Source organism: Hyla sarda, chromosome 3 (genome assembly GCF_029499605.1).
Source record: "Hyla sarda isolate aHylSar1 chromosome 3, aHylSar1.hap1, whole genome shotgun sequence".
NCBI classification, from domain to species: domain Eukaryota; kingdom Metazoa; phylum Chordata; class Amphibia; order Anura; family Hylidae; genus Hyla; species Hyla sarda.
Window position 1 is genome coordinate 35,696,744 of NC_079191.1, and position 288,358 is coordinate 35,985,101.

The 288,358-nt window shown below is 43.9% G+C and overlaps 2 protein-coding genes across 5 annotated transcripts in view; both read right to left on the minus strand.

The window, feature by feature from the left end:
- Window positions 1–35,060: 35,060 nt before the first annotated feature.
- UGGT1 (UDP-glucose glycoprotein glucosyltransferase 1) lies at window positions 35,061–159,412 on the minus strand. 4 transcript variants are annotated; one of them, XM_056564052.1, is made up of 41 exons: window positions 159,018–159,412; window positions 139,901–140,029; window positions 136,604–136,677; window positions 134,202–134,332; window positions 131,806–131,918; window positions 128,279–128,453; window positions 125,812–125,908; window positions 122,487–122,559; window positions 113,861–113,961; window positions 112,338–112,437; window positions 112,157–112,217; window positions 108,279–108,370; window positions 106,479–106,629; window positions 102,402–102,521; window positions 98,998–99,083; window positions 96,820–96,955; window positions 96,104–96,235; window positions 93,761–93,925; window positions 93,161–93,281; window positions 92,500–92,598; window positions 88,132–88,155; window positions 86,827–86,921; window positions 79,528–79,734; window positions 79,229–79,360; window positions 77,273–77,403; window positions 77,062–77,157; window positions 75,062–75,164; window positions 74,426–74,505; window positions 71,577–71,766; window positions 60,799–60,957; window positions 57,817–57,902; window positions 57,187–57,271; window positions 56,311–56,399; window positions 53,016–53,120; window positions 48,913–48,997; window positions 46,957–47,139; window positions 43,235–43,395; window positions 42,447–42,561; window positions 38,561–38,677; window positions 37,794–37,962; window positions 35,061–35,902 (listed from the first exon to the last, which is right to left on the minus strand). In XM_056564052.1, the coding sequence occupies exons 2-41, from the start codon at window positions 140,023–140,025 to the stop codon at window positions 35,877–35,879; spliced, it is 4,590 nt and encodes a 1,529-aa protein (XP_056420027.1). In that variant the 5' UTR covers window positions 140,026–140,029; window positions 159,018–159,412; the 3' UTR covers window positions 35,061–35,876. The 4 variants fall into 4 exon arrangements, with proteins under 4 accessions (XP_056420027.1, XP_056420028.1, XP_056420029.1 ...); XM_056564053.1 differs by lacking the exon at window positions 159,018–159,412 and adding an exon at window positions 158,907–158,991; XM_056564054.1 differs by lacking the exon at window positions 88,132–88,155 and having other exon boundaries at window positions 159,018–159,411.
- A 47,450-nt stretch (window positions 159,413–206,862) lies between these two features.
- The window catches only part of HS6ST1 (heparan sulfate 6-O-sulfotransferase 1), a 153,759-nt gene continuing 72,263 nt past the window's right edge, over window positions 206,863–288,358 (minus strand). Inside the window, exon 2 of the mRNA XM_056564056.1 lies at window positions 206,863–208,398. Coding sequence (XP_056420031.1) covers window positions 207,690–208,398 — 709 coding nt within the window. The 3' untranslated portion in view covers window positions 206,863–207,689. The remainder of the gene's footprint in view (window positions 208,399–288,358) is intronic.

The window sequence follows — 288,358 nt, forward strand, 5'->3', positions numbered from 1 at the left end:
CGACATCGGGTTACGGATAACTGTCTTTTATTGAGCAGGTGCAGATGGTATTACTCACAGTACGGAGCAGAGTAGAAGGCATTCAGTGTAACCCTTGGGAGCCCTGTTGCCTTGCTGTAACTTATGGTGCTTTTCAAACAATTGATTCATATAGACTTTAGATTTAAGACTTGAAGATTTTCCACGCTGACTAGGGTTCTGACAAGGTCCAATCACTATCACCGCCAAGGCTTGACCGATTTACGGGGGAACACATGCAAAATGGCGGGGCTGACTTGAGAAGAGATCGTCTTAGGCATCCCTCAGGATTCTCCACACATGACTTCTCCTCCTTTCCACACTGTACTGAGATTGAGCTCTGCACACACTAAACCAGAACTGGGGCAACTCCTCAGGGTCGCACAGTTAAGGCTCCATCTTTCTAAATTATAAAGTGCTGGATCATTCTAAACATCATTAACAATTTTACAGTGGGCCCAACACATGCCCGAGGAGATCCGCAGCCCACAGGACAGCCTTTGGTGCTGGGACACCACATATATATATCCCCTATAAACAGAGGCAATATGTATTCAAGGTTTAAATATACACTACAAATATTCAGAGGTATTCGCATTGGTGACACGGCAGATGTCTAGGCGGTCGTCCAGTTCTGTCCAGACCCGGCCAGCATCTTCTCGGATATGGACTCCACTGTTTCAGAAATGTGATGTCTCAAGTTATTCAGATCCTGTGGCGGCGGGGGGGGGGGAGGGGGGAGGGGGGGGGACAGATACACCAAGTCCACAATTTAGCCCCACAGAAAGTAGTCACAGGGTGTGAGATCTGGTGATTATGGAGACGAGTGCAACATTGGAGAATTGTAGTTTCCGGTGCGGCTGATCCAACGTTCCGGTAAAGTTTTGTTCAGGTATCAGTGAATATCCAAATGGAAATGTGGAGGTGACTATGCTGTTGGTAGTGTGATGTCCCAGTACAGGATATAATCCTGTACAAAACTTAGGCCCTGTCAGGATGAGTGACTCTGTGTCCTTGGGGCTCTCCTGCAGCGTCTCCCCCATGCCATTAAGTGTGTATGTATATATATATATATATATATATATATATATATATATATATATATATATATATATGTATATATATAAAGGACCTTTGGAGGATCTTTGTGTCAGTCACATGATGTTGTTAAACCTATGATAATGTTGTCACATGGTATGTTCACATGTTTGTTACCCAGAGAGCACCAGCTAACCAGGTGACCTGCAGCTTGACCTATGGGCTCCTTGCTCAGCCCCCGGCCCCCCCTCCCCCCTCGGCGTGGCTGTCCTAAAGTCTGTAAAAGTCACTATAAGTCCCAGCAAGCTGTTACTGGTCACCTCTCTGGGATCCTGGCCTAGCTGTAAAGACTATTTTCATCTGTTTACCTCAGTAAAGCTACCGATAACCCTAACCTGGTCTTGGACTATTATTGCCCTGCCTAACCTTGGGATAGCGGAGCTACCTTCAGGTGGTTACTTAGGAAAACCACACCCTGGCGTCACGAACATTTAGGGGTTAATAACATCTGCCCCTTACACTTCACCTTCACACCCCATGGCACACCACAACAGACTACATTTGGCAGATCGTCCAGTGTTTTCCATGTCTGGAAGGCTGCATAGCTGTATTACCCAAATTCATCTACTACCCGGTATTGCTCTTTGGTTACACACAGGAGTAGCATAGTCACAAGGACATCTTGCTTGGGCATCAATGCTAAAAACAGTGCCCTGCAGAACAACAACGCCCTTTAGGGCCCATTCGCACACTATGGATTTTCAGAGCAGAATTCCCCAGTTCTCAGTGGCATTCATTCAGTTGCACCATTCACACTAGGGAATTTCCGCGGCAGATGTTTCGCCACAAAAATTCCAGACTCTGCTCAAAGAATAAACATGTTCATTTTTCCGGCGGAATGTGCTCAAAACTGCATTGCCATCTATGGGGCATTTCCGAGCAGTCCCAGCTCCGACTTGTTTTGACGGCGCCCTCTACAGATGGAATTTCTGACCGGAATATCTCCAGAATAAGCCCTTACTGCCCCACCTAATTACCATCCTATTGAACTCGATGGGTAGCAAACTATTCTGCCTGCGAATTTTCTACTGCAGAAATTATGCTTGCGAAATTCTGTAGCAGAGCCACCAGCCAAAATTTTAGCTAGCAGATTAGTTCTCCAAACCATGCTGGGAGTTGTAATTTTGCAGCATTTAAAGCTTAACTCCGAACATGCTCTGGCTCCGGAATATCTGTTTAACTTTTGCAAACCTACAACTCCCAGCATGCCCGGACAGCCTTTGGCTGTCCGGGCATGCTGGGAGTTGTAGTTTTGCCACAGCTGGAGACACCCTGGTTGGGAAACATTGTATTAGGGCACATAGAGCACTCTGCACTTGACCAAGGCTTTCACATTAACTAATACAAGGAAGGTTCAATTGAGTCTCATGTAACACTACTGCCACCAAGTGGTTACAAGTGCTAAGACAATTTATTTTCAATGAGTGTTTTAGTAGTGAAGTATTTCAAGTGCTGGAGGATGTTGGACAATCTCCAAATCTTTTCGCATAAGACAACCCCTGGCAAAGATTTTTCCTACAAACACGAACCTTTCCCTCAGAAGCACAAGGCTCCCATGGATAGAACGAACACACCGAAAAGTTACCACAATATGCGCTGCACTTATCTCAGCGTGAGGGGGAGGGGGGGGGTGAAGAGTGCTAGATGAGAGAGAGGGAGACATGGAGGGGGTGGGAGGGGGAGAGGAAGACATGGAGGGGGAGAGAGGGAGAGGGGGGAGAGAGGGAGAGGGAGACATGGAGGGGGGAGAGGGGGAAGAAGACATGGAGGGGGAGAGAGGGAGGGGGGAGAGAGGGAGAGGGATGGGGAGAGAAAGGGAGGTGGGAGAGAGGGAGGTGGGAGAAAGGGAGGGGGAGAGAGAGGGGGAGAAAGGGAGGTGGGAGAGAGGGAGGGGGGAGAGAGGGAGGTGGGAGAGAGGGAGGGGGGAGAGAGGGAGGTGGGAGAGAGGGAGAGGAGGAAGTCATGGAGGGGGAGAGGGGGGATAGAAAGACATGGAGGGGGAGAGAGGGAGAGGAAAGGGGGGAGAGAGAGGGAGAGGAAAGGGGGGAGAGAGAGCGAGGGGGGAGAGGAAGACATGGAGGGGGAGAGGAATACATGGAGGGGGAGAGAGGGAGAGGAAAGGGGGGAGAGAGAGCGAGGGGGAGGGGGAGAGAGGGAAAGGAAAGGGGGGAGAGAGAGCGAGGGGGGAGAGGAAGACATGGAGGGGAGAGAGGGAGATGAAAGGGGGGAGAGAGCGAGGGGGGAGAGAGGGAGGGGGGATAGGAAGACATGGAGGGGGAGAGAGAGCGAGGGGGGAGAGGAAGACATGGAGGGGGAGAGAGGGAGAGAAAAGGGGGAGAGAGCAAGGGGGCAGAGAGCGAGGGGGAGAGAGGGAGAGGAAAGGGGGAGAAAGGGAGGGGGTGAGAGCGAGGGGGGAGAGGAATACATAGAGGGGGAGAGAGGGAGGAGAGAGGGAGAGGAAAGGGGTAGAGACGGAGGGGAAGGGGAAGAGGAGAGAGGAAGACATGGAGGGGGAGAGAGGGAGGGAAAGGGGGAGAGAGAGGGAGGGGGAAGAGAGGGAGAGGGGAGAGGAAGACATGGAGGGGGGGAGAGGAAAGGGGGATAGAGCGAGGGGGAGAGGAAGACATGGAGGGGGGAGAGGAAAGAGGGAGGGAGGAGAGAGGGAGAGGAAAGGGGGAGAGACAGACATGGAGGGGGAGAGAGGGAGAGGAAAGGGGGAGAGGAAGACATGGAGGGGGAGGAAAGGGGGAGAGAGGAAGACATGGAGGGGGAGAGAGGGAGGGGGGAGAGGAAGACATGGAGGGGAAGATAGGGAGGATAGAGGGAGAGGAAAGGGGGAGAGAGGGAGAGGAAAGGGGGAAAAGAAGACATAGAGAGGGAGAGGAAGGGGAAGAGAGGGAGGGGGGAGAGGAAGACATGGAGGGGGAGAGAGGGAGAGGAAAGGGGGAGAGGGAGAGGAAAGGGGGAGAGAGAGGGAGGGGGAGAGGAAGACATGGAGGGGAGAGGGGGAGGAAAAGGGGAGAGAGGGAAAGGGGGAGAGAAGGAGGGGGAAGAGAGAGATGAAAGAGGGAGAGAGGAAAGAGGGAGAGGGGGGGAGAGAAAGACATGAAGGGGAGAGAGTGAGGGGGGAGGGGGAGAGAGGGAGAGGAAAGGGGGAGAGAGGGAGAGGAAAGGGGGAGAGGGGGAGACTTGGAGGGGGAGAGGGGGGAGAGGAAGAGGTAGAGAGGGGAGAGAGAGAGGGAGAGATGGGGGAGAGATGGATAGGAAAGGGGGGAGAGGGGGAGAGAGAGGGAGGGGAGAGGAAGAGATGGAAGGGGAGAGAGGGAGGGGGGAGAAGAAGAGATGGAGGGAGAGAGGGACAGAGAGAGAGGGGGAGAATGAGAAGGAGGGAGGGAGGAAGAGGGGAGAGAGAAGAGAGAGAGAAAGAGTTGGAGGAAGAGTGAGAGACATATGAGAGAGAGAGAAAGAGAAGAGAGAGAGAGATTGATGGAGAGAGAGTTGGAGGAAGAGAAAGATGGAGGAAGGAAGAGAGACAAATGTGAAAGAAAGTGGGAGGGAAAGAGAGAAATAAGAGGATAGAAGAGAGAGAGAGACAAAAAGAGAAACAGAGAGATGGAGGGAGAGACCTTGATCGGTTTGTAGCACAACTGACATGGCTGCATTACAATGAATCCCATTGATGTGTATGGGGTCTGTCGGGTATTTTACAGGAGTTAAAGGGGTATTCCGGGATTTTTTTTTTATTTGACTATGCTACAGTTAGCGTAGTTTATAATATAGTGTATGTACCTGTGTGTGACGGTGGTCTCGTAATTCTTATGTCATTCCAGCCACAATGTTTATTTTTAACAGAATACAAAATGAGTGTTGTCTTAGGTTTTCCCAGGTTGCAGTGCGGCCCAAGACATTACATCACTAGACAGGTGATCACAGGGAGCCTGTGTGCTTCAATGGGTTGAGCAACCGTTGGGTGGGAAGGAGATCATTCTGCAGTAAATTGTAGTTTTGCAACAGCTGGAGGCACCCTGGTTGTTCACAGCAAAGCATGGAAGGCAGCTCAACTGTGTTTCAATGGGTGGGGTGGCTGATGTGTGGGAGGGAGAAAAGTGGCCTCACACCTACAAACAAGGAATCATGGGACTTGTAGTTTGAGAGAATGAACTCCAGTAGGAAATAGCCATTTCACATTATGGTGGACTCACAACACAGTCATTTAGCTGCAAGACAAGTGCAGATCATTCCTAAGCATTAGTGATGAGCAGCATAGGCTATATTCGAATTAGCAATATTTAGCGAATATATGGACGAATATTCGTCCTATGTTCGCGAATTTCACATATTTGTTCACTTTTTTTTTCCATGCGCATGCACGATTATATCTTTCAACTAACTACTTTCCTATTGGTTGCTAGGGAAGTTGCTAAACTCTGACAACTGTATTTGCATCCTTCTCATTGGCCCACAAGCTAAAAGAAGGGAGGGATCAGTGACCTCTGAAAGTGCCGATATTCGCGAATTTTCGCAAATACAAAATATTCGTACTCCACAACGACTCACACAGTAAATACACTGCTCAAAAAAATAAAGGGAACACTTAAACAACACAATGTAACTCCAAGTCAATGACACTTCTGTGAAATCCCACTGTCCACTCAGGAAGAACACTGATTGACATTTCACATGCTGTTGGAACAGGTGGAAATTATAGGCAATTAGCAAGACACCCCAATAAAGGAGTGGTTCTGCTGGTGGTGACCACAGACCTGTGCTCTTCACAGATGAAAGCAGGTTCACACTGAGCATATGTGACAGACGTGACAGAGTCTGGAGAAGCCGTGGAGAGCGTTCTGCTGCCTGCAACATTCTCCAGCATGACCAGTTTGGCGTTGGGTCAGTAATAGTAATAGTTAGGTATTGAGATGAGATCCTCAGACCCCTTGTGAGACCATATGCTGGTGCTGTTGGCCCCTGGTTCCTCCTAATGCAAGACAATGCTAGACCTCATGTGGCTGGAGTGTGTCAGCAGTTCCTGCAAGAGGAAGGCATTGATGCTATGGACTGGCCCGCCCCTTCCTCAGATCTGAATCCGATTGAGCACATCTGCACCACAGACTGTCCAGGAGTTGGCGGATGCTTTAGTCCAGGTCTGGGAGGACACCTCATCAGGATCATGCCCAGGTGTTGTAGGGAGGTCATACGGGCACGTGGAGGCCACACACACTACTGAGCCTCATTGTGACTGGTTTTAAGGACATTACATAAAGTTGGATCAGCCTGTAGTGTGGTTTTCCTCTATGATTTTGAGTGTGACTCCATATCCAGACCTCCATGGGTTGATAAATTTGATTTCCATTGATAATTTTTGTGTGATTTTGTTGTTAGCGCATTCAACTATGTAAAGACGAAAGTATTTCATACGATTAGTTCATTCATTCAGATCTAGGATGTGTTATTTTTTTTTGAGCAGTGTAATATTGGAGCCTTCCAATTTGGACCACAATTCGGACCACAAGCTGGAAGCAGGGAGGGATAATCACTTTTTATTTACACAATTTCATTGTGATGTGTACTGTGAAAAAAAAAACGAATATTCGTCATAACGAATATATATCGCTATATTCTAAATAGAGTGCCGATATTTGCAGTAAAAATGTGCAATTCGAATATTCGCGCTCAACACTACTAAGCATGTCCATTACTGTCTGCCATGTAAGTACTAAAATCCCTTTAAATGGAGGGGGGGGGGGGGAGGACATGCAGTGTTTTTTTTTCTGCTCACCACCAGTCCTTTTGACAGTGCGGAGCACAACGGCAGTGTGAACACAGCCTAAGATCAGAGAGAGCTGAAAGAGAGAGTAAATAGATGTAAGAGGAGACATAATAGCAAAGGAAATGTCCAGCGCAGGATAAAGTCAAACACGAGCTTTATTAGGCGATCACATGGAGCACACAGAAACACCAACGCGTTTTGGGTCAAGCTGGACCCTTAATCATGGCAATCTTGCCATGATTAAGGGTCCAGCTTGACCCGAAACGCGTTGGTGTTTCTGTGTGTGCTCCATGTGATCGCCTAATAAAGCTCCTGTTTGACTTTATCCTGCGCTGGACATTTCCTTTGCTATTATTGCCTATTGGACCGGTGGCACGACCGGCCAGGCCGGAAGCGGATACGGATGTATGAGGAGACATAGGAGAGATATAATAGAGAGAAAAGAGTAAGAGGAGAGGAACGAGATAACGAGTAAGATGAGACATAAGAGAGAGAAAAGAAAGTATAGTGGAAAGGTAGATGTTACGCCGAGCGCTCCGGGTCCCCGCTCCTCCCCGGAGCGCTCGCAACATCCTCGCTACTGCAGCGCCCCGGTCAGATCTACTGACCGGGTGCGCTGCGATACCGCCCCCAGCCGGGATGCGATTCGCGATGCGGGTGGCGCCCGCTCGCGATGCGCACCCCGGCTCCCGTACCTGACTCGCTCTCCGTCGGTCCTGTCCCGGCGCGCGCGGCCCCGCTCCCTAGGGCGCGCGCGCGCCGGGTCTCTGCGATTTAAAGGGCCACTGCGCCGCTGATTGGCGCAGTTGGTCTAATTAGTGTGTTCACCTGTGCACTCCCTATGTATACCTCACTTCCCCTGCACTCCCTCGCCGGATCTTGTTGCCATCGTGCCAGTGAAAGCGTTCCCTTGTGTGTTCCTAGCCTGTGTTCCAGACCTCCTGCCGTTGCCCCTGACTACGATCCTTGCTGCCTGCCCCGACCTTCTGCTACGTCCGACCTTGCTCTTGTCTACTCCCTTGTACCGCGCCTATCTTCAGCAGTCAGAGAGGTTGAGCCGTTGCTAGTGGATACGACCTGGTTACTACCGCCGCTGCAAGACCATCCCGCTTTGCGGCGGGCTCTGGTGAAAACCAGTAGTAACTTAGAACCGGTCCACTAGCACGGTCCACGCCAATCCCTCTCTGGCACAGAGGATCCACCTCCTGCCAGCCGAATCGTGACAGTAGATCCGGCCATGGATCCCGCTGAAGTTCCACTGCCACTTATCGCCGACCTCACCACGGTGGTCGCCCAGCAGTCGCAACAGATAGCGCAACAAGGACACCAGCTGTCTCAACTGACCGTGATGCTACAGCAGCTACTACCACAGCTTCAGCAATCATCTCCTCCGCCAGCTCCTGCACCTCCTCCGCAGCGAGTGGCCGCTTCCGGCCTACGACTATCCTTGCCGGATAAATTTGATGGGGACTCTAAGTTTTGCCGTGGCTTTCTTTCACAATGTTCCCTGCACTTGGAGATGATGTCGGACCAGTTTCCTACTGAAAGGTCTAAGGTGGCTTTCGTAGTCAGCCTTCTGTCTGGGAAAGCTCTGTCATGGGCCACACCGCTCTGGGACCGCAATGACCCCGTCACTGCCTCTGTACACTCCTTCTTCTCGGAAATTCGAAGTGTCTTTGAGGAACCTGCCCGAGCCTCTTCTGCTGAGACTGCCCTGCTGAACCTGGTCCAGGGTAATTCTTCCGTTGGCGAGTACGCCATCCAATTCCGTACTCTTGCTTCCGAATTATCCTGGAATAATGAGGCCCTCTGCGCGACCTTTAAAAAAGGCCTATCCAGCAACATTAAAGATGTTCTGGCCGCACGAGAAATTCCTGCTAACCTGCATGAACTTATTCATCTAGCCACTCGCATTGACATGCGTTTTTCCGAAAGGCGTCAGGAGCTCCGCCAGGATATGGACTTTGTTCGCACGAGGCGTTTTTTCTCCCCGGCTCCTCTCTCCTCTGGTCCTCTGCAATCCGTTCCTGTGCCTCCCGCCGTGGAGGCTATGCAAGTTGACCAGTCTCGCTTGACACCTCAAGAGAGGACACGACGCCGCATGGAGAATCTTTGCCTGTACTGTGCCGGTACCGAACACTTCCTGAAGGATTGTCCTATCCGTCCTCCCCGCCTGGAAAGACGTACGCTGACTCCGCACAAAAGTGAGACAGTTCTTGATGTCAACTCTGCTTCTCCACGCCTTACTGTGCCTGTGCGGATATCTGCCTCTACCTTCTCCTTCTCTACTATGGCCTTCTTAGATTCCGGATCTGCAGGAAATTTTATTTTGGCCTCTCTCATCAACAGGTTCAACATCCCGGTGACCAGCCTCGCCAGACCCCTCTACATCAATTGTGTTAACAATGAAAGATTGGACTGTACCGTGCGTTACCGCACGGAGCCCCTCCTAATGTGCATCGGACCTCATCACGAAAAAATTGAGTTTTTGGTCCTCCCCAATTGCACTTCCGAAATTCTCCTTGGACTACCGTGGCTTCAACGCCATTCCCCAACCCTTGATTGGTCCACAGGAGAGATCAAGAGCTGGGGTACTTCTTGTTTCAAGGACTGTCTTAAACCGGTTCCCAGTACTCCCTGCCGTGACCCTGTGGTTCCCCCTGTAACCGGTCTCCCTAAGGCTTATATGGACTATGCTGACGTATTTTGCAAAAAGCAAGCTGAGACTTTACCTCCTCACAGGCCTTATGACTGTCCTATTGACCTCCTCCCGGGCACTACTCCACCCCGGGGCAGAATTTATCCTCTGTCCGCCCCAGAGACTCTTGCTATGTCTGAATACATCCAGGAAAATTTAAAAAAGGGGTTTATCCGCAAATCCTCCTCTCCTGCCGGAGCTGGATTTTTCTTTGTGTCCAAAAAAGATGGCTCCCTACGTCCTTGCATTGATTACCGCGGACTTAATAAAATCACGGTAAAGAACCGCTACCCCCTACCTCTTATCTCAGAACTCTTTGATCGCCTTCAAGGTGCCCACATCTTTACTAAATTGGACTTAAGAGGTGCTTATAATCTCATCCTCATCAGGGAGGGGGACGAATGGAAAACTGCATTTAACACCAGAGATGGACACTTTGAGTATCTGGTCATGCCCTTTGGCCTGTGCAACGCCCCTGCCGTCTTCCAAGACTTTGTTAATGAAATTTTTCGTGATCTCTTATATTCCTGTGTTGTTGTGTATCTGGACGATATTCTGATTTTTTCTGCCAACTTAGAAGAACATCGCCAGCATGTCCGCATGGTTCTTCAGAGACTTCGAGACAATCAACTTTATGCCAAAATGGAGAAATGTCTGTTTAAATGTCAATCTCTTCCTTTCCTAGGATACTTGGTCTCTGGCCAGGGACTACAAATGGACCCAGATAAACTCTCTGCCGTCTTAGATTGGCCACGCCCCTCCGGACTCCGTGCTATCCAACGTTTTTTGGGGTTCGCCAATTATTACAGACAATTTATTCCACATTTTTCCACTATTGTGGCTCCTATCGTGGCTTTAACCAAGAAGAATGCCAATCCTAAGTCCTGGTCTCCCCAAGCGGAAGACACATTTAAACATCTCAAGTCTGCCTTTTCTTCTGCTCCCGTGCTCTCCAGACCTGACCCATCTAAACCCTTCCTATTGGAGGTTGATGCCTCCTCAGTGGGAGCTGGAGCGGTCCTTCTACAAAAAAATTCTTCCGGGCATGCTGTTACTTGTGGTTTTTTTTCTAGGACCTTCTCTCCGGCGGAGAGGAACTACTCCATCGGGGATCGAGAACTACTGGCCATTAAATTGGCACTTGAGGAATGGAGGCATCTGCTGGAGGGATCAAAATTTCCAGTTATCATTTACACCGATCACAAGAATCTCTCCTATCTCCAGTCTGCCCAACGGCTGAATCCTCGCCAGGCCAGGTGGTCGTTGTTCTTTGCCCGTTTTAACGTTGAAATTCATTTTCGCCCTGCCGACAAGAACATTAGGGCCGATGCTCTCTCTCGTTCCTCGGATGCCTCGGAAGTAGAGGTCTCTCCGCAACACATCATTCCTCCTGACTGTCTGATCTCCACTTCTCCAGCCTCCATCAGGCAAACTCCTCCAGGGAAGACCTTCGTTTCTCCACGCCAACGTCTCGGGATTCTCAAATGGGGTCACTCCTCCCACCTCGCTGGCCATGCGGGCATCAAAAAGTCCTTGCAACTCATCTCTCGTTTCTATTGGTGGCCGACTCTGGAAACGGATGTTGTTGATTTTGTGCGGGCCTGTACTGTCTGTGCCCGGGATAAGACTCCTCGCCAGAAGCCTGCTGGTCTCCTTCATCCTCTGTCTGTCCCCGAACAGCCTTGGTCTCTGATTGGTATGGACTTTATTACAGACCTATCCCCATCCCGTGGCAACACTGTTGTTTGGGTGGTCGTTGATCGATTTTCCAAGATGGCACATTTTATTCCTCTTCCTGGTCTTCCTTCAGCGCCTCAGTTGGCAAAACAATTTTTTGTACACATTTTTCGTCTTCACGGTTTGCCCACGCAGATCGTCTCGGATAGAGGCGTCCAATTCGTGTCAAAATTCTGGAGGGCTCTCTGTAAACAACTCAAGATTAAATTAAACTTCTCTTCTGCTTATCATCCTCAATCCAATGGGCAAGTAGAAAGAATTAACCAGGTCCTGGGTGACTATTTACGGCATTTTGTTTCCTCCCGCCAGGATGACTGGGCAGATCTTCTACCATGGGCCGAATTCTCGTACAACTTCAGAGTCTCTGAATCTTCTGCTAAATCCCCATTTTTCGTGGTGTACGGCCGTCACCCTCTTCCCCCCCTCCCTATTCCCTTGCCCTCTGGTTTGCCCGCTGTGGATGAAGTGACTCGTGATCTTTCCACCATATGGAAAGAGACCCAAAATTCTCTTTTACAGGCTTCATCTCGCATGAAAAAGTTTGCCGATAAGAAAAGAAGAGCTCCCCCCATTTTTGCTCCCGGAGACAAGGTATGGCTCTCCGCTAAATATGTCCGCTTTCGTGTCCCCAGTTACAAACTGGGACCACGCTATCTTGGTCCTTTCAAAGTCTTGTGCCAAATTAATCCTGTCTCTTACAAACTTCTTCTTCCTCCTTCTCTTCGTATTCCCAATGCCTTTCATGTCTCTCTCCTTAAACCACTCATCATCAACCGTTTCTCTCCCAAACCTGTTTCTCCCACTCCTGTTTCCGGTTCTTCTGATATCTTCTCCGTGAAGGAGATACTGGCCTCCAAGACGGTCAGAGGGAAAAAATTCTTTTTGGTTGATTGGGAGGGCTGTGGACCTGAAGAGAGATCCTGGGAACCTGAGGACAACATCCTAGACAAAAGTCTGGTCCTCAGGTTCTCAGGCTCCAAGAAGAGGGGGAGACCCAAGGGGGGGGGTACTGTTACGCCGAGCGCTCCGGGTCCCCGCTCCTCCCCGGAGCGCTCGCAACATCCTCGCTACTGCAGCGCCCCGGTCAGATCTACTGACCGGGTGCGCTGCGATACCGCCCCCAGCCGGGATGCGATTCGCGATGCGGGTGGCGCCCGCTCGCGATGCGCACCCCGGCTCCCGTACCTGACTCGCTCTCCGTCGGTCCTGTCCCGGCGCGCGCGGCCCCGCTCCCTAGGGCGCGCGCGCGCCGGGTCTCTGCGATTTAAAGGGCCACTGCGCCGCTGATTGGCGCAGTTGGTCTAATTAGTGTGTTCACCTGTGCACTCCCTATGTATACCTCACTTCCCCTGCACTCCCTCGCCGGATCTTGTTGCCATCGTGCCAGTGAAAGCGTTCCCTTGTGTGTTCCTAGCCTGTGTTCCAGACCTCCTGCCGTTGCCCCTGACTACGATCCTTGCTGCCTGCCCCGACCTTCTGCTACGTCCGACCTTGCTCTTGTCTACTCCCTTGTACCGCGCCTATCTTCCGCAGTCAGAGAGGTTGAGCCGTTGCTAGTGGATACGACCTGGTTACTACCGCCGCTGCAAGACCATCCCGCTTTGCGGCGGGCTCTGGTGAAAACCAGTAGTAACTTAGAACCGGTCCACTAGCACGGTCCACGCCAATCCCTCTCTGGCACAGAGGATCCACCTCCTGCCAGCCGAATCGTGACAGTAGATAGGAGGGAAATAACAGAGTAAGAAGAGAAAGAGAAGAGAAAAAATAGTAGAGAGTGAAAAGTGGGAGAGAAAGTACATTTTACTGGATCAGATCTGCTACTAGTCCTCATCACGTACTTTCCGAAGACATTACAGGCTGATACCTCTGCTGATGGATAGATGGCCTTTGGCAGAAAAGTCCTGGAGGCTGCTGGGAGCGTATTCCCCGTTCCCCATCGCCTTCTCTTGTTTGTATTTCCGTGCTTATCCCTTCACGAGCTGCCTAAAGGCTATAGGAAAGTTGACATATTCTCATGGAAATGTTTCTTTTCTATGAGTCTGAAGGCAGCCCGGTCTTCCCAGTCTTATTAAAAATTTTATTGTTGTGTGAATACGCGGCCCTCCGCTGTCTCAGGGAGTGTTTTATGGACTGTGCATGATAATAAGGGCAATAAATCCATTAAGACTGATGTCTTCTTTCTCTTCTGTCTTAGAATTAGGGGGGATATTAATTCTTCATGTTCTGCCTTTGGACTCTATGAAAATTAAAAAAAATGATTGAATACATTTGAAATATTTGTTCACGCCCTATTCACAAGCAGAGTATGTTTGGTCTAGTGAAGCTTAAGAGGGGTACTCCACCCCCAGACATCAGATGTCTAATCTGATCTTCCTGTTGCACCCGGCATCGGGTGCAGCGCCGGAGGGTTGTCACATCACGGCCGCGCCCTGCTCGTGACGTCACGGCCATGCCCCCTCAATGCAGGGCTATGGGAGGGGGCGTGACGGACGTCACGCCCCCTCCCATAGACTTGCATTGAGGGGGCATGGCAGTAACGTCACAAGCGGGGCATGACCGTGATGTCACGAGCCTCCGCCCCGCATCGCCAGTCATCCAGTCATCCAGTGATCGCCAGTCATCCAGTATGGAACGAAGTTCGCCCCGTGCACCGGATGTCTGGGGTGTTGCAGTCGAGATTGCGGGGGTCCCCTGCAGCCCCCGCGATCAGACATCGATTTGGATTGGGGAATAAGATGTCTAGGGGTAGAGAACCCCTTTAAGGCTATTTTCACATGGCAACTATGTTCAATTCTGCACAAATTCAGTTTGCGGCAGAATTTCGTGTTCTCTAAACACAAAATTCTGCCAAAATTCAAGCCCCATTTGAGTTCAATCGGATTCCGCACGCAATTCCGCAACCTTATGACCGGACTTATATTTTTGCGAAATGTAGAATGCGGAATTTCCACAGGGGAATGGGACAGCGGAATCCCATTGAACATAATGTGCAGTAAATTCTGACAGAATTTTTCGGCGGAATTCTGCATGAAAATTCCGCTATGTGTATCGACCAATATCGTTTTTTTTAGGGCCGATACCGATAATCTGTGGCTTTTTAGGCCGATAGCCGATAAATTATACCGTTATTCCGGTATAAGTTAACGGAATAGCGAGCGCTTTAAATCAATGAACTGCTGTGGCTTTTGCGGGGCAAGAGACCGCCGCCGCCAACCGCTTCTCTCCCCCTGCCGCTCCTTAGTTAAACCACCGCTGCTGCCCCATTGCCTCCCCCATCCCTGGTTTTATAATTACCTGTTCCCGGTGCCCGGGGTCCGCGCTACTTCTGGCTCCGGCGGTGTCCTGAGCTGTCACTGTGCGCACTGACGGGGACGTGGCGTTAAGGACGTCACTCTTCATTGCGCAGCGCACAGCGTAACGCAGGATGTCGCAGGAGCCAGAAGTAGCGCGGACCCCGGGAACAGGTAATTATAAAACCAGGGATGGGGGAGGCAATGGGGCAGTGGCGGTCTCTGGCCGGGCCGGGGCAGTGCGGTGGGGGGTGCGGTGCGGTGGAGGGGGGGGGGCGGTGCGTTGTGGTGTGTGGCTTTGCGGTGGGGGGGTGGTGCGCGGGGGGGGGCGCATTATCGTATTATCGACAAGGTAATTGCAATGGGGCAGCAGTGGCGGTCTCTGGCCGGGGCGGTGCGGTGGGGGGTGCGGTGCGGTGGAGGGGGGGGGCAGTGCGGTGGGGGGGGTGCGGTGTGGTGGGTGGCTTTGCGGTGGGGGGCGGTGCGCGGGGGGGGCGCATTATCGTATTATCGACAAGGTAATTGCCGATAACGTCCAAAATCGTGAATATCGGCCGATAATATAGGCCAAACCGATAATCGGTCGATCCCTAGTGTACATGGCTTCAGGCTGTGCTGCGTACCTGGCAGGAGGCATCTGTGGAAGCAGTAGGGATTTCATTGGGCTATTGTGCATCTGACATAGAGCTATGCCAAGGTCTATGGGAGTCACATGGTCTTCACACTTTAAATGGTGTCTGTCATAGAGACAGTTTTTGTCGGTCCGGGCCAGTAATAATGAGTCGTGGCGTGGGGTCCTCTCCTGGCTCAGAACCTGGAAGGACTTGCAGTGTAAGTCTATGGGGTCTCATAAACACAAAGGGGGAGATTTATCAAAACCTGTCCAGAGGAAAAGTAGCTGAGTTGCCCATAGCAACCAATCAGATCGCTTCTTTCATTTTTGAAAAAGGCCTGTGAAAACTGAAAGAAGCGATCTGATTGGTTGCTATGGGCAACTTGGCAACTTTTCCTCTGGACAGGTTTTGATAAATCTCCCCCAAAGTGAGGAGAGGAGCATGCAGCACCCTAGGACATGTCAAAAGTTTATTGCTTTTTTATTACAGGTACGCTGTAAGCTCTGTAAGCGAATATAGACTGTAGGGAGCCCCCAGGTTGCTACTAGTGTTGAGCACGAATATTCGTAATGCAAATTTGTATTGCGAATATCGGCACTTCACGATTTTGTGAATATTTGTAATGACGAATGTTCTTTTTTTTTTGTTTTGTTCTTTTCACATGCAAATTTACATACACATTTTCCATGCAGATTTTTGGATGGAAAAAAATTGACCGAACAGTGAATATGCGAATTTCAAGAACATAGGACGAATAATCGGCAATATATTCGCAAAATATCGTGAATTCGAATATGGCCCCTGCTGCTCATCACTAGTTGCTACCCCCAGTGTAGTCTCCAATAACAATGGGTGACATGTCCTTGGGGGGGTTCAGATAAGGATAGGGGCAGGGTTCAAGTCCAGCAGGAAACGCATGGAAACTGAGTTCCTGCACTTTTTCCACAGCAGGAACACCGTTCCCATTAGCAGGAGTCCTGCAGGACCAGCCCTTGAGTGGAAATCTTGGGTGAGTTTCCACACTTTTTTCCCCAGGACTTTACCCGTGGATAGGGGGGGGGGGGGGGGGGTATACTATACCACAAGAAGAAACAAAAAAAAATAATAGAAAAGGAGTCACACAAAGGGGGAGATTTATTAAAATCCGTGAAGGAAAAAAGTTGTCCAGTTGCCCATAGCAACCAATCAGATCGCTTCTTTCATTTTTCAGAGGCCTTTATAAAAATTAAAGGAGCCATCTGATGGGTTAGTATGGACACATTGTAATAAATCCCCCCCCCCCCCCCCCCCCCCCCATAATCTTTATTGTTATTAAGAGTCCATTCACACTACGTTTTTTCCCTTCGGAGTTCCGCTACGGAAAATATGGTGCAGCAGCCTCCGATTGTTTTCAATGGGATTCTGCTACACCATTCACACTGTAGAATTTTCATGGCGGACGTCCCATCGTGGAAATTCCTGACCCCAGACTCCGCCGAAAGAATGAATATGCTTACTTTTTGGCGGGTATCCTCTCTGAAAGGCATTGTCGTCTATGGAGATGGCACATTTCTGAGTGGTCCTAGTGCCAGCTTGTTCTGCCGGTGCCCGCTATGGCACCCGATATTCCGGGCGGAGATTCTGTAGTGTAAGTGAGCCCTTATTTGTAAAGTAAAATGCCCTCTGATGAATCCCACCCTTATTAACTGTGATTGCATGCCATGTCTAGGGTTGCCACCTGGCCGGTATTTTACCGGCACAGCTGGTATTTTGGCCACCCTGACGGTATTTTTATATTAAAAATACCGGCAATGCAATGGCCGGTATTTATCCAACCAATCCTCCAACTCCCGGAATGTTGCACTATAACTTATACCAGTGTTTCCCAACCAGTGTGCCTCCAGCTGTTGCAAAACTACAACTCCTAGCATGCCCGGACAGCCGTTGGCTGTCCGGGCATGCTGGGAGTTGTAGTTTTGCAACAGCTGGAGGCACCCCTGGTTCGTAAACACTGAACTATACTTTATATTACTACATAATCCAACATGCTGGGAGTTGTAGTTTTTGTTTGGGGCAGCTGCTGAGCCTCAGGCTGTATCACTGCATGCTGGGAGTTGTAGTTAGCAACTAATTGCAACTCCCGAATTTAATTACAAAAAAGCGATCAAAAAGTCACATCAAAATAAAAATGGTTATGTTAAAAACTACCAATCGGGGCGCAAAAAATGAGCCCCCACAGCGGCCCGTATAAGGAGAAATAAAAAAGTTATAGGGGTCAGAATAGGACAAAATTTCCCCTGCACATATATATACTGTGATGTCACGCATACATAATTAATTATGCAAATTAGCATGGCTGGAATTTTTTATTTTTTTTTGCAAGAAAGGTGGCAACTAGAGATGAGCGAACTTACAGTAAATTCGATTCGTCACGAACTTCTCGGCTCGGCAGTTGATGACTTTTCCTGCATAAATTAGTTCAGCTTTCAGGTGCTCCCGTGGGCTGCGAAAGGTGGATACATTCCTAGGAGACTCTTTCCTAGGACTGTATCCACCTTTTCCAGCCCACCGGAGCACCTGAAGGATGAACTAATTTATGCAGGAAAAGTCAGCAACCGCCGAGCCGAGAAGTTCGCGACGAATCGAATTTACTGTAAGTTCGCTCATCTCTAGTGGCAACCCTAGCCGTGTCTCATACTACGCCGTATCACACAGCGCCCCCCAGCTGTTCCCATCGTACAATGCAGTATACGGTGTGAACAGTCTTGTTATCCGAACACCGAATTGTTTGCGATCTTAGCGATATTGGTTTTAACAGCGAACATTTCGCGTCACCCATCAAATGACCTCTAAAAAGCATCCAGAAGCAGCCACGCGTTTCATTATCTGAGCACCCAGCGAACAAATACATTAGAGCGACAACGAATACCGCGCGGCATCTTGTCACAATTATCTCGGAACAATAATGAAGCTAAATGGTCCCGCGCCCGCCTGTATAGGACGAGATCTTACAGGAAATGGGGAGCATTGATTTTCTGATAGATCGGCCCAGAGAAGAATTAATATTCGCCATGTACATTATTATATTGTGTATTGATGAGATTTTCATGTAATGCACTTTTCGGAGAAGCCGGGCCCCGTCTACGGCCAAATATAAATGAGAGCTTTTTTTTTTTTTAATTAGAAGGAAAAACAATATGATGATACAATGGAGGCCGTGTAATGTTATTATGGTTGTACAATTCATTCATTTAGTAGAGAAAGCCTTTCAGGGGAGGATTAAAGGAAAGCTTAAAGACGACCGTCACGCAATAGAGATTTATTAGTTTTACAGTGATCATTTCTCCTTTATTTTAACCTTAAAGGAGAAAAGGTAAAAAAGAGGTTTTCATGGAATTTATATTGATGGCCCATAATGAAAAAAAAAATAATATATATATATATATATATATATATATATATACTGTATAAAGTTACATAATTGATCAATCTGAATCGAGTTCAACCTATAATCTAGGTCACAACTGGGACCTTTTCAATACTGACCCCTCTGCTTCCCCAGGAGTAACTGTGACCTTTTCAATACTGACCCCTTTGCTACCCTAAGAGTAACTGTGACCTTTTCAATACTGACCCCTCTGCTACCCTAAGAGTAACTGTGACCTTTTCAATACTGACCCCTCTGCTTCCCCAGGAGTAACTGTGACCTTTTCAATACTGACCCCTCTGCTACCCTAAGAGTAACTGTGACCTTTTCATTACTGAACCCTCTGCTACCCTAAGAGTAACTGTGACCTTTTTAGTACTGACCCCTCTGCTACCCTAAGAGTAACTGTGACCTTTTCATTACTGAACCCTCTGCTACCCTAAGAGTAACTGTGACCTTTTCAATACTGACCCCTCTGCTACCCTAAGAGTAGCTGTGACCTTTTCAATACTGACCCCTCTGCTACCCTAAGAGTATCTGTGACCTTTTCAATACTGACCCCTCTGCTTCCCCAGGAGTAACTGTGACCTTTTCAATACTGACCCCTCTGCTACCCTAAGAGTAACTGTGACCTTTTCATTACTGAACCCTCTGCTACCCTAAGAGTAACTGTGACCTTTTCAGTACTGACACTTGAGCTACCCCAGGAGTAACTGTGACCTGTTTAATACTGACCCCTGTGCTACCCTAAATAACTGTGACCTTTTCAATATCAACCCCTCTGATACCAAAAAGAGTAACTACTGTGACCTTTTCAATACTGACCCCTCTACTTCCCCAAGAGTAACCTCGACCCCTTCAATACTGACCCATCTACCCCACTACTAAAATTGACCCCACCAATACTGCACTCTGTGGTATAGCCCTAGAAATTGTGATTTAATATGAGTATGTTCTATCAATAACTTCTTGTAGCCCATTCCATCCTTGTGTTGTCTACAATCTTGTCCCTGACATCCTTGGAAAGCTCTTTGGTCTTGGCCATGGTGGAGAGTTTGGAATTAGATTGATTTCTTCTGTGGATAGGTGTCTTTTATACAGGTAACAAGCTGAGATTAGGAGTGTACCCTTTAAGAGAGTGCTCCTAATCTCAACTCATTACCTGTATAAAAGATACCTGGGAGCCAGAAATCTTGCTGATTGATAGGGAATCAAATACTTATTTCACTGAATTAAATAAAAATCAATTTTTTGTTGTTTTTCTGTCTCTCACTGTTCAAATATCATTTCTTTTGGCAGTGGGGAAACGTACAAAATCAGCAGGAGGTCAAATACTTTTTTCCTTTACCATATCCTGCAGATAGATGATAGGTTATCATCTTAGGACAACCCCTTTAACATTTGGTGGCAATGGCGGGGTATGTGGTGCAGGGCAGATGTTGTCGCCCTAGGGGCAGATGGTATTAACCCCTTGTGTTCGTGACGCCAGGGTGTGGTTTAGCCTTAACCACCCGAAGGTATACCGCTGGATCCTGGGCTAGGCATGGGGGCAATGAAGACACCAACACCAAGTTAGGCGCAAAGGTAGCATTACTGAGGGTAGACAGTTGTTACAGTCCATGCAGTACAGCCAGGGCCCAAGGTGGTGACCAGTGACACAGAGACCTCGCAGGTTTGCTGGGACTTGTAGTAGACAGTAGAAGCTAGTGCAGGCCACGCTGAATAGACAGAAGACTTGACTGACAGGACTGTGACTTTAGCTTACTTTGCACTTGACTTGTGGCTGCAGAACTTGACTTATAGCTGCAGGATTTGACTTGTAGCTGCAGGACTTAATTAAAGGGGTACTCCCCTGAAAAACATATATATATTTTTTTTAAATCAACAGGTACCAGAAAGGTAAACAGATTTGTAAATTAGTTCTATTAAAAAAAACTTGAATCTTCCACTGCCAGTACTTATCAGCTTTTGTATGTTCCAGAGGAAGTTCTTTTCTTTTTGAATTTCCTTTCTGTATGACCACAGTGCTCTCTGTACCCCTTTAAGGCTGCAAGACTTGACTTCAATGCCTCCAATGTTCTGGACACACACACTAAGACGACTTGACTGCACTGGACCTCAGGAACAAGAGAGCGAGAACCTAGCTCCCCCTAGGGTTTATATGGGGGAGACTAGCAGGGAGCCCATAGGTCACCTTTGGGGTCAGCTGGTCACTAGTACCTCCTGGGTAACAATCACATGGTACATTTATTAAGGATACAACACATAATATAATACACAACATATTTACATGGGGGGAACAACTGCAGGGGGCCCTGGGGACACTGAGGGACACTGCCTGACAGGGCAGGAAAGGTACGGGGAAACACCATCCCGTACTGGGCCACCACAATTTGTTTTAAGAAAAGACAAGTGATCACCAACTTGATTGTCATTTCACCTCCCAAAGTAGTTTTGTCAGACATCTAAATGGTCACCTTTACTAGTTAACAAGGCATGGCTCCTATATTGCTCCATAAAGAAACTTATTTGCCATTCAACACATTGGATAAACTGGTGACTGGTGTGCAAGTAGCAGTGGCAGCCATTTTTATTTATTTATTTATTTATTTATTATTTTAACCCCTTAAGGACTCAGGGCGCATTGTCAGCCTGTTGTCTGTTCCATTTGCACAACATCATGTGAAATTGATTGTCAATCAGTGTTGCTTCCTGAGTGGACAGTGTGATTTCACAGAAGTGTCATTGACTTGCAGTTACATTGTGTTGCTTAACCCCTTAAGGACGCAGCGTTTTTCCATTTTTGCATTTTCATTTTTTCCTCATCGCCTTCTAAAAATCATAACGCTTTCAATTTTGCAGTGACATTAGTCATTTTACCCAAAAAATCCACGGCGAAAGGGAAAAAAAATTCATTAAGCGATAAAATTGAAGAAAAAATTAAATTTTGTAACTTTTGGGGGCTTCCTTTTTTACACAGTGCATTTTTCGGTAAAAATCACACCTTATCTTTATTCTGTAGGTCCAAAGGGTTAAACTGATACCCTACTTATATAGGTTTGATTTTGTCGCACTTCTGAAAAAAATCATAACTACATGCAGGCAAATTTATACGTTTAAAATTGTCATCTTCTGACCCCTATAACTTTTAACTTTTTTATTTTTCCGCCTACGGGCCGGTATGAGGGCTCATTTTTTGCGTCGTGTTCTGAAGTTTTATCTTTATTTTTTCACTTTTTTTTTGCAGTGCTATAGCTCCCATAGGAGCACCTGATCTTTTACCCTGATCCCTGCAAAGCCATAGCTTTGAATGGATCAGCTAGATAGGGGCTCGATTGCTCAAGTCTGTATCTCAGGCTTGGAGCAATCAAACCCAGATCGGACACGACTGAGCAAGGTAAGGGACCAACCCGACTCGGTGTGATGTGGCGTCACGGCGTCACCACGTTTTAAACACCGGGACCAGGCTCAGGGCGTACAGGTACACCCTGAGTCCTTAAGAGCTTAAGTGTTCCCTTTATCTTTTGAGCAGTGTATAATAAGAACCCATTTCTAACATACTGTTATGCGACATAACAGCATTCTTGCAGTAACCCATTTCACGCATACATAAAGTGCAGACACAATGTTACATACCTATATCCAATGGAACATTACACTTTACAGAAGGTCCGTTTATTGCCACATTACTTGTTAAATGATCTAGAAAATACCCAAGAAAAGATATCAATTACCAGGACCGACCCAGATCCCTTTGACTATAAATTATATCAGCTTGATCCGCATAATTAAATAGCGCCCTCAGGAAGAAACCTTACCCACTGCAAGAGTTACATCAATAATAAACTTTATGTTACAGATGACGTCTCCCGCAGCCAGTGACCTCTACTTTCAGCCCTCAGCCAAGGTGGTATTGGGGTAAGCAGAAGGAAATAAGACCTGGGATTAAGATCACACTTCAGAATGTCTGCACAGAAAATAATATTACAATTCAGTGTAAAAATGACCACACAGTGGTAGAATAATACCCCCATTCTATGCTGGAATCATATCAGTCTACAATCAAGAGTGCCCTATTAACCTAGAATACACAGTAAGTAAACAGTCATGTAAGTAGACCCTAATATACATACTCAACACCCACCAGATCATTATTGGATGACCTTATATTTATTTGGGTGGATGTTTAGGATAAGAAACAAACTTAAAAAAAAGCTAAAGGAGAAAAGATCACACAGCTCAACACAAGACACTCAAGAAAAAAGAAGGCAGAAGTTCTTAGGAGCTACGTGAAGAGGAGGAGCCATGAAAAGTCAGGGGGGAAATCTATTCCCATAGTGCTCTCTTCTCCGGTCACTGACTATGACTATTGGCATTTCCATGGTCCCCAGGCAGCCAACTTTCCAATATCCACGCAACTATGTATCCTCTTGGTAATATACACTGGTTACTTATTTGATATAACTTACCTCATTTAAATGTGGATGACATTATATCATGTAGATGAGCGTAACCAGTTTCTTTAACTGTGTGATGTCCCAGTACAGGACATGGTCCTACACTACACTTAGGCCCTGTCAGGTTGAGTCCCTCGGTGACCTGGGGGCTCTCCTGCAGTGTCTCCCCTGCTGTTATTATAGTGTTATTTAGTATAATAGGATTATAGTCAGTATGTCAATGTATAGTCAGTATAAAGGACATTTGCAGGACTCCAGTAAGTGTCTAAAGGACCTGTGAAATGTCACGTTATGTTTATGAAATCACATGTTACCCAGAGGGCACCAGTTTAACACATGACCCACAGCTTGACCAATGGGCCTTGGCTCAACCCCCCTCTATATAAGGGGCGGCCATTACAATTCTCTCTTCTACCATCACTTTACAGAGACCAGCAAAGACCAGAGATCTCAGTGCTAGTGTCCAGTACCTGGAAGGCCTCAAATCTACAGTCATTCCAGTAAGTCAAATCTATGTCTGCTGTTACTATCTACAGTCTAGTCAAGCCTAAAGTCAAGCATCTAAAGTTTATTACAAGTATAATTGGTCCCAGCAAGCTGCGAGGTCCTTCTGTGTTCCTGCCCATGTCTCTGGAACTCTGGCCGAGCTGTGAAGATAAGAACACCTGTCTGACCTCAATAAAGCCTCTGTTAACTGCCTAGCTATTGGAATAGCGGAGATACCGTTTTGGTGGTTCTGGTACCCAAAAAACACTCTGGCGTCACGATCATTAGGGGTTAATAACACCTTGCCCCTGGGGTTAATACCATCTTGCCCCATCCACCTACACCGCTACACTCCATGGTCCCGCCATCACCGTGGGTCACCACAACTGGTTAATGACCAAGGACGTGTATTCACGTCCTTGTACCGTTAACAGGGTATGGTGCGGGCTCCCGACAAGAGCCCACGTCATACCGGCCTGCCCTCAGCTGATTCTTGTAGCCGAGGGCTGGCGTTAATCCCTTTAGATCACTGCCGTCAAAGCTGACAGCAGCATCTAAAGACCCCTGTAAACGCTCCCTGGTGGTCCAGTGGGGTGGATCGCCCCCATCAAATGATTCCTCCTAAAAGTCCACTAAGGGGACTAAAAGTGTGAAAAAAAAAAGTTTAAATCCTCCCCCCATTTCCCAAATTCCATATAAAAAATATATACACATAATACAAATAAATATATGTGGTATCACCGCGTGCATAAATGACCGAACTATAAAAATATAAGGTTAATTAAACCGCACGGTCAATGGTGTACACATAAAAAAAAAAAATCCAAAATTGCATATTTATGGTCATTTTTTATACCCTAAACAAAATATACAAAAAGTCAGATCAAAACAATCATGGGACCAATAAAAACTTCAGATTACGGCGCAAAAAATGAGCCCTCATACCACACCATTTACAGAAAAATAAAAAAATTGTAGGGGTCAGAAGGACAATTTTAAACATACTAATTTTGGTGCATTAAGTTATCATTTTTTTTAAAGTAGTAAAATAAAGAAAACCTATATAAATGGCATATCATTGGTATGGTATAATTTTTACCGAAAAATGCACTGCGTAGAATTGAAAGCTTCCAAAATTTACAAAATGGCCTGTGTTTTTCCAATTTTGGCCCACAAATATTTTTTTCTGGGTTCGCCATGAATTTTGTGGTAAAATGATTGATGTCATTACAAAGTACAATTGGTGGCACAAAAAATAAGCCCTCATATGAGTCTTTAGGTGCAAAATTGAAAGCGTTATGATTTTTAGAAAGTGATGAGGAAAAAATCAAAGTGGAAAAACAGAAAAACCCGTGGTCCTTAAGGGGTTAATTTCCATGTTGAGATGTAAAGTTAGTATATGAGCCACTCCTCCTTCTACTGCAAATGAATGGAGCATGTCTTATCTAGATCAATGTTGCATATAGCTTAGTCTATGGGATCTTTCTCTGCTCCATTATTTGATATGAATAATTCTAACAAGGAAACTTAGTTTAAGTATTCCTAATTCTTAGAATACTACAGATATATTTAGTACTGTACCTAAATACCAGAGATAGTTGTGTGGTTAGTTAGAACTGGGCAGAGTCTTTGCTCTTCACTTCCATTTTATATATCTAGAGCAGGCTTAGGCAACCTTTGGCACTGCAGATGTTTTGGACTACATCTCCCATGATGCTCTTACACCCAAAATAAGATGTGGGAGATGTAGTCCAAAACATCTGCAGTGCTGAAGGTTGCCTAATCCTGATCTAGAGATTAGATGCCCTTCGATATCATTTTATGTGAGGTTCTCTTTTGAAAGTAATACCGATGTGATATCTGAACTCACCATTCAGAATTGAGTTATGGTACTATTATTCTTCTGACATAATGGAGGCCTTAGCGAGATGTTGTCTCCCACATAATTAAGCTCCAGTGTTGAAGATATTCCCCACAATACAGTGCAAAAAAATCCCAGAAAACAAGCCAAAAAAAGGATTGTGTAATTAGGAAAAGAGCACATGTAAACATTGAAGAGGCTGCTTCAGCTTGTTAACCATTTTAAAGAGAACTTGTCATCACTTTCATGCTGTCTGAACCACAAGTCATCAGGGTGGTCCCCAGTGGATTCTTCCTGCCCAGCCAGCCTTGATTGATAGATCTCTCCTTATACCTAAACAGGTAAAGATCTTTTAATCAAGGCTGGTGGGACAAGAAGAAGCCACCAGGGACCACCCTTCTGACTTGTGGTTCAGGCTGCAGGAAATTGACGACAGGCTCATGCTGTCATGTTCATAATTTATGATGCATGTCCGATTGTGTATTTCCAACCACTGCTTAATTCAACCAGGGGTGAACCACTCTTCTAATCGATGGGGAATCCCAACTATCCGGTGATGACTGTCCAATGTGGGTACAAGTGAGGTGCTGTTGTTGCATAAACTCTTTGTTTTCTTAATTTTAAACATTTATGTTGCTATTGCAGCAATCCACATCCAGTGCCTCTGACTAGCTATAAATAACCTGCGGCAAGGCCTGTATACATTAATTTACAGCCGCGCTCTGCTCAGGATACATTGTTTCTCTCTTCGAGCGATGTCAGAAGTTTCCCAGCCTATAATTTACTCTTCATCCATCGACATACAGTTATTTCGCACTTCAGCTCGTGAAGGAAAATGTTAACATTAGATGCACTTCCATTACATTCATTAGGTGAATGTCACAGGCGGAGCGCTCACTCATCAGGTATCTACCGCCTGTTAATGTGTGAGCTTGGCTGAGCAGATGGGGGGGGGGGGGGTACTCATTGTTCTGTCATGTCACTGTCACCTGAACACCATGCGCTGTCAAGCTAAAGTCGCCTTCATCCCAAACACAGACAGGTATCGCAGCCGGCAGGAGTCCTGAGGCTTTGTGAATTTTACATTATAAAAGCAGTTGTGGTGATATACAAGCTGTTTGTATTCGGCTGACTGTAGTCTGCTGTGCGCAACGACTCCTAATATCACATACCCAGCAGGCCGTAGAGAAGTGGAATTGGTTACAAGTAACAAAACAAAACAAAGTACTGTTGACAAAGTTAAATTTTGCGATTATTGAGGTCGTCATAGCGATTGCGATATAATAAACAAATGGTGACAGGAATCATCACATGGCATGACCAATGGGGTGACAACATTTCTGAACCGCTTTTCAGGGACACTCAATTTCACGCATGCACATGATGAAAGCGCACAGACATATATACAGTGACCCCCGACCTACGATGGCCCCGACATACGATCATTTCAACATACGGCGCTCTCCATCGTCATCATCACGTCGCTGAGCACGCCGTCCCGTCATCCAATATGAGCAGCATGTGTAGCGACGTGATGGCGGCGACGGAGAGCGAGGATGCCGGGGAAGCAGAGGCCTTGCAAGAGCGGCGGGGACACCCCGGGGACGCGGCGACAGCGATGGAAGGTGACATCCAGGGCAGCGGTGACGAGCTGTGACGGTCCGGAGCGGTGGGGACACGTGAGTATAACCTCCAATACCAGTGGTCTTCAACCTGCGGACCTCCAGATGTTGCAAAACTACAACTCCCAGTATGCCCAGACAGCCGTTGGCTGTCCGGGCATGCTGGGTGTTGTAGTTTTGCAACATCTGAAGGTCCACAGGTTGTAGACCACTGTCCTATACTTTACATTGCACGGATCCCTCAACATACGATGGTTTCAACAAACGATGGTCCATTTGGAACGGATTACCATCGTACGTTGAGGGACCACTGTACATATATTGATCTCATATATTATACGCACAAAATATATACACATAGGGGAGAATTAATCAAAAATGGTTGTCCTGTGTAGGTTTTTACCCTTTTTTTTTTTTTTGGCTTAATTTCTGGTTGTCCAGGTTCAAATTCATCATAAGGTGTATGCTCCTTGATGAATTTGGTTTTATATGGTATAATGCACCCACCCATTCTTTTTCTCAGTCTTTTTTTTTTTTTTTACAACTTGCATTTTGTCTATATTTACGTCTTCTGGGACTGTCGCACTTAGTCTCATCTATTGTCGCCCATTCGTGTAAATGCGCGTTTACTTTCCATTCCTTTTTTTTTTGTTGTAACGTATATTTCCCCTATCCAGTTGTGTAGCATGTTCCCCCTACCATCTAGGTAGGGGCCCGCAGCCAGCCCGAATATCAAAATCCCCCTTTTTGCTTGTTTTGTTTTATGCTCAAACTCCCCTTCACACACACACATACACTGGAGATCAAAATTACAACAATTTATGAACAATTTTGTAAGGGTTACACCATTATTGACATCGTTCCATGACGGGAGTAGTAGTTCCCCAGCTGCAGGAGTCTGCCGGTGGCTGGGGGGGCTACAATAGTGTTTGTACTACTACCCCCATCATGGAACAGACTCTGTTCCATGATGGGGGTTGTACTACAGGGGCTGAGGGAATGATTGCTGATATGATTAGAAGTTATTAAACAGGGGAGCGGGCAGCATGCTGCGCTCCCCTGCGATGTACGATGTATTTACTTTCATTTTTAAATGAGAGGAGCCATTCAGGGCTCCCGGCGGGGTTTTTAAACTTCAGTGTTCCTTACTGTATAATCACATTCCCCCTTAAGTATATTCATTTTATTACCCCCATGTGTATGATTTGTAGCACTGCCACAGCGTACAGCAGGGACATGTTATTCCATTCCCTGCTGCTTATCTCAGTATCTGATAGAGAGAAGCAGCGGACAATGGAGGCCCTGTCCCCCCCTGTGCGCTGTTCTAGTGCTCCATTCCTCGCCGCCGTACCAGACCTGTACCCCCCAATGCACTGCCTCATTCATATATTCCCCACCGCCGCCCGACATGTCCCCACTGCTGCGCTGCTCCAAGTGCAATCAGAGACAGGTTAGTGTATTTCCCACAGCTAATCTCCATCGGGTACACCTAAAATGCTGGTGTTACCCTAAAACTACAACTCCCAGCATGCCCTTTGGCTGTCCGTGCATGCTGGGGGTTGTAGTTATGCAACAGCTGGAGGCACACTGGTTGCAAAACACTGAGAGTTTATTACTTACTTCAGTGTTTCGCAACCAGCGAGCCTCCAGCTGTTGCAAAACTACAACTCCCAGCATGCAGTGACAGCCGAAGGGCATGCTGGGACTTGTAGTTATGTAGTTAGCTGGAGACACACTACTAAAACTCCCAGCATGCCCATTGGCTGCCCGTGAATGCTGGGGTTGTAGTTATGCAACAGCTGGAGGCACACTGGTTGCAAAACACTGGGAGTTTGTTACTTAACTCAGTGTTTTGCAACCAGGATGCCTCCAGCTGTTGCAAAACAACTCCCAGCATGTACAATCTGTCAGTGCATGCTGGGAGTTGTAGTTTGAAACAGCTGGAGGCACACTGGTTGCAAAACACTGAGTTAGGTAACAAACTCTGTGTTTCGCAAGCAGTGTGCCTTCAGCTGTTGCAAAACTACAACTCTCAGCATGCACTTACAGCCAAAGGGCATGCTGGGACTTGCAGTTGTGCAACAGCTGAAGGCACAATATTGCAACTCCCAGAATGCCCTTTGGCTGTCCATGCATACTGGGGGTTGTAGTTATGCAACAGCTGGAGGCACACTTTTTCATAGAAAAAGATGTGCCTCTAGCTGTTGCATAACTACAACCGCCAGCATGCACAAACTACCAAAGGGCATGCTGGGAGTTATTGTAATGCAACAGCAGTAGGCACAAGTACAACTCCCAGCATGCCCTTATGTGGATCCTCCTGCCTGCCACCGCTGACTCCGCTCCTGGGGGCCCCCGCTCAAGGTACATACTCCCGGCACCCACTCTCGCCCTCCGCAATAGGGGTGGAGCAGGTGACGTTAAGGACACCCCCACAGCAGGAGTTTTGATTTGTCAGCAGTTACCAGCCGATCAGGACCATCGTGAGGTGGCACCAGTGCTACCTCACTCCTGCTGCTAAAGGGTGATAGATAACGGCTCGGACGGCACCTACCACCCTTTTTTTCCGGGCCTCCGGGGACCCGATAGACCTGGAATCGCCGCATATGATGAAAATTACAGGCCTCTCTCATCTTTTAGGGTACGTTCCCACCTGGCATATTTTGGTGCGTATTTGCTGCTGCGTATTTTATTTCCCATTTAATTAAAATATGCAGCAGCAAATATGCAGCAGAATATGCCAGGTGGGAACATACGCTTAAAGTGGGAGAACTTGCACAATTGGCGGCTGACTAAATACTTTTTTGCCCCACTGTATAGCTAATGAATGATATTTAGACACTTAAATAGGTTGATGAGAAGGAAAGGATGGGCTATGTGTTTAGTTCCCAGGAGTAACCCTTTAAGACATATCTCTGGCTTGGCATACATTCCCAGTCAGTTTCCAAGATTCCTTGTAGGGAGTGAATCACTGACTTTAAAGGGAAAGCCACTTGGAAAAAGTGGTGTGATGGCTGCTTTGCATATCTTTTCTTCCCAGAATTCCCAGTGGAGCATGAATGGCCTATATCTCTTCACACATCTTTTTGATGCTTTCCTCGAAAGGGAAACATCTCCACTTTTGTCACCTTTACTAGAAACAGACGTAACACTAAAAATTATAACAAGCTCTGGAGGTGAATTTATACTATTACGTGGCCAAGTCCTCCCAAAGTCAATGTAAAGCCAGTAAAGTGATGAAGCACAGGCCGTTATAGCAAAAAATTTCCTTTAATCAAATGGAAACATTCAGATTCGAAGCTGTACAAACATCACACACAATTATTATAAATCTTCTATACAGAACACAGGGAAGGTGCCGCACGTCATATCCAAGGCATCTGCTCGGTCCAGGCAGAACTCCTGAGGGCGACATCTGAAGACCGGACGGCTTTTGGGAGAAAACACTTGCAACCTTACATCTACTCGAAAGACACAGACATAAATGTGCAAAGACCTTACTGAGGAACGGTAATAATACATGGCTATCTCCGAGGGTCTGGAAGAGACCCATAGGATTTCTGTGGTTAAGCTGGTTAAAGGGCCACGCATGCGCCTGCAATAATAGTCTACCTGTCCATCAAAGAGGGAGAGGGCGGGGAAAAGGATTGGGGAGGGGCATGGCGGCCTGGGACACTGCAATGCCCTGGACACGCCTCATTGACTCCCCAGGCCGGCAATGAAAACACTTATTTTTCCCCATTATTGCACCAACAGAGATACTACATACAGATACCACAAAAAATGAAGGATAGAATAGTGTAGTAGACAACACCATTCCGTCCAAAGGTCCTGTAAAAAAAGAAAATGTACAACTTAAAAGGGAACCTGTCATGCTGTCTGAACAGGGAGTCATTGGGGCGGTCCCAGAGGCTTCTCCCCACCCCAATGGCCTTGAATTGTGATCTCTTCCTGTTTAGGAATTGACCTATCAATCAAGGCCAGTAGGGCAGGCAAAAGCCACTGGGGACAACCCCGTTGACTTAGTCCAGGCAGCATGACAGGTTCCCTTTAAACAGTTACCGTATTGGTCTATGGGTATCTGCTGCCACGTTTAACAGAAACTTTTTAAAGTTAAAAACAGTTCCGAATGAGAGAGACTGTTGAAAAGAGCGTCAGCAATACCGATCCCTCATTGCCTTACACAATCAATACTGCCACTACTTAGTAGTGCCAATACTGCCACTACTAAGTGTCAACATTTACATTGCATTTTAGTGCAAACAATGTCCTACACAAGTAATACATTTCCCCCATATTTCAGTCCAAAATACTACCCAGTAAAAATAAGTAGATTTTTTTTAAAGAGATAAGCTCTGATTCTCAATTCCTGGATAACCCTAAATGACACTGCACAAACCGGAAAATTCTCCTCAGGGTATGTTCACATGGCGGAATGTCTCCACAGTCAGCTTGGACCACATCACATAGACGGCAATGCATTTCCAAGCAGATTCCGCAGAAATAATTAAGAATGCAGAAATTTGAATTTCCAAATATTTTCGGCATGGAAATTCTGCCATGTGCGTTGTGCAGCAGAATCCCATTGCAAACAATAGGACTCTGCTGCAACAGAATTTCCAAGCGTAATTTTTTCACCAGATTCCGCCGTGTGAACGAGGCGTTACTCTCCTTACTGCTACATTACACCTGTAGACCTGCCAACCACCACCTGACATTGAGAACCGTTTTCAGAGTCAGTGAACTCTTCTATCCTTGGCATTTGATCCTCTAAGGCTGGTGATGTAACTGGCACCTACTTGGCGACTGTATACCTCTAGTAATATAACTAAGGGCTGGAGCTCCTACTACGTTGATGAGTTATTGGCCTCAAATACGGCAACAGAACTGACCCCTACAAAAGTTACAACCCACCCTCCTCTCCGTCCCTAGAAACTAAAAGGATAATCGTCAAGCACAATAATGGTTGTTGGCAGAGGGGGAGATCCCATAGAAGACTGACTGACACTACGAGCAAAACCCATTCAGTTTGGTCTATTAATAGCTAAATTAGGAGGCTAATGGGTCAAAATGCCCTTAAAAATTGAAAGAAGCATCAAAACAACTCTGCTTTGGATGACTAAAAAGGGTCTGGCCCTACAAAGTTCTCAAATGGGCACTGTCATGATGAGCCGTGGCAGGATATGTTTAAACTTCTAGCCCTAGACTGACGCGATTGGGAAGAGGAATGTGGAAGTCTCATTGACTTGTATTGGGATTGGGGCAAACCAGGTCCTGGTCGCAGTCTCCGGTCTACGAGACTGTGCGGGACGTTTAAACATACCCTGCCACGATCATTGTGACAGGATGGGGCTGCCATATAAAAAAAAGTGATACTCCCCCGCCCTGATACTGCCTGTTCCTGGCTGAGCAACACTTCCTGCTTTCATCTTGATATGCAGGAAGTGCCTGTTCAACCAATGAAGTCCGGTCAGAGGCAGCAAGGCTTCGGGACGACTATCACTTTCTTTTTATAGTTACGGTAATCGTAAGTCTAGAAGTCTATGGGGGGGATCACTTATGTATGCTATGGGAGCAAATAAAAATGCCATGTGGGTTTAGCATTGGCGGTTTTTCTGGAGTTTTTCCCTCCCCCCCATTCCTTTAATAGAAATCCTTAAAGGGGTACTCCGCCCCGAGACATCTTATCCCCTATCCAAAGGATAGGGGACAAGATGTCTGATCGCAGGGATCCCGCCGCTGGGGACCCCCGCGATCTCAGCTGCGGCACCCCAGACACGTAGTGAACTTCGCTCAGTGCCGGATGACTGGCGATGCGGGGCGGAGGCTCATGATGTCACAGTCACGCCCGCTCGTGACGCCATGGCCACGCCCCCTCAATGCAAGTCTATGCGAGGGGGTCGTGACGGCCATAGACTTGCATTGAGGGGCGTGGTTGTGACATCACGAGCGGGGCTTGACCATGACATCATAATGCCGGGTGCAGCAGGGAGATCGCGGGGGTCTCCAGCGGTGGGACCCCCGCAATCAGACATCTTATCTCCTATCGTTTGGATAGGAGATAAGATGTCTAGGGGCGGAGTACCCCTTTAAGCCACATGATGAAAAATCGCAGTGAAAAAAATGCCACAGAAAGTATTAATTAAAAAAAAAAAAAAATTTAATAAAATAAACACCACAAAAACTGCATCTTTGGAGCGCCAAATGACAGGGTGTTTTTTTTTTTATCCGGTAAAAAGAAACTAAAAAAAGCATCTATAGAAATTACCCCTCAGTGGTCGGGAGACTACAGCTCCCAGTATTTTCAGGACACGTTACTAGTAATCCCGATAAATACAGCTGACATCATCCGAATTATTAACAATGGGGGAGATTCATCAAAACCTGTCCAGAGGAAAAGTTGCCCAGTTGCCCATAGCAACCAATCAGATCGCTGCTTTCATTTTGCAGAGGCCTTGTTAAAAGTGAAAGAAGCGATCTGATTGGTTGCTATGGGCAACTGGGCAACTTTTCCTCTGGACAGGTTTTGATGAATCTCCCCCACTGATTGTCTCATATACCCAGCTACTATCTATCACCTAACTATTACAGCACACCGAATGGCGGCATATAAATGCCGAACGGGCAGTATATAAAGTTCCTGAGTAACCCGAGGGGCTTGTAAGTTGCAAATGCAATATTAAAGGGGTATTCCAGGCAAAAACTTTTTTTTATATATATCAACTGGCTCTGGAAAGTTAAACAGATTCGTAAATGACTTCTATTAAAAAATCTTAATCCTTCCAATAGTTATTAGCTTCTGAAGTTGAGTTGTTGTTTTCTGTCTAACTGCTCTCTGATGACTCACGTCCCGGGAGCTGTCCAGCTCCTATGGGGATATTCTCCCATCATGCACAGCTCCCGGGACGTGACATCATCATTGAGCAGTTAGACAGAAAACTTCAGAAGCTAATAACTATTGGAAGGATTAAGATTTTTTTTATAGAAGTAATTTACAAATCTGTTTAACTTTCCGGAGCCAGTTGATATATATATAAAAAAAAGGGCTATGTCTGTTATTGTAGTTTGTTCCTATTAGAGTGAATGTGACTAAGCTGCAATTCAAGACCCAGTGCCCATGACCAAGGGTGGCGCTGTGGCTGTCAACAGCTGGAGAGTCGGGAGTTAAGGATCACTGCCGCAAACTATATGAAAGTTTGCATTATAAGATGCTGGCCCAATATATAACATTTTGTTACTATACATAAAAAAACAACAAAAAAAAAAAAAAACAGTAGCTTAAAGCTTATTCCGTACATATCTATGTGTCTCCATGGTTACAGACTACAAACCAGCTCTGTGTAGTCTGATCATACAAATGAGCTCTCTAACAGTGGTTTCCAAACTGCAGCCCTCCAACTGTTGGAAAACTACAACTCCCAGCATGCCCGGACAGCCAACGGCTGTCCGGGCATGCTGGGAGTTGTAGTTTTGCAGCAATTTCGATTGTCAAAAGTTTTAGATTAAAGGGGTACTCCGGTGAAAACCTTTTTTCTTTTAAATCAACTGCTGGCAGAAAGTTAAACATATTTGTAAATTACTTCTATTAAAAAAAAATCTTAATCCTTCCAGTACTTATTAGCTGCTGAATGCTACAGAGGAAATTCCTTTCTTTTTGGAACACTGATGACATCACGAGCACAGTGCTCTCTGCTGACATCTCTGTCCATTTTAGCAACCGTGCATAGCAGATGTATGCGAAGGGCATCATAGTGGCTCAGTGGTTAGCACTGCTGCCTTGCATTGCTGGGGACTTGGGTTCAAATACCACTAAGGACAACAATAAATAAAGTGTTAATATTATTATAATAACGTCAGCAGAGAGAACTGTGCTCGTGATGTCATCAGAGAGCATTCCAAAAAGAAAAGAATTTCCTCTGTAGTATTCAGCAGCTAATAAGTACAGGAAGGATTAAGATTTTTTTAATAGAAGTAATTTACAAATATGTTTAACTTTCTGCCACCAGTTGATTTCAAAGAAAAAAGGTTTTCACCGGAGTACCCCTTTAAGTCCAGAGCTAGTCATAAGTCTGTATAGTGCCTGGCTTCCCTTACCGGCTGTCAATCAAACCTGACTCTTCCGCATAAACTACCATGGAGGGAATGAGTAGGCCAGGTGGTGAAGCGCGTCGCCGCATACTTTACCAGGTCGTGACTGGCAATCGCAGCAAGTCTCAGAAATGAGACCTGATGCGATCTAAGCTTTTGACGTATCAAATGTTTTCCAAATGACAGGAACGCTTATTAGTGGACAACGGCAGGATCAGACTACATAAAGTTAGCTTGTAGTCTGTTGCCATGGTGACACATAGGTCTGCGCAGGAGCTGCAGACACTAAAATTATTGCAAAATTCTTCATTTTCAGTTTCGGACACATCGGAGCCATGAAAAGACATGAGATCATTTTTTAACTTCCCTGAACATACAGATAAAGCAAATTCCTGTAAACACATTTTACCAGGTTTCAGTGGTTTAATCACTTAAGCGGGTTTTTGGGGCGGGAACATCTGAAATCTAAAAATTTTCACCTAGCTTGTGGGTTTTTTGTTTTTTTAGTCTCTTTTTTTTTTTTGTCTCCTTAAGGTGGGAAAAAAATACAATCATAACCCAAAATATATAAATACCCCAATACCGCAACCTATCAAACCATTCAGCAGTTTTGCAGACATTCTGTAAAATCAATGAAAGTAAAATTCCCAATAATCTCTCAACTTCTGTTTAAAAAAAAAAAAAAGTCCAAATTGAGTCCAATTTTTTTTTTCCCTGAAGAAGTCTGTGAATCATAAATCTTCATGTGGCTCGTGATCTGTGAAAACAAAAATAATGAAAATGAATACAGAATGAAACTGCAGGTTTTTTTCTTTACGGTCACCTAGAGCAGTGTTTTCCAAACACTGTGTCTCCAGCTGTTGCAAAACTACAAATCCCAGCATGCTAGAAGTTGTAGTTTTGCAACAGCTGGTGGCACCCTGTTTGGAAAACACTGACCTAAAGAGATGTCACTGAATTGCCTTGGCTGGGATCCCACTATTAACATGATCCTGTAGATGGATTTTTTCCTGTGCCATTGCCCATCTGTATCAATCCCAACGTGCGTTTCGGAGACCCTTCATCAGGGGGAAAGTTCTCCTATTTTGACTTATTGAAGTTGAAAATCTGCAACACATTTGTAACGTGTTATTATAACTTTACTCTGTTTTCATAAAAATGGGCAATCATGTAATGTATTCATGGCTGGGTATGCCTCAGGGGAGAGATGCTTTGTTTTAGACTGTGCAGGGGACCTTCCATGTTCCCTATTACAACACCAAGAGCACAAAAATTGTCGAGGCAGCTTTTACTTTCCCTAAAAAGTGACCTCAACAACTCTTGTCCATGAGCTGTGATATGGAATCATGAAGGGTCCCCTGCGCAGTCTAATGGTCAAACCCAGCCACGAATACATTATATTATTGGCCATGAGGGTATGAACATACGTTACAGATTTTCAACTTCAATAAGTCAAATAGGCATTCTTCCTCCATTGGGTGAAATGTTACCATGGAAGTTTCCCGTCATTTCAATATAAGGCTGCGTTCACACAGCGAAATGTCCGCAGCAATATTCCGCATGGACATTCCGCTGCAGCAGAGTCCCATTGATTTCAGTGGGATTCTGCTGCACTGTGCACACAGCGTAATTTCCACCCCCATTCTGGCATCCGCAAAAAGAATACACTTGTCTATTACGTCTGTGATTCCGCTCGGAAATGCATTACCGTCTATTGTACGGCGCGTTTCCGAGCTGTCATAGCGCTGGACCTTTTAAATGTGAGGAGTGTCTGCCTGTATTTTCCAGCCGGACATTCCGGACATTTTCAGCCGTGTGAACCTGGTCTAATAAAGACATGCTGGGAAGTTCCTAAGAGAAGACTCCCAGACACCAAGGTGTTTGTGTTCTATTTTCATGGCCATATTATATTCAGATGGGTACTAACAATTGGAGGCACACAGGTAAGATCCCTGGTTTTAGGGATCGGGACCAAATATTACCACAACATCATTACTATATAAAACTAGCGCGAATGTGAGGGTTAAAAAGTGGTAAATAAGTGCTAACCAATCAAATGGGCACTGTCATTAAAACAAATTTTTGCTATTGCACTCCTTATGCTAAAGAAAACATCTTTCAAAATAAATGTAGAATGTAATAAATGTAGAAATAAAGTTTTATGCTTTATTTGTGTTTAAAAAAAGCTGCAACATGTGTCTCCCTACTTGTCCAGAGCACATTTTCTTGCACAGACTTTGGACTCCTGCTGGCCTGGCAGAAGTCCAAAATCAGGAAATGCAGTCTGGAGTGCTTGGGGGGGGGGGGGGGGGGTCAGCCTTATCCAATCATAGCTCATCTCACACTGAACTGCTCTGGGCTGTGTGTAGCAGAGTGAGGGAGGAAGTTCTCCCCTGTATGGCTTCAGATGATGTCACTCCTGCTGGGAAAGGCCCCTTCCCAGTCTGTGGAGCTCACGGAGACTGAGCAGAAAATACAGAGCAATATCAAGGTAGAAAACTAAAAAATAATAAAAATAAAGGCAGGGGGTGGTTTATCATGATGGGGGCAGTGAGCTGGGAGGATTATAACATTTAACAAGATTATGACAGGTACTCTTTAATACTACATAATGCACAGTATCTGCTCGGTTGCATACAATGAGTTACCTTGTGTATCCGGCTGCCTTGTGACATCAGGCTGATCTGGCAGAATACCCGAAGTCTCCCCCAGAAAACGACTGTACAACCTCTTGATTTCTTGGTCGTAGTCTTGCCATTCTGGGACTATACGCACCGCGGCTTGTAACTTTGGCTCCTTGGTCATTGGGTTATTGCACTATAAATCAGAAAGGTAGAATACAGAAACCGAAGTCTTAGATAATCTATGGGGCCAGCAGGGCGGATAAGGCCGGGTTCACACCACGTTTTTGCAATACAGTTTCCGTATACGTTCGGAACCGTATTGAAAACCGTATGCATTGACTCTCCATTGAAAACTGTGTGCCAAAAGATGCACTCGGTTGTGTCCATTGAAACGTGTAAGTTTTTTTTTTTTTTTAACATGGGAGTCAATGGAAACCGTACAGAACCGTATGTACGTACAGTTACATCCGGTTTTCACCAAACAAAACCGGATGGAACTTGTTTAATTTCAATCAAACAAGTGAAACTTTATTCATAATGGAATGAAAAGTTAATAACTTATATGTTTTTTTTCTTAAAAAACTGATGCAACCGGACATCATTTTTCAAATCGTTTACGGATTAAAATTTGTACACATGTTTTGAAACAGTTTAGTCAGGTTTTGAGGAATCGTTTTTTTTTTTATCAAAAACCTAATACGGGAACTGTACTGCAAAAAAGTGGTGTGAACCCAGCCTAATAGATATTACACTATGTATCTATATAGCCGTTGTAATGAAATACCACTCACCAAGTCTATAGTTTTGGCTTTTTTCTTGGATGTATCATCGCACCACGTCTCGCACCACAGCCACTCCTGGGGAAGCGATTTGATAGGCACTTGGTGGATCATGTTATTTGGCAAATCCTGTAAAAAAGAAAAACGTGAATGTACAACTGATCGGGTTACATGGAGGTAAACCTGTGTTTCCCAACCAGGGTGCCTCCAGCTGTTGCAAAACTACAACTTCCAGCATGCTGGAAGTTGTAGTTTTGCAACAGCTGGAGGCACCCTAGTTGGGAGACACTGATTTAAACAATACTTAAAGGGGTATTCCAGGAAAACTTTTTTTTTTTTTTTTTCTATAAATCAACTGGCTCCAGAAAGTTAAACAGATTTATAAATTACTTACTCTCTACTCGATTTGGCAGAACAGCACTGCCTTTATCGAGTTAAAGGGGTTATCCAAGGAAAAAATGTATATATACAGTGACCCCTCGACCTACGATGGCCCCGACATACGATCATTTCAACATGCGATGGCCTCTCAGAGGCAGCATCAACATACGATGCTTTTGTATGTCGGGGCCATCGCATAAACGGCTATACGGCAGCGCAGACTGCTTCAGCTGCCACCGGATAGCTGTTTACGGTGCCCCGTGTGGTCCGCTGATGGTCACTCACCTGTCCTTGAGGCTCCGGCGCGTCCTCTTCAGGATCCCCTGCATCGTCGGCGCTCTCCATCGTCGTCATCACGTCGCTGCGTACGCCGTCCCGTCATCCAATAGGAGCGGCGTGCGTAGCGACGTGATGGTGGCGACGGAGAGCGAGGATGCCGGGGAAGCAGAGGCCTTGCCGGAACGTCGGGGACACCCCGGGGACGTGGCAACAGCGATGGACGGCGACATCCAGGGCAGCGGTGACGAGCGGTAATGGTCCGGAGCGGCGGGGACAGGTGAGTACAACTTTCTCTAACAGTGGTCTCCAACCTGCGGACCTCCAGATGTTGCAAAACTACAACACCCTGCATGTAGTTGGGTGCTGTAGTTTTGCAACATCTGGAGGTCCGCAGCTTGTAGACCACTGTCCTATACTTTACATTGCACAAATCCCTCAACATACAATGGTTTCAACAAACGATGGTCCATTTAGAACGGATTACCATCGTATGTTGAGGGACTACTGTATATATATATATATATATATATATATATATATATATATATCTCAACTGGCTCCAGAAAGTTAAACAGATTTGTAAATTGTAAATAAACTTCTATTAAAAAATCTTAAGCCTTCCAATAATTATCAGCTGCTTAAGTTGAGTTGTTCTTTTCTGTCTGGCAACAGTGCTCTCTGCTGACATCTCTGCTTGTCTTGGGAACTGCACAGGGTAGAAGAGGTTTGCTATGGGGATTTGCTCCTACTCTGGACAGTTCCCGAGACAGGTGTCATCAGAGAGAACTTAGACAGAAAAGAACAACTCAACTTCAGCAGCTCATAAGTACTGAAAGGATTAAGATTTTTTTAATTGAAGTTTCTTTACAATTTACAAATCGGTTTAACTTTCTGGAGCCAGTTGATATATATACATATATATATATATATATTTATATATATAACGTTTTTTCCTGGATAACCCCTTTAACTCGATAAAGGCAGTACTGTTCTGCCAAAACGAGTAGAGAGAGAAGCGGACAGCCATGCTTTTCTCTCCCCGCTCTGTGCCAGAGACTTATATTATTAGTCCGCCCAGGTCACGTGACACAGAACCAGGAGAGAACAAGCTAAGCAAGGACTTCTCCTGGCTCGTTCTCGTGCTCAGTCGGGGTCTGGACACTAAGACCCTGACCAATTAAAACCTTTGATGTTTCAAAAGTTTATTTTTATGACAGTGTCTAAGTATGGTATTAAAACAAGTGGATTTTACAGGAAACAGATTTGTTTTAACCACTTTACATAGAGTCCTATTGCTACTAGAGATGAGCGAACTTACAGTAAATTCGATTTGTCGCGAACTTCTCGGCTCGGCAGTCGATGACTTTTCCTGCATAAATTAGTTCAGCTTTCCGGTGCTCCGGTGGGCTGGAAAAGGTGGATACAGTCCTAGGAGACTCTTTCCTAGTAATGTATCCACCTTTTCCAGCCCACGGGAGCACCTGAAAGCTGAACTAATTTATGCTGGATAAGGCATCAACTGCCGAGCCGAGAAGTTCGTGACGAATCGAATTTACTGTAAGTTCGCTCATCTCTAATTGCTACCTATAAATGGCTGAGAGGGGACACTGTTTGCATATATTGTACACTACATGCAGGATACATTCCTGTATCATTGTGGATGTATCAACTGGCAGTGACCCCCTATTAGCCTGTAGCCTTTCGCCCTCCATCGGGATGGAAGAACGTTACTATATAGAGGACCCAGGATGACCATTGGTTCCAGGACGACCATTGTGAGTTGAAACCATTGTATGTTGAGACCATAACTCTATGGAATCCTGGTAATTGATTTTGAAGCCCCCAAAATGTTATCCATAAATAGGAGAAAGTGATGATTAAAGATAAATAAGTCGATAACTAATATAGATAAAGCAAATCCTTACATATAAAAGTAATAAAGATCTGCTGGGAGCTGTAATCACTGTCTATGTAGAGGACAGGAGCTTCTTCAGGGTCCTGTACAGAACACACAGTGTCCTAAAAAAGTAACATGGAGCCGCCCTCACCTGGTGTCCAAAGGAGCAGCTAACCCTGGCACAGGTAAAGAGTACAGAACATGTAATACCTCCCTGTACTGTAGGGGGCGCTACCAGACATCCAGGCAGTGCATGCACTTCAGTAATACAGGTGTTTTACCAGTGAATGCCCATTCTGATTTGTCGTTTCTTCCGGCCATTGACACGTTTCACAGATCTGGACTGTCTGCACATTGTATGTTGTGTCTGGTTTCAAGTTACAATGGTCCAGAAAAGACCGAAAATATTGTAACCTGAGGCCATTGGGAGTTAATAGATCACTGTACCTTAATTTCTGATGAATGGAGTAGAGGCCTCCAGTAAAAAAAACACATATACAGCAGAATCCCCCAATAGCGGACACTCACGGGGAATAAAAAAGTGTCCACTATTGAGGAGGATGATTTGGCACAGGGAGGGGGAGGATGATTTGGCACAGGGGGGGGGGGGGGGGAGGATGATTTGGCACAGGGGGGGGGAAGGATGATTTGGCACAGGGGGGGGGGGGAGGATGATTTGGCACAGGGAGGGGATGATTTGGCACAGGGGGAGGAGGATTTGGCACAGGGGGGAGGATGATTCGGCACGGGGGGGGGAGGAGGATTTGGCACAGGGGGGGAGGATGATTTGGCACAGGGGGGGGGAGAGGATGATTTGGCACAGGGGGGGTGGGGAGGATGATTTGGCACGGGGGGGGGAGGATGATTTGGCACGGGGGGTGTGCTGGGGCTGCTACAGGGTGGGTCAATCAGGGGCCAGGGCTCCCTGGGAACCCGAGACACTTACTGTGGTATTGGCTGTACCCCCCCCTGACGGCAGACCTGTGTACAAGGTAGGGCCCGCACATAAGCCTAGTTGTCCCCTATTGGGAGTGTTTTGACCCCTATCGGGTGTGTCCACGACCGTTGTTGGGAATATTCCCTTTTTCGGAGGGTGTAAATACATTAAGTCCTATGGGACTCTGCCGGGGAATAAAAAATTGTCCACTATTGGGAGGTGTCCACTAAGGGAGATTTCACTGTATTACACTGTATATGATGGAAGGCTATAGGGCGGATGCCAGTGTATGCTTGTACAGTGCTATTATTTGGACCCCTAATATGCCCCCACAATCTCTTCCCTTGAAGGAGACTGATCCATCCATAAAGTGTGCAATATTAATATCAGGCAATGGCACCAACCTGGTCAAGATTGGAGAGACTGTTGGGGTCCTGGCTCAGTCCCTGATACTGTCCTCTGAGTCGATCTCCTGCAGCAATTTTCCTGAATTTCTTCAGGTCCACTACATACAAAGCACTAGGAAAAAAAATAAGAGAACGGTAAGGTACATCTCCGGTAAGATTATATTATACAGTGGTCCCTCAACATACGACGGTAATTCGTTCCAAACGACCCATCGTTTGTCGAATCCATCGTATGTTGAGGGATTTGTGCAATGTAAAGTATAGGAAGTTACACTCACCTGTCCCCGCCGCTCCGGACCGTGTCCCCGCCGCTCCCGATGCTGTCCCAGGGGCTCCCGATGCTGTCCCGCTGCTCCGGCGTCTTTTTCGGGATCCTCCGGCTTCTTCTGCATCTTCCCCATGGTCTGGGCCTCGCTTTCTGGTGACGTTATAACGTTGCAGCGCCGGGACGGCGTGCGTAGCGACGCAATAACGACGCCGGAAAGCGAGGCTTGGACCCTGGAGGAGATTCAAAAGACGCCGGAGGATCCCGAAGTGGACCCGGAGCAGCAGGAATAGGTAAGCGAACCTGTCCGGGATGCTTAAACTGCTATCCGACAGCAGCTTAAGCATTTTGCGCTGTCGGATAGCAGTTAATGCGATGGCCCCGACATATAAAAGCATCGTATGTCGATTTGATTATATGTCGGGGCCATCGCATGTCGGGGGGGGGGGGGGGTTACTGTATTTTAAATAGTTCTACAAGCATAAAAAATAAAAAGAACCTGAATAAGGAAAATGGTTACCTAATGTGGTACTTCCGTCCGGCCAAATGACTGGCCCAGTACCCGGACCTCCAGAATCGATACCCATCCATCTCCCTCCGGCTATCACAGAACGGGGTGTATCCATAGGGGGCGCCATCTAAGTTGAAGTCTCTTAGCTCCTTAAGGTCGGTGCGCACAATCTAAAGCAAAGAGAAGTATAGCACATTGAGTCACAGTCACTGACCAGTGGTGTAAGGGCGGTGAGAAAACCACTGGAATGATGATACTGTGACGACACCTCTGACATTTTTATACCATAAGATTAGTCACACATAGGTTTGCAACCTGGCTGGTATTTTGGCCACCCTGCCGGTATTTTTATATTAAAAATACCTGCAATGCAATGGCGGGAATGTATCCAACCAATCCTACAACTCCCATAACTAGAGATGAGCGAACTTACAGTAAATTCGATTCGTCACGAACTTCTCGGCTCGGCAGTTGATGTCTTTTCCTGCATAAATTAGTTCAGCTTTCCGGTGCTCCGGTGGGCTGGAAAAGGTGGATACTGTCCTAGGAGACTCTTTCCTAGGACTGTATCCACCTTTTCCAGCCCACCGGAGCACCTGAAAGCTGAACTAATTTACGCAGGAAAAGTCATCAACTGCCGAGCCGAGAAGTTTGTGACGAATCGAATTTACTGTAAGTTCGCTCATCTCTACCCATAACCTATACCAGTGTTTCCCAACCAGAGCACCTCTAGCTGTTGCAAAACTACAACTCCCAGCATGCCCGGACAGCCAACGGCTGTCCGGGCATGCTGGGAGTCGTAGTTTTGCAACAGCTGGAGGCATCCCGGTTTGAGAAACACTGACCTATACTGTATACTACTATATAGTCCAACATGCTGGGAGTTGTAGTTTTGCAACAGCTGGAGGCACCCCAGTTTGAGAAACACTGACCTATACTATATACTACTATATAGTCCAACATGCTGGGAGTTGTAGTTTTGCAACAGCTGGAGGCACCCCTGGTTGGGAAACACTGACCTATACTATATACTAATATATAGTCCAACATGCTGGGAGTTGTAGTTTTGCAACAGCTGGAGGCACCCCAGTTTGAGAAACACTGACCTATACTATATACTACTATATAGTACAACATGCTGGGAGTTGTAGTTTTGCAACAGCTGGAGGCGCCCCTGGTTGGGAAACACTGACCTATACCATATACTACTATATAGTACAACATGCTGGGAGTTGTAGTTTTCGTTTGGGGCAGCTGCTGAGCCACAGGCTGTATCAGGACATGCTGGGAGTTGTAGTTAGTAACTAACTGCAACTCCTGAATTTTATTTTAAAAAGCGACCAAAAAGTCCCATCAAAACCACAGATCGGGGCGCAAAAAGTGAGCCCTCATACAGGCCCGTATAAGGAGAAATAAAAAAAGTTATAGAGGTCAGGATAGGACAAAATTTCCCCCACATATGTGTAGCCTGTGATGTAATGCATTTATAATTAATTATGCAAATTAGCAGGGCCGGTATTTTTTGCAAGAAAGGTGGCGACCCTAGTTACACATCAGTGGTAATATAGAAAAAAGAAAAAGACCGCAAACGGCGCCTCGTGTATTACCCTTAGAGTAGGTATGGAGTAGTAAAGCCCCTTAAAAGTGGCTGCTCCCCTTGGAGAAGAAGAAATAGTGCATATCACCTCAATAAGAGGTATATAGGTGGAGCAGGCTGCTCAGCCGGAGGGTCCGCAGGGGTCAGGTAAACCTGTCCTGTTGAAGCATGCGAAGAGGTAGAGAAAAAAGGACCAACGATTTCCAGGCGCTGCTAGCTCAAAAACACCGGAGGCACGAGTTATGGATGAAAGATCCTGGCAGGGATCATATTTATTTAAAAAACAAAAGTACAGATGACGCGTTTCGAGGGTAACCCCCTCTTCCTCAGATCAATATCAACATTGTTGATCTGAGGAAGAGGGGGTTACCCTCGAAACGCATCATCTGTACTTTTGTTTTTTTAATAAATATGATCCCTGCCAGGATCTTTCATCTATAACTCGTGCCTCCGGTGTTTTTGAGCTAGCAGCGCCTGGAAATTGTTGGTCCTTTTTTCTCTACCTCTTCGCATAGTTACACATCAGACATTAACCCTATCCTGACATTTCATGCGCATTATAATGTTGGGATGGGGTGTACGTAGCAGGCACAGGAGCCCAGCGCAATCCATTCCGGAAGGTGCCGGCTGTGCTATGGCTTGTTCGGACGGCAATTTGAAGAGGTGGAAAATTCTGCCTCAAAAGCAGTGTAGATTTTGATAGAGTTTTTAAAGCTCCCCCAAGTGATGTGAATTTTTTTTTTTTTTTCATGCTGAGAAATCCACAACATGTTTTTTCAAAACTGTGCAAATTTTTTTATGGTGGGGGATCGATATAAGTCATAAGGAGGTGGGGTTTCAGGCAAAACCGCACTGATTTGGATGCAGAAATTGGCATAGATGTTAGCTGTGTGAACGTGCTCTTATACAACTGACAACCAGAGACACCCACCTGCAACATCTAAGATTGGGGATAACATTGTTTAACCTTTAGATGCTACAGTCACTAGTAACCACAGCACATTAGCCATTAGACAGAGGGGATATGTCATTTTATCCACCCCACTCCTCGTGAGGATGCTAAGTATATGTCATGACAGCAGGGAAGAAGCCTAGTGATGGAACCTGGATCTGCTGGGAGGGGAGGTGTATAACTACTATATCATTATACCATAGGGATAGCAGCAGCAGTATACAGATAGAGCTGGGGGAAGTAGGGAGGGGGGGGGGGGGGTCTGAGTTAGCAGGAGTGACCTAATAGGTTATCACGTCATCCTGTAGTTCACATGAAATCAGCTGACCCAGGATTGACCACTTGCTAAGATACATTTAGCACTGTGATTTTCTGTGGATCAGACTGGTGATCACATAACCCAGTTACAGTAATGAAACACATAGATGCAGCTGTGCTGGAATACAACAGATGGCGTTGTAGGACCAGTGATGGTGAGTGTGCATTATAGGGGCAAAAAAAACTAAAAAACTTGGGAGTAATTCCTTAAAGGAAAACTGTCACCCTTTACCCACACTAAACTTGATACACCGGGTTATAGTGTGGGTGAACAGACCGATGCAGGGTTTCTGGCCTATATACGTACCTGAAGTCCAACGCCAGGTGCCACTGAAGTTCGGCTTCTTCCAGCGTTGGAGGCGGGCCCACCGGCAGCATTTGAATATTCATCGGTGCTGGTAACGTGAGCGCTTGTGCCTACTGAGCGCTCACGTGACCAGCGCCGATGAATACCCAAATCCAGCCGGCAGGCCCGCCTCCAGCGTGCAATTCAGTGCTGGAAAAAGCTGAACTTCAGAGAGACCGGGCGCCGGACTTCAGGTACGTATATAGGCCAGAAACCCTGCACAGGTCTCCTGTTCACCCACACTATAACCCGGTGTATCAGGTTTAGTGTGGGTAAAGGGTGACAGTTTTCCTTTAATGTGGTCTACTGACCCCTGATAACAGATGTCATGGGAGAGGAGGATCAGTAATGTTGGATTTCTTTTGTTCCGGGGGAGATAAGCCACTGCCAGAGGAGTCTGTTAGCGACTTACTCAGTTGAGTTGAGTGTGCATTGGGGAGATCGGAATAGACTCCTTGTATATAGCAATCCAATCATTGTATATAGTGCTTCGTGTGGCTTTGTGTGATTGTGATTACCTGATCAGCATCTACAAAGAGGAATTTATCCACAGCCAGTGGGAAGAGCACATCCAGGAAGAGGATTTTGTACCCCCAGATGATCCTCTGCTTCTCGGTCTGCTGGTGCAGCCAACGGGGCCACTTATACTGGACCAATTCATACTGGAAGTCGTACTGCTTTGCCATGTAAGGGATAAAGTTCTGTGAAGAGTTAAATCATACAGTGGATTAGTGGAAAATTGCTCCCAGAAAATCCTGTCATTACATTACAATGAGCGCCCCGGCGGGGGATTGTGCGTATAACCGGTGAGGAATAATTACGTCTTATGGCACTTGGGAGCACAAAGCAGCATTGATATTTCTGACATTTAAGAACGCAATGGCGTGCCCCGATTAATGCAAACGTATAACCAGTTAGGGAACTGAATTTCCCCTGCAGTGTCCAATACTGGGGTGCCTCATGCTGGTTGTCTTCAAAGAAAGCCTCGAATCATGCAGATTATTTGTCTATACAAAGTCACTTAGCAGTGATAACGGGAAAGGGCCGGCTGGGTTAGCTTAAGAGAAAATGGGCTGTAAGTGCTTTGTCACCGCCAAGGAAAATCAGAATTTATTACTAATGGAACTGGGAAAATGTTTTGTAAAACAAAAACACTGTTTAGTGTTAAGCCGTAGGCAGAGTGTATATGTACGACCTGGCCGTCTGGTCCTAAACACTGCAGCGTGTATATGTAGGACCTGGAAGCCTGGTCCTAAACACTGCAGGGTGTATATGTATAATCTGGGAGCCTGGTCCTAAACACTGCAGGGTGTATATGTATGACCTGGGAGCCTGGTCCTAAACACTGCAGGGTGTATATGTATGACCTGGGAGCCTGGTCCTAAATACTGCAGGGTGTATATGTATGACCTGGGAGCCTGGTCCTAAACACTGCAGGGTGTATATGTATGACCTGGGAGCCTGGTCCTAAACACTGCAGGGTGTATATGTATGACCTGGGAGCCTGGTCCTAAACACTGCAGCGTGTATATGTATTACCTGGAAGCCTGGTCCTAAACACAGCAGGGTGTATATGTATGACCTGGGAGCCTGGTCCTAAACACAGCAGGGTGTATATTTATGACCTGGGAGCCTGGTCCTAAACACTGCAGGGTGTATATGTATGACCTGGGAGCCTGGTCCTAAACACTGCAGGGTATATATGTATGACCTGGGAGCCTAGTCCTAAACACTGCAGGGTGGATATGTATAACCTGTGAGCCTGGTCCTAAACACAGCAGGGTGTATATGTATGACCTGGGAGCCTGGTCCTAAACACTGCAGGGTGTATCGGTATAACCTAGGAGCCTAGTCCTAAACACTGCAGGGTGTATATGTATAACCTGGGAGCCTGGTCCTAAACACAGAAGGGTGTATATGTATGACCTGGCCGCCTGGTCCTAAACACAGCAGGGTGTATATGTATGACCTGAAGTGTTTAATGTCTAAGGAACTGCACTCGCTTCATAGACTGTGAATGATGTCTGCTGTCAGTGACAGACATCGGGATTCCGCTGATGTGCGTCATTAACCCCCTAAGTGCAGTGATCATTAGCAATCAAGGGACTTAAGAGCCCGACAGTCAGTCCCCCTGCCCAATCAGTACCCCTGCAACATATATTTGTGGTTCCAATCGGATTAAATGTCTGCCAGAGGTCTCCTCACCTGCTCAGTGAGCGTCCTGGGCAACCTGATGATAGAGACTGCCTTGGGCAGACCCTATCAGTAGATCTCCAAACAAACTGATTAACGCTATGAAATGGCATAGGATTAGTCAGAATTAGCAATCCAAGCACTGCTAATAAAAGTCCACTATGCAAATAAAAAAAGTTTTTTTAAATATAAACACGCCCCTCCACTAATAAAATGTTAAATCATTAGAGATGAAGGCGTTTCTACCTTAAACCCTCAACGACTACCCAAAAGACACAAACCTTAAAAGTAGGAGACAGATAGTTCTTCAAAAACCAAAACTTCACTGGAGTCTTTGTATTCTTCAGTACAGATAACATCATTATTCTGTAAAACAATTAAAAAAAAAAATCGTAAGACACCAACACGATCATATTCATCATTCATGCGCACTAAATTGATGTGCACTTGTATTATGAGCGCTATTATTATGTGCACTAGTATAATGCTAGCTAGTCTTTTGTGCACTAGTATTATGCAGGCTAGTATTATGTGTTCTAGTATTATGTGCACTAGTATTATGTGCTCTAGTATTATGTGCACTAGTATTATGTGCACTAGTATTATGTGTTCTAGTATTATGTGCACTAGTATTATGTGTTCTAGTATTATGTGCACTAGTATTATGCTAGCTAGTAATATCTGCACTAGTATTATGCTAGCTAGTAATATCTGCACTAGTATTATGCTAGCTAGTAATATCTGCACTAGTATGTGTTCTAGTATTATGCTAGCTAGTATTATGTGTTCTAGTATTATGTACACTAGTATTATGCTAGCTAGTATTATCTGCACTAGTATGTGTTCTAGTATTATGCTAGCTAATATTATGTGCACTAGTATTATCTGCACTAATATTATCTGCACTAGTATTATGTGCACTAATATGCTAGCTAGTATTATCTGCAATAGTATTATGTGTACTAGTATTATGTGCACTAGTATTATGTGCACTATGATTATGCTAGCTAGTATTATTTGCAATTATATTATGTGTACTAGTATTATGTGCACTAGTATTATGTGCACTATGATTCTGCTAGCTAGTATTATTTGCAATTATATTATGTGTACTAGTATTAGGTGCACTAGTATTATGTGTTCTAGCATTATATGCACTAGTATTATGTGTTCTAGTATTATCTGCAATTGTATTATGTGTACTAGTATTAGGTGCACTAGTATTATGTGTTCTAGCATTATATGCACTAGTATTATGTGTTCTAGTATTATATGCACTAGTATTATGCTAGCTAGTATTATCTGCACTAGTATTATTCTAGCTAGTATTATGTGCACTAGTATTATGTGCACTAGTATTATGCTAGCTAGTATTATCTGCACTAGTATTATGCTAGCTAGTATTATCTGCACTAGTATTATGTGCACTAGTATTATGCGCACTAGTATTATCTGCACTAGTATTATGTGCACTAGTATTATGCTAGCTAGTATTATCTGCACTAATATTATGCTAGCTAGTATTATCTGCACTAGTATTATGTGTTCTAGTATTATGTGCACTATTATGACAGCTGGTATTATCTGCACTAGTATTATGTGCACTAGAATTATGTGTTCTAGTATTATGTGCACTAGTTTTATCCTAGCTAGTATTATGTGCACTAGTATTATGTGCACTAGTTTTATGCTAGCTAGTATTATGTGCACTAGTATTATACTAGCTAGTATTATGTGCACTAGTATTATGCTAGATAGTATTATGTGCACTAGTATTATGCTAGCTAGTATTATGTGCACTAGTATTATGCTAGCTAGTATTATCTGCACTAGTATTATGCTAGCTAGTATTATCTGCACTAGTATTATGCTAGCTAGTATTATCTGCACTAGTATTATGTGCACTATTATGCTAGCTAATATTATCTGCACTAGTATTATGTGCACTAGAATTATGTGTTCTAGTATTATGTGCACTAGTTTTATCCTAGCTAGTATTATGTGCACTAGTTTTATGCTAGCTAGTATTATGTGCACTAGTTTTATGTTAGCTAGTATTATGTGCACTAGTATTATACTAGCTAGTATTATGTGCACTAGTATTATGCTAGCTAGTATTATGCGCACTAGTATGTACAAATAGAGTAGAGACTCGGCACTCCTATCAGATTGCTCCTATCAGGTACAGGTGTGTTTAAACGAGATAAGGAAAAGTGTTTGTGGCTTCTCGGGGTGCAAAAAAATCCTATTGTAGGGGAAGACAATAATGGAAAATGTAGAAAAGATTGCAAGGAATGCACTCACCCGTTCTAGAAGTGTACAGAAGGCTTTATTCCGTTACAGGGTACAAAAATCAGTGTGGGAGGGAGGAGAAAGGAGCTCCGTGAAGCTCGTGGTCCGACTGTTCCGTTTGGCGGTCAAACACCACTTGGTCACGCCCCAAGCGGTGTTTGACCGCGAAACGGAACCGTCGGACCACGAGCTCCATGGAGCTCCTTACTCCTCCCTCCCGCACTGCTTTTTGTACCCTGTAACGGAATAAAGCCTTCTGTACACTTCTAGAACGGGTGAGTGCATTCATTGCAATCTTTTCTACATTTTCCATTATGCGCACTAGTATTATGTGCACTAGAATTATGTGCTCTAGTATTATGCTAGCTAGTATATGTGCACTAGTATTATGCTAGCTAGTATTATGTGCACTAGTGCTATGCAGACTAGTATTATGTGCACTTGTATTATGCTAGTTACTTTTATGTGCACTAGTGCTATGCAGACAAGTATTATGTGCGCTAGTATTATGTGCACTAGTATTATGCTAGCTAGTATTATCTGCACTAGTGCTATGCAGACTAGTATTATGTGCGCTAGTATTATGCGTTCTAGTATTATGTCCACTAGTATTATGTGTTCTAGTATTATATGCACTAGTATTATGTGCACTAGTATTATGTGTTCTAATATTATGCTAGCAAGTATTATCTGCACTAGTATTATGTGCACTAGTATTATCTGCACTAGTAGTATGCTTGCTAGTATTATCTGCACCAGTATTATGCTAGCTAGTATTATCTGCACTAGTATTATGTGCGCTAGTATTATCTGCACTAGTATTATGTGCACTAGTATTATCTGCACTAGTATTATGCGTTGTAGTATTATGTGCACTAGTATTATGTGTTCTAGTATTATATGCACTAGTATTATGTGCACTAGTATTATCTGTTCTAGTATTAGGTGCACTAGTATTATGTGTTCAAGTATTATGTGCACTAGTATTATCTGCACTAGTATTATGTTAGCTAGCATTATCTGCCCTAGTATTATGCTAGCTAGAATTATCTGCACTATTATTATGCTAGCTAGTATTATCTGCACTAGTATGTGCACTAGTATTATGCTAGCTAGTATTATCTGCACTAGTATGTGCACTAGTATTATGCGCACTAGTATTATGTGCACTAGTGCTATGCAGACTACTATTATGTGCGCTAGTATTATGCTAGCTAGTATTATGTGCACTAGTATTATGTGCTCTAGTATTATGTGCTCTAGTATTATGTGTATTAGTGCTATGCAGACTAGTATTATATGCACTAGTATTATGTGTATTAGTGCTATGCAGACTAGTATTATGTGCACTAGTATCATGTGTATTAGTGCTATGCAGACTAGTATTATGTGCACTAGTGCTATGCAGACTAGTATTATGTGCTCTAGTATTATGTGCACTACTGCTATGCAGACTAGTATTATGTGCGGTAGTATAATGCTATCCCCTTAAGTTGCTGAACAGACAAATTGCTCATGGGATTCACCAGGATGCACAATTTGCTGTCATCCTTTTCTGTAGAAATGTTCCTATTTATATATGCTGTCTCATTGTTGCTTCAGAAATAACTTCACATATGTATCTCCATGTAGTCTATAAGCTCAATGAACTTGATGGAGTTGCTGCTCAAGTGGCTTGGGGTGTTCATAATGTAAATCACAGGTATACATATCAGGAGGATTTCCCAAGAAATACCTCTGTAGTATGTATACCGGGCATATTGCTCCTAGACTCTCATGATACAGTGCAGAGTATCATTTGCGCTATGTGTCTACATTATTCCGTATGGCTGTAAACAATAAATCAGTGTTCCCAAACAGAGTGCCGCCAGCTGTGTCAAAACTACAACTCCCATCATGCCCGGACAGCCAAAGGCTGTCCGGGCATGATGGGAGTTGTAGTTTTGCACCAGCTGGGGGCACCCTGGTTGGGAAACGCTGGAATAAATACTACATATATCAGCTCGAAAGACAATCTTTTGGAAACTGTCATGTGAGTTGGTAGCTTTCTAGGCACTGCAGACACAGTGTAAACTCTGCACCATACACTCACCTGAGGAAGCGCTCATACAAGTGTCCAGAGGCCAGGGAGAAAATATTGATGATATCTTCTTTATCTTGTTTCACCTCCTCTTGCTTCTGCCCTCCACCCAGTCCCCTGATGGGAATGAGCACAGAAAATATATTATTGGTTGATATTATAAGCAGGGCCGGCGCCACCTAAAAGAAGCAACACTGTGTGTGGACAGCTCTCTCCCTCGTGTTTCCAGCACCAGCGCACGGGCTAGCCGGCAGCGTCCCCGGACCGGATCAACGGTATAACAAAGGCATGTCCAGCGCCAAGTGCGGTAAAACGACAAGTACTTTATTGTAGGATCAGCAGACACAAACTTGCATCAGGCAGGAGCCGACACGTTTCGGACAGTTACAGGTCCTTAGTCATGGCATAACACACAGGATAAAATCCAAACTTTAAATACTTTCTTAGGAACATCACACTTAATAAAGACATGTGGAAAACATGGAAATGGGACAATGGATGTGTATGAACACTTGAATTCAGGCAGAAAAACCCCCCACAAAAAATTAATGCAATTATACAGCAGCAAGTAATAAACAAAACAAAAAATAAATAAAAAATTATACACACACACATATATATATATATATATATATATAAATAATAAGAATAAATAAATATAAAAAAACAAAAAAAGATTTTTTTTTTCTAGGCCAGTTAGGCACCGGCCTAGAGCGCCCAGTGAACGAGGGTGCTGCCTGGGGATTATGAGACTCTTATACAGCCAAGCAGATCCTATGAGTCTCTAGTATGAGTCTCCTTTATTATATTACCCGTGTGATCTGGAGAAAAGAAAAAAAGAACTCACCAGTGAAGTATATTAGAAAAGAATAGGAACTGAGAAATCCGAAATACCATTTTTTCTCCTTTTTTGGGGCCTTTTCTATAAGACAAGTGGTGGCTTGGGCAGACCCAGTTAGGGTGCATTCACACCACGTTTTTGCAATACAGTTCCCCTATACGTTTTCAATGTGAAAACCGTACGGAACCGTATTGAAAACCGTATTCATTGAAAATTGTATGCCAAACCATGCATCCTTTTGCATCCGTTTTACATCTTGTACGGTTTTGTCCGTTTTTTTTTCCCGTACCCAAAACCGTAGCCTATCACGGTTTTTAGTTCGGGTGAAAAACCGTACTAAACCGTATACTTTTTTTTTTAACATGGGAGTCAATGGGAACCGTACAGAACCGTATGTGCTTACAGTTCCATCTGGTTTTCACCACACGGTTTTTGACTTTGCACATTTTTTCTTTCTTGGAATTTCAATCAAACAAGTGAAACTTTATTCATAATGGAGTGAAAAGATACTTTTTTTCTTAAAAAACGGATGCAACCGGACATCATTTTTCAAACCGTATACGGGTTAAAATTTCTACACACGTTTTCATACAGTTAAGTCCGGTTTTGAGGAATCCAAAAACATGGTGTGAATGCGCCCTTACATGCAGGACATATAATCCAACATTCCCCTGTTGCAGGCAGTGCTCTGGGTATGAACAGCTGATCTTCTGCCTTGAGATCCAGGCAGCTTTCCTATTAATGGGGTTGTACGCCCTCAATTCCTTTGAGTTTATCCCCTTCTACACATGATAATTGAGAGTTTGCCGTTTCACATGATGTATTGTCGGCAGGACTCAAAAAAATGCAAAAAAAATAAACCCCACATGGGCTCTAATCTCTAGTCCAGAAATGTAGACACATAGGGGGTTATTTATCAATAACGGTCTTGGCTACATCATTTTTGTTGTTTGTCTAGATGCTTTTTTTTGGCAGCGCTGCTCCAAATTTATTATATTGTTGCAGTGACCATGATAAATTTTGCGCAGATCTGCACCCAGATAATTTTCTACTGCCGCTTTCAGATCATGTCTACCTGCTTCTGAGGATCTTGTTTGTCTGTGTGTTTGGCTTTATTTGTTTTAGTTTTAAATTTTTAAGGCAAATTAATGTCTAAAACAAGGTCTGCAAAGAGAGTCTCCCTCACATTTGAATAGTGGTTTATAGAGATGAGCGAACTTACAGTAAATTCAATTCGTCACAAGCTTCTCGGCTCGGCAGTTGATGGCTTTTCCTGCATAAATTAGTTCAGCTTTCAGGTGCTCCGGTGGGCTGGAAAAGGTGGATACAGTCCTAGAAGACTCTTTCCTAGGACTGTATCCACCTTTTCCAGCCCACCGGAGCACCTGAAGGCTGAACTAATTTATGCAGGAAAAGTCATCAACTGCCGAGCCGAGAAGTTCGTGACGAATCGAATTTACTGTAAGTTCGCTCATCTCTAGTGGTTTACCTTGCCACAGGCCAGGGGGGGAAAAAATTATTGTTCAAGAGACAGAGGTTTTAGTTGAACAGGTATATTTTATTTACCGTATTTTTCGCCATATAAGACGCACTTTTTCTTCCCCAAAACTGGGGGGGAAAAGTTGGTGCGTCTTATACGGCAAATACACATTAAAACCCTGTCCTATCGCGGCGGTCCCTGCGGCCATCAACGGCCAGCCAACGGCTGTCCGGGCATGCTGGGAGTTGTAGTTTTGCAACATCTGGAGGTCCGCAGGTTGAAGGTTCAGAATCTTTTTTTTCTAGATTTTCATGCTTTAAAATTGGGTGCGTCTTATATGCCGGAACGTGTTACATGGCGAAAAATACGGTATTCATTTTTTTTTAATCTTTCACTTTTTTTTAAATTTTGTTATCACTTTCACTTTTTTTTTTTTTAAACTTGGGCACATGAAATTATGAGATTTTGGCCATTGCTAACAAACTTATTGTTTCTTACATCTTTACCGTTCCTTTTTTGTACCTTAAAAATATATCTGATTGTTACTTTTCCTTTGCACGTTTTTTTTTTTTTTTTTTTATCTTTTTATGTCTTTAAACGTTCTTATTCTCTACCTTATTCTCTCTCTCCCTTTCTTTCACTCTGGCTGATGATTTTTTTTATTTTTGGCAAACAGACAGGAGTGATCTTTTTTAGACCTGGTCAGAAGGTGATCTAGATTTATTTATTTATTTATTTATTTTTTTGAGCCAGTTGCGGCAAAATTTGTACAAAAATCAAAAACACGCACATAATAAATTTGTGACCTCTGCATCCGTCCCTTCAAAAAAATGGTATTCAAAATGACGGGTTTTAGAACTTTGAAGAAAAAAAAAAGCGCAAAAGAAAAAACAGCAATTAGCGCAAAAATAACAGAAATTCATGTAGACAAAAATAAAAATAATAAAAAAAAACCAATAGAATACAATGATAAATAACCCCCATACCAAGTAAGGGAGTCCCAGAAGCCGGATTCATTCTCAGTCATCTTGTCACTAAGTAGATCTTCATTCATCATGTCTGGCTTTTTCTGAACCTATATACCAGAGACATACAATGGAGAATAGTTTATATTCTAGACACACTTTATAACAGCAGTCTTCAAACTGTGGCCCTCCAGCTGTTGCAAAACTACAACTCCCAGCATGCCCGGACAGCCAACGGCTGTCCGGGCATGCTGGGAATTGTAGTTTTGCAACATCTGGAGGGCCACAGTTTGAAGACCACTGCTTTATAAAAACACATAAAACATTGTCACTAAGCTTAAAGCAGTGGTCTCCAAACTGTGGACCTCCCGCTGTTGCAAAACTACAACTCCCTGCACAACCGGACAGCATGTTAGCTACTCCCATTACTATCACAGGAGCTAATAAATATCCATTAAACAGCTGCCTCCCCTATTTTCAGCTTCCTGACCACCTACTTGGTTTTTAGATATTTGAGGACCCCACAGGTGGCCATAAATGTCCAGATGGTAATGCCCTTTTAAAGGGGTTATCCAGTGAAAATGAGCTTATCCCCTATCCACAGTATCTGGTAGCAGGGGGTCCGAATGCTGGGACCCCCTACGATCTCCAGAGCGGGACCCCAGCTCTCAGAGACAGGATGTTCTGTAGACAGACACATACTTCTTATTCACTTCTATGAGAGCGCCAAAGATACCCGAGTACAGCACTCGGGCATCTGCAGAACTCCCATAAAAATGAATGGGGTGGGTGCCGCCTACAGCACATGCTCTCTCCGAGAGCCGAAACCCCATTCTGGAGATCAAGGGGAGCATGAAATCCTTTCTCACGTGTATATATATATGGCGACAGACTTACTTTCACTTTGATGATTTTGCTCTTGAAGTCATTGAGAACGACAACTACTTCTTTATCCTCAGGGATAGAATCTGTTCCATCATGGCTGCAAGAGAAAGGTATCCAGGACATTATCCAATGGTAACATTGCTCTACAGCTCTATATACTTCTACAGTCTGACTGGGAGAGCATGGTAAGTGAACTATTACACCTTGTTCACACTGGTGTGGTGCTGTGCGGCATCCGTTGCTGCCGTGGCGCCGTGTCTGCGGGGAGGTGCGACCCATAGACTGGTTTGAGTGGCATTGGGGCCGCTCTGCCAGTGGGTCGTTCCCCCCCCCCCCCCCCCGTGGGCACTGGTGTCGCGGCGGTGGTGGTCGCCGCCCAGTGCTACGCCATTTTATGCTAGGGATGTTAGGGACCCACTCTAAATAGGTGGCCTTGACGTGGCGAGTGGGCTTGTACTTTTTGATCCAAAATGTATACTAACAACCTGTTAGTTTTTGATATTATACTGAGAAGCAATCAGATCATTATACAAGATTGTAGATGTGCACCATGTCTGTTTTCTACCCGAATTCATACTTCTACATACAGTCGGAGATACAAAGTTTAGCAGGTACTTCTTTTGCTCAAATTCCATGTGTTACCTGTATATATTATAGATATCCTCAGATCGGCCTTTCCTGAGTCGGAGAACCCATGCGCCAGGGTTAGCTTTTAACTGGAAATAACCCTATAAGTCAAAAACAGAAGTAATATTAAATATTAAGACAATCTCTAAGAGAATAGGAACAGCAGCACCTTTCTACATCACTCTAAGTAGACAATTTCAGCAGGTATAGACGTTACAATGTAACGCTGGTGTATGCGCTATGGGTCAGTGCTACAATGTGCAACAGTCACTTCCATACGGCAATCCATATGGAGGGGGAGAGAGAGGCCGGCAGGTGAGACCTCGGCCAATGGACCGTGTCACGCGTTAGCGCTTCTTCAGGGCCTACGTCAGCACGTCCCACGGACGTGCTGACGTAGGGCCTGAAGAAGCGCTAACGCGTGACACGGTCCGTTGGCCAAGGTCTCACCTGCTGTCTGCTCTCCCCCCTCCATATGGATTGCCGTATGAAGTGAATAAAGAATTCTGCAGCTACAGACTGGTCAGTGCTCCGAATTCTTTATTCACTTCATACGGCAATCCATATGGAAGGGGAGAGCGGCCGGCAGGTGAGACCTCGGCCAACGGACCGTGTCACGCGTTAGCGCTTCTTCAGGCCCTACGTCAGCACGTCCGTAGCCTGAAGAAGCGCTAACGCGTGACACGGGCCGTTGCCCTAGGTTTCACCTGCTGTCTGCTCTCCCCCTCCATATGGATTGCCGTATGAAGTGAATAAAGAATTCTGCAGCTACAGACTGGTCAGTGCTCCAAATTCTTTATTCACTTCATACGGCAATCCATATGGAGGGAAAGAGCGGCCGGCAGGTGAGACCTCGGCCAACGGACCGTGTCACGCGTTAGCGCTTCTTCAGGCCCTACGTCAGGGCCTGACGTAGGGCCTGAAGAAGCGCTAACGCGTGACACGGTCCGTTGGCCGAGGTCTCACCTGCTGTCTGCTCTCCCCCTCCATATGGATTGCCGTATGAAGTGAATAAAGAATTCTGCAGCTACAGACTGGTCAGTGCTCCGAATTCTTTATTCTCTTCATACGGCAATCCATATGGAGGGGGAGAGCGGCCGGCAGGTGAGACCCCGGCCAACGGACCGTGTCACGCGTTAGCGCTTCTTCAGGCCCTACGTCAGCACGTCCGTAGCCTGAAGAAGCGCTAACGCGTGACACGGGCCGTTGCCCTAGGTCTCACATGCTGTCTGCTCTCCCCTTCCATTTGGATTGTCGTATGAAGTGAATAAAGAATTCTGCAGCTACAGACTGGTCAGTGCTCCAAATTCTTTATTCACTTCATACGGCAATCCATATGGAGGGAAAGAGCGGCCGGCAGGTGAGACCTCGGCCAACGGACCGTGTCACGCGTTAGCGCTTCTTCAGGCCCTACGTCAGGGCCTGACGTAGGGCCTGAAGAAGCGCTAACACGTGACACGGTCCGTTGCCCGAGGTCTCACCTGCCGGCCGCTCTTCCCCTCCATATGGATTGCCGTATGAAGTGAATAAAGAATTCTGCAGCTACAGACTGGTCAGTGCTCCGAATTCTTTATTCTCTTCATACGGCAATCCATATGGAGGGGAAGAGCGGCCGGCAGGTGAGACCTCGGGCAACGGACCGTGTCACGTGTTAGCGCTTCTTCAGGCCCTACGTCAGCACGTCCTACGGACGTGCTGACGTAGGGCCTGAAGAAGCGCTAACGCGTGACACGGTCCGTTGCCCTAGGTTTCACCTGCTGTCTGCTCTCCCCCTCCATATGGATTGCCGTATGAAGTGAATAAAGAATTCTGCAGCTACAGACTGGTCAGTGCTCCGTTCTTTTCTTTCATGATGAAGTAATATTGAATATTGTTTTATATGCTCAGTGTTGACGCTCATGTTCTGCATCAAATGCTATAAATTATTCTTACAGTGTAAAAAATACAGCAAAACCTTCAACCCTGGATCTGCTTCATTGTAGCGTTCAGCAGGCATGGTGGACCTCTACCGATCATAAGTTGGTGGTCTATCATAGCAATTTAGATTTTATTGTATTACCAATTAAATAGGACTCAGTAGATACAAGCTAAGGCTGGGTTCACACCACGTTTTTCAAATACGGTAACCGTATACAGTTTTACGCAAAAAAAACGTATACGACCGTATCCGAAACCGTATGCATAGAGAATGCATTGGAAACCGTATTCCAAATGTTGTGTGCGGTTGCATCCGTTTTGCCTCGTATACGGTTTTGCCGATTTTTCAACCGTAGGCAAAAAACGCTGTCGACCACGTTTTTGCCTCCGGTTGGAAAACCGTATGCGAACCGTATGCGGTTCTTTTAACATTGTTGTCTATGAGAACCGTACACATAATTTCAGAATACGGTTGCGCACGGTTTTTCTAATCCGTTTTTGGAGTTGACACCTGCGCAGATTGGAATTTCAATAGAACAATAGTAACTTTATTAAATTGCTGGAAAACTAATTCCAACAAAATAGCAAAACCGATGGCAAAAACTGATGCAAACGGATAGAACCGTACGGGGAAAAACCATATACGTTTTAATTTGGAGTCATACCGTTGTATACGGTTGCATACGGTTTTTGCCATACGTTTTTTAGCGGAAAACCGTATACGGTAACCGTATTTGAAAAACGTGGTGTGAACCCAGCCTAACACAGGCAGGTCTGTAATACAGCTAACTGTGGTAACAATAGTCATCGGTGGTGATCCTGTCCCCTATACCTCTATGGCACACTCTCAGAAGCAGCAGCATGGAGGACATTATAAAGCTGTTCTGAGCAGTGTACGTTGTAAATCTAAAAATGGGGGTAAGATATAACACTTACCAGAGCTTTCAGTCCCTTCTCTGAGTCTCTCCTTACTCTGCCTTTCTCCCCCTCCTCTTTCCATAAAATTCTATGGGCAGATGTAAACTGATCCCTCAGTGAACTGATCCCCTCTCAAGACCATGGTATCATTCTGTAACTTACAAGGTTAGCCATGACAATGGTGTCTACAACCACAGGATTGGTCGCTGTCCCTAAAGTAAACTGCAGTCCACGAGGTGGCTGTCCTGTAGAGACGTCAAAGCAATGTCCTTCCAGTAACAGATACTCCAGCTCGAACTCCGCTGCTACTATGCTGTCCACCTACAAGGTAAAGATAAAGCGGGAAATCATACATTTAACCCCTTAAGGACCGAGCCCTTTTTCACCTTAAGGACCGGAGCGTTTTTTGCAATTCTGACCACTGTCACTTTAAACATTAATAACTCTGGAATGCTTTTAGTTATCATTCTGATTCCGAGATTGTTTTTTCGTGACATATTCTACTTTAACTTAGTGGTAAAATTTTATGGTAACTTGCATCCTTTCTTAGTGAAAAATCACCAAATTTGATGAAAAAAATGAAAATTTAGCATTTTTCTAACTTTGAAGCTCTCTGCTTGTAAGGAAAATGGATATTCAAAATATATTTTTTTTGGGTTCACATATACAATATGTCTACTTTAGGTTTGCATCATAAAATTTATGAGTTTTTACTTTTGGAAGACACCAGAGGGCTTCAAAGTTCAGCAGCAATTTTGACATTTTTCACAAAATTTTCAAACTCGCTATTTTTCATGGACCAGTTCACGTTTGAAGTGGATTTGAAGGGCCTTCATATTAGAAATGCCCCATAAAAGACCCCATTATAAAAACTACACCCCCCAAAGTATTCAAAATGACATTCAGTAAGTGTATTAACCCTTTAGGTGTTTCACAGGAATAGCAGCAAAGTGAAGGAGAAAATTCAAAATCTTCATTTTTTACACTCGCATTTTCTTGTAGACCCAATTTTTTAATTTTTGAAAGGGGTAAAAAGGAGAAAATTTTTACTTGTATTTGAAACCCAATTTCTCTCGAGTAAGCACATACCTCATATGTCTATGTTAATTGTTCAGCGGGCGCAGTAGAGGGCTCAGAAGGGAAGGAGCGTCAAATGGTTTTTGGGGGGCATGTCACCTTTAGGAAGCCCCTATGGTGCCAGAACAGCAAAAAAACACACATGGCATACCATTTTGGAAACTAGACTCCTCAGGGAACGTAACAAGGGGTAAAGTGAACCTTAATACCCCACAGGTGTTTCACGACTTTAGCATATGTAAAAAAATATATATATTTTTTTACCTAAAATGCTTGGTTTCCCAAAAATTTTACATTTTTAAAAAGTGTAATAGCAGAAAATACCCCCCAAAATTTGAAACCCAATTTCTCCCGATTCAGAAAACACCCCATATGGGGGTGAAAATTGCTCTGCTGGCGCACTACAGGTCTCAGAAGAGAAGGAGTCACATTTGGCTTTTTGAAAGCAAATTTTGCTCTGGGGGCATGTCGCATTTAGGAAGCCCCTATGGTACCAGAACAGCAAAAAAAAAACACATGGCATACCATTTTGGAAACTAGACCCCTCGGGGAACGTAACAAGGGGTAATGTGAACCTTAATACCCTACAGGTGTTTCACGACTTTTGCATATGTGAACATTTTTTATTTTTTTTTACCTAAAATGCTTGGTTTCCCAAAATTTTTACATTTTTAAAAAGGGTAATAGCAGAAAACACCCCCCAAAATTTGAAGCCCAATTTCTCCCGATTCAGAAAACACCCCATATGGGGGTGAAAAGTGCTCTGCTGGAGCACTACAGGTCTCAGAAGAGAAGGAGTCACGTTTGGCTTTTTGAAAGCAAATTTTGCTCTGGGGGCATGCCGCATTTAGGAAGCCCCTATGGTGCCAGGACAGCAAAAAAAAAAACACATGGCATACCATTTTGGAAACTAGACCCCTCGGGGAACGTAACAAGGGGTTAAGTGAACCTTTATACCCCACAGGTGTTTTATGACTTTTGTATATGTAAAAAAAAAATTTTTTTTTTTACCTAAAATGCTTGTTTTCCCAAAAATTTTACATTTTTAAAAAGGGTAATAGCAAAAAATACCCCACAAAATTTGAAGCCCAATTTCTCCCGAGTACGGTGATACCCCATATGTGGCCCTAAACTGTTGCCTTGAAATACGACAGGGCTCCAAAGTGAGAGTGCCATGCGCATTTGAGGCCTAAATTAGGGATTGCATAGGGGTGGACATAGGGGTATTCTACGCCAGTGATTCCCAAACAGGGGGCCTCCAGCTGTTGTAAAACTCCCAGCATGCCTGGACAGTCAGTGGCTATCTGGCAATACTGGGAGTAGTTGTTTTGCAACAGCTGGAGGCTCCGTTCTGGAAACAGTGGCGTACCAGACGTTTTTCCTTTTTATTGGGGAGGGGGGCTGTGTAGGGGTATGTGTATATGTAGTGTTTTTTACTTTTTATTTTATTTTGTGGTAGTGTAGTGTAGTGTTTTTAGGGTACAGTCACACGAGCGGGGGTTCACAGTAGTTTCTCGCTGGCAGTTTGAGCTGCGGCAGAAAATTTGACGCAGCTCAAACTTGCAGCCGGATACTTACTGTAATCCTCCGCCCATGTGAGTGTACCCTGTACGTTCACATTGGGGGGGGGAACATCCAGCTGTTGCAAAACTACAACTCCCAGCATGGACGGTCTATCAGTGCATGCTGGGAGTTGTAGTTTTGCAACCGCTGGAGGCTCCGTTTTGGAAACAGTGACGTACCAGACGTTTTTCATTTTTATTGGGGAGGGGAGGGGGGCTGTGTAGGGGTACGTGTATATGTAGTGTTTTTTACTTTTTATTTTATTTTGTGTTAGTGTAGTGTAGTGTTTTTAGGGTACAGTCGCATGGGCGGGGGGTTCACAGTAGTTTCTCGCTGGCAGTTTGAGCTGCGACAGAAAATTTGCCGCAGCTCAAACTTGCAGCCGGATACTTACTGTAATCCTCCGCCCATGTGAGTGTACCCTGTACATTCACATTGGGGGGGGGGGGGAGAAGCATCCAGCTGTTGCAAAACTACAACTCCCAGCATGTACGGTCTATCAGTGCATGCTGGGAGTTGTAGTTTTGCAACAGCTGGAGACACACAGGTTGTGAAACACCGAGTTTGGTAACAAACTCAGTGTTTTGCAACCAGTGTGCCTTCAGCTGTTGCAAAAGCTACAACCCCCAGCATGTACGGACAGCGGAAGGGCATGCTGGGTCTTGTAGTTATGCAACAGCCGGAGGCATACTACATTGGCTGGGGATGCTGGGGATTGTAGTTATGCAACAGCTGGAGACACACTGGTTTACTACTTAACTCAGTGTGCCTTCAGCAGTTGCAAAACTACAACTCTCAGCAGTCACCGACAGCCAACGGGCATGCTGGGAGTTGTAGTTATGCAACCACCAGATGCACCACTACAACTCCCAGCATGCACTTTAGCTGATTGTGCAAGCTGGGAGTTGTAGTTACACAACAGCTGAAGGTACACTTTTTCATAGAAAGAATGTGCCTTCAGCTGTTGCAAAACTACAAGTCCCAGCATGCCCATAAGGGCATGCTGGGAGTTGTGGTGGTCTGCCTCCTGCTGTTGCATAACTACAGCTCCCAGCATACCGTTGTTGCATGCTGGGAGCTGTTGCTAAGCAACAGCAGGAGGCTGTCACTCACCTCCAACGATCCAGCAGCACAGGTCAGTCCCTCGTCGTCTCCGCCGCCGCCGCTGCTCCTGGGGCCCCGATCCCAACAGGGGCGCCGGGGATCGGGGTCCCCAGCACCGGGGGTCGTCTTCCCGCACCCGCTCACGTCCTCCGGAAGAGGGGCGGAGCGGGTTGCGGGAGTGACACCCGCAGCAGGCGCCCTGATTCGTCGGCCGGTAATCCGGCCGACGAATCAGGGCGATCGTGAGGTGGCACCAGTGCCACCTCACCCCTGCTGGCAATGGCTGTTCGGGGCCGTCTCTGACGGCCCCGATCAACCAGTAATTCCGGGTCATCGGGTCACTGGAGACCCGATTGACCCGGAATCTGCCGCAGATCGCTGGACTGAATTGTCCAGCGATCTGCGGCAATCGCTGACATGGGGGGACATAATGACCCCCCTGGGCGATATGCCGGGATGCCTGCTGAACGATTTCAGCAGGCATCCGGCTCCGGCTCCCCTCCGGCTAGCGGTGGGGGCCGGAAATGCTCAGGGCGTATCCATACGCCCTCGGTCCTTAAGGACTTGGAAACGGGGGCGTATGGATACGCCCTATGTCCTTAAGGGGTTAAAGTCAAATAGTCATGCAGAAAATTAGATACACTGTGTTGATGCTTAGCTTTACTTTATTACTGTACTAGCAATATATAAAATGTGACCGGGCCACCGGTATAAAGTGGGGATCAAAAGCTTGGACACCCCAGATAAAAAGTTGCACCCCAGCAAAATGCTTAAGCTGCTGCCGGATAGCAGCTTAATGTTCCCCGTGTGGTGCGGTGAGTATTACTTACCCCTCCACGATGCTCCGGGGTGCCCTTCGGGTCCAGTGCTGGTCCTCCGGTGACTTCTCGGCCCTCTCCGATGATGTCAATACGAAGCTGCGCACGCCGTCCCGTCATCCAATAGGAACGGCGTACGCAGCGGCGTAATGACGTCGCTGCGCAGGCCCAGTAAGGCCTGGCGGAAGACAGCGGAGGACCAGAGAGGACAGCGGAGGACCGGAGAAGACAGCGGAGGACCGGAGAAGACCAGGAGAGCCCAGCGGAAGCCCAGGGTCACCATCGGGAGTGGCGGGGACGCCATCGGGGGCGGGGACACCATCGGGACGCAGTCCGGAGCGGCGGGGACAGGTGAGTACAGTTTCCTATACTTTACATTGCACGAATCCCTCAACATACGATGAATTCAACAAACGATGGCTCGTTTGGAACAAATTACCATCGTATGTTGAGGGACCACTGTAATAAAGTCATTCAATATATGACCATCATAAAGGCCCGGTGGGCTATGTGAAAGAACATCTCCCTCTACTGTTATGTCAGAAGTTTTAATAGAAACCCTTTAAAGGGGTACTCCGCTGGAAAACATTTTTTTTTTATCAACTGGTGCCAGAAAGTTAAACAGATTTGTAAATTACTTCAATTTAAAAATCCTAATCCTTCCAGTACTTATCAGCTGCTGTATACTACACAGGAATTTTTTTTCTTTTCTGTCTGACCACAGTGCTCTCTGCTGACACCTCTGTCAATGTCAGGAACTGTCCAGATCAGAAGCAAAACCCCATAGAAAACCTCTCCTGCTCTGAACAGTTCCTGACATGGACAGAGGTGTCAGCAGAGAGCACTTTGGTCAGAAAGAAAAGAAATTAAAAAAGAAAAGAACTTCCTCTCTAGCATACAGCAGCTAATAAGTACTGGAAGGGTTAAGATTTTTTAATAGAAGTGATTTACAAATCTGTTAAACTTTCAGGCACCAGGTGATTTAAAAATGTTTTTTTCCAGCGGAGTGTCCCATTAAGATAGATACTATAAATTTTCCTTAAATCTGTGATTTTTGGTCCGTACATTTTATCTGGATTTGGGTTGGGAGCCTAGTATACCAGGGCCATAAAGTTTGACATCTACCCGTGGGATTTTTATTAATTCCCGTGTTTGAAATGTACAGTGGGGATCAAAAGTTTGGGCACCCCAGGTAAAAATTTGTATTAATGTGCATAAAGAAGCCAAGGAAAGATGGAAAAATCTCCAAAAGGCATCAAATTACAGATTAGACATTCTTATAATATGTCAACAAAAGTTAGATTTTATTTCCATCATTTACACTTTCAAAATAACAGAAAACCAAAAAATGGCATCTGCAAAAGTTTGTGCACCCTGCAGAGTTAATATCTTGTACTGCCCCCTTTGGCAAGTATCACAGCTTGTAAACGCTTTTTGTAGCCAGCCAAGAGTCTTTCAATTCTTGTTTGAGGTATCTTTGCCCATTCTTCCTTACAAAAGTCTTCCAGTTCTTTGATATTTCTGGGCTGTCTGTCACGCACTGCTCTTTTAAGGTCTATCCATAGATTTTCAATTATGTTGAGGTCAGGAGATTGTGATGGCCATGGCAAAAACCTTCAGTTTACGCCTCTTGATGTAATCCCCTGTGGATTTCGAGGTGTGTTTAGGATCATTATCCATTTGTAGAAGCCATCCTCTCTAACTTCAGCTTTTTTACAGATGGCATCAAGTTAGCATCCAAAATTTGCTGAAATTTTATTGAATCCATTTTTCCATCTACTCGTGAGATGTTCCCTGTGCCACTGGCTGCAATACAACCCAAAGCATGATTGATCCACCCCCATGCTTAACAGTTGGACAGAGGTTCTTTTCATTAAATTCTGTTCCCCTTCTTCTCCAAACGTACCTTTGCTCATCCTGGCCAAAAAGTTCAATTTTAACCTCATCGGTCCACAGAACTTGTTTCCAAAATGCATCAGGCTTGTCTATATGTTCATTTGCAAAGTTCAAACGCTGATTTTTGTGGTGAGGACGTAGAAGAGGTTTTCTTCTGATGACTCTTCCATGAAGACCATATTTGTACAAGTATCTCTTTATAATGGAATAATGTACCACAACTCCAGTGTCTGCCAGATCTTTCTGGAGGGATTGTGCAGTCAAATGTGGGTTTTGAATAGTTTTTCTCACAATCCTGCGAGCTGTTCTGTCTGATATTTTTCTTGGTCTTCCAGATCTTGCTTTAACTTCCAATGTTCCTGATGACTACCGTTTCTTAATTACATTCCGAACAGTGGATATTGACATCTGAAAACATTTTGCTATCTTCTTATAGCCTTCTCCAGCTTTGTGAGCGTCAACTATTTTCAGTTTCAGATTTCTAGACAACTGCTTAGAAGAACCCATGGTGCTGATTGTTGGGGCAAGGTCAGATGAGTCTGGGCATTTAAAACCTTTGAGATTGACATCACCTGGTCTTCCCAGATGATGATTGAGAACAATCCATGACACTGGCAGGTCTCAGCTTTGCAAAGGAGGCAGTGCATGCTATAAATTCTGCAGGGTGCCCAAACTTTTGCAGACGCCATTTTTTTGTTTTCTGTTATTTTGATAGTGTAAATGATGGAAATAAAATCTAACTTTTGTTGACATATTATAAGAATGTCTAATCTGTAATTTGATGCCTTTTGGAGATTTTTCCATCTTTCCTTGGCTTCTTTATGCACATTAATACAAATTTTTACCTGGGGTGCCCAAACTTTTGATCCCCACTGTACATGTCAAACACGGGAATGAATAAAAATCCCACGGGTAGATGTCAAACTTTATGGCCCTGGTATACTAGGCTCCCAATCCAAATCCAGATAAAATGTACGGACCAAAAATCACAGATTTAAGGAAAATTTATAGTATTTATCTTAATGGGACACTCCGCTGGAAAACATTTTTTTTAAATCACCTGGTGCCTGAAAGTTTAACAGATTTGTAAATCACTTCTATTAAAAAATCTTAACCCTTCCAGTACTTATCAGCTGCTGTATGCTAGAGAGGAAGTTCTTTTCTTTTTTAATTTCTTTTCTTTCTGACCAAAGTGCTCTCTGCTGACACCTCTGTCCATGTCAGGAACTGTTCAGAGCAGGAGAGGTTTTCTATGGGGTTTTGCTTCTGATCTGGACAGTTCCTGACATTGACAGAGGTGTCAGCAGAGAGCACTGTGGTCAGACAGAAAAGAAAAAAATTCCTGTGTAGTATACAGCAGCTGATAAGTAATGGAAGGATTAGGATTTTTAAATAGAAGTAATTTACAAATCTGTTTAACTTTCTGGCACCAGTTGATTAAAAAAAAAAATGTTTTCCAGCGGAGTACCCCTTTAAAGGGTTTCTATTAAAACTTCTGACATAACAGTGGAGGGAGATGTTCTTTCACATAGCCCACCGGGCCTTTATGATGGTCATATATTGAATGACTTTATTACAGTGGTCCCTCAACATACGATGGTAATTTGTTCCAAACGAGCCATCGTTTGTCGAATCCATCGTATGTTGAGGGATTCGTGCAATGTAAAGTATAGGAAACTGTACTCACCTGTCCCCGCCGCTCCGGACTGCATCCCGATGGTGTCCCCGCCCCCGATGGCGTCCCCGCCGCTCCCGATGGTGACCCTGGGCCTCTGCTGGGCTCTCCTGGTCTTCTCCGGTCCTCCGCTGTCTTCTCCGGTCCTCCGCTCTCCTCTCTGGTCCTCCGCTGTCTTCCGCAAGGCCTTACTGGGCCTGCGTAGCGACGTCACCTATTGGATGACGGGACGGCGTGCGCAGCTTCGTATTGACGTCATCGTAGAGGGCCGAGAAGACACGGGAGGACCAGCGCTGGACCCGAAGGGCACCCCGGAGCATCTTGGGGGGGTAAGTAATACTCACCACACCACACGGGGAACATTAAGCTGCTATCCGTCAGCAGCTTAAGCATTTGGCGCTGCCGGATAGCACTTAATGCGATGGCCCCGACATAAAAAAGCATCGTATATCGATGCTGACATCGACATGCGATGGCCTCCGAGAGGCCATCGTATGTCGATTTGATCATATGTCGGGGCCATCGTATGTCGGGGGGTCACTGTATTCATTGTTTTAGTAAGTTTATAAAATGTTTCATAAAAAGAAGCGGAAAAAAAAAACACCGATCGCTACTAGTACTACTCGGCTCCACTTGGAAATCCGAACATGCAGCCTATGGATTTACAGACAATTTCTATAGATCTGTATACGCTCACTACACTCTCCAAGGAGATCCCAGTATTACCAGTAGCAAACATTTGGGATTTCAGCACCCGAACCACCATGGACCAAAACATTTGACATATAGACAATAGAACCTACCATGTATATATTTTTTTTAAATACTTTTATCCCCCAAACTAAAACAATTCTTGAGCAACTCTTCTTATATTATTTTGTTATTGGAAATGTATGACTGACTGTATGAATAAATGAACAACTGGGCGTTACCATTCCCCTGGTACACAGGGTGTGTCTCTACACCAGTGCTTCGTAACCAGGGTGCCTCCAGCTGTTGCACAACTACAACTCCCAGCATGCCCGGACAGCCGAAGGCTGTCCGGGCATGCTGGGAGTTGTAGTTTTACAACAGCTAGAGACGCCCCGGTTAAGGAACACTGCTCTACAATGTCAGCACTAATAAGACAGACTGCTTAGGGACTTGCCCTTTCTGAAAAAGGGAATAATGCTTCCCAGTGTTAATTTATTTATACATTTCCAGGAGGAATAACAAAAGAACGCAAAAACAGTTCTAAGAGGAGATGAATTAAAATTTGGTATTTTGTATGTAATACAAACAGCTAATATGTCTTTAAAAGGGAATGCGTCATCAGAAAATTACCTACTGTTTAAATAAAGTATTTTTTTTATTTTTTATTAAAATTTTTTTGTATTTCTTATTTTCCATTTTGCTACCTATATTTTAAAATTATTCTGAAATCCCGCAGTCTTTATTTTAGCCGCTAGGCCTTAAACTAAGCAAAGACTAGTTCCTGATCTGTCTGTGATGATAAGGAGGCAGCTGGAAAATTATCTGTACAGCTTTACAGTGAGAGGCGACACCGGTGTAGAGAGAAAAAAAAATAGATGACACTCACAGCTCAGCCTTCCCCTCTCTGTGGAATGACCTTTGCAAAGGTGACAGAGCATGCCCAGTAACGTTTCCAATACATGTGAATGGGACAGCTCCTGTCTATTGTTGCTATGTCCAGGGGGATTGCCGTAAAGCATATTTCCAAATGCTATTAATAACAGCTCAGGCAAAATAATGTAAAAAAATAAAATAAAAATGAAATAAAAAAAAAACAGAAACCGAATAGAAAAAAAAAAAAAACATGCTTGAGTAAAATCTAGGTGATACATTGCTTTTAAAGGATAACTGTCAGCTTACTCTCCCCGCACTAACCAGCGGTACTGGCAGATGGGGGGACGCTGATCAGTTTGATGCTTACTGTGCCCTGGTCCGCCCAGCCGTTCTGCCGATATCTTTGTTTTTCCCTATATGCTAATGAAGTGCTAACTGGCACAGGCGGCATTAACTGGCACTCTGATGTCACCGCTGCCGGCTGCAGCGCCGCCCAGCTCATCAATATTCCTCCCCTCCCTCCCTCTTCTCCCCACTCTGTAATGAAGAGGGAGAGGCGGAGGGAGGGGAGGAATATTGATGAGCTTGGCGGCGCTGCGGCAGTGACGTCAGAGTGCCAGTTACCTCGCCTGTGCCAGTTAGCACTTCATTAGCATATAGGGAAAAACAAAGATATCGGTAGAACGGCCAAGTGGATCCGGGCACAGTAAGCATCAAACTGATCAGCGTCCCCCGCCAGTACCATTAGGGTACGTTCACACGCGCGGATTTTCAGCGGATTTAACGCTGCAGATCCGTTGGTGAAGGCCCGCTCTATGCTGGCAATACGCCGCTACCAGCAGACACACTGCGATGTTCGAGTCGCAGTATACTCGCATATCGCAGGCGGTCTCTGCCTAGCTCAGAGCAGGGAGAGCGGCCGTGATGTGCGAGTAAGCTGCGCACATCGCTGCACTGTGTCTGCTGGTAGCGGCGTATTGCCGCTACGAGCAGGCACATGTAAAGCCAGCATAGAGCGGGGCCTTCACCAGCGGATCCGCAGCTAAATACGGTGCGAAAATCCGCGCGTGTGAAAGTACCCTTAGATTGTGAAGAGATCTGTAATGTGCAGAGCTGCATTCCCAATCTACTGGAGGCTGAACACCATGATTTTCAGATCACTCAGCATAGACAGTGGTCAGACTGAGATATTGTGTAGAGAACAGTCAGGTCTTCTGTACACAGGAAACCTTTAGCCTTACCTCCTCCAAATAGATGTTATCCAAGTCATAAGGCGTCCGCACCGACTCCACCATCCAGCTGTCTGGAGTATTCAGGTTCAGGGTGAAGAGAGGGGACTGGGGCATATCCAGAAACTTGGCAATAGGACCGGGAGATAATTTGTGGTCGGCGGTGAAGACAATCTCTGGCTCCAAGACGTAGCGGTAAAAGCTAAAACACAGAGAGGTGTTATGGTCACATACTGCAGCAGGGTAAACCAGAGATAATACAACTGGACTTATGGCATTAGCGATACAGTGTTTCCCCGAAAATACACCCTACCCCGAAAATAGGCCCTAGCTGTATTATCTGGGTGGGCTGCCATATACGCCCTACCCTGAAAATAAGACCTAGGCCAGTGGTCTTTAACCTGCGGACCTCCAGATGTTGCAAAACTACAACTCCCAGCATGCCCGGACAGCCAGCGGCTGTCCGGGCATGCTGGGAGATGTAGTTTTGCAACAGCTGCAGGTCCGGAGGTTGAAGACCACTGACCTAGACAATGCCCGGGCTGCAAATATTAAAAAACAAACTTAAACTTACCTTCGTCCTCCGTTCCCCCATTGCTAAGGAACCGGCCTCACTGTCCTCCGCTGTTATCGCTGCGGTCCTGGGGATGGGAAGCCGGCCGCTTCTTACATGACAGTCGGCTCAGCCTATCATCGGCCGAGGCGGGACATCACTGCGGCCGGTGATAGGCTGAAGGCTCTGTGACGTCCCAACACCAGGCACGGTAAGTTAAAGTTTGTTTTGTAATACCCTATTTGCAGCCCGGGCACAGGAATAGATACAGTGCAGCGGCCGATCATTATTTGGGGGGGAGTGAAGCTGTGCTTGCGGGTGACAAACGATTATTACCCCGATGTGGGGTGCTGGGCTGATAAACCGGCGCGGGGGGGGGGGGGGGGGGGAGGGACATTGGGCTTCAGAGCTGCGCCCATCACATGATAATAATGGGGGGGGGGGGGGGGGTGTAAATACCGTGGAACCGCCATGTTGTTTAATGTTGTTTAATGCCATGTTGTGTAAATAAGTAAGCCCTACCCTGAAAATAGGCCCTAGTGTGTTTTTTGTGGCTAAAAGTAATATAATACACGGTCCTATTTTCGGAGAAACACGGTAGCAATTAGGGTCAGTGTCATGTGACGTTTTGCTGCTCTAGTATAAAGGGGTTGTGTAGTTATAAACTACTGTCTGATCTCACATGGAGTGTGGAGAAACATACGTGCACGCTGAGTGGCCTAGTGGCTGAGGAAGCTACTTAATCTTCATCAGGCATAATGCAAGGGTATTATTATAATTCATGAAACCTGCGCACCATTAAACGTTTGCCTGGGCAATTGTGCCACCCAGCTGATTGGGCAGGTGACCATGCAGTGCCAGCGGTGGTCTTCTGCCCATTCTGCAAAGATCAGTGCGGAGAGCCGCAGTGTTCTGTGCACAAGCCCTTTATCGACGCGTGACTTGTGCACGGAACATGCTGGGTTTTGTATGGTTGCTTCAGCAATTGTACCTCCCAGCATGAGCTGCGTCCATACGCCCTTTGTAGACGGCCGTCACGCCCCCTCCCATAGACTTGCATTGAGGGGGCGTGGCCGGCGCTGAACCCGACGCTCTAAACGAATGCCGGGTGCATTCTTTGGATAGGGGATAAGATGTATAGGGGCAGAGTACCCCTTTAGGGTCTATTCACACGTACAGTATTGTGAGCAGATTTGATGCCCAGGATTTCAAGCTGCGTTCAGTTTACATTGAAATCTGCAGCAGAAAATCCTGCGCATCAAATCTGCGCAGAATACTGTGCGTGTGAATAGACCCTTAATGCCCATTGTCTTCACACTGCAGGGTAAGCAAAGTATGACAGAGTAGACACTAACATAATGTGGTGGCCTTGGCACCTACTAGTTTGAACAGGTGTCCCCTAGGAATCTGGAAGTACCGTATTTTTCGCCTTATAGGACGCTCCGGCATATAAGACGCACCCAATTATAAATGAGGAAAATCTAGAATACAATGGAAAGTATAGGTCACAGTGGTCTTCAACCAGCGGACCTCCAGATGTTGCAAAACTACAACTCCCAGCATGCCCGGACAGCCGTTGGCTGTCCGGGCATGCTGGGTGTTGTAGTTTTGCAACATCTGGAGGTCCGCAGGTTGAAGACCACTGGTAGGAGGTTATACTCACGTGTCCCCGCCGCTCCGGACCCGTCACCGCTGCCCTGGATGTCGCCCTCCACCGCTGTCGCCGCGTCCCAGGGTTGTCCCCGTCACCCTGGAACATCTCTACTGCCGGGTATCCTCGCTCTCCGTCGCCGCCATCACGTCGCTACGCACGCCGCTCCTATTGGATGATGGGACGGCGTGTGCAACGACGTGATGACAATGGAGGAGAGCGCCGGCCATGCAGGGGATCCCGGCATGGAGCAGACACCGAGGAGGCAGGTAAGGTCCCTCCCGGTGCAGCCGGGTTAGTGTCACTTTCGCTTCAGACGCGGCAGTCAGCTTTGATCGCCGCATCTGAAGGGTTAATACAGGGCATCACCACGATCGTTGAGGTCCTGTATTGGCCACGGCTCCCGGCCGTTGATGGCCGCAGGGACCGCCGCGATAGGTGTGTATTCGCCGTATAAGATGCACCGACTTTTCCCCCCCAGTTTTGGGGAAGAGAAAGTGCGTCTTATACGGCGAAAAATACGGTAGGTGATGTTTGGGGTGGGAGGGCTCCCATATATTTGTTAACCATGCTTTTGGATATTTTAAAAATAACAGGATACCCGTTCCACGATCAAAATGTGATCAGCAAATAAGATGGAAATACCCAGACTCTCACCTCTTGAGAGGAATTTCCGATAACTTGGACTGGCAGTTCATAAACACTCGCAAGTTCATATTTACAATCTGATTCAGGACCTGAAATGGCAGAAAACATGGATAAACTCACAGTCGGCGGCCACATTATCTTTATGTGTATTGAACTTTAAAGGGGTACTCCCCTGGAAAACATTTTTTTTTTTAAATCAACTGGTGCCAGAAAGTTAAATAGATTAGTAAATTACTTCTATTAAAAAATCTGAATCCTTCCTGTACTTATCAGCTGCTGTATGATCTACAGGAAGTTCTTTTATTTTTGAATTTCCTTTCTGTCTGACCACAGTGCTCTCTGCTAACACATCTGTCCATTTTAGGAACTGCCCAGCGAAGGAGCAAATCCCCATAGCAAACCTATCCTGCTCTGGACAGTTCCTAAAATGGACAGAGGTGTCAGCAGAGAGCACTGTGGACAGACAGAAAGGAAATTCAAAAAGAAAAGAACTTCCTGTGGAGCATACAGCAGCTGATAAGAACAGGAAGGATTAAGATTTTTTAATAGAAGTCATTTACAAATCTGTTTAACTTTCTAGCACCGGTTGATTTAAAAAAAATTTTTTTTCCAGGGGAGTACCCCTTTAAGACTTGAGAAATGTACCATTAGTAAAGGCGCCATCCTCTGTGCTGCTTTTGTTACAGGATCCACAATGGCCACCACTTCAAAGTACATCATGCCTTCTTTAGGTCGTATCTTAATGGCACTGAAGGAAGAGAAATTCATGAAAACTATGAGAACATAAAAACTAAAGGGGTTATCCCAAATATTATTACAACTTATCATCTATCCTGTATATCCAGTATATGTGATTAGTGGGGGTCCAACTGCTGGGACCCCAACCGAGCATGAAAACTGCCATCCTTTGTCCCTTGTGTGACTGTGAGAGAAGGTCAATCATACCGTTCACGGTCCATTCACTTGCTATGGCAGTGTTTCCCAACCCGGGTGCCTCCAGCTGTAGCAAAACTACAACTCCCAGCATGCCCGGACAGCCGAAGTTAACTATGTTAACCCCTTTAACTGTAACTATTTCTAATTTATAGCCCCCCCCCCCCCCCCAATACACATTAGTGAAATGTTGGCTGAATTTGTATGGGGGGACCTCCAGGCATGTGCCCTACGCTTTAGTATTCTGTCCAGAGCAGAGGAAAATCTCCATAACAAACATATGCTGCTCTGGACAGTTCCTAAAATGGACAGCAGAGGTCAGCAGAGAGCACTGTGGTCATGACATCAGAGGAAATGCATTTCTTTTTGGATTTCTCTTTAGTATACAGCCCCTAAAAAGTACTGGAAGGATTAAGATTTTTTAATAGAACTGACTTACAAATCTGTTTAACTTTCTGGCACCAGTTGATTAAAAAAAAAAAATTCTATGGGAGTACTCCTTTAAGCGTATATACTGACTGGCTGTCTGGTAGCACCCCCTACAGTTCAGGGTGGTATTACATGTTCTGTACTACTCTTTGCCAGGGTTAGCAGCTCCTCTGGACACCAGGTGAGGGCGGCTCCATTTTTTAGGACATTGCGTGTACTGTACAGGACCATGAAGAAGCTCCTGTCCCCTACATAGACAGTGATTACAGCTCCCAGCAGATCTTTATTACTTTTATATATAAGGACTTGTTTTATCTGTATTAGTTATCTACTTTTTTTTTTTTTATCCTCACGTTTTCCTATTTTTGGATGACATTTTGGTGGCTCCAGAACCAATTACCAGATTTCCATAGAGTTATGGTCTCAACATACAATGGTTCCAACTTACAATGGTCGTCCTGGAACCGATTAATATCGTAACATAGTTACATAGTTAGTATGTTCCATAAATTCACAGTTCTTATGTTAAAGAAGGCGTGTCGCCCCTTTAGACTAAACTAGGGATCGACTGATTATAGGTTTGGCCCATATTAACGGCCGATATTCACGATTTTGGACATTATCGGTATCGGCAATTACCTTGCCGATATGCTGATAATGTCCCGCCCCGCCTCCCCGGCCAGAGACCACCGCCGCTGCCCCATTGCCAACCCCATCCCCGGTTTTATAATTACCTGTTCCCGGGGCCCGTGCTACTTCTGGCTCCTTCTGGGGTCCTCAACGCGACATCACCGTCAGTGCGCACAGTGACAGCTCAGGATGCCGCCGGAGCCAGAAGTAGCGGGGACCCCGGGAACAGGTAATTATAAAACCGGGGATGGGGGAGGCAATGGGGCAGCGGCGGTGGTTGGACTAGGGAGGACCCCAGGACAGGCAGGGGGGGGGGGGGGGAGAAGCGGGCGGCGGTCTCTGGCCCCGCAAAAGCCGCTGCAGTTCATTGATTTATAGCGCCCACTTTAAATCATTGATATGCAGCGGCTTCTGCGGGGCCGGGTGGGGGGTGGGTGGGGGAGAGAGAAATAGCTGATAACTTATACTGGAATATCGGTATAAGTTATCGGCTATCGGCCTGAAGGGTCACAGATTATCGGTATCGGCCCTAAAAAAATCGATATCGGTTGATCTCTAGACCAAACCTTTTCTTCTCCAGACGGAGGGAGTGGCTTGAGAGACCACTGTACTGTAATGTTTCTACTCACAAGAGCTTAGGACTATGGCCTCACCTGTGTTGGTCTTCAGTAATTTGGTAGTCAATTCTTTCTTCACCCTTTGGTTGAGAAGACAGAAGACCATCCACTCTCATGACCAGATCGCTGGCGCTGTGTAAAGTAAAAGCATAACATTTCATGAGGGATACATCTCACCTGAAGCCTATGATGACAGATGTAATAGAGCAAGGCTGAGAAGTAGATGTTATAGGAGAAAAGAACCTACTGATCTTCCTCCACTCCAAGCTTCTGGATGTGTGACTTGATCTTCTGCGCAGACGTCTTCAGAATGAGGTTCTCCAGGAGGTGGAAATCATCCTGATTGAATATTTCACCATCTCTCAGTGGTCCGATAATCTACAGAGAAACCAAAGATAAAGGTTGTGTTCACACTGAGTAATCTAAGGGAAGGGATTCAGCCTCAAAATCCGCCTGAAATCCACTTGGAATCCAAACTTTATTAATGGGAGTGTGATGCAAGGTGAAATCCGTGCAGAATTCCTCGAGAATTCCGCCTTAAATTTCCATAGAGTGTGAACGAGCCTTTAAAGTGCAAGACAGTAAATCCACTTGAAATTCGTGTCAAAAAATTGACAAGTCAATGTTTCCCAACCAGTATGCCTCCAGCTGTTGCAAAACTACAACTCCCAGCCTGCTGGGAGTTGTAGTTTTGCAACAGCTGGAGGCACACTGGTTGGGAAACACTGTCTAAGCTGCCTTAACACCTCGTTTTCAGCCTACGGTTGCCGGATCCAGCTGGGGGAGGGAAAAACCGCGCGCTCCCGTACCCCAGCCAGACCGGCGCTAAAATCCATATACTTTAATGAGCCGACCGGAGTCAAATGGTGACTCCGGTCGGCTCATTTTTGACCCGTATCCGGTTTTGTGACCGGACCTAAAACCGTAGTATACAGGAGTGCCCAGTTTTCCCCTCCCCCAGCCGGATTCGGCAACCGTAGACTGAAAACGAGGTGTGAATGCAGCCTTAGCCAGAATTAGTCCAACATATAGTATTTCTACCTGGGTTTGACATAACTACGCAGTTAAAAGCATTGAGAGTGAACACACAATAGGCATCTAAGGCCAAGTTTTGTGTATCTTCTGGGTTTTAATAGAACATATAATATTTCTAACTGGGTTTAACATAACTATGCAGTTTAAAGCATTGAGAATGAACGCTCAATAGCCATCTAAGGCTAAGTTACGGGTATTTTCAGGGTTTAAAGAAGATATAGTATTTCTACCTGGGTTTAAAGAGTACCTGTCAGCAAATAAAACTTTTAATATAGTGTTCCTTGTGTAATTAGCAGACACTTTCCCATTCACTTGCTTTTAAAATTATCAACATAAATATGTTTAAAATGTAATAGAAAAAATGGCCACTAGGTGGCTCTGTTCTGTTCCCTGCCACAATTAATACAGTGAGTTTGGTGTCCTCCCGGCCTGGCAGGAGATCAAGCTCAGGAAGTGCTCCACTGCACTAAGCTTGATTGACAGCGGCACAGAGCCTCACTGAAAGCTGCAAAGAGCCTCACTGAAACCTGCATGAAGCCTCACTGAAAGATGCACAGAGCCTGAGGTCTTATATTCATTACAGCACTGCAATGATGTGAGGGCAGAAGTGATCCCCCAGCAGGCTTCAGCGATTTCACACCTGCTGGGAAACGCCCACTTTCTCCTGCTGGGAGATTGCACTATGAGTAAGAAGAAAGGTAAGATACAGAGCTTTTTAAAGCAGTGGGAGGAGTGTTAGTAGTAGTTAGGGGACACAGCCTGAGTTAGTTTAGAAAAGTTTATTTGGTTACAGGTACTTTTTAACCATCTAAGGCTAAGTTACATGTATTTTCTGGGTTTAATAGATAATATGGTATTTCTACCGGGGTTTAACATAACTACACAGTTAAAAGCATTAAGAGTGAATGCAGAATAGCCATCTAAGGCTAAGTTACATGTATTTTCTGGGTTTCATAGAAGATAGTATTTCTACCTGGGTTAAACATAGCTACTCCGTTAAAAATGCGGAATAGCCATCTAAGGCTCACACATGTTTCAGGCCTAGGAGCCTTTGTTGGATCTGCTGATATGCTAAACCTAACAAGATTTGCAAAGACAAGTAAGCACCGGGAGCTTTTATTCCTTTTTTTATTTTTATTAGCAGCTACCATCCTTCCAAAAGACTTACCCTTCCATTGCCAATAATGGCTCTCTCTCCTCTCTTGAGCTTCAGGACATCGCGGCTGTATGCGGCGTGGGAGAGTATGAAATCCACCTTTGTAGAATCAAAAGCTTCACGGAAAAGACCGACATCCATTCCCTGGGGAGGAAGCGAAGTAAAGAACCATGAGGTAGAGTAATAGATGTTAGATTTACATACAAGATATATTTGGCCTGGGAAGGCATTGCTGGTGATGCTCAGTAGAAGAAGTAACATGTTACATGTCATATGTCAAAAGTAAGCCATTGTACTTCTACAAAACATACCCCAACCGCAAACTCGCCGATGTCCTGTCCCGCCTCCAGCGCTCTGACGTTTTCTTCCTTGATGATTTTGGTAATGAAGTTCTTGGCGTTGTTGGAGGTCTGGGTCTGAAGGGCGGCCCAGATAGCCCTGGCGATACGTGTGTTCTCTGCAGACATATCCTCGATGGGATTGTTGATCATGCCGATTCTTACGTTGTTGCTGGTTTTCTTGAAAGGAAAATTGGAAAAGAGATATAATCTATGAATAACGAAGCGCCACATGGCGGCACACTTTCGTTTTAGGCTATGGCTACACACGGTGATACAGAACTGGCAAAGTACAGTACTAGGAGATACAGAGACTTCTGAACTCCTTGCTCCACTACAGTATCAAGAAGTGATATAGAAAGTATTATATGCACAGCAGCTAACTACAGTACATATACCATTCCGGTCAATACTGTAGAGTCGGACAAGATAGGCATAAGTGTCACTGGCTTCCCTTACCTGCGCAGCTATGTGAACACAACTGCGCGCGTGTGGGATTTCAAAAGGGCTCGACGGTATAGTCTTGCCTGTCAGAAAAGGAGCGAGAGAGAGGGAAGTTCTTGCCTAGTCCACACCTCTGAACTGAGTAAAAACCCAGATACATCTTTGAGAGGTCTTATCTGTATGATGTTATTGCAGTGCAAGCGGTTTAATACTGAATTTTCGCATGACCGTTTCTCTTTAAACTGATAATTTACCAAAGGGTTATAAAGTCTCACTAAACCTTAGCTTAGAGTCTCCCAACTTGGGTGCCTACAGCAGTTGCAAAACTACAACTCCCTGCATGCCCGGGCATGCTGGGAGTCTTAGTTTTGCAACACCTGAAGGCACCCTGGTAGGGAAACTCTGCCTTAGGATCAAAAACTAACACCTATAAACAGGCTGTGGTATAACTAGTTGATCAGTGGTGGTCCAACTGCTAGGACCTCAATCGATCTGAAGAATGGAGGAAATGTTTTTCCAAAATGAAAGGTGGGCAGCACAAGTGCGCAGCTATGACTCCTTTCATTCGGACAACCATTTTCCACTATTTATGGAATCAGCGGGCGTTTCAGCAGTTGGACCCACACTGATCAGTAAAGCCCATCCTCACCTATCCTGTGTATTCTTTTGATATTGGGATAACACCTTTAACCCCTTAAGGACTCAGCGTTTTTCAGTTTTTGCACTTTAGTTTTTTCCTCCTTACCTTTTAAAAATCATAACCCTTTAAATTTTCCACCTAAAAATCCATATTATGGCTTATTTTTTGCGTCGCCAATTCTACTTTGCAGTGATATCAGTCACTTTACCCAAAAATTCACGGCGAAACAGGGAAAAAAAATCATTGTGCAACAAAATCAAAGAAAAAACGCCATTTTGTAACTTTTGGGGGCTTCCATTTCTACGCAGTGCATATTTCGGTAAAAATTACACCTTATCATACGGTTAAAATGATACCCTACTTATATAGGTTTGATTTTGTCGCACTTCTGGAAAAAATCATAACTACATGCAGAAAAATGTATACGTTTAAAATTGTCATCTTTTGACCCCTATAACTTCTTTCTTTTTCCACGTACAGGGCGGTATGAGGGCTGATTTTTTGCGCCGTGATCGTTTTTATCGGTACCATTTTTGTATTGATCGGACTTTTTGATCACTTTTTATTCATTTTTTAATGGTATAAAAAGTGACCAAAAATACGCTTTTTTGGACTTTGGGATTTTTTGCGCGTACGCCATTGACCGTGCGGTTTAATTAACGATATATTTTTATAGTTCGGACTTTTACGCACGCGGCGATACCACATATGTTTATTTTTATTTACACTGTTTTATTTTTTTTATGGGAAAAGGGGGGTGATTTAAACTTTTATTAGGGAAGGGGTTATTTTTTTTTACTTTTTTTTTGCAGTGTTATAGCTCCCATAGGGACCTATAACACTGCACACACTGATTTATCATGCTGATCACTGGCGTGTATTAACACACCTATGATCAGTGTTATTGGCGCTTGACTGCTCCTGCCTGGATCTCAGGCACCAGGGATGTGGATTTCCTATCGCCCGACGCCCGGGACAAGCAGTTTTGGGCACCGGGCAGGTGAATTTGTCTGGCCCTTAGCCCGGCTTCGGGCAAGCAGGGCCGGACCTGACAAGCGTGGCGTCGATCTGCAGTCTGTATGGAGCGGGCACCAGACTCCTGCCCGCTCCATACTCTACAGCTTGTGTCCTCCGAAGCAGAGCAGGGGAGATGAGAAGCTGTGTACAGTATTTGTCTTCTTTTCCCTGCTCAGCAGACGTGCGGGGGGAGATGAGGGGGCGTGGCTTCTTGCTCCCCGTGCAGACCTGCGTCCTCTGCCTTCACTCCCACCAGCTGTAGCTTCGGAGAGCTGAGGGGAGGAGGCATGTCTGCACGGGGAGATGCATGCGGCGCTCACAGGGCAGTATGGAGCGGGCTCAGGATTCCTGCCCGCTCCATACTCTGCAGCCCCCGGGCGGGGGCCGCCGCTAATAGCCAGCATGCAGCGATCGCCGCGGCTGGCTATTAACCCTTTAGATCGCCGCTGTCAAAGCTGACAGCGGCGTCTAAAGGGACATGTGAACGCTCCCTGGTGGGCTAGTGGGGTGGATCGCCCCCCTGCAGCGTGATCGTGGGGGGAGATCCACTATAGAGGTAGCCGGAGGGCTTACCTCTGTTCCCTGCTGTCCCGTTCTGTCATTGATAGAGCCTGGCTGGACCAGGCTCTATCAATGGATCACAGAGCACACAGATTAATAGAGTTCAATAGAATCTCTATTCATCTGTCTGAGGAATCTAATGATTCCTCCTATAAGTCTAATAAAGTGGAAAAAAAAAATTTTTAATAAAAGTTTGAAAGACACACATTAACCCAGTGATCTCCAAACTGTGGCCCTCCAGATGTTACAAAACTACAATTCCCAGCATGCCAGGACAGCCATTGGCTGTCTGGGCATGCTGGGAGTTGTAGTTTTGCAACATCTGGAGGGCCACAGTTTGAAGACGGCTGCATTAACCCCTTCCATGTTAAAAGTTCAAATCACCCCCTTTTCCTATATAAAAACATGTAAACATAATAAAAATAAACATATTTGGTATCGCTTCGTGCGTAATTGTACAACCTATCAAAAATCTAACATTATGTATCCCGTACGGTAAATGTAAAAAAAATACCAAACCACAGATTTGCAATTTTTATAATATCCCAGAAAAAAAAGTTAAAAAGTGATTAAAAAGTCAGATCAATACCAAAATGGTACCGATACAAAAAACAGATTATGGCGCAAAAAATGAGACCTCATACAGCCTGGAATACGGAAAAAAAATAAAGCTACAGGGGTTAAAAAATGTCAATAAAAAAAAATTAGAAAAAGTTCAGAATTAGTAACACATGACGTAAACGATACAAATCTGGTATCGATGTAATCAGGCGCCTAAAGTATAAAACTAACATGTTATCTCAACCACAAGATAAATGGCGCAGAAAAGAAAACCACCAAATCTGCTAAATTATCTTTTACTATTTCAATTTCACTTCCCTTAATATATATTTTTTTGGGGTTTGGAGAATATGTTATTGAAAATTGAAAAGGTGTCACTATAGTAGGTAGTTATGGCTATTATAGCGTGAGGAGGAAAAAACAAGAGCGTAAAAGCGAAAATTGGCCGGACAAATGGATGAGGGACAAGTAGATATTGCTCCATTTTAGTCCCGTGGACAAGTAGTTTTTTAATAAAATTTCCACACCCCTGGACACGGAGCAGTCATTCGTCGATTGGACACCGAGGAGGCAGGTAAGGGCCCTCCTGGCGTCCTTTAAGCTGTTCGGGACGCCGCAATTTCACCGCGGCGGTCCTGAACAGCCCGACTGAGCAGCCGGGTTACTTTCACTTTCATTTCAGATGCGGCGGTCCGCTCGGTGATGTCCTGTATTAGCCGCGGGTCCCGGCCGTTGATAGCCGGCATATCGCGGGAGCCGGCGGAGGACGTACATATACGTCCTTCGTAGTTAAGGGGTTAAAGGGAACCTGTCATCTGCGGGCAGCATAAAACTAGTGCAGGCAGCGCGATCCTCGCACACTATGTATTACTCTAAGATGATCAGGCTTATCAGAGTCATTATAGTTTAAAAATGGCTGCTCCCCGGCCAGACTAAGTGACACATAAAACTGATGACACACTGAGGGGCATTTACGAAGAGTGGTGTGAATTCTTAATGGGGTACTCCGCTGTTCAGCATTTGGAATAAACTGTTCTGCCAATCGGCACTGGGAGCTCGTGATGTCATAGCCCCGCCCCCTCCCATAGACTTACATTGAGGGGGCAGGGCTATGGCGTCATGAGCTCCCGATGCCGGCTTCAGCGTTCGGAACAGTTTGTTCCAAACGCTGAGCAGCAGAGTACCCTTTTAACTGTTTTAGAGCACAAAAGTTGCGGTGATGGTTGCGGACACACAGACTTTGATAAATTTCATCGTGCGGATGTGCGACTTTTGTGTGAAAAGTCGCATATACCCTGACTCAAAAGTCGCACAGAAAATGTAGGGCAGGGCTGAATTGACCTGAGAAACTGTCTATTTCAGGGATCGTGTGACAATGTGCGACATTCTTCAAAAAGTATAAATCAAAAAGTAAATCAGTGACCACTGCACAAAGTGCTCTAAATGGGTAAAAATCATGGAAAGGTTTCGAAAGCAATTGTCGCACAAAAAGTCGCCCATTGTGCGACATTTTGTGCAACAAACAGAGAGAAAAAAAGCTGTTTTAAAAGCTTTCTAAGTGTCTTTATAAATCCGCCCCCCCCCCCCCCCCCCCCCACTGTCCCACCTGGCCAAATATTCGGTTTGGAGAAACATAAGTGCATGCTGGGCAAAGCATTCATCCAAAGCACAGCAATTATAATGTATGGGTCCTGCGAGTAAGTAAGGGACCCGTACATAATACATTCTGGGTGTTGTATACTTGCCTCAGTGGTGCAGCATGCCAAGTGTGCCCGGTAAGCAGTAGTCTCATCCCATGCTGGATGTCAAATCAGGCTAAAGGGTGTCTCCAGAATATGCATCCTACCTCCATTGGTCACTTTTTGACCATTGGCCAACATATGTACCGTATATACTCGAGTATAAGCCGACCCGAGTATAAGCCGAGACCCCTAATTTCAACCCAAAATCCCAGGAAAAGTTATTGACTCGAGTATAAGCCTAGGGTGGGAAATACATCATCCCCCCCCTGTCATCATCCAGACCCGTCATTAACATCCTCATCATCATCACCGCCTGTCATCATCCAGACCCTCATCATCATCACCTGTCATCATCCCCTTGTCATCATCCCACACATCCCCCTTCATCATCCCCTTGTCATCATCCCCACCCCCCGTCATCATCCCCTTGTCATCATCCCCACCCCCCTTCATCATCCCCTTGTCATCATCCCCACCCCCCTTCATCATCCCCTTGTAATCATCCCACACACCCTCCTTCATCATCCCCTTGTCATCATCCCCACCCCCCTTCATCATCCCACACCTCCCCTTCATCATCCTCTTGTCATCATCCCACACCCCCCCTTCATCATCCTCTTCTCATCATCCGCCCTCAGTGGTCTTCAACCTGCGGACCTCCAGAGGTTTCAAAACTACAACTCCCAGCAAGCCCGGGCAGCCATCGGCTGTCCGGGCATGCTGGGAGTTGTAGTTTTGAAACCTCCGGAGGTCCGCAGGTTGAAGACCACTGCGGCCTTCAACATCATCCAGCCCCCTCTCACCCCCCTTTAGTTCTGAGTACTCACCTCCGCTCGGCGCTGGTCCGGTCCTGCAGGACTGTTCGGAGAGGAGGTCGTCCGGTTAGATAGTGGTTCCGGCCTGCTATCTTCACCGGGGGCGCCTCTTCTCCGCGCTTCCGGCCCGGAATAGAGGCGTTGCTTTGAAAATGACGCAGAAGTACGTTGGCAATGAACGTACCTCTGCGTCGTTGTCAAGGCAACGTGACTATTCTGGGGCCGGGCCCGAAGCGCTTAGAAGAGGCCTCCCCGGTGAAGATAGCAGCCCGGAACCACTATCCCACCGGACCACCTCCTCTCCGGACAGTCCTGCAGCACCGGACCAGCGCCGAGCGGAGGTGAGTACTGTACAGAACTAAAGGGGGTGAGAGGGGGCTGGATGATGTCGAAGGCCGCAGTGGTCTTCCACCTGCGGACCTCCGGAGGTTTCAAAACTACAACTCCCAGCAAGCCCGGACAGCCGATGGCTGCCCGGGCTTGCTGGGAGTTGTAGTTTTGAAACCTCTGGAGGTCCGCAGGTTGAAGACCACTGCGGGTGGGGGAGTTCACTCGAGTATAAGCCGAGGGGGGTGTTTTCAGCACGAAAAATCGTGCTGAAAAACTCGGCTTATACTCGAGTATATACGGTATTTTACCCTTCCCGTTACATTTATATATGGCTGCAGCTCACTGACCCCCTATGTACCGTTTCAGGCAATGATTTTGCCGACACTTCAGCTGCCAACTAAGTCATTTGGCCAGAGATCACAGCATAGCTCTGCCTGCATTGCGCTAATTAAAGTGAATACATTCCCTTTCATTAGTTGTAATGCAGGTTACAGTGACAATTAGATCTTTAGCCGCACAATCTGTGAGTCTCCATGCAGCCCCGGCTTCAGTCATACACATTTAAAGAGTACCTCTCATGATCTTGTTAAATTTTATAATCCTCCCAGTTCACTGCCCCAATCATGATAACACCCCCCCCTCCCCCCCCCCCCCCCGCCTTTATTTTTATTATTGTTTAGTTTTCTACCTTGATATTGCTCTGTATTTTCTGCTCAGTCTCAGTCAGATTCACAGACTGGGAAGGGGCGTTCCCCAGCAGGCGTGACATCATCTGAAGCCATAAAGGGGAGAACTTCCTCCCTCACTCTGCTACACACAGCCCAGAGCAGTTCAGTGTGTGATGAACTCTAATTGGCTAAGGCTGCCCCCCCACCCTCCCTCAGCACTCCAGACTACATTTCCTGAATTTGGACTTCTGTCAGGACAACAGGAGTCCAATGTCTGTGCAAGAGGTGGGGAGAAATGTGATCTGGACAAGTAGGGAGATACCTACTGGCAGCTTTTTTTAAACACAAATAAAACATTAAAAAAATTATTATTATTTTTTTAACAAAGTATATTAGAAAGATTTTTTATTTACCATAAGGAGTGCAATAGCAATAATTAGTTTTTATGAGAGTGCCCATTTAATACTGTGATTCCTGCGCAGCTCACAAGTTACCTGGTGTTTGATGGCGTCATACAAAAGCTGGCGTCCGGAGGGTTTGTCAAAGTCTCCCACGATCCAAAATGTGACAGGTCTAACAAAAGAGTCATCTGCAACAAAGAGAGCGAGAGGTGAGATAATGTACAGTGGTCCCTCAAGTTACAATATTAATTGGTTCCAGGACGACCATTGTATGTTGAAACCATTGTATGTTGAGACCAGAACTCTATGGAAACCTGGTAATTGGTTCTGAAGCCCCAAAATGTCATCCAAAAATAGGAAAAAGTCAGGATTAAACAAAAATAAGTAGATAACTAATACAGATAAAGCAAATCCTTACATATAAAAGTAAGAAAGATCTGCTGGGAGCTGTAAATCACTGTCTATGTCAGTGTTTCCCAACCAGGGTGCCTCCAGCTGTTGCAAAACTACAACTCCTAGCATGCCCGGACAGCCAAAGGCTGTCCGGGCATGCTGGGGGTTGAAGTTTTGCAACAGCTGGAGGCAATCTCTTTGGGAAACACTGGTCTATGTAGAGGACAGGAGCTTCTTCAGGGTCCTGTACAGAACACGTTATGTCCCAAAAAAGGAAAATGGAACCGCCCCCTCTCCTGATGCCCAAAGGAGCAGCTAACCCTGGCACAGGTAAAGAGTACAGAACATGTAATACGTCCCTGTACTGTAGGGGGCGCTAGCAGACACCAGTCAGTGCATGCACTTTAGGAATACACAGGTTTTACCAGTAAATTGCCCATCCTGATTGGTCGGTTCTTCCAGCCATTGACACGTTTCGCAGATTCCATAGCATTGTATGTTGAGTCTGGTTTCAATTCACAATGGTCCAGAATTAAACATTGTATGTTGAAACTATTGTATGTTGAGGCCATTGTAAGTTGAGGGATCACTGTACAGTATATGAATAATACATATACATGAATAATAAATTAATAAAAAGAAATGCTATTATAATAAAAAATTTAAAAATCCAAAAAATAGGTTAGAAGTCATGCAGGGTTAGAGGAGCTTGGTAGAACCACGTGCAGAGGAGTGATGTACATCAACATGCACAGAGAAGAAGTTTCCAAGATATAAAATAATGTGCAGAAAATCGTAAAATGAACTTTTTGTGTACTTCTTACTGTACCAATCCTCCTCTTTTATCCTGCTGCTTGTTATATGGATGTGATCACATTCTGGTTATATACATGGAGGACCATACAACTGTTTATTTTACATCTTAAAAAAACTACTTCAACCTGTAAAGTGAAACATGCACAATACGAAATAACAAGGATTACATGCAACGGGAACGCAGGTTACCATATATCTCCTTGGAGGACATTCCTAGACCAGACAAAGAGACAGAGAGGAAATTAGAGGAAATAAAAATAAAAACTTAGACTCCTTTCACACTATGGGGGAGATTTATCAAAACCTGTCCAGAGGAAAAGTTGCCCAGTTGCCCATAGCAACCAATCAGATCGCTGCTTTCATTTTACAGGGGCCTTGTTAAAAATGAAAGAAGCGATCTGATTGGTTGCTATGGGCAACTGGGCAACTTTTCCACTGGACAGGTTTTGATGAATCTCCCCCTATATGTTGCTCCGTTTTAAAGACCCGTTACAATGTCCCGTTAAGAAAACCCCATTCAAAATACCATTCAAGTCTATGGGATTTTTTGATTATCCGTTATCGACCGTTATGAATAACGGACGTTATTTGTGATGGGAGAAAAAACTTTACACCCCCTAATTTTTCTCCCGTCACAAATAACATATGTTATTATTCATAACGGGCTATAACGGGTGATTACGGATAATCGAAAAATCCCATAGACTTGAATAGGATTTTTTTAATGGCCGCTTTTAAGGCTTTTCCTAATGTGACATTGTAACGGGTCTTTAAAACAGAACAACATATAGTGTGAAAGGAGCCTTAGGAGCAGAAAGAGAATAAACAATTACCCCTGACCCACAGATACAAACACAGGACCATCCAGAGCACAGGAGATCATATAGATAGGCTGAAATGTGAAGCAATTTTCTAGTTCATGGTGGGAGTTGTAGTTTTACAACAGCTGGAGGCACCCTGGTTGGGAAACACTGTTCTAGTTATATGAACCAGAACTATTTTGGGTATGAAATTGTTCCACCTGGGCGACGGCGGCCGTTTCACGCTAACAGACGTGAAACGACCGCTGTCGCCCAGGTGGAACGTTCCTGCTAATCTGCTCTGCACAGCATACGGGGGTAACTCTGCACCGATCAGCCTGAGATGTAACTATAATTCTCTGAATAAAGCAAGATCATAGGAAAAGCCGTGCACTGGTCTTTTTGTCTACCTTTGTTGAAGTTTCCTAATATATGTGTCAATCACTTTATTCACCAAATAGGACTCCTTTCCCCAGAAAAACAGCTCTAAATTCCTGACAATAGGTGTCTCCCTTCCCTGCAGTCTGCTGTTCGCTGTTTGTTATTAGAGAAAATCTGTCTCTAGAAATAGCTGCATCAGGACAAAACAGAGGATGTAAGGGTGGGGCTTAGCATGTGTTATGTGCAGGAAGGAATGAGAGAACTCCTGGGCTGTATACCTGCAGGAGGAACAAGTCTGCCTGCTAAAGGTAATTCACACTGAAAGGTAAATCAAGGCTTCCCTTTCATATCTCATAAAGCTCAGGGCTGCTATCACAGTTTTGCCTCCTTTATCTAATCTCCTCCTCTAGTCCTTTTAGTCTGCAGGCTTGTCTTCAGCATCAGTGCTTAGTGTAACCCCTTCCTTGCTGTGTTGCTACTGTATGTACAGACACACCACAGGAACTTGCAATTTATGTTCATATATTATTTGCTTGAGCAACCTGTACCCAATTTCCCGGTTTGAGGCATACACTCTAAGTAGTGCAGCTCATATGACATGCACACTGTACATTTTGGTTTCTCTCTGGGCCATTCATGAATGTCCATTTTCAATTGCTGCTTGTCTTCATTTTAATTCTGTATTTTAAATGTGTGTTTTTCTGTCTTTTTTTGTTGGATATAAATAAAGATTATGTGGGAGATTTATCAAAACCTGTGCAAAGGAAAAGTTGCCCTTAACAACCAATCAGGTTGCAGAGCCCTGGTTAAAATTGAATGAAGCGAGCTAATTGGTTGCTATGGGCAACTTTTCCTCTGCGCAGGTTGTGATAAATCTCCGTCCTATGTAGATTGTACCTAGAGATGATGTCTGTAGCGATGTCCTTTTGTAGGTTGTTGTTACTGTATGTACACAGCCCTGGCTCCTGTATCTAATCTCCCCCTCTTACTGGTCTGCAGGCTTGTCTTCAGTATCAGATAAGCGCTTAGTGTAACCCCCTTCCTTGCTGCTGTATGTACATAGTATTGCTTCCTGTATCTAATCTCCCCCAACCCTTAAGTCTGTAGGCTTGTTTATAGCATCAACTTAGCACTTAGTGTAACCCCTTCCTTGCTACAGCTGTTTTTTTCATTTCTGCTCTACTGTGCACACGCTCTTAGCATTTATACTTCATGCATGCCCATAGCATTATTCTGCACACACGTTCATAGCATTTATACCGCGCGCACGCTCATGGCATTATACTGAACGCACGTTCATAGCATTCATACTGCTCGTCCGCTCTTAGCATTCACGCTGCATGCACACTCACTGCATTCATACTGCTCATTTTTATAGCATTTATACTGCTCACAGTAGTCTTACTGTGTGTATGCTTAAAGTATTTATACTGTGTGTGTATGCTCACAGCGAGAAAAAAGAAAGAGTTGGGCCTGCCAAGTCTGCAGGGGGATGCACTGCGTAATTATTGTTACTGACACATTTAGAGCTATAATATCACGACCTATAGGCAGTAGTATACCCGTTATGCCGGCCCGCCTGCAGGGGGATGCACTGCGCAATTAATGTTACTGACACCTCTTCAGAGCAATAATGTCACGTCCTGTATGCGGTACTATGCCTGCCACGTCTGCAGGGAGATGCATTGCGTATTTGCTACTGACAAAGTAAAGTATTTAATCAGCCACCAATTGTGCAAGTTCTCCCACTTAAAAAGATGAGAGAGGCCTGTAATTTTCATCATAGGAATACCTCAACTATGAGAGACATAATGAGAAAAATCCATAAAATCACATTGTCTGATTTTTTAAGAATTTATGTGCAAATTATGGTGGAAAATAAATTTATTTTGGTCAATAACAAAAGTTAATCTCAATACTTTGTTATATACCCTCTGTTGGCTATGACAGAGATCAAACGTTTTCTGTAAGTCTTCACAAGGTTTTCACACACTATTGCTGGTATTTTGGCCCATTCCTCCATGCAGATCTCCTCTAGAGCAGTGATATTTTGGGTCTGTTGCTGGGCAACGCGGACTTTCAACTCCCTCAATAGGTTTTCTATGTGTTGCGATCTGGAGACTGGCTAGGCCACTCCAGGACCTTGAAATGCTTCTTATGAAGCCACTCTTTCATTGCCTGGGCGATGTGTTTGGGATCATTGTCATGCTGAAAGACCCAGCCACGTTTCATCTTTAATGCCCTTACTGATGGAAGAAGGTTTTCATCCAAAATCTCACGATACATGGCCCCATTCATTCTTTCCTTTACACGGATCAGTCGTCCTGGTCCCTTAGCAGAAAAAAAGCCCCAAAGCATGTTTCCACCCCATGCTTCACAGTAGGTATGGTGTTCTTTGGATGGAACTCAGCATTTTTTCACCTCCAAACACGAGGAGTTGAGTTTTTACCAAAAAGTTCAACTTTGGTTTCATCTGACCATATGACATTCTCCCAATACTCTTCTGGATCATCCAAATGCTTTCTAGCAAACTTCAGACGGGCCCGGACATGTACTGGCTTAGGCAGGGGGAAACGTCTGGCACTGCATGATTTGAGTCCCTGGCGGCGTAGTGTGTTACTGATAGCATCCTTTATTACTTTGGTCCCAGCTCTCTGCAGGTCATTCACTAGGTCCCCCCATGTGGTTCTGGGATTTTTGCTCACCGTTCTTGCAATCATTTTGACACCACAGGGTGAGATCTTGTGTGGAGCCCCAGATTGAGGGAGATTATCTAATAATTGCTCCCACAGATGATTTCTCCACACCAAGCTTCTTGCCTATTGCAGATTCAGGCTTCCCAGCCTGGTGCAGGTCTCCAATTTTGTTTCTGGTGTCCTTCGACAGCTCTTTGGTCTTGGCCATGGTGGAGTTTGGAGTGTGACTGTTTGAGGTTGTAGACAGGTGTCTTTTATACTGATAACAAGTTCAAACAGGCGCCATTAATACAGGTAACAAGTGGAGGACAGAGGAGACTCTTACAGAAGAAGTTACAGGTCTGTGAGAGCCAGAAATCTTGCTTGTTTGTAGGTGACCAAATACTTATTTTCCACCATAATTTGCTAATAAATTCTTTAAAAATCAGACAATGTGATTTTATGGATTTTTTTTCTCATTATGTCTCTCATAGTTGAGGTATACCTATGATGAAAATGACAGGCCTCTCTGATCTTTTTAAGTGGGAGATACTTTTTTGCCCCATTGTATTTCCAGCTTATCTATCCACTCCAATGCTGTCTATATTTTTTTCCAATAAAAGGCTTCATCTTTATAATCACAAACCATTGCACGTTATCTGACAGGTTTTTATAGGAAGACGTGGTGCTTCTTCTCTTACCTTTTTTAGTGAGGTAGTTCATACTGTTGGCTATGGCTGCACTCTTAGCATTGGAATCCAGTATGCTAAATCTGGCATAGTCATCCACAAAGAAGTTATCTGCAAGGAACAAAACCCATTAATAAAAATATTTATCATTTCCTCTGTTATCCAGAGAGGTGCAGGAACTACCACGCCAAAGCGTCATTTGATTGCACAGCAAGTCCTGCACCACTCTGGCTTGCAGAAGGCCTTGGACCACTAACAGAGCGAAGGATGTAGAGGCTTCAGTACAGGAGCAGAGGGAATGAGTGGGTTTTTATTATTTTCTTTTGGAGAGGACTTATAGGGGGTAACTATTTAATGGAGGCATCTACATAATAGGAGGCTGTTATCTACCAATCTGAAAGGGGAGGATTCCCTACCTACCTACTAAGGGCTTCTTCTTAATAGTGGAGATTCCCTACCTACTGGGGGGCTTCTACCCAAAAAGGCGTGACCCTTAGCATGAAGCATTGACCACGGGAAACTTGAAAGAGGAGTGCACTGGGGACCGCAGTGGGACAACCGAGGTATATATTTTTTTATGCATGCCTTACATAATGTTACATTTACTTAAAAACCTCCCTATCGGAGTTCTCCTTTAATGGATTACTGGGGGGAAAAAATGGTGGTAACTTACTGGTGGCCGTGAGGTCCAAGTACTGACGTTCCACTTCTAGGATACGCAGGTTAATCCGGGGGACAACATTAGGCTGAGTCATAATATAATCCACAACGTCATTGTCGTTTGTCACTTCCCCCTTAGTAAAGAAAAAAAAATAACATAAAGTGTGTGCGCAGCTCCATGTACAGTACAAGGAAGATGCCACTCAATACATGTCAAGGCTTATGCTGTTCTACCATTCAGAGCATTGTATGAATAACAGAACCGATAACCTAGACAAGGCATAGGCAACCTTCGGCATTGCAGATGTTTAGGACTACATCTCCCATGATGCGCTGGCAGCATTTTGACTGGAAAAGCATCATGGAAGATCCTAGTCCTAACATCTGCAAAGCCGAAGGTTGGCTTGACCTAGACAATGCTGTAAGGAACAGGTTATACAGGACAAAAAGTGCATCAGGGGATCACAGGGATTCCCAGCGGCGGGACCCCCGAGATCAGACATCTTATCCCCTATCCTTTGGATAGGGGATAAGATGTCTAGGGCAGAGTACCCCTTTAAGGGGTTAACCAGTATCCATAACCTTCAGAATATACATATTAAATGTGTCTCACCAGATATACGGCTTTCTGGAAAAAGGTGGTTGTCTCGAGGATTTTGTGCATAGTGGCGGTCTCCAATTCATCCGGATCAAGCTGGTCCCTGGGGAACGGTATTCCATTGAAGAGAACCACAGGGAGCGGGGACAGTCCAGTCTGCAGGAAGTACTCCTTCCCCTCCTGAAAAAAATTGGTAAGCAACAATGGTCGTCATCATCTTACAGATATCATATTTTGACAAAAGTTATAACCAGAGGTGCGGTTATACACAATTCATCATAAATTTTCATGATTCAGATGTTTACTACTTTTTGTTAAATGGGCACTGTCAATTTTTTTTATAAGTTGTACATTTTAGGAAAACATACACCTTTCTAATATTCTAATATACGTAATAAAAAACGTATTTCCTTATTTTTTTATTATTATAAAATTCATGGCTTATAAAGAAAAAAAAAAAAAAAAAAGGACCACTAGGGGTCCCCATACATCCAGAACATAATCTTATCTGGCTGCAGCATCATTTTTGTCTCAGCTGAAGTAAAAGCAGGAACAAACTCAAGGAAGTAAGGGCAGGCCTAGCACTCCTCTGTGCTCACTCATGTCCTGTCTGACAGACTGCAGCATAAAAACAGAGAGGAAGGGGTTACAGAGCAGACTTCAGTGATTGGATGAAGAGACACAGCACAGCACAGCAGACTCAGGGAGGAAGTGACTGCATGGTGAGTGAGGGCGGGCTCAGTAAGTGAGTGCTTGCCTTGGACACACCCCTTCCTGAGCAGTGGATATCAGAATGAGTAAGCATCAAAACAGAGGTATTAGTGAGCCAAATACAGAAGCTAGACAAAAAAAAAGACATGTAAAAAATCTGCATGACCTAGTGAGTAACATATACACTGCTCAAAAAAAATAAAGTGAACACTAAGATAACACATCCTAGATCTGAATGAACTAATCGTATGAAATACTTTCGTCTTTACATAGTTGAATGCGCTGACAACAAAATCACACAAAAATCCAATTTATCAACCCATGGAGGTCTGGATATGGAGTCACACTCAAAATCACAGTGGAAAACCGCACTACAGGCTGATCCAACTTTATGTAATGTCCTTAATACAAGTCACAATGAGGCTCAGTAGTGTGTGTGGCCTCCACGTGCCCGTATGACCTCCCTACAATGCCTGGGCATGCTCCTGATGAATTGGAGGAGGGTCTCCTGAGGGATGTCCTCCCAGACCTGGACTAAAGCACCCGCCAACTCCTGGACAGTCTGTGGTGCAACGTGGCGTTGGTGAATGCGGGCCAGTCCATAGCATCAATGCCTTCTTCTTGCAGGAACTGCTGACACACTCCAGCCACATGAGGTCTAGCATTGTCTTGCATTAGGAGGAACCCAGGGCCAACCGCACCAGCATATGGTCTCACAAGGGGTCTGAGGATCTCATCTCGGTACCTAATGGCAGTCAGGCTACCTCTGGCAAGCACATGGAGGGCTGGGCGTTCTCCACGGCATCTCCAGACTCTGTCACGTCTGTCACATGTGCTCAGTGTGAACTCGCTTTCATCTGTGAAGAGCACAGGGCGCCAGTGGCGAATTTGCTAATCTTGGTGTTCTCTGGCAAATGCCAAACATCCTGCACATTGTTGGGCTGTAAGCACAACCCCCACCTGTGGATGTGGGGCCCTCATACGACCCTCATGGAGTCTGTTTCTGACCGTTTGAGTGGACACATGCACATTTGTGGTCTGCTGGAGGTCATTTTGCAGGGCTCTGGCAGTGCTCTTCCTGCTCCTCCTTGCACAAAGGTGGAGGTAGCGGTCCTGCTGCTGGGTTGTTGCCCTCCTACAGCCTCCTCCACATCTCCTGATGTACTGGCCTGTCTCCTGATAGCGCCTCCATGCTCTGGACACTACACTGACAGACACAGCAAACGTGTTCAAAAGTGACCAAAACATCAGCCCGGAAGCATAGGAACTGAGAAGTGGTCTGTGGTCACCACCTGCAGAACCACTCCTTTACTGGGGGGTGTCTTGCTAATTGACTATAATTTCCACCTGTTGTCTGTTCCATTTGCACAACAGCATGTGAAATTGATTGTCAATCAGTGTTACTTCCTGAGTGGACAGTGGGATTTCACAGAAGTGTCATTGACTCGGAGTTACATTGTGTTGTTTAAGTGTTCCCTTTATTTTTTTGAGCAGTGTAGAAGCATATGACAGGTACGCTTTAAATGATGCCTTTTTTTGGTGTCCGTATTACAGCTACATGACTTAGACTGACAACTGAACATTAAATTTTCTACAGTGAAGCACAACTCTTAAGTTTTAAATAAAGAATATTGAGGATACTTTTACCTTTCTATTCTGGTCATATGCAGAATCTCGGCCCAAAATGCTGCTCAGCTCCACATAGCGATACTTCTGTTCCAGGACGCTAGTTACGTGTTTCACTGTTAGTTTTTCACCGGTCCGCACCTTGTTGTAGATCTACACAAAAAAAAATTATAAATATTTCCATATCAGTGAATTACCAATTTACATGAATTTTAAAGGGGTTCTCTGCTTTGCATAATTCCTTTCCATTCATAATAAACGGATCTCAAAAGTGTTTCCTGTAACGGGTAGAAGCCCCCTATTACACCAGTAATTCTACCTTCTTCAGTTATGGTCACTAAACACATGCTACACTCAAAACAGTTTACATTTAAAGGGGTACTCCACTGGCCAGCATTCGGAAGTATGTTCCGAACGCTGTTTTCGCGCTGTGGGGGTCGGCCACGCCCCCTCATGATGTCACGGTCGCGCCCCTCAATGCAAGTCTATGGGAGGGGGCGTGACGCCCGTCACGCCCACTCCCATAGACTTGCATTGAGGGGGTGTGGATGTGAAGTCACGTGGGGCGTGGCCGACCCCCGCAGCACGAAAACAGGCCAGTGGCGTACCCCTTTAAGGTAAACCAATTTTAAGGCTAGATTTCGGAATAACGTTTTGTAATTCACCTTTAAAAGGGCACAAATCTGATGAAATAATGAGATACCACAATGTAATATGACAAAAAAAAAACACCTTACCGATACAATCATCTGGAAAGCGTCGTAGTTATCCTCCTCATCTGAGACGTAGTTGAAAGTCCTTAGTAGAGCAACGCCTGCATCTTCGAAACCATCCACCTCTTCTTCATCATTCACCACAAACACCAGACTGATTCTACGAGACAAGGCCATCATAAAATGTATGTGTGGAAACGTAGTGGCCTCTAGTGGTGGCAGGAGGAATTGCATTACAAGGATGGAAAAATTCAACTTTTCCAATTATCCATTGACAATAGTAAATTTTGTACAATAAGAACTTATGAGACTGCATAAAGCAATATTGGTACAAGGGTAGGAATTGAAACAAACAACAAAAAAACGTGGTCTCAAATGGCTGGAGGTGCTCAACCCCAAATGCGGTTGTGCATTTATACTGGGGGAGCAGATCCTGCCCTTGTAGTCTGTTGCTAGGGGCGATCCCCAGCATAAAAATGCATACAATGGCGGATGCCTGCAGCGGACTACAAGTGCCACAATAGCATGTGTGCTCAGTCACGCTGGAGGGTATCTGGGAGGAGGCTGAGAGTCGACCGAATGCTGCCGTAATTGCCCACTGGCCCCTGTTTTGCTTATCACGCACAGGTAGGTTAGCGTTAGGTCCCGCGCCATTTTGAGAAACCTTGGCGTTGGTGTGCGGGCTCTGGTGTGTCCTTCATACAAGGATACACTGGCGAATGTCTCAATTTTAACATCAGTGTTGAAGGATAGCCAATGTCATTGTTTACATCTACAACAGTAGTGCACCCATATTCCTGTATTGTATTATTCTAATTGTTACACATCCACATTGTTTATCTGGTGTAGGATTCTATTGTGGCACTTGTAGTCCACTGCAGGCATCCTCCATTGTATGCATTTTTATGCTGGGGATCGCCCCTAGCAACGGACTACAAGGGCAGGATCTGCTCCCCCAGTATAAATGCACAACTGCATTTGGGGTTGAGCACCTCCAGCCATTTGAGGCCATGCACCCATATTAGCCAACTCAGGTGGGGCTTGCAGCTTGCCTCCCTCCTCCCATTGCATGTGTGCTCAGTCACGCTGGAGGGTATCTGGGAGGAGGCTGAGAGCCGACCTAATGCTGCCGTAATTGCCCACTGGCCCCTGTTTTGCTTATCAAGCACAGGTAGGATTAGCGTAGGTCCCGCGCCATTTTGAGAAACCTTGGCGTTGGTGTGCGGGCTCTGGTGTGTCTTTCATATAAGGATACACTGGCGAATGTCTCAATTTTAACATCAGTGTTGAGGGATAGCCAATGTCATTGTATACATCTACCACAGTAGTGCACCCATATTCCTGTATTGTATTAAGGGTAGGAATTGAAAAGTTTATAGTTGTCAGCTTCATAGACAGTTGAGATTAAAGGGGTTAAAGGGGCTGTGCATCGAAAACTATAAGTAGCTGATCGCGTGAGGTCTGACCCCTGGGACCCCCCACAATCTCCTGCATGGCTCTCCCTATGAATGGAACGTGGGTCGGCATGTGCCCTCCATGTATCCCTATGGGAAAGCCAGAGATAAACAAGCGCTGTACTCGTGTATTTCCGGCTCTTTAAAAGGGTACTGCCCTGGAAAACATTTTTTTTTTTTTTATTAATCAAGTTAAACAAATTTGTAAATTACTTCTAATTAAAAAATCTTAATCCATCCTGTACTTATCAGCTGCTGTATGATCCACAGGAAGTTCTGTTCTTTTTGAATTTCCTTTCTGCCTGACCACAGTGCTCTCTGCTGACACCTCTGTCCATTTTAGGAACTGTCCGGAGCAGGATAGGTTTGCTATGGGGATTTGCTCCTACTCTGGACAGTTCCTAAAATGGACAGAGGTGTCAGCAGAGAGCATTGTGGTCAGACAGAAAGGAAATTAAAAAAGAAAAGAACTTCCTCTGTAGCATACAGCAGCTGATAAGTACAGGAAGGATTAAGATTTTTTAATTAGAAGTAATTTACAAATCGGTTTAACTTTCTGGCACCAGTTGATTTAAAAAAAAAATATGTTTTCCAGGTACGTACCCCTTTAATGGAGATGAATGGAGGACACATGCCGACCCCCGCTCCGTTCATGAGCGCCGTGCAGGAAATTGTGGGGGGGTCCCAGCGGTCGGAACCCTCCCCCCCCCCCTCTTCTCTTTGGCTCATATCTAGCGAGAGAACTTACCTCAATGGTATGTGGTTGCTGAGGAACATCTCCGCTACATTTATCAGCTCTGAGGTCGATTCCTGCTCAGGGTCAATGAACAGAACCTGGAGACAAATAAAGGGTTAATACCAGGATGACTACTATAAAACCATGTTAGCATCTGTACCTCTAATACACTATACAGGAGAGTGATCCTGCACTCCCAGCTATAACAGCGCCAGAACATCCAGGCTTCTCAATCATATGGACCAACCAATAACTATGCTGTATATATCATCTCTGGAGCATAGAAAACAATCAGGTGCATTCACACGTACAGTATCCTGCACATACTTGATGCGCAGGATTTAAAGCTGCAGATTTTATGCTGCAGAGATCAATGTAAACAAAATGGCTGAACACAGCTATAAATCTGCAGCTTTAAAGGGGTACTCCACCGGCTGCGTTTGGAAGATTTAGTTCTGAAAGCTGTGTGCGCCCCCTCGTGACGTCAGGCCACGCCCCCTCAATGTAAGTCTATGTTCCGAACGCAGCCAGAACACTTGCCAGTGGAGTACCCCTTTAATTCCTGTGCATCAAATAAGCACAGTGTACTGTAGGTGTGAATAGACCCTAAGAACTCAAAATAAAAAAATGCTGCAATTTTGCCCAACTTAAAGAGCTGAAATCCACATATGGGTATGTTCACACTACGTAATTCCGCGAGCAGAATGCCGCAAACGGAATTACGTGCTGTGAACATAAACATCAGTGTGAATGGGTCTTTCCCGAGACCCGTTCTCACTGCGGAATTTCAGCGACGGACAATTCCGCTGCTGAAATTGTTCCGCGCAAAGAAAGAACATGTTCATTCTTTGCACGGAAGTCCGCGAACACTGCATAGCCGTCAATGGTGGCCGCCGCCAGAATGGAATCTCCGCTCGCGGAATTCTGCTAGCAGAGATTCCGTTCATTATCCATAGTGTGAACATACCCTAATACTCCCCGCCTCGCTATCACTGACCAATGGATGTCATTGCTGTCATGTCTTCGTAAGTCAGAAAATTGGTTAAAGGGTTAAAGAGGTGTTGCAGAATTTTTCTTCATCAGTCTTTGGGGCCCTTGATGCCAAATTATAATCCTGTGTAATATTCTTCTATTACCTCCGTGCGCCGCTTTGTCCCATTTTCATGCACAGGACCCATGCCCGGAAGTCCTGTAGTGCAAATCTTTTTATCTCTGACTTTTTCCAGCATTGTATGCGGCCAGAATCAATATGTCATAAGTCACATGGCCTCCAGGGGGCACTGGGTAGAAGGGATTTACTGAAGAAGTAATGGTAGACACCCACCCACTGCAGCATAGTCACGCCCCTTGGAGAACATGTGACATATGACACAACATTATGACATATCGTCTCAGGCCGCATGGAATGCTGGGAAAGGTCAGAGACAACAGTAAAATAAAAAGACTTGCACTACAGCACTTCCGGGCGTGGGCCCTGTGTATGAAAAAGGGACTAAGCAGCGCACGGAGGTAATAGAAGAACATTACACAATATTCTAACATATCATGGGCCCAAAGGCTAAAGAAAAAAAAAATCTTGGAACACCCCTTTAATTAAAGGGGTACTCCCCTGTAAAATATTTTTTTTAAATCAACGGGTGACAAAACATTAAAACAGATTTGTAAATTATTTCTATAAAAAAATCTTTATCCTTCCTGTACTTATCAGCAGTTATATGCTCCACAGGAAGTTCTTTTCTTTTTGAATTTCCTTTCAGACTGACCACAGTGCTCTCTGCCGCCACCTCTGTCCATTTTAGAAACTGTCCAGAGTAGGAGCAAATCCCCATAGCAAACCTATCCTGCTCCGGACAGTTTCCAAAATGCACAGAGGTGTCAGCAGAGAACACTGTGGTCAGACAGAAAGGAAATTGAAAAAGAAAGGAACTTCCTGTGGATCATACGGCAGCTGATAAGTACAGGAAGGATTAATATTTTTAAATAGAAGTAATTTACAAATCTAGCAACAAAAGGTACGTGCGTGCACTCACCGCTCAACGGAGACTGTTCAACATGGGAGTCCGGTCCACGGAAAGGCTGGATCACACGTCTGCCGGCTGTTTCACACGTGTAAGCGTGCTTCTTCCGGCCTCAAAGAGGCCGGAAGAAGCACGCTTACACGTGTGAAACAGCCGGCGGAGCCTCCGAGCGCCCACTTGCCTGCACCGATGCTGTGATCCAGCCTTTCCGTGGACCGGACTCCCATGTTGAACAGTCTCCGTTGACCGGTGAGTGCACACACGTACCTTTGTTGCTAGATTTGTTGATACTTCACACTTTTCGTATGTACACCCCGCAGGAGATGTGTTTATGGGCCACTGATGTCATGCAGTATCCCCGTTTTTCAGGTGCAGTATCGCTGTAGTGTGCCCCCTCCTTTCCTTGCATTTAATTAAAAAATCTGTTTAACTTTCTGGCACCAGTTGATTAAAACAAAAAAAATTATTCCAGGGGAGTACCCCTTTAAAACTAATCTCTTTCAGTAATTTTTTACTTGTGTGTGTGATTATATTACACTTTTGGATTTGTTTGACAAGCCAAAATTAAAGGGTAGCTCCTACCATCACTTTTTTTTCTGTCCCTGCCTATTACCCATCTATCCCTAACCCCCTCCCTGCCTTTAATTTTTTTTTTTTTTACATATTAAAAATGCTTTTTTGTCTGCCTGGTAGCGTGCTCACTACCAGGCAGACTTCCCCAGCAGGCACCACGTCACTGATGCCTGCTGGGGCCGGCACTTCTGCCCATAGTTCACCTATAGAGGGTGCCTTCAGCTGTTTCCCCACTGCAACTCCCAGCTTGCCCTGACATCTATTGGCTGTCAGGGCATGCTGGGAGTTGTAGTGGGAAAACAACTGGAGGCACCCCGTATAGGTGAACACCGGAGCACATACCGCTCCCCCCCCCCCCGGCCCCGCTCAACCCACTCCCCCTCAGTTCACCTATTCAGTGTCCCTCCAGGCTTCCCCACTACAACTCCCAGGGCATGCTGGAGGCATACTGTATAGGTGAACAGTATACATAATACAGTGAACATAATACTTTACCTTGTCCCCGAGCCTGCGCGCGTCCTCTTCCTTCAAAGCGCTCGCTCCCGCCTGTCTGAGTGACAGGCGGGAGCGAGTACAGCAGTGATTGAATTTCGACTCGTTGCCCGGCTTCAACGAGTCGAAATTCAGTGGTGACGTCACTGCTGAATGCATTCGGCCACTAGGAGGGCGACCCCTAGTGGCCGAATTTAAAAGTGATTTTAAACGGTTTTAAAATCACTTTTTTAAATTAAACTATATTAGAGATATGTTGTAGTACTTAAGTACTACAATATATCAATTTTTTGTTTTCATGACAGTGCCCATTTGAGTCTAAAGAACACTCACAAAGTTGTGGAAGTTCTTGCGTATTTGTCGAATGACTCCGGGGAAGGTGGGTCGGAGCAGCTCCTGTAGGTTGTATGGCCACGAGTTGTACCTACTATCCAGCTCTAGGTTGTTCACCCACTGCAAAGCAAGCAGAAAAAAACCCTCAATGTATGGATAAATATAAGATAAGAAGGGAGAAAAATTCATATAATTTTCATGCATTTTTGACTACATGGAGACCAAAATAACCCTACAAGTAATCGGCTCAAAAGATAAATATATAAAAGAAGGTGTTAAGAAAACCGACTATTAGAGATGAGCGAACTTACAGTAAATTCGATTCGTCGCGAACTTCTCGGCTCGGCAGTTGATGACTTTTCCTGCGTAAATTAGTTCAGCTTTCCGGTGCTCCGGTTGGCTGGAAAAGGTGGATACAGTCCTAGGAAAGAGTCTCCTAGGACTGTATCCACCTTTTCCAGCCCACGGGAGCACCGGAAAGCTGAACTAATTTATGCAGGAAAATTCATCAACTGCCGAGCCGAGAAGTTCGTGACGAATCAAATTTACTGTAAGTTCGCTCATCTCTACCGACTATATTCACCTATAAACGCACTACATGCGCACACCTATAACCTAATGTGTATGGATAGATCAAATCAATAGGAGACAGGAGGGGAGTCCAGAAAATTGCCAAGTGGAATTTATATATAACCAATTGAACCTGTATACACAGGATAAGAACGCTGCTGCACAATATAGGGAGGAAGGTGATAAAAGGTGCAATAATGAAATATAGGGGAGAGGGGTGACAAGTAACTCAGGCCAAAAATTGCCTACAACATGGGCCAACAATAAAGTGCATATGTGCAAAAAGCTACAAAAAATACAGCATGTGTGAGAAACAAAGCGTCTGTGCAGAGAAATAACTGCAGCGAGACTAGTGATGAACAATACATACAAGGCAGGACTCCACAGCTCCGCTCCGTTACTCCGACGCGTTTCGCTAGGGGCTTTGTCAAGGAGTGAAGGGGGAATAGAGTGACCCCTCGACCTACGATGGCCCCGACATACGATCATTTCAACATACGATGGCCTCTCAGAGGCAGCATCAACATCCGATGCTTTTGTATGTCGGGGCCATCGCATAAACGGCTATCCGGCAGCGCAGACTGCTTCAGCTGCCACCGGATAGCCGTTTAAGGTGCCCCGTGAGCTCCGGTGATTTCTCTTACCTGTCCTCGGGGCTCCGGTGCGTGCTCTTCGGGATCCCCTGCATCGTCGGCGCTCTCCATCGTCGTCATCACGTCGCTGCGCACAACGTCCCGTCATCCAATAGGAGCGGCGTGCGTAGCGACGTGATGGCGGCGACGGAGAGCGAGCATGCCGGGGAAGCAGAGGCCTTGCCGGAGCGTCGGGGACACCCCGGGGACGTGGCAACAGCGATGGACGGCGACATCCAGGGCAGCGGTGACGGTCCGGAGCAGCGGGGACAGGTGAGTACAACTTCCTCTAACAGTGGTCTACAACCTGCGGACCTCCAGATGTTGCAAAACTACAACACCCAGCATGCCCGGACAGCCGTTGGCTGTCCGGGCATGCTGGGTGTTGTAGTTTTGCAACATCTGGAGGTCCGCAGGTTGTAGACCACTGTCCTATACTTTACATTGCACGGATCCCTCAACATGCGATGGTTTCAACAAACGACGGTCCATTTGGAACGGATTACCATCGTATGTTGAGGGACCACTGTATATATATATCAAGCAGCCAATTAAATCCTATGTATGCACCTGCCGGCACTTGAGATGCGTATGCGCGTACACTCACTGCCACTTCCGCCGGGGATCTCAAGTGCCGGCAGGTGCGTACATAGGATTTAATTGGCTACTTAATGCGCAGGATTTAAAGATGCAGATTTTATGCTGCAGAGTTCAATGTAAACTAAATGACTGAACACAGCTATAAATCTGCAGCTTTAAAGGGGTTCTCCACTGCCCTGCCTTCCGGAGCTCCGGAGCTTCCGAAGTTTATTACTCCGAACGCAGTGTGCATGCTTCCGTGTTCGAGGCCGCCCCCCTAACGTCACGCCCGCCCCCTTGTGACGTCACGCCAGCCCCCTACCCATAGACTTTCTTTGAGGGGGCGGGCGTGACGTCACGAGGGGGCGGCCTCGAACACAGAAGCCCGCACACAGCGTTCGGAGTAATAAACTTACGGACACTGCGAGCGGAGCTCCGGAAGGCAGGACAGTGGAGAACCCCTTTAAAGGGGTACTCCACTGGCCAGTGTTCCGGACGCTGTGTGCGCGCCTCGGGGAGTTGGCCACGCCCCCCTCGTGATGTCAGGCCAGGCCCCCTCAATGCAAGTCTATGTTCCGAACGCAAACGGAACACTGGCCAGTGAAGTACCCCTTTAAATCTCAAGTGCCGGCAGGTGCGTAAATAAGATTTAATTGGCTACTTAATATATATATATATATACCGCGTTTATCTATTCCCCCTTCACTCCTTGACAAAGCCCCTAGTGAAACACGTCGGAGTAACGGAGCGGAGCTGTGGAATCCTGCCTTGTATGTATTGTTCATCACTAGTCTCGCTGCAGCTATTTCTCTGCACAGACGCTTTGTTTCTCACACATGTTGTATTGTTTGTAGCTTTTTGCACATATGCACTTTATTGTTTAGACCTTTTACTTGTCACCCCTCTCCCCTATATTTCATTATTGCACCTTTTATCACCTTCCTCCCTATATTGTGCAGCAGCGTTCTTATCCTGTGTAGAGATGAGCGAACTTACAGTAAATTCGATTCGTCACGAACTTCTCGGCTCGGCAGTTGATGACTTTTCCTGCATAAATTAGTTCAGCTTTCCGGTGCTCTGGTGGGCTGAAAAAGGTGGATACAGTCCTAGGAAAGAGTCTCCTAGGAATGTATCCACCTTTTCCAGCCCATCGGAGCACCTGAAGGCTGAACTAATTTATGCAGGAAAAGGCATCAACTGCCGAGCCGAGAAGTTCGTGACGAATCGAATTTACTGTAAGTTCGCTCATCTCTAATCCTGTGTATACAGGTTCAATTGGTTATATATAAATTCTACTTGGCAATTTTCTGGACTCCCCTCCTGTCTCCTATTGATTTTATCTATCCATACACACATACAGTGGTCCCTCAACATACGATGGTAATCCGTTGTTAGTTGAAACCATCGTATGTTGAGGGATCCATGCAATGATAAGTATAGGAAGTTATACTCACCTGTCCCCGCCGCTCCAGACCAGTCAACGCTGCCCTGGATGTCGCCCTCCATCGCTGTCGCCATGTCCCCGCCACTCCAGACCATCTCTGCTGGCTGGGATCGCCGCTCTTCATGGCCGTCATCAAGTCGCTGCGCACGCCGCTCCTATTGGATGGCGTGCGCGGCGACATGATGACGACGACGGAGAGCGACGGCCATGCAGGGGATCCCGAAGAGGACGGTCCGGAGCATCGGGGACAGGTGAGTGACTCTCACCGGACCACACTGGGCACCTTAAACCGCTATCCGGTGGTAGCTGAATCAGTCTGCGCTGCCGGATAGCTGTTTATGCGATGGCCCCGACATACAAAAGCATCGTAAGTTGATGCTGCCTCTGAGAGACCATCGCATGTTGAAATGATCGTATGTCGGGGCCATCGTAGGTCGGGGGGTTACTGTATACATATATTTTTATACTATTTTATTAAATTTTATCCTTTCCTTTTGTGTACTATATTGTTGTTATGATGAATTGATTCAATAAAATGATGATATATTTTCACATTCATTTTACTTATTTATTTAATTCTTGATCTTAAATTTGGGTGTTTAGAAGGTGAATATAAACTTTTGACTAGATGGTAGATCAGTGTTTCCCAACCAGGGCACCTCCAGCTGTTGCAAAACTACAACTCCCAGCATGCCCGGACAGCCAAAGGCTGTCCGGGCATGCTGGGAGCTGTAGTTTTGCAACAGCTGCAGGTGCCCTGGTTGGGAAACACTGTAGTCGATGAACAGGTTTGGACAAGTCACAACCACGAGCCAAGCCAGATTCTAAATATCGACATTTCTGACTCGTTACCGATATAGCAGGACTGCGGATATCCACGGCATAGTCTGAGTTAGACGGCTGGATGTTAAGCTTGAGGACATTATGGAGAGCGGAGCCTTCGATACCCAAGCGGTGGAGGCCTTCCATCACCCTAGCCTCATTGCGTAATACGTCAAACAAGCTGCAATACAACAAATACCATAACATCATGAACAGATCTTCAGCCATGTAGAATCATAGAACAAATATAAACATATAAGCGATTTCTGATAAACACTATTGGTGCAACTAATTTTCAGAGACAGAAACTTTTGTTCTTTTTCCCCCCCTCTTAAAAGATGAGACTATGTAAAATCTATTTGGTAGGACATCATACAGGGGTTTTTAGGGCTAAATTTATTAAAATAGTATCTTCAATAAAGGAAATTAATATCAGATCTAGGGCGATCAGCTGTGGTGCGGAGCCAGAAGCGAACAGCTCCGTACGCTCTGTAGTGGCCAAGAAGCGTTACTGCAGCTCAAAACCCATTCACTTCTAAGAGCTGCAGTAACCCAGCGTGGCCACTACACAATGGGGGAGATTTATCATGGCTTTTAGAGCATTTTTTTTTGTCTATGTTTTGGCGCAGTTCAGGCGCAAGCAGCATATTTAGAGACTTTTATGCGCCTTTTGATATAGACAGTTTTACTCTTTTTGCCTACCCGTAGAACTTTTTCTTGTTGACCATGCAGTGGTCACATATTTAGCATTTGCGACTTTTGTCCAAAGTCGCTATTTTGTGCGCAAAGGTACTTTTTTTTAGGCGCAAAGCTACACCACCTGCCAGTAGGCGTGAGAATCACTTCTACCTTCCGCAATTCAACCTATAACCTCTTGTGGAGGACAGCGTCCCACTCCCCTTCAGGAGCAGAGCGTGGGTCATAGTTGGGTGGTCCGGGCAGCTATCTGCCACCAGGACCCATCTCTAATGCCAGACATCACTGATCATGGTGATGCCCGGCTTTAACCCCTTAGACACCGCAATCAAATTTGATTGTAGCGTCTAAAATGCAAGTAAAAATGTCCAGGCACCTCTGTGAAAGTAAGTAAAAACACCTAACCTGCCAAATTCAGGACCCGGGAAAGTGTCTACTTCTCTCCCTCACAAGCGTCTAGAAAAAGTGTATGTGGTAGAGCTTTTCCCACCACAGCAGAGCTGCGCAAAATTCATCATCCTGCTGCGCCTTCTTGATAAATAAGATGGACGCTAGTCAAACCCACCACCCAAATAAACGTGGGAAAATGGCTCTACCGTAGACATTCTTTGATAAATCTGGGCCAATGTGTGGAGCTTTCTACTTCCGCTTCGATTTCTCTGCGTCTCCGAGTGCCACAGCTCTGGTGAACACCTGATAAGGAGGACCCCCACCAATCTTATACTGATGATCAATCCAGAGGAAAGGACATCAATAAATTTGCCTGAAAAACCTCTTAAGAGACGCCAAAATAACGAAAAATGTGTCCTTCTGTTTGTGGTCGTATACGTAAGCGTGGGTCCACACTATGTTTTGGTGAATGAGCCGACCGGAGTAAGATAGTGACTCTGTTCAGCTCATTTTTGCCCCCTATTTGGTTTTCTGACCTGACCTAAAACCGTGGTATACCGCAGTTTAGGGTCTGGTTAGAAAACCAGATACAGGGGGGTGGGGGCAAAAATGAGCCGACCAGAGTCACTATCTGACTCCGGTCGGCTAATAATACAGTGACCGTATTATCAAAACGTAGTGTGAACCCACCTTTACCCAAATAACTTGAATCTCCCTAGTGTTTTTTGTACAGGATCACACTACCTGAAGATATCCTGACTGTCCAGATCGACGTGCAGTCCATTAATGAACAGTCCCGAGTCTCCAGGCTGTAGCCCCAGGGTGCCCTTAAAGTACTGTGTAAGGAAAACAAGGTATGAACAAGATCAGGTTAAAGGGGTACTCCGGTAGAATTTTTTTTATTTTTTATTTTTTTAAATGAACTGGTGCCAGAAAGTTAAACAGATTTGTAAATGACTTCTATTAAAAAATCTTTACCCTTCCAGTACATTTGTGAGCAGAGAGCACTGTGGACAAGACAAAGAAATTCAAAAAGAAAAGAATTTCCTCTGTAGCATACAGCTGCTAATAAGTACTGGAAGGGTAAAGATTTTTTAATAGAAGTCATTTACAAATCTGTTCATCTTTCTGGCACCAGTTGATTTAAAAAAAATAAAAAATAAAATGTTTTCCACCGGAGTACCCCTTTAAGGCATAAATTGTATAAAACAGAAGGAACAAAGCATTCAAATCTATAACCGTATACAAAAGGATGAATTTCAAGCAATAAAACTTTCAGTAAAAAGCGTCTCTCTGAGAATCATACAGTTCCCATATAGCTTAAATGATATTTGAACACGAGGAGCAGCACTATTTCTAGCCTTGTATATGGTATCTTTCACCAGCTGTCCTTGAACTAATGGGTGGAGACTTACCTCTATGATGTCTCCTATACACTGCACATACACAGAAATCCTGCTCTCTTCTATCTCTACAATATGCCCTTAGAATCAGGAGAGTAGCTCCTAAGATGTCTCTCATACATTGCACAGCTAAAGAAGAGGGATCCTGCTCTGCTTTATCTCTATAGCAAGTTTTCAGAGGAAGCAGCAACCTGGAGGACATTATAAAGCAGTACTGAGTAGTACTAGAGCTTTTATCCCAGTCTCTCTGTGTCTCTCTCACTGCCTCTTTCTACCTCTGAAGCTCCCTCCTTCTCCAAAGATTTCTAAGTGCAGCATGTAAATGATTCCTCAATAAGATAATGGCCGGTTTTCTCTAAAAGAGCAGTGTACTTCTATTTCATATATTTTGTTAATGGGAATCTGTCAGCGCTAGATCATGCTCAGAGCTCAAGAGTCAAAGAGGCAGTGCTGTACCGCAGGATGAATGCCTCCTCCCTGCCCTTCATGACTGATGTACAGGATTCATGTATGTCAATCAGTCATGGCAGGGATGGGAGAGGTGGAGAAGGGAGGGAGTGTGAATCCTGCGGCTCAGCACTGCTTCTTTAACACTTGAGCATGATCTACAGCTAAAATATTCCCTTAAAGGAGATGGCAAAATGCTTTAAAATATGCAAAAAGCATTAAAATCTGGGTCTTGGATGCACAAGAAAATAGTAAAATGAATTATGCACAAAATGACAATGGTTTGCACCATGGAGCCCCTCCATTCATGTCAATGGAAGGGGGCGTGACGGCCGTCACACCCCCTCCCATAGACATGAATGGAGGGGCGTGGTGTGACGCCATTAGGGGGGTGGCTGTCACATTCCCGTTTCGGACACAGTGCCTGGCACAGATTGCCAGGGGCTGCACAGAGTTCACAGGGGTCCCCAGCAGCGTGACCCCTGCGATCATACATCTGATCCCCTATCCTTTGGATAGGGGATAAGATGTATAAAGCCGGAATACCCCTTTAATGGCCTATCACCAGGACATGCTACCAAAGTATGATCGGTCTGACCTAGCCAATTGCTAGTACAAAGTAGGAACAGTTCTAAGAAAATGCGCGCCACTTTGTCTTCTTGTGTTTTTGTTAAAGGGGTATTCCAGGAAAATACTTTTTCTATCTATCTATCTATCTATCTATATATATATATATATATATATATATATATATATATATATAAACTGGCTCCAGAAAGTTAAACAGATTTGTAAATTACTTCTATTAAAAAATCTTAATCCTTCCAATAATTATCAGCTGCTGAAGTTGTTCTTTGCTGTCTGGCAACAGTGCTCTCTGCTGACATCTCTGTCTGTCTCTGGAAACGCCCAGTTTAGAAGAGGTTTGCTATGGGGATTTGCTTCTACTCTGGACAGTTCCCGTGACACTTGTCATCAGAGAGCACTTAGACAGAAAAGAACAACTCAACTTCAGCAGCTCATAAGTACTGAAAGGATTAAGATTTTTTAATAGAAGTAATTTACAAATATGTTTAACTTTCTGGAGCCAGTTGAGATATATATATATATATATATATATATATATATATAAAAAAAAGTTTTTTCCTGGATAACCCCTTTAAGCTATTTACATGGTCGGCCACTTACTATGAGCCAGAAAACATATCAATATCAGGCAGGTGAAGGAGAGTTTGTAGCTACTGTATGTTCTACACTTGGGAACAAGCTAAAAATGGAGCCTGAAAGTAATGGGCTCTTTTTTTCCTTTAGACACATACACATCATAGTCAGAATATGTTCATACCCAAGCCATAGTGTGCAAAATCACAAGCATTATAGATATATATGGCGATGGCGAGGAAGAGTGGTGCAGTTACCCATAGCAACCAATCATTTTGCTTCTTTAATTTTCCAAAAGGCCTTTTTAAAAATGAAAGAAGCGACCTGATTGGTTTCCATGGCAACTGCACCACTCTTCATCTGCACAGGTTTTGATAAATCCCCCACCCCCATATATAATCTCTACAATTATTGGCCATGTGGTTTCCAGACAGCAAAACGCAAAAAATCGCACTGCCGAAAATTCTGGTTTTGCAGCCCAATTTTAGAAATCACTAGAAGTGAAGGAATCCGGACTCTCAAATATGCTAAAGAAATTTCTCTATATTCAAGCACAAACTGCATTTGACATCTGCGATGTCAAATGCAGTTTGTGCTTGAATAAAGAGAAATTTCTTCAGCATATTTTAGAGTCCGGATTCCTTCACTTCTATTGGATATTCCTAATCCCCGGGCACCTACTCATTAGGCCGGGTTCACACCACGTTTTTGCAACACAGTTCCCGTATACGTTTTCAATTTATAAACCGTATGGAACAGTGTTGAAAACCGTATGCAGTGATTCGTATGCCAAAAGATGCATCTGGTTGTGTCCGTTTTGCATCCTGTATGGTTTTGTCCATTTTTTCCCCGTACCCAAAACCATTGCCTACATCGTTTTTTTTTTTGTCCGGGTGAAAGACTGTATTGAAACATATACGTTTTTTTTTTTTTTTTTTTATTAACATGGGAGTCAAAGGGAACCGTACAAAACCGTTATGTGTGTACGGTTCCATCCGGTTTTCACCATCTGTTTTTTTTTTATTTTGCACAGTTTTTTTCTTGGAATTTCAATCAAACAAGTGAAACTTTATTCATAATGGAATGAAAAGTTAAAGGGTTAATCTGCTCCCCAGCATCCGGAACATTGAGTTCCTGGACGCTGTGTGCGGGCTTCTGTGTTCAGGCCCGCCGCTTTGTGACGTCACGGCCTGCCCCCTCAATGCAAGTCTATGGGAAGGGGGCGCGACAGCCGTCATGCCCCCTCCCATAGACTTGCATTGAGGGGGCGGGACGTGACATGACGTAACGAGGGGGCGGGCGTGAACACGGAAGCCCGTACACAGCGTTCAGGAATTCAATGTTCCGGACGCTGGGGAGCAGATTAACCCTTTAAAAACGTATACGTTTTTTTCTTAAAAATCTGATGCAACCGGACATCATTTTTTCCCGTATACGGATTAAAATTTGTACACACCTTTTCATATAGTTTAGTCAGGTTTTGAGGAATCCGTATTTTTTTTTAATACCTGATACGGGAACTGTATTGTATAGTGTATTGTGAACCCAGCCTTACAGTGCTGACCTATCTACACTCTCAATTTTACAATCACAGGTGAATGCAAACCTTACCTTTTGGTTCTCCTCTACCTCCATTCTCATCTCCGCCTCCACTCTAGTCCTTGTTAATGTCCTATAAACAAAATGCAGAATATACAGTAAATCCATCTTGTGGACATAAACAACAAAAAAATTACTGGGAGAAAAATCACTATGAAAGTGTCCTCTGATGGTCATATAGGGTTACATTTACCTCGCCTTAGTAGGGAAGTTCTGGCTCAGATCCTTCATAACCTGGAGAGCCTCAGAGGAAGGGGCCGCTAGGATCCGAGCTGCCGTCTGGAAACTGAGATCTTAAAAGAATGAAAATACAAATTAGAAAAAAAATATATAAATTATTGAGCTATTTATGAACCATATAGTCAGAAAATATTTAAATTTTAAAGGGGTACTCCGGTGGAAAATATATATTTTTTTTTTTCAAATTAACTGATGCCAGAAAGTTAAACAGATTTGTAAATTACTTCTATTTAAAAATCTTAATCCTTCCAGTACTTAGCTGCTGTATGCTCCACAGGAAGTTATTTTCTTTTTGAATTGCCTTTCTGTCTGACCACAGTGCTCTCAGCTGACACCTGTCTGTCTGTCTCAGGAACTGTCCAGAGCAGGAGCAAATCCCCATAGCAAACCTATGCTGCTCTGGACAGTTCCTGACATGGACAGAGGTGTCAGCAGAGAGCACTGCGGTTAGATAGAAAAGAAGAAAAGAACTTCCTGTGGAGCATACAGCAGCTAATAAGTACTGGAAGGATTAAGATTTTTAAATAGAAGTAATTTAAAAATCTGTTTAACTTTCTGGCACCAGTTGATTTAAAAAAAACTGTTTTCCACTGGAGTACCCCTATCAAGTGGTATTTCAGCCTATTAAAACTATCCACAGGATAAGGAATAAGTGTCTGACCTCTGGGACCTCCTTGGTCTCCAGAACGGAACCCCGACTGCAGAGAGTGGTGGGTTGGCACGCACTATTGCCTACAACCTTAACCTTTCTCTGGCGCCCCCCATAGACAATGAATGAAGTGTGTGCCGACCCATCTCTCCATTCCGGCGGGAGAGTCAGAGCTATATTCTGGAGATCACAGGGGTCAGCCCTAAGTTTTTATGGGCTAAAATACCCCTTTAAAAGCAAAAGAATAAGGCTGCAGCAGCCAGTTGTTGTGTTTCATGAAGCATTATAGGGTCACTCTCATTAAAACTCATTTTTGCTATTGCACTCCTTATGGTAAATAAAAAATATTTCTAATATACTTTATTTTGAAAAAATGAAGTTTTCTATGTTTTATTTGTGCTTAAAAAAAGCTCAAGAGCACATTTTCCCCCATCTCATACACAGACTTAGGACCAAAGTCTAAACACAGGAAGTGCAGCCTGGAGTGCTGAGGGGGTGTGTCCAGCCTCATCCAATCATAGCTCCTCTCACACTTAACTGCCATATGCTGTTGGTTGGACCCCCCCCCCCCCCCCCTCAGCACTCCAGGCTGCACTTCCTGTGTTTGGGCTTCGGTCCAAAGTCTGTGTATGAGATGGGGGAAAATGTGCTCTTGAGCTGAAGCCACTACGCTTGCTGTCAAACACACTGTACTCCTCACTGACCCCATTACAGTGACTTGGGTTGTCGGTGTTCCTGTTATAGGTGTCCCCGATTCATTATGATAGGAGTCCATGACACTATTGTGAAATGTGCCTTACTGCATTAGAAAGCTTAGTATCAGGTACCTTGTAGCTCCCACACTTTTAATGGCGCCATCTCATTGGTACTTTCCACCAGATGTTTCCTCAGCTCCTTCAGCTGCTCTTGTAGCTCTGGATATAGCTGTCTGCAGAGGAAACATATATTATGTTATTGCTTCTATTTCCACAGTAAGGCCTGGTTCACACCACGATTTGTGCCTCCGAGGAATGGATGTGTCGGGAAGCTGTCAAAATGAAATTCCGACATACCCGTGCATGGACAGAGAGGGGCCCTATTCATTTCAATAGCTCGATCTTAGTCAGCTTGTTACTAGGTTTGGGTCATTTTTCAAGCGTATACAGTTTGGGCTAAGACTCCGTCCGAGCCAAAATTTGTATACGATTGGAAAATGACCCAGATGTAGTCACCAGTCTACTATGCTTAGACCATTAAAGGGGTACTCCGGCCATGGACATCTTATCCCCTATCCAAAGCATAGGGGATAAGATGTCTGATCGCGGGGGGGGGGGGGGGGGGTGGGGGGGGGCGCTGGGACTGCCGCGATCTTCCTGCAGCACTAGCATTCTATGCAGGGCTGCGTCTCCATTTTCGGAAAATGACTGGAGACGTGACGTCACACCACGCCCCCTCCATTCATGTCTATGCCGTCACGCCCTCTCCCATAGACATGAATGGGGGGGGGCGTGATGTCACGAGGGGGCGTGGCGTGACATAACGTCTCCAGTCCCAGAAACCCGGAGGTTTCCGAAACTGGAGACGCAGCCCTGCATAGAATGCGAGTGCAGCAGGAAGACTGTGGGGGGTCCCCAGCAGCGGGACCTCCGCGATCAGACATCTTATCCCCTATAAGATGTTTTTGCCCAGAATACCCCTTCAAATTGAACGGATACATTGGATACATCGGCATTAGAGATGAGCGAATTTACAGTAAATTCGATTCGTCGCAAACTTCTCGGCTCGGCAGTTGATGACTTTTCCTGCATAAATGAGTTCAGCTTTCAGGTGCTCCCGTGGGCTGGAAAAGGTGGATACAGTCCTAGGAGACTCTTTCCTAGGACTGTATCCACCTTTTCCAGCCCACCGGAGCACCTGAAAGCTGAACTAATTTTATGCAGGATAAGTCATCAACTGCCGAGCCGAGAAGTTCGTGACGAATCAAATTTACTGTAAATTCGCTCATCTCTAATCGGCATGTCATTTTGACAGTTTCCTGACATGTCTGTGCCTCAGAGGCACAAATTGCGGTGTGAACAAGCCCTTAGGATATGTTCACACAGGGTCAATACACAAGATGGAGTTTCTGTTGCAAATCTGCACGTAGGAAAATTCGCAGCATGTTACACTACCAGCAAAGTGGATGAGATTTTTTTTTCAAAGCGAACTTGTCATCAGGATTCAAGTTATAAAACTGTTCTTAACACAATATACACAATGTAGCAATAATCCCTATAATGTCTTGCAATTTTCTTAATAGTTTATCTATTGCATATACCAAATGTACCGTATCATATATCATAAACCAGAAAAAACAAATAAAAATTGACCAAAAAGTCCCACCAAAAAACAAAAATGGTACTGATAAACACTACAGATCAAACAGATCATGGGGCAAAACATTTTTTAAATGATAACCGTTTACGGAAAAATAAAAAAGTTATAGGGGTTAGAAGAAGAAAAACTTTTATCCCCTTAATGACACAGGACGTAAATGTACGTCCTGGTAACCTGGTACTTAACGCACCAAGACGTACATTTACATCCTGAACGTGACCGTGAGCATCGGACCGCGAGCAGACCAGAGCAGAAGATCGCCGATAACACTGATCAGTGCTATGCCCTATGCATAGCACTGAACAGTATTAGCAATCAAATTACTGTGGGGACTATTAAAGTGTTAAAAAAAAAATTTTAAGTAAAAAAAAAAATTTGAAAAATCACCTCCCCCAATAAAAATGTATCACATCCCTTTTCCCTACTTTACCCCCAGAAAGCATAGAAAATAAATGAATAAAAATATTTGGTATCGCTGCGTACGTAAATGTCCGTACTATCAAAATTTTATGTTATTGATCCCGTACGGTAAATGGCGTAAACGTTAAAAAAAAAAGTCCAAAACTGCTGCTTTTTTGTCACATAGTATTCCACACAAAAAAAATTATAAGTTTCATATATGCAAATGTGGTATCAATAAAAAGTACAGATCACGTCACCAAATATGAGCCCTCATACCGCCGCTTATACGGAAAAATGAAAAAGTTATAGGTCGTCAAAATAAGTAGATTTTTTTTATACTTGCTGTAAAATCTCTTTCTCGGAACTTCTATTGGGGGACACAAGAACCATGGGTATATGCTGCTTGCCACTAGGAGGCTGACACTAGGCAAAACAACCAAAACCAATGGGCGGGTGCTGTTTCCCCCAATAGAAGCTCCGAGAAAGAAATTTTACAGTAAGTATAAAAAAAATCTACTTTTCACAATCGCTTCAATTGGGGGACACAGGGACCATGGGACGTCCTAAAGCAATCCCTGGGGATGGAACGCAGAGATCCCAGTCAGAACGAACTGAGGCGGACGAATGAACCCCCACCTTTAAAACCGTGTAGCCAAGACCCGTGTCAGCAGGCGCAAAGGTATGAACACGATAGAACTTAGAGAAGGTATGCAAGGACGACCAAGTAGCCGCCTTGAAAACTTGCAAAGCTGAAGCCCCGTGGCTGACCGCCCAAGAGGCCCCCACTGCACGAGTGGAGTGAGCCATCACCCGGAAAGGGGGAACCTCCCCCTTACAACAATAGGCCTCCAAGATGGCAGACCGAATCCACCGGGAGATAGTCGCCTTAGAGGCCTGGAGCCCCTTGCGCAGCCCTTCAGAGATTAACAACGCCGGAAGGAAGAGGTAACCAACAGGTAAGTTCTGACTCTCCCGGGGATGAGAAGGGGTCGGGCAGAAGGAAGGCAACACAATATCTTCATTCAGGTGGAAAGAAGAGATGACCTTAGGCTGGAAAGAAGGCACCAGCCGAAGAACCACCCTATCCTGATGAAGAATCAGGAAGGGGGGAACGGCAAGATAGGGATGCCAATTCCGAGACACGGCGAATGGACGTAACTGCAACTAGGAAGGCAACCTTCCAAGAGAGGAATCAAAGAGACACTTGCCGAAGCGGCTCAAACAGAACACCCTGCAAAGCATCAAGAAAAAGGTTCAGGTCCCAAGGCAGAGTAAGGGAGCGGTACGGAGGAACCTCATGAGCCACGCCCTGCAAAAAGGTGCAGACATGTGGATCGGATGCAAGGGGGCCTTGGAAGAGGATAGAGAGAGACAAAACCTTCCCTTTGATGGAGCTCAGCGCAAGGCGGGTCTCCAAACCAGATTGCAAGAAAGACAAGAGATTCAGGAAGGAAAAACAGGTGGAAGACAGGGAGCGGGCCGCACACCAGCAAAAATAGGCCCGCCAGGTACGGTGGTAGATCCTAGCGGACGAGGGCTTCCGGGCACGAAGCATTGTCCGGATGACCCGGGGGGAAAAAAACGGAGCCCTCAAAACCGCCATTAGGAACCGCGATCTATTCCCTGAGCCCAGGGAATAGAACCAAATTCTAGGGATGTCCCGATACTGATACTAGTATGGGTATCGGGGACTCGTCTAATGTCCCCGATACCAAAGCAGATACCTGGTGGAGTGCTCCGCTGCTTCTCTGATCCGCATCATGCCGCAGCCCTGTTCTGCCGTTCCCTTTACTACTGCTGCTCCGTTCTGCCGTCTGCATCATGTGGTCTTATGGTGGAGCATGTGACACACACGTCACTCCACCTCCTCCCCTGCGCACCGCGTAACGCTATGGAGGAAACTGAGTGACGTGTGTGTCACATGCTCCTCCATAAGACCACATGATGCAGACGGCAGAACAGAGCAGCAGCAGTAAAGGGAACGGCAGAACGGGACAGCGGAGCGGCGACAGGCAAATAAGCAACTACAGGGGTCCTCCTGGCTAAAAGGGGGGTCCTGCTGGCTAAAAGGGGGGTCCTGCTGGCTAAAAGGGAGGTCCTGCTGGTAACAGGAGGGCTGATACAAATGTCTGCAGGGGGGCTGTGGTTTACAGGGTGGGTGGGCTGCTGTCTACAGGGTAGGCTGCAGTCTAATGTCTGCAACTATCTATACTACTTACAAGGGGATACTACCTACTATTAAAGACAATCTTACAGCAGAGTCACCTGCACTAACTTAAATTTATAGGTAGATAGTGCAGGTGACCTGGTTTCTACCGCTGCTCACCATGTGATCATCAGTCATCGGTTTCGCCCCCAATACAAATTCCCTGTTCTGTCCAATGGAGAAGAGAGAAATCTTGGCTCATACTACAGCAGCCGCCTCCATTGTACACAACAAGGACCCACATCTACGGTAAACAGCTCCAGAAACCCGTGTCGCCCTGGTGTAAGATTCCCTTTTAAAAAATAAGTACTCTTACTTGGTATCGGCGAGTACTAGAATTAAAGTATCGGTACTCGTACTCGGTCTTAAAAAAATGGTATCGGGACATCCCTACCAAATTCTATCCGATAGCCCTGGGAAACGACCTCCTGAACCAAAGCGGTAGCCCCCGGTATCCTCAAAAATAATCTCCTCCAGCCGCTTGCCGAAGACACGAGACCCCAAAAACGGAAGGTCCGTAAAAGAACGCTTAGAGGCAGCGTCAGCATTCCACACCTTGAGCCACAGAGTGCCGTAGAGCAACAAGGTTCCTGAGGCCGCATAGCGGGCTGACTCCAGGGAAGCCGAGCAGATGTATTCACCGGTTTTAGAGAGTTGCTGCACCAAATCCGCCAGGTTGTCGGGGGAGGAGCCGGCAAGAATACCTTGGCGGAGTTTAGAAGCCCAAACAAACAGTGCTTTGGACACCCAGGTAGAGGCGAAAGCCGGCAACAAAGCCGAACCGTCCGCTTCATATGAAACTTGGCCAAATTTTCTATGCGCCTGTCAGAGGGATCCTTGAAAAAGGCCACATCCGCCAGCGGCAGGGTAGTAGACTTGGGCAATCGCAACACAGGGGGATCCACCATAGGTGGAGAGGTCCATTTGGCGACCAGGTACTGTGGAAAGGGAAAGAAAGCCTGAAGCTTCTTGGAAGCAATTTTTCCGGGTGCTTCCACGATGCTTCCAACAGCTTGTCCAATTCGGGTCTAGGGTCAGACATGAGTAAGTCAGACAGCCCAGAAAGACAAGGAGCGAGCTCACCCAGATTCCTGTGTCCCGGGGGAAGCAGTTTGAGGGAAGGCAGCCGGAGCAGACAGCAATGTGTGCCGAGTCCAGAGAGGAGCAGATGTCTGAGGGAGGCAGCTGGTACAAATGGCAGAGGAGAGGCAGCAGGCAACCCATGTGAGGAGCTGGCAATTGAGTGAGGAAGGAGGGGAGGCCCTAGAGAGGGTGCTAAATGACCCCCGCAGCATGCGCAGCTCCAGGACAGGCTAAGCCCTGACCCCTGGAGCACGCGCTGACTGGCCATAGGAGGGAGAATGAAGCATATTCCCTGCAGCATAATCCCGATCATAGGCTGGGGGCGGAGCGCCCGGGTTCCGGGCGCTGTAAGGTTTGCGGAGCTTAGCGGAGGAGTAGACCCAAATTTCAGCAGGCCGAGGCCCCCTCCAGTACAGTGGAGAGCCTGATATGCCGGCTGCGAGCGCAGAGAGAGGATACCGCCGGCACTGGAACAGAAGCCGGCCACGGTCCCCTGCGCAGCGGCTTCCCTGCCGTGCGACAGGGCAGGGACTGTCGCAAGGGAACATACGCCGGAGCCGTGACAGCCGCGAGGGCTGCTCAAGGAATGGGAGAAGGAGAGGAGGCCCCCTCTCCTCTACAAGTAAGTCCTGCTGGCAGGGACAGAGCCGGGCCATTAACCCCCACAGCACCATAGAGAGAAGATGCGCCAGATAACATGTGCAGGGGGAGCCCGAACCCAGAAGGTCCCCCCCCTAACCCCAGAGAATAAAAGTACCTTAAAAACAGTCCACACCCCACAGAAAAGACAGAAAAGGGGGAGAGGAGGGGGGAGGGGGACATACTCCCCCACGTGGCACATACTCACCTGAGGAGTCTTCGACATGCTAAACGCCACCTGTCTCATGCCATGCTACCATAGCGGGCTAGCAGGGGACCCAGACCAAGGGTACGCCACCAGTCGTGCCCCTAGCTCGCGGACGGGGGATCAGGCAGCGCCATGCTCCTGTCGCCCCACCTAGAGAAAATAATAAAGGAAAGAAAACTAAACATAGAAACTAGAAAAAAACTAAAGTTAGAAGACCAGGTCTGGAGAGCTCCAGACCTGCGTCTGCCTCCTACTGACACTAAGCTAAAACTGATTAGCTCAGAGTCAGGGGGTGGGTACATTCTGCTGAGAGGAGCAGACTTCCTTTTGTTTTTTTGCCTAGTGTCAGCCTCCTAGTGGCAAGCAGCATATACCCATGGTTCCTGTGTCCCCCAACTGAAGCGAGAAAGAGGGATTTTAAACGCACTAATTTGGTTAAAAAGTTTTTTTTTTTTTTAGGCGGTACAATTATAGAAAAGTAAGTAATCATGGGTATCATTTTAATCGTATTGACCCACAGAATAAAGAAAACATGTCATTTTTACCATAAATTGTACACGTGGAATGTGGAAATTTTAAAGTGTTGTGGCTATTAGAATGTGAGGAGTAAAAAACGAAAATGCAAAAATGAAAAATAGCTGGGTTAAAGTTAAAGGGGTTAAAGTTAATCCAAACATTAGAGCCACCTAGCAGAATACATGCGTTATCACTTGTGATCTTCTACAGGGAGCAAAGATCAGATCAGGACACCGGGAGCTCTACAAGCATAATACGCCAAATGACCAAACTTCAGGCTGATATGAGAACATGGAGTGCAGGGAATCAATTAACCCCTTAAGGACTCAGCCCATTTTGGCCTTAAGGACACAGACAATTTAATTTTTACATTTTTGTTTTTTCCTCCTCGCCTTCTAAAAATCATAACTCTTTTATATTTTCATCGCCAGACTAGTATGAGGGCTTGTTTTTTGCGCGACCAGTTGTCCATTGTAATGACATAACTCATTATATCACAAAATGTACGGCGCAACCAAAAAACACTATTTTTGTGGGGAAATTAAAAAGAAAAATGCAATTTTGCTAATTTTGGAAGGTTTCGTTTTCACGCCGTACAATTTACGGTAAAAATGACGTGTGTTCTTTATTCTGAGGGTCAATACGATTAAAATGATACCCATTATTACATACTTTTATATTATTGTTGTGCTTTAAAAAAATCACAAACTTTTTAACCAAATTAGTACGTTTATAATCCCTTTATTTTGATGACCTATAACTTTTTCATTTTTCCGTATAAGCGGCGGTATGAGGGCTCATTTTTTGCGCCATGATCTGTACTTTTTTTGATACCACATTTGCATATAAAAAACTTTGAATAATTTTTTTAAATAAAATGTATTAAAAAAGTAGCAATTTTGGATTTTTTTTTTTTTTTACGTTCACGCCGTTCACCGTACGGGATTATTAACATTTTATTTTAATAGTTCGGACATTTACGCACGCGATGATACCAAATATGTCTATTTTATTTTTTACGCTTTTTGGGGGTAAAATAGGAAAAAACGGACGTTTTACTTTTTTTATTGGGGGAGAGGATTTTTCACTTTTTTTTTACTTTTAATTTTAAATTTTTTTTTTTTTACTTGAATAGTCCCCATAGGGGACTATTCATAGCAATACCATGATTGCTAATACTGATCTGTTCTATGTATAGGACATAGAACAGATCAGTGTTATCGGTGATCTTCTGCTCTGGTCTGCTCGATCTCAGACCAGAGCAGAAGACGCCGGGAGGCGGACAGAGGCAGGTGAGGGGACCTCCGTGCGACGCTCTGAATGATCGGATCCCCGCAGCAGCGCTGCGGGCGATCAGATCATTCATTGAAATCGCGTGCTGCCGCAGATGCCGGGATCTGTATTGATCCCGGCATCTGAGGAGTTAATGGCGGACGCCCGCGGTTATGTACAGGACATAGATGTACGTCCTGGTGCGTTAAGTACCACCGCACCAGGACGTACATTTACGTCCTGCGTCCTTAAGGGGTACTCCACTGGCCAGCGTGAAGTAAATGTTCCGAACGCTGTCTTCGCGCTGCGGGGGTCGGCCACGCTCCCTCGTGACATCATGGCCACGCCCCCTCAATGCAAGTCAATGGGAGGGGGCGTGACGGCAGTCACGCCCCCTCCCATAGATTTGCATTGAGGGGGCGTGGTCGTGACATCACGAGGGGACGTGGCCGACCCCCGCAGCGCGAAGCCAGCGTTCGGATCATTTACTTCACGCTGGCCAGTGGAGTACCCCCTTAAAGGATTATAGGACGTGGGAGAACTCTTGATTGACCGACGTTGTACCCCTATGTCATGGCATATAAATGGCTGTACATATACATTCATTCACACACAGTTGGGCACACTCCATCATCTCCTTATCCTCCTATCCTTTTAATGTTCTGATTATATTTTGAGGTCATCTCTTTTCATATTTATGGATTCTGCCAATTCCTACAGACGCGGTAACAGAAGGCGAATACAAGACAGAGCTCCCACAGAGTTACTTTACCTGAGTTTTCCAAAGAGGAAACCCTGAACCTCGTCCACCTCATCCCCAACCACGGTGGCGTTTACATTGTTACCTAGAATAAAGAGAGTAAATGAAGTATATAAACACAATGGGATAAGGATAATCGTCACATTCTAATACATGGAAGAAGAGTTTATGGGGGAGAGTTATCAAAACCTGTTCAGAGGAAAAGTTGCTGAGTTGCCCATAGCAACCAATCAGATCGCTGCTTTCACTTTTCAGAGGCCTTTTCAAAAATGAAAGCAGCGATCTGATTGGTTGCTATGGGCAACTCAGCAACTTTTCCTCTGGACAGGTTTTGATAAATCTCCCCCATAGTCCAGATACAAATTACTATAGGAAAATATAGGATACTAGTTGTAAGGTTCTGTCCTAGGTAGACAATTATTATTATTTTTTTTTTATCAAAAAACGGGAGTTGTAGTTTTGCAACATCTGGAGGTCCGCAGGTTGTAGACCACTGTCCTATACTTTACATTGCACGGATACCTCAACATGCGATGGTTTCAACAAACGATGGTCTTCAACCTGTTCTTTTCTGTCTAAGTGCTCTCTGATGACACCTGTCTCGGGAACCGCCCAGTTTAGAAGAGGTTTGCTATGGGGATTTGCTTCTAAACTGGGCAGTTCCCGAGACACGTGAGCACAGAAAAGAACAACCTTAACTTCAGAAGCTCATAAGTACTGAAAGGATTAAGATTTTTTAATAGAAGTCATTTACAAATCTGTTTAACTTTCTGGAGCCAGTTGATATATATATATATAAAAAAAAAAAAGTTTTTTCCTCGATAACCCCTTTAAGAACTTATCCCCTGTCCTGAAGTTTCTGTGAATAGGGGCTAACCCCTTTACAGTAAAAGTCTCAGATATAGTCGCAAATTAAACCAGAAGTCGCAGATAAATGCAAAAGTCATTGATAAAATCGCAATATAAACCAAAAGTTTCTATTCTCTTTGGTAACAAGGTTGTTTACTTTACAATGTGCAGTGCGGTAGGGTAGTCAGGGGTGTTGTGGGATTTGTGCAATTTTTGGGCAACTTTTCCAAAGTCATAAATGAGAAATCTGGCATTAAAAGTTTCACCATTCAAACCACACCCACTTTTCCCACCAAACACACCCTCTGGTGCAGATGGCAAAAATGGTGCCTGCCAAAAGTAGCATTATCAGCGAACACACATTGGCCGTTTACAGGCACAAATTAGAGCTGGGCGGTATGACCAAATATGTGTATCACGGTATTTTTGTAACTTATGGCGGTTCCACGGTATATAACGGTATTTCTTTCACCCCCGGACAGCCGTCAGCCTATCACCGGCCGGGTTTCTTACAAGACAGTGGGCTCAGCCTATCACTGGCCGGTGCGGGACATCGCTCCGGCCGGTAATAGGCTGATGGCTGTCCGACGTTCCAGTCCCCAGCGAGCGGCCGACGTAGGTAGCCGTTGGCTGTCCGGGCATGCTGGGAGTTGTAGTTTTGCAACAGCTGGAGGTCCGCAGGTTGGAAACAACTGGCGTACAGCGAGTTCCAGCTCCAGCGGCCCGCAGCAAAGAGGAGGAGGGCAGTGCTTGCGGGTGACATATGTGAGTAGTACCCTGCTGGGCTGATAATTAATTGGGGGGGGGGGGGGGGAGCAGAACAGCGCTGGCAGGTCACATGATTTGGTGGGGGGAGTAGAACAGCGCTGGCGGGCCACATGATTTGGTGGGGGGAGTAGAACAGCGCTGGCAGGTCACATGATTTAGTGGGGGGAGTAGAACAGCGCTGGCGGGTCACATGATTTGGTGGAGGGAGTAGAACAGCGCTGGCGGGTCACATGATTTGGTGGGGGGAGTAGAACAGCGCTGGCAGGTCACATGATTTGGTGGGGGGAGAAGAACAGCGCTGGCAGGTCACATGATTTGGTGGGGGGAGTAGAACAGCGCTGGCGGGTCACATGATTTGGTGGGGGGAGTAGAATAGTGCTGGCAGGTCACATGATTTGGTGAGGGGAGTGGAACAGCGCTGGCGGGTCACATGATTTGGTGAGGGGAGTGGAACAGCGCTGGCGGCTCACATGATTTGGTGGGGGGAGTGGAACAGCGCTGGCGGGTCACATGATTTGGTGGGGGGAGTAGAACAGCGCTGGCGGGTCACGTATGATTAGTTCCCTGATCTGGGGACAGCGCAGCGCTAGGCTGATAATTCATTCATTCCCAAGGTATGGGAAAAATTCATATCGTGCAGCCCAAAAATTTCGGTATTCGGTATGAACCGGTATACCACCCAGCCCTAGCACACATGCTTTAGTAAACGTCCCGCAATGTGTGTTACCATAGAAAACTCAATGTAGAAGAATAAAACTAAAATGTACACGCCTGCATTGATATCACATTGGTCTTCTCCTATTAGTGGTTTGTAGCAGTTGATATGCATCTGTCTCACAGCTGATCCTTTGCTCTGGATCTGCTATCTTGACTGTCCTAGATTACTTAGAGTGGAGTTTCCATTGGTAAGTCTCTCTTTAAATATCCCTGGCTTGTGCAGTTCTGTCCTTATTATAGCAAATGTTCGGATCATTTGTGCTCAGCAATTCTGGCACGTCTCTAGTTCTAGTTGTCCTTGCTCTTAGCCGTAACCATGGCATGGGTATTTGGAGGTTGCTGCTGCTTGTTGGGTTATAGTGCCATTTTGTTGATTCTATTAGGCAGACTAAATCCAGGGCTTGCCAACCAGGATGCCTCCAAATGTTGAAAAACTGTAACCCCCAGCATGGTTGTGCAGTCTTTGGCACCCTGGTTGGAAAACATTGCCATAGGGACACTGCAGGGCTGAGAATTGGTTTGCCTGGTGTTAGGTCAGAGTTTAGAGAAAGATTTAGGGTAAGAGTAGGGACTGCTAGCTAAAGTCAGTGCTTTGTATTACTCTGGTTATCTTCTGCTTCAGTCCTGGCTACCATCATCCATTCCTTCATCTTCAGTGTCAGTCGTTCATTGGCAAGTTGCTATTGTTCTTGTTATCTGTCAGTATAGAGATGCACTTTGTATATTTTTCTTGTGACCATCTTCTTGTCATACTATTTGGCCCTACTGTAAGTCCTGGGGATATCTGAGTACTCAGAGACTGAAATGGTGAATGCTATAGGTGAAGCTCAGTTCTGCCATCTAGTGATCGGCTGTTTTTATTACACATAGGTAGAACAGACAACCTTACTTAATGTTCATAATGGAAGACTCTGTACCAGCCAACACCTTTATAAATGGTAACATATAGTAATGGTGATGTAGACCTCCTATTTAATAGGATCATGTCAGAATTCCCTCTCACCTTTCACCTGTGTGTCATCTTTTGCTTTATATTCTGTACTTTTAATGGCCAGTTCCACTCCATAACCTGACAGGAATACCTTTTCTGTCCCTGGATTCTGAGTAGACAAAAAGGAAAATTATGTTACACAACAAAGGCCTGTTCTCCTGTTCTCTGCGCTACCCAAAATCCAACCAAAAAGCAAATACCCTTTCTTTCTGGCATTAAAGGGTACATTTCATCAACAAAAACTTTTGATATATTATAGATTAATGTATGCAGAATAACTTTCCAAAAGCATGTTATTAAAAAATATGTTTCTTTCTATTTTATTTTCCACTTTGAAAAAAGCCATTTTTATAGATTTCAGACTCATGCTGGAGTCCTAAATCTCAGACTGCAGCCGGGACACAGACAAGCTCAGCAACGCTCCCTGCCTGTGAAGCAGACAGGCAGGAGCCAGCACTGTGCTCATAGCCCAGCAGAGCATACTCCTGACTCTACCTTACTGCATGCCCTCATTCATTTTACTATCTGGGCTCCGATCTTTCTTCTCTCTGCACATGCAGTTGTAAACAGAGAGGAGAAGATTCAGAGCTGCAGGCTGCTGTGTTCACAGCCTCTGTGCTGGACCATGCCCCCCTCCCTCCCTCACACTAGGACAGCTGAATGAGCAGCCAAGAAGAAAATAAATCAGAAAGAAAGAGGGGGTTTTGAATGAAAAGAAACACAGGGATAGTGTCGGTGAGAGTCAGGGATAGATGGGGGGGGGATTAGGGAGAGTTTAGATCATGATAGGTACTCTTTAAGAACCCGATGCATGCAGCAGAGCTCAGCCCATCCCATGTAGCAGAGCTGAGGCTGATGCGGAGTTGCACGATCAGCTACGCAAATCCGGCTTGAGTAGCAGAGCTAAGCCTGCCGCATGGAGCACAGCTCGGACCGTCGCATGTAGCAAAGCAGAGGCTGATGCAGAGTCGGGCAAAGCTCTGTTACGTGCAGCGGGCTCAGCTCTGCTACATGAGCGGGCCACCAATGAGAGAGAGAGGGGCCGAGCATGTGAGAGCTTGCTTCTACTCTGATCGCCTAGCTTGTTCAGGCATTTAGTTTAGATTGAAAAAAGCTGCAGCTTCAAATCCTGCGCATCAAATATGCACAGGATACTGTACATGTGAATACACCCTCAATCCCACTCCCTATACAAGATACATAGCTGTCACTGTGATTACTTATTGGGCTGAAAGCTATTCCTCCTGACCCTCTCCATACACATGCAGGTTGGGTTCGGCCAAGTGTTTATGTGCTCTGAATGAGGATAGGGAAGTAAGCCGCTGCTAGACACCTCTGGCAGTGACTTATCTCCCCTAAGTACAAAAGGATCAGACATGTGGTAATCCAACTTGCCTGATCCTCCTCAACAGATTAAAGGGGTACTCCGGTGGAAAACTTAAAGTTAAACAGGTTTGTAAATTACGTCTATTAAAAAATCTTAATCCTTCCAGTACTTATTAGCTGCTGAATACTACAGAGGAAATTATTTTCTTTTTGGAACACAGTGCTCTCTGCTGACATCATGACCATAGTGCTCTCTGCTGACATCTCTGTCCATTTTAAGAACTGTCTAGAGTAGGAGAAAATACCCATAGCAAACATATGCTGCACTGGACAGTTCCTAAAATGGACAGAGATGTCAGCAGAGAGCACTGTGCTCCTGATTCAGCAGAGAGCTTTGTGTTCCAAAAAGAAAAGAATTTCCTCTGTAGTATTCAGCAGCTAATAAGTACTGGAAGGATTAAGATTTTTTTAACAGAAGTAATTTACAAATCTGATTAAAGGGACTATCCAGGAAGAAACTTTTTTTATATATATATCAACTGGATCCAGAAAGTTAAACAGATTTGTAAATGACTTCTATTAAAAAATCTTAATCCTTTCAGTACTTCTGAGCTTCTGAAGTTAAGGTTGTTCATTTCTGTCTAAGTGCTCTCTGATGACACGTGTCTCGGGAACCGCCCAGTTTAGAAGAGGTTTGCTATGGGGATTTGCTTCTAAACTGGGTGGTTCCCGAGACAGGTGTCATCAGAGAGCACTTAGACAGAAATTAACAACCTTAACTTCAGAAGCTCATAACTACTGAAAGGATTAAGATTTTTTAATAGAATTAATTTACAAATCTGTTTAACTTTCTGGAGCCAGTTGATATATATAAAAAAAATTTTTCCTGGATAACCCCTTTAACTTTCTGGCACCAGTTGAGTAAAAAAAAAAAAGTTTTCCACCGGAGTACCCCTTTAAATATGTGGAATAATGGTGTATGTCTATTTTCCAACCAGGGTGCCACCAGCTGTTGCAAAAATACAACTTCCAGCATGCCTGGACAGCCTTCGGCTGTCCAGGCATGCTGGGAGTTGTAATTTTGCAACAGCTGGGGGCACCCCGATTGGGAAACACTGGTGCATGTGAATAGAGAGTACAAAGAGTTTCATACCTCCACATAGTGCCGCAGGACATAGATAATCTTCCTTGCTCTCGCCTTCTCTGACAAATGTTGGTGGAAGAGTGAAAATTCTCTGGTGCTGATTTCACCGTAGAGTATGACGACAGGACTGTCAGGGGATGAGCCGGGATACTGGTGATCGCCCTTAAAAAGGAAAGGCTTTGGCCTGTCCAAATAACACGACATGGTGAGTGACAGGTTAAACTGAGTCAGTACTAAATAACAGAGGAGAAATCAAAATCAAAATAAACCGTGAGATACCAGAACCAAGGAAACAACATATTCTGTAGGCTCAGTGCACTACATACGCCAGCAAGCTGCAAGATAACTGCTGAACCACCTACATATCGTCCAACACTCCTATATAAACAAGCTCCTTCAAACATGGAGGTAAGTGGCCGCCAGATCTACCTTATCTCCCGGGGATATAAAGGATCAGATAAAGAGTAACTCCAACCGCACTCTGGTGGCAGGATATCCATTTAAATCTCCTGCAAGTTAATAACCTGAGACTACAGCGATCAGGATACGGATTTGCCCAAGTCACATGAACAACTATGGGATTTCCTGCAAGTCCTCATCGCTGTAGTCTCAGGCTACGACATTGAAAGGGAGTTATTTAGGGATAGTAACATAGAGCTAATTTCTACCAAAAACAGCACCACCCCTGTCCTCAGGTTGTGTGCGATATTGCAGCTCAGTTCCATTGAAGTGAATAGAGCCAAGTTGTAATACTGCACACAACCTGAGGACAGGGGTGGTACTGTTTTTGGGAAAAATAAGCTTTGTTTCTATCCTACTTTTAGGGTACGTTCAGATGAGCAGATCCACAGCCTATTTTACGCTGAGGATCTGCCGCCAAAGGACCCCTACAGGGTGCCTCAGATGTGCCCTCTCAGAGCAGCAATACACTGCTACGAGCAGACACACTGTGATGTGTAAGTCGCCATGCTCATGCACAGTATACTCGCACATCCCAGCTGCTCTTGGCCTAGCTCAGGGAGCAAGGGGAGCGGCTGGGATGTGTGCGAGTACACCGCGCATGCGCGCAACGACTTGCACATTGCAGCAGTGTGTCTGCTCATAGCAGCGGATAGCTGCTCTGAGCAGGCACATATGAGGCACCCTGTAGGGATCCTTCGGCGCCGGATCCGCAGCGTAAAATACACTGTGGATCCGCTTGTCTGAACTTACCCTTAACGATCGCCAGCATATATTTACGCTCGTGGCCGGCTCCCATTATGTGAAGCGTGCTCAGGAGCTGAGCGCGCTTCATACCTGGCAGGTCCCGGTTGCTATCTGCAACCGGGACCCGCGGCTAATAACGGACATCGCCGATCTGGCTGATGTCTGGTATTAACCCTTAAGACACCACAATTAAAGTTCATTGCGGCCTCTAAAACGGGAGAAAAGTATCGCCGGTTAGCTCAGTGGGCTGTTCGGGACCACCGCGGCATTCCTAACAGCTGAGAGGACAGCAGGAGTCTTCTTGCCTTTCTCCCGGCTGTCCGATCGCCGCTTGATTGCTCCAAGCCGGAGATCCAGGCTTGAGTAATCAACCGCCGATAACAGTGATCAATACAATGCTATAGCATAACATTGATCAGTGTATTCAATCAGTGGGTTTGGGGGGTCCCAGTGGTCAGACCCCCCGCGACCAAACACTTATCTCCCCTATACTGTGGATGGGGGATACGTTGTATTTTGCTGCAGATGTCCTTTAACCATATGAACCTACAGAATAAAGATAAGGTGTCATTTTTACCAAAAAGTGCACTGTGTAGAAACAGAAGCCCCCAAAATTTTAAAAAATGCTGTTTATTTTTTTTTCAATTTTGTCCCACAAATCTATTTTTTTAGGTTTTGCCATAGATTGATTGATGTCATTACAAAGTAAAATTGATGGTGCAAAAAACAAGCCCTCATATGGGTCTGTAGGAGCAAAATTGAAAGTGTTATGATTTTTAGAAGGTGAGGAGGAAAAAACTAAAGTGCAAAAACGGAAAAACGCTGAATCCTTAAAGGGATACGCCACTGCTCAGCGTTTGAAACAAACTGTTCCGAACGCTGTAGCTGGCGCTGGGAGCATAGAACTGCACCCTCATGACATCACACCCCACCCCCTCAATGCAAGTCTATGGGAGGGGGCGTGACAGCCGTCACGCCCCCTCCCATAGACTTGCATTGAGGGGGCGGGGCGTGACTGCATGTGGGGACTGGGCTACTACGTCACGAGCTCCCGGCTCCAGCGTTCCGAACAGTTTTCCAAACGTTGAGCAGTGGAGTACCCCTTTTAGGGGTTAAATAGATATATTCTGCCTCCGAATCATGACCAGAGTTATGCTTTAAAGGGGAACCCTGGTGGAATTTTTATTTTTTTTAAATCAACTGGTGCCAGTTATACAGATTTGTAAATTACTTCTATTTAAAAATCTTAATCCTTCCAGTACTTATTAGCTGCTGAATACTACAGAGGAAATTATTTTCTTTTTGGAACACAGAGCTCTCTGTTGACATCACGAGCACAGTGCTCTCTGCTGACATCTCTGTCCATTTTAGGAACTGTCCAGAGCAGCATATGTTTGCTATGGGGATTTTCTCCTACCCTAGGCAGTTCCTAAAATGGACAGAGATGTCAGCAGAGAGCACTGTGCTCGTGATTCAGCAGAGAGCTCTGTGTTCCATAAAGAAAAGAATTTCCTATGTAGTATTCAACAGCTAATAAGTACTGGAAGGATTAAGATTTTTTAATAGAAGTAATTTACAAATCTGTTTAAACTTTCTTGATAGCTATCACGCCCCCTCCCGTAGGCTTGCATTGAGGGGCGGAGTGCGACGTCACACGGGGGCGGAGGCGTGACGTCACACGCCGCCGGCCCTGTAGTCGCCCGTAATCAGACCCGGAGCGAACACGCTCCGGGGACTGATTACACACGGGGTGCCGCGTGCATGATCCCGGGCGTCCCCAGCTGCGGGACTCCCGCGATCAGGCATCTTATCTAGAGATGAGCGAACTTACAGTAAATTTGATTCGTCACGAACTTCTCGGCTCGGCAGTTGATGACTTTTCCTGCATAAATTAGTTCAGCTTTCAGGTGCTCCAATGGGCTGGAAAAGGTGGATACAGTCCTAGGAGACTCTTTTCTAGGAATGTATCCACCTTTTCCAGCCCACCGGAGCACCTGAAGGCTGAACTAATTTACGCAGGATAAGTCATCAACTGCCGAGCCGAGAAGTTTGTGACGAATCGAATTTACTGTAAGTTCGCTCATCTCTAATCTTATCCCCTATCCTTTGGATAAAGGATAAGATGTGTAAGCACCGGAGTACCCCTTTAAGGCGAGTGTTAGGCCATGTTCATACAGAGGAATCTCTGAGCGGAGTTCTAGCACCGGGGGAACATGCAGATTTAGCTGATCCTCAGAGGGTCGGCACTTGACAGACAACCCCCTTTAATCTCATAGAGATGAACTGTACCAACCAAACAGCAAAGTCACCAATCGGAATATAAATTCTACCTTTCCAGAGCTCCACTGAGAAGTGATGGCAACTTGTCAAGATCACAGGTCTTCTCCCCATGAACCACTATAAAAGCTTTGCAGCCTGCAGGGGGCGCCTCGTCTGATGCAATCTGAAATTAAAGGGGTCCTTTTTTTTACAGATATGGAATAATAAAAGAGAAAAAGCTGGTGCTGCAATACATTCCAGGTCTTAAAAGTAACAGAGGTGCAGAGCTGTCACTGCGTAAAAGAATGTGAACAAAAGCTATTCATTAAAGGGGAACTCCCCTGGAAAACATTTTTTTTTTTTTTTTAGTCAACTAATGCCAGAAAGTTAAACAGATTTGTAAATGACTTCTATTTAAAAATCTTAATCCTTCCAGTACTTATCAGCTGCTGTATGTTCCAGAGGAAGTTATTTTCTTTTTGAATTTCCTTTCTGTCTGACCACAGTGCTCTCTGCTGACACCTCTGTCCATTTTAGGAACTGTCCAGAGCAGGAGCAAATCCCTATAGCAAACCTCTCCTGCTCCAGACAGTTCCTAAAATGGACAGAGGTGTCAGCAGAGAGCACTGTGGTCAGACAGAAAAGAAATTCGAAAAGAAAAGAACTTCCTGTGGAGCAAATAGAAGCTGATAAGTACTAGAAGGATTAAGATTTTTAAATAGAAGTCATTTACAAATCTGTAGAATAAAAAAGTGTATTAGTCCTCAGCTAATGGTAGATGTCAGACACCAGACATCTACCATTTAATCTTTTTTTTGATATTGAGCTGAGGACTAATAAACTTTTTTATTCTACTTTTTTTCGATCTCTCTGTGGGGGAGAGTTTTAGTTAACCTCGCTCATTTTTTGTGGTTGAGCTACACATAACCACTCCTAATTTACAAATCTGTATAACTTTCTGGTACCAGTTTCATTTAAAAAAAAAAAAAAAAAAAAGTTTTACAGGGGAGTACCCCTATAATAATCCCCAATATTAGAGGGTTCAGCCAACATTTATTTACCGTATTTTTCGCCCTATAGGACGCACCGGCGTATAAGACGCACCCAATTTATAGGTGCAAAATCAAAAAAAATAAAGATTTTGAACCCAATAGTGGTCTTCAACCTGCGGACCTCCAGATGTTGCAAAACTACAACTCCCAGCATGCCCGGACAGCCGTTGGCTGTCCGGGCATGCTGGGAGTTGTAGTTTTGCAACATCTGGAGTTCCGCAGATTGAAGGCCACTGCATAGGAGGTAATACTCACGTGTCCCCGCCGCTCCGGACCCGTCACCGCTGCCCTGGATGTCGCTCCATCGCTGTCGCCGTCGCTCCGGAACGTCTCTGCTGCCGGCCGGGTATCCTCGCTCTCCATCGCCGTCATCACGACGTTACGCATGCCGACGCACGTACGCGACGACGTGATGACGAGGAAGGAGAGCGCCGGCCATACAGGGGATCCCTGAATGGAGAAGACACCGAGGAGGCAAGTAAGGTCCCTCCCGGTGTCCTGTAAGCACTAACCCGACTATTCAGTCGGACTGTTCGGGACCGCCGCGGTGAAATCGCGGTGGTCCCGAACAGCCGGGTTAGTGTCACTTTCCCTTCAGACGCGGCGGTCAGCTTTGATCACCGCGTCTGAAGGGTTAATACAGGGCATCACCGCGATCGGTGATGTCCTGTGTTAGGCGCGGGTCCCGGCCGTCGATGGCCGCAGGGACCGCCGCGATAGGGGTGTATTCGCCGTATAAGACGCACCGACTTTTTCCCCCCAGTTTTGGGGAACAAAAAGTGCGTCTTATACGGCGAAAAATACGGTAACTATTAATTAAATAGGCACTGTCAGAATCCCCAAAAAACTTTTTATATGTTGTACATCTGGGCAAAACATTAACGTTTCTAATAAACTTCATAAAAATAGTTTTTTTTATAGAAATCATGGTTTATAAGAAAAAAAAGACCACTAGGGGTCCCTATACCATACAGAACATAGTCCTGTCTTCTTGCAGCTTTGTCCCAGCTGAAGCACAAGCAAGGACAACGTCCAGAAAGTAAGGGCAGGACTATGGCTCCTCTGTGCTCACTCCTGTCCTATCAGACTGCAGCATGAAAACAGAGCGGAGAAGGTTACAGAGCGGCCTGCAGTGATTGGATGAAGATACCCAGCACAGCAGACTCAGGGAGGAAGTGAATGCATCGTGAGTGAGGGCGGGCTCAGTGCCTCGGCCACGCCCCTTTCTGAGCAGTTGATGTCAGAATGAGTGAGCAGCAGAACGGGGAAATTTGTGAACCAAATACAGAAACTAGAGGCAACATTATTTTTTTAGCTCTTTTTTTATTATTATTTTTTTATATCTTTTTCCGGGACAGCTGAATGGCAACCATAGTGACTGTTTGCCGAGTAGTCCCAGAATAGCAAATACTGACCTGTTGGAAGGTCTGGACGGTGGCTGAGTAGGAGCGCAGAGACAGCGCAAACTTCAACAGATTCTGCTGGACGGGAGAGAGGAGGCGAGCGGCTCTTTTCAGCAACAGATCGTAGCTAGTAGAATCCGAACCTAAAGGGTTAATACAATGTATGAGGATTTCCACACTGTACAAGTGACATTATGGAGACATGTAAAACTAGGATATACACACATTAAATGGTATTGTTAAAGGGGTACTCCGCTGCTCAGCACTTGGAACAAACTGTTCCGAACGCTGACGCCGGCAGCTCGTGACATCATAGCCCCGCCCCCTCATGACGTCACGTCCCGTCCCCTCAATGCAAGTCTATGGGAGGGGGGCGTGACATCCGTCACACCCCCGCCCATAGACTTGCATTGAGGGGGCGGGGCGTGACGTCATGAGGGGGCGGGGCTATGATGTCTGAGCAGCGGAGTACCCCTTTAATATTAAAGGACATACAATATCTAACAATGTTTATTATAGGCCTCTCTATTCAAACACAGTGAGGTTGCAAACCAAAACCTTACCCCAGTGTTCTCCAAACAGTGTGTCTCCAGTTGTTGAAAAACTACAACTCCCAGCATGCCCGGACAGACTTTGTACCACCTATAGTGTGTCCCCTCCTCTGTGTACCCTCTTATACTGTGTCTCTTCTATAGTGTGTGAGGAAAAGGGGGGGGGGGGGAATGAATGGAGCATACGACATCCATAAAGCACTGATCTGCAACCTATGGCTTTGTAGAACTATAACTCCCAGCATGCCCGAACAGCCTTTGTATCACCTATAGTGTGTCCCCTCCTCTGTGTACCCTCTTATACTGTGTCCCCTCTATATTGTGTGTGGAAAAGGGGGGGGGGAAATGAATGGAGCATAAGACATCCATAAAGCACTGATCTGCAACCTATGGCTTTGTAGAACTATAACTCCCAGCATGCCCGAACAGCCTTTGTATCACCTATAGTGTGTTCCCTCCTCTGAATACCGTCTTATACTGTGTCCCCTCTATAGTGTGTGTGGAAAGGGGGGGGGGGAATGAATGGAGCATAAGACATCCATAAAGCACTGATCTGCAATCTAAGGCTTTGTAGAACTATAACTCCCAGCATGCCCGGACAGCCTGTGAAGGCATGCTGTGAGTTGTAGTTCTGCAGATCACTGCTCTATAGTGAAGCTGACCCAAAACTAGTACAACTTCCAGCACGATGCACTATAACTTATAAAGCAACATGCTTGGAGTTGTAGTTTTGGTTTGGATCAGCAGCAAAGCCACAGGCTGTGAAAAACTCTAAAAAAGTGGGCAGGTCATTTACAGTTACAGTTTTTGGCCAAGCTCACCTTCAATTTTCTGTATATAAAAATTTTTTTTTTTTTTTTTTTTTTTTTTTTTATACAGCATGCAAAGCAGCTCATCACATCCCCTTCTCAGGTAGCATGCCCTAGAATCAGCCGTAGCTCCAGTTACGGAGTCTCAAAAACTGATTGGAGCTACGGCTGATTCTAGGGCATGCTACCTGAGAAGGGGATGTGATGAGCTGCTTTGCATATTCCCTTACCCAGAAGCCCGCGGAGTGCTAATTACCTTTTTTAATCTCTGTCCACCGGAAACGGTGTCCCTCCCTGAGGGAAACACTTAGAGGGGTATTCCAGGATTTTTTTTTTATTATTTGACTATGCTACAGGGGCTGTAAAGTTAGTGTAGTTCATAATATAGTGTCTGTACCTGTGTGTGACGGTTTTCTCACAATTCTTCTGTGATTTTCACCCCAATATTTATTTTTAACAGCATACAAAATGACTGTTGTCTCAGACTTTTCCCAGCTTGCAATGCGTCCGAGACCTGACTCACCAGTCAGCTGATGACAGGGAAACTGTCTGCTACAATGGGTGGAGGGCTCAATCTGCAACTAATGCAATAGCTGTAGGCACCCTGATTGAAAAGCACAGGTCTTTTGAATGGATGCAGCTCATTTATGTTTCAATGTGTGGGAGGGAGGAAAATGGAATTGTGGGATTTGTAGTAAAAAAAAAGAAAAGTCAAACAGGAAGTACAAGTTCACAAAAAGATAGTCACAGTATTATGGTAATTTCCCAACATAGTCATTTAGCCCCAAGACAAGCGCAGATCCTTCCTAAGCATGTCCATTACTGTCTGACAGGTACGTACTAAAATCACCTTATGGTGGATAACCCCTTTAATTCTGTTACCTATTTTTAATATATATATATATATATATATATATATATATATATATTTATTTATTTATTTTCAGATATTTCCAAAACCTCACGTCAGGATCACTTGGACATCATTCATTGGTGGTGGAAAAAAACAAAAAGAAAAAAAAAAAACTGATTCCAATATCTAGGACAATGCTACCTGAAAAATCCACTTGTTGGTTTTCATCCACAAACGTCCAAAATGTATCCAGGCCGTCATCAGCCAGAAATTCACTATAAAAGAAAGAGCAGGTAAGGTAAATACAAGAACATGCGAGACACGCCAATATTATAATAGGTCACGATTACACAAGTATTTACACGAGTGTTCCTCTACATAAGAAAACATGTAGAAAGCTTCATATTGGGATGCACCTGTGCAAAAGGCCCCATTCACATTGTGTTTTGTGCACATCAGCAACCTGTTAAAAAAAAAAGGTGTGCCGACATATACCACGCTATAGTACAGTATATGTCTGGGAAATGGACCAATCATAGTCAGCATTTTTTAGGCTACATTCAGTCTATTTAAAAGGAGAACTGTACTGGAAATTATTCCTTTTCCTCTGTGCCCGGCTGCAAAAACTTAAAAAACAAAATAAAAAAAACCTTTAACTCACCTTCTGACGTTCCCCCGTTGTGCCGATATTGGTGTCCCGGTCCTCCGGTGATGGGCTTCTTCCGCATCCTGGGTACGATGAGTCATACTGCGCTCAGCTTATCGCCGGCCGCAGCGATGTTCTGCCTCGGCCAGTGATAGGCTGAGCACATGTAGCCAGCCTGTGCAGCAGGGAGAAGGCGGGGCTCAGGCTCCTTACATGACTCAGCCTATCACTGGACGAGGCAGAACATCTCTGCGACCAGCGATAAGCTCAGCGCAGTATGACTCATCGTACCCAGGAAGCAGGAAGAAGACCGGCGCCGGAGGACTGGGACACCGATATTGCAACGGGGGAACGTCGGAAGGTGAGTTTAAGTTTTTTTTTTTTTAGTTTTTGCAGCCTGGGCACAGGGGAAATGAAAATGGAGCCCGCCATCTAGTAGAACCATCTGACCAGGACATGTTTCTCCATAGAGATCTGGGTCCATCTGACCAGGACATGTTTCTCCACAGAGATCTGGATCCATCTGACCAGGCCATGTTTCTCCACATAGATCTGGATCCATCTGACCACGACATGTTTCTCCACAGAGATCTGGATCCATCTGACCAGGCCATGTTTCTCTACAGAGATCTGGATCCATCTGACCAGGACATGTTTTTCCAAAAATCTGGATCATCTGACCAGGACATGTTTCTCTATAGAGATCTGGATCCATCTGACCAGGCCATGTTTCTCTACAGAGATCTGGATCCATCTGACCAGGCCATGTTTCTCTACAGAGATCTGGATCCATCTAACAGGCCATGTTTCTCTACAGAGATCTGGATCCATCTGACCAGGCCATGTTTCTTCACAGAGATCTGGATCCATCTGATCAGGCCATGTTTCTCTATAGAGATCTGGATCCATCTGATCAGGTCATGTTTCTCTACAGAGATCTGGATCCATCTCACAGGCCATGTTTCTTCACAGAGATCTGGATCCATCTGACCAGGCCATGTTTCTCCACATAGATCTGGATCCATCTGACCAGGCCATGTTTCTCCACATAGATCTGGATCCATCTGACCAGACATGTTTCTCCACATAGATCTGGATCCATCTGACCAGACATGTTTCTCTACAGAGATCTGGATCCATCTGACCAGGCCATGTTTCTCTACAGAGATCTGGATCCATCTGACCAGACATGTTTCTCCACATAGATCTGGATCCATCTGACCAGACATGTTTCTCTACAGAGATCTGGATCCATCTGACCAGACATGTTTCTCTACAGAGATCTGGATCCATCTGACCAGACATGTTTCTCTACAGAGATCTGGATCCATCTGACCAGGCCATGTTTCTCTACAGAGATCTGGATCCATCTGACCAGACATGTTTCTCTACAGAGATCTGGATCCATCTGACCAGGCCATGTTTCTCCACAGAGATCTGGATCCATCTGACCAGACATGTTTCTCTACAGAGATCTCGATCCATCTGACCAGGCCATGTTTCTCCACATAGATCTGGATCCATCTGACCAGGCCATGTTTCTCCACATAGATCTGGATCCATCTGACCAGGCCATGTTTCTCTACAGAGATCTGGATCCATCTGACCAGGACAGGTTTCTTCACAGATATCTGGATGCATCTCACAAAGTCCTGTGTCTCCATAGAGAACTGGATCCATCTCACCGCACAAGGTTGTCAATTAACTTTTGGCCCCCTATGGCCTAGCCCCCCCATTAACCAGGCCTTTCACCAAGTCACTGAGATCATTGGATTTGCCCATCTAATTTAGATTCAGACTGAATCTGAGCAACAAAAAACTGATCACTGCACTTTATGCTACTGTGGGGTGACGGGTTTAATTTCCAGACAGGACATCCAATGGTCAAATGGTCAGAGGGCAGTAATAAAAGTCATACTCTGTGTATATGATATATTGTCTGCAAACAGGATTCAGAAGATTCTGTAAGACTTGGTTCCAATGTGTAATAAGATATCAATCCAAGAACCAGAATAACAGGAAGGTGCAGAAGAGACAGATGTATAGCAGGACGAGAGTTCTCCTGAGTACACAGCCTGCGGTAGAGAAGAGGTTCGTTCTGCTCTGTGTGCACTGACACCACGGGGGAGAACTGACAAGTGCCTTACTCCTTATTCATTTCTTAGTACAGTGATCCCTCAACTTACAATGGCCTAAACATACAATAGTTTCAACATACAATTGTCTTTTCTGGACCATTGTAACTTGAAACCAGACTCAACATACAATGCTACGGACAGTCCAGATCTGTGAAACGTGTCAATGGCCGGAAGAACCGACCAATCAGAATGGGCATTCACTGGTAAAACCCCTGTATTACTGAAGTGTATGCACTGCCTGGTGTGTGGTAGCGCCCCCTACAGTACAGGGAGGTATTACATGCTCTGTACTCTTTACCTGTGCCAGGGTTAGCTGCTCCTTTGGACACCAAGTAAGGGCGACTCCATTTTATATTTTTAAGGACACTGTGTACTGTACAGGACCCTGAAGAAGCTCCTGTCCTCTACATAGACAGTGATTACAGCTCCCAGCAGATCTTTCTTACTTTTATATGGAAGGACTTTACTTTATCTATACAGTATTAGTTATTTACTTATTTTTCTTTTATTCGCTCTTTTTCCTATTTTTGGATGACATTTTGGTGGCTTCAGAACCAATTACCAGGTTTCCATGGAGTTCTGGTCTCAACATACAATGGTTTCAACATACAATGGTCGTCCTGGAACCAATTAATATTGTAACTTGAGGGACCACTGTACAATGATGTGTCCTTTGCAGAATTGTCCTCCGGTGACCCTATTTTCCTGTCTTACCTGGCTTCCAGTAGCAGGGATGTAGACGGCCACTTTGCGGTGAGGGATGTGGTCACAGCCTTGGAGTCCGCGCTCGCGGAGGAGAAACTGAGGCACATCACCAGGAAAAGGGACAATGCCTCCATATTTCTGCAAGACAGGACAAAGGACTATTACTAAACGTCTGAAAATAGACTTTACTTCTATATATGTATATATCTATACAGAGCAGCATGGATGGATGATCCTCAAGGAAGCAAAACCTAAACAAAACCACAGGCACTAAGACAGTGTTTCCCAACCAGGGCCTCTAGCTGTAGCAAAACTACAACTCCCAGCATCTCTGGGCATGCTGGGAGTTGTACAGAATGATACAGCTGAAGGCACCCTGGTTTGGAAACACTGCCCTAAGATCTGCTTTTAAAGGGGTACTCCACTGGCCAGCGTTCGGAATTGAATGTTCCTAGTGCTGTTTTCGCGCTGCGGGTCGACCACGCCCCTTGTGGCGTCATGGTCACGCCCCCTCAATGCAAGTCAATGGGAGGGGGCGTGACTGCCGTCACGCCCCCTCCCATTGACTTGCATTGAGGGGGCGTGACCATGACGTCACAAGGGGCGTGGTCGACCCACAGCACGAAAACAGCGCTAGGAACATTCACTTCTGAATGCTGGCCAGTGGAGTACCCCTTTAAAAGCCAAACAATAACACAATGGCATGTACTATATGTATCCTGTCCTATATATAGAATATATATGTATCCTGTCCTATATATAGAATATATATGTATCCTGTCCTATATATAGAATATATGTATCCTGTCCTATATATAGAATATATATGTATCCTGTCCTATATATAGAATATATATGTATCCTGTCCTATATATAGAATATATATGTATCCTGTCCTATATATAGAATATATATGTATCCTGTCCTATATATAGAATATATATGTATCCTGTCCTATATATAGAATATATGTATCCTGTACTATATATAGAATATATGTATCCTGTCCTATATATAGAATATATGTATCCTGTCCTATATATAGAATATATGTATCCTGTCCTATATATAGAATATATATGTCTCCTGTCCTATATATAGAATATATATGTATCCTGTCCTATATATAGAATATATATGTATCCTGTCCTATATATAGAATATATGTATCCTGTCCTATATATAGAATATATGTATCCTGTCCTATATATAGAATATATGTATCCTGTCCTATATATATAGAATATATGTATCCTGTACTATATATATCATATGTATCCTGTACTATATATATAATATATATGTATCCTGTACTATATATAGAATATATATGTATCCTGTACTATATATATAGAATATATGTATCCTGTCCTATATATAGAATATATGTATCCTGTCCTATATATAGAATATATGTATCCTGTCCTATATATAGAATATATGTATCCTGTACTATATATAGAATATATATGTATCCTGTCCTATATATAGAATATATGTATCCTGTCCTATATATAGAATATATGTATCCTGTCCTATATATAGAATATATGTATCCTGTCCTATATATAGAATATATGTATCCTGTCCTATATATATAGAATATATGTATCCTGTCCTATATATATAGAATATATGTATCCTGTCCTATATATATAGAATATATGTATCCTGTCCTATATATATAGAATATATGTATCCTGTCCTATATATATAGAATATATGTATCCTGTCCTATATATATAGAATATATGTATCCTGTCCTATATATAGAATATATGTATCCTGTACTATATATATATTTTATGTATCCTGTACTGTATATATAATATATGTATCCTGTCCTATATATATAGAATATATGTATCCTGTCCTATATATATAGAATATATGTATCCTGTCCTATATATATAATATATGTATCCTGTCCTATATATATAATATATGTATCCTGTACTGTATATATAATATATGTATCCTGTCCTATATATAGAATATATGTATCCTGTCCTATATATATAATATATGTATCCTGTCCTATATATAGAATATATGTATCCTGTCCTATATATAGAATATATGTATCCTGTCCTATGTATAGAATATATATGTATCCTGTCCTATATATAGAATATATGTATCCTGTCCTATATATATAGAATATATGTATCCTGTACTATATATATAATATATGTATCCTGTACTATATATAGAATATATGTATCCTGTACTATATATAGAATATATGTATCCTGTACTATATATATCATATGTATCCTGTACTATATATATCATATGTATCCTGTCCTATATATAGAATATTTGTATCCCGTCCTATATATAGAATATATGTATCCTGTCCTATATATAGAATATATGTATCCTGTCCTATATATAGAATATATATGTATCCTGTCCTATATAGAGAATATATATGTATCCTGTCCTATATATATAATATATGTATCCTGTCCTATATATATAATATATGTATCCTGTCCTATATATATAATATATGTATCCTGTACTATATATAGAATATATGTATCCTGTCCTATATATAGAATATATATGTCTCCTGTCCTATATATAGAATATATGTATCCTGTCCTATATATAGAATATATGTATCCTGTACTATATATATCATATGTATCCTGTCCTATATATAGAATATATGTATCCCGTCCTATATATAGAATATATGTATCCTGTACTATATATAGAATATATGTATCCTGTCCTATATATGGAATATATGTATCCTGTCCTATATATAGAATATATGTATCCCGTCCTATATATATAGAATATATATGTATCCTGTCCTATATATAGAATATATGTATCCTGTCCTATATATATCATATGTATCCTGTCCTATATATAGAATATATGTATCCTGTACTATATATATCATATGTATCCTGTCCTATATATATATGTATCCTGTCCTATATATAGAATATATATGTATCCTGTCCTATATATAGAATATATGTATCCTGTCCTATATATATCATATGTATCCTGTCCTATATATAGAATATATGTATCCTGTCCTATATATATCATATGTATCCTGTCCTATATATAGAATATATGTATCCTGTACTATATATATCATATGTATCCTGTCCTATATATATATGTATCCTGTCCTATATATAGAATATATATGTATCCTGTCCTATATATAGAATATATGTATCCTGTCCTATATATATCATATGTATCCTGTCCTATATATAGAATATATGTATCCTGTACTATATATATCATATGTATCCTGTCCTATATATAGAATATATGTATCCTGTACTATATATATCATATGTCTCCTGTCCTATATATAGAATATATGTATCCTGTACTATATATATTATATGTATCCTGTACTATATATATTATATGTATCCTGTCCTATATATAGAATATATGTATCCTGTACTATATATAGAATATATATGTATCCTGTCCTATATATATATTATATGTATCCTGTCCTATATATAGAATATATGTATCCTGTCCTATATATAGAATATATATGTATCCTGTCCTATATATATATAATATATGTATCCTGTCCTATATATAGAATATATGTATCCTGTACTATATATATTATATGTATCCTGTCCTATATATAGAATATATGTATCCTGTCCTATATATAGAATATATGTATCCTGTCCTATATATAGAATATATGTATCCTGTACTATATATAGAATATATGTATCCTGTCCTATATATAGAATATATGTATCCTGTACTATATATAGAATATATATGTATCCTGTACTATATATATATTATATGTATCCTGTCCTATATATAGAATATATGTATCCTGTGCTATATATAGAATATATGTATCCTGTCCTATATATAGAATATATGTATCCTGTCCTATATATAGAATATATGTATCCTGTCCTATATATATAATATATGTATCCTGTACTATATATAGAATATATATGTATCCTGTCCTATATATAGAATATATATGTATCCTGTCCTATATATATAATATATGTATCCTGTCCTATATATATGTATCCTGTCCTATATATAGAATATATGTATCCTGTCCTATATATATAATATATGTATCCTGTACTATATATATCATATGTATCCTGTACTATATATATCATATGTATCCTGTCCTATATATAGAATATATGTATCCCGTCCTATATATAGAATATATGTATCCTGTCCTATATATATAATATATGTATCCTGTACTATATATATCATATGTATCCTGTCCTATATATATCATATGTATCCTGTCCTATATATAGAATATATGTATCCTGTCCTATATATAGAATATATATGTATCCTGTCCTATATAGAGAATATATATGTATCCTGTCCTATATATAATATATGTATCCTGTCCTATATATAGAATATATATGTATCCTGTACTATATATAGAATATATGTATCCTGTCCTATATATAGAATATATATGTCTCCTGTCCTATATATAGAATATATGTATCCTGTCCTATATATAGAATATATGTATCCTGTACTATATATATCATATGTATCCTGTCCTATATATAGAATATATGTATCCTGTCCTATATATAGAATATATGTATCCTGTATTATATATAGAATATATGTATCCTGTCCTATATATAGAATATATGTATCCTGTCCTATATATAGAATATATGTATCCTGTATTATATATAGAATATATGTATCCCGTCCTATATATATAGAATATATATGTATCCTGTCCTCTATATAGAATATATGTATCCTGTCCTATATATATCATATGTATCCTGTCCTATATATAGAATATATGTATCCTGTACTATATATATCATATGTATCCTGTCCTATATATAGAATATATGTATCCTGTCCTATATATAGAATATATGTATCCTGTACTATATATAGAATATATGTATCCTGTCCTATATATAGAATATATGTATCCTGTCCTATATATAGAATATATGTATCCTGTACTATATATAGAATATATATGTATCCTGTCCTATATATATATTATATGTATCCTGTCCTATATATAGAATATATGTATCCTGTCCTATATATAGAATATATGTATCCTGTACTATATATATCATATGTATCCTGTACTATATATATAAAATATGTATCCTGTCCTATATATATCATATGTATCCTGTCCTATATATAGAATATATGTATCCTGTCCTATATATAGAATATATGTATCCTGTCCTATATATAGAATATATGTATCCTGTACTATATATAGAATATATGTATCCTGTACTATATATAGAATATATGTATCCTGTCCTATATATAGAATATATGTATCCTGTCCTATATATAGAATATATGTATCCTGTCCTATATATAGAATATATGTATCCTGTACTATTATATGTATCCTGTACTATATATTATATGTATCCTGTACTATATATATAATATATGTATCCTGTACTATATATATTATATGTATCCTGTACTATATATATTATATGTATCCTGTCCTATATATAGAATATATGTATCCTGTCCTATATATATAATATATGTATCCTGTACTATATATAGAATATATATGTATCCTGTCCTATATATAGAATATATATGTATCCTGTCCTATATATAGAATATATATGTATCCTGTCCTATATATATAATATTTGTATCCTGTACTATATATAGAATATATGTATCCTGTACTATATATATAAAATATGTATCCTGTCCTATATATATCATATGTATCCTGTCCTATATATAGAATATATATGTATCCTGTCCTATATATAGAATATATATGTATCCTGTCCTATATATAGAATATATATGTATCCTGTCCTATATATAGAATATATATGTATCCTGTCCTATATATAGAATATATGTATCCTGTACTATATATAGAATATATGTATCCTGTCCTATATATAGAATATATGTATCCTGTCCTATATATAGAATATATGTATCCTGTCCTATATATAGAATATATATGTCTCCTGTCCTATATATAGAATATATATGTATCCTGTCCTATATATAGAATATATATGTATCCTGTCCTATATATAGAATATATGTATCCTGTCCTATATATAGAATATATGTATCCTGTCCTATATATAGAATATATGTATCCTGTCCTATATATATAGAATATATGTATCCTGTACTATATATATCATATGTATCCTGTACTATATATATAATATATATGTATCCTGTACTATATATAGAATATATATGTATCCTGTACTATATATATAGAATATATGTATCCTGTCCTATATATATAGAATATATGTATCCTGTCCTATATATAGAATATATGTATCCTGTCCTATATATAGAATATATGTATCCTGTCCTATATATAGAATATATGTATCCTGTACTATATATAGAATATATATGTATCCTGTCCTATATATAGAATATATGTATCCTGTCCTATATATAGAATATATGTATCCTGTCCTATATATAGAATATATGTATCCTGTCCTATATATATAGAATATATGTATCCTGTCCTATATATATAGAATATATGTATCCTGTCCTATATATATAGAATATATGTATCCTGTCCTATATATATAGAATATATGTATCCTGTCCTATATATATAGACTATATGTATCCTGTCCTATATATATAGAATATATGTATCCTGTCCTATATATAGAATATATGTATCCAGTCCTATATATAGAATATATGTATCCTGTACTATATATATATTTTATGTATCCTGTACTGTATATATAATATATGTATCCTGTCCTATATATATAGAATATATGTATCCTGTCCTATATATATAGAATATATGTATCCTGTCCTATATATATAATATATGTATCCTGTCCTATATATATAATATATGTATCCTGTACTGTATATATAATATATGTATCCTGTCCTATATATAGAATATATGTATCCTGTCCTATATATATAATATATGTATCCTGTCCTATATATAGAATATATGTATCCTGTCCTATATATAGAATATATGTATCCTGTCCTATGTATAGAATATATATGTATCCTGTCCTATATATAGAATATATGTATCCTGTCCTATATATATAGAATATATGTATCCTGTACTATATATATAATATATGTATCCTGTACTATATATAGAATATATGTATCCTGTACTATATATAGAATATATGTATCCTGTACTATATATATCATATGTATCCTGTACTATATATATCATATGTATCCTGTCCTATATATAGAATATTTGTATCCCGTCCTATATATAGAATATATGTATCCTGTCCTATATATAGAATATATGTATCCTGTCCTATATATAGAATATATATGTATCCTGTCCTATATAGAGAATATATATGTATCCTGTCCTATATATATAATATATGTATCCTGTCCTATATATATAATATATGTATCCTGTCCTATATATATAATATATGTATCCTGTACTATATATAGAATATATGTATCCTGTCCTATATATAGAATATATATGTCTCCTGTCCTATATATAGAATATATGTATCCTGTCCTATATATAGAATATATGTATCCTGTACTATATATATCATATGTATCCTGTCCTATATATAGAATATATGTATCCCGTCCTATATATAGAATATATGTATCCTGTACTATATATAGAATATATGTATCCTGTCCTATATATGGAATATATGTATCCTGTCCTATATATAGAATATATGTATCCCGTCCTATATATATAGAATATATATGTATCCTGTCCTATATATAGAATATATGTATCCTGTCCTATATATATCATATGTATCCTGTCCTATATATAGAATATATGTATCCTGTACTATATATATCATATGTATCCTGTCCTATATATATATGTATCCTGTCCTATATATAGAATATATATGTATCCTGTCCTATATATAGAATATATGTATCCTGTCCTATATATATCATATGTATCCTGTCCTATATATAGAATATATGTATCCTGTCCTATATATATCATATGTATCCTGTCCTATATATAGAATATATGTATCCTGTACTATATATATCATATGTATCCTGTCCTATATATATATGTATCCTGTCCTATATATAGAATATATATGTATCCTGTCCTATATATAGAATATATGTATCCTGTCCTATATATATCATATGTATCCTGTCCTATATATAGAATATATGTATCCTGTACTATATATATCATATGTATCCTGTCCTATATATAGAATATATGTATCCTGTCCTATATATAGAATATATGTATCCTGTACTATATATATCATATGTCTCCTGTCCTATATATAGAATATATGTATCCTGTACTATATATATTATATGTATCCTGTACTATATATATTATATGTATCCTGTCCTATATATAGAATATATGTATCCTGTACTATATATAGAATATATATGTATCCTGTCCTATATATATATTATATGTATCCTGTCCTATATATAGAATATATGTATCCTGTCCTATATATAGAATATATATGTATCCTGTCCTATATATATATAATATATGTATCCTGTCCTATATATAGAATATATGTATCCTGTACTATATATATTATATGTATCCTGTCCTATATATAGAATATATGTATCCTGTCCTATATATAGAATATATGTATCCTGTCCTATATATAGAATATATGTATCCTGTACTATATATAGAATATATGTATCCTGTCCTATATATAGAATATATGTATCCTGTACTATATATAGAATATATATGTATCCTGTACTATATATATATTATATGTATCCTGTCCTATATATAGAATATATGTATCCTGTCCTATATATAGAATATATGTATCCTGTCCTATATATAGAATATATGTATCCTGTCCTATATATATAATATATGTATCCTGTACTATATATAGAATATATATGTATCCTGTCCTATATATAGAATATATATGTATCCTGTCCTATATATATAATATATGTATCCTGTCCTATATATATGTATCCTGTCCTATATATAGAATATATGTATCCTGTCCTATATATATAATATATGTATCCTGTACTATATATATCATATGTATCCTGTACTATATATATCATATGTATCCTGTCCTATATATAGAATATATGTATCCCGTCCTATATATAGAATATATGTATCCTGTCCTATATATATAATATATGTATCCTGTACTATATATATCATATGTATCCTGTCCTATATATATCATATGTATCCTGTCCTATATATAGAATATATGTATCCCGTCCTATATATAGAATATATGTATCCTGTCCTATATATAGAATATATGTATCCTGTCCTATATATAGAATATATATGTATCCTGTCCTATATAGAGAATATATATGTATCCTGTCCTATATATATAATATATGTATCCTGTCCTATATATAGAATATATATGTATCCTGTACTATATATAGAATATATGTATCCTGTCCTATATATAGAATATATATGTCTCCTGTCCTATATATAGAATATATGTATCCTGTCCTATATATAGAATATATGTATCCTGTACTATATATATCATATGTATCCTGTCCTATATATAGAATATATGTATCCTGTCCTATATATAGAATATATGTATCCTGTATTATATATAGAATATATGTATCCTGTCCTATATATAGAATATATGTATCCTGTCCTATATATAGAATATATGTATCCTGTATTATATATAGAATATATGTATCCCGTCCTATATATATAGAATATATATGTATCCTGTCCTCTATATAGAATATATGTATCCTGTCCTATATATATCATATGTATCCTGTCCTATATATAGAATATATGTATCCTGTACTATATATATCATATGTATCCTGTCCTATATATAGAATATATGTATCCTGTCCTATATATAGAATATATGTATCCTGTACTATATATAGAATATATGTATCCTGTCCTATATATAGAATATATGTATCCTGTCCTATATATAGAATATATGTATCCTGTACTATATATAGAATATATATGTATCCTGTCCTATATATATATTATATGTATCCTGTCCTATATATAGAATATATGTATCCTGTCCTATATATAGAATATATGTATCCTGTACTATATATATCATATGTATCCTGTACTATATATATAAAATATGTATCCTGTCCTATATATATCATATGTATCCTGTCCTATATATAGAATATATGTATCCTGTCCTATATATAGAATATATGTATCCTGTCCTATATATAGAATATATGTATCCTGTACTATATATAGAATATATGTATCCTGTACTATATATAGAATATATGTATCCTGTCCTATATATAGAATATATGTATCCTGTCCTATATATAGAATATATGTATCCTGTACTATATATAGAATATATGTATCCTGTACTATTATATGTATCCTGTACTATATATTATATGTATCCTGTACTATATATATAATATATGTATCCTGTACTATATATATTATATGTATCCTGTACTATATATATTATATGTATCCTGTCCTATATATAGAATATATGTATCCTGTCCTATATATATAATATATGTATCCTGTACTATATATAGAATATATATGTATCCTGTCCTATATATAGAATATATATGTATCCTGTCCTATATATAGAATATATATGTATCCTGTCCTATATATATAATATTTGTATCCTGTACTATATATAGAATATATGTATCCTGTACTATATATATAAAATATGTATCCTGTCCTATATATATCATATGTATCCTGTCCTATATATATAATATATGTATCCTGTCCTATATATAGAATATATGTATCCTGTACTATATATATCATATGTCTCCTGTCCTATATATATAATATATGTATCCTGTCCTATATATAGAATATATGTATCCTGTCCTATATATAGAATATATGTATCCTGTCCTATATATAGAATATATGTATCCTGTCCTATATATATAATATATGTATCCTGTACTATATATAGAATATATGTATCCTGTACTATTATATGTATCCTGTACTATATATTATATGTATCCTGTACTATATATATAATATATGTATCCTGTACTATATATAGAATATATGTATCCTGTACTATTATATGTATCCTGTACTATATATTATATGTATCCTGTACTATATATATAATATATGTATCCTGTACTATATATATATGTATCCTGTACTATATATAGAATATATGTATCCCGTCCTATATATATAATATATGTATCCTGTCCTATATATAGAATATATGTATCCTGTACTATATATAGAATATATGTATCCTGTACTATATATATATGTATCCTGTACTATATATATATATATATATATATGTATCCTGTCCTATATATAGAATGTATGTATCCTGTACTATATATATATATATATATGTATCCTGTACTATATATAGAATATATGTATCCTGTACTATATATATTATATGTATCCTGTCCTATATATAGAATATATGTATCCTGTCCTATATATATAATATATGTATCCTGTCCTATATATATATAATATATGTATCCTGTCCTATATATATATATAATATATGTATCCTGTCCTATATATATAATATATGTATCCCGTCCTATATATATATAATATATGTATCCTGTCCTATATATAGAATATATATGTATCCTGTACTATATATATTATATGTATCCTGTCCTATATATATATAATATATGTATCCTGTCCTATATATATAATATATGTATCCTGTCCTATATATATAATATATGTATCCTGTCCTATATATATAATATATGTATCCTGTCCTATATATATAATATATGTATCCTGTCCTATATATAGAATATATGTATCCCGTCCTATATATATATAATATATGTATCCTGTCCTATATATAGAATATATATGTATCCTGTACTATATATATTATATGTATCCTGTCCTATATATATATAATATATGTATCCTGTCCTATATATATAATATATGTATCCTGTCCTATATATATAATTTATGTATCCTGTCCTATATATAGAATATATGTATCCTGTACTATATATATATGTATCCTGTACTATATATATATCATATGTATCCCGTCCTATATATAGAATATATGTATCCTGTCCTATATATAGAATATATGTATCCTGTCCTATATATATAATATATGTATCCTGTACTATATATAGAATATATGTATCCCGTCCTATATATATAATATATGTATCCTGTACTATGTCCAGAGACCTGAGCTGAATCCATGGCAGTGATCTATGATGCTCTTGGCTTAGTTCACTAGAATCACGGCTGGGCCAGGACTTGCGTCCGTATTACACACGACACTAAAGCCCAAGATACTAAGAAATAAATAGGTTTTTAAAAAAAGGAAACATAACCCATCTTGTGTCTGCACCTGAATGTGATGTGGAGGAATACAGCGGCTCTGCAGGGTCACAGTGACTCTCAAAACAAAACCACCCTGGCAGCTCCTCCACATAAGAGGGAGAAACACAGACACGAAACAGCAGCTCTACAAGGAGGACCCCACCAAACCATGCCCCATATCCCATCCCGGATCCAAAGGAGTCCTTCATGGGGAAAGAGGGTTGTAGACATAGCGCCCTAGAGCAGTGTTTCTAAACCAGGGTGCCTCCAGCTGTTGCAAAACTACAACTCCCAGCATGCCCAGACAGCCGAAGGTCTTTTCGGCGCTCCCATAGGAATTAAGCGGGTACTCCGGTGGAAAACTTTTTATTTTTAAATCAACTGGTGCCAGAAAGTTAAACAGATTTGTAAATTACTTCTATTAAAAAAATCTTAATCCTTACTGTACTTATCAGCTGCTGAATACTACAGAGGAAAATTATTTTCTTTTTGGAACACAGAGCTCTCTGATGAATCACGAGCACAGTGCTCTCTGCTGACATCTCTGTCCATTTTAAGAACTGTCCAGAGTAGGAGAAAATCTCCATAGCAAACATATGCTGCTCTAGACAGTTCCTAAAATGGACAGAGATGTCAGCAGAGAGCACTGTGGTCATGATGTCAGCAGAGAGCTCTGTGTTCCAAAAGGAAAATAATTTCCGCTGTAGTATTCAGCAGCTAATAAGTACAGGAAGGATTAACATTTTTTAATCAAAATAATTTACAAATCTGTTTAACTTTCTGGCACCAGTTGATTTAAAAAAAAAAAAAGTTTTCTACTGGTGTACCCCTTTAATGGAGCGCATGCCGACTGAAGCACACACTCCTCACTAAGTGCTGGGTCCCGTCCCTGAGATCGCGGGGGGCCCCAGTGGTCAAACTCCTGGTGATCAGCTACATATCCTTCAGCAACTTATCCCCTATCCTGTGGATAGGGGTTAAGTTATTTTTCACCGAAGATCTCCTTTAAGTATCTGATCAATGGAGGTGTGACTGGCGGGACCCTCACCGATCATGAGAACAGGGTTAGGGGTTCCTTGTTCCCATGCTAAAGAAGTTATCAAGCATTTGAAAGCGTATGCCCTATCCACAGTATGGGGGATAAGTGTCTGATCGTGGGGATCCAATAGATAGGGGGAAACTCGTTGTAATATTAGGGTAACCCATTAAGATAAGGACTACACAGCCATTTTGGCCACAACACCATGACACGCCGCCTGCATTGCAGCTAATAAATGCGAAAATCGCGACCTGCAAGTTAGTGCGACCAGAAACTTATCTTGGGTGAAATTTCTGGCGACCGTCGTCACAGTAAGGCCGGGTTCACACTGTTTTTGTCATGGTTTCTGTTTAAAGGGGTAGTCCAGTGGTGAAAAACGTATCCCCTATCCTAAGGATAGGGGATAAGTTTGAGATCGCGGGGGGTCCGACCACTGGGGCCCCCTGCGATCTCTCTGTACGGGGCCCCGGCTCTCCGGCCAGATAGCGGGTGTCGACCCCCGCACGAAGCGGCGGCCGACACGCCCCCTCAATACATCTCTATGGCAGAGCCGGTCGGACCCAGCGGTTGGACCCCCGCGATCTCAAACTTATCCCCTATCCTTAGGATAGGGGATAAGTTGTTCACCACTGGGTTCACCACTGGACTACTCCTTTAATTTTACTGTAAAACGCGGTCAACTACGCTATTGTGAAAACAAAAAGAAAAGGAGCGCTTCCATGTGCAGGACCAGTGAATGAACCTTGTTTGGTTGTGCAATGTCCGAAGCACAACGCTCACACAGCAAAATAGAACCAGCACAAACGAGTGCAGACCGGCTGCCGCAGGATTCCCGCTCCGGAACGGTGTGCAGGAGACACAATAATGGACACGATGGATGATTGGAAGTAGATCCGCGCTGCCAGTCGTCAAAGGATAAGGTAGGAACAAGGGGTATTTATAAACTTATGATTTATTTCTACACACAACGCGTTTCAGGGCCGGAATGGTCTTTTCATCAGGGGTGCAGTATAAAACAAAATACCGGTTTATATAGGAGTTGAAACACAACGGAAGTGACGATCAGACACATACGGCCATATCAGAATACAGATTCATAAAAAACTATGAATATAAATAAAATCACAATAGTAGCAACAACCATAAAAAATAATAATAATAATAATAGCCCTCTTTATAATTTGGGGGTGGTAATGAATCTGAGGCACTAAAATTTGTAGGGCACCTTAATGAGAATGAATGGGGTCTAGTTCTTACTCCAAACCATTCACCTGTGAGGATGGTCTTTTTGGACCTAGAAATTTTTAAGGACCCCGACGAAATAATACAAACTAGAACGAATTTTAAACAGGTTGACGTTAATAGTTTTTAAAATTTTTCCATCTGCCACTACCCAAAAAGGGTCAAAAATATACCATACGGCCAATACCAACGAGTAAGGAAAAATGCAGCTCTGATGCCGATTTTTACCTGAATGTTTTAATGTGAAGGGGTATCCCAAAAAAGTTTTAAAAGATGCTTTTAAAAAAGTAAGTAAACTACAACAAAAAAATCTGATCAAAAAGAAAAATGAAAAAGGAACAATAACCACTAAAAAAGGAATCAATTCCGAAGGGAAATTTAATTTCCTCACAAATTATAATTCTTGTACTGATAATATTCGGAAGATTTTCTATAGACATTGGCCGATCCTATTAATGGATCCCATCCTGAAAGAATCGATTCCCAAATAACCGGCCATAACATTCCGGCGTGCAAAAACGCTGCGGAATCATTTAGCTCCTAGTCGAATGAAAAAGGCTGAAGCTTCGGATCTTTGGCCTCCCTTAGTAGTAATCCTCAAAGTATGGGCTGTAAGAAGCCAAGATGCCTTTGTTGCACATGGATACCTGCAAAGGGTTAGGAGTAGAGATGAGCGAACTTACAGGAAATTCGATTCGTCACGAACTTCTCGGCTCGGCAGTTGATGATTTATTCTACATAAATTAGTTCAGCTTTCAGGTGCTCCGGTGGGCTGGAAAAGGTGGATACAGTCCTAGGAAAGAGTCTCCAGCCCACCGGAGCACCTGAAAGCTGAACTAATTTATGCAGGAAAAGGCATCAACTGCCGAGCCGAGAAGTTTGTGACGAATCGAATTTACTGTAAGTTCGCCCATCTCTAGTTAGGAGCTTCACATTCAGATCAACGAGAGAAAAATTCATGTTAAAGATATCTGAAGATTGTTCTTCATCCTATGTGGTGGATCTATTAACTTGTGAGTGTGGAGTCCAATACAGTGACCCCCCGACCTACGATGGCCCCGACATACGATAATTTCAACATACGATGACCTCTCAGAGGCAGCATCAACATACGATGCTTTTGTATGTCGGGGCCATCGCATAAAAAGCTATCCGGCAGCGCAGACTGCTTCAGCTGCCACCGGATAGCCGTTTACGGTGCCACGTGAGCTCCGGTGATGTCTCTTACCTGTCCCGTCTGCTCCGGACCGTCCTCTTCATGATCCCCTGCATTACCGTCGCTCTCCTTCATTGTCATCACGTCGCCGCACACGCCGTGCCGTCATCCAATAGGAGCGGTGTGTGCAGCGACGTGATGACGGTGATGGAGAGCGACGATCCAGGGCAGCGGTGACGGTCCGGAGCGGCGGGGACACCCCAGGGACGTGATGACGGCGATGGAGAGCGATCATCCGGGGCAGCGGTGACAGTCCAGAGCGGCGGGGACACCCGGGGGACGCAACGACAACGATGGAGAGCGACATCCAGAGCGGCGGGGACACGTGAGTATAACTTTCTATATTATTATTGCACAGATCCCTCAACATAGGGACCACTGTATATGGGCCGCACTATACAAACCTTACGGGTCAGAATTAATAAACATCGACATAATATAAATAATAAATTCATGCTCCATAGTTTATCCCGTCACATAATAACAGTACCTGCTGGTGATACAAGTGGTTTATCATTATGTGTAATAGACTCCATTCCTGAAAACTGCTCCAGTTGTTTCCAACAGCTGATTAAAGGGAACCAATCATCAGATTTTACCCTATATAATGCTTGGCAAAGCGTTATATAGGGTAAAATCTTTATTTTCGCCATTCCCGGGGGACGCTCCTGCCCCCAGGGATGGTGAAGATATAAAGTTATAAACTAGTCACCGCCGCCGCCGTAAGTAGTCACCTGGGCGGGGAGCTCTTCTCACCTACTACTGTTCTTCGGCCGGGAGTGACGCCCCCTCCGCTTGATTGATGGGCAGCGTCATCGTTCCGCTCACTGAACAGACGGAGCAGAGTGATGACGCGGCCCATCAATCAAGCGGAGGGGGCGTCACTCCCGGCCGAAGAACAGTAGTAGGTGAGAAGAGCTCCCCGCCCAGGTGACTACTTACGGCGGCGGCGGTGATTAGTTTATAACTTCATATCTTCCCAATCCCTGGGGGCAGGAGCGTCCCCCGGGAATGGTGAAAATAAAGATTTTACCCTATATAACGCTTTGCCAAGCATTATATAGGGTAAAATCTGATGATTGGTTCCCTTTAATCGTGAATTCTCTGGATATTTAGACTATAGGTTCAGACTACGGAATCTCCGGGCAGAACATTTCCGCTTGGAGATTCCGAGTGCGGCCAGTGCTGACTGAATCAGTCGGCGCTAGGACCGCGCGGACACTGTAGTCTCCAATAGACTGCAATGTGTTCCGCGCAGATTTCCGCCTGAAGAGAGAGCAATGCCTTTCTTCAGCTGGAAATTTCCAAGCAGAATTTCCGTTCACAAATTCCGCTTCACAAATTCCGAAGTGTGAATTTGTGAACGGAAACCCATTCACTACACTATACATTTTAGCAAGCGGAATTTCCGCCTGCAATTTCAAAGCGAAATTGCAGGAGCAAATTCCGTAGTCTGAACCTAGCCTTAAGGTTAACGCGTTAAAGGGGTACTCCGGTGGAAAACTTTTTTTTTATTTTTTAAATCAACTGGTGCCAGAAAGTTAAACAGATTTGTAAATCACTTCAATTTAAAAAGCTTACTCCTTCCAGTACTTATTAGCAGCTGTATGCTACCAAGGAAATTCTTTGCTTTTTGAATTTCTTTTTTGTCTTGTCCACAGTGCTCTCTGCTGACACCTCTGTCCGTATCAAGAACTGTCCAGAGCAGCATAGGGGGATTTTCTCCTGCTCTGCACAGTACCTGATACGGACAGAGGTGTCAGCAGAGAGCACTGTGGACAAGACAAAAAAAGAAATTAAAAAAGAAAAGAATTTCCTCTGTTAGCATACAGCTGCTAAAAAGTACTGGAAGGATTAAGATTTTTTTAATAGAAGTCATTTACAAATCTGTTTAACTTTCTGGCACCAGTTGATTTAAAAAAAAAAAAAATGGTTTCCACCGGAGAACCCCTTTAAACCCAGAAGGACTGAATAAAACTATTGAAAGAATTACTATATGATCTATATTAGTAATATTATTATTATTATTATTATTATTATTATTTTTTATGGTTGCTGCTCCTATTGTGATTTTATTTATATTTATAGTTTTTTTATGAATCTGTATTCTGATATGGCCGTATGTGTCTGATCGTCACTTCCGTTGTGTTTCGACTCCTATATAAACCGGTATTTTGTTTTATATTGAAACCCCTGATGAAAAGACCATTCCGGCCTAGAAACGTGTTGTGCGTAGAAATAAATCATACGTTTATAAATACCCCTTGTTCCTACCTCATCCTTTGTCGACCGGCAACGCGGATCTACTTCCAATCATCCACTATGTCCGTCATTGTAACTACGCTATTGCGTACGCCACAAAAAAAAACATATACTTTACGGTCCGTTTTTGTTAATCATGTAAATTGGTAGAAAACGGATTATAAATAACGGCATTATTTTTAGCATCCCTTAACGTATACGTTAAACGGATGGCAGCATACCCTAATCTACACATCACAACGTCATCGCTTTTATTAACCCCAACGCCGTGCCACACAGCCGCCATATAGATTCTGCATCTTCATACCGATAGGCGCCTGTTGAACTACCTAAAGGCACGTTCACACACACACGTAGCGCAATTCTGAAGAGTTACATGAGATCTGCGATAATAAACTGCAGAAACAACCCTATAAATTGCAACGTGTGAACAGGGATCTATGATACGTGCAGAAGTATTGGTTCTATAACATACATTACTTCCTGGGTCTCCAGCTGTTGCAAAACTACAACTCCCAGCATGCCCTGACAGCCTTCGGCTGTCAGGGCATGCTGGGAGTTGTAGTTTTGCAATAGCCGGAGTGCCACAGGTTGTGGGGGGGACACTGATTCCTGCAACATCTGCTATAATCATGCCCCCCGTACTTTAATGTTAAATGGTACAACCCAGAATCTCCAGTAAAATCCCCCTTTCCCTGATACGATGTTATTTGGTATAACCCAGCATTGACTCTCCCCCTCAGCACTGTGTTACATAGTATAACCCCATAAACCCCCTTCCCCGCCCCCTAGGATTGTGTTACATGGTACATTCTCCACGGACCCATGTGTTGCACACAGACTATCAATGCGCCTGATACCAGCAATGGCAGTGAACTGGTTAAAAGATCATGTGACCCCGGTGGCCGCGCATCTGTACGCGAACATCACTCACCTACTCACGGTTACCGGCTCCTCAATCACTCTTGCCAAGGCCCCGCCCCCCTTTTCCTCCTCCACAGGACGACTTCCTGCTTGCTGGAAGCACGTATGACGTCATCGGTGTAAGCCGGCGGCCATCTTAACTATGGGCACATTCTTAATTTGAGCGATTTTCACACAAGAGACTCTCGCTCTACAGTATATATGTTTAACCAGGGGCAGGTTCTGAATATTTATAGAAGCTATAGCTGGACACTTTCCTTTTTGTGAACCGTTCTTTGATTAAAGGAAAAGTTTGCCCGTTTCAATGATGGCGCCGCCCATTGCTGGGGTGACGAGTCTTGAAACTGCAAAGAAAATTGTTGCTAGAGGGAAAACGTTTTGCTTCCGTTTTGTCTTCAGGTCGGTGACTGGGCTTTATGGATACTGTTTGTGGTATCTGTAAAAATGGAGAAGAGTTTGGCTGCAGACTGGAGCTCCACTCTAGACAGGAAAAAATTTTTTATGTTTTTTTTTTTTTTAATCAACTTTAATGTAACAAACGACTAATAGACACGTGTATTCTGTCCAATGGGGAGTTCCAATCGGCACCTAAACTGTAGTAGAATCCACAGTGTGATGTACAACATGGCCACTGGGCGGCAGTGTGGAGCTGTATGTGGAATCCAATGGGCAAAATTAAAGGGGTATTCCAGACCAAAACTTTTTTTTATATATCAACTGGCTCCGGAAAGTTAAACAGATTTGTAAATTACTTCTATTAAAAAATCTTAATCCTTCCAATAGTTATTAGCATCTGAAGTTGAGTTGTTTTCTGTCGAACTGCTCTCTGATGACTCACGTCCCGGGAGCTGTGCAGTTCCTATGGGGATATTTTCCCATCATGCACAGCTCCCGGGACGTGACATCATCATTGAGCAGTTAAACAGAAAACTTCAGAAGCTAATAACTATTGGAAGGATTAAGATATTTTAATAGAAGTAATTTACAAATCTGTTTAACTTTCCGGAGCCAGTTGATATATATATATATATATATATATATATATATATAAAAAAAAAAGGTTTTGCCTGGAATACCCCTTTAACTTCTCCTAATACTGGGATCACACACAACATTTGTCTGGCGTTTTTTTTGGGCTAGAAGAATAGGACGTCGTCAGCCGCAACTCCGTCTCGCGTCAGGCGAAACAGCGTCCACCTCCTCGCTCACACCAATCGCCGTCATCCTATAGCCACAACTCCCTCATTCGAAACTCCCTCGTCCAAAACTCTGTCATCCCTCAGACGCAACTTCCTGCCGCATAGCAGAGCCGACGCTGCACAGCATGTATAGCAGAGCCGACGCTGCACAGCATGTATAGCAGAGCCGACGCTGCACAGCAGGTATAGCAGAGTTGAAACTGTGAAACTTGCACTTGTACTACAGACACTACATGTGCTACAGAGTCTGTATAGCAGAACCGGCACAGAATAGCGTGTAAAGCAGAACCCGTATAGCAGAACCGACACTGACTCCGCTCTGCTACACGGCAGGAAGGTTTCGGATGAGGGAGTTGCGCCTGACACCTGAGGGAGATTGGTCCGAAGCAGGAGGCGGGACGCTGTTTCGTCTGACGCGGGACGGAGTTATGGCTGACTACTGTCGATGTCCTAAAATGGACACCGTACGCCGCAAAAATGCGCCCTTATTTCTTTCTCCCAATAGGCATTTTTATTTTAGATATTATGTATTAGTACAGTGGTCCCTCAAGTTACAATATTATTTGGTTCCAGGACGACCATTGTATGTTGAGACCATTGTATGTTGAGACCAGAACTCTATGGAAACCTGGTAATTGGTTCTGAAGCCCCAAAATGTCATCAAAAATAGGAAAAAGTGAGGATTATACAAAAATAAGTAGATAACTAATATAGATAAAGCAAATCCTTACATATAAAAGTAATAAAGATCTGCTGGGAGCTGTAATCACTGTCTATGTCAGTGTTTCCCAACCAGGGTGCCTCCAGCTGTTGCAAAACTACAACTCCCAGCATGCCCGGACAGCCGTTGGCTGTCCGGGCATGCTGGGAGTTGTAGTTTTGCAACAGCTGGAGGCACCCTGGTTGGGAAACAATGGTTTATGTAGAGGACAGGAGCTTCTTCAGGGTCCTATACAGTACACACAGTGTGCCAAATGGAGCCGCCCTTACTTGGTGTCCAAAGGAGCAGCAAACCCTGGTACAGGTAATGAGTACAGAACATGTAATACCTCCCTGTACTGTAGGGGGCGCTACCAGACACCAGTCAGTGCATGCACTTCAGTAATAGAGGTGATTTACCAGTAAAATGCCCATTCTGATTGGTCAGTTCATCCAGTTGTGACAGGTATCACAGATATGGACTGTCCGTCCATTGTATGTTAAGTCTGGTTTCAAGTTACAATGGTCTAGAAAAGACCATTGTAAGTTGAAACTATTGTATGTTGAGGCGATTGTAAGTTGAGGGATCACTGTATAGGCATTTTTTCTTTTGCTGAGATGACCCCCCAAAACACCATATTTTCTGTATGGAGTTTTTTTTTTTTTTTGGGCAAAAAACGCAGTTTTCACCCTACGGCTCCCATATCCCAGCCGGACCCGGCCCGTATTTAATTCATTTCAATGAGCCAACAGGAGTCAAGCGGTGACTCCGGTCGGCACATTTTTTGCCCCGTATCCGGTTTTCTGACCAGACCTAAACCGTGGTATGCCGCAGCTTTAGGTCCGGTCAGAAAACCGGATACGGGACTAAAATGTGGGTTTTTAGGCTCAGGGGCAATTTTCTAAATCACAGCATGTCTGGGTATGGTTCTAGGTGGGAAAAAAATGCCAGAAAAAACACCTTGGGGGAGATTTATCAAAACCTGTGCAGAGGAAAACTTACCCAGTTGCCCATAGCAACCAATCAGCTTACCACTTTCATTTTTATGAAGGCCTGTGAAAAATGAAAGTAGCAATCTGATTGGTTGCTATGGGCAACTGGGCAAGTTTTCCTCTGCGCAGGTTTTGATAAATCTCCCCCTTTTGTGTTTATAGACATTGGGGGAGATTGATCAAAAACTGTGCAGAGGAAAAATTGACTAGTTGCCCATAGCAACCAATCAGATTGCTTCTTTCATTTTTTGAGACCTCTTTAAAAAAAAGAAGCAATCTGATTGGTTGCTATGGGCAACTAGTCAACACAATGATGGTAAACTATCACCATTTTTGCCACGATGTTGGAAAAATCACAGCAAAAAATGCAATGTTTAAACACAGCCTTAGAAGAGTTGTAAAACTACTATATATCCTGATCCCATAAAGATAGCAGTAGTATACAGATAGAGCTGGGGGGAGGTGCATTACTACTATATATTCTGAACTCATAAGAGACAGCAGCAGCAGTATACAGATAGAGCTGGATGTGATTTTATTCTCCTATTTGGGCTTTTCTGATGCCTGAAATCTTTGAGGCCCGGACTTTACTAAGGATAAAGAACATTCTACATTAAAGTAGTACTCCGCCTCTAGACATCTTATCCTTTATCCAAATGATAGGGGATAAGATGTCTGATCGCGGGGGTCCCACCACTGGGACCCCCGCTATCTCTGTGCAGCACTGTGCATTCTAAACAGTAAGATTAGAATGCCCCCTCCATTCATGTCTCTGGGAGGGGGGCGTGACGGTCGTCACGCCCCCTCCCATAGACATGAATGGAGGAGGCGTGGCTTGATATCACGTCTCCAGCCGGGGAAATCCAGTGTCCTAAACTTAATTTTTAGAATGCCGGGTGCGGCACCAAGATCGCAGGGGGTCCCAACAGTCGGACCCCCCGAGAGCAGACATTTTAGCCCCTATCCTTTGAATAGGGGATAAGATGTCTGCGGGCAGAGTACCCCTTTAATCTAGGACAAATGTTTTTAGATCAGCTCTGCAGGATGGAGCTTTGTCAATGAACAATTTTTTTTTTATCTCCACCCCCAGCTGTTCACTCAGCTTGAAATGGGAGCCATCCGCCGGCCGTGCCATTGGGTAGATGAGTCTTTCCTGAAGAAAATCTTTCTCATTCATTGCTTTGTGCGAGATGCATTATCATCCTGGAAAATGACTTCATCCCCAAACCTATTTTCATTCGATGGAATAAGAAAAATGACCAATATATCTCCATCCCCCTGCACATCAGCTACCGAGATACACAAATAGCTAATCAGCCGATCACATGGCAGCCACTCAAAACATTTAGGCATGTAGATGTGGTCAAGACAACTTTCTAAAGTTCAACCTAAGCATCAGAACCAGTGAGTCTCCTCTCACTGGTTAGCAGAAATGCTGGCTGACCTGTGTATGCTTGTAAGTGCCAAGCACGGCTGGTCCAGACGGCGCTGGGCCCGGTAGTTGCCGTGCAGTCGTTCCAAAGGTCTGTAAGGGAAGACTGATGGTGATCCCTCATGGCGGAGGCATCTGACGTCAGCGGTCAGCTGGAGATAGGAGCAGTTGATGGAGACACAGGAACAGCAGATCACAGGAGCGGTCCGAAATAGAGAAAATATTCAAAGAGCGTCAATCGTGTGGAGGAAAATGCCTTGTTAATGTCAGATGAGAATGGGCAGACTGGTTTGAGATGACAGAAAGACAACAATTACTTAAATAACCAAGGTATGCAGAATACCATCTCTGAATGCACATGCCCAACCTTGAAGCAGATGGGCTACAGCAGCAGAAGACCACACTGGGTGCCACTCCTGCCAGCTTATGAACAGAAGACTGGGGCTAGAATTCACACCAGCACCAAAATTGGGCAATGGAAGACTGGAAGAATGTTACCTGGCCCATTAGTACCAATTGAGCCTGGTATAACACCACAGCCTACCTGAGTATTGTTACTGACCATTTCCATCCCTTTATGACCACAGTGTCCCCTGTATCTTCTGATTATACTTCCAGCAGGATAATGCCCCATGTCACATGACATCATCTCATACAGGACAATGAGGTGACATGACATCATCTCATACAGGACAATGAGGTCACATGACATCATCTCATACAGGACAATGAGGTTACTGGACTCCAATGGCCTCCACAGTCACCAGATCTCATCCAATAGAATAGATCCCCGCTGGGATGTGGTGGAACGGGAGATTCTCATCATGGATCCGACAAATCTACAGCAACTGTGTGATGTCATCATGTCCATATGGAGGAACTGTGTGATGTCATCATGTCCATATGGAGGAACTGTGTGATGTCATCATGTTCATATGGAGGAACTGTGTGATGTCATCATGTCTATATGGAGGAACTGTGTGATGTCATCATGTCTGCATGGAGAAACTGTGTGATGTCATCATGTCCATATGAAGGAACTGCGTGATGTCATCATGTCCATATGGAGGAACTGTGTGATGTCGTCATGTCCATATGAAGGAACTGCGTGATGTCATCATGTCCATATGGAGGAACTGTGTGATGTCATCATGTCCATATGGAGGAACTGTGTGATGTCATCATGTCTATATGGAGGAACTGTGTGATGTCATCATGTCTATATAGAGGAACTGTGTGATGTCATCATGTCCTTATGAAGGAACTGTGTGATGTCATCATGTCCATATGGAGGAACTGTGTGATGTCATCATGTCCATATGGAGGAACTGTGTGATGTCATCATGTCCATATGGAGGAACTGTGTGATGTCATCATGTCCATATGGAGGAACTGTGTGATGTCATCATATCGATATGGAGAAACTGTGTGATGTCATCATGTCCATATGGAGGAACTGTGTGATGTCATCATGTCCATATGGAGGAACTGTGTGATGTCATCATGTCCATATGGAGGAACTGTGTGATGTCATCATGTCCATATGGAGGAACTGTATGATGTCATCATGTCCATATGGAGGAACTGTGTGATGTCATCATGTCTATATGGAGGAACTGTGTGATGTCATCATGTCCATATGGAGGAACTGTATGATGTCATCATGTCCATATGGAGGAACTGTGTGATGTCATCATGTTCATATGGAGGAACTGTGTGATGTCATCATGTTCATATGGAGGAACTGTGTGATGTCATCATGTCCATATGGAGGAACTGTGTGATGTCATCATGTCCATATGGAGGAACTGTGTGATGTCATCATGTTCATATGGAGGAACTGTGTGATGTCATCATGTCCATATGGAGGAACTGTGTGATGTCATCATGTCTATATGGAGGAACTGTGTGATGTCATCATGTCTATATGGAGGAACTGTGTGATGTCATCATGTCCATATGGAGGAACTGTGTGATGTCATCATGTCCATATGGAGGAACTGTGTGATGTCATCATGTCCATATGGAGGAACTGTGTGATGTCATCATGTCCATATGGAGGAACTGTGTGATGTCATCATGTCCATATGGAGGAACTGTGTGATGTCATCATGTCCATATGGAGGAACTGTGTGATGTCATCATGTCTATATGGAGGAACTGTGTGATGTCATCATGTCCATATTGAGGAACTGTGTGATGTCATCATGTCCATATGGAGGAACTGTGTGATGTCATCATGTTCATATGGAGGAACTGTGTGATGTCATCATGTTCATATGGAGGAACTGTGTGATGTCATCATGTTCATATGGAGGAACTGTGTGATGTCATCATGTTCATATGGAGGATATCTCTGAGGTAAGTTTCCAGCACCTTGTAGAAAGTATGCCACTAAGAATGAAGGCAAAAGGGGATCCGACCCGGTACTAGTGTGGTGTACCTTATAAAGTGGCCAGTGAGTGTATGTTTCATTAGATCGGCTCCAGACAGACCTCCCAGGTTCATCTCCTTGCCCAACGCCAATGAGAAAATGTAAGTGTGGTGCACTAAGGGCCAGTGTTAAAGTGAGTTTGCTGATACTTGTAGTTCTACAATGGTTATGTCTGTTGTGGCTTGAGCGGTTACACAGTAATATGTAACCTCCCTAAACACAATGGGGGAGATTTATCAAAAGATGTGTAGAGGAAGAGTGGTGCAGTTGCTCATAGCAACCAATCGGATCGCTTCCTTTATTTTCCAGAGGCCTTTTTAAAACTGAAAGAAGCAATTTGGTTGCTATGGGCAACTACACCACTCTTCCTATATACAGGTTTTGTAACCTCCTCTCCACCATTGTATTTGATAGCAATAGCCATTAGAATAAGCCTATATTCACACTACGGGATTTCTGAGCGGAGAAATGTTATTAGTAAATTCCAGTGCAGCTGCCTTCTATTGTCTTCAATAGGATTCTTCTGCACCGTGCACACTGCAAACTTTCCTTAGCGCAATTCGTATTTTAGACTCAGCGGTCAGTGGTGGCACTCGCTACAGATGAAATCTCTGCCCGAAATATCTCACCTCAGAGATTCCATTGTGTGAACATAGTGTGATATGTGTGAAAAGATTGTGAGGGTCAGATGACCCCGTGTTCTGCCTCTAAATAAATATATATACAGTCATGGCCGTAAATGTTGGCACCCCTGAAATTTTTCAAGAAAATGAAATTTTTCTCACAGAAATGGATTGCAGTAACACATGTTTTGCTATACACATGTTTATTCCCTTTGTGTGTATTGGAACTAAACCAGAAAAGAGAGGAAAAAAAGCAAATTGGACATAATGTCACCAAACTCCAAAAATGGGCGGGACAAAATTATTGGCACCCTTTCAAAACTGTGGATAAAAAAGATTGTTTCACGCATGCGATGCTTGTTTAAACTCACCTGGGGCAAGCAACAGGTGTGGGCAATATAAAAATCACACCTGAAAGCAGATAAAAAGGAGAGAAGTTCACTTAGTCTTTGCATTGTGTGTCTGTGTGTGCCACACTAAGCATAGACAACAGAAAGAGGAGAAGAGAACTGTCTGAGGACTTGAGAACCAAAATTGTGGAAAAATATCAACAATCCCAAGGTTACAAGTCCATCTCCGGAGATCTAGATTTGCCTTTGTCTACAGTGTGCAAAATTAGCTACAGTGCCATGGGTTGCAAACTTCTTGATTATCTCCCTGGGCATGGACGGTAGAGAAAAATTGATGAAAGTGTCAATGCAGGATAGTCCCTGGATGGTGGATAAGCAGCCCCAAACAAGTTTCAAATATATTCAAGCTGTCCTGCAGGCTCAGGGAGCATCAGTGTCAGGGCGGACTATCCGTCGACATTTAAATGAAATGAAATTTGTCACGCACTGCACTCCAGCCGCGAACTCCAGCCATGAGCGCAGTGTCCCGGGGTCCCCGTCTGTTGGCGGGGCTGGGATTTGCATCGCGGCACGAGCCCGAATGCGAATCCCAGCCTGTCACTTACCCCGCTCTGCTGCTTCTGACACTAAGCTCCGCCGCGCTCGTCCCATCTCCTAGCTCTGTAATTTAAAGGGCCAGTGCGCTCTTAATTAGTATGTACACCTGACAACACATTATAAGTTCCTGCACCTCCCACACACCCCTGCCGGATCTTCAGTGCCTATTGCCTGAGAGCGTACCCATTTGCCTGTTTGCCAAACCCGTGTACCCAGACTTTCCCGCTACGTTTTTTTACTACGAACCTTTGTCGCCTGTCCTGACCATCTGCTACGTTGACTACGCCTCTGTCTCATCCTCCTGTACTTCGCCTTGCCCGGATACCTGTGTGGTCGAGCCGTATTGGGGGTAGCGACCTGGGTGTCGCCTGCCCCAGCAAATCCATCCCGCTTTGCGGAGGGCTCTGGTGAAAACCAGCGGCGCCTTAGACTCCGCTCCCCGATACGGTTGGTCCCTGTTTTTCTCTAGATTTGACTTTTTTATTCATTTCCGGACAGCAGAGAAGAATCATCGGGCCGACGCGCTATCCAGATCCTCTGAGGTCCAAGACCAAGAACCACATCCTCAACATATTATACCTCCCGATCGTCTCATTACTGCAGCTCCAGCAACTCTTCAGTACCTGCCTCCTGGGAAGACCTACGTTACTCCCCGCCTAAGACTCCAAATCTTGAAATGGGGTCATTCTTGTCTGTATTGGTGGCCAACTCTGAGAAAAGATGTAGTTGACTTTGCCCGCTCTTGTTCGGTCTGTGCCCGGGACAAGACCCCTTGTGCCAAGCCTGCTGGTCTACTACAACCTCTGCCAGTTCCTGAGCTGCCCTGGACCAACATAGCAATGGACTTTATTACCGACCTCCCATCTTCCAGTGGCAACACGGTCATCTGGGTTGTGGTTGACCGGTTTTCTAAAATGGCCCATTTTGTGCCCTTGCCTGGGTTTCCATCAGCACTGCAGCTGGCCAAGCTATTTTTCACTCACATCTTCCGTCTCCATGGACTACCTACTCATATTGTCTCTGATCGGGCTGTCCAGTTTGTCTCCAAGTTCTGGAGAGCCCTCTGTTCACGCCTCCAAGTTAAATTGGACATCTCCTCGGCTTACCACCCTCAATCCAATGGTCAAGTCGAAAGGGTGAATCAAGTCCTGGGGGACTATCTTTGTCATTTTGTCTCCGCTCGTCAAGATGACTGGACCGATTTACTACCCTGGGCCGAATTTTCTTATAACCATAGAAATTCTGAGTCCACTGGAACTTTCCCCTTCTTTGTGGTCTTCGGTCTTCACCCTACTCCACCTCTGATGAACTGGTTCAAAATTTCGCCTCCATCTGGCAGAAGAAACGCCATTCTCTTCTTCTTGCTACGGATCATATGAAGTCTCAAGCGGACAGGAAAAGACGTCCTCCTCCCGAGTTCTCTCCTGGGGACAAGGTGTGGTTGTCCTCCAAGTACATCCGCTTTAAGGTACCCTCTTACAAACTAGGTCCACATTTTTTGGGTCCCTATAAAGTCAAAAAACAACTTAATCCCATGGCTTATTCTCTCCATCTGCCCTCCTCTCTCCGGATCCCGAATTCCTCCCATGTCTCCCTCCCACTACCTGCTCCGTGACATCCGCATCCAGGTGCGTGACAAAATGCTATGGCAGGATACCCAGGAGGACCCCACTGCTAACACAGAGACATAAAAAAGCAAGACAGATCAGACCAAGATAGAGCTTTTTGGTAAAGCACATCATTCTACTGTTTGCCGAAAACAGAATGAGGCCTACAAAGAAAAGAACACAGTACCTATAGTGAAATATGGTGGAGGTTCAATGATGTTTTGGGGTTGTTTTGCTGCCTCTGGCACTGAGTGCCTTGAATGTGTGCAAGGCATCATGAAATCTGAGGATTACCAACGGATTTTGGGTCGCACTGTACAGTGTCCAAAAGCTGGGTTTGCGTCCGAGATCTTGGGTCTTCCAGCAGGACAATGACCCCAAACCTACATCAAAAAGCCCCCAGAAATAGATGGCAACAAAGCGCTGGAGAGTTCTGAAGTGGCCAACAATGAGTCCAGATCTAAATCCCATTGAACTCCTGTGAAGAGATCTTAAAATTGCTGTTGGGAAAAGGTGCCTTCCAATAAGAGAGACCTGGAGCAGTTTGCAAAGGAAGAGTGGTCCAACATTCCGGCTGAGAGATGTAAGAAGCTTATTGATGGTTATAGGAAGACACTGATTTCAGTTATTTTTTCCAAAGGGTGTGCAACAGAATATTAAGTTAAGGGTGCCAATAATTTTGTTCAGCCCAATTTTGGAGTTTGGTGTGACATTACAGTATGTCCAATTAGTTTTTTTGTTTGTTTTTGTTTTTTGGTTTATTTCCAATACACACAAAGGGAATAAACATGTGTATAGCAAAACATGTGTTACTGCAATCCTTTTCTGTGAGAAATACTTCATTTTCTTGAAAAATTTCAGGGCTGCCAACATTTATGGCCATGACTACTTATATATACACATGTCCAAATAAAGGAAAAAGGCGGCACTCCAAGTCCAAAAAAAGGTGATGATTTATTCACAAATCTGTATAAAGTGCAACGTTTCAACCTACTCCATGAGGTCTTTTTCAAGCATCTTGCTTGAAAAAGACCTCATGGAGTAGGTTGAAACGTTGCACTTTATACAGATTTGTGAATAAATCATCACCTTTTTTTGGACTTGGAGTGCCGCCTTTTTCCTTTATTTGGACGTCTATCTATATTGGAGCCGTCTCTTGATCAGGACCTCTGGAGTCGGCTGAGCACCCGATGGTCTGGACTTGAAGTCCTTCATCTATCTCTCTCGCGCTCTCTCGCGCTCTCTCTCTCTCTCTCTCTCTCTCTCTCTCTTCATATATATATATATATAAATATATATATATATATATATATATATATATATATATACGAATCAGCTATAGTTCAACTTTTTCCTGAATTAAAAACTTTAGTTGTTTTCTTTTTTTAGCTGAAAATTTTTTGCAGAACACAGGGTTGGGCAGAATGACAATAAACCCCCCTCCACCTGTAGGAACGAGATAACAATGACTTCTGAGCGGATGGTTTGGAGAGGCGTATAGTGCAGCTGCATTCCCTTGGCTCTGGATCCAGAGGTTAGGACGCATTCAGCTGGAACAGCGAGGAAACAAGCAGAAAAACAGGGTCAGATGGAGGCATGAGTGAATTATCTGACTGCCTGCACACATCATGCCTTCAGGGAGGCAGCTCAGGGCCGGACCGCAGCTCCTGTCTTTATTAAGAGCTGAAGAAATGGTCTTCTGTCTGTACATATACTAGGATTATATTTATACCAGGCCAAAGGTGTCTGTGCCTTCATATGGTCAGTTTGGTCACCTCAGGGGCGTGCGGCTGGATGCTCAGATAGCAGATTTTCCTAAGCAAAACGAAAATCACAAATACTCTCATTGTCAAAGACATAACGCACCAAGAATGAGTTATTGGAAGAGAATGAAACTGTATATGTGTGGATGTATGAATGATAAATCGAAATTATTACAATATTCTAGAGTAAGTGTATTAGGGAAAGCTGTGTAATTGAAAGGAGGCTCTAGTTCTCTCTTGGTTGCCTCTAGCTTGGGTACAGCTGGCCGAATCTGGTATCCGAGGGAGGGAGAGTAGAATGCTCACCCAATCGGAGTTCCAGTTTCTTTTCTGTGGGCGGAATTAGAGTAAAGTGCGGCAGGCAGTAGTTGGGGGCGTGGTTTAGATGATTGACAAGGAGACAACCAATGAAAAGGGAGATTTTTGTCATGCTTCTGTCTCCAGCCAATGGGGATTTAGGGGGAAATTCATCAAAACCTGTCCAGAGGAAAAGTTGCTGAGTTGCCCATAGCAACCAGATTGCTTCTTTCATTTTTAACAAGGCCTTTGCAAAATGAAAGAAGCGATCTGATTGGTTGCTATGGGCAACTCAGCATCTTTTCCTCTGGACAGGTTTTGATAAATGTCCCCTTTAAAGTATAGCCACTTAGTACAGTGAGCGGCGGCGGAGGCTGCTGTATCGGGGGCCAGCAAAATACCGACCATTGCATGGGTAAAAATACCGGCTGTGACAGTAAATTACCGGCTGGGTGGCAACCCTAGTATTACTACAAGGGTGACAATCATTCATGATGGCACCCCAGATCATGACACCAACAAGGGGCAGTGTGATACTCCACAGCAAAGGCAGGATTGAAGCCCTCACCCCGAGGCCTCCATACTCTGTGCTTCTTGGATTTATACTCACTACAGAGGGTCATTTCTTCAGTGTTGTCACACAAAAAGAAAAAATATTTTCAAAAATGTAAGCGGTGGACTTACTTATGGGAGATACTGCAGATTCGGAGAGAGAGAAATAGATATAAAAAAAATAGATAAAGAGAGAAAGAAATATAGATATGAGAAAGATAGCAGCTTGTATGGAGGATTGCTGCTGGATCGGATGAGTAACCATTGCTTTGTCGTTTTGCAGCATTTTGGGCCTTAAAAAATAAAAATAAAAGAAATGTTAAAAGCTAATATCTCCTTTACACCGTGATTGCGTCCTGCAGACCCAGTTACAGACAGGACCCCCCCTGGAGGTCAACAGCATATGCCCCCCATCTCCACCCTCTTTATACCACTTAGCTTTGTACTTCTCTCTCTCTCTCTGCTGGAGATAGCTGCTACTTGAGAGCCCAGCGTGCACCATGGCAATGCAGTATCCTTGACTTCGAAGGAGTCAAGGATGTCACACGGCCACAAGCTGTCAGGCAGCTCCGCTAATAGCCCAGGGAGGGAGGAAGAGAAATACAGAATTAGGCTACATTCACACTGCCGGCTGCTTGCACCATCTTTTTCTCTGGCAATTATCTTCGAAAATAACGGTGCCCGACGGACCCCATTGACTATAATGGGGTCCATCGGGACCCGTTATTGGCCGTTATGACCCGTCGAAATTACGGCTGTCAAACTGCAAAAAAGAAAAAGGGGGAGTTTGACAGACGTATTTTATGGGGCATACCAGCAGTGTGAAAGGGACTTAACTGAATACAATGGATGATAACTGATGACCAATTTTGATAAACATTCTGTCAAAATAACAGACATGTGCCATCCGTTATCATCCATTATAGTCTGTTATTTTATGTCCGTTATTCTATTTCAGAACTCACAGAACTAAATAATATTTAGTGTCTGACAAAATTACCAATCACCGAAAAAAACCACTAAAATATAACTTTTAATGGATAATGTAGCATAAAATATGTCAAAAACCACCACAGTGCTACTCAAAAAAAGGAGCTAAAAATAATGATGCTCAATCACAGGATCTATGGATGTCGATCTTTGATATAATTCACATATATCACCAAAATGCCATAAGATTGCTCCTCAAATGAGGAGACTTACTTGCCAGATGAGATACTGATATTATCTCTATAGGGTAGATGGGGTACAGGTAAGTAAGGGGGAATGAGGAGGGAGGACCTAGGGTGGTGCAGGCCTGGTGTAGAAGTGGCCACTACCTAAGTGTCCCTACGGTTCAGGCCCTACGCAACCCCTGTACCTAGGCGGGTTGGTCTGTCCTAAAAAGGACGGGCCCGCACTAGAACCTACCCCTGTAATCCTAGAAATTCCCTATGTTGATAGACAATGAGGGAACTGACTGTCTCACTGGATCAGCCTGTCTATCTAGGTGAGGGTAGGAGTAGGATAGACAAATGGCCTATTGCCAATACCCGGTGAATGTATGATAGCACCTCACTGTTGTATTTGGAAAACAAATGCTGGATCCACAAATACACTGGAGGTAAGTGATCCAATGCTTGTGGGCTAGTATCCAACTTTATTGTAGCACAAATATATGCCTAGATAATGATTCCCTGTAATAGATGGTACTGAAAGAATATAGGGTTGTTCCCAATAAATATACAGACAGCTATGTAAAGATGAACATATCTCTAGAGATAACTAGACAGTTATAATAACCATGGCACTAGGACCCACAATGTGGCCAGCAGCAAATAATAAATATACAGACAGCTATGTAAAGATGAACATATATCTGGAGATAACTAGACAGTTATAATAACCATGGCACTAGGACCCACAATGTGTCCAGCAGAAAACAATGAGTCCAATTTATCTGGATCTTGTAACATTATTGGTGATACAACTTATCTGGATCTTATGGCATTGTTGGTGGTAACGTCTTGAGGCTATTCTTGCCCCGATCATCAGGAGACGGTGAGGGGCATGGGCGATGTCAATCAGATATCTATGATGGTCGGTCCCGGTAGCTGATGAATGCAGGAAGTAATGCCGCAATGCCGAATCACACGGCATGTTCCTATTTATATGGTGGATGCTGATACCTCCACCAATCACCAAAAGTTTACCTGCTATGGATGAATCAATCAGTGGCGCTGTTACAGACAGCGGTGCGTGTAGCCGGAAGTCCCAGTCGGCGCTACGTCACATCCGGCACGCTGATACTATAGAGGAATGGAGATGGAGCGTGTGTTGGTATCCAGGATACTGGTCACGTGAGTAGTCACGTGATCGTTCCCATAACTACGCGTCTTGTGGGATGTACATCCGGGTATAGGTTCACATGATGGATAGTAACACCCGATCATGTGACATCCTTCGTCATCTAAGAGGATTGACGGGATGCGTACATTCGCGCAGCCGCATACGAATGAGATCCCGGTCATATGACCTGGCTCATTGGAACGCATCATAACGAACCGCAAATAGAAAAGAACAATATTAGTTAATCGGCATGTTAGGACCGATCTGCCAAGATAATGAACCACTGAAACTAATATGGAAAGTGGAAAACTTGGATAAATTGGGTACAATTATAGGTCTTAAGGTAAGTATTCCGGTTGTATGGGACTATTAGGAGACATGTAATAATAAAAAATTGTTTATAAAAATTGGAAAAAAAACTCCTATCAGCCATATATAGTTTACAACCCTAAATGGGCTGATAGATAAAAACAGGGGGAATGAGAACTCTGGTTCAGATTCCAAAGTAGGCTGGAAAAATTTGACTAGTTGGTCACCTATACACTAGGGTCTATTATAGATGAATAGCCCCAGTTAGTGATCAGCCAAACTCGTCATGGACTAACAAATGTTAGATAAAACTAGTGAATGACAATATCTCATTGAGACCATGTGGGGCCACAGATTGAAATCTGTGAATCCAATTGGTCTCTTTTTGAACCAACAGTTGGTCAAAATTGCCCCCTCGCTTGGACGGACGGACCACTTCAATAATGTAGAATTTGAGACTCTGGGGATTGCCCTGATGACATTCGTGGACATGTCTAGTTATAGGTGTTATTCTAGCATGCTTGATATCATTAATGTGTTCACATATTCGTCTGCGAAATTCTCTTATAGTTTTTCCTATGTAGTCCATGGGGCAACTGCACTGACACAGATATACCACTCCTTTAGATTTGCAATTACAAAAGTCCCTAATGATGTAACTGGTCCCTGTTACTGAGCACATTTCTGTTTTAGTTTTTTGTACAAAGGGACAGGCACGACTCCCACCACATTTGAAGTTGCCACAAATGCGGCGTTGAAGTCATGATGATTCGGTGGCTGGTCTGGTGTAATGACTATGAACTAGTCGGTCCTGGGGACTACGTCCCCTCCAATAGGTAATCAGCGGGCGTGATGATAATACCCTGTCTAGATAGGGAGCGGCTTCTAAAATGGACCAATGCTTAGATAGGATGTTATACATTTCTTTGGAATGGTCATCATAGGTGGCGATAAAACGTGTTACTCCATCGACTGCTGGACGTTCTCGAGGTGTCAAGAGATCATCCCGAGGTTGGTCCCTCGCATGTTGAAAAGCAGGTTTTAGAGTTTCATTGGGATAACCTTGTTCTTGAAATCTCTTTTGGAGTTTCCTAGCCTCTTTATGGAATTCAATATCAGACGAACAATTACGATGTACTCTCAGGTACTGTCCCTTTGGAATCCCTTCCTGAGTGCTAATGGGTGGAAACTCGACCAGTGAAGCAAGCTATTAGTGGCTGTTGTTTTCGGAAGAGAGTGGTAAAGATGTTGCCGGATTGATCTTTCTGTATCAGAACATCTAGAAAAGGAAGGGAGTCACGACCTATCTCATAGGTGAACTTCAAACCCAATTGATTGACATTAAGATGCTCAATAAAGTCAAGAAAACTTGACTCACTCCCATTCCACAGCAACAAAATATCGTCGATGCATCTAACCCACATTACGATATTGGGTGTCCAGGTGTTATCGTCCGGCGGGAAGACCACGGTGTCTTCCCACCAGCTCAGGAGGAGATTTGTATACGTGGGGGCACATGGGCTCCCCATAGCCGTCCCCCTGAGCTGGTGATAGGTCCTCCCGTCGAAGGTGAACACATTGTGGGTTAAGATAAATTCGACTAGTTCAACGATAAAGTTGTGCGCTTGAAAGAAATTGCCTCTGGATGACAGGTAGTACGTAATTGCGCGGAGACCTTGTTCATGTATGATGGAACTATATAAGGCCTCAATGTCAATGCTAATCAGAAGGACTGACCTGTCTACTTGTACCCCTTCTAATCGTTTCAGGAGGTCCATTGTGTCTCTGACATATGATGGCATCTGACACTCCTACTGTCTCAGTCAGAGACCCATTGCCTGAGACGATGGGTCTCCCTTTTAGTTTTTTTTAGGCCTTTGTGTACCTTAGGCAAGCAATAAAATGTAGCCAGCCTAGGGTACTTGGGGTACAAGTAGTTAAACTCTTTGGAATCAATCAGTTTATTTCGTTTGGCCCCATCAAGGAGAATTCTATGTTCCTCCAGGTGACTTTTGGTAGGGTCAGAGGGGAGAACTGCATAATTCTCCTTCATGGATAAAATATCCAAGCACATTCTTTTGTAATTGGAGTGGTTTAACACTACCAAATTGCCCCCCTTTGTCTGCCGGCTTTATAACCAATTCATGATTTCTCTCGAGCTCAAGCATGGCCTGGGTTTCTTGAGGAGTCATGTTGGCAAGATAAGGTTTTGGTCTAACCGTCAGTTGTTCAATCTCATTAGTCACGACCTTTAGAAAGATATCAATACTGGTTAGGTCGGACATTGGTGGCACCAGGGTGCTTTTGGGGCGAAGCTCAGTGAAGGGTCCTCCTCCAGGGTTTCTTTCGCCGCTTTCTAATAAGTCATGTAGCAGTCTCACGTCAGGAAGATCTTCCTCACTGATCCCGAGTTCCTGGCATTGTTTCTTGTCATGGAGTCTAAACAATATGTGCCATTTTAACTTTCTACAAAATAAATTTAGATCTTTGATCCAATCAAATTTGTCCAAACGGTTGGTTGGTTGGTACAAAAGAGAGACCTTTCTGTAGAACTCTGACTTGGTCGTCCGATAAAGGGAAACTTGACAAATTAAATTGTCTACCTCTGATCTAGTTATCTCCAGATATATGTTCATCTTTACATAGCTGTCTGTATATTTATTATTTGCTGCTGGCCACATTGTGGGTCCTAGTGCCATGGTTATTATAACTGTCTAGTTATCTCTAGATATATGTTCATCTTTATATAGCTGTCTCTATATTTATTGGGAACAACCCTATATTCTTTCAGTACCATCTATTACAGGGAATCATTATCTAGGCATATATTTGTGCTACGTTATATAAATAGAACTTCATTGATTCTATAGTTGGCTACTAGCATTGGATCACTTACCTCCAGTGTATTTGTGGATCCAGCATTTGTTTACAAATACAACAGTGAGGTGCTATCATACATTCACCGGGTATTGGCAATAGGCCATTTTGTCTATCCTACTCCTACCCTCACCTAGATAGACAGGCTGATCCAGTGAGACAGTCAGTTCCCTCATTGTCCATCAACATAGGGAATTTCTAGGATTACAGGGGTAGGTTCCAGTGCGGGCCCGTCCTTTTTAGGACAGACCAACCCACCTAGGTACAGGGGTAGCATAGGGCTTGAATCGTAGGGACACTTAGGTAGTGGCCACTTCTACACCAGGCCTGCACCACCCTAGGTCCTCCCTCCCCATCTCCCCTCACTTACCTGTACCCCATCTACCCTATAGAGATAATATCAGTATCTCATCTGGCAAGTAAGGAGGAGCAATCTTAACACATTTTGGTGATATATGTGAATTATATCAAGGATCGACATCCATAGATCCTGTGATTGAGCATCATTGAGTAGCACTGTGGTGGTTTTTGACATATTTTATGCTACATTATGCATTAAAAGTTATATTTTAGTGTTTTTTTTCGGTGATTCGTCATTTTATTTCCATGTGACTTCCTGGTTGTGATGCTGTACTGAGCATGCTCAGTAGCAATAAGGGAACATAAAAATAACGGACAATAACGGATGTAATTTGTGAACATCCGTCACCCACGTTATTCTTCCGTTATTTTTGATGGGAAAAAAAATCAGTGCATGCACCATTATTTGCCCCCCTTATTGGCCGTTTTATGGACTTTCGGAAAAAAGTAGAGTGAAAGGGTCCTTAGGAGGTTCCTCATTCACTCTGCTCCCATTTGCTCACTCTCAGTGCTAGGCAATAGGTTCAGGGCAGTGATCATTTTATCCAGGGCACAGGCTCCCAATCATAATGTGACACCCTGTACCCTCATTGCTTGTAAAGGGAATGTACCACCTAGATTTTCTTTTTACTAATAAGAGAAAGATACTGAAACATAATTCTTTTCTTCTTATCAGTTTCTGATTTTTTTATTTCATTGTTTGTACAATATTATGGGGGGCTGCCATCTTGCCTGAGCTGTTTTAAAGGGGGATTCCAGGATTTATTTTATTTTAATTTGACTATGCTAAAGAGGCTGTAAAGATAGTGTAGTTCATAATATAGTGTCTGTACCTGTGTTTGATCGTGGTCTCACAATTCTTATGTGATCTTTGCCGCGATTTTCATTTTTAGCAGCATACAAAATGAGTGTTGTCTAGGGCTTTTCTCAGGTTGCAGTGTGGCCCGAGACATTACATCACTAATCATGCTCCCTTTCATCAGTGTTGAAAGGGAGTCTGTCTGTGCTTCAATGGATGGAGCGACCAATGTGTAGGAGGGAGATCATTCTCCACAGGGCTGCAGGGAATTGTAGTTTCAAGCTGTGCCGCAATGGGTGGGGTGGTTGATGTGTGGGAGGGAGATTACCTTCCACCTAGAAACAACGGATCCTGGAGATTGTAGTTGGAGGGAACACAAACATGAAATAGCCAGTACACACAACCAAGCCATCAGCCTGATAGGGGAATCAGGACACAACCATTTACCACCAACAAAAGTATGAACCCTTGCTAAAGCATGTCCATCACTGTCTGGCAGGTGAGTACTAAAGTCACATTATGTTGCATAAACCCTTTAACAGCATTAACCCCTTAAGGACCAAGGGGTTTTCCATTTTTGCACTTTCGTTTTTTCCTCCTTACCTTTAAAAAATCATAACCCTTTAAATTTTGCACCAAAAAATCCGTATTATGGCTTATTTTTTGTGCCAACAATTCTACATTGCAGTGACATCAGTCATTTTACCCCAAAATCTACGGCAAAACGGAAAAAAAATCATTGTGAGACAAAATTGAAAAACAAAAATGCCATTTTGTAACTTTTGGGGGCTTCTGTTTCTACGCAGTAAATTTTTCAGTAAAAATGACACATTCTCTTTATTCTGTAAGTCCATATGATTAAAATGATACCCTACTTATATCGGTTTGATTTTGTCATAACTACATGCAGGAAAATGTATACGTTTAAAATTGTCATCTTCTGACCCCTATAACTTTTTTATTTTACTACGTATGGGTCGGTGTGAGGGCTCATTTTTTGCGCCTGATCTGAAATTTTTAGGGGTACCCTTTTTGTATTGATCGGACAACTCCTTCAAGTTGGAACCTTTCGCCCTGGTATGGGCCGTGACTGAAAAGTTCAAAGACTGTTTGGCTGCCACACCCTTTACTGTTTACATGGATACTACCCCGTTGGCCCACCTAAACACTGCCAAGTTGGGTGCCATTGAACAGCGTTGGGCTTCAAGATTAGCCAATTACAGTTTCACCATAAAGTACAGAAGCAGCAAGTCGAATGTCAATGCCGACGTACTGTCTAGGATTACCCCCAGTGAAGAACCCCCAGTGGAAGGCATGTGGGAAGACGTGGAGATGCCCCCATTTTACCAACAGTTCGTGAACCAGAATGTTGTGACCGCCCTCATGGACGGTGAACCCAGGTCCGAAAAGGTTAAAGAAGACCTATACACCTGGAAGACTCTTCAAGACGAAAGTCGAGTCATGGGGGATCTGTTGGACTACCTTCGGGCGAAAAAGGTACAAATCCGTCTACCCCGGGCTCAGTGTGACCATGAACTGAAACGTATGTGGCGACAGAGGAAGCGACTGTTTGTGCACAAGGGACTGTTGTACCAAAATTCTTTGGATTCAATCTCTGGTGATCGACTTCATCAGATTCTGGTTCCCCAAAGAGACGCAGCGATGGTCCTCAACCTATGCCATGGTCAGTCGGGACACTTTGGAGTCCACAATACCGAAGCTACTGTCAGGTGAAGATTCAATTGAATCGGAATACTCATAATGAGAAATGGTGCAGTGAATGTGCAGTCTGTAACATTACTAAGAATGTGCGCAAGGACGCAAGAGCACCCCTCCATTCCATCCAGAGTGAAAGACCTAACCAGTTGGTCACGCTAGACCATGTCAAGTTTTCTGCTACTCGATCCGGGTACACTTATGCTCTCACCATGGTGGATCACTACTCTAAGTGGGTTGTCGTTGTACCCTTTAAGGACCTCACAGCCAAGACAGTGGCCCAGATGTTCTACTCCAATTGGGTGCAAACCCTTGGGTGTCCGGAGTCGTTCCTGATGGACTGTGGAACGGCCTTTGAGGCCCAACTCTTCCAAGAGCTGTGCCAATTCCATGCCTGTAAGAAACTCCAGACTACTGCTTACCACCCCCAGGGGAACGGGCTCGATGAGAGCATCAATCAAGTCTTTATCCACAGGTTGCGAACAGCCTCTGTCTCCAGACATGAAGAGTTGCCCGGTTGCTGCCCAAACTATTGGAGATCTATAATAACACAGTCCATTGTTCTACGGGGTACACCACATTCTATTTGATGATGGGGCGACATGGGCAGCTGCCTAAGGACCAAACATTTGGGCTCCAAGCCCCATTCAACACTCTTCACAAGCCTCCCTGGAGTGGGTCTCTGACCACCAGAGAAGAATCCAAGAAGCCAAAGAAATTATCGGCAAGAAGATGGGCGAGGCTCAGCAAAGATAACAACAGGACTATAATCGTCATGCCTCTGCCAAAGCACTTCAATTGGGCCACAAAGTGTGACTGCGGTAGTTTCCAAGAACCCATAAGTTAGACTCTATCTGGGAGACAGAACCATACATGGTGACGGCCATACCCTATCCACATTCTTATGTGTACGAGGTACAAAAGCATGGGTATTAGCCACAAGTTGTTCACCAAAACCGGATCAAGTTGAAAAGAAGAACTGCCAGTGCTGCCAGCACCATCTCCTCCAGCCATCAGACCTGCGAGAGAGTATGTCCCAGACGAAGGGATCCATCCATCTATGGATTTCCCCATGTTTTCCCAGAGTCAGCCTGCGATCTTCTGTGTCTCACCAACCCCAGGGCCGGTCCAACTGACACTAATCTCCACACCAGTCCCAGTCTTGTCACCTTTGGCTCCAGCTTATACCCCCATCTCTAGAGTGCTGACCCAGTAACCAGTCTCTCCACTGCTGCCAGCGACTCCGAAACCAACTTGTACTGGACTAATACCAGCTCCCGAATTCGCTGAGGAAGAGCCAGCTGCCGTTCAAGAGGTTCCAAGAGCTCCCAAAGACGAAGGCATTCCAGACTCTCCCGAAGTGATGTTGCGCAGGTCCCAAAGGTCAGCACTAGGACAAATTCCTGCAAGGTACAAAGATTAGCTCACAAAATAGTGTACAAGGTTATGTACCACACATAGTCCGTTCATATGTAAACACTTACGTTAGGACTGTAACATTACTTGTAGTCCCAGTCCACAAATGTCCAATGTATATATATATATATATATATATATATATATATATATATAGATAGATATAGATATAGATATATAGATATATATCTGTCTAACATTTTTCTGTCCTCGTGTACAGGGTACTCTACTGGCCAGAGTGTTCCCCTGAAACTAAAAGTAAGACACCTGTAGAGGCAGAGTACATTATGCAGATGTAAAATGGTTATATAGTATCACACTACTTGTTGTGTTCTGGAATGAAGTGTTAAGAACCGAAGGGGCCCCAGCAGCCAAAACATTGGGTAGATAGCCTACGACAGCCCAATCTGCAAACTTGTTTATGGTCTAAAATGTGTTCCTAGAGCAGTTACAAAGCTCGATAATCCCACATTTTTTACCAAACCAAAGAGCATGTATGGACATTTACAGTGCTACATGGACTCGTTTCTATCTTGTTCTATAACCAGACCTGTTAATGACATTTTTTATAATGCCCCAGGAACAGTCACTAGGCCCCTGTGGCCACTTCAGTCCCTGCCCTCCAGGACTGGGCGTCGTGGACGACTGTATTTAAGAGGGGGAGTTTGTGGTGGCCCAGTATGGGAGATGTTACACCATACCCTTGCTGCCCTGTCAGGCAGCCTCCTTCAGTGTTCCCAGAGCCCCTTGCACCTGTTTCCCCCCTGTACATATGTTCTGCAAAGTATTGTATTATAAAATTTGTTGAATCTTTAAGAGTTATGTCATGTTATTGTTACCCATGAGTTACTAGTGACCAGGTGATCCCAAGAGTGACCTATGGGCTCCCTGATAGTCTCTCCCATATAAGCCCTGGGTGGAGCTTCTCTCTCTCTCTTCTTGCTCTCTCTTTTCCTACAAGTCTTTGCTGAGTTCCAGTGCAGTCATGCCTAGTGTGAGTGTCTAGAGTGTTGTAGGCCTCAAATTCAAGTCCTGCAGCTATCATCACTTCAAGTAAGCTAAAGTCACAGTTTTAGGAGTCAAGTCAAGTCAGTGTGGTCTGTATTCAATTGTACAGTCCTACTACAAGTCCCAGCAAGCCCTTAAGGTCTCTGCATCACTGGTCACCTCCTTGGGCCCTGGCTGAACTGTATAGACTTTACCAACTGTCTACCCTCAGTAAAGCTACCTTTGTCTGTAACTTGGCGTTGGAGTCTTTATTGCCCCCCCACCCCCCCCGTGCCTAGCCCAGGATCCAGTGGTATACCTTTGTTTTTTTTTAGGCTAAACCATGCCCTGGCGTCACGAATACAAGGGGTTAATGCCATCTGCCCCTAGGGTAACAACATCTGCCCTCATCATACCCTGCTACAACAACTACAACTCCCCGCATTCCTGTTCAGCCTTTGGCATCCTTGTTGGGAAACACTGCAGGGCTGAGAATTAGTTTGTCTGGTGTTAGGTCAGAGTGTAGGGAAAGATTTATGGAAAGAGTAGGAACAGCTAGCTAGAGTCAGTGCTTTGTATTTGTTTCGGTTATCTTCTGCTTCAGTGCCATCATCCATTCCATCATCTTTAGTTTCATTCGTCCATTGGACAGTTGCAATTGTTATCCACCAGAATCGCCATTGGCTTTGCATGTTTTTCTTGCTACCACCTCTTGCCATACTATTTGGCCCTTCTGTAAGTCCTAGAGGTATCCGAGTACTGAGAGCCTGGAAAGGCGAATGCTATAGGTGAAGCTCAGTTCTGCCATCTTGTGATCATGTGGCACACTGGTTTGGAAACACTGATATAGATAGTAAAATAGAAAGTTAGAAAAACATTACCAAAAATTAGCTGTACCCAAAAAAAAACAACTCCCCTCCCCATGTTCATCTGTGGAAAAACTGAGCATAGGACAAAGAAGTGATTGGTAGATCCTGGCTGCACTGTAGGCAGAGCAGAATGGAAGACTTCTGCTACAGCAGACTGCTCCCCCTATCCAGAGTCCTCCCCACCCCAAATGTAAAGACAAAAGGAATTGTAAGATGATAGCGAACAAAAAATTGGAGTATATGGTGGCGCTTTTTCGAGAAAACAAAGGTTCTCATGTACAGATGCAATCCTTCAATTAAAATAAATAATGGCACAACATATTTCTGAACCCAGAGTGCCTTCTTCATCAGGTAAATTGTACAAATTGTAAGACAACATTTTTCGAAACTGTCCCTTTAAAACCAGACACATCTAATGTATTACTAAGCCTCCATTTATTAAGGGACTTGTAGGAAGATATATATTTTCCCACTTTTAAGCACTGCATAGCATAGATTCAAGGACATTTTACATTTCTGAGACTCCCACATTTGTCCCCCCCCCCAACATTAACATCATTTCCATCATGACCCGTTTTACCCACATAGATAAACCTGCTCTCATACTTAATGCGGGAGCCAAGGCCAACTTTGCCTGTGAATGTTAATATATGTGCGCCTTCTAGCTCAGGCTACATACAGTAGCCATTCAGACATTTTATTAGGAGATTTTGATGGATGAGCCATAAAATGCGCGGTGAAGGTCTCTATTGTTGCTGCTTCTGAGATGTTTTTTTCCTCCTTCATGTGCATTAATACTTTCGCATATCTTTGCTTACAGACCTTGATCTGAATTTGTGTTCCTCACATTTCTGGTTTAATGTCGTGATGGAGGAAAAGGCAACATTCCCTGCTGAAGTAAAATGAAAATCAGAATAATAATGTATACAGTGTATGAGTACAAAAACAACCATTAAATACAATGAAGCCGCATACTTACACGTTTATGGGCGCAGTATCGCGGCTAAGTACAATACAGCGGTCTGCGTGAGAGATTGTATAGAAGTTATTGCATGAAATAAAGAAAAAAACAAAAAAAAATGCAGATTTCTTCCAGAAACTCTTTCTTGTCCATGGGCTGTGTAGGTGCAGTACAGAAAGAATGTGGAACATTTTAAGCACAAACCCTATAAAGTGTATAAAACTATAAATATATCTTCAGATCATGGCTGATATGGTTCCAAAGATTTAGGGGTACTCAATCAGGTAAAAAATGTATACAAAAAATAATAATAATAATAATAATTATTATTATTATTATTGTAAAAAAAAAAAAAGCTGCAAAAGCCAATAGCATTACTTACCTGTCTGCACCGGTTTTGAAACCACCAAAATCTATTTGTGTTGTGTGTCTGTGCATCTCTTCCTATGCCTGGTAATCACTGTACTACCTGGTTGAGCAGTTGCTCAGTACTTCACTACAATTCCCAGAATGCAGTGGTGTCCCTCAGTTCTTCATCACAGTCCTCCCACCCTGCCTACTCCACTCCCACAGCAATTCTGACAGTTCCTCATTTAGAGCTGCTGCAGAACATTGCTCCACCCAGCAAGTCTGCAAAAGCATCTGCATTCATTCCCTGTCTGCTCCTCTGCCTGTGGCATTGTTCAGCACAAGCCAACGTGCTGTAAACATGCCTCATTCTTCTCTAAATGTCCCAATAAAGATATATATGACAGACTAATGGGGATGGTAGTCGGAGGGGCTGATCAGAGGTGATGACATCAGGGGGCGAGGCTACAGGTCAGAGACAAGATCTAGCCAGACAGCAGAGGATGATGCATTGTTTTGAATGATTGAGGCGCTAGAGACAATACCGCACTGACAATGAGAGACCTACATGTCTCATGTTAATACATTTGTGTTATCTTCTCTTGGTTATGTACATGTATATGCCCCTCGGATATGGGAATAGAATAACTTCCACTATCTGCACAATGCAGACTACGACTACGTCCCCAGATCTCAGCCTAGGCCTGACTCTATTCCAACTATCTGTAGCCTCTGAACCCAGATCAACTTTCAGTATCAGATGAAGATTTATTCAGCGTTTCTTAACAAACTTAACAAGAGACAATAAAACCGAAAATGAAGAGTTGCTGAAATTTGTGTGAAGATTGCTACCCAATGTATTTCTATGCTTTCCCATACATGTATGTATCACTTAACATACTATTATACATGATCTATTGAGGTCTTGTTGATACTGGAACTAGACTGTGAAAGGATTAGAACGAGCCGATCCCCTTCTTAATACCTGCTGTAAAATGAGGAGCGGCGAGGTCTTTTGCTAGGCCTCATCCACCCATCTGGTGTCAAAACAAACTATAAATGATGTGAATGGTGAGGGAGGATCTGCGTGCGGGGCCAAAGTCTAAGGCATTTATGGGGTGGCCCAGTATGGGAGGTGTTACCCTGTGCTCCTACTGTCCTGTCAGGCAGCCTCCTTCAGTGTCCCCAGGGCCCCCTGCATTAGTTTCCCCATTGTAAATATGTTGTACTGTATAAAACATGTTATCACTTTAAGAGTTTTACCATGTGATATACCATGTGATTGTTACCCAGGAGGTACCAGTGACCAGGTGATCCCAAGAGTGACCTATGGGCTCCCTGCTAGTCTCCCCATATAATCCCTGGGTGGAGCTAGCTCTCATTTTTTCTGTATTTTCTGAGGTCAGTCGCGCCTGGTGTGTGTGTCCAGAGTCATAGGAGGCCTCAAGTCAAGTCCTGCAGAAACAGTCAAAATGCAAGTAAGATAAACCTGCAGCTTTGTCCATCATCAGTCAAGTCAAGTCAGTCTCTGTCATCTGTCAAATTGTTAAGCAGCGTGGTCTGCACTAAATTGCCTTGTCCTACTACAAGTCCCAGCAAACCCTTAAGGTCTCTGAGTCACTGGTCACCTCCGTGGGCCCTGGCTGAACTGTATAGACTTTACCAACTGTCTACCCTCAGTAAAGCTATCAGTGCCGTAACTTGGTGTTGGTGTCTTCATTGCCCCCGTGCCTAGCCCAGGATCCAGCAGTATACCTTCGGGTGGTTATAGGCTAAACCACACCCTGGCATCACGAATACAAGGGATTAATGCCATCTGCCCTACACCCCACACCCCGCCACCACATTTACATGTGACAAGGCTCTAAGCAAGGTTACTATGGGATGTGAGGACTCCTGTGAGGGTGTGTACTCTCCGGACAATATTATCGGGTAGGGCTGTAGATGTGTGTTGCCATGTCAACCGTGAAATAACCAAAAATGTGAGAAACACATGTTTACACAGTAAAATTTCAAAAGGAAACTTCCCTTTCCTGTTTCTTAGGACAATCATCCACTACAGTGATCCCTCAACTTACAATGGCCTCTGGTTACAATATTTTCGGTCTTTTCTGGACCATTGAACCCTTAGACTTACCCTACAATGCCACGGACAGTCCAGATCTGAGAAACGTGTCAATGGCTGGAAGATCTGACCAATCAGAATGGGTATTTCACTGGTAAAACCCCTGTATTACTGTAGTTCATGCACTGACCGGCTGTCTGGTAGCGCCCCCTACAGTACAGGGGGGTACTTCATGTTCTGTACTCTTTACCTGTGCCATGGTTAGCTACTACTTTGGACACCAAATAAGGGCGGCTCCATTACTTTTTTAGGACACTGTATGTACTGTACACTTAAGGATTTTTTTTTTAATTCTTGCTTATATAGTACAGCATATCATATTATTAGAGAATAATGCAGGGTTCATGTGTATGCCCTGTGCTTACCTGTTTTAGCTAATGTGGCAGGCATGGATTTTCAGAAATGCATATTTGTGAGCAAAACTAAATGTCATTCTGTGTACATTTCCCATAAACCATCTGAATTTGCAAATAGAAAAGGGTAAAAGTGCTTGCCAGAATTAGAAAAACGCTGTTTTTGTTTAGCAAAATCAACTGCTGCTATAAAGTTATACAGATTAGTACATTAAATCTATTTAATATTCTTTTATGTCTGACCACAGTGCTCTCTGCTGTCACCTCTGTCCAGGTCATGAAATGTCCAGAGCAGGAGAGGTTTGCTATGGAGATTTGCTTCAGCAGAGAGCTGGGAACAGCAGATTATTTTTAACCCTGACAACCCCTTCTTTGGTGACATTCATTGGATTGGTCGATTTATTGACGATCTGTTGATAATCTGGAAGGGGACGGAATTGCGTTTTTCACAGTTTGTGCCGTATATCAGTAAAAATGACCTCAATCTGGGTTTCATGTCTTACTTCAGTAAGAGATCGTCCCATATAGGAAAGAAACAGCGACTATCTCTGAGTTGTTGGCCTCCTCATGCCATCCTAAACATGTGTTACATAACATACCTTTTGGATTAAAAGAAATTGCTCGAGTGATGAGCGTTCTAAAGTAGTAGTTGAAGAGGTTTAGAGCCAGAGGATATAAAAGAGGATGTTCTAGTGAAAGCAGGTAATAGGGTAGAGAAAATAGACCGGAGAGAGTTAATAACCTATTCGCGGAGACACAATATGGAAGGACAGCCACAGGATAATAGTAACAAAGATAAAACCAAAAAGAGAAAACCTTTTTTCGTTACTCCGTATAGCATACAATTTAATCAGATTAAACATATGATAAAACATTATAACCCCGTATTGGATACAGACCCCATCCTTAAACAAATAGTTTCAGAAGTTATAGCAACAGTATCTAAGCGGGGCCCCTCATTAGGTTCCACCCTATCTCCCAGTCTATTCTCACGTAATGGCAAGAAAGTAAGGAAACAGAATTGGCTGGATACAGTAGAGAACTGGAAATGCGGCCACACCAGATACATGACATGTGGTTTTATGGACCTCACTAGGAGTGCGGTTTCTTGCCATACAGGTAGCAGCTATATCATACGGGAATACATTAATTGTAATTCGAAATCGATAGTATATTTGGCTACCTCTGTGGCATGCAAACTCCAGTACGAGGGGTGCACAAGCAACTCGCTGAAGACGCGTATTAGAAAACATGTTGCAGATACTAAGAGTAATGGGGTTGGCCATATCTATGCTCTCGAGGCACTTTAGGGACATTCACACAAGTGATGTTAGATCTTTTTGGGTATCTGGCATCAAAAAAGTAAAATTAGGACAAAGAGGGGGAGATCTAAGGAGGAGATTGTACAATAGGGAAACATATTGGACGTTTCTCCTGGAAACCAGATGCCCGCAAGGTCTAAATAGAAGGTTAGATGTGATAATGACATGCCCTTAGAGTGTTTTTATGTTGTGGTGCCGGGGTGTTGCAGGGTCTGGTGGTATTAACCCTGATTTGTCGTGACGCCAGGATGCGGTTGTTTTCTGTAGAAGGCCCTGCCGACAACTGGACCAAAAACGGCAGGAAATAATGGAATGTCCACAGCAGTAATTGTGGGATAACGGAAAATTTTACTTAAATTTCTTATGGAACAGTCTTTACATTTATGCAGTTTCTCTAGAGGCAACCGGGATGCAGGATACCTCACAGGCTTGCTGGGACTTGTAGTATTGAGATTTATGCAGGCTACTGTGCTACTAATTATATACTTGAGTTGAATAGTAGTCACTAGGAATTGTAGATAGAGCTTGATAACTCATGTTTTTAATGGCTGCAGGTTCCTTAGGCTTTGGCCTACTTGCAATTGTTCCGAAATTAGTATTGCTGTAGGGTACAGGATGAGGAGCAGGAACCAAGAGAGAGAATTTAGAGACTACAGCCCCTTATATACTAGGGGGGCTGGACTAAAGCCCATTGGTTGCAAAGCCTGTAGGTCCTGTACCCAGGGAACTCTGGGTAACATCACATGACAGTAGATCACATGACCCAGGAAGGTCCTATACATTTGTACAACTTTATATACACTGAACAATATGCACAATACATTTACAATGTTTTTATCATAGGCGTGCGCACGGGGTGTGCCGGGTGTGCCCAGGCACACCCTAATCCAGTGGCGTTGCGACCCGGGTGCGGCCCGCACCGGGTGACACCAAGACGCTCCGCAGCACCCCCCATCTGTGCCCGACCGTCCTTCACCAGCCCAGACCCCCGCCCCCCCGCTGTGCGGTGCGCCTGTCCGTCAGGCCCACGCACAGTGCTGCCTCCTGCTCCTGTTTGTGCCCCGCCCCGCTTCGGCTCACCTTCAGTTGGTCCGGTCATGTGACTGCGCGTTACTGCCGTCACATGACCAACAGGACGTCACGCTGTATTCAAGGACGCCGGCCCCAGAGCGTGACGTGACGGTACGCGGTTCGCAGGATTACTGCGCTGAGTGAGTGAATGTTATTTCAACCTGCCTACTGGGTCAGGGGGGAGTGGGTTAATCTGGGGCACCGTACTATCTTCCTACAGGGGGGGGGGATAGGGTTAATCTGGGGGGTACTGCATTCCTACAGGGGGGGAGAGGGGGTTAAACTGGGGGGTACTACCATCCTACTGGGGGGGAGGGGGTCATCAGGGGGGTACTACCTTCTAACAGGGTGGGGGGATAGGGTTAATCTGGGGGGTACTGCATTCCTTCAGGGGGGGAGAGGGGGTTAAACTGGGGGGTACTACCATCCTACTGGGGGGGAGGGGGTCATCAGGGGGGTACTACCTTCTAACAGGGTGGGAAGATAGGGTTAATCTGGGGGGTACTGCATTCCTACAGGGGGGGAGAGGGGGTTAAACTGGGGGGTACTACCATCCTACTGGGGGGGAGGGGGTCATCAGGGGGGTACTACCTTCTAACAGGGTGGGGGGATAGGGTTAATCTGGGGGGTACTGCCTTCCTTCAGGGGGGAGAGGGGGTTAAACTGGGGGGTACTACCATCCTACTGGGGGGGAGGGGGTCATCAGGGGGGTACTACCTTCTAACAGGGTGGGGGGATAGGGTTAATCTGGGGGGTACTGCATTCCTACAGGGGGGAGAGGGGGTTAAACTGGGGGGTACTACCATCCTACTGGGGGGAGGGGGTCATCAGGGGGGTTCTACCTTCTAACAGGGTGGGGGGATAGGGTTAATCTGGGGGGTACTGCATTCCTTCAGGGGGGGGAGAGGGGGTTAAACTGGGGGGTACTACCATCCTACTGGGGGGGAGGGGCTCATCAGGGGGGTACTACCTTCTAACAGGGTGGGGGGATAGGGTTAATCTGGGGGGTACTGCTTTCCTACAGGTGGGGAGGGCGTTAATCTGGGGCCCCAGAGTAGGCAGGTAATAGCCCCAGATTAACCCCCTCACCCCCAGTATGATGGTAGTACCCCCAGATTACCCCCCCCCCAGTAAGAAGGTAGTACCCTCAAATTAACCCCCTCTTCCTGCCAGTAGGAAGGTAGCACCCCCAGATGCTGAGGGCCTCCATGTCTATTTTGCTTTGGTAGGGAACTGTACTGCACCGAATGTGGCGAATTATACCGCACCTAATGTGGGAACTATACTGCACCTAATGTGGGGGAACTATACTGCACCTAATGTGGGGGAACTATACTGCACCTAATGTGGGGAACTATACTGCACCTAATGTGGAGAGCTATACTGCACCTAATGTGGGGAACTATACTGCACCTAATGTGGGGGAACTATACTGCACCTAATGTGGGGAACTATACTGCCAACCTAATGTGGGGGAACTATACTGCCAGCCTAATGTGGGGGAACTGCACTGCACCTAATGTGGGGGAACTGTACTGCACCTAATGTGGGGGAACTGTACTGCACCTAATGTGGGGGAACTGTACTGCACCTAATGTGGGGGAACTGTACTGCACCTAATGTGGGGGAACTGTGCTGCACCTAATGTGGGGGGAACTGTACTGCACCTAATGTGGGGGAACTATACTGCACCTAATGTGGGGGGAACTATACTGCACCTAATGTGGGGAACTATACTGCCAACCTAATGTGGGGAAACTGTACTGCACCTAATGTGGGGGAAGTATACTGCACCTAATGTGGTGAACTATACTACACCTAATGTGGGGGAACTGTACTGCACTTAATGTAGGGGAACTGTACTGGTGCAGTACAGTTCCCCCACATTAGGTGCAGTACAGTTCCCCCACATTAGGTGCAGTACAGTTCCCCCATATTAGGTGCAGTACAGTTCCCCCACATTAGGTGCAGTACAGTTCCCCCACATTAGGTGCAGTACAGTTCCCCCTCATTAGGTGCAGTACAGTTCCCCCACATTAGGTGCAGTACAGTTCCCCCACATTAGGCGGCACCTAATGTGGGGGAACTGAACTGCACCTAATGTGGGGGAACTGTACTGCCAACCTAATGTGAGGGAACTCTATTGCAAACCTAATGTGGGGGAACTGTACTGCCAACCTAATGTGCCGGGACTTATACTGCCAACCTAATGTGGTGGGACTTATACTGCACCTAATGTGGGGGAACTATATAAACTGTGTGCGTATATATATATATATATATATATATATATATATATATGCACGCGCGCAGCGTGAGTTTGTGCTTTAGGGTGCACACCCTAATGCAATAGGCTGCGCACGCCTATGGCTTTTATATAAGGTGAACAAGGGGTGAGCCTTGCAGGAGAGCCCTATGGACTGCAGAGACTCTTCCTGAGGAGACTTAGGAAGGGTACAGGACCATGTCCTGTACCGGGACACCACAATGTTAACAGTGGTTATTGATGTGTGATATACTTTTTTATTGTACCAGTTTTTTCCCCCCTCTTTTTTCCTTTTCTGTATATTTAGTTCTTATTAGCCCAAGCTTTGCATTTGATTATGAAGGAGACTCGGATGTTGCAGTTTGCAGGATGTAGCACTTATGTCACTTACGCTACTCAGTTTTTCGAGATATTTGAAGGATTTTTTCAAGTGCGGAAATTACCATTACTATGAATGTGAACAGCTACCCAGGAAACTGCAACAGATATCTCCGTTTCTGGTTTTCCTGCTGCCTTGGAATTTTAATTGATGATGTAATGGGTCATGTGACCCCCATTCCCATATATTTTAACAATGTGGTTTGTAATGTATGTCAGTCTACGATTGAACACTGGCAGGTGTGAAACGCGTCAGACATGCTCCTCTGTATGTGACATTTGTCCTTGACTATAATAAAGCAAGCTTCATTTTACCTGCAAAACCTTGAGTGCTGGACACATTCTTTTCTACGCATCCAGATTTGTAAATTACTTCTATTAAAAAATCTTAATCCTTCCAGTACTTATCAGCTGCTGTATACTACAGAGGAAGTTGAGTTGTTCTTTTCAGTCTGATCACAGTGCTCTCTGCTGACACCTCTGTCCATGTCAGGAACTGTCCAGAGTACAAGCAAATCCCCATAGCAAACCTATCTTGCTCTGGACAGTTCATGACATGGACAGGGGCGTCAGTAGAGAGCACTGTGGTCAGACTGGAAAGAACTACACAACTTCCTGTGGAGCATAGAGCAGCTGATAAGTACTGGAAAGATTAAGATTTTTATATAGAAATAATTTATGAACCTGTTTTAGCACTAGTTGATTTAAAAAAAAAAAAGTTTTCCAACTGGAGTACCCCTTTAAAGTCAATGGCCCTCATTTACTAAGAGTAGAGTATAGTTTTCTTTGCATTTTTCCCATGCAATTGTATTATACACTTTATCACTTCTACGTAATGTAGCACTTGTTTTACTTACAAATCTCTCATTTGTGTGTGTTACCCATTTAGAACTAATTTAATTAAGATTAATTCCAGAAATACAAAAAAAAAAAGCATTGAAAATCTGAACTCCAGTATATAACAGAAATGACAACTGTGAAATGTTTGCACATATACAGAATTATGCATTAATCTTTATTAAAGGAACATGACAAGTGTGATTCACAGTGATATAAATGGATTAAAAATGCACTGTATGCAACATTAGAAGCGGTGGGAGGGGAGGGAGACGCAGTAAGACAGAGAAAGGTTCAGGGTGTATTCACATATGGCAGATTAGTTGGTTGAAATTTCAAAAATTAGGCTACATTCACATTGCCGCTGTGCAATGACCCGTTCAGCATGGATCCTTTGCACAACGGACACCACCGGGTCCCAATGGATTCCATTGACTTGAATGGGTCCCCCCGGTATTATAGAGGAATTTAGCAGGTCAGGCAGTATCTTTTTTTCTCAACTTAAAAGGGGTACTCCACTGCCCCTGCGTTCAGAATATTTAGTTCCGAGCGCTGGCTGTAGGGGTTGTGATGTTGCAGCCACGCCCCTCGTGACATCATGTCTAGCCCTCTCAATGCAAGTCTATGGGGGGGGCGTGGCCATGACATCACAACCCGCGCAGCTCACACCCAGCCTAAATGTTCCGAAAGCTGGGGCAGTGGAGTTTCCCTTTAACTCCTGTCCTTTCGCGGCCATGTGAACGTAGCCTTAGTTTTTACCTAAAGTACAGGACGCTATCAGTTTATATATACAAACCCCAGACACAAAGGGGGAGATTTATCAAAACCTGTCCAGAGGCAAAGTTGCCCAGAGCAACCAATCAACTTGCTTCTTTCATTTTTAAGAAGGCCTCTGATCGGTTGCTATGGGCAACTGTTCAACTTTTCCTTTGCACAGGTTTTGATAAATCTACCTCTAATAACTTAAACCTTACCTAAGGCCATACACATTAGATGAGTCTTAGCCGAATACACCAATTTCTACTAGACTGGCCGACCACCTAATGTTAAAGGGGGACTCTCCATTCTCCCACAATGGCAGATGTTGGATGTCAACTTCCTGATCCAATGGGAAGTGGACAGAGTCTGAGTCATCAGCTTTCTTCCCTTTCCACATTGAGAACATATTCATGTTCAGCCAAGCTGAGTGTGCATGTGTATAGAGGTCAGGAGAGAGTGCTGCCGGCCAAACAATTGTGGTGCATAGTCGGTCAATATGCAAGGCTGTCCGGGCATGATGGGAGTTGTAGTTTTACAACAGCCGGAGTCATCCTGGTTGCGAAACACTGGCCTAACCAAATATGGGAATTAAATAAACCTGAAAGAACCGTACACGTTTGTGTTTTCGCTTACAAAGGCGGGTGTGGAATGACAGATTGCGGGGTTCCCCAGCGGTGGGACCCTCGCGATCATACATCTTATCCCCTATCCTTTGGATAGAGGATAAGATGTATTAGGGACGGAGTTCCCCTTTAAACCCATGCTGCACATGTACTGGGGCCAAGCTCCTGCGATGGAGCCAGGCCATACTAGGCATCTTCCAGCCACTAATGTCATCACAGGGGGCTGTTTTGACCTGTAACTGGGGCTTCCTAAGGCTGTAACCAGTTGAAAAAGGCAAAATAAAATATAAAACAAAAAAAAAATCCATTAAAAAAATGATAAATATAGTAAAATTTTCTGTGTTTTATGATAATATCATTACAAAACAAGTATATATATTTTTTTCTTTGTATTTTATAATATAACTAGCTGAGTACCCGGCACTGTCTGGTTTTTCCTACGTTGGGAGGAAAAGAAACAAACAAGGAAGCTTTTGTCTTCATATCCTGTCCTTATCCATATCCCCTCCTCATATCCCGTCCCTATATCCCGACCTCATATCCCATCCCCAAATCCGGACCTCATATCCCGTCCTCAGGTGGGGCTGCATTGTGGTAAAGATGATGTAAGCTGAAAATAAAAGGGGTGTGGCTCAAAGAGGTGGGCGTGTCTTAGCGAGATGGGGCATGGAATGCATGGAGGGTGTGGTCAGACTGACGTATTCACCAGGAGATGCAGAGCTTGTGGCGTAAGGTAACGGAAGTCCTATATACTTGCATGGGACTTGAAACAAAAACCCCATCCTTCACATATGGGGGTAGGTTAGGGGTTAATTTATCTATTATATATTTTTATTTGACATATAAGCAACATGTGACCAATATTAGCTAAATATCTCCAGACGTACAGAAGTTGTGCTGGAATATATACATTTCCTATAGATTTACATTGGACTTTAAACAAAAAACACCGACCCTCACAAATGGGGGGTAGGTTAGGGTTAAATGAACTATCCTATATTTTTTGTGGACATATAAGTAACATGTGACCGAGCATTATCGAAATATCTCCAGCCTATGAAATATCTCCAAATATCTATGAATTTTTCCAGCCGTTTGGAAGTTATGCAGTAACATATATTTCTCATAGACTTGTATGGGACTTTAAATAAAAACCCTGACTCTCGCAAATGGGGGTGAGTAAGGGTTAAATCACCTATCCTATGTTTGTTGTTGACATATAAGTAACATGTGGCCAAGTTTCATGTTAATATCTTTAGCCGTTTGGAAGTGGTGCTGGAACTTACACACATTGGGGGAGATTTATCAAAGGACTTAGACTGGTCTTTTCTTGTCTAAATTTGTCGCACAGAAAGTCGCAGTCTAAATATGTGCGAATTTTCTGCGACTTTTGCTCTAGAGGATTTTTAGAACATGATGCATTCTAGTCTATTTTAGACTGAAATGCATTGAAAAATGCATTGGTGCTGAATTTATCAAAAGCAACTTTTCAGCGACAAGTTGCATCGGCTGTCAAGGGCCCTGGAGGCTAACAAAAGGGCCACATGGGATGGGCCCCCACTCCCCCCTTTCATTCAGGGCAATGGCAGGGTTATTTGGTAGTCCTGTACATGAAGTTTGGCAGCTTATGAGTTAACATTTACTTACGGTGGTGCTGAGTTCTTTTGCAGGGCCGGCTGTTGCTGGGCAGACTTGGATCTGGGATCTCCTCCTGATTGGTGGCCTCTCCCACGGCGGGAATCCTGAGAGCAATATATACCCGGCCAGGTCGGGGTGAGGTTAGTCTGCGGGAAGACGAGGAAGAGGAATCAGCTCGCCCACCCTCCCTCCCTCGTCACGGCTGTTTTTTGAGGTTGTCACCTTCGTGGTGGACAGTTTTTTAGGTTAGCAGTGGGAGTGTCACCCAGATTCCTCTGGGTGGTCAGCTGATGTTTATGGTTTATAATTCTGGTTATAAAAGTCATTTCTTGATGGTAGTTATTAAATTATTTATTTATTATTTTAATTAACCTCAATAAACGGCCATGGCCTTTCTTCCAAAGACTGTTTGTCTTATTTATATAATTCTAGTATATGGTTTCTTTGTGGGGGATGTGGGGGTCCCTATCCCATGAAAGCACGCCGAAATGTCAGACCATGCTGGAGCAGGTTTAAATATGCTGGAGCAGGTTTAAAGCATAGATCCCGAAGTCTGTGCACAGAATTTATCAAGAGCTGTGCGCCAATAGACCGGACTAACCCTCTGTAGTTTGGTCTATATTGATGCGGGACATAGACAACTTTGATAAATATCCCACATTGAGTTATATATATATATATATATATATACTAGCTGAGTACCTGGCGTTGCCTGGTTTTTCCTTACTAATCCTTTTGGGGGAAAAGCAACAAAGGAGGAAGCTTTTGACTTCATAACCCGTCCTCATATATTGTGGTCATATCCAAAACCCATATCCCGACCTGCTATCTCGACCTCATATCCCGACCTCATATCCCATCCTCATATTCCGACCTCCTCTCTCAACTTCATATCCAGACCTCATATCCCGTTCTCATATCCCGACCAGTCATATGTGTACCAGGTATTATTGAAATATGTCCAGTCGTACGGAAGTTATGTGGGAACATTAAAGTCCCATGCAAATCAATGGGAAATGTAACAAAAACCCCGACCCTCACAAATGGGGGTAGTTAAAGGTTAAATTAACTATCGTATATTTTAAGTGGACATAAGTAACATGTGACCAAGTATTATCAAAATATCTCCAGCCGTTTGGAAGTTATGCAGTAACATATTGTGTGGGACTTTAAACAAAAACCCAGACTCTGGCAAATAGGGGTGAGTAAGGGTTAAATCACCTATCCTGTGTTTGTTGGTGACATAAGTAACATGTGTGCCAAGCTTCATGTTAATATCTTTAGCCGTTTGGACGTGATGCTGGAGCTATGGAAATCCCTGACAGCCAACCACTGTTCACCCCTGATGGCAGGGGCCCAGTACCACCCGTACCCCTTCAACTCCCTCCCTTGGTGGGAGCCTCAGAGATTTCCTTCGCCTCTCCAATGGATCTTCAGACCCTGGCGGCAACCCTGGTCAAGCCGATTACCCCAACTATACAGCTGACCCTTGAAAACACCATGCGTTCCATGTTAACTCAACTGCAAGTGGATCTAGGTGTTCAATCAGGCAGTCTGGATGAGGCAGAACAGCGCATTATCGCTCTGGAGGATGAAAACAGTGGTGTAGCTACTAGACTAAACTGAAACAGATCTCTGCTATGTCAGTGAGAAACTGGAAGACCTGGAAAAAAGACCACGCCGTAACAATCTACGTATCATGGGGGTCAGTGAATTTCTTCCCCCTTCTGACCTACAGGACTTCTGTGAAAGTGATTTACCCAAAGCTCTTGGACTAGCACATAAATGCAAGGTTGAGAGGACTCATCGAGTGGGGCAGCCCCAGTCAACCCCCTCCCAGTCTAGGCTGGTGGAAGATTCTCGCCCCTGGCAAATCATATTCCAACTGCTGGATTGTAACGACAAAATAGAGCTTCAGAGGGATTACAAAAAACGCTCCTCTCCGCAATTAAAAGAATGCTCTTTGAGGACTTCTCTGCTGATGTTGCCAAGCGCCAGAGGGCTTACGGTAAAATTTGCATTGAACTGTTCAAGGCGAAAAGACATTTCCAACTCCAGTATCCTGCCATTTAGAAGGTGTTCTGACCGGATGGCTCCTTTTCCACCTACAGGAGCTCTTGAGGGAACCTGCTCCCCCCCCTGCTCTCCTTCCCACCATCTCTTAGAAATCGGGCTGACTCATATCATCTCTCTTAACGCAGAGCCAGCCGTACAAGATCTCCGTGCGAAAGGTATTCCCTAAGCCTGGCAAGGACCTCTTAGAGCCGGGCTCCTATCACCCAGGATGTGAAATTACTATCTAAGATCCTGGCTGATCATTTGGCCAGGTTTCTGCCATCACTTGTTTGTGACCACCAGGTGGGATTCGTAAAGTCCTTCTCGGCGGTAATGAACTTCAGGAAGGTGTTGGCGGTACTATATAATGTTTGGGGCCAGTCGCGAACAGTAACCCAAACTGCACTACTCACCTTGGTGCTGAGAAAGATTTTGATAATGTTCGGACTGGTTGGGACTGGACCTGTCCAAATTTGGGATTGTAGGTCATTTTAGCTCCTTTGTAGGCAGCCTTTACGAGGGTCTTATGGCTACTGTACAGACGCCGGGTAACTTCTCCCCCCCCCCCCCCTCATGTAAGTGAAAGGTACACGTCAGGGGTGCCCCTTGTCGCCCTTGTTGTTCGATCTAGCGATTGAACCATTGGCCCGCTTTTTGATCTCATCTGATATCTACAGGGGTATAACTGTGGGCACACAGGAGATCAAATTGTCCATGTTTGCCGACGATTTACTTCTTTACCTCAGTATCTCCGGAGAGGCTATCCCCAAAATTCTCACTTTTCTATCTTATGTGGGGAATTTTACAGGCTACAGGGTTAATGCCGCCAAGAGTATGCTATTGCCTTTGGGTGTGTATTCTCCCGGGTAATCATCACATACTTAGGCATTCACTTAGGGAAGACTCCTGATAAGCTTTATTCACTCAACTATACGCCACTTTTCCAGCACATATTAGCTGAATTAGAGCGATGGGAGAATTTGCCTCTATCTTTTCTGGGTAGATGCCATCTGGTTAAAATGATTAGTGTCCCGCACTTATTGTTCCTGATTTACTATTGTAAACCCAACATATTTTTTTGGTTTGTGCACCAGAATCAGGCGCATTGCACCAGAAATTCTGTCTGCGCCAGAAATGAAAAACCGAACCAACTCTCCGTTTTATGGAGAAAACCCGAAAAAGGGGCGTGCCGGTTGGGAAAAGGGGGCGTGTTCCCGACATTTTCACAAAAACCCTACATACTTACTAAGGTTTCCCCAGAAAATGTGGTGGATTTGAGCTGAGGAAAACCCCACAGAGCATGTTAACAGCAAAATGTAGGGAAAGCTTAGCAAATACTGTGGAAAATAAATTGTAGGGAATTAAAACCCACAAAAACCTACACAACACTCTTAGTAAATCAGGGCCATTGTATCCTTTGCAAACACTCCCGCTCCTACTTAAGCATGCTGATGTTAGACGACTCAACTCGGCCTGTCAGCATTTCCTGTGGCAGGGCAAACGCCCGCATATAGCACTGCAGAAGCTCATGGCTTTGCAAGGTGGGGGGGGGGGGGGGGGCTTGCTGGTTCCGCCATGCGCTTGATTGGCTGCATACCTCTAATTACTTCTCCAATCTAGCGGTGGAAGAGACGCTTGCTGCCCCCTGGTCTTTGCCGGCATTACTCCACACTTCTTACGCTAAACTCCCCATGGGGGTCAAGGGCTCAGTGCTACTGTGTGATACAATAGTGACCTGGAAGGAAGTGCGGAAGGTTTTTGGCCTGCCGTTTCTGCTATCCAAATGGATGCCCATGCATGAACTTCTGGAATTCCCACAGGGTAGATCCTCCCTGTGGTTGACTTTGGCTTTCTAGAGGGGTTTGGACAGTGGGGCGACTGATCCATAGTGTTGACTGTAGATGGCTCTCCCTGGGGGAAATGCTCAGTATGTTAGACCTTCCCCAGTCTCCTACTCTATATGCCAACCAGGTCCACGCCTTCGGTTCCTCTAGATTGTGGGATCTATCGATGGAAGCCCCGACCCACATTTTAGATGACATCATAGATAGTGAACCCCAGAGACGCTCAATTTCCGATCTTTATGCAGCCTGCCGTAACCGCTTTCTAAAAATCGACCCCAAACGTGTTCTGCACGTGAAAGCGGTGGACAGGAGAAACTGACATTTAGAAGTCCTAAGGGGTGGCACATGGTTCAGAAAAATTTTAATAACGAGAGATGGCGGGAGACATTTCAAAGTGGCCCACGCAGCCTTCTATGGTTTTAACATTTTGCCCTCTCCATCTTTCCCTGATAGGATCACTCACTGTCCTAAGTGCCAAACCCCACTAACAAACCTGTATCATGGAGTCTGGAAATGCTCCCACTCAGCTGATTACTGGCGCCTTATACAGTCCTACATATGGGATCAATGGAAGGTGCGGGTCCCGTTTACACCACAGTCATAATTATTCCACCAATTACGACCACCAGAGGGAGGAGAGGAGGGGGAAGCGAGGTATCCATGGTTTATTCATGTTGTCCTGCTAGTTGCACTGTGGTGTCTGTTCGCTAGATGGGTAGATTCTACCACACCAGATTTGCCTATGCTGATAACCCAGTTGAAGTCTTTTCTTGCAGTGAACCGCTTAGACGCTGAGCGGCACTCCGACTTTGGCACTAAACAGTTCTTCCGGAAATGGAAGTCCTTTATTGTTCCTCATTTTGACTCCCAGGGGAACAGACAGTGTAAGACATTTTAGATACACCTTGGTATAACGTGGAATCTCTGAGAGGTTCCTTAGGGGCGTTACGATTGCTGGATACATAATATAGTCTCCAACCATTTTGAGTACAGTGGTCCCTCAAAATACGATGGTAATCACTTCCAAATGAACCATCATTTGTTGAAACCATCGTATGTTGAGGGATCCGTGCAATGTAAAGTATAGGAAGCTGTACTCTCCTTTCCTTGCCGCTCTGGACCCATCACCGCTGCCCTGGATGTCGCCCTCCATCGCTGTCGCCACGTCTCCTTGGTGTCCGACGCTCCGGACGTCTCTGCTTCCCAGGGATCCTCGCTCTCCGCCGCCGTCAACACGTCACTACGCACGCCGCTCCTATTGGATGACGGGACGGGGTGCGTACGACATGATGACGACGAAGGAGAGCGCCGGCGATGGAGGGGATTGTGAAGAGGACGCTCCGGAGCCCCGAGGACAGGTAGGAGGCCATCACCGGAGCACACGGGGCACCGTAAACGGCTATGTAGTCTGCGCTGCCGGATAGCCGTTTATGCGATTGTATGTTGATGCTGCCTTCAACATGCGATGGCCTCTGAGAGGCCATCGCATGTTGAAATTATCGAATGTCGGGGCCATCGTAGGTCGGGGGGGTCACTGTACTACTTGGCTTCGACCCCCTGAGAGTCAAGAGAGCTGTTACTTAGGTTGATTGGGGGTTTCTGGACTGAGGGGCCGCACTCCATACTCTTTTGTCTGGTATGGGGCCCGGGGGCTGTGCTGTGCCTCCCTCTTCCTATTGGCATGTCTGATTCTTCCCGTTTTCTTGCCCCGTGGAGGCTGATACAACCTTTTCCTGGCCCACCGGAGCGTATTTTCTTCATTACACTCCTTGTGACCTCCTGGTTATTGTCACATATGTTATTTTAGATCTTGCACAATCATTTTTTTTTCTGTTTTTGTTTATTGAAAATTGTTTAACAAAAATATATTTAAAAAAAATAACTAGGGAACAAATTGTGTTATTTAAATTTGCAACTTACCAGTAAAATAAATTATGAACCATTTTTTCAAATTATTTAATTTAACTTATTTATTTATTTTTTTTACTTTGTGCACACATTACCCCATAACATAACAATGAAAAAAAATAAAATAAACTAAAAACAAACTTCTATAAAAGAGGTAAACCAGGTCTATTATGTGTAATGAAAAAAAAGCAGAAAAATATTCGTACCCTAGGAATATAGAAACAAAATTCATAATTTTGTGATGAATCTTACATAACCAAACTCTGCAAGTCCAAATGAGAAAATAAAAAATCTGCAATACATTTGCTAAGTGCATATTCACTTTTATTTGAACTTTCTTAAAACAGGACAAAAGGGCTTTGGGGGGAGTTGTGGGAAATTAAATAGACTTAGATAAATCAGACATGCTCATCCATATAAATTATAGTTTATTACAATGAGCGACCCTCTCACATTGCTTAGGAGTAAAAACAGAAATTTAAACAAATGCCATTGTTCTCAATACAAAAAAAACAAAACAAAAACAAAAAACAACCTGGTTACATTAGCGCAAGTCATGAACATTAAGTGCTTTCCTTTTTCCACCACTAAGTGGTGCTGTGTCCTTTACCAGGACCAGACAGCTTTAAAGTTCAGCTTATGGAGTTTTCACATACTAGGAACAGTGATATGTTTAATAACCATGCTGGGAGTTGTACTTTTGCAACAGCTGGAGGCATCCTGGTTGGGGGGAAACACTGGTCTAGACATTGACTTGATGTTTGAGTTAATAGATGGGTGGTGTGACCCTATCACACCAGGCATCATATGCCAGAAGTCTAGCCCTGGGCTTAAGGTCTTTCTGAGTTTAGACAATTTTGTTAATCCAGTAGAATCAATGTCTCAGACTGACTGGAACCAGTTTCTTAAAAGATGGTTATCTGTTATGGTGAATGACGCTTAGGTCTAAACAATGATGGAGAGACAGGTCATGTGTCTAGGTATACTTGTCCACATTGGCTCTCCGATGTTACAGAGAAACTATCTGTATCCCGCCGGCTGTTGCAAAACTACTTTCAAAACCACAGGTGTTGGAAATCACTTACCTGAATAATGTAGGTCCTTTTATCAGCCTTTTAATATTCTTCAGAAACCTTTACTATGGACAGGACCATCATTTTGGTTTTCTAAAACAAATGGGCCGCTTGAGTATGTGGTCATATGAACATTTAGTGTTAAAAGGCACAGAAGAACTAAGATTGGGTGAACATTTTTTATTTTTATTTATTTAATTCATTTTTGGGCCTGTAGAACCTGGGGACACGAACCCACAATATTCAAGATTTTAGAATGCAGAAAATCAAAAACGCTGCGGCCAGATATTAACTGGGAGTTGAAAGGGCTATAGAAAACACCAGACCCACATGAGATTAAGAATCCAGTGCTCCAATATGACACAAAAGTTTTCTACTTTATTGCAAACTAGACAGGACAGGTTTGATGCATTTTAAGCGCCATTCTTATGATTAAGGGGTAACCACCACCAAAACACGTCTAGCCTGACCTGTCTGAGGAGCGTTTACTTTCTTGTTTCTGATGGATTTTCAATAAAGTAAAAAGCTTTTATTGACTATTGGAGCGCTGTCGTTAGAGGCACAACTAGAGGCACCCTGGTTTGTAAATGCATAAAACCTGTCCTTTTTTTCAGGGGCTTACCCTTACTCATAAGCATCATGCTTATGATTAAGGTGTAACCCCCGCAAAACACGTAAAGCTTGCCTTGTCTGAAAAGTGCATAACTCCCTGCTTCTAATAGACCTGCAATAAAGTAAAAAAGCTATTGGGGCCCTGGATTCTTTATCTCACATCTTACCCTGCAACTGAGGCAGAGCCTCAGTCGGTGAGCGTGCTAATCTTGACGTTTGATATTTGTTTGACTAAAGCCATAGCAGCATGACTTTTTTTTCACCCACATTTTTGCGCTCAGGGACAGGTTTCGCAACATGGTCATAGCTTTCCTTTGGAAGGAAGAAAACTCTTTCTAGTGCCACCTATTATTTACAGTGGAAGTCAATGTCTATGCAATAAAATCCTCTTGGAACATTACGGTAATTATGGAGAAAAAAAAAACTTCTATTTATCCAGCCCTGATACCCTGAAGGTCCCCTTCACTGCTGTTAAGTCCCCTGATCACCCTCCTCCGTGATAGTGTACCATCCCAGCCAGCGATTGGATAAGCCAGCAGGTCCTGCACACAGCGCTTATTTCTGAAGCAGGAAGACAGAAGATCTGTAGGAATAGTCAAAGGTGAACGGGAGCTCAGGGAGATCAGGGACAGATAAATATCGTTTTTTTTCTATTCTTTTCCTCAGCCTCCGCAGGATATTGATTTTCCTAAAACATCTGGATAACCTCTTTAAAAGGTCCCCATACATATTACAAAAAGTCGTCCAAACCCGTCAGTTTCAGCAGGACCAGCTGACTGTATAATGTGTACGGGGGGGGGGGGGGGGGGTGGAGGGGGGAATCTGAAGAATCTGACATTGTTGGATTTCGATAGCCCGATCCTTGGTCTCAGAGATCAGCCAACGCTATCGGAGTCTGAAAGCAGCTTACCACTCCTTCCTATACATTTCATACACAAACACTTAGCATGCCTGTGTATGGGAGGGATCAGGAAAGATAGTCAGCCAAACAAACATTAGGCCAACAGCTATTGCATACATACGGCTACCGTTAGGCGAACATCCATCTGCCGATGGCCATTTTAGGGTTCTTTACACTCATCAGAACAGAGTTAAGTACTGGTTTGCTACATGACAGGACTTTAAAGCAGTTCTGGGAGGTACTGGTTCTCTTTAAAAGGAAAATTGTCAGCCAGTTCACCCACACTAAACCCAATACACTGGGTTATAGTGTGGGTCAGTGTAACTCTGCGCAGTGTAACTGTGCATGCGCCGGGCCCTCGCTACTCCCGACTTCTGTAGCAAGGGCCCGGCGCATGCGCAGTTACACTAAACAGAGTGCTCCCCAGGGACACACAGCTCTCACATGATCAGGACGTGACAGCTGCGTAAAATCTTCGGCACCTGTGCTCTGCATACAGGCACCTTCCTCCAGGACCCAAAGTATGACTGCTGGCGGGGGGACACGCCTGCAGAGTGCATCTAAAGGGGGTGAATTACGGGACTTTACAGGATGAAGACTCAGCAGCGAACCCAACAAAAAAAATATGGACTCCTGTTCACCCACACTATAACCCAGTGTATTGGGTTTCATGTGGGTGAACTTGCTGACAATTTTCCTTTAAGAAGATACAGCTGATAGTATGAAGTCTTACATACAACCCGATCCTCACGGCCCACCAACAGTCCAAGATTTACATTTTTTCCTGTTCTATTCCAATGGAGTAACAAAAAACCCGGAATGTTGGTGGGCCTTGAGCAATGAAGTCCAAAATCAGACACCCACCTGTAGACAGGTTTCGGATTCCTTGCCCTTCATCGGTACAGAACCAGGGACTGGTGGGCTAAAAGCTATGCTTTGGACAAGTAATTGCCATACTTTTTTTGTTTCTCCAAGAATCATTATCTACCAAAATTCATACACCAGCTGGATCTCCTCCATGTAAAATATCTATTTTAGATCACCATGTCTTGCCCTTATGACGAGTATTCCCTTTAAGAATGTTCCATTATATTATACTATGTACAAATTTAACAAGTCTATATTGAAAAAAGGTGTCCTGTAAAAACGTGATCATTGGGATCCTTGTTCTCATTCAAAAGGGGTAGTAGGCCTTCCTTCTATAAAAGGGATTTGCTAAATATCGACTGTTTTTCTGTCTTTCATTGTATAGGCCAATGTTGTGTCACAGTGTACAATCCATTCAAGATTTGCAGATACAATTGTGAAGCATACATGGGATAGGCATAAGGCTATCCTTCATATAAAATAGGATCAGGGACTATTCGTAGTACACTGACCCCCCGATCTACGATGGCCCCGACATACTATCATTTCAACATACGGTGGCCTCTCAGGGGCCATCGCATGTTGAAGGCAGCATCAACATATGATGCTTTTGTATGTCAGGGCAATCGCATAAACGGCTATCCGGCAGCGCAGACTGCTTCAGCTGCCACCGGATAGCAGTTTACGGTGCCCCGTGTGGTCCGCTGACGATCACTTACCTGTCCTCGGGATCCCCTCCATCGTCGGCGCCATGTCGCTGCGCACGCCGTCCCGTCATCCAATAGGAGCGGCGTGCGTAGCGACGTGATGGCGGCGACTGAGAGCGAGGATGCCGGGGAAGCAGAGGCCTTGCCGGAGCGTGGGGGACACCCCGGGGACGCGGCGACAGCGATGACTACAACGGGGACACGTGACTACAACTTCCTATACCAGTGGTCTTCAACCTGCGGACCTCCAGATGTTGCAAAACTACAACTCCCAGCATGCCCGGACAGCCGTTGGCTGTCCGGGCATGCTGGGTGTTGTAGTTTTGCAACATCTGGAGGTCTGCAGGTTGTAGACCACTGTCCTATACTTTACATTGCACGGATCCCTCAACATACGATGGTTTCAACAAACGATGGTCCATTTGGAACGGATTACCATTGTATGTATACAGAATATTGGGCAGAGTAGATGGACCAAAATGGTTCTTATCTGTAAACACCTTTTATGTAACACATTTACTTGGGTCCCCCCATAGTATTAAATTATATTGACTGTAGAGTATGATAAGTGTCTAAGTGAGAATGGGTAGACATATCAAACTATTTTGCATAGATACAATCTAGAACATAAAGGGACATATACAATGGAGAAACTCATTGATAGTCTTTTAGGAATGGCAATGGGATGGATATTAAACTGTGTTCAAATGCTAAGATACAGCACAGTGGCCTTAAACTGTGGCCCTCCAGATGTTGCAAAACTTCAACTCCAAGAATGCTGGGAGTTGAAGTTTTGCAACATCTGGAGGTCCACAGTTTAAAGGAGTACTGCAGAGGAAAACACTTTTTTATAAATCAACTGTTGCCAGAAAGTTAAACAGATTTGTAAATGACTTCTATAAAAAAAAAAAAAAATATTTACCCTTCCAGTACTTTTTAGCAGCTGTATGCTACAGAGGAAATTGTTTTCTTTTTGAATTTCTTTTTTTTGTCTTGTCCACAGTGCTCTCTGCTGACACCTGATGCCCGTATCAGGAACTGTCCAGAGCAGGAGAAAATCCCCATAGCAAACCTACGCTACTCTGGACAGTTCTTGATACGGGCATCAGGTGTCAGCAGAGATCAGTGTGGTCAAGACAAAAAAATAAATTCAAAAAGAAAAACATTTTCCTCTGTAGCATACAGCTGCTAAAAAGTACTGGAAGGGTAAAGATGTTTTAATAGAAGTCATTTACAAATCTGTTTAACTTTCTCGCAACAGTTTATTTAAAAAAATAAAAATAAAATAAAATGTTTTCCACCGGTGTACCCCTTTAAGTGGTTAAGTGGATGTCTTCCTTCAAAAACTTTTCTAAAAAGAAAAAAAAAAAAAAGTCACATACAATGAAATTCCCTTCACCGCTAATGGTTGTCTTTGGCCGACATGTGGGTTTCTTTAGGGTTATAAAAACAAGAATGTGTTTTCGGTTATTAAACATACCACTGTTATTAGTTCATTAGTCGCCCTTGAGAATTCGAGAAGCAAGATAAAATAAAAAAAAAATAAAAAAAACAGTTAACAATGCTTTAATGACTCCCTAGTGTGAATGGAAACGTATAGCATTGTTGACGTTTGTGCGGTCACATTCTCACTACATTAAAATAAGAGAGAGACTCTCCTACAGAAGGATGAATGCTTACCGAAGCTTCCGAGCCGTGTGCTACAAACATTAAATTAAAAAAAGTGTTCTTTTTTCGTAAATGTTCCGGTAATTTTTTATACAATACAGAATAAACAAATGTGAGACTAAAAGGTTTTTCTCCAGTAGTATAAAAGTCCATGCCCTGCTACCACTTCTCAATTATATGGCTCATGTAGTCTTCCGTAGGCCAGCGGACCTGGTCCTCTGCCTCCTCCTTGGCAAAGGCCTCGTTGGACCGTTGGAGAAGTCTTTCTTCCCGATTCTTCCTTCGTTGCTCCATTCGCTCCACCTGCCTCTTGAATTGATAGCGCTGCTGGAAGAGGTCCTTTGCATAGTCGTATAGCTGCATGTCTAGGTCATTCAGCTCCTCGATCCTTTGGATAGTGCCATTGTCCAAGTCAACCCCACCTGCCCGGGTGTTGTTGTATTGCATGAAAGGTCTGATGAACTTCAGATTAAAAGTCCTCTCGAAGAGATACTGAGTCTTTCTCTGGAACTCCGTGAGGCCGAAAAAGGCCATGTCCTTCAAGTTCTTTTTGGCGCTTTCCAGAAGAAGCTGAGCTCGCTTCTTTTCGGTAATAAAGGACATGTTGTAGCATCCTACGAGACTGAGGTCCGCCAACATTCTAACCTGGCGATTGTTGGCCAGATTGTAGGGACATTCCATAAACTCCTGCAACGTACACCCTGACCAGTCTGTGCCTTCATAGCAAGATGGCAGCTCCTCTGGTGTCGGTGTCCTGCCGTCGCACATGTGAAGCGAAGTCTTCCAGGTGGCTCCTCGTTGCACATGTCTCCACTCGCTAAGGTACCTCGAGACGGGATCTCTCAGCAAGGTAATGTAGTAAAATTTCCTGAAAGAGAAGAGATTCACAATTTTAGTCTACGGTACATCCAAGGGAACAAAATCTTACAACTAGAGGCGAGCACATCTACAGTATTTCCACCGGAAACCAAATCTGCCAAGTTTTCGGATAATTTGATTCCTTTAGCAAGATTTGTGCCGCGATTGCCCAGAGAGTCTTGTATGACACATGTTACCTAGGACTTTGATACCAGACAGATGAACGACTTATCGGCAAGCCCGGACAACCGTCGGCTGTCCAGGCGTGCCAGGAGTTGTAGTTTTGAAACATCTGGGACGTCCACAGATTGAAGTCTAGAGAGGAGCAAAGTTACAGTGATTCGATACTTCACAAACTTCTCGGCTCAGAAGTTGCTGACTTTATCCTGCATAAATTAGTTCAGCTTTCAGGTGCTCCGGTGGGCTGGAGACACTCTCCTAGGATTGTATCCACCTTTTCCAGCCCACCGGAGCACCTGAAAGCTGAACTAATTTATGCAGGAGAAAGTCAGCAACTGCCGTGCCTAGAAATTCGTGACGAATAGAATCACTGTAACTTCGCTCATCTCTATTGAAGACCACAGTTGTAGATTCCCTCACCCCTGCTACTTAAAGAGGTACTCCACTACCCAGCGTTTGGAACATTTAGTTCTGAAAGCTGGGTGCAGGCTTTGGGAGTCGCCACGACCCCTTATGATGTAATGCCCCGACCCCTTCATGAGGTCACGTCCCGTTCCCTCAATGCATGTCTATGGAAGGGAGTGTAATGGACATCACACCCCCTTGCATAGACTTGCATTGAGGGGGTGGGAGTGACGTCACAAGGGAAGGGGCATGATGTCACGAGAGCAGGGCAACCCCCGAAGCCACACCAAGCGCCAGCTAAAAATAAATGAATGAACGAACCACATGGGGAATACAGAGGGGTAAATCTACTGAGCTGTTCTACTTTTCCCCAACCCAATCCTTAACGGAGAACTATGGCAAAAATGTACTTATTCCCTATCCACAGCATAGGGGATAAGTAGTTGATTGCAGGGGGTCTGACTGCTGGGACCCCCCACAATCTCTGGAACAGGATCCCGGCTGTCAGTGAGGAGCGGGTGTCGCCTACCGATAGAACGTGCACACACGCCATTAGTTTCTATGGGAGTGCCAGAGATGCCGCAGTGCTCTACTTGAGTCTCTTCGGCACTCCTGAACCACGTGCTTCTTACTGAGAGCCCGGTCCCATTCTGGAGATTGCGGGGGGTCCCAGCAGTCAGACCCCCAGCGATCAGCTACTTATCCCCTATCCTGTGGATAGGGGATAAGCTAGTTTTGACTGGAGTCAGTGGCGTAGCTATAGAGGTCGCAAAGGTCGCCATTGCGACCGGGCCCCTTACCCCCTCCTCCCCTCACCGTATGCAGACACGCTCCTAGCAGCGAGCGCAGAGGAGGGACCGGATCACCAGCAGGTCTCCTCACTGAACTTCATGGTGGCCGTAGGTGAGTTAGGAGGGGTTAATTTAATTTTGGGTCTGGAGGAGCGGCGGGGGGCTTAATTTGGCGTCCGGTGGAGCGGCAGGGGTGGCCAGGTGGTCGGGTTGCTGGGGCTTAATTTTGGGTCCGGAGGGGAGGGGGGACTGGGGGGGGGGGGGGTATGTGTTGATTTCGGGTCCTGAGGGGGGAGGTTATATTTGGGGTCCAGAGGCAGAGTGTGTATGTATGATGTGTGTGTATGTACTGTATGTATGGTGTATGTATGAAGTGTGTGTATGTATGGTGTATATATGGTGTATGTATGAAGTGTGTGTATGCACTGTATGTATGGTGTATGTGTATGTATGATGTGTGTGTATGTACTGTATGTATGGTGTATGTATGATGTGTGTATGGTGGATGAATGATGTGTGGGGATGTGTGTAAGCTAGAATGATGTATGTATGATGTGTGGAGATGTATTATGCTGGGAATCTGGAGGTATTTATGATGTGTGTATGTATGATGTGTGTAATGTGTATGTATGTATTATGTATGTGGGGGTGTGTGAATGATGTGTGAATGATGTGTGAATGATGTGTGAATGATGTGTGAATGATGTGTGAATGATGTGTGAATGATGTGTGAATGATGTGTGAATGATGTGTGAATGATGTGTGAATGATGTGTGAATGATGTGTGAATGATGTGTGAATGATGTGTGAATGATGTGTGAATGTACTGTATGTATGGTGTATGTATGATGTGTGTATGTACTGTATATATGATGTATGAATGTTGTGTGTGTACTGTTCTGTATTTGGAAGGTACAGTGTGTGGCAGGGTTATATTCAGAGGGTACAGCGTATAACATGGTTATTTTTTAGGGTTTATATTCAGGGGCACAGTGTGTGGAAGTATTATATTCAGGGGTACAGTGTGTGGCTGTATTCTATTCAGGGGTACAGTGTGGCAGTATTCTATTCAGGGGATACAGTGTGTGGCAGTATTAAGTTCATGGGCACTGTGTGGCAGTATTATATTAAGAGGGTACGGTGTGTGGTAGTACAGTATTATATTCAGGGGATACAGTGTGTGGCAGTATTATATTCAGGGGGTACAGTGTGTGGCAGTATTATATTCAGGGGGTACAGTGGGTGGCAGTATTATATTCAGGGGGTACAGTGGGTGGCAGTATTATATTCAGGAGGTACAGTGGGTGGCAGTATTATATTCAGGGGGTACAGTGTGTGGCAGTATTATATTCAGGGGATACAGTGTCTGGCAGTATTAAACTATACCCAGAGGTCTGGTGGCTTTAACCCTTGCACCATCACACTCTCTCTAGCGTCTTAGCTGGACCGATAGGGTGTGATCGTGACAGGAGGCCCTGGGCAAATTTTTGCACCGGGGCCCTGTGGTTTCTAGCTACGCCCCTGGCTGGAGTCCTCCTTTAAACACCATATACAAGATATTCACTAAGATCAACGTACAGGAATTATCATAACAAATCTAAAAACACTCAACTGGACAACAATCTTTGGAAGATTATTTCGATTTTTATTCGGAGGCAAATACCATAAATCTGTAGTGTTGCAAAACTACAACTCCCGGCATGCCTGGACAGCCAACGGCTGTCCGGGCATGCCGGGAGTTGTAGTTTTGCAACCTCAAGAAGAGTCCCTTACCCCTACTAAACACCTAATACAACATATTCACGCAGATCAATGTTCTATAGCAACACACTATACCAACAAATCTAAACACTCAACTTGACATCCGGGGGGGGGGGGGAAAAAGTATACAAATTGCATATTGCTAATGAAAATTTTGCTCCATTTTCTTTGTGTTTTCCCCATTTCAGTACACTAGGGAAAGTTGTGCATGCTCCCAGGATCCTTTGTGTTTACGCGCACACACGACATCCCCCCCCCCCCCATATGCCGCTCTGAGCCATTGTCTCTTTCGCTGGCACGGTTCCTTTTCCTAACCTACAATTAAATCTTGGTTCGTCTCCCAGTTTCTAAGGCCGGTGTGTAGCTGTGATTAAATGAGCCATGATACTCTTCTTGCCTTTGAAGTGGAAAAGGTGAGGCGGAGCATTTTACATTGGATTTTTGCAGAACTAACACAGTTATACAACATTGTAAGAAGCGGAGTGTGGTTTATTGTGCATCCACTCAGCTTGATGAATGCATGAAGGTGTGCAGAACCCTATGCGCTGAAACAGCTCATTTATCAGCATACAGCAGAGGAAGTTTAAGAGGAGGTGGGGGTGGGGGTGTAACAGAGGAGACGCGGAGGAAATTAACAGGCATGCTCATTATGAGCCGTCCTGACTGCTACATACATAATGCCCATAATCCACAGTCTACATGTTTATTAACACAACATACATGTTCTCGAGATAAAAAATTGTATACAACAGATTCCAGTGCAATTAAATTTTGGAAATGAAAAAAAATATATAAAATTAAAAAAAAAGAAATTACAAAATTTTTATTTTATTTTTTTTAAATATCCACGATTTATAATCTACTTCCTTTTGTTTAAAGGGGTACTCCCGTGGAAAACTTTTTTTTTTGTATCAACTGATACCAGAAAGTTAAACAGATTTGTAAATCACTTCTATTAAAAAAAAAAAAATCTTAATCCTTCCAGTACTTTTTAGGGGCTGTATACTAAAGAGAAATCCAAAAAAAGAAATGCATTTCTTCTAAGGTCATGACCACAGTGCTGACCTCTGCTGTCCATTTTAGGAACTGTCCAGAGCAGGAGAAAATCCCCATAGCAAACATATGCTGCTCCGGACAGTTCCTATAATGGACAGCAGTGGTCAGCACTGTGGTCATGATGTCGGAGGATATGCATTTCTTTTTTGGATTTCTCTTTAGTATACAGCCCTTAAAAAGTACTGGAAGGATTAAGATTTTTTTTAATAGAAGTGATTTACAAGTCTGTTTAACTTTCTGGCACCAGTTAAAAAAAAAAAAAAAAAAAGTTTTCCACGGGAGTACCCCTTTAAAGGGAATGTTTCACCTATTTTATTTTTCATTTTTAATCAGGGTATACCACGCACCGGCCTATAACACGCACCCTCATTTTTCCAAGGAAATTTAGATTTTTTTTAACATAAATATCCTTGTTAAAATGAGGGTGCGTGTGTGTACCTGTATATTTCGTTAAACTTTTTCTGGCCCCGCAGCTCAATGATTTAATGTGGGCGCTTTAAATCATTGAACTGCAGCGGCTTCTGCTGGGCCAGAGTCCAGCTGCCGCCGCCCGATTCCCTCCCCGACCCCGGTTTTATTGTTACCTGTCCTGGGGACCGCGCTCCTTCACGGCGGCGTCCTGAGCTGTAACTGTGCGCTGTGCACTGACGAGTGCGTACCAAACCTGTTCAGTGTTTCCCAACCTGTAGCCCTCCAGCTGTTGCAAGACTTTGGCTGTCGGTGCATGCTGGGAGTTATACTTTTGCAACAGCTGGGAAGATGGAGGTTGGGGAAAACTGATTTAAGGATTTTTTTTATTTTTGCTTAGACATAACTAATGTTGCTGAATGTTAACTATATTGCAATCTGCAGACATCTAAGCCATCACAGCTGTCAGTACTTGGCGCGGTTCCATAGTAAATAAATACAGTACACACTCCGCACACCATTATTCTGACATACGATGTTTCATACATGAATCCCATTATAGTTAACTGAATTACGGCATCGCTCATTGTCTTGCTGCGGATTAGATCCCCATTCATATTCCATATGTTACTTAGTCAGCCTTTCCACAATTCACCATGCCTGACCGGTCTCTGGAACAGTGAAAATTACATTCATGGAAAATAAAAGGTCATATATTGACTTTTGACATCATCGTGTTTCTAAGTAAACCCTTACGAAAGAGCAGACTTCTTTGGTTACACCTACGGTATGTATCCTATGGCAATAGGTGGGATTGTCCACACTATAGTAATCTGGGCAGGATCAGAGTCATTGAACTAGTCTGCGACCCATGGGCCTCTATAAGTCATTTACAGCCGACTGCAGATCAGTAGTGAAATGGAGGACAAAAAGGTCACCTCTGTTGGGGTTCGGTCAATTCCATTTCTTTCTCTGCTTGACTATAGCATAGGAATTAGTGCATGGATATATACTACAGGTCATGGGCCCCACTGACCTCATACAACGCACTCTACCGACGGAGAGCGGCTTCTAGCTAATGGTTCATCGTGAGGAATGTTCTCAAATCGAAGCTATCCATCCTCACTCATTTCACCGTTAAAAGGATACCTCCGGGATGTACAAGTTATCCCCTATCCTAAGGCTAGGGGATAAGTGTTAAATCACGGGGGGTGGTCCAACCGCTGGGGCCTCCCCGTGATCTCCTGAATGGAGCCCCGGCTCCCTGCATGGAGCGGGTATATTCGACCACCGCCTGAAGCAGCGGGCGACACGCCTCCTCCATACAGTTCTATCGCAGAGGCGGAGCGCTGCTTTCGGAAATCTCTGGCTCTGCCATAGAACTGCATGGAGGGGTGTGGCGGACGTAGCTTCATGCTGTGGTTGAAACCGCTTGTTTCATGCAAGGAGCCAAACCTCATTTGAGAGCAAGGAGGGCCCCAGCGGTCGGACCCCCTGTGATCTAACACTTATCCCCTTTCCTTGGTATAGGGGATAATTTGTAAACCCCAGAGGTATCCTTTAACAGACAAGGAAGTTTACCCCATGAGAAATTACAGATACAAATGTATTTCTTAGAAATCAGCAGCATAAATGAGCTGGAGCATTGTCTTCTTGTTGCCACCACTATGGGGCTGATATGTGGGTGGCCTATTAAATAATAATAGTGTAGTTTTACCAAGTATATTGGGAAAAGATTATATATATTATACATCATGTATGCTATTATAAAAATACATTTTCATAAAAATTAAATGAGCGAGCAAAAGAGAGCAAGTCAGTCAGAGAGGGAGCAAAAACCACAAGCATAAGAGAGCTAACTAGAGAGAGCTAACTAGAGAGAGCTAACTAGAGAGAGCTAACTAGAGAGAGCTAACTAGAGAGCTAACTAGAGAGCTAACTAGAGAGCTAGCATGAGAGCTAGCATGAGAGCTAGCTAGAGAGAGCAAACCACCGGGAGCAAAAAAAAAAAAAAAAGAGCAACGAGCAAAAGAAGAGCAGCGAGCAAAAGAGCAAGTGAGAGCAAACAAGAAAACACGAGCGCGCAAAAGGAAACGAGAGAGCAAAGTAGAACGAGAGCGAAAGAGCATTTTATTCTACCAGACAGCAAATACCATCTCTGGAAATCTATACTAATACTACAAGGAGGACAGATTTATCTTTGAATGGCTACTTCTATACTGTATAGGATCCTGGGTACAAATCCATTACCTGTGATTCTATGGGCTTCCCAGACACTCCAGTTTTCTCAACAATTTACAAAACATACTGAGGTTTATTTTAAAAGGAGAGATGCACAACCTCATACAATGGTTATTATGTATTATGTGTTAAGGTAAAGATGTATTGATCTGGATCCTGCTCATGGAATGTTTAAAGATGCAAATCTACCAAACACACAATAAAAGAACAGCGAATAGTCTCTCAATAATAATAATAACAACCCTCACAACCAGTTCTCAGGAACCACGACAGGGAGTGTATTCTCTCCGGGTTTGTTGGGTGGTTGGTGGGAACACAAGAATATCCACAAGGACGGTGTCTAAGAGAAAGATGACACAACCCAGTATACAGGCAATTCCTCAGTACCACAATGAGGTTGTGTAACTCATCTGAGGTTTGTAACGTTATAGCTGAGATGGCAGCTTCCAGGCTTCAGTCTTGTTATCATCCTCCGTCCTTAGACCACAAGTATGTGCTTGGTCCACGTTCAGTTTCATCCAGTCACCGCTCATCAGCTCCCGGAGATCAGCTCAGCCGGCATCAATTATTGATGGCAGCGGCTTTGGTCGCGCGCTTCAGGAGGCCGATAGAGCTGAATCTCATCCGCTGTGGTAACTAATCTTGATTCATATTCCAGCAGCCGAAGCCCCCGAACCCCTGCGCTATGCTCAATGCCAGTCAGCTGTTTCTCAGATACATCTGTTTCCAGAAAATGTCTACCATTGTAGATGTCTCAGACCCTTAATGCTGTGCATGTATAACAACCCTTGTGGGATATGTAATGGCGGTCATGTCACTCAGCTTTCTAAAAAAAAAAGATTAAACTGTGATTTATTAAAAGTTGTCAGACTCGCACACTTGCATGCATGTGTTCTGAATAAGAAGAGAAAGAGCGTAAAATGCTGCCAGACTGCTCCGGTGGTGGTGAATATACCACAAGAACCGAAAGGATAAGGTAAGCTGAAATAATAATAAAAAATAGAAAAAAAGAAGTGTGATATTCCGAAACTGCCATCAGGATAGAGTTGGGGACCCCTTATACAGATTAGATGGCCAGTCCAGCTGAAATTGGTAAGCCTGGTCAACATTAAAGGATTACTCTGCCCCTAGACATCTTGTCCCCTATCCCAAATATAGGGGATAAGATGTCTGATCATGGGGGGGGGGTCTGCCTAATCGGACCCCACGATCTCAGGACCAGTGTGGAGGCCTTTTAAACATGGAAGCTTGGAGCTTCCGTGTTCGCGATGTCTCACCTTGCTTTGCCCCTCCATTCATAAATGGAGGGGGCGTGACGGCTGTGAGTGCCAGAATGGAGAGTTTGCTCTGTACAATGGATAACTGGGGTGCTGCACCGGAGATTGCGAGGGGTCCCAACGGCGACCTCCCTCAATCAGGAATCTTATCCTCTATCCTTTGGATATGGGATTGAGGTGGCCCAGTACAGGAGTTGTTACCCTGTACCTTTTCTGCCCTGTCAGGCAGCCTCCCTTCAGTGTCCCCTGGGCCCCCTTTGCACTTGTCCCCCCATATACATATTTTTACCATGTATTATACTGTATAATGTATGAAGAAAGCGTCATTTTAAGACTGTTTAACATGTGATTTGTCATGTGATTGTTACTAAGGAGGTATCAGTGGCCAGGTGACCTAGGGGTGACCAATGGGACCCCACCAGAGTCTCCCACATATAAGCCCTGGGTGGAGCCTCTGCTCACTCTCTTGAAGCTTAGAGCTTTTGTTGCTGAGGTCCAGTGCAGTCGAGCTTAAGAGTGTGTCCGGAGTCATAGGAGGCTTCAAGTCAAGTCTGCAGGCACAAGTCTACAAGTAAGCCACAGTCACAGTCAGTCACAAGTCAGTCAAGTCAAAGTCATCTGTCAAGTCATCATGGCCTGCACTAAATTGTCCCATTCTACTACAAGTCCCAGCAAGCCCTTAGGTTCTCTGAAGTCACTGGTCACCTCCGTGGGCCTGGTTGAACTGTATAGACTTTTCCATCTGTCTAACCCCAGTAAAGCGACCGTTGTCCGTAACTTGGCGTTGGAGTCATTATTGCCCCCGTGCCTAGCCCAGGATCTAGCGGTATACCTTCGGGTGGTATCGAGGATAAACCACGCCCTGGCGTCACGAATACAAGGAGTTAATGCCATCTGTCCCTAGGGTAATTCCATCTGCCCTGCATCATACCCCATACCACAGTATAAGATGTCTAGGGGTGGAGTACCCCTTTTTTCCAATGTGTATGGCCACCTTTAGGCTAAGGCCAGACATGGCAGATTACAACCTAGTAACCCGGCACTCGTTTAAGAAGCCTTTTGCATGACTTTATTATCGTACAGACAGGGCCACAAGAACATAGTGCATCATTGTCAGCCCCATATCCCTTATTACATCAGCGAGCGTCTGATTGATGGTGAATTGCTATGAGTATTAGACTGCTATAAGCCCTGGGCTATGTTCACACAATTAATTCAGAGCAAAATTCACACCTTTCATTAAAAATCTGCATGGATTTTTATTGAGACTCTGAATAACCATATTTTATAAAAGGGATGTCCCGATACAGATACTGGACAATTGCACAAGTACTTGCAGATGTTCCAGATACCTGCAGACCATTGGAAAAAAATAAAATAAAAAATCACTCCCCTTACTTATGCTGCAGAGCTGTGACCTCTATCACATGGCAGGCCCTGCACCACCCCGGATAAAGAAGCAAACAATATAATTTCATAGCATAACAGGTCCTGCACCACTCAGGTTTGCAAGAGAAGGTCCTGCAACAATAACAGAGGGAAATACGTAGAGGCCTTAGCACAGGGGCGAAGGGAAGACTAATAGGATTTTTTCTTTTAAAGAAGACTTATTTTTGCGGAAAACTTCTTAATGGGGGCATCTACCCAATAGAAGGTCCCAACCTACCTATCTTCTGGGTGATTATACTTTTTAAAGGGGGGATTCCGTAATTGGTGTACTGTCTGGAATCTGCACTGGGAAAACCAACAACAAATCTACGTTATCTGAACTTGTAGCAAATATTAAAAAAATAAGTTATTAGTTAAAAATAGTTCTATTAAGCCCTACAATGAAAAAATATATATATAATGTCGATTTGCAGACCCTATAGAATATATAGCTAAATCCTGGCCATCTAGCCTCATATGGTTTCTCAAGCAAAGTCAGTCTGACCCTGGGACAACCAGTTAAGTGGTGCCTACATTTTCCCAGGATTTCGGGGGCTGGTTGGAACCATTCCTAGCGAACACCTGTCCACCTCGACTGATAAAAAGAAAAACCGCAAACTGTTCTACACATGCCAGACAACAGCTGCAAGGTGACCCGAGAGGGATTCGGAGGTCACGGTAATGACAAGGAATCCTGCTGAGATTCTGAACTTGGCAGAGACATTTTCTATCTGAAACCAGCAGAATCAATCTGCTCAGCTGGCAAAGTAGTAGTAGACGTAACTACCCGACTTCTTTTGTTTGCAAGTCCTTTAAGAACCAATTATAGCCCCTAGGGTGCGCTGTGTCCAACAGACACACAAAGAACCATGAACACCATAGAGACAATCGGTCTATGGAATATCGGTATAAGTTATCGTCTATCGGCCGAAAAGTCAAAGATTATCGGTATCTGCCCTAAAAAAATCAATATCCCTAGTCAATCCCTAGTTCTTAGTAACCCCGTTGTCAAGGGAAGGTATGCAAGGTGAACCAGGTGACTTGTTTGTGACCAATGGGATCTTTCTCAACAGCCCCTTTATACAGTGAGGTCAAGGTTCAGCTCGCTCTCTTGAGCTCTAGCTCTCTTTTATGCTGAAGTACAGTGAAGAGAGGACCTGAGGAGTCTGTGTCATCCAGAAGGAGGCCTGAGGGCTAATCCAGTCAGCCTGCTTCTACTTTAAATTAAAGGGGTACTCCGGTGGAATTTTTTTTTTTTTTAATCTACTGGTGCCAGAAAGTTAAACAGATTTGTAAATTACTTATCTTAATCCTTCCAGTACTTATTAGCTGCTGACTACTACAGAGGAAATTATTTTCTTTTTAGAACACAGAGCTCTCTGCTGACATCATGACCACAGTGCTTTCTGCTGACATCTCTGTCCATTTTAGGAACTGTCCAGAGCAGCATGTTTATTATGGGGATTTTCTCCTACTCTGGACAGTTCTTAAAATGGACAGAGATGTCAGCAGAGAGCACTGTGTTCCAAAAAGAAAATAATATCCTCTGTAGTATTCAGCAGCTAACAAGTACTGGAAGGATTTAGATTTTTTAATAGAAGTAATTTACAAATCTGTAACTTTCTGGCACCAGTTGATTTAAAGTAAAATAAATAAATAAAGTTTTCCACCGGAGTACCCTTTAAACCCCTACACCTGTAGTGAAAGTCAAAGCTGCAAGGTAGGACCTAAACCACTGGGGGATTCTAGTCCAGTCCAAGATGTCTGATCGGGGGGGCCGCCGCTGGGACCCCCCGCGATCTCCGTGTAGCACCCGGCTTTCTAAACAGTATTCTAAAGAGATGGCCGTCACTCCCACACCCATAGACATGAATGGAGGTGGTGTGGTGGATCACATGAGAGAGAACCCATCGTTCTAAACATACTGGGGGAGATTTATCAAAACCTGTCCAGGGGAAGTTGCCCATAGCAACCAGATTGTTTCTTTCATTTTGGGCAGGCCTTGTTAAAAATGAAAGAAGTGATCTGATTGGTTGCTATGGGCAACTTTACCTCTGGGCAGGTTTTGATAAATCTCCCCATTGTTTAGAATGCCAGGTGCAGCATGGAAATGCAGAGGGGTCCCAGCGGCGGGACCCCCTACGATCCGACATCCAACCTAGCCAACCTTTGGATAGGGGATAAGAAGTCTAGTGGCAGAGTACCCCTTTAGAGGTATCTAGCTAAGCCTTTCTTCATTGAAAACAAATGCAAGCTAGGTTGGAATTGGAACACAGACTTTAGCTGCAGAAGCATTCAGCAGACAGCTACTTAAGTTCTATGAAGTTTCCTCCATTTTGAGGTCCAAAAGGGTCTCCAGGGCCACATATGATCATAACATTTTATTTTGATGCCTTTTTCTCCAGCCATGGTGCGTATTCGCAACCATTTTTTTTATATCTAATGGTACATCTCGTAGACGTCCTAAAGATCATTTAAGGACATCTGACCATTACAGAAATGTCTACGGCAAAAAGCAAAAAAAAGAAAAAAGGAGCGAAGATCACATTTTCTTTTATTCACACTTGAATTACAGCGGTATTATGCCTCCCGTGTCTAGCAGTTTGACAAAACCCTAAGAAGCGAACAGTTCAGTAGTTACCATCGCAGTAGGTGATAATTACCTTGTGTGACTCAGCAAACCTCGCTTGTCTGCAACAGTAAGCAAGAACAGATGGAAGAGGAAACAAAAACGTGGAGGCCTACAACGTGTGGAGCCATCTTCAGAAACAAACAAATGGAAGGGTAGAGGTCAGTCCTCTAAAGTTAATTACCCCTCAAGTGTGGGAACATCTAACCTTGTGCGGGCGATCTCAGAATACCAGCCATTCACATCACACAGAACAAGTAGGTTCATGGTTGAACGATAGTCGAGCAAAAAATTATATTAAGAACAACACATAATTCAGTCCATTTTGACTTCAAACTGTCCACACATGATCAATGACCCCATCAAAACAATGAATGAACCATTTTTTTGCAACACTTTTCTGAACAAAAGATCTTAAAAAGGAAAATGATCAGCTTGCTCCCCCCCACACTAACCAGTGGTACTGGCTGGTAGTGCGGGGGACGCTGATCAGTTTGATGCTTACCGAGCCCGGATCCGCCATGCCGTTGGGCTGTTATCTTCTATTTTCGGTATATGCTAATGAGGTGCTAACTGACACCGGCCGGGCTAACTGGCACTCTGATGTCAGTGCCGCTGCAGCGCCACCCAGCTCATCAATATTCCTCCCCACCCTATAATGAAGAGAGAGGGGAGGAATATTGATGAGCTGAGCGGCGCTGCGGCCAGCGGCACTGACATCAGAGTGCCAGTTTGCCCCTCATTGGCATATACCGAAAATAGAAGATTACGGCCGGATCCGGGCACGGTACGCATCAAACTGATCAGCATCTGCCACAATACCAGCCAGTACCACTGGTTAGTGTGGGGGGAGCTGACAATTTTCCTTTAAAATGTTGCCAAATTCTTTCATTTGTTTTTAAAGTGGTACTCCAGCAAAAGTTTTTTTTTTTTTTTTTTTATTTATTTATTTTTTACTACTAATAATAATTTCCCTGAAAAAAAATCATTTATCATTACATTTAGTTCATTTTAGTTAAAACCCAAGATACAAAGACATTATTGCACTATTGATTTTAACTAAGCTGAAGTCCGTACAATCGAAAAACGCCTTCCTCCTCATGGCATTTCGCGAACGTTCAGTCTAGTGATTGGGTAGTTCCTGCTGGAAAGAAACAAATTAGAAAGAGGAAAAAAGAGGATCACAGTGGGGCCCGGAAGATCCAGCAGTGGCAGTAGGGGAGCTAGGGAGGCAAGTATGGAGCAACGCCAATATGGCAAGACCATCCCTATATAGCCTCCACATGGCGTTTTAGATCTATCAGGTGCCTGGTGTGGTTGTACATAGATGGTCTTCAGTGAAGAGATGGTCAATAACAAGTGACCTTAGTGTCTATATATAAAGCTGGAGTAGATCATTCATTGAGGTACTCGTGTTGCTCTCTCTCAAATCCATAAACCTGGATATTGACCCCTTTTATTCTACAAGTAACGAGAATCATGAGCTGGACATGTACCCTGGTGCATACTTGATGGATGATTTGGTGTATTTGCATATAAAAAGTCAACCTTAATAAATTGTCATAATATCTGTCATGCTACCGGAGTTTCCTTGAAAAGTAAGAAAAAATAATAATTTACCGCCTTTACTGTAAAACAAGTCAAATTCCAATTCACACAGGTCAATCGGCAACTGAAGTATTTTCAAAGTTTTAGAAGGGAAAAATAAAATCCCACAGAGACGTTCACACCCGGAGTCCTAATTTACAGATTTGGCGAAAGCCAGATGTCAAAACATAGTTGTGAGATTAGGTTATTTCTGTGAGGAAAGTGTTCAAAAAACAAGGGAATTCAGAGCCAGTTGGCCGGATGGGCCGGGATGAGCCGGGTGTGGAACATGACAATACGCAGGGCTCAGTGCAGCAGATTTGCATGAGACGGCAGCGCGGAGGAGAAGATCCTCCACAGTATTACAGATTAAAAACCAAATGGTTCAGGACACTACAGAAATTGGCCAGATACACAAAAATCCAAGCATGGAGACGGCGGAGCACAACCAGAAGCATACGAGCTCGATAATGGGGACAGGCTGTGGAGAAAGATAAAATAGTGTGGCCAAGATGCTCCTCCGTCAGTGGCTGATAAACACTAATCACTCTTCTCTAATCTGTATACCGCTATTTACCAGACACCAGCGCCAAACATATCCATTCCGAGAGCCGAGAGATAAACAATGGCGTCTTTGCCTAGTTTGCACAGAATAATATTTGCATGTAACAGTGTGCACGGGAAGACGTCTTACGATTATCACATTCTATCGAAACTAGGGGGAATTTGCAGCAAAAAAAAAAAATTTTTTCAGGTTTTGCAATCTATTTCCGTGGCGACGTAATAAGAGATATCGAGCTACTACCGTGCCAGGACCTTTCCCCCTTAATGATAACACCATATCAGTGCTTGACGCGCTGTATCCATATTGTTGTGCCTAGACAGGACAATGGAAGGACACACATCCTGAATGTCAAGAATACGAGGGAGAAGAGCTCAAGGAACATTACGTAATCCGCCAAGCTTGTCATCTTGAGAAAAATGGGACATCCGACCTGAGTTCCAAGAGATATCGTAATTGATGAGTCTTTGGCAGTTCTTGCAAGAATAGACATTGACAAGGTCTGGAGGATAAGCTGCACAATTTTGGAGTCTCTTACTATACATGTGGATGGTGGAACGCTTAAGGAGTACCTGTCATGATCTTGTTAAATGTTATAATCCTTCCAGTTCACTGCCGCATCATGATAAACCACCCCCTGCCCCTAGTTTTCTACCCTTGATGTTGCTCTGTATTTTCTGCTCAGTCTCCGTCAGAGTCACAGACTGGGAAGGGGCGTTCCCCAGCAGGTTGTGACATCATCTGAAGCCATACAGGGGAGAACTTCCTCCCTCACTCTGCTACTTACAGCCTAGAGAAGTTCAATGTGAGATGAGCTATGATTGGTTAAGGCTGCACACATGACCCTCAGCACTCCAGACTGCATTTCCTGATCTAGGACTTCTGCCAGGCCGGCAGAAGTCCAAAGTCTGTGCAAGAGATGGGGGGGGGGGGGGGGGAATGTGCTCTGGACAAGTAGGGGAACACCTAGTGGCAGCTTTTTTTTTCTTTTTTTTTTTACACAAAACTGAAAACTTCATTTTTTTTTTTTTTTTAAACAAAGTACATTAGAAAGATTTTTTTTAATTTACCATAAGGAGTGCAATAGCAAAAAAAAAATTCATGAGAGTGCACATTAAATTTTTGGCTGGGGACTTTTTTGCTTGCCTAATGCCACCTCCCAAGGGAACAGCAAGAAAGGACATATTCCAATTGGGTTCTTGTTTCATAGGGCCTTTACATCAGTGGTCTCCAAAGCGTGGACCTCCAGAGGTTGCAAAACTATATTGGCTCTCCGGGCATGCCGGGAGTTGTAGTTTGGCAACCTCTGGATGTCCTCACTTTGGAGACCACTGCTCACACTTTGTAGATATAATTGCAAAAAAGATAAACCCATACATTAAAAGGAGGTACTCCGCTGGAAAACCATTTTTATTTAAATCAACTGGTGCCAAGAAGTTACATTTGTAAATCACATCAATTTAAAAAATCTTAACCCTTCCAGTACTTATCAGCTGCTGTATGCTCCAGAGGAAGCTTTCCTTTTTAAAGGGGTACTCCGGTGAAAAACTTTTTTTTTTTTTTTCAAATCAACTTGTGCCAGAAAGTTAAGCAGATTTGTAAAATATGGAGATAATCTTTGGACATACAGACATCTAGATACACATGTGGTAGTGTTCTGTATATGACGGCTGAAATTAGAGTGTTAGAATGGAGTGATTGATGTTTACTGTTACTTACTATGTATAATTATATATATATATAAAATGTGATAGAATAATAGTTGGTACAGGAGAAGAGATAATGGTGATATAATATACATTTTTATAAAAATTTTAATTATAATTATTGAGTGTGCGGCTGTGCAGCCGCACACTCAATACTTATAATTAAAAATTTTATTAAAATTTATATTATATCACCATTATCTCTTCTCCTGTACCAACTATTATTCTATCACATTTTATATATATATAATTATACATAGTAAGTAACAGTAAACATCAATCACTCCATTCTAACACTCTAATTTCAGCCATCGTATACAGAACACTACCACATGTGTATCTAGAGGTCTGTATTACCATATATTATCTCCATATCACATTTTGACACGTAGGATTAACATGTAACATACAGTACCTCTTCCTATCAGTGTGAGCCCCCACCTCCAATTTAGATTTGTAAATTACTTCTATAAAAAAATCTTAATCCTTCCTGTACTTATTAGCTGCTGAATACTACAGCGGAAATTATGTTCTTTTTGTAACACAGAGCTCTCTGCTGACATCATGAGCACAGTGCTCTCTGCTGACATCTCTGTCCATTTTAGTAACTGTCCAGAACAGCATATGTTTGCTATGGGGATTTCCTTTTACTCTGGACAGTTCCTAAAATGGACAGAGATGTCAGCAGAGAGCACTGTGCTCATGATGTCAGCAGACAGCTCTGTGTTTCAAACGGAAAATAATTTCCACTGTAGTATTCAGCAGCTAATAAGTACAGGAAGGATTAAGATTTTTTTTATAGAAGTAATTTACAAATCTGTTTAACTTTCTGGCACCAGTTGATTTAAAAAAAGAAAAATAAAAAAAAAGTTTTTCACTGGAGTACCCCTTTAAACCTATTTTCTGTCTGACCACAGTGCTCTCTGCTGACACCTCTGTCCATATCAGGAACTGTCCAGAGCAGGATAGGTTTGCCATGGGGATTTATTTCCTGCTCTAGACAGTTCCTAAAAGGAACAGAGGTGTCAGCAGAGAGCACTGTGGTCAGACAAAGGAAATTCAAAAAGAAAAGAACTTCCTTATGTAGTATACAGCAGCTGATAAGTACTGGAAGGAAAGATTTTTTAAATAGAAGTAATTTACAAATCTGTTTAACATTCTGGCACCAGTTCTCCAGCGGAGTACCCCTTTAATAGTCAAATAGGACTTGTCAGGACTAAGGAGAGGACCGCTAAAAGACTTAAAGGGGTATTCAAGGCAAAACCTTTTTTATATATATATCAACTGGCTCCAGAAAGTTAAACAGATTTGTAAATTGCTTCTATTAAAAAAATCTTAATCCTTCCAATAGTTATTAGCTTCTGAAGTTTTCTGTCTAACTGCTCAATGATGATGTCACGTCCCGGGAGCTGTGCATGATGGGAGAATATCCCCATAGGAACTGCACAGCTCCCGGGACGTGAGTCATCAGAGAGCAGTTAGACAGAAAACAACAACTCAACTTCAGAAGCTAATAACTATTGGAAGGATTAAGATTTTTTCATTGAAGTAATTTACAAATCTGTTTAACTTTCCGGAGCCAGTTGATATATAAAAAAATGTTTTGGCCTGGAATACCCCTTTAATGTATGCTCCATCCATGCCAATCCACTAATACCGTGTTCCTGCTGCATAATGTTCATCTAGATATATTGAGCTTGTTATCTCGAAAAGCATGGGACATCCGACCTCTGTTCCAAGAGATATCATAATTGATGCGTCTTAGGGTAGGTTCACACCACGTTTTTGCAATACAGCTTTTTATCAGGTTTTTGATTTAAAAAAACGGATTCCTCAAAACCTGACTAAACTGTATCAAAACTTGTATACAAAGTTTTATCTGTATACGGTTTGAAAAATGATGTCCGGTTGCATCTGTTTTTTAAGAAAAAAAAAAACATACGTTTTGAACTTTTCACTCCATTATGAATAAAGTTTCACTTGTTTGATTGAAATTCCAAGAAAAAAAAAACTGTGCAGTGTCAAAAACCGTATGATGAAAACCGGATGGAACCGTACGCACATACAGTTCTGTACGGTTCCCATTGACTCCCATGTAAAAAAAAAAACGTATACGGGTCAATACGGTTTTTCACTTGGACCAAAAACTGTAGTAGGCCACGGTTTTCTGTCCAGAAAAAAAAAGCAAAAAACAAAACGTGTGCAGTGAAAAACGGAGACAACCGTATGCAATATGGTGCATACAGTTTTGAATGGAAAGTCTATGGCCACGGTTTGCTGTACGGTAGCATACGTGTGTTTTTTTTTTTTAAACGTATCCAAAAACAGTATAGAAAATCGTGGTGTGAACCCACCCTTAGCCAGTTCTTGCATGACTAGACATTGAGAAGAAGAAAATGTGCAGAATTTTGGAGTCACTTACAACACATATAGATTGTGGAAAGCTTAAAGGGTAGCTCCCACCATCACTTTTTTTCTTTTCTGTCCCTGCCTATTACCCATCTATCCCTAACCCCCTCCCTGCCTTTAATTTTTTTTTTTTACATATTAAAAATGCTTTTTTGTCTGCCTGGTAGTGTGCTCACTACCAGGCAGACTTCCCCAGCAGGCACCACGTCACTGATACCTGCTGGGGACGGCACTTCCGCCCGTAGTTCAGCTATACAGGGTGCCTCCAGCTTTTTCCCCACTGCAACTCCCAGCTTGCCCTGACATCTATTGGCTGTCAGGGCATGCTGGGAGTTGTAGTGGGGAAACAACTGGAGGCACCCTGTATAGGTGAACACCGGAGCACATCACCCGCCGCGCAGCCCGCCGTGCAGCCCGCAAACCCCCCCGCCCCCGGCCCGTCGCGCCACTCAACTCACTCCCCCTCCCTCTTAGTTCACCCAGAGTACCCCCTCCACAGCGCGCAGCCCGCAACCCCCCCCCCCCCCCCCCCCCGGCGCTCCGCTCAACCCACTCCCCCTCAGTTCACCTATACAGTGTCCCTCCAGGCTTCCCCACTAAAACTCCCAGGGCATGCTGGGAGGTGTAGTGGGGGAACTGGAGGCATACTGTATAGGTGAACAGTATACATAATACAGTGAACATAATACTTTACCTTGTCCCCGAGCCTGCGCGCGTCTTCTTCCTTCAAAGCGCTCGCTCCCGCCTGTCTGATTGACAGGCGGGAGCGAGCACAGGAATGATTGAATTTCGACTCGTTGCCAGGCTTCAACGAGTCGAAATTCAGTGGTGACGTCACTGCTGAATGCATTCGGCCACTAGGAGGGCGACCCCTAGTGGCCGAATTTAAAAGTGATTTTAAACTGTTTTAAAATCACTTTTTTTTATTAAAGTATATTAGAGATATGTTGTAGTACTGAAGTACTACAACATATCAATTTTTTGTTTTCATGACAGTGCCCATTTAATTTTTGGCTGGAGACATTTTTTTTCTACCTGATGCCACCTCCAGAGGGAACAGCAGAAAGGACAATTCGTTCCGATGGGTCCTTGTTTCATAGGGCCTTTACATTAGTGGTCTCCAAAGGGTGGAACTCCTGAAATTGCAAAAGTACAACTCCCAGCATGCCCGGACAGGCATGCTGGGAGTTGTACTTTTGCAATCTCTGGAAGGCCCCAGTTTGGAGACCACTGCTCACACTTTATATGGGCACTGTCAGATTTAAAAACTTTTTATATACCGTATATACTCGAGTATAAGCCGACCCGAATATAAGCCGAGGCCCCTAATTTCACCCCAAAAACCCAGGAAAATTATTGACTCGACTATAAGCCTAGGGTGGGAAATACATCATCCCCCCCCCCCCCCATCATCATCCAGACCCCCATCATTAACACCCCCGTCATCATCATCATCCCCCCTTCATCATCATCGCCTGTCATTCCTTCCAGTGGTCTTCAACCTGCAGACCTCCAGATGTTGCAAAACTACAACTCCCAGCATGCCCGGACAGCCGATGGCTGTCCGGGCATGATGGGAGTTGTAGTTTTGCAACATCTGGAGGTCCACAGGTTGAAGACCACTGAGAAGGAATTGACAGGCGGAGAGTTCACTCGAGTATAAGCCGAGGGGGGCGTTTTCAGCACGAATAATCGTGCTGAAAAACTCGGCTTATACTCGAGTATATACGGTATGTTGTACATCTTGGCAAAGCAATAATTTTTCTAATATACTTCTTTAAAACATTTTCACATTTTACTAAAGAAAACTGCATTTGGAAATCCCACCACTAGGGGTCCCCATGCCTCCTGGGACACTGAAGAGTCCCACAGGGGCATGAGGGTGTCCAAGGGTCATGGACAAGAGATGAATGATGGACAAGGCTGGAGGAGGAACACAGTCTGCAGCAACACTGCTGTAACACAGAGTTTTAACAGTCATGTGCCTCCAGCTGTTGAAAAACTACAACTCCAAGTGTGCCTGGACAGTCAAAGTCTGGGCGGTCTATGTCTGGGCATGCTGGGAGTTGTAGGTTTGCAAAAGCCGTAGGCTCACAGCTGAAGGCAACACTGCTGTAAAAAGAGTTATCCAAACACTGTACCTTCAACTATACCAAAACTACAAGTCCCAGCATTACAGGACTGCACACTAAGGATGACACACACACATGAATGACAGGAAGATGTAAGTTATACACACCATATTGTCTTTGGTGGTAGAGTACAGGTAATCTCCAATAATCATCGTGTGTGTACACAGCATAAAACCAGAGAGAAAAGGGTTACCGAGCAGGGCTGCCAGGCTCACTCCGAAAGCAGTGAGTCAGCAGAGTGAGGGAAGGGGAGGAGCCATCACAGTGCAGGCAAGAGAAGGACTCGCCCCCTTCCTTTGACAAGATGGAGCTGTAATATGCTATTTTTTTGTGAAATGTGTGATCGAGACATAAAAATGACTTGTACATGATCAGGTAGAGGTACCGAGTAACATAAGAGTTTTGTTTGTTTTTCTGGGATCTGACAGGTACGCTTTAAAGACCACTGTTCTACAGATTGTAGATATAATTGCAATAGATTAACCCAACATTGAAGGTCCAATAGAACTTGGACTAAGGAGAGGACCACTAATAGACTTCTAATGTATGCTCCATTCATGCCGATCCACTCATACTGCACTCCTGCTGCATAATGTTCATCATTCCGAGCAATCTGACTAGACAGGATATGTTTATAGATAACTATGGATTCTCCATGAAGACCAGACGCTGGTAGCACAGGGTGCACTGTATACGAAGTATTTATATCCGAGACATCCAAAGCCAAGACAGCAAGTCTCCACTAATGCTCACAATGTGGTCCTCGTCTTAAATATTTAAAAACGTCTCCGGACAAATGGGCATCTTAAGACTAAACAAACATATCTTCTCATCTCCTCACAAAAAAAAAGAAAACAGACAAAAGGGAAAGCACTCTGCCATAATTCCTGGCATGGCCAAGAGCGGAGGTAGCTGTCTAAATCTGTCCCAGCATGCAGACCATCAATTAGCAGTCTGAGGAATTCCAAGTATGAGCAAGTCATCCATCATAGAATCTCTGGCACTGTAATCAGATTATATGGGAGTACCTTCCCCACGTGACCCGCATACATGGGCTGTGCCCCCATTCACATCGTCTATAGGAAACTGATACAGACTGATCTGCAGCACTGGTCAACATCACTGGTGTCACTTATATTGGGGCTCCTTAGCAGAACTGAGTCAGTTTTGGGTGGAGTTCATCCCAGGCACGTGATCAACTTAGTATGGTCTCCCACCAGGCCTTGAATATCTAGTTAGTAAGGTTGAGAAAAAAAAACAAAAAAACACAACATGAACATCAAAAAGTGGAGAAGTATGAAGGGAAGGGGTATGGGATGTTATTTTGTTCTAGGAATGTGTCAAACCCTATTTTGAAGGCCTCAACCGATTTTGCAGAGAACAGTTCCTGAGGTAGACTGTTCCATAAATTCACAGTTCTTATGGTAAAGAAGAAGTGTTGCCTTTGGATATTAAACATTTAATTCTTAAGATGGAGGAGATGACCCCTAGTCTTTTGAAGGGGGGGGGGGAGGGGGTTACCTGGAAGAGTTTTTTGGGCCATTTATATACTTAAATAAGATCATATCCCCCTTAAACATCTCCTCAAGACCAAACAAGTGCAATTCTTTTAATCTTTTCTCATAGCTAAGATGTTCCATGCCCCTTAATAATTTAGTTGCGCATCTCTGCACCCTTTCCAGCTCCACAACGTTCCTTTTATCAACTGGTGCCCAAAACGAAACACACACACTATATTTATATTATATATATATATATATATATATATATATATATATATATATATATATATATATATATATATGTTATATCTATTTACAAACACTTACTAACCCCCCATGTGTCTTTCTTGTTCTCATAACCTGTTGCCCATGGTTACAAACACCTAATGACATTCACAATGGTGGTCACTCATTGTTAGTGCAACCGCAATCTCCTGGTCAGTCCTATAAATATCATCACAGGCTATGTTCACACTATAGAATTTCAATTTGGGAATTCCAGTGCAGCAGCCTCCCATTGTTTTTCAAAGAGATTATGCTGCACCATGCACACTGCTGAATTTCCAATGGGGAAAATCAAATTCCAGACTATGAATATGTTCACTCTTTCAGCAGAATCGGCTCATATAAGCATTGTAGTCAACAGTGACGGGTACATGTCCCGAGTGTTCCTAGCGCCAACTGAATCAGTCTGTGCTCGCGGTCCACGGAATTTCCGGCCATATATTCTCTGAACAGACATTCAGTAAGGTGAACGTAGCCTTGGGGATCATTCACACTACGGAAACTCCACTTTCTTGGCAGAGATTCCATCTGGAGCAGGATGCCGGAAAAACAAGCCTGTGCTAGGACTGCTTGGAAAGGAGTCTTCTCAATATAGCGAATGCCACCACTATCATGTTTATTCTTTAGGTGAATTCTGGGGGCCGAAATTATTCCATAGTGTGAATGGTGTAGCAAAATCCCATTGAGAACAATGGGAAGCTGCTGCACTGGATCTTTCAAGCGGAATTTCATTCGGAAAATAACTGGTGTGAATGGGTTGACATTCTTCACTGTGCATGCAAGTGGGGGGGGGGGGGGGGGGGTCTTGTGAAAGGGCATGCAACATAATGCCGAGACCATTTGTAAGCCTTTCCATTATGTACATAATATACATCTGATTTTACCAGTAGGAAAATCCCTTATAGGCCAGTAAAATGAAGAAAACTGTGTCCCTGTAGCGGAATGTGACCCTCCGCACAGGGACACACTTTTCTGCTTCACAACCGGAGCCCTCACTCTCCGCCCTAATCCTAACATCTAATCATAACCCCTTACCCATACCCCTAAACCTAACCGTTACCCATACCCCTAAACCTAACCCTTACCCATACCCCTAAACCTAACCCTTACCCATACCCCTAAACCTAACCCCTACCCATACCCCTAAACCTAACCCCTACCCCTAAACCTAACCCCTACCCCTAAACCTAACCCCTAACCCCTACCCCTAACCCTTACCCATACCCCTAAACCTAACCCCTAAATCTAACCCTTAAATCTAACCCCTACCCATACCCCTAAACCTAACCCTTACCCATACCCCTACCCCTAAACCTAACCCTACCCCTAAACCTAACCCTTTCCCCTAAACCTAACCCTTACCCATACCCCTAAACCTAACCCTTAAATCTAACCCCTACCCATACCCCTAAACCTAACCCTTACCCATACCCCTAAACCTAACCCTTACCCCTAAACCTAACCCTTTCCCCTAAACCTAATCCCTAATCCTGTTATGGATAATAGATATAAAATTAAGATCATTCTTCTAACATGGTGGTTACATCCTGTACTACGCCCTGTGTGACCATCCTGCTTGGCACAGAAATTATGACGCAATGCTTATGTAAACGTAGTCTACTAACCAATCAGAATGCTTACACAATGTGCTACGTCCTATTGAAGAATGTATATTGTGTGTACACAATACAATAAACAGAGAACCACTTTGACCTAGTTTTGAGTAGATGTGTGTGCGTTTTCTCCGTGCACGTATTACCTCATTTGGAGCAGGACATCAACCTAGAGCGGTCACTTGGAACGCATCCAAAACAATCCTAACCCTTACCCCCTAACAGCGATCACCACTAAGAAGGACACGGCACGGAGTTCAGGTCACATTCGGCTATGGGTCACAATTTTTTGCACTTCACCAGCACTCGAACCCCCCCCAATGTACAATATTATGCAAAGAGCTTTATTTACATCCTCTCCTTTAACAACTTGACAGAAGAGAACAAGGGACTGGTGGCAACAGAATATTTCCATCAGCGTTTTACATATCAGCACAGGGAAAACAGGTTTACAGAATGAACCGAGGCCGAGCACCGCTATCTGGTAATATTATTATCTAGCAATGAAATATTCTGCTTAGGACCCAGTCATAAGAAGATTGATAAAGTGTTGATGGGTTTACAAGTCAAGGCCAAATACCTCAGCAGTCAGATTGCAAGATATATAGACTCGGCCTCTTCCACAAAGGGCATTAACCTGCAAAATGTCCACCAATAAATCAGTCCGTGGCGGGCGATCATAAGATTATGTTTGCACAGCTTGATGTAAGGAGCAATAGCGGGTCAGGGTAAATGCGAAATAATCATAGCAAGGGTAAAAGGTTATCAATCATTACTAAAAACTTTGGTCAGAAGTTTAGATTGGAGGGCGTACCTGTTCCTTGTATAGTGTGCTGCCCGGCTCGATCAGGAAACAAGAGCACAGTACATGAAAGTGATCAGCCTGCAATGTTCTAGTCATTACTTATTCCCTATCCAAAGGATAAGATGTCACATCGCCGCTGGTCCTGCCGCTGGGATAGGGGATAAGATGTCCAGGGGCGGAGAACCCCTTTAAACCCAGAAAATACATCTAACTTGGCCTTAGATGGCTATGCAGTGTTCACTCTCAATGTTTTCAACTGCGCAGTTATGTTAAACCCAGGTAGAAATACTATATGTTCGACTAAATATCACTGTCTAAGACAGTGTTTCCCAATCAGTGTTGCTGCAGCTGTTGCAAAACTACAATTTCCAGCATGGGCACGGCTGTCAGGGTATGCTGGAAGTTGTAGTTTTGCAACAGCTGCAGGCACACTGGTTGTAAAACAGAGGTCTAAGTTGTATGATGGCCTTTCAACTTTCCACTGACAGATTAGGTCGATGGAGAGAAGGGTTGAGCGTGTTAGACTTTCAACACCCAAACCTTTTGTTCTGGGAGGGATAAGTCAGCACCAGAGCTGTCTGTCTGCAGCTAACCCCTCCACATATAGAACAGTGTGTATGTGTTTTGGTTTGTTGTAAATCTTGGCAAACCATTAACCTTTCTAATATACTTCATAATAAAATGTTATCTTTTTTTTATAGAAATCATGGCTCATAAAAAAAAGACCACTAGGGGTCCCCATACTACCCAGAACATAATCCTGTCCGGCTGCAGCATCATTTTTGTCCCAGCCAAAGCACAGACAGTGACCAAGTCCAGGAAGTGAGGGCGGGACTAGCTCACTCCTGTCCTATCAGACTGCAGCATGAAAACAGAGAGGAGGGGGTTACAGTGCAGCCTGCAGTGATTGGATAAAGAGACCCAGCACAGAAGACTCAGAGAGGAAGCGAGTGCATGGTGAGTGAGGACAGGCTCAGTGTTTGCCTTGGACACGCCCCTTCCTGAGGAGAGGATGTCAGAATGAGTGATCAGCAGAATGGAGTGTTTTATGAGCCAAATACAGGAGCTAGACACATAGAAAAGACATGTAAAGCATTTGCATGACCTAGTAAGTAGCATATAGAAGCATTATTTTTTTCTTTAATATGACAGGTATGCATACAAAAAGGTGGAAAAAGACACAAAAAAAAAAAAAACTGAGGCTAGACAACTAGATTCTGCATTACATTACAGTTATGTCTACACCTCTAATATGATAACCAGGCACTGCCAGTAAAGAACATTAACACCCTATGGCTAATGCTCTCCATGCTCCCCTGCTGGAAGGCGAGGGGTTACTGAGCAAAAGAGATAAAATTAGCGGCTGTAATTAGCATCCTGTATCCCCCGCGGCGGCTGCGTATACCGCGTGCAGCTGTGTTTACAGGAGCATCCCCACCCGCCCCACTATGGCTCCAGAAAGATTAAAGTCCTTACGACAAAATTTGCTACCAATTAAAAAAAAATATTTTGACTAATTACCAACACTTAAGTGTCAAAAACATTGCACCAACTAAATATAGAATTTGTGGATACATTTAGATCCCATAAACACGAATAACCTTAAAACACTACATCCCATATCTGTATACAAGAGTGAACACATATAATGTACAAGTGGAGTAAAAGGTTTAAATTAGAACTTGCACAATACAACTACACCAAAAACACCACCATCACCAACCCCCCCCCACCTTTACCACCACCACCACCACCACCACCACCACCACCACAACCACCACCACCACCACAACCACCACCACCACTACAACCACCACTACAACCACCACCACAACCACCACCACCACCACCACAACCACCACCACCACCACTACAACCACCACCACCACCACTACAACCACCACCACCACCACTACAACCACCACCACCACCACCACCACTACAACCACCACCACCACCACCACCACTACAACCACCACCACCACCACCACCACTACAACCACCACCACCACCAACACTACAACCACCACCACCACCAACACTACAACCACCACCACCACCAACACTACAACCACCACCACCACCAACACTACAACCACCACCACCAACACTACAACCACCACCACCAACACTACAACCACCACCACCAACACTACAACCACCACCAACACTACAACCACCACCAACACTACAACCACCACCAACACTACAACCACCACCAACACTACAACCACCACCAACACTACAACCACCACCAGATTCAGGTGTCCAGGTACAATGGGCACAGCTCCCTGACAGCTGATGCACTTTGCCATCAGTTGCGGCCAGTGTTGGACTGGGTTTCACCGAGCCGGAGCCTTACTACATCCTGGCCCTGGTCGACACAAGGAAGTGCCAAAATAACCCACGTGAGGTGGGTAACCACTGAAGCCAATGATTGGATGAACGGGCACTTCCTTGTGTGAGGAAAGGGACCTTTAAGTGCGAGTATTGGGCAGACTTGTATAGTGTTTTTTGGTTTGTTTGTTATAAAGGGGTACTCTGAAGGGAAAAAATAAGTTTTTAAGTCAACTGGTGGCAGAAAGTTATACAGATTTGTAAATTACTTTTACATAAAAATCTTAATCCTTGCAGTACTTATCAGCTGCTGTATGCTCAGGAGGAAGAAGTTGTGTCAGTCTTTCCAGTCTGACCACAGTGCTCTCTGCTGACACCTCTGTCCATGTCAGGAATTGTCCTGAACAAGAGAGGTTTGCTATGGGGAATCAGGCCCCGCTCTAGCCAGTTCCTGACACGGGCAGAGATGGCAGCAGAGAGCACTGTGGTCAGACTGGAAAGAACTACTTCCTCTGGAGCATACAGCAGCTTATAAATACTGGAAGAATTAAGATTATTAAATAGAAGTAATTTATAAATTTGGATAACTTTCCGGCATAAGTGGTTTTACATTTTTTTTTCTGGAGTCCCCCTTTAATTCCCAGCCTGATTAAAAAAAAAAAATTGTAATATAAATATAAATATATATATATATATATATATATATATATATTTTTTGTATTTTTTTTCTGGACTACTCTTAAATTTTGCATAGCACTCCTATTATGTCCTTTATGCCAAACTGTTCCCATTTAATAATAAGACACATTGTACAATGGTACTAAACCTTAATGCCAACTCCACCCCTCCTTGTGACTGCCACTACATTAGCCACGCTGTACCATTAGAAACACAAAAAGACCTAATTATAGTGGTTTTTAATACAAGTACTTGGACACGTATAAAAGCTGAAAAGAAAAGTCCGGGTATATGTCATTTGTTTCCTTAAAGATCACTACCGGGAGGGAAATCGCTCACACTCGCACTTTTCTTTTGAAGTTTGGAAACATGGTTCCTGTAGGTAGAATGTAAAGAATTCCATATTTTTCTTATACAGAACCATCGTGAACCTTCTGAAAGACCATTCCCCTCCCCCCCTACTGTGGTCCTACAAAAAAACCTCCGCATGCCATAGATTTGTTTTGAAAAAGTCAAAAACAAAGAGCATGGCCTTCGATTATTCGTGAGGCCCACTACTCGGGGATATGGGAAAATATTTAACTGGCAGAATGTATTTTTCCAGATGTACCATGTTCTGATCTATTCATCACAATGAACGGTATTTACAAAAAAAAAATTAAAAATTCTACCCAAAGAAACCTTAAGAATACAGTTTTTCATCTGACCACTTTAGACCTTTTTCCAATGGTCCGCTACACAACGGAGACACCAGCAACAGGTCCCACTGACTTTAAAGGAGATCCCCTCAAAACAGAGCTGTATGACAACTCCCATAGGCTTGCATTGAGGGGCGGAGCATGACATCACACGGGCGGAGGCGTGAAGTCACACCCCGCCAACACCGTGGTCGCCGGTAATCAGACCTGGAACGAACATGCTCCAGGGACTGATTTTAACTGGGGTGCTGCGTGCAAGATCACGGGGATCCCCAGCATCGGGACCCCGCAATCAGGCATTTTATCCCCTATCCTTTGGATAGGGGATAAGATGTCTAAGCACCGGAGTACCTCTTTAAAGGGGTATTCTGCTGCTCGGCATTTGGAACAAACTGTTCCAAATGCTGAAGCCAGGAGTTCATGACATCATAGCCCCACCCCCTCATGACATCACGCCCCACCCCCTCAATGCAAGTCTATGTGAGGGGGCGTGACGGCTGTCACGCCCCCTCACATAGACTTGCATTGAGGGGGCAGGGTGTGATGTCATAAGGGGGCGGGGCTATGATGTCACGAGCTCCCGGCGCCAGCTCCAGCATTCGAAACTATTTGTTCCAAACGCTGAGCAGTGGAGCACCCCTTTAAGAAGGTTATGTCATCTCCACTACCACCGTTCTATGTTAATGGACCATAACTTACTCTACAGTGCCACCTATTGGAGGTAGGTTTTCTTACTATCAATGTCTGACCCTTAAAAAGCCTTAAAAGGAGTACTCCGGTGGAAAACTATTTCTTTCAAATCAACTGGTGCCAGAAAGTCAAAACAGATTCTATTTAAAAATCTTAATCCTTCCAGTACTTAGCTGCTGTATACTACAGAGGAAGTTGTATTTCTTTCTGGAGTTCTTTTCAGTCTGACCACAGTGCTCTCTGCTGACACCTCTGTCCGTGTCAGGAACTGTCCGGAGCAGGAGAGGTTTGCTATGGGGATTTGTTCCTGCTCTGGACAGTTCCTGACACGGACAGAGGTGTCAACAGAGCACTGTGGTCAGACTGAAAAGAACTCCAGAAATAAATACAACTTCCTCTGTAGTATACAGCAGCTGATAAGTACTGGAAGGATTAAGATTTTTTAAATAGAAGTAATTTACAAATCTGTTCAACTTTCTGGCACCAGTTGATTTGAAAAAACAAAACAAAAATTGTTTTCCACAAGAGTACCCCTTTAAGGGGATGCTCCACTCCTAGACATTTTATCCTCTATCCAAAAGGCTAGGGTATAAGATGTCTAGGGGCGGAGTACCTTTTTAAAACCTGATTAAATATCATGTAACAAGCCAGGTTCTCCTGCAAAAGAGAAAGTTCCCCATCTGTCGACCCGTTTCAGGGTTCTGGCCCTTCATCAGTACAGAGCGGGGTGCTGGCTGGTTAGCGAGAGGCTTTCAACATGGGGCGAGGGGGGTTGGTGTGTATCCTTGAGAAGACCACCAAGCTGGTGTATGGAGTCTTACAAGCCTCTTAAAGGATAGCACATTGAAGCTACCTTCGGTAGACGGCCTTGTAAAGAAAGTTCTTTTCCTTCTAGAAATGAGCTATTCTGCATACTCTTTTCCCATGGAGCATTGTACAGCTTTTAACACTTCGTACGCTATTTTTGTGGCCTCCATAAGGAAACACACTACTTCCCTACCCCCATGTTTATAAGGACCGGAAACTTTAGCCTAAATGCCACAAATAGTGGATATACCGTACTTATAATTCGGGATCAACCGATCATCGGTTTGGCCAATATTATGGTCCGATATTCACGATTTTTTACGTTATCGGTATCGGCAATTACCTTGCCGATAATTCGCTAATGCCCCGCCCCCCCCCCCTGAGAAAGAGAAATAGCCGATAACTTAAACCGGAATATCGGTATAAGTTATTGGCTATCGGCCTTAACCTCCACCGATTATCGGTATCAGCCCTAAAAAAAATAAAATAAAAAATAAAAATAAAAAAATCGGTTGATCCCTACTTATAATGGATAATACCAGAGTTTTCACATAGTACACAACGTATAGAGAGCAGTGAGGTCCGGCACTAACAACAGGGTGAACGCGCTACTTTGAGCTGGCAGCAGTAACCACCGAATAGTCGTGGATGTCTTGTGGTGCAAAGTCCAGAAGGTGCATGATAAAGTAACAATAAAAAGGACAGGACAGCACTCACCAACCAACCGAACTTTATTGCAGACGTGCGAAAGTATTACATTAATGCCCAGGTGGAGGCGGGGAGCACAACTGGGACAGACTGTTTCACGCTATCATTGCTTCTTCAAGCCGATGTACACTGGCTTGAAGAAGCACTGATAGCGTGAAACAGTCTGTCCCGGTTGTGCTCCCCGCCTCCACCTGGGCATTAAAGGAGTACTCCTGTGGAAAACTTTTTTCCTTTTTTTTAAATCAACTGGTGCCGGAAAGTTAAACAGATTTGTAAATGACTTCTATTAAAAAATCTTAATCCTTCCAGTACTTTGTAGGGGCTATATACTACAGAGGAAATGCTTATATTTTTAGATTTCTCTGATGTCATGACCACAGTGCTCTCTGCTGACCTCTGCTGTCCATTTTAGGAACTGTCCAGAGCAGGAGAAAATCCTCATAGCAAACATATGCTGCTCTGGACAGTTCCTAAAATGGACAGCAGAGAGCACTGTGGTCATGACATCAGAGAAATCAAAAAAGAAAAAGCATTTCCTCTGTAGTATACAGCCCCTAAAAAGTACTGGAAGGATTAAGATTTTTTTAATAGAAGTCATTTACAAATCTGCTTAACTTTCTGGCACCAGAAAAAAAAAAGTTTTCCACGGGAGTACCCCTTTAATGTAAAACCCCCTTTAATGACATCATAGCCCCACCCCCAAGTACGGTTGGATGGTGAGTGCTGTCCTGTCCTTTCTATTGTTCCTTTATCACATAGTACAATTACAATATGTGACTAAATATCACTATAATACTAAAATCACCTCAGGTTCTCATTTCAGTGCGTCAAAAAGGAAACGAAAAAGGAAAAAAAAACTTTTTTAAAAGATCTCTTCGTTACTATATTTAAACAAAGTTTTTATTTTTATTCAAGTAACTTCTGATTACTGTGATTCCCCCCCCCCTCCATGTGTCCCGTAGGTTAAAAATACTTCTGTTGTATGGATAGTTCTGTTTACATTGACTATTTGTTGGCCATTTTTTTTATTCCTTCTCCATTTTGTAGACAGATTTTGTTCATTTTCACCAGTTTCATATCACAAGAAAACCAAAAACAGAACAGAAACCACAATAAGCACAAAAAAAAAAAAAAAAAAAAAAAATCTAACTTTATGTGCGCATTTTGTTTAAATCGGCAGACAGCCATACAACCTGTTAATGTATGTGGGATTTCTGCTTCACCGCAAAGCAAATAGATAACACGTAAAGTCTTCAGCATTCGGACCAATGTCTATTATGGTTATTTTTTTCCCCCCCTCTAGTTTTTGTATGGTGAGAATTAAAACTAAACAATATGGCCATGGCTAAAGTGCAAGAATCAAAAGGAATTACTTCTGCTAATAAAAAAAAATAATAATTCTTGCATTGTTAAAAAACAAACAAATTAGAGAGATATCTTCCGATTATCCAATACAGTGGTCCCTCAACATATCATGGTAATCCGTTCCAAATGGACCATCGTTTGTTGAAACCATTGTATGTTGAGGGATCCGTGCAATGTAAAGTATAGGACAGTGGTCTACAACCTGCGGACCTCCAGATGTTGCAAAACTACAACACCCAGCATGCCCGGACAGCCGTTGGCTGTCCGGGCATGCTGGGAGTTGTAGTTTTGCAACATCTGGAGGTCCGCAGGTTGAAGAGCACTGGTATTGGAGGTTATACTCACGTGTCCCCGCCGCTCCGGACCGTCACCTCTCATCACCGCTGCCTGGGATGTCGCCTTCCATCGCTGTCGCCGTGTCCCCGGGGTGTCCCCGATGCTCCGGCAAGGCCTCTGCTTCCCCGGCATCCTCGCTCTCCGTCGCCGCCATCACGTCGCTACGCATGCCGCTCCTATTGGATGATGGGACGGCGTGCGCAGTGACGTGATGACGACGATGGAGAGTGCCCACGATGCAGGGGATCCCGAAGAGGACGCTCCGGAGCCCCGAGGACAGGTAAGAGACATCACCGGAGCTCACGGGGCACCGTAAATGGCTATTCGGTGGTAGCTGAAGCAGTCTGCGCTGCCGGATAGCCGTTTATGCGATGGCCCCGACATACAAAAGCATCGTATGTTGATGCTGCCTCTGAGAGGCCATCGTATGTTGAAATTATCGTATGTTGGGGCCATCGTAGGTCGAGGGGGTCACTGTATATACTTCAAGTCTGCAAAAATAACAGCCAAACAAGATCTAAACAACTGTAGGAAACTGTCAGGTCATTCTTACATTAGCTGCCACATGTAAACCTTGTTTGGTCCACATGCAACAATTGCGATATAGTACTGCCCCCATGTCTCAGCCCAGCTCCCCTCAAGCCAGGTAAGAAGGGATATGGCGGAGAGTAAACAAAACAAAAAGTGAACCAGGGAGTAAGGACTGGACAGCAGAAAGAGAGAGAAGAGACTCCTCCTAAGGCTTTTATAGGGGAGACTCTGGTGGGGTCCCATAGGTCACCCTTAAAGGAGTACTCTGGTGCAGACTACTCCTGCTCCGTCCTGCCTGGGCTACAAAAAAATTAAAATAAACCATCCCTCACCTTCCTGGGTTCCCGCGGAGCGCCACTACAGCTGATCGGTCCTCCGGTCCATCTTCTTCATACTTCCGTGTGAACGAAGCGTCACATGGCGCTCAGCCCATCACCGGCCGCCGCGATGTTCTGCCTCGGCCCATAATAGGCTGAGCGCCATGTGACGATTCGTTCACACGGAAGTATGAAGAAGATGGACCGGAGGACCGATCAGCTGTAGTGGCGCTCCGCAGGAACCCAGGAAGGTGAGTGATGGTTTATTTTCATTTTTTTTTTTTTTGTAGCCCGGGCAGGACGGAGCAGGAGTAGTCTGCACCAGAGTACTCCTTTAAGTCACATGGTAATGAATACCTCCTGGGCTACACTCACATGACAACTGATGACCACATGTTAACCTTTCTTAAAAGGAGTAGTCCAGTGGTGACCCAGTGGTGAACAACTTATCCCCTATCCTAAGGATAGGGGATAAGTTGCAGATCGCGGGGGGTCCGACCGCTGGGGCCCCCTGCAATCTCCTGTACGGAGCACCGACAGCCCGCGGGAAGGGGGCGTGTCGACCTCCGCACGAAGCGGCGGCCGACACGCCCCCTCAATACAACTCTATGGCAGAGCCGAAGCGCTGCCTTCGGTAATCTCCGGCTCTGCCATAGAGATGTATTGAGGGGGCGTGTCGGCCGCCGCTTCGTGTGGGGGTCGACACCCAATATCTGGCCGGAGAGCCTGGCCCCCGTGCAGAGAGATCGCAGGGGGCCCCAGCGGTCGGACCCCCCGCGATCTCAAACTTATCCCCTATCCTTAGGATAGGGGATAAGTTTTTCACCACTGGACTACCCCTTTAAGGTAACAACACTTTCTATATTGCACAGTATAACACATGGCAAACAATATATACATAAGGGGACAGGTGTAAGGGGGCCCAGGGGACACTGTATGGAGGACACTAAGGAGCAAGGGTACAGGGGGAAAACTCCCGTACTGGGCCACCACATTTTTCTTGCAAATGTCAGCTTTCAATGGAAAACCTGGTCATTTTACTTGCCCATAAAAATGAATTATGGCCGTATATTCAATGGAACATTTTCTGGACAAAAGAAAAACAACAAGGCAAGCAGTTCAGAAACCCACGGGGTATGCAATGAGTTTGTTCAGACGTTTCATTTTTAAAGCCTACATAACTCTTCTAAGTAACCTGCTGGTTTTATTTAACAGCATTCCTGCAGCCCACTCAATAACGCGCCACTGCCCCCGCTATGTGGAAGACCCTCACCCATGGTACAGTCAGTGAGAAATGTGCCCCGCAGCATTATCAAGGCTTCTGAAGGATACAGCATCATCCTACACCTAGAAAATCATTGCTAACTCTTATTAAGCAATAACTGGTATAATGACATACCGTATTTATCGCCGTATAAGACGCACTTTTTCTTCCTCAAAACTGGGGGGGGAAAGTTGGTGCGTCTTATACGGTGAATACACCCCTATCGCGGCGGTCCCTGCGGCCATCAATGGCCGGGACCCGCGGCTAATACAGGACATCACCGATCGCGGTGATGCCCTGTATTAACCCTTCAGACGCGGCGATCACAGCTGACCGCCGCGTCTGAAGGGAAAGTGACACTAACCCGGCTGTTCAGTTGGGCTGTTCGGGACCGCCGCGGTGAAATCGTCCCGAACAGCCCGACTGAATAGCCGGGTTAGTGCTTACAGGACACCGGGAGGGACCTTACCTGCCTCCTCGGTGTCTTCTCCGTTCAGGGATCCACTGTATGGCCGGCGCTCTCCTTCCTCGTCATCACGTACGTGCGTCGGCGTGCGTAACGACGTGATGGCGGCGACGGAGAGCGAGGATACCCGGCCGGCAGCAGAGACGTTCCGGAGCGACGGGGACACGGCGACAGCGATGGAGCGACATCCAGGGCAGCGGCGACAGGTCCGGAGCGGCGGGGACACGTGAGTATTACCTCCTATGCAGTGGTCTTCAATCTGCGGACCTCCAGATGTTGCAAAACTACAACTCCCAGCATGCCCGGACAGCCAACGGCTGTCCGGGCATGCTGGGAGTTGTAGTTTTGCAACATCTGGAGGTCTGCAGATTGAAGACCACTATTGGGTTAAAAATCTTAATTTTTTTAGATTTTGCACCTATAAATTGGGTGCGTCTTATACGCCGGTGCATCCTATAGGACGAAAAATACGGTACTTCTCTACAGATCGTATGTGTCATATCCATACTACAGCATACAGGGCACAGAGCGCTAAAAAATGGCCAGGTACTCCTTGCTCGTCAATAAAATGAGTCATTTATTGATGGTCATTACAAAAAGCACAATATAAGAGATGAGCGAAGTTACAGTAATTCAATTCGTAACGAACCTCACGGCTCAGCAGTTGCTTACTTTATCCTGCATAAATGAGTTCAGCTTTCAGGTGCTCCGGTGGGTTGGAAAAGGTGGATACAGTCCTAGGAAAGAGTCTCCAGCCCCCCGGAGTTCGTGATGAATCGAGTTACTGTAACTTTGCTTATCTCTAGTGTTTTTTCTAATAGAGATTCTAATTAGAGATGAGGTGCTCCGGTGGGCTGGAAAAGGTGAATACAGTCCTAGGAGACTCTTTCCTAGGACTGTATCCACCTTTTCCAGCCCACCGGAGCACAAGAAAGCTGAACTAATTTATGCAGGAAAAGTCAGCAACCGCCGAGCCGAGAAGTTCGTGACGAATCGAATTTACTGTAAGTTCGCTCATCTCTAATTCTAATACATGGCAGAAATTCAAAGGGCCAGGAGAGCCGGCAGTACAAGATTTGTAAATTACTTCTATTTAAAAATCTTAAACCTTCCAGTACTTAGCTGCTGTATGCTACAGAGGAAGTTTTATTTCTTTCTTGAACGCTTGTCTGTCTGACCACAGTGCTCTCTGCCGACACCTCTGTCCGTATCAGGAATTGTCCAGAACAGGAGAGGTTTGTTATGGGGATTTGCTTCTACTCTGGACAGTTCCTGTTATGGACAGAGGAGTCAGCAGAGAGCACTGTGGTCAGACAGAAAAGAACTAAACAATTTCCTCTCAAGCATACAGCAACTGATAAGTACTGGAAGAATAAGATTGAAAAAATTTACTAAATCGGTTTATCTTTGTGGCACCAGTTTATTTTAAAAAAAAAATTTTTTCCACCGGAGTACCCCTTTAAGTGTATAGAGGCTATTAAACATTTCACACATTAGGTTCACCCACTAGAGCTATCTATCTATCTATCTATGAGGAATTAGCTCAATACATACAAGAGTTCTAAGGCTGGGTTCACACCACGTTTTTCAAATACGGTAACCGTATACGGCTTTCCGCAAAAAAAACGTATACGACCGTATCCGAAACCGCATGCATAGAGAATGCATTGTAAAAACCGTATTCTAAATGTTGTGTACGGTTACATCCGTTTTGCCTCGGATAAGGTTTTGCCGATTTTTCAACCGTAGGCGAAAAACGCTGTCGACCACGTTTTTGCCTCCGGTTGGAAAACCGTATGCGAACCGTATGCGGTTCTTTTAACATTGTTGTCTATGAGAACCGTACACAGAATTTCAGAATACGGTTGCACACGGTTTTTCTAATCCGTTTTTTGGAGTTGACACATGCGCAGATTGGAATTTCAATAGAACAATAATAACTTTATTAAATTGCTGGAAAACAAATTCCAACAAAATAGCAAAACTGTTGGCGCGAGTATTACCTCCTATGCAGTGGTCTTCAATCTGCAGACCTCCAGATGTTGCAAAACTACAACTCCCAGCATGCCCGGACAGCCAACGGCTGTCCGGGCATGCTGGGAGTTGTAGTTTTGCAACATCTGGAGGTCTGCAGGTTGAAGACCACTATTGGGTTCAAAATCTTTTTATTTTTTAAGATTTTGCACCTATAAATTGGGTGCGTCTTATACGCCGATGCGTCCTATAGGACGAAAAATACGGTACTTATCTACAGATCGTATGTGTCATATCCATACTACAGCATACAGGGCACGGAGCGCTAAAAAACGGCCAGGTACTCCTTGCTCGTCAATAAAATGAGTCATTTATTGATGGTCATTACAAAAAGCACAATATAAGCTTTACAGAAACTATGATTCCTACTCAATGACTAAGAATCGTGGGAGGCGAAACGCGTTAAGGTTCTTGAAGCTTTTATAGGGACCATCAAAAGCTGCATTTTAAATGCTGCTTTTATGACAATTTATGTTATGTTTCCTTCCTACCAAATACTCAAATTTGGTATAAAAAAAAATAAATATATATAAAAAAGTTGGATTTTGAAGTATTTTCTTTAAAAAGCGCAACGGTCAAGAAATTTTGGTGCAATAACCTGCACACAGCCTTTGTACTGTGTGCAGGTGGTGTGTCCGTTGCATCAGTTTTGCCTCGGATACGGTTTTGCCGATTTTTTTCAACCGTAGGCGAAAAACGCTGTCGACCACGTTTTTGCCTCCGGTTGGAAAACCGTATGCGAACCGCATGTGGTTCTTTTAACATTTTTGTCTATGAGAACCGTACACAGAATTTCAGAATACGATTACAACTTTAGTAAATTGCTGGAAAACTAATTCCAACAAAATAGCAAAACCGTTGGCAAAAACTGATGCAAACGGATAGAACCGTACGGGGAAAAAAAACGTATACGTTTTAATTTGGAGTCATACGGTTGTATACGTTTTTTGACACTTTTTTTTTTTTTTTGGCGGAAAACCGGATACGGTAACCGTATTTGAAAAACGTGGTGTGAACCCAGCCTAAGCCTTTTTAAACCTAAACCCATCATAATTCGACCGATACACGGGCCCGATGGGGTTTTGTTTTGTAGGCTCCAGTAGCCCTTGGGTACGTGAACCTCACCAATGCAAACCTCAGACACGTGTGAGGACCTCGGCCTCTCGGAGACCGCTTTCCGTGTACAGTACAAGCGATTCATGAGCACTTGCTTGTATAAACAATCAATTATTCTGCAATAAACAATAGGACAGTCATAAAAAAGAACTTCCCGAGAGGTTTTATTGGGAGTGTTAAAGCCATTATGCTCCAATATTCCATTAAGTGCACAAATTGTTTTATGAGGAACACAGCCCCCTTCAGGACTAGTCGGCACTAATGACATGGTTATCGCAACGCGCGCTCAACGGGCAGGCGGCGGTAATGGACAGCTGCCTCCAAGACACACAAAACACAGTCTTATTCCCAAACCCGAGCTACAGGCATGTACTGTGCGTGACTGTACAACAATTACAACCCTAAAGAAGTGAAAAAGGCAAAAAAAAAAAAAAAAAAAAAAAAAAAAAAAAAACAAACAACTTAAAGGGGTACTCCGTTCTAAATGCTAGAGCCAACATCAGGAGCTTGTGACGTCATAGCCCCGCCCGCTCAATGCAAGTCTATGGGAGGGGGCGTGACAGCCGTCTCGCCCCCCTCCCATAGACTTGCATTGAGCGGGCGGGGCTATGACGTTATGAGTGGCGGGCTATGGCGTCACGAGCTTCCCGGCGCCTCCTACAGTGTTCGGAACAGTTTGTTCCAAACCCTAAACAGCGGAGTACCCCTTTAATTTGAGAACATGCAAAAACCTCAACTGAAAGGGGTACTCTGTTCTAAACGCTGGAGCCGGCACCAGGAGCTCGTGATGTCATAGCCCCGCCCCCTCAACGCAAGTCTAAGGGAGGGGGCGTGACAGCCGTCTCGCCCCCTCCCATAGACTTGCATTGAGGGGGCGTGACATGAAGTCATGAGTGGCGGGGCTATGAAGTCACGAGCTTCCCGGCGCTTCCTACAGTGTTCACTGTTTAGCGTTTGGAACAAACTGTTCCGGAGTACCCCTTTAATTTAAGAACATGCAAAAAGTTACCTGGATCAAAATTCAAAGCAACAACCCTGCAGCTGCAAGAAACATGGTTCTGGTTACCAGCCCCAGGTACACAGGAGAGAATTTATCAAGCTCTGTACAAATTTTGGCCACATTTGATACTTTTCTGCATATTTACGTTGTTCAATAGCATTTTGCTCCAGTACACTTTGGCCCTGATTTACTATAGCAAACCCGACCTCTTTCGTCGGGATGGGCGCCAAATTCTGTCTGTACCAGAATTCAAAAAACCCAAACACTTCTCCATTTTACCCGGAAAAGGGGCGTGACCACTGGGGAAAAGGGGTGTGGCCTTCGAAAAAGGGGAGTGTACGACATTTCCAAAAAATCCCAACACATTTACTAAGGTTTCCACAGAAAATGTGGTGGATTTGAGCAGAGGAAATATACTTGCAGGAATTTAAAGGGGTATTCCAGGAAAAAAACAGATATATAAATCTATCTATCAACTGGCTCCAGAAAGTTAAACAGATTTATAAATTACTTCTATTAAAAAATCTTAATCCTTTCAGTACTTATGAGCTGTGGAGTTAATTTGTTCTTTTCTGTCTAAGTCCTCTCTGATGACACTTGTCTCGGGAAATGCCCAGTTTAGAAGCAAATCCCCATAGCAAACCTCTTCTACTCTGTGCAGTTCACGAGACAAGCAGAGATGTCAGCAGAGAGCACTCTTGCCAGACAGAAAACAACAACTCAACTTCAGCAGCTGATAATTATTGAAAGAATTTTTTTTTTTATAGAAGTAATTTACAAATCTGTTTAACTTTCTGGAGCCAGATGACATAAGAAAAAAAGTTTTTTCCGGGAATACCCCTTTAAAACTCACAAAGAAAACTACACTACACTCTTAGTAAATCAGGGTCTTTATGTTTACATTTGTGCAATATATATTTTCCCTTACTCATTAAAGGGGTTCTCCGGAGGGAAAAAAAAAATAAATTCAAATCAACTGGTGCCAGGAAGTTAAACAGGTTTGTCAATTACTTCTATATAAATATCTTAACCCTTCCAGTACTTAGCTGCTGTATACTGAGGAAGTTGTGTAGTTCATTCTAGTCTGACCACAAGTGCTCTCTGCTGACACCTCTGTCCATGTCCGGAACTGTCCAGAGTAGAAGCAAATCCCCATAGCAAACCTATGCTCTGGACAGTTCCTGACATGGACAGAGGTGTCAGCAGAGAGCACTGTGGTCAGACTGGAAAGAACTACACAACTTCCTCTGGAATTTCGCTAAAATTTCTTCAACCTATACGACTAAAAAGCAACTTGGAATGGTAGCAAAGAATAGTCAACAAAAGCAATATATGTAGCAGAGACTCTCCCATAAAACAATCTCTTATAAAAAAGGTGTACAGTGGGTTAAACTGATTCCGCAGAAACCAGTCGTAACATTTCCACTCGAGTAATGAAATATTCTCATTTCAATAACCTGAATATTTTAGAAACCCCGACTAACCTCCAGCAGAAGCCTCAACGAATGGGAGAACTAATCACGACTAAAATAGGTCTCTGCCCATTTATTAAAACCCAAATGGCATTTTAATCTGAGACCCAGCGGTCCAGGACTATTCAATCTGTATGTTCGCGGCAGATAATAGCAAAAGGCGGTGAATGCGGCGCTCTCCATTGTGCATTCTTTCCCGGGTCTGAGGTGTGACAGGCTCGTGGAATGGTTAATGGACTGTGGTCTTTTCAGAACAACTCCATGCATTAGGCGAGGAACAAAGCAACAAGATGATCAGAGCGAAAGGGCGTGAGGGAGGGGGGGGGGGGGGTGATCAGAGCAAAAGAGCGTGACGAGGGGGAAAGAGGGACGGTCCTGGGGTCAAACTACCAAGGACTTATTACTATGTAACTAAACTTTCTCCTCTTTCAGGCTGCTGAGATACGGAAAGTAGAAACCGCATAACATTGCGAAACTTGCTGAATTACAACACAGGAAAATGGCGAAGTACAGCCATACGTCCAAAACGGCTGAGTGTTCATGCAACCAAGTCATTGATTTAACTTAAAAATGTTTAAAACATTTTTAAATATTATATTATATTATATATATAGTGGTGTCCCGGTACTGGACTTGGTCCCATACCTTTGTCGTAAGTCCCCACAGTCAGAGTTCCTCCATGCTGGTGGGTTAACCCCTAGTCGCCTCATATTGCCATTTAGACATGTATATATTTAATATATTTTATGATAATGTATTTGATGTACAGGACCTTTGGTCACGTGATTTCTAGTGAATTGTGTTATGCCAAGTTTAAGGACCTTTGGGTCATGTGACTAGGTCATGTGATGTAACCATAATGCCTTGGTTTAGGACCCTTATGACCCTTCGGTATATAAGGACACTGCATCCAATAATCGTTTCTCTTTCCCTTGGGATCTCAGAGAAAGCAGATGTCATCACAGAAACAAGACAAGCTAGGCCTGGAGCCTTCCACTTCAGCCGCTTTCGAGTTAATCCGACTCAAATCTTACCAATCCTACGTGACTACTGAACCCAAACATACCCCTAAATTCAGTGGGACAGCGTAAAGCAGAAATCAAAGCTTATTTTGTCTCAAAGTCCCAGCCAACCTGTGACGAGCCTAAATCCCGGTCCTCTTGTAAAAGACTGTTTGTTATCATCATCTGCATAAAATCTGCAGTAAAGTTATTTCTAGTTTACTACTACTTCTACTGTGGACAATCCTTTATTCCTATCGTTCCTGGGACGGGTGGCAGTAGGACATATACCGCACCCTGGCGTCACGACAATCAAGGGTTAATACTATACCCTGCAACACTACTCTGAAACACCCCTGTTCACCCTACATCCCCCCAAGCTCACACACACCCACATATATAGATATATATAAGAACCCCAGCGATGACACAGCACTCAAATAAGTCCAAAAAACAAGCAGCGTTTCTGCTCCTATGGAGCCATGACGGTTTATACACACACTATATTATATATATTCTAGATAATGCCCAGGTAGGGTATATTTATACATATAGTAAATAAACATTCACTTAACAACCCATCAAACCCATCAATACTAATGGTCTTAAAAAAAAATTAAAAAAAATTGATGGTATCACAACATCCCTGGTAACAGGTTTATATAATGTTGGGCGACTGTCCATTGGGCTCACATTCCCAAACAAAGCCTTGCACAAGGTTATATAATGTTATATAAAATACTCTCGGATTTAATATCAATCAAGCGAGTGAGAACTATAACAGTATCACAACCTATTATGGATGGCAGACGAGGCCTCCGCACCGACAGAATATGTCTGTTTTCTAGTCCTCGGGAACTGCCAGGACATGCGGGGGCAGCTAATCGGAGGAAGGTGGGTTATAAAATACGTAAGAACTCCGATCATCACAGATTATCTCCCGATTCTGTACAAGATCAGGAATCCCAGGGCTCTGCTTTATGTCTTCTTATTTCCTTTGCAATTAAAGCTGGGGGTAATGAATTGCAGAGCACAGGGTAGATTTCCAGTCATTACCATTGCTGAACTGGTGACCTTCACTGGTGACCCTGGAGAGAAGTCATCCATTCATTTCTTTAATAACCATAGTGCAAAGGTCAGAGGGAGAAACCTTACATTCCTGCATGTTCATCACATGCGGCATGCACCACAAGTACTTGTTAACTATATACCAGGAATGGAACCATTGTAACACAAGAGGTTTATTATTTAAAGATTAACTTTAATTATTATATGTACTTTGTGTGTATTTATTTTTCGAAGAATGTAGAATACACTTACGTACATACACATACGGTTTTCTGTTAGTTGCATTATATATACTTTTTTTGTTGTGCATTTTTTTTTCACATCAGTTTTTGTTCATCTTTACATAAGACTGCATCCAAAAAAAAAAAAGTATAAAAAGGTCAGAATCCCACATTAATGAGGCATGATTATACTAGTGTGTGCAGAGATTATACATATATATATATACACATACATAAACACACACAAAGTTATGTGTAATAATGTGAAATGACAAAAAGTACTGAGCACATGAAGAAAGGGAGGTGCAAAAAGGCATGTAAAGCCAAGACAACAGCTGAACTCTAATAGAAATTACAAAGCAATCCAGACCCTCGATAGTGCAAATTAATAACAGCTGGTTCACTCTAGGGATCGACCGATTATCGGTTTGGCCAATATTAATCGGCCGATATACACGATTTTGGACAATATCGGTATTGGCAATTACCTTGCCGATAATCCGATAATGCCCCGCACCACACCACCCACCCCACCGTCCTGGCCAGAGACCGTCGCCGCTGCCCCATTGCCTCCCCATCCCCGGTTTTAAAATTACCTGTTCCCGGGGTCCACGCTACTTCTGGCTCCTGCTGCATCCTGCGTTACGCTGTGCGCAATGACAGCTCAGTGCACAGTGACAGCTCAGAACGGAGGCAATGGGGCAGCAGCGACAGTCTCTAGTCGGGGTGGTGCGGTGGTTGGACTAAGGACCGGCAGGGGGAGAGAAGTGGGGGCGGCGGGGGTGGTGCTGAAATAGCCGATAACTTATACCGATATTCCGGTACAAGTTATCGGCTATGAGCCTTAAAGTCCACAGAGTATTGGTATCGGACCTAAAAAGTCGATATCTGTCGATCCCTAGTTCAATCCCAATTGATGGCTACAAAAAGGTCTCATTGCCGAGGTGTCACACAAGACACATCTCATGATGGGTAAAAGCAAAGAGCTGTCTCAAGACCTTCACAACCTAATTATTGTAAAACATAACAATGGCGTTGGTAAGAGGTGCATTTCTAAGCTTCTGAATGTTCCAGTCATGTTGGGGCCGTAATACGGAAGTGGAAAGTCAATCATTTCACCATAAATTTGTCTCCACCAGGTTCTCCTCACAATATTTCTGACAGAGAAGAGAGAAGAATAATCAGAAGAGACGTCCAAGAGCCAAGGACACTTGTGGAAAGCTTCAAAAAGACCTGGAATTAGCAGGGTATACTTATTGTTGTACTATGCTTGTATGAATAATATTTTAGAAACCCTCAGTTTCATCATTTACATTTTTTATATATATATTTTTTTACTACTCGTTTTGAAGACGTCTTATGCCGCAATATTACTTTTTCCTGTTTCTAGAGGTCAAGGAATGAGGTAGAGGATGGGCGACGGTAGGATGATCCTCGGGATTGACAGACCGTTTATTACCGCCATATACTGTTTCCTGCAGTACACAGCAGGAAGCGCCGCAAACTATTAAACTACTTGGACGGCAGCGTGTTTACCAAACATCTGCAGTTCTCAAGCGGAAATAAGACAACTGTGGTGGAGAAATAATCTTCCCTCATGGCCCGAGACAAGATAATAGAGAATCCGTAATGAGACATGACTCAATTAATGACTGCTGATCGGGACTAATGACCAAACAGATGGTTTCCTCTAAACACTGCCGCCGTGATTAACCCTGCGCTAATTTCCTTGCTTTGCTTCTTCTGCATTATTAAAATATTAAAAAATACAATTAAAATAAACCTTCACAAAAAAAAAAAAATAAATAAATAAAAAAAGAGAAAACAAAGTCAACTGGGGAGAAGTCAAGGCCATGAGTAGATGCTGCGGATCCCATAATGTATAAAAATGTGGACCCTAAATAAAGAATGGTTCCGAGAGAAGACTACCGTATGTTAAAACTAAAACATAAAATTATTTGAGAACTACAGTTATACTGATAAAACAAAACCTACAAAATTTGCATGGAGTATATATGTTCTCCGCATGTTTGAGTGGGTTTCCAATACCTATAGGCAAATAACAGTAATTATTTATATGGCGCACACAGATTCTGCAGCGCTGTACACGGTTCACTCAAATTGGTCCCTGTCCGCACTGGGGCTCACAATCTAAGTTCCCCTATCAGCACGTTTTGAAGAGTGGGAGGAAACTTTATTATCCAGAGGAAGCACAAGCAAAAACAAAAAACATGTAAACTCTTTGCAGATATTGTCCTTTGAACCCAGGGCCCAATAGTGGTACCCACTGAGCCGCCATGCTGCACACAAGGAATTTAGCGTGTCATCCCTGATGGGGAAAGCGAGTGATCCTTCCTGTACAGTGTTCAAAACATGCTGGCACAGTATAAACAAACAATACTAACCCCTATAAAGGGGTACATAAAAACTTATTCCCTATCCAGTGGATAAGTGTCTGATCATAGGGGTGTCCAACCTCTGCACCCCCCCTGTGATCTCTAGAACGGGGAACAGAATCTCCTTGCTGCATGGAGCCTGTATCGGGAAAACACTTTATGCAGCAGAGTGATTCTGTTCCCCGTTCTAGAGATTAGGGGGCGGCAGAGTTGTCTCAGAGCTTGGACACATCAGCGAATGGCACGAGCGCTATGCATTCTTTATGGGAGCGGCAGAGATACACGAGTACATCGCTTGTGCATCACCGGCGCTCCCAAAGAGAATGCATGGGGCGAGTGCCAACCCTGCGCAGCGGGAGATTCAGTGTGCCAATCTGGAGTTTTGGGGGAGTTCCAGAGGTCGGATCTCCTGCGACCAGACAGTTCTAGTAGTTAAATGCTGGAGTACCCCTTTAATACTTTATCAACAGGATAGCGTCTGATAACAGGCGTCCATTGTCCTCAGAGTGACTAGAGCAAAAGTGAACAAGCTCAAGTGCACTCACTGGCGATGTGATGGCCGAAGATAGCAAAATGCTGTTTTTGGTCATTTTCGGCCTCTGCTTCATTGACTCCTGTAGAGTATGGTCCCTGCAGCTGATCCCTTATCTACCAGATACTGGAAAGCTGATAAGTTATAGTAGTATATTTAAAGAGACTCTTTCCTAGGACTGTATCCACCTTTTCCAGCCCACCGGAGCACCTGAAAGCTGAACTCATTTATGCAGGATAAGTCATCAACTGCCGAGCCGAGAAGTTCGTGAGGAATCGAATTTACTGTAAGTTCGCTCATCTATACCCAAGATTATTAATCATCACCACGATACCTATTATGTAATATATGAACGTGGAAAAAAATTGAACATCGTAGGGATAGAATGTAAACAGCATAGAAATAAATAAATTATATTCATTATATTATAAATTAATTATTATTTAATTATTATAAATTAACTATTGTTTTATTAATACTATATTTTTATTATTTAATTATTATTATATTATTATTTCATTATTATTTTTATTATTATTTCATTATTATTATACTATTATGTAATTATTATTTTATTATTATTCTACTATTATTTTATTATATTATTATTAAATAATAATAAAATAGTTCTATAGGTAAATAAAAATGTAATTATATTTTATTATTATAATAAAATTATAAATAAATACATTTTATTTACCTATATAACTATTATGACTACTTTTATTATTCTATAATTATTCCTATTAATTATTCTTCATATTTTGTATTAATATTCTTATTTAATTTTATATATTTTTTAAAATAATTTATATTTATAGAATGCCAACAAATTACGCCAAATATATCCAATATCAGATATATGACTCAAACCTTATGTTGTGCCAGCTGGAGCCTCACCACACCTGTCCCTGAAGACCCCACGTCCCCCTATCTTAAGGCAGGGGGGAGGGGATTCAGAAAACGGCACATAGACATCCACGCTGAGCGTGTGCCATTTTATTAGTGGAGAATTCCAGGACACACCCTCCTAAAAATAAAAAAGCAGCTTAATCTACAATGGGAACGCTGCAGACTGTTCCATAAAAGAGACTCAGACTCCCAGGGCTCCCGGCTTTATAGGACAGCTGTATACAGAGTCTGGAATTTAGGCTTAGGGTACAGACATATTTAGATGCAGCCCCCCCATGAGCGGCCGACTGATACCATCAGAGAGCGATAGATAGGACAATTCTTTGTCTGGTCCTTACTGCGAAATATATCCTGCTCGGACCTAATTTGGAGGCTTATTAGACATATCTTTTTCTTTATGAGACTTTTATGATATGTCTAGCATGGACGATTGGAGGATGTCTTGTGGCTGGAACCCCTAACCCAGTGTGTCACAACCAGGGTGCCTCTAGATGTTACAAAACTACAACTCCCAGCCAAAGGCTGTCCAGGCATGCTGGGAGTTGTAGTTTTGCAACAGCTGGAGGCACCCTGATAAATACTGCCCTGACCATTAAATTAATCATATCTATGGCATCTTTCCAGTATCCGTATTCGTAGTCCTCTTTCCAGTATCCGTATATATATATATATATATATATATATATATATATATATATACACACATATATATATACACATATATATATATATACACACACACACACACACACACATATTATATATACACACACACACTATATAGAGTCAGAGTAACTACGCCCAGGTAGGGTCCCTCAGGTGGGACAGCCCCTAGTCACCTCTCCTCAAGTCTAATTATCTAATGTTAATACGTGTATATATTTAATAATAATGTATATCTAATTTAATGTATAGTACTTACCTTGTTTAGCGTCGCAGGACCTTCAGTCATGTGACCATGTTGGAGGACCTTTGGAGGTCCTTGAGTCATGTGTTACACACAAGCCTTTATAATGGTGATTGACATCAGTATGGACCAATTAGCACTAGTCCAGCCCCTGCCCATATAAGGGAGCCGTAGCCAATGATCGCTCTCTTTGGTCGCTTCTCTTGTGGATGCCGGACTAGCAGGTCGCATCTATGCAACTTGCAAAGACACGCTAGGCCTGAAAAACCTACCGGCCTCAGCTAAACTAAAACCGTAAGTTCTGAACTACCCCTGCTAAAGCTAGCGTGACTACTGTACCGCAACTAAATCCCCTTAATCCAGTGGAACAGCACTTAATACTTTAAAGACTCTAAATTGCTAAAGTCCCAACCCTTGTCAATCTCCAAAGAAATAAGTTGTATGCGTAGAGACTGTTCCGTTTATGAAGCTTGTAGAAAATCTTCAGTAAAAGTTATACCTGTTTCAGAAAACTCTCCGGTTGTGGACATTCCATTATCATCTACCTCCCTATCGCTCTTGGGAAGGGTGGCGGTAGGACAAGCATTACTGAGGATCCCTCACCCTGGCATCACGAATAGCAAGGGTTAACAAGCACCCTTTAGTTACCGCACAGCTATACTCCCCATACCCTACACCCCCAGGCTATCACATAAAAAAATAAAATAAAATGATACATATACCGTATTTATCGGCGTATAACACGCACTTTTTAGGCTAAAATTTTTAGCCTAAAGTCTATGTGCATGTTATACGCCGATATACCCCCAGGAAAGGCAGGGGGAGAGATGCCGTCGCTGCCCGCTTCTCTCCCCCTGCCTTTCCTGGGGTCTAGAGCACTGCTGCCGGCCCTTCTCTCCCCCTGGCTATCGGCGCCGCTGCCCGTTCTGTCCCCCTGACTATCGGTGCCGGCGCCCCATTGCCGGCGCAGATAGCCAGGGGGAGAGAAGCGGCGCCGACAGCCAGGGGGAGAGAAGGGGCAGCGAAACCCATTGCCGGCGCCGCTGCCCCGTTGCCTCCCCCCATCCCCGGTGGCATAATTACCTGTTGCCGGGGTCGGGTCCGTGCTGCTGCAGGCCTCCGGCGTGCGTCCCCTGCGTCGTTGCTATGCGCTGCACGGCACGGCGCATGACGTCAGTGCGCCGCGCCATGCATAGCAACGACGAAGGGGACGCACGCCGGAGGCCTGCAGCAGCGCGGACCCGACCCCGGCAACAGGTAATTATGCCACCAGGGATGGGGGGAAGCAACGGGGCAGCGGCGCCGGCAATGGGTGCCGCTGCCCCTTCTCTCCCCCTGGCTATCGGCGCCGGCAATGGGGCGCAGGCACCGATAGTCAGGGGGACAGAACGGGCAGCGGTGCCGATAGCCAGGGGGAGAGAAGGCCCAGCAGCAGGGCTCTAGACCCCAGGAAAGGCAGGGGGAGAGAAGCGGGCAGTGATGGCCCCTCTCCCCCTGCCTTTCCTGGGGGTGTATCGGGGTATACACGCGCATACACGCACCCTCATTTTACCATGAATATTTGGGTAAAAAACTTTTTTTACCTAAATATCCTTGGTAAAATGAGGGTGCGTGTTATAGGCCGGTGCGTGGTATACCCCGATAAATACGGTATATATAAAGCAAAATCATCGGTAGTTGCAGTATCTTGTAATACCTTTTTTATTGGACTAACAAGATTTTGTAGAGACAAGCTTTCGGGATTCCTCCCTTTATCAAGTCATAAGCATTTCTGAGCTCACAAGAAGAAAACACAGGTTCTATCTCACAAAATATGCAGGGGTTAAAACAACATATGTGGAGAATGGACATTAAGTTGGGCCATAAATTGTATAGCTATAGGACGATAGATACAGATAAGGATGAGGGTGGGGGGGGGGGGGGGGGGGGGGCTGGAGAGCAGAGGTGAGAATGGTGATTACGCTGGACTAATACGGCTACTCCTAACTACTATATATATTATATGCATACACACACACAAAAAACGTTATGCAAGATACAGATTTTGTACTTACATTTTTAACCATTATGGTCAATGAAGTAAAAATAAATAAATAAATACATACATACACACACATTCATTGACAAGTACCGGTTCCGCTTACTGCCATCTTTCCTGGCTCCCTCAAATGTCTGTTCAGCCCATGTATGTATTTTTCTATGGCAAAGGGAGGTAAAATAAGAGTCTTTAAAGGGGCACTCCGGTGGAAAACATGAATTGATTTGTAAGTACTTATCAGCCGCTGTATGCTCCAGAGTAAGTTGAATTGTTCTTTTCTTACTGACCACAGTGCTCTCTGCTGACACCTCTGTCCATGTCAGGAACTGTCTGGGGCAGGATAGGTTTGTTATGGGGATTTTCTCCTGCTCAGGACAGTTCCTGATATGGACAGAGGTGTCAGCAGAGAGCACTGTGGTCAGACAGAAAGGAAGTTCAAAAAGAAAAAGAACTTCCTCTGGAGCATACAGCAGCTGCTAAGTACTGAAAGAGTTAAAGTTTTTTAATAGAAGAAACTTACAAATCTGCTTAATTTTCTGGCACCAGTTGATTTGAAAAAAATAAAATAAAAAATGTTTTCCACTGGAGGGGTTGTCCAGTATTAGAAAAACCCTGCTTTTTTGCTTAAAAAAAAAATTATAAAAAAAAAATTAAAAAACAGCACCACTCCTGTCCACAGGCATTTTGTAGCACTGCAGCTCAGTCCCATGGTGCAGTTTTACAAACCTAAAAAAAAAAGAAGCTTTTTTTTGTTTTAAATACTGGACATCCCCTTTAAGAAACACAGATTGGCACCTAAAAATTCTTGGTAATCTTAGCCAAATGCGCTCTCTTTTAATCAGAGTATACATATGCACATTTGGGCCAACATGCATGTATTCTGAATGGAGAAATAGATGGCCTCAGACATCTCTGTTGCTGACTTACCTTACCAGGGATGCCAAAAACCCAATATGCCCGAACCTTCCCCTCGCCAAATCAGGAACAGCCATACTTAGATTGTAATTAGACTGTAAGTTGGTTCAACCAAAAATTGGCTAATTTATCTTTTTTTTTTTTCCAAAGCAGTTTAAGTGTACCTCTAACCTCGATAGTCCTAGGAGCAGGTTATTGGTTTTAAATTTGCAGTAATTTCTGAGCCAGAGACTTTAGCCAAGACTATGACGATCTAGAGAGGGATTTGCTGGAAGTCCTATAGACTTGCATGTGACTTCCAGCAAATACTTCTCCAGATCATTAAAGTCTCCAGTTAAAAAGTTGCTGCAAATTTTGATCAGATATCGCATTAAAAGTGCAACTGGCTGGGGCGGCAGTACCTGGGTTTACATTTTTGCCCCATTGCCAGAGCCATCGACTTGCATGAGACTTTGGCAAAAATCTGTAGATTGAACGGCACAGTCTGGCACAAGTCTCAGACGGAGGCACAAACATTTTGGAAAATATTCATCAAGGGAGCTGCGATTTTAATGGGCACTGTATGGGATGATCTTCCCAATTGTTCTAACCCCTGTTCTAGACCCCGACCCACTAAAACCTTTGACATGAATAATGTTTTATTGCGGAACCCAACTTGGATCACAGGAGATTTGGTGCTTTTGATTGAACAGGCACTGTTACTTTAAAAGAAAAAAACTTCAAATCTGTCGTGGTCTGAGTGCCTGGACCCTGACCGATCACTAGAATGAGCTGGAAGAAGAGTGCACTAAGTTAGACAAACTTACAGTGCAAGTCTATGGGATTGTCTCAGGCAGCCATGCTTTTTCTCCCTACTCTATCTAGCGATTTGTCGGGGTCTGAACATTCAGACTCTGACCGATCAAAACTTGTCAAAAGTGACAAAGTGACAAGTACACTTAAAGACAGTGGTTGCCAAACTGTCTTTCCAGATGTTGCAAAACTACAAATCCCAGCATGCCTGGAGAGCCAATGGCTGAAAAGATACTGTGTATAAGATAGTACCCCCCCCCCCCGCCCACACATCTACCACCATCGGTTGTGTAATACATACTTCTCCGACCACGCAGCTGAGATTTTTTTTTCCAGAAACACAGCGCTGTCTTTTCACCCCCATCCCCCCCCCCCCAGCTCTTCATCAAACCATACAGGAGGGAAGAAATGAAAACAATGTCAGGAGAAAGCACTAAGCTATGGAAAAAGAATGCGAGAGAAACTTACTCACGGTTGCTCCTTTCATAGTTCCGCCACACGCTGTGAAGGGCAAACTGAAGGTCGTGTGCTATCGGCGACAAACTCTCTTTAATTCTCACATTTTTCATTCATTCAAAAAAAAAAAAAAAAGGCTTGGCTAAGCCATGTACAGAGCCGCCAGTGATCTGTATTCTCCGAGCTGTACCGATTTAATGCTGCGGTCCCAGCAGGGGGGACATCGAAACGGCAACTCCGAGACTTAAAACGCGACGACAGAGGAGCGGATGCTAAACTATTAATGTCATATACGGCTCTAATACACTTATTACACAACCGTAATATCTACATAGAAAATCATGCAAACCCCGGGGGGCCGCGAGACCTAACGTTTTTATGGCAAGATATGAATTCTTCTCATCTCAAAAGGACACAACGCTGCCTGCAGATCTTAAAAGATGTCAGGTTGGCTTCTCGCGTAGTTGGAACAGATATGTTGGCCTAAAAGAGACCTCCAGTACCTTTTTATCATCATGTTCACATGGCAGAATTTTCTCAATGTTCAGACGGAAAATTTCAGGTCGGACATTTCATCTGCAGCAAGTGGAGACTGGTACGGTCACACTAATTTCCGAGAGGAGAAATTCCGGCGCAGCAGCCTTCCATTGTTTTCAATATGTTATTGCTTTACCGCACACAAACAGCTTCATTTCTGCAGCGTAAATTCAAATTCCGGACTTAGCTCAGACTCTGAATATGGGCCCGGATTACCTTAACCCACTAGAGTAGTGCACCTTCAAGAGAGTGAGTCAGCTTTTTTGGTCAACAGCTATTCATCCCAATTTCCCCATACATATGCACACATGACTGTGTGGGCATGTGATTTTAAAAGGGTGTTCCAGGGAAGAAAAATAAAAATGCCCCAAAGCCACCACACTACCTGTTCTGTGTCCCCTGTAGTTTTTTGTGTGTGATTTTGTCAGCTCCTGTGGCCCCTGTTGTCTTCTGAATATTCTTTTGCCTTGCTTGCAGCCCAGACTACAACTCCCAGAAGCCAGTGCAGCTCTGTGCAATGGCTGCCAGCCAACTGCTTTTACTATCTGTATGAATGCTGCGTTGTTGTAAACACAGTGAGCAGCACACACTGTACATGTCTTTTCTTTTAAGCTATCCTTCCCCCAGCAATAAATCATGCTATGCTCTGAATAGCAGTAGTCAGTGATTAGATCTACAGCAGGAAAAGAGCAGTGTTAAATGCTGAGGAGACACTTGGCTGTTTCTCTCCCAGCAAGATCCTCACACTGTTTTCTAACATACACCTCAGTAAGCCAGTGCTGCAAATATCTACGGTTTTGGCTTTCTCAAAATTTATGACAACAGAAGAAAAATGAAATGGGAATTAAAACTTTCCCCCTCCTACATAAAACCATATAGTTTAGAGACTAAAGTCTGCAAGGCAAAAAGAGTGCCATCTATTATTTAGTACAGGTATAAAATAAAGTGTGCATCGTGTCAGTATAAGATTAAATATTAAAACCCATTTTCCTAGTCTTCTGCTTCGTATTGAAAAAAAAACAGATAAAATTTGGATAACTAGATCCAGTAAGTTTCTTGCAATCTTGCACAGCATTACAACAAACAAAAAGTTTTAGACCTATCAGAGTCAGAAAGACATTATTTAGGGCATTACACCCATATCCCATGCCGAGCACGCTGGAGTCTCATTTTTAAAAAGTACTTGTCACTAAATAAACTTTTCTAAACAAACTCCGGCTATGTTCCCTAACTACTCCTACCACCCTTCGAAAAAATTTCAGGGCTTTAAAAAGCTCTGTATCATACCTTTCTTCTTGCTCACATAGGGCAATCTCCCAGCAGGAGAAAGTGGGCGTTTCCCAGCAGGTATGACATCACTGAAGCCAGCTGGGGGACCACTTCCTCCCTCACATTGTTGCAGCACTTTGATGAATAGAAGACCTTAAGCTCATTGCAGCTTTCAGTCTTTACCTTTCAGTGAGGCTCTGTGAAGCTTTCAGTCTGTGCAGCCTTTATTCTGTGCAGCTGTCAGTGAGGCTCTGTGCAGCTGTCAATCAAGCTCCGTGCAGGGAAACACTTCCTGAGTTTGGTCTCCTGTCATTGACCAACTGTTGTATGTTCGATACGAAATGTCCTCCCAGCGGTATGTGTCGTTATAATGGTATTACAACGCATACCAGCAACGGAGCCCCGAAAAAACCAAACAAACACCACCTGTTCACCATGACATACAAGGCCGTCCACAACCTGTCTCTGTACATCTGACCTGATCTCCCAATACTGCTCCTCACAATCTTTGATCCTCTTAAGACCTCCATCTGTGCTCTTATCCGCACCTCACACAGCAGACTTCAAGTCTTCTCCAGAGCTTCCCCCATACACTGAAACTCTCTGCGCTGACCCATCAGGCTCTCAACCACCATCAAGACCTTCAAGAGCAACCTGGAGACCCAGCTCTACAAGTACATGACCTACAATAACCCTGCTGCCACTGTACTGGGAACAGCACTTCTCAGACGACCAGCTGCCCCCTCACTTTCTGTGCCCCTCCCTCCCCATGTAGATTGTAAGCTCTTACGGGCAGGGCCCTCTTTTCCTCTATATCGGTCTGCCACTTACTCTGTATCATGTCCATTGTATCGGCATTTGCGTTATGTATTTTAATCCTTATAACATGTATAGTGCTGTGGAACCAAGGGGGGGGGGGTGAATATATATATATTTTTAAAATAAAATAACTATAAATATTTGTCTCCATTGTCATTAAAGTACTATGCTTCATTAAAAACAAAAAATTATAAACTTGGCAGATTTTCTCCTCCAAAAACACAATCTGTAAAAATCACGGTCAGGTGATAAAACACACTTGTGATTCCGAACAGTCCGGATCAAATCCTAGGCAGCTGTGTTGTCCCGTGCGATCATCCCACAAAAATGCTAATATTGTTGTGCTTAAAAAAATACATTTCAAAATATTCTGAGGCAAAACAGGAAATAGGAAACAAACATCTTGGTACAATATCTACATATTATTTAGCGCTATTTAAATGAACGCCCCCTTTAAGATATTTTTTTTCTCCCCCTTTTAACAGAATGCCGTTTGTCCTCATGCTGGAGCCAGAAGCATTTTATACCTGTCTGGCTCCGAGCAGTTCACATTCGCAGTCAGTCCAACTATAAACAAATACAAATCAGCAACTGCAAGGGTCCCCCGGGGAGTTGGCTCTGGACAGACCACTGGTTCCCTCTCAAAGTGCTCCTTGAGACGTTGAACAAGTCAGTATAACTTTACCTATAGTAGGTTCCAAATACCTAATAAACACTGTAAAAAGGGTTTTTTACAAACCTCTGACTATGTAAAGCAATGAGGCCTTTAATGTGGGATCCCAGTGGTCAATGGTCTATTAAAAAGTGGATGTGTCACCTACACTCGAAAGGAAGACATCTCTCTTCCCAGATGCCCATAAAGAAAATATTAACCCAGTATAGTACTGGGCCATGTACCATATCATGTCTGGTGAACTAGAGACTACCGAGAAACAGAAGTGGTCTTTCCTACTAAGTGGGCCAAAAACATGGAAACTACAGTCAATTATGGTAATGGTTCCCAGTCTGGAGAAGAGTCGGGCATTCTAAGGCCCGTGGGGGCTATATGAAGAGATTGATCTTGTGGCTGGAGTATCTGTCCATTCAGAGGCCAACAGACCACAACATTACATTGTTGAAAATGTATAAAAGGAACATCTCCCGGCATATGGCAGCTAAAATCTAATATCCACCTGTCTGCAGCCTATAGATTGACTAGCGATGACAGATGTCATACAACCACTATATGACCAACACTCAAGAGGTCAGACCAATAATTGTAAACTGTTGACTGCTCCAGAACTTCGAGATTAACATAAGCCGCAGCCAGAGCTTTTCAACCCATATATACTTATATAGGCTGTGTAAATACCATGCTTGACCCCCCATTGAAATTTCTGTCAGGTCAAAGTTTCATGTTGCAGCTACTGCAACGTGACAAGCCCAATACCACATGATGTGGTCGATGGCTGCACAATTTTGTCCGTAATTCCAGTTTAGCTGGCAACATTACACAACTATTGGCTACAACATGTGAATGTAGGCTTGACCACACGTGGTGGCTACAACATGGCTTTGTCCCCACAAACCTTTATTTTATAATGAACCCATCTTGGATTAAACTGCGATGTGCATGGCATGGATGCTTTATGCTTTTCTCCATCGTTCTTTAGATTGTCTGTGCAAGATCATATTGTTAACTCTTTTCTGAGTCACAAAAAAGGAGAGTTCTTCACCAAGAACAGATTTACGAATAAAAGATGCTGCAGTCTGTGTCCCTTATATGCATCACAAGGGTAACCTACATCTTTCAGGAGATCTCCTTATTTTTGGTTCTGGTCCTTCGTTCATTTCACTTGTCAAGGGACGGATGGGGATGCCTGCTGTGCATTGTAGGTTAATTCTACGCTCTATTATACTGTTACTCTTAGCATTCTCTGCTTAGTTCACATTCTAGCCATGGGAAAGTGACCAAAGATGCCGTAACCCCAAAAAAAAAAACCAAAACAAAACGGGTGATGCTACAAAGAAGACCACCCGTACGTAAAAGGAAGAACATCATGAATAGACTGCACATCTGAAGGTCCACTCTTGCTAAATTATCGGACTGAATCATTGCAACTTTTGGGAAGGGTTTGATGTCCTCTAGATGCACCCTGTTACCCGATATCAATATGTTACAGAAGAATGCGGTCTGATCAACGTTACAGCGTTCAGATGAGTTTCTCGGTTTTGGAAATCTGATTATAGAGTTTCCTGTCAAGTAAAGAGCCAGTTCTGGTATTAGACGTCCTCTTTCAGATACAAATATAGAACGTTCATTTAGCAGCCGCTATTTGTGCACCTGTCCCCATCGAGATCAAAGACCACAGATAGACGAGAGCATCAAAACAACATCAAAAACACTAAATCCCTGGATGAAGAAGCCTGAATTCCAAATATCCCACATGTGCAAAAGTAATGTGAGGATTTCCTGGAAATACTCAAGGAAATCCCTGGGCACAAATACTTTCTAATCTGTGTTTTATTGGTTTTCCGGTGCCGGAATATAATGGGGACTATCCCATAGTGTCATAAATCCTACAATAGATGTTACTCTATGGAAATACGGAGCAGATAAGTTGGACAAACCCCCAGGGAGGAAAACTTACTTAAACATTTGCTGCTGGAGCCCAGCTTTATTAACGTCACAGCCACACCCCCTCGTGATGTCACGGCCACGTCCCCTCAATGGAAGTCTTTGGGAGGGGGCGTGGAGTCACGCCCCTCCCATAGACTTGCATTGAGGGGGCGTGGACGTGACATCACGGACCTCCACATCGCCAGTCATCCGGCACGGAGCAAAGTTCGCTCCGTGCACCGGATGTCTGGGGTGCCGCAGCAGAGATCGCAGGGCTCCCCAGCGGCTGGAGCCCAACTGTATTGTGGTTACAGAAGTGGAGTTACAAACCCAATATACTTCATGTCAGATCCTTCCTACCGTTCTGTTCCATAACAACCATAAATGACCCACAGTGACCGTCAGGCCCAAGATCTGATTATGGAATCATACATGTGTATTATAATTGAATTTGTGTATCATGAATAATTCAAGACATGGGTGAGGGTTCATTCAGACTGTTTTGCGTATTAGAGTTTTATTGGGGGGGGGGGGGCGCGGCGCTGTTGGGGGCGCTAAGATAAAGGACCAGGAAAGAGGAATGGCAGAACACCCCCTTTTCCCTCAAAAAATAAAAATATGTAAATGTATAAAACTGTGATGCTGGACAAACCTTTGTTCAAGCCTGTGGCAAAAGCTGACAAGACATCCTAAGATACAGCTGGAGACTCACTCACAAGGACTGCTATGCCATTCTGTTGTAAGGACTTTCTTTTTGTTTTCTGAACTTGTCATGCCAAACTCTTTTATATATTTTTGTACCTGTATGTCAGTTTACTTTACACGTAGCACTGTGATACCTTTTTTCAGATTAAATGTTTAATTAATTAGCTCTGGTCTTTGATCTCTAAATATAGGAGCTCACCTTTCTGAAGGAAGCTCTGATGAAACACGTTTATCAAAGGGTTAATTTGGTGACTTGCAGGGACTAGTGGTGGATACCCAGAGGTCTGGTGGCTTTAACCCTTGGACCATCACCCTCTCTCTAGCGTCTTGGCTGGACCGATAGGGTGTGTGAGACAGTGACAATGCATGCCACGTGACCACAGAAGATCTTTAGCTCTAGTTGTGTGGCCAGAAAGAAGGAATTGTTATAAAGAACCATTAAAACCTGGCATCATCTTGTTCTGAACAGAGCAAGAACTCCATCAAACTACTGCACATGTAGAAAACCATTCCGAGAGCCACAACAAACCAGCGCCAGCAGATGTTGTGTAGGCGATTATTCTTGGTGATCACTTTGTCAAGGCGAGGAAGGTACAGACCGGAAGGAACGGACATTACATGATCAATTCACGTCATATTTATACAGGTTTAGACATAATAAATGAAGTGTAGATAAAAGGTGACAACGCATCAATTAAAAGAACGGGAAATTAAATAGCATTTCCAACTTAAAGGGGTATTCTCATCTGGGACATTCATGGCATATCTATAGCACATCTTATTCCACCCGCAATCATCTTTAGATACAAGGCCCACAATTACCTTTTAAGGGACCACCACATCCATCTTAAATGATTACTCTGCCCCTAGACCTCTTTGGATAGGTGATAAGATGTCCGATTGCGGGGTTCCAGTCGCTGGGAGGCTCGTGAAGTCACAGTCACATCCCCTCAATGCTAGTCTATGGGAGGGGACGTCACGAGCCTCCGCCCTGCCTCGTCAGTCATCTGGCACGGAGTGAAGTTCTCTCCGTGCTCCGGATGCCTGGGGTGTGGGGGTCCCCAGCAGCGGGACCCCTGTAAATCAGACATCTTATCCCCTATCCTTTGGATAGGGGATAAGATGTCTAGGTGCGGAGTACCTCTAAGATAAAGGGACCCCAGCTCCTAAAGTGACTCTCTATTAACAGTAATTCAGACAGTTTTTTGGGGATCTCCTATATGTTGCTCAGCGTTGGGTACAAAAAAACAATGGGAGACTTTTATTAAGCTGCATCAACAGCGCAAACCTAATAATTTGTGATGTTTGCACATAAAATTGTAGTTTCTATGCAAAAATCTGCGACTTTAGAGAATTTACACCACTTGCACTAAGTGGGGGTGAAGCAGGCTAGAAGTAGTATGGAGGTTTGGCATCACATAAAGGGGATGTGTCACCTTCTCACATGAGACTTTAGGGTCGCCTTGATACCTAAAGTTGCATAAATATACACCCCGGATAACTTTATTCTGAGAGTTGTTACAGCTACAGTGACAATACACAGTCACCATACAGAACAAACAGTTTAAGAATTTTATACTTTTGTCCCTTTTTAGGGATTTAATTTTTTTCTTTTATTTCTTTAAAGGGATACTCCACTGGAAAACTTTTTTTAAACTCAACTGATGACAGAAAGTTAAAACAGATTTGTAAATTACTTCTATTAAAAAATCTTAATCCTTCCAGTACTTATAAGCTTCTGTATGCTCCACAGGACGTTATTTTTTTTTCTTTTTGAATTTCCTTTCTGTCTGACCACAGTGCTCTCTGCTGACACCTCTGTCCATTTTAGGAACTTTCCTGAGCAGGATAGGTTTGCTATGGGGATTTGCTCCCACTCTGGAAAGTTCCTAAAATTGACAGAGGTGTCAGAGAGCACTGTGGTCAGACAGAAATTAAATTCTTGTGTAGCATACATAAGCTTCTAAGTACTAGAAGGATTAAGATTTTTTAACAGGAGTACCGTATTTATCGGCGTATAACACGCACTTTTTAGGCTAAAATTTTTAGCCTAAAGTCTGTGTGCGTGTTATACGCCGATACACCCCCAGGAAAGGCAGGGGGAGAGAGGCCGTCGCTGCCCGCTTCTCTCCCCCTGCCTTTCCTGGGGTCTAGAGCGCTGCTGTCGGCCCTTTTCACCCCCTGGTTATCGGCGCCGCTGCCCGTTCTGTCCCCCTGACTATCGGTGCCGGCGCCGATAGCCAGGGGGAGAGAAGCGGCGCCGACAGCCAGGGGGAGAGAAGGGGCAGCGGCACCCATTGCCGGCGCCGCTGCCCCGTTGCCTCTCCCCATCCCCGGTGGCATAATTACCTGAGTCCGGTCCGCGCTGCTCTAGGCCTCCGTCGTGCGTCCCTGGCGTCATTGCTATGCGCTGAACGGCGCGGCACATGACGTCAGAGCGCCGCGCCGTGCATAGCAACGACGCTGGGGACGCACGACGGAGGCCTGGAGCAGCGCGGACCGGACTCAGGTAATTATGCCACCGGGGATGGGGAGAGGCAACGGGGCAGCGGCGCCGGCAATGGGTGCTGCTGCCCCTTCTCTCCCCCTGGCTGTCAGCACCGCTTCTCTCCCCCTGGCTATCGGCGCCGGCACCGATAGTCAGGGGGACAGAACGGGCAGCGGCGCCGATAACCAGGGGGTGAAAAGGGCCGACAGCAGCGCTCTAGACCCCAGGAAAGGCAGGGGTAGAGAAGCGGGCAGTGACGGCCTCTCTCCCCCTGCCTTTCCTGGGGGTATATCGGGGTATACACGCACACACACGCACCCTCATTTTTTCATGGATATTTGGGTAAAAAACTTTTTTTACCCAAATATCCTTGGTAAAATGAGGGTGCGTGTTATAGGCCGGTGCGTGGTATACCCCGATAAATACGGTAATTTACAAATGGTTTAAACTTTCTGGCACCAGTGGATTTAAAAAATAAAATAAAATTACAGTGGCGTACCCCACAAATGAAAGGTCTAACAGGGCACCCCCACAATCGGCTTTATACAGGGCCCGCAGCGCACCTCCAACGCTTCTCCTGGCACAGTAGTCATTAGAGATGAGCGAACTTACAGTAAATTCGATTCGTCACGAACTTCTCGGCTCGGTAGTTGATGACTTTTCCTGCATAAATTAGTTCAGCTTTCAGGTGCTCCGGTGGGCTGGAAAAGGTGGATACAGTCCTAGGAGACTCTTTCCTTAGAGTGTATCCACCTTTTCCAGCCCACCGGAACACCTGAAGGCTGAACTAATTTACGCAGGATAAGTCATCAACTACCGAGCCGAGAAGTTCGTGACAAATCGAATTTACTGTAAGTTCGCTCATCTCTAGTAGTCATCCATACATACAGCTGTGACTAGTAATGTAGCTCTGCACCATGGAAATGAAAAGCTCCGAAGTTCCACAGCTCTTTCATTCTGCTGATCAGTAGTGGTGCCAGAGGTCAGACCCCCACCAATCACACACTGATGGTCTCTCCGAAGGATAAGTCATCAATGTCTTGTCACAGAAAAAAACCATTAAGTCATGGAAGGGATCATTTACCACAATATGGATTTTCTGCCCGACATAATAGAACAAGAGCTCCTTCAGTCTGACAGTCTTAATATTTTTAGACAATCTTATGCAGGGATCACTTACCTATTGGTGTAGAAATTCATCAAATCAACAGAATACAACACCCCCAAGCGAACCATAAAGAAAAGAGAAAAAAAAAAAAAAGATAAGTCTGAGGTAAATCTCTCATACAGTAATGAAGTCATTAACAGAATCAATATGCTTATTGGACAGATCGCATAGTGATGGGCAATGGAATGGAGAACATGTAAAGGACAAAACAGTCTTCACAATATGGAAAGAAGAGAAAAACATTCCCCCGGCCTTATTATACCAGAAGAATGAATTATCACAGTCTCGGGCTTTCCTGTCTGACACGGATCAATGGCTTCCATCAATAAACACGGAGATGAAGATGTGAAACGCAAGAGGCGGCACAAAGGGTTAAAAGAGAGTCGGGATGTCTACAGGATGTTGTAATTAAAAATGATCAGGGATGATTTGACCCCTGAGCTAAAGCCAAGGGCGATGTGTCAGGGAGCAGAGAAGAAGTTATTAAAATACAATGATAAATAATAATATAATAATACAGACCCTGACCGACAAGTTTTTACATAACAATTTGTGGAATTTATGGGAAGTTCTTAAAGAATTTAAAATTCCATGTACTCTGCTGTCTTTGGCAGTCCTATAGAAAGTGCCCGAATACCAGGACCCCCAGGATCTCCAGAACGGGGCTCATCTCTTACCTCCGAGTCCTCTGGCTCCCACCGCCCGAGATGTACAAGTCTCTCCAGTGACGGGCCACTTAGCCAATCATCAACTATGGCATTGAACCGCCTCAGCTTGTGATTGGCTGAGCAAGCTGTCACTACCGAGACCACTGCCGAAAAGGTAGGGGGCCAAAGGGCAGAGAGGTAAGAGAAAAGCCCTGTAATGGAGATCGTAGGGAGATCCCAGCAGTCAGACCCTGCATGACCTGACATCTCTCCCCTATACTGTATAAAGGGGATAAGTGTTATTAGCTGGATAACCATTTTGAATGGAGCGGCAGCATGCATTATGGTCATTGCTCCATTAATCATGGAACAAGGGGCACCTAGTTATGATATCCCAACAGTCAGACCATCGCTCAGATACTTACCACCTATCCTGTGGGTAAGTCGGGGGGTTCACACCACGTTTTTGCAATACAGTTCCCGTATCCGGTTTTTTATTTAACAAAAAACGAATACCTCCAAACCTGACTAAACTGTATCAAAACATGCGTACAAATTTTTATCTCTATACGGTTTGAAAATCGTTGTCTTAGTGTGAACTCACCCCAAGTGATAACTTTGGATAACCCCTTTAAAAACACGAGAGTCAGTCCCAGACCCACTTATCCGAGAATCCCCTAATTTTCCATTTTGTAACAATTATACATCAGTCCCTGTCCAATGTCACATTAAAGAGTTCCAATTTGGGCTATTTATGCAACATCTACAGAAGATGCTATGCTATACAGTGACCCCTCGACCTACGATGGCCCCCACATACGATAATTTCAACATGCGATGGCCTCTCAGAGTCCATCGCCTATCGGAGGCAGCATCAACATAAGATGCTTTTTTATGTCGGGGCCATCGCATAAACGGCTATCCGGCAGCGCAGACTGCTTCAGCTGCTACCGGATAGCCGTTTATGGTGCCCCGTGTGCTCCGGTGATGGTCACTCACCTGTCCTAGGGGCTCCGGCGCGTCCTCTTCGGGATCCACTGCATCGTCGGCGCTCTCCCTCGACAACATCACGTCGCTGCGCACGCTGTCCCGTCATCCAATAGGAGCGGCGTGCGTAGCCACTTGATGGTGGCGACGGAGAGCGCGGTTGCCGGGGAAGCAGAGGCTTTGCCGGAGCATCGGGAACACCTCGGGGACGCGGCAACAGTGATGGACGGCGACATCCCGGGCAGCGGTGACGGTCCGGAGCGGCGGGGACAGGCGAGTACAACTTCCTCTAACAGTGTTCTACAACCTGCGGACCTCCAGATGTTGCAAAGCTACAACACCCAGCATGCCCGGACAGCCAACGGCTGTCCGGGCATGCTGGGTGTTGTAGTTTTGCAACATCTGGAGGTCCGCAGGTTGTAGACCACTGTACTATACTTTACATTGCACGGATCCCTCAACATACGATGGTTTCAACAAACGATGGTCCATTTGGAACGGATTACCATCATATGTTGAGGGACCACTGTATATTCTCTAATAGATATGAGTTCCAATAGCACAAAATGGGGCCGCAGCACTCCAAGTAAGGTGAAAGAAACTTTTGTACACATTGTAACGTTGCATTGAAACATGGGTCAAAAAGTACACGTTTCCTTCACCTTACTTGGAGTGCCGCGGACCCATTTTGTGCTATTTGAAGTATATAGACCGTGACCGGGTCTGTTTTCCTTCCTGCATCCATCTAATGCATACTACCCACTGGTTGTGCTGCCTCTTCTGTGGACTAGATACGAGTTCCAGTTATCTTCAGCCCCCTTGCCCACATCGACTGGACTGAAGGAGGTCACCAAATCAAACAAACAACAAGCTGGCCATGTTATACATTTTGCCTAATTCCCATTTGCATTCATAGGAATTGCGTAATCATCATTCATTCCCAGATGGAATTATTTTTTGAAGGCCTCGAGCAGGAGGCAATGCTATGTGCACCAAGCCTGTATGGTGGCAGAATGCATAATAATCGCATCTATAGGAAATTGCCACTTTGTTTCCTCCAGCATATTTAAAGAGTACCTGTCATCATCTAAACTTTCCCTGATCCCCCTCCCCATCTGTCCCTTACTCTAGCTATGCCTATCCCTGTGTTTATTGAGGTTTAAAACGCTGTGGAAATACCTTTTTTTATCCCTCTTCATTAGCTCATGAGCACTGTCTTTCTGAGGGGTGGAAGGAGGCAGGTCCCGGCAGGCATGATGTCACATGAAGCCTGGCCGGGACTCTGCTTCTGCCAGTCTTCCTGTATCCTGCTCTCCCTCTGCAGCAGTGTTTCCCAACCAGGGTACCTCCAGCTGTTGCAAAGCTACAACTCCCAGCATGCCCAGGCAGCCAACAGTTGTGCATACAGAATAAGTACAGGGGAGGGACGGCAGCCTCTGTCTCTCTCTCTCGTGTCTCTCTGCACTAAAAAGTCAATGCTGAGAACCAGGGGCGGTGGGAGCAATTACAGAGGGGCAGTAATTAAGATGAATGTCGGGGGGGGGGGCACAGAGCAGGGAGTGCAGTGAGATAATACAGTGTATAAGTTAATGTGTGGTGAGGGGCAGGGAGAACACAGAGCAGGGGGAGGGGGAGGTGACTTACTGTTATATAAGAGGCATGTGCAGGCTTGTAGCTCACAGGCTGGGAGCGAGTTCTGAGCTGAGAATACTGAACTTCCTGTGGAAGGACCAGAGCCCTTCAGCATTAGTCCTAAAAGCTGTACACTTACTATGAAAAGCATAGGAAGCTGCCTGCAGACCAGGCATAGAAGAGAGACCCCTAGTGGCCAAAAGTATAAAATGAAAAAACTGGTATAAATATTAATACTTTTTAATGAAGATAAATTACAATATCTCTTCATTAATGATTATGAACAACATATTAAAAGTTTTTGTTGATGACAGGTACTCTTTAATATTAAAATACTTAAATTGTATGAAACCTACAACAAAAGCCGGTATATAGAGATTTTCAATCATGCCGTATTACAGATTCATAAGGAAGCAAACCCCCTTTACAAGAACCTCAATAACACTATAGCTTAAAATACGATGAGAGGTCAAAAAAAAAATGGCCACTGTATTGAGGTTATACCAAAAGTGCCAACTTTACTGCATTTGCCAAAGACTATGCAGAGACCTGCCAATTCAATACCACTTCTGTAATAGTAAGCATCAATCTATGTCTGGTGAATGGGGGTCTTATCCTAGGTGTTATCCCTACTAAGCAATGGAAATATGTCGAGGGTTAGTGGTTAGTTTTGTTACCTTGCAGTAATGGGGCCCAGGGTTCAAATCCCACTAAGGACAAAGTCTGCAAGGAGTTTGTATGTTCTCCCAGTGTTTGCATAAGTGATGATAGTCTATGTATAGCGCTGTGGGGGATAATATATCCACATCTTTCTTTTTCAGTGGCATGAACACCGCTTTTTTTGGCCAGTTTTGATGCCTGAAGCTCAATGTATATATCATGTGTACGGTGACCATTATTTTTCTCTCCCAGTAAACGGAGACGCATTGTGAAGAGCTTAGCATTACAAACCAGCAGAAGCTAGAGCGTACCCATCAAACCCCGCTGTGACAGGATGAACACAAACAACTGAGAGGACCATGATAAGATGCTTTCCCAGATAAAGTCCGTCACGATTTGCATAAAACACAGCCTGGCGGCCCATTCAGAATAGACAAGCACAAACCTGGATTTACATGAACATTCAATTACATTGCTTAACGCTTCAGAGAAATGGAACTACAAAAGAATCCACCAGATGCCAGTCTTGTTCGTCAGGTACCCGGAAACAGGTTTCATGGTGTACCAATGCGAAATCAGACCTTTCAACAAAACACATCTATTATAGAATACACAGAATGTCAAAAACATTTATGCTTAATGGTGGGGTGCGGAATTAATGGAATTTTACTTGTTAACCTTGAGACCAGTGTTTCCCTGCTATAGACTATGGGGGTCATTTATTAAGACCCAAATCAGCCTATAGATTTGCGCGCGCCGCATTTATGATGCGACTTTTGCCGGCTTACTGACAAATACAAGTGAATAAAAGACCCCCTATGTTTTCATGTAGTTTGGCACAAATTAAGTTCCCACATTTCTTTCAGGTGGATTTTGCATCCCAAACCATATGCATGGAATCTACATTACTTTAGGGCTGCGATTAACAGTGGGGACAGCGAGCTGAAGGGTTAACGGAAGGGGGGGGGGAGATAGCATCCTAAGGGTTAACAAAGGAGAAAGAATGGACAGCAACTAAAGGGTTAAGAAAGGGCAAAAAGAGAGGGGAAAACATCGGAAAGGTTTATAGGTGAAAACAAGAGGGGGCCAGCACCGGAAGGGTTAACAGGGTGGAAGAAAGGAGACAAAGGCCCCTAAAAAGGTTAAACAAAGAGCCAAAGCCTTAATGCAGGGGAGAAGGACCTTAGGGATGGCGGTCCTCCCTGCACCAGGAAGATCTGGACCTGCAGGGAGGATGGAGAATGGGGCTTCTGGCAAGCCAGGGGGGTGGGGATGGTGGGGGTGGGTGGGTTACGGCGATGTCAGGACCAAAGGCTTCCAGTGAATGGTGGTACCAAGGATAAGGAGTCAGCACTCTCCAATAATGCGGGCGCCAGCTTCCGGACTGAACTCCAGGGTGATGTCTGTGTTGGGAGTAGGCCGCAGATGTCGTTGTTGAGCCGAGGGGCTAAGAAGCAAGGGAGGAGTTAGTGGTAGAAGGTATACTATTGGTTGGAAGCTAACCCACCCGAACAACCAACGAATCAATTACAGATGTTGCTGTCAATTTCCATTATATTGATCAGGGTTGCCGCCTTTTTTTTTATTTATTTATTTTTTTTTTTTAAATGGGATCCATACCAGAGTAAACTTCTTTTTTAAATTTTACTAATACAATGTGTGTATATCCCTTTTTTAATGCAAATTTGGTATCCGGTAACTCTGAAGTAGCCTGTGTCCAAAAACTATCTACAGTACAAGGCTGTGCCTGCTTTTCAATAGGAATATGAAATCTGCAGCACATATGATGCAGTCTCCATGACTATGAGACCCCCCCCCGCACAAAGGTCACTAATACACAAGTATTCCATGTGCAAAAGGCACGAGGACACAGATGATCCAAATCCAAGACACAATAAAAAGAAATGTAAAACATAACAGCAGAAACCTAGAGGTATACCTCAGATTTAGGTCACATTTTCCTACATACATCTCTCCTGGTTACAGCTTTAATCGGTTAAGCCAAAACATTTTCCACAAAAACCATTTCCGTGCTCTCCGAAGGGTAGATAAAATACAAGCTGGACTTTATCTTCTCAAGTATATTATGGACATTAGTAAAATAAAAAAAGGTCACTAATATTAATGATTACATTTTAAACTAGAAAAGTTACTATGAAGTCTGGAGAGGCTAGCTCCATGGCATGCGCCTCATCCTAAGGCTATGTTCCCACCACGGAATATCCTTGCCGAATTTCAAATTGGAATTCTGCCCGGAGATTCCGCTGCGCTGAGCACATGGCGGAATTTCCATGCCAGATGTTTCCGGCACGGAAATTCCAAATTCCGTGTCTGCAGAAAGAATGAACCTATCCATCCTTTCTGTGGACTCTGCATGGAATGCATAGCCATCCATGAGAAGGCGCATTCCTGTGCGGTCCTAGCGCCGGCATGGTATGACAGCACCCGCAGTCTGCAGGTACATTCTATAATGTGAACGTAGCCTAACACAAGTCCAACCAGGAGACTTTGCACAGACGGAAAGTCTTCAACTACAACATAAGTCAATGGATGCAACACAAAGACCTGTATGCCCTAGATGTCTAAGGCTGGGATCACACTGGGGAATTTCTGGGCAGAATTTCTGCTGGAGATTGAGCCGGCGGCACTAGGACCGCGTGGACTACATGGCCGTCCCCATAGATGGCAATGCATTTCTTAGCAGATCTCCCAAAAGATCCACCCAGAAATGCATTGCAGTCTATGGGGGCAGCAATGCAGACTGCTTGGGCCTAGCGCCGCCGGCTCGATCTCCAGCAGAAATTTTGCCCAGAAATTCTGCAGCGTTAACCAAGCCTAAGGGTCTATTCACACGTCCTACCGCTGCCACAAAGCTACTTCACACTTTGCCGCAATGTCATTTCACCGGAAAATACTTCTAATACAAATATTCCTTTGCCCAAGCAGAGCGAATAACAGGAGAGATTCATCGGCGGTAGAATACAGAGTGCTGCCTCGACACATCTTGACGCTGGCCTGTGGTTCACTCCACTAATTGCTCCCAGGACGGTCTCACGCCTCCGAGCTAAGTGGGTCATGACCAAGATATGAACCCATCTTGTTTTAATTCTGACCACTTTCTGGGGATAACACTCGGCCTAGTATAATAGGAGATGGAGCAGAGATGTATCACAGCGTACTCCTCTCCACTAAATCCATTTATACATTACCTTTTTCCTTGCATAATTTAAGTGTTACCAGTGTTCTTTCACCTCCCCCTCCCCACACATACATTATGAGAGAGCGAAAGAACGAGTACAGACGAGGATAGTGCTAGGTTAGATGTTTAAAGGGGTACTTTTTTCTTTTTTAAATCAACTGGTGCCAGAAAGTTAAATAGATTTGTAAATTACTTCTAAAAGTCTTAATCCTTCCAGTACTTATAAGCTGCTGTATACTACAGAGGAATTTCTTTTCTGTTTGACCACAGTGCTCTCTGCTGATACCTCTGTCCATGTCAGGAACTGTCCAGATCCAATCCCCATAGCAAACCTCTCCTGCTTTGGACAGTTCCCGACATGGACAGAGGTGTCAGCAGAGAGCACTTCAGCAGCTGATAAGTACTAGAAGGATTAAGATTTTAAAATAGAAGTAATTAACAAACCTCCTTAACTTTCTGGCATCAGTTGATTTCCAAAAAACAAAAAAAAAAATTTAGTTTTTTTTTTTTTTTTAGTGAAGTACCCCTTTAAAGGGTTCTCCGGTGCTTAAACATCTTATCCCCTATCCAAAGGATAGGGGATAAGATGCCTGATCGCGGGAGTCCTGCAGCTGGGGACCCCCGGGATCATGCACGCGGCACCCTGTTTGTAATCAGTCCCCGGAGCGTGTTCGCTCCGGGACTGATTACCGGCGACAACAGGGCGGGCGGCGTGTGACGTCACGCTCCGCCCCTCAATGCAAGCCTACGGGAGGAAGAGTGATAGCATTTCTAGAAAATTCTAGAAATGGTAAAAAAAAAAAAAAAACTGTGGTCTCAAAGTGTGGCCCTCCAGATGTTGCAAAACTTCAACTCCCAGCATGCCTGGACAGTCAACGGCTGGGAGTTGAGGTTTTGCAACATCTGGAGGGCAACAGATTGAGACCACTGGGTTAAAAGGTGTGCAGGTCCATTGGTCTTTAAAGTAGTAGACGAGTAACACTAATTTTGTGGAACTTAAAAAAATAAAAAATATATATATTGGCCAGAGTATTCCGCCAAAAACTAATTTATCTCCTATCCACAGGACGGGACCACGGCGCTCTCAGTGAGGAGCGCGAGTTATCTACCAGTAGATGGCACATGCTCCATTCATTTCTATGGTAACACCAATGATGCCCAAGAGCTGTACTCCGGTCTTTTCGGTGCTCCCATAGGAATGAATGGAGCGCGTGCCGTCTGCAGCAGGGTCCCGTTCCGGAGATTCCACAGTATAGGGGACAAGTTAATTTTGGGCAGAGATCTCCTTTACTATTGGCGGCCATAGACCTGAGTTTCATACTAGCAATAGCTGCAAGAACGGTCAACAACCTTACGCCTATGGAAACATCCTGACTGCCCTTTAACCTTCCCCGTTGGGGAAACAGAGTAGACAGGTTTTGGTTTTTAAGCTGCCAATGTATTTTGCTTCGCAGGATAAGTGGTCCCATGGGCGTTTGATAGCCACTTATCTCTTCACCTGTACAAAAACAACATTCACATTCAGCCAAAGTAGAGTCTCGCGGGAAGAGGAGAGGATCACAATGATGTTGTCAACTAGACAACCATTAAGGTCAACAACTAACTTTTGCCTCCACTACCCTAAAGCTGTCCATATGTCCCATTCTGAACCCCTCCAACTCTATGAAACAGTTGGGGCCACTAAAAAAGGTGCCATGCGCCTTCAGTAGTCATCTCCTAAAGGTTGATTCAGCTAACAGCTATTAACCCCAGCCCCCCCTGAACATGCGTCCTGAACAAACACTTGTGCCAAATGGATAGAGGAGGGGTAAGCTGCTGCAAAACCGGTTTTTGGTGGAGATAAGCCACCGCCAGAAATAATATGCCCAACCCTTCATCAGACATCTGTTGGGGAAATAGTCTGGAGGCTTCCATACATATTAAATGGTCAGCCAATCCTGCCAAAAACAGCAGGGTCAGGCAACTTTTTACTAACATGTATGACTCCTGCTCTGGTGGTCTAAACCCACCCATGTATTAAATATTCAGCCATTATTCTGATGAAATCAGAAAGGGTCGAATAGAATTTTAAAAGAACTCGCACAAGAATATGACACATGGACTAGGGATAAACAATCATAACAATAATAATTCGTGGAAAAGTCATGATGGCCAGACTGGCCCAGGACAGTTACTATAAAGGAGCAACCATTCTGCAGTTTCTGTGCTTCAATGCTCCTTCGGTCAGGGGACCTACTGCACCTGCCCACAGCAGTAGGTCCCGATCCTGGACCAGATGAGCAGTAGAGCACTGAAGCTTTTATGGCTGCTGGCAGTGGCCCATAATGGGTGCAAGCACAGAGAGGGCCTACAGCTATGGGGGCACAGGTGGCCTGGGGCTACAACTATGGGGGCACAGGTGGCCTGGGGCTACAACTATGGGGGCACAGGTGGCCTGGGGCTACAACTATGGGGGCACAGGTGGCCTGGGGCTACAACTATGGGGGCACAGGTGGCCTGGGGCTACAACTATGGGGGCACAGGTGGCCTGGGGCTAAAACTATGGGGGCACAGGTGGCCTGGGGCTAAAACTATGGGGGCACAGGTGGCCTGGGGCTACAACTATGGGGGCACAGGTGGCCTGGGGCTAAAACTATGGGGGCACAGGTGGCCTGGGGCTACAACTATGGGGGCACAGGTGGCCTGGGGCTACAACTATGGGGGCACATAGGGCTGTGCGATTAATCATGTGAATCATGAGAACAATTGCAATTACATATTTTAAACCTAATGTGAATTCAAGTAGAGAAAACCGACATGGCCGCACACCCAGAATTTGTTTTTTGAGCTACTTGCTTCTCAGCATAAATTCAAAAACTAAATTGTGGATGTGCGACCTTGTCTGTTATCTCTACTGGAATTCACATATATTAAACCTATAGACAGCAATACAAATCATAATAAATAACCATTTCAGACCTTCTATGTAACCCCTTACATATAACAAAAAGTAAAAAAAATAAATGGCTAATAGTCTTGTCTTATCTAGATCAGGATATCTAGCAGCAGAACACCAGTTACAGGCAGAGCATAAATTGAATTAAAGGGCTCTCAGGGGCACATGGAAATGATGCCCCGCGGGTCCTAACCTTACTAACAGTTACGTTCTACCCATTAAAGTGATTCGATTTAGTGCTATTGTTCATCTTCTACAATCTACATTAATAAACTGCCGGTGCTGACTGCACTGAATAGAGCCAGATGGTCCTGATGAATTAATAATCCCGTATCACACCGACTACATACACCGCGGCCCCCGCAACTCAACACCTTCTCCGGCTCAGGTAACTTATAGCTTACGGCTCTGTAGGACAAATTAGGTCAATTACCTTAATAATTGCCAATAATTAGCATGAAATATGTCACTTCAGTATAAAGAGGAGTATTGCGCTATTTGTATTAGATTATAGGTACGGGAGTGGCAACCCTTGTGTTAAGCTCTCTCTATGAAAATGGGATCTCAAAAGGTGGGAGCGCCACCTAGGAAACATCTTATGGATACGCCACAAGTCTGATGTACGAACTGTAGTCCTCAAAATGTTGCAAAACTCCCTGCATACCCACACACTTTTGTCTAACCTCACACCACCACACTGGCTGGCTTAATCTGGGCCACAATTTTGCAGCAAAATTTTGTAACGAGGTGGGCAAGGTTTATAAACCTGCCTTAAAGGGGTACTTCACTGCTAGACATCTATCTAAAGGATAGGGGTTAAGAGGTGCGATCGTGGGGGTCCGAGGGGGGGGGCGTGGCATGACTTAACGAGGAGCGTTTCAGTGACATCACGATCATGGCCTCCAGCTCCAAGGGTTCTGAACAAAAATGTTCAGAACGCTGAAGCACCGAAGTGCCCCTTTAAACAAAAACTGCCTGGCTTTCCCTATATCAACCAATTACAGCTCAATTTATACACCTTAAAAAGAGAACTCTGGTGACATTTTTTTATTTCTCCTTTTATTTCTCAAAAAATAAACTTTGATTTTTACCTTGACGAAATCACTCTCCAGTCTTCGAGCTTTTGGGGCTCGACACGTCACACTGCGTTCAGTGATAAGCTGGTGATAGGCTTAGCAGCAGTGTGATGTATTTGGCCTAGGCCCGGCCTTCTTCATGGTGCCCAAGTCTGTTACATCACACTGCCGTTCAGCTGGTCACCGGCCGAGTGGGACATGGCTACGGCCAGTTATTAGCTAAGTGAAGTGTTGGACACTAAAAGGCCAGAAGAATACCAGGACCGGGTGACGGGGGAGCGATTCCAACTGCATTTTTTTTTTATATTCTGCCAACCCGGGCATACAGGGGGAATTCTTTTTCTTTAAAAGGGGGGGGGGGGGGGGGACTCCACTGGCCAGCATTTGGAACTAAATGCTCCGAATGCTATTTTCGTGCTGCGGGGATCGGCCATGTCCCTTGTGACATCACGACCACGCCCCCTCAATGCAAGTCTATGGCGTGACGTCCGTGGTCATGACTTCACATGGTGCATAGCCGGCCCCGGCAGCGTGAAAACAGCATTTGGAATAATTTAGATAACTCTCCCCCAAGGTGTCAAAAAACCAAGTGGTATATGTCATACAAGGTACTCCGCAGGAATTCAAATCCTCATCTGAAGTTTCCATCACAAAACTGAGCACACAGCAAAGGAAAAACCACTAGTCAATGGGAGTGTGCTGCAGCTTTCACATAAAAAATACATAGTGTGAACACGCTCTTTTGCGCATGAAAACTTTTTTTTTTTTTTTTTTTTTTTTTTTTAAATGTGGACCATAAAACTAGTTAACCATAACCTAAAAGTGTTGCTGTTTATGTTGGAGCAACATAAATTACAGGATATAAATAACAGATCAGACATATGACTAAGTAGAAACCATCGAATATTGATCAGTTATAGATTTGAAGAAAAAAAGTATATATATATATATATATATATATATATATATATATATATATATACACACACACATATATATATATATATATATATATATATGTGTATATATATTTTAAGAGTGTACATAATATACCGTATATAATCCTTTTACACACATATATATTATCCACACACACATTCAAAAAAATAATACAGTTCTTTTCATTTCTCTAAAATGTGCGACAACTGGATATAAAATTTGCTAATTTCACAGTGCAATAAATAAAAAAATAAAAAAATTGACGATTTCAGAGGACGCTTAGCTGCGGTAAGCTGCACAGAAATCCCATTATTAGAATCAATACGGTATAAAGATTTGTCTCCAGTTATAGGGAATTAAAACGATATATGCTAATGAAAAACTGGTCGATTTCAAGCAGCGTATTTAGTAGAGTAGGAAAAGAGAAAAAACCCTTTTTTTCTGAGCGGTGTGTAATGAGGTATCTCGAAAGAGGCCATCAGGAAAACTGACATCTGTAGCATACTGCATTATTCAGAGCAGGCTCATCTGCATTCTAAAGGACTGGAGCCGGTCTTGCTGGTGAATGGTGGAGGCCAGGCCTATTCTGTTCCCACTCTTCTTGCTTGGTCTTAGCGGCGATTCCCCTACAGAGGTTCCTAATCTGCATTTACAAGCCCTGGAGGCTGAGAGCTGAGACGGGTGATTCATTATATCACTTAACCCGCTGGCTGTGAATTTTGGAGGGAGAAAAAGGAATATATTTATGGTTCACCAAACAGCAAGCCAAGAGGAATAATCCTGAAATTTAGGACAGGATCCGACCCCTTTTCCAAATGATCCCAGGGTCTTATTTTGAGCTCTTCTGGGAAGAGGGTCTTTGAAGTCTTCTAATATCAGTAAGCGAGACACTTGGCAGTCAAAATACTGTAAAAGGTCTCGAGTCATTATCCAAAAATAAAAGTGATCACAAATGGATGGAGGGGGTGGGAGGATCAACCTCATAATGCAATTGAAGCCCCTTAATGTGTCATCCAATAGTCTAGAAATTCGGAGATCTCAGCTTGTTTACAGCAGAGGACCTGTCTGGAGCCGCCATCTTCAGAAGGACGAGTAGAGATAAGACAGTCCTGCGAACAAAGGCAATCGCAAAGCATTTTATACTGGAAATGTATTTTCCTTAGAACCTGCCTGGAGCTAAACAACAATCATTCAGCAGTCAACTATCCAGCACTACGATGGCAGAAAGCTAATCTACTATCAATGGGATATCTTCTAGACTTCGGAATTCCTTTCTCTTCCATTACCTTTTTTTTTACTTCAGAGCATTTACATACAGGTCCAGGAGAAAAAAAAAAAAATGAATCCCCGTGTAAGAATATTATCAGTGACATCCAGAAAGGAAGGGTCTCATAAAATAACTCGTATTATGGCCAACAAGTATAAAAGGGATAGGACGTTTCATGGTGCAAGATATTAGCAAAAAAATAAATAAAAATTAAGCACAGGTTATATACTATGTATGTATAAGTCTTACTATACATGTAGGTCATACATACTTCAAAATAACATTGGGGCAGTAATATATTAAAAGGGTCAGAGAGTCTTTTACAGGGCGACACTCAAAAAGAAGGTAGAGGCTTTTAAAAGGCATTGTTAAATAAGGACATGGACAAATATATTCTGACCCCGGACCAGACCCCAATATTAAAGTATCAAATCCCAATTTTAAATATCAGATCCCAGACTAAACCACTAACTTATCAGATCCCAGACTAGACCCTTTATTCTCCAGACTCTACTCTCTAATAACATCAGACTCCAGGCTATACCCTCTATTCCGATATTAAACCCTAGACAAGACCCTCTACTTCAATAGGAGTCCCAAGACTACACCCTGTAATATAATAGAAGGCCAAAGACTACACCCTCTACTATCAGACCCCAGACTAGACCCTCTATTAATATAAGACCCCAGACCCCACACTAGACCCTCTATTTATAAGTTAGACCCCAGGCCAGACTATTGTATGAGTATCAATCCCCCATCATCATGGGAAGGTTCTTGCGGCTGGCATTCTCAACATGGGGGTCCCTGTAAATAACACAATCCTGGGTGGGTAAGGAAGCCCTGAAGCTGGCTCCTTCAAATGGTTCCTTTTCACCAAATCTGTCTGTGTATTTTTGACTCCATGCCCCAAGACGTCCCCCCACCATTGGATCCTCTATGACCAGATAATCTTTACTGTAGTTGCACGTCAAGCCGATATTGGTCATCCTCTCAATTATATGGAAGTACCGTATCCAGCCGCCAAAGCTCATTACTGTCAACTTATGAACCGTGCAATCATACACAAAACCACAAAGGCAACCAGAGGGTTAATATCACCAGCAGAGCATGAAAGAACAGAAGACGGAGGTGTTTTCATAGCCCATAAGGAATAAACACAGAAAAGAAAAAAAAAAAAGTTATAAAGGGTAAAAAGTTCGGCAGCACTCAGCAGCATGAAAACAACAAACATCTCAATTGTCACACATGAAAAGAAATATTGTAGATACATGTTTCTAAGTGTAAGTCACTGCGTTCCGGGCATAGAGAGACTACTGGTGTGCTGAGCAAACACGGGCGGCGTTCACCAAGTCAGAAGACGACCCGCAACCTCCTAGACAACTAATGGACGCAGGCTTAAAGGGATATATATATATATATATATATATATATATATATATATATATATATATATATATATATATATATATATATATATATATATATATATATAGAAGTTGAGTTTTGGAAGAGATTCTAGTTTGGCTGATAATCCCTAGTCATGTTTCAAGGCCCTTTTAGAGTAGGGTCACAGGTAAAAGGGAAATGTTGAGGACTTTCCGTTGTGAATTTCCACATGGACTATCTGCAGCATTTAGAGTAGCAGTAAATTACATAAGAGATTCTCATACACACGTTACGAGAATATGCACAGAATCCATTTGAAAATCTACAGTTTTGGACATTAAATCGGAAATGCTCCAGATCTCCGGCAACTTAAAGTTTGCATAATGCAAACTGAAAAGTTAAAACAAAAATAAAAACATGTGCATCAACATGTGTACAATGGAAAACCTCAGCATTTCCATTTACACGGCAGATTTCCAAGCAGAGAAAATTCCGGAGCAGCAGCCTCTTTGTTTACAACAACATTCTGCTGCACTGCGCACAATACGGAATTTCCACAACGGAAAATTCCACCGTTTAAATTCAAATACCGGTCAAAAAGTATGACCATGGGCCATAGGGTATGTTCATACTAGGGATCGAGCGACTATCGGTTTGGCCGATATTATCGGCAGATATTCACGATTTTGGACGTTATCGGTATTGGCAATTACCTTGCAGATAATCCGATAATGCCCCCGCCCGCCCCACACTGCACTGGCCAGAGACCGCCGCTGTCCCATTGCCTCCCCCATCCCCGGTTTTATAATTACCTGTTCCCGGGATACACGCTACTTCTGGCTCCTGCGACATCCTGCGCGCTGTGCAGCACAATGACGAGTAACATCCTCAACGCGACGTCACCGTAAGTGCGCACAGTGACCGCTCAGGACACCGCCGGAGCCAGAAGTAGCGCAGACCCCGGGCACAGGTAATTATAAAACCAGTGATGGGGGAGGCAATGGGGCAGCAGCGGTGGTTGGACTAAGGACCGGCAAGGGGAGAGAAGCGGGCGGCAGTGGTCTCTGGCCAGAGGATGGGGTTGGACTCAGGGGAGAGAAGCGGGTGGCGGCGGCATTGACTAACGGGACTTTGAACATGTTCAATCTTCTGCCAAAATCCAATCCTTGTCAAAAGTTCTGTCGCAGAACTTGAGCACATAGCCGAGGAAACCACATTGCAGTACGAGTGACCATGCACAGATTCCCCTTTAAAAAGGGTACTGCACGGCCACGCCCCCTTGTCACATCACACCACGCCCCCTCAATGCAAGTCTATGGGAAGGGGCGTATGCCCCCTCCCATAGACTTGCACTGAGGGGCGTGGTCGTGACGTCATGACCCCACACACAGCTTTCAGAACTATATGTTCCGAATGCTGGGGCAGGGGAGTACCCCTTTAATGTATGACACTACACCGTAAGCTCTTTTTCCTATGGATGAACAGCTACTTCCAAAACACTGACCTTTGACATTTCAAGTGTTTCATTTACTAAAGAGGTCACCTATGGTAGCATCCAAATAAACTATGGCCACCTGCATTCTTAAAGGGTACCTCTCATCAAAAAAACTTTTGATATATTATAGATTAATGTATGCAGAATAACTTCACAATTGCATGTTATTAAAAAAATATGCTTCTTTCTATTTAATTTTCCACTTTGAAGAAATGACCACTAGGGGTCTCACTACCAGTCCTGGCAGCAAGCATTTCAGACTCATGCTGGAGTCCTAAACACTACGAGCTGCCAGTCTGCTTTGTTCACAAAGGAGAACACTCAGAGCTGCCAGCCTGCTTTGTTCACAGCCTGTTTGGCTGTGAACAAAGCAGGCTGGCAGCTCTGAGTGTTTAGGACTCCAGCATGAGTCAGAAATGCTTGCTGACAGGACTGATCGGGAAAAATACAATAGAAAGAAGCATATTTTTCATTAACATGCTATTGGAAAGTTATTCAACATTCATTCATCTAAAATATATCAAAAGTTTATTTGATGAGAGGTACCCTTTAAATCGTTTTAAATCTTGCCTGACCCAATCGACTTGTAAAATTGCTCAAAAACCTTCACCAAATCACCTGTTACAAGGAGTTGAAAATTTTAATGTTCATCGGCATAAAGTAGTGTCTCGAGTACGCTCTTCCTACAATTCCCCCTTACATCCTGTGACAAGCAAAATGGCACCCGTGAAGGACTCTGCGCACCCTTCTTGCCACATCCTTCCGTTTTTATTTGGAGTGCATTTTTGGTGCCAAGTGACTGCACATCCCGGCCTCAGCTCATCCTCTTATCGGTGTGAGAGTGCTTCACGGATTACTTTGTGAGGAGTGTTCAGCACTCAGCCCCGACCCCTGAGCTTAAGTGGAAACTCATTTCTAGAGATAAGAGCCCGGTACTTATCCCGCAGCCTGCCTATTGAACAATCACACGGGAACATATAATAGATGAATATTTGCTCTGCACGGAGGCAGTGTACACAGCACTTTATTTAAGTCAAAGGATATTAATGAGAAAGAAAATTAAGGCGCTGGCCATTAAGAGAAGAACTTAAAGGGGTACTCCGGTGGAAAACTTTCAACTGGTGCCAGAAAGTTAAACAGATTTGTAAATTAAAGAGGAGTGCCAAAAAGAGGATTCTTCTTTATTAAATAAAATGCCAGCATACAGGAACACACATGGACAATGTGACGCGTTTCAGGTGTCGTAGTGTACCCTTAGTCGTACTTCGTCTTGGATTTGTAAAATTACTTCTATTAAAAAATCTTAATCCTTCCAGAACTTATTAGCTGCTTTTCTTATTGGAATACAGAGCTCTCTGCTGACATCATGACCACAGTGCTCTCTGATGACACCTCTGTCTATTTTAAGAACTGTCTAAAGTAGGAGAAAATCCCCATAGAAAACCTATGCTGCTCTGGACAGTTCCTAAAATGGACAGAGATGTCAGCAGAGAGCACTGTGGTCAGGATGTCAGCAGAGAGCTCTGTGTTCCAAAAAGAAAATACATTTCCTCTGTAGTATTCAGCAGCTAATAAATACTGGAAGGATTAAGATTTTTATTTATATATATATATATATATATATATATATATATATATAAGTAATTTACAAATCTGTTTAACTTTCTGGCACCAGTTGATTTAAAAAAAAAAAAAAAAAAAAGTTTTCCACCGGAGTACCCCTTTAACCTCACGTCCTTGGAATAAGTGGCAGAAATATTTTGGGGCAGAAAATGCGTCTTCTGCCTCTCAAGGTCGCAGGACTGAACTGCATTTAAAAAGTTAGCTAAACACTCAACCAGATCCCTAATGTAGCAGAACAATACTACGTTATTGTATATAATTTCTCTTGTTTCTGGAGGTTAGCAAATTTACCAACTTTTTAGGCCTCCTGACTGACTAATTCTTTTTAGGGAGAACCAGTAGCTCCCCGAGCTGCATGGAAGGGTCCTTTTAGGGGAGCAGACACGAGTGCTGATCTACACTCCATTTACATGGGGCAAGTGTTAGGAGTGAAGGGCCATTTGAGTGAGTGTGAAATTGTTTGTCTGTTTAGTTCCATTATTGTTGGCAGTAATTGTTTATGCCCAAACGTTGGTTTATGTTTGTGAGTCTTTTACCCAGGGTATCAATTAGGATGTTCTACAGATAATCACCCTCAGTATAAGGGCTTTAAAAAGGTGCCCGTACACATTTGTGAAAAGTCGGTCAACCCTGAAGATTTGGTCATGACCGGCAGACCGTCTGGTGTGTATAGTGGCCTCTTAACTCTCACAGACCGAGGAT

Coding starts and splice junctions, on each gene's coding strand:
- UGGT1 (XM_056564052.1), bottom strand. CDS start 140,025: ATGGAGGCATTGTCCCTTTTCCTGGTGATGTGCCTCAGTTTCTCCTCC. Junction 108,371..112,156: donor AGGTAGAGGAGAACCAAAAG/GTAAGGTTTGCA, acceptor TTCCTTACACAG/TACTTTAAGGGCACCCTGGG. Junction 93,282..93,760: donor TCCAGAAAGCCGTATATCTG/GTGAGACACATT, acceptor TTCTTTACTAAG/GGGGAAGTGACAAACGACAA.